The sequence below is a fragment of the Lepus europaeus genome, chromosome 7, assembly GCF_033115175.1.
Source record: "Lepus europaeus isolate LE1 chromosome 7, mLepTim1.pri, whole genome shotgun sequence".
Taxonomy (NCBI): domain Eukaryota; kingdom Metazoa; phylum Chordata; class Mammalia; order Lagomorpha; family Leporidae; genus Lepus; species Lepus europaeus.
The window spans coordinates 65,917,149-66,181,716 of record NC_084833.1 but is presented as its reverse complement, the minus strand read 5'-3'; the positions used below and the strand labels follow the sequence as shown (position 1 = coordinate 66,181,716).

The following is a 264,568-nucleotide window of genomic DNA, read 5'->3' as shown; positions in this document are numbered from 1 at the left end:
TGCTGTGGCCAGGGAGTGCAGTGGAGGATGGCCCAAGTCCTTGGGCCCTGCACCCCATGGGAGACCAGGAGAAGCACCTGGCTCCTGCCATCGGATCGGCGCGGTGCGCCGGCCGCAGCGCGCCTACCGCGGCGGCCATTGGAGGGTGAACCAACGGCAAAAGGAAGACCTTTCTCTCTGTCTCTCTCTCTCACTGTCCACTCTGCCTGTCAAAAAAAAATTTTTTTTAAATTCAATAGGCTTTATTTATAAGCAGTAACTGCATGTCATAATGGAAGAAAATATCCCATTTACAGTAAGAACAAAAAAGATTAAATAGGAAGGAAGAACTTCAGTGAGAAAGAGGTAAAACCTATACGAGGCAATTTAAAAAACACTCTTGAAAGACACTAGAGAAAAACAAACGGAAAGCAGTCCCCGCGTCCAGGAAGGATGAGCTGGCGCTATGTATGTGTCCGTTCTCGATGTTACTTTTTAAATTCTAGGCAGTCCCAATAAAAATACCAGCAAGCTGCTTTACAAAGATATCTAAGCTGATGGTAGAGTTCACATGGAAAAATAACTAGGCAAGAATTGGCAAGAAAACACTGGAAAAGAAAAACAGCGAGAGCGAGCTGTTTTATCATTCAAAAAATACAAGATATGATTCAAAATGGGGAGGTACTGGCGCATGAAGAGACTAACTGGAACAGACTAGAAGATTCCGAATCAGGCTCAAGTACATTCCTACGCCAGAGAATTGGGACCCCGCCTTTGTTACCCACTGAAGAAGGACTTTGTAATAAATGGTGCTGGAACTGCTGGGTAGCCATGTGGGGAAAGATAGAATTGGACCCACATCTTACAGCCCAAAGAACAGACTCTGTATGGATTAGAGATCCAAGTATAAAACACAAAGGCACGAATCTTAGCTCCGGCTACCGGAACACGAACCCAGGAGTCGGATGCCTTATGAACAGCCTTCACTACTTCCCCCGGTTCTGGCGGCCAGGAGTCCCAGGTCAGGCGTGGGTTCTGGTGAGGGCTCCCTTCCAGGCTGTAGACGCCAACTTCTCATCCATCCTCACACAGGACAGACGAGAGCCAGGGAGCTCGCTAGCCTTCTCTTGGGAGAGCTCAGACCCCACTCACAAGGCCCCGCCTCCAAATACCAGCACACTTGGGGGCCAGGACACATCCAGCCCTACACACCCTACAAGGAACAGAAGAAAACATGAATGGGTTCTTCACCTTGGATGTTGAGAAAGATTTCCTTTTTACAAAGATTGGTTTATTTGAAAGGCAGAGTTACAAGATCTCCCATCTGCGGGTTTACTCCCCAAATGTCTGTGCCAAAACCAGGCGCTCCATCCGGGTTTCCTATGCAGGTGGCAGGGGCCCAAGCCCTCAGGCATCAGTGTTGCAGGAGTGGTGGAGGAGGAGTCCGCAGCGTCACGCCTCTGCTCTGCGACTTGTCCCCAGGGCTGCGGCAGGCTCCTCTTTCCGCGGCTCCCTCCGCGACAGCGGCTCCCGTACTGTGGTTGCTGTGTTGCCGCTGGGTCACGGTGCGCAGTTTTCTGGGTTGCTGCTTCTCTTCTCTGTCGGCTTCTCCGTCTCGTGACCGTGGAGAAGGAGACACAGAGCACGGCAGGAGGGAGCAAAGCAAAGGACGTTTGTTGAAAGAAGCAGAGACCGTCTGCGGCAGCCGGGAGGGCCTGCCCGGCCCAGGCCACCTGCTCCTGGCCGCTTACTCCAGACTGCCTCTCAGGCCTGCTGCCTTGGTCTTTTCTGGGCTCCTAAAGCGGCAAGTACTCTCTGATCGATTGAGGTGCATGCTAATAGGATTCTGCCTGAACCAATCAGGGAACGGACGTGTCATTTCACCGCGTACTTAATCAGGTCTTTTCCGCACAAGCGACAACACCTGAAAATGCCACTGTAGGCGTTTCTCCCTTCTCCCTCAGCCCCAGGGCTCCTGGAGAGTCGGTCACCTATGCTTCTTCCTTCCTTTCGTCCCTGGCATTAGCAGGGAGCTGAGTCAGAAGTGGAGCAGCCAGAACCCCTGTTGGCACTCGTATGGGATGCCGGTGCCCCAGTCGCAGCTTAACTCTCTGTCCCACAACGCCAGCTCCAGGAAAGAAAAAGCCCAAGAAATCTGAGCGTGGCGAAGTACAACCCCAGCGGGCGCCATTTCTCACCTCGCAGGCTGGCAGACAAGGAGGCGCATCCTAGCGCATGCTGTAGGCAGCACTGGGGCGGAATGGCTCTCCAGGGCATGGCGTGGGACGCCCCGGGACGCCACCCTGGCCGCAGAACCTAACACAGCCGCGTGGACATCAGCCCCTCCCCGCCAGTCCACGTCCAGGAATCCCCGACCAGGCGCTTCCAACAGTGTGAAAACACATACGCAAGAGGTTTTTCAAATTGAAATGTTAAGGAAAAATCTTTCTGTATTTGAGAGAGAGAGAGAGAGAGAGGGAGGGAGAGGGATCCTATTTTTTGGCCTGAGGACTGAAGCCAGGTCTCCCACGTTGCGGGCAGGCGCCCAGCTGCCCGAGCCATCACCTGCGGCCTCCCAGGGTCTGCATCAATAGGAAACTGAAATCAGGAAGCAGTGCCCAAAACACCTGGGCATCTGATGCAGGCTGCAGGCTCCCCAGTGGGGCCCTAACCATAGGCCTGCCCCGCAGACATTCTTATTAATTGCAAAAGATCAGGCGCGATCGAAACACCTGTTTGTGGAGGAGCAATTGAATGAACTATGGTAGGCGGGGCAGTACTATGCCAACTGAGAAGAAAGGCCTCAGAATGTATCATGTATGACTCTCAGCCTCCCTCCCCGACCCCACCCCCACCTTCAGGACTGGGTCCTGCAGCACCACCCACTCTCCCTGTCCACTCCCCCATCTGGCCCCCCCAAGGCACCCAGCCCCACCCACCCAGCGCTGGTCACCTCTTCACTTCTCCACCTCCCTATTCCCTCCAGTCCTTTCTCTGCCAGGCTGAGCTCCCCCCTGCCCACCTGCTGCCCCTGAGACACACGGCCAGTCCCTGGCTCTACTGCTGGGCCCTGGAGGCAGGAGTAGCGGTCCAGGACTACGGTGGAGAGCTGATGTCACCTCGGTCCCCCAGGGCATCAGAATCGATCTTGGGGAAAGGCTGCCATCCGCAGGGAAAGCTACACTGCCAGAGCGGTTTGTCATTCCCAGGCTGGCTGGGCTGGGCCAGGGCGGGAGAGGCCTGCACCCAGACAGCCGATTCTGCGTACAAGCGTCCCCTGAGCACAGGGCTCCACCGAGGCGGCTTCCCCTGCAGCTGCCCTCAGAGCTGCTGCTGGCCCAATGGGCTTGTGAGGCTTCGGCAGCTCACAGCCAGGCCTGCGCAGGGCGCACCTACTGCGCGACAACACCGGACCCCGAAGGCTGCCTTTTAAAAAATGACATCTCAGGGTGCGCTGGGTTAAGCCGCTGCTTGCCTAGCTGGCATCCCATATTGGAGTGTTGGTTCGAGTCCCGGCTGCTCCACTTCTGATCCAGCTCCCTGCGAATGCACCTGGGAGAGCAGCAAATGATGGTCCAAGTACTTGGGCCCCTGCCACTCATGTGGGAGACCCAGATGGAGTTCTGGGATCCTGGCTTTGACCTGGCCCAGCACTGGCTGTGTGACTATTTGGAGAGTGAACCAGTAGATAGATGGAAGACTCTCTCTCTCTCTCTCTCTCTCTCTCTCTCTGCCTTCATCCCCTCTCACTCTCTCTGTGGCTCTACCTTTCAAATAAATAAAATAGAGCTTTTTAAAGTGACATTCTGAGCTGTTGTGCCCGTGGAGAAGCCCTGTTGGTCTTTCCTGAGGACTTGAATCTGCAGCCTTGCTCTGAGGGCTTTGTAGCCGCCGCTGCTGAACCACAGCCACAGTCAGATCTCCACGGGGGCGGCAGCTACCTGAGCCGGAGCCACTGCCTTCTGTGGTCTGCATTAGCAGGAAACTGGAGTCAAGCTGGACATCAAACCCCGGCACCCTGGTGTGGGATATGGGTGCCTTTACTCACCCATTCTATTTTTATCTTTTTGGGATTTTTTTTTAAAAAGATTTAATTTATTTACTTGAAAGAAAGAGCCACAGAGAGAAAGGGAGACAGAGGCAGAGAGGGAAAAAGGGAGAAAGAGAGGTCTTCCATCCACTGGTTCACTCATCAAATGGCCGTGATGGCCAGGGCTGGGCCAGGCTGAAGCCAGGAGCCAGGAGCTTCTTCTGGGTCTCCCACGTGGGTGCAGGGGCCCAAGGACTTGGGCCATCTTCTGCTGCTTTCCCAGGCCAAGCAGAGAGCTGGGTTGGAAGTGGAGCAGCCAGGACTTGAACTGGTGCCCATATGGGATGTTGGCACTGCAGGCAGGAGCTTTACCCGCTACGCCACAGCACTGGTCCCTGACTTTTTCTTTTCTAATGTGGATTTCAGATTCTGAGTTTACTGCATGACCCATTCATGGGTCTCACTTCACAGTCTGGAAACTGCTACCCAAGTCTGTTGGTAGCAGACCAGACCCTGCTGGTCCCTGACATGTGCCCTGATGGCACCTTGCACAGCCCAGGCAGGCTGAGGGTATGAGAGGGGCCTAAGGAGAACCAAACACCCCACCCAGGAAAGAACTGCAGCAGCCCCTAGCAGCCTTGGAAGCAGTCCAGTATTTTTTTTTTTTTTTTTAGATTTTATTTATTTATTTGGGAGTCAGAGTTAGAGAGGGAGAGAGAGAGAGAAAGATTTTTCATTCCCTGGTTCACTCCCTAAATGGCTGCCAAGGCCAAAGCAGGGCTGGTCCGAAGCCAGTAGCTTCCTCCGAGAGTCCATTCTGCCAGATGCCCTAGCCCACAAAACACTGCTGCCTCACCTCCCACTGCGGTCTCCCTCTGCATTCTTCCTCGTTCGAGGACGAGAACCTCTGACCTAGTGACCTCTGCGAACACAGGCACACTTGTGTGTGACTCAGGGTCCCACAGGCCACCCCGCCCCAGGGCGGTCGCTGTGCTCCCAGCTTGGCCTCGGGCCTGCTGTGTGATGCTGGACCGGCCTCTGCCCCTCTCTGGGCCCTCTTGCTCCCTGCAGGGAGCCAGGATGAACAGTACTGAGGGCCCTGCAAGGTCTTGGACTTCCTTTCTCTCCATGCCATCGTTTGCTGTTTCTCCGGGGCTTGGGGTAGGGGGTGGTTGTGGCCCCGGGCTGGGGGAAACTGAGGCAGGACTTCACTTTTGAGCTCCGCCCTCCACTCTGCCAGGCCCGTCCCGCCTCCCCGTGTGGCTGAGATGGGTGGGGGTGGGGAGGCCAGAGCAGAGATGTGGCTGGTTTCTCCCTGGGTGTGTCTTCTATTTTTAGTATGTTTTTATTGAAATTTGCACACTGGGAACACCCACAAGTGCCCCGGTGATGTCACAGCCACACAGCGCCCTGCAGCCTGGTGTCACGGCCTGAGGCAGTGGCCTTTGCACTGGGGAGGTGGCCGGGGAAGCTGTCATCGCCCAGGGCTGGTGGGCGGGGAGCCTGGGCCCTCATTCCTCAATGCCCAGGAGACTGTGACTGTGGGCGGGCCACGCCCTCTGCGGCACTCAGTCTCCACATCTGTCAGAAGGGTGGCAGCACCTGTTTTCTGGTCGTAGTGAGGATCCAAGGAAGTCGGGGCTCAGGAGTCCTTTCTAACACCTATCTCACCACATTAATTTGCATATTTAAAACCTATTCCATTTTTTTAATTCTTAAAGATTTATTTATTTGGAAGGCAAAATTACACACACACACACAGAGAGGGAGAGAGAGATCTTCTGTCTGTTGGTTCACTCCTAAAGTGGTCCCAACAGCCAGGGCTGGGCCAGGCCAAAGCCAAGAGCCAGGAGTTTCATCTGGGTCACCCACGTGGCTGTGGGGGCCCAAGCACTTGGGCCATCTTCCGCTGCTTTCCCAGGCACATCAGCAGGGAGCTGGGTCAGAAGTGGAGCAGCTGGGACTTGAAGCAGCGCTCATATGGGATGGCGGTGTTGCCGGTGGTAGCTTAACCTGCTACACCACTCTGGCCCCAAAATATGTTTAAAATTTTAAAATTACTCTGTATCATGTTCTAGATTCGGTAGACTAAGTACCTTTTGTGCTTCTACCATAAGTGGTGTTTTTCAAATGGACTTTCCCCAGCTGCTCGTATGGTGCTTGGGACACCCCCCCGCCAGTCCTGAGCTGGCGGGCCTGGGTTTGAGTTCCCGTTGGGAAGCAGTGGTGATGGCTTAAGTACTCGGGTTCCTGCCACGCACGTGGGAGACCCAGAAGGAGCTCCCGGCTCCTAGCTCAGCCCCGCCCAGCCCTGGATGTTGCAGGCATTTGGGGAGTGAACCAGCAGACGGGAGATATCTTTTTCTACCTCCCTCTTTCTGCCTTTCAAACAAAAATAAATACAAATTTAAAAAGAAACTACACCTATTTTTACGCATTGGTTCTGTCTCTGGATAAGCTGGTACATTTTGTTAATTTAACCGCTTATCGGCAGGCTCAGTTCTCGAAGAGGAGGACTGCCCTCTAGCGGGAGTTCTGGGGACTTTTTGTTCCGTCCAATAATTTGCACATCAAAATACTTGGGTTAAGTTCTTGGGTGTAACGGCCAGATCTCCTCACGTCGTTACCTTTTACGATACAATTAAAGCGTTACATTGACTTCGGAAACGATGCGTGTGGGCTGACTACGTAATCTAGGAATTCCACTTCGGGATGGGGAGGGAGGCCCGACGCGCTGGCAGCGGCCGTGAGCTCTTCCCCCCAGGTACCCTGTGTCTTGTCCGCTGAGCTCGCCAGCCCGGACTGCGGGGAGGACAGCGGTGGTGACCCGAGGGACCCGCCCATGAAGCCTCCGCCACTCGTCCCGGCTTTGTGGGCATCACCCGTGCTCTCCCGTACCCGAGACGCTCACAGCTGGGTCGGACGCCGCGCCCCGCACCTGCGGCTCTGCACAGAGCACGAACGCACGGCGGTGGACCGCCCCCGCGTTCCGCGCGTCCGACCTCGCGGGCCCAAACCCCGGGTCCCGGGCCTTCCCTCTTCCTCCTCTGGCCACGCTGGCCTGCGGGCGTTTTTGTACACGGCTTCCGCGTCTCTGCTCGCGAGTGACACGGGTTCTGGCTTCGTCCCGGGAAGGCTCGGGGTCAGAGCGCTGACTGGGGGCACCGGGCTCCGCGGCTCATGCCAGCCCCACTCTGCTGGCCTCCCTCTCCCCAATCGCCCACGCTAGGAGAGGGTCAGGGCAGGGGGCGGGTGGCCCACTAGACCTGGGGTTCACGGCAGGGACCCGGGCGACGCGGATCGTGTGCGGGGCGCGCCCCCTGGCGGCCTTGGGGCGCAGAGCGGACGAGAGTTGAAACAACCTCAGGTTCCCGGAGGGAGGGTGCGGGGACTGGACCTTGGTTCCCTGAGGGTACATCCGCTGGACATGCTATGAATCAGACGGGGCTCCTCTGAGAGCAGCCAGGCTAGCTGGGGAGCAACGGGGGACAGAGAGGCCACAAAGGGGCAGGCTGAGCACCTGGCTCCAGCTCCTGATTCCAGCTTCCTGTTAACACAGAACCTGGGAAGCAAGGTAGCTAATTGGGTCCCTGTCACTCGCGGGAAAGATTTGGATTGAGTTTTGGGCTTCTGGCTTTGGCCTGACCCAACCCCTCTGTCTCTGATAAAAATAAATGAGTAATTCAAAAGAGACAGGCACTGGGCTGCTAAGTGTGATGGTCTAGATGTCTAGATGTCTACGTTCCCCCAGGGTGGTCGGGTCCAGGGCAGAACCTCCCCATCCCCACTCCCCGTGAGCGGTCTGGCCCTTATCAAAGCAGCTGCCTCCACCATGGGGGGATGAAGAAGGCATGAGGAGTCGGCCCTCAGAATCCATGCTGCAACCTTGGCCTTGGACTTGGCCAGCCTCCGGAGCTGTGGGAGAGAAGTGTCTGTTGCTCATCAGCCATCCAGCCTGCGGCATTGTTGTCCCAGCCAGATCAGACCAAGGCACCAGGAGCCAAAGCTGCGGAGATAAAAGGATGACGAAATCCCAGGCACGTTTATTTTGCTCAGGAGCTTGAGCCGACTATCCCAGCCGCAGCGGCCGGGCGGCTCGTCGCCATGTGCACACTCCATAAACTTCTTGTTTCCTGACCTGCTGTAGGCCAGGGTTGTCGCCTGGTGGTCAGTTTTCCCACATGGCACATTTGGCAACACCTGCAGAGATTTCTGGTTGTCATGACACCAGAGTGTGACACTGGTGTCCAGGAGGAAGGGGACAGGGAGGCGGCTGCGGGCTGTACAGTGCACAGGGTGGCCCCACACAACAAGGGACACCCTGGGCTGAACAATGGCAGTTGAGAGACCCTGGGCTGGGCCTGGACTGCTGTCCTCATCTGCAACACCAGAGCTGGGTCACAGGCCCGTGTGAGTGAGCACAGCCGGACCAGGGCAACAAGCAGCCCTCATCACATCACTCGTGTCCACTGGAGTCTATCACATGGCCATAACTGGGGGGGAGAGGTGCTGACAGAGAGGCAGGTGTGTGCCCAGCGGAAGGCGCAGGGACTTGATGGGGGGATAGCAGCCTCCCTGACCCTCACTGATACAAGACACATGGACGGTGCTGGTGGCTGGGATGGGAGCTGACCCTGCCTGGCCAGAGCCCCACAGCAGGAGGACGGGGCAGGAGGTAAGCAGCAGCTGGGTGGCAGGGGCCTTCAGTGCTGGGCTGTGGAGTCTCGCTTTTGTCCCGAGGGAGCCCCGGGCGCTTGGTCAGTCTCCCAACTCCCTGCGCAGGCTCTTTCCTCCTGAGTGCGTCTTATCCACCTGCCAGGGCTGGGGCTTGGGGAGCACGTGTTTCTGCCTTGCCTTTTGCTGTTGCCTGGACTTCCTACTTTGCCAAGATGAATGGCAGTGCTGGGGGTCAGGACCCCATGTGGCCCTCGGAGCCCCAGCCACTGCCCTCCCGTTCCCCCAGTCACGGTCCTGCATACCCCAAATGATCAGACTTCGCAGTCACTCATCAGATGGCCCCAGCTCTTAGCACAGTTCCCCCGCGGAGTGTGCCCCATTCCCCAGGCACAGCCCTGCAGAACTTCCCCCCACAGCACCCCCAGCCCCGGCTGGGTTCTCCAAGGGTGATGGATCTCGAGGTGCCGCCCCCGATGAGGAGTCTGCTTGGCCCTTCAGGAATGAGTGCTGGTGGGCGGGTGAGGAGCAGGTGCAAAAGCCTGCCAGCTTTGGTCAGGGCGAGGGTGGAGTGGACCACAGTGTGACCACAAGTCCCTGGGACAGTCACTGCCCCAGGGGGCCCCAGGTTTCCACGTGTGGAGGAAATGATGGAAGCGGCACTGGGCAGGTGACACTGATCCTGGCCTCCATACTTTCTATTTTCTTGCTCAGTTGCCCACAGTGAGCATGGGAGCCAGGTGCCGAGGAAGGCCTGTAGAGGGAGCCATGGAGCTGGGCGGCAAGAATGCACGAACTCCTGCAGCCTCGTGGGCCCCAAGTTTAGCTACGCATTAGACTTGCTGAGCACCTTCGTGGGGGCGGGGGGAACCACCTAGCTGCTCAGGCCACCCCTGGCCAACAATGTCAGAGCCTCCAAAGATGGGACCTGGAAGCAGGTGCCTTCCGCCCCGCCCCCACCCACCCTCCAGGCCATTTCAACCGCACTCAAGGTTCAGAGGCCCCAGCTGAGCGACGAAGGTGCTGAGAGCAGGCGAGGTGCGACCACAGCACGGAACACCTGTGTCCCGTGTGGCGGCCGCGAAGCGAGGCCAAGCGTCGGCCCAGCGCCGCCCCGTGGCCTCAGGGGAGCCCGTGTCCCCGGCTGCAGCTCAGCGCGGGGCTGTGCAGCGCCTTCCACATGAGCAGCATCTCGTAGGGCGCGAAGCGGTGCACAATCAGCAGCTCGCGGTAAATGCAGGGGTCGAAGGAGCGCTGCCGGGCGCCGGGCAGCTGCACGCCGAAGGGCCGGATGCCCTCGTGGCCGCTGGGCGCCAGGCCGGCGCGCTGCAGACACATGCCCATGTAGGCGTCGTCGATGGGGAAGAGCGGGGTGTGGCGGGCCGCGGCGCGCAGGGCCTGGGCGGTGTGTCGCGACAGCAGGAAGCCGCCGCCGCTGCAGTACACCGGGTAGGCCGGCCCGGGGAAGAGCTGCGGCGGCACGAAGTATTTGCTCCAGCTTTCGCGGATGGGCACGGAGCCGTCCATGAGCTGTCCGGCAAAGAGGTGGCGGTCGGGCGCCTGCGTCTCCAGGAAGCCGACGACGTTGGCCGTGTGCACAAACACGTCGTCGTCGCAGCTGAGCACGAAGCTCGCGTGCGCGCAGCGCTCGGCCAGCCAGTCGAGCAGGTGCACGTGCTTGAGCGTGAGGTTGAGGAAGGTGTCGGCGAAGGCCCACTGCAGCACGTCGCCCAGCTCGCGCGCCTCCAGCGCCACCAGCTCGGCCAGCTGCGCCGCGCTCGCAGCTTCCTCGGCCGCCGGCGTGCCCAGCAGGAAGAGGCGGCGCACCTGCCGCCCGCCGTAGCTGCGCTCCTGCCCCCACGTGCGCCGGATGAGCTCTCGCCGCTCGTAGTTGGCGGGCGACGACTTGACGGCCAGCAGCAGGAAGGCGCCGCGGCCGCCGGCGCACTTGGCCGGCGCGTCCCAGAGCAGCGGGAACTGGCGGCAGTGGCGGTAGCGCAGGAAGTCTTGGATGCGCGGCGGCAGCCCCTCGAAGCCGGCTGTGCTGTTGGCCGAGGCGTTGGCCACGCACGGGGGCGCTGCGTGGCGTGGCTGCGGTTGCACGGCGGCCGCAGTGATGGGCGTGTGGTCAATGCGATCCTTTGGCTTCGCCTCCTGCTGGGACCTCTGGGCTTGCTGGAGCGACAGGTGCAGCGCCAAGAGACCCACGCCGAGCAGAAGGCAGGCCAGGGTCTGGGGTCTGGTGGACCTGCGGCAGGGAGAAGCCATCTGTTGTGGGGGGAGGTGGGGAGACTGAGTCCGAGGTGAGCCTGGAGTCACGCGGGACGCCCCCTCCTCATTTCCCCGCCCCCATCACGTCTGTCCCAGAACCCAGCCCCAGCGCCTTCTCAGCTCTGCTGTTCCAAGCTGAAAATGACAAAACATGGGCGCCATCGCCCAAGCGTCTCGGGGCTCCCCCAGTCCGGAGCGTCCTCCTGCCCCTCAGGTCTGAGTGTCGCTGTCGCATTGCCCCCTGACGTCCCCTGCTGCTTCAGCACCCAGGCCGGGCAGACTCACCCCACCCAGATTGTCTCCATCTTCCTGCTCTCCCCACCGCAGTGAAGGGTCCCACCGTCCACCAGTTGCACCCACCGCAAGCCCTTTTTCTCCTACCCTCCCTGGCTCCGTCTGCTCCCCTCCTGTTGACCCAGCACCCTACATCCCTCCTTCCCATCCCTGGCCAGCCCGGATCCCCTCCGACTCGCCTGCTGGTGGCCACCAGATCAGGGACGCGGGAGGCGGGAGCATGGCTCTGACCGCTCAGAATTCTGGAGTCACCCTTTAGGCCTGCACCCTCCAACACGTGGGTTCAGATCCCGGGGTGTTCTCATCTGGGACGCAGGGTCAGTGCCCGCTCTGCATGAGCGGGGGACACCCACAACATGGCGGCTTTGGAGTCCTTGTAGCTCAGAGGGCTCCATTTTGTTTAACCAAAGCTTAACTTCTGACTTTGTGACTAATCAGACTTATATTTAACTTTATAGATAAATAATCCGTGTTTGAGAATTCCAGAAATCGGCCTTGAGAAAGCCGGAGGAGGTTGTAAAGCAATCCGGTCTGGCCAGGCAGCTGACAGATGACTGATTTACCACCACAGCCAGCCCATATCACCTGGCCAGAGGCCAGCTCGCGGGGGCCCTGGCCTTTGTTCCCCCTCTACCTCCCCTTTATGCTCTCTTTTAAATAAGTTTATTTCTTTGTTTCTATTAATGTGAAAGAGTCTCTCTCTCTCTGTCTCTCTCTCTCTCTCACACACACACACACACACACACCTTTCAGTTCACCCCCTCAAATGGGCAAGGCTAAAACCAGGAGCCAGGAACTCTATCTGGGTCTCCCACGTTAGTGGCAGGGACCCAAGCACTTGGGCCATCTGCGGCCTTCCCAGGCGCATTAGCGGGGAGCTGGACTGGGAGCAAACAGCCGAGACTCAGAGCAGCACTCGGATATGGGATGTCGGTATCCTGGGTGGCAGCATTCAGCCACAACCCACCCCGGACTCGCCAGTTCTGACTTTTAAATATTTCATCAACCTGTGCGCTGCCATTCTCTCTACCAGCAGGTTAACCCAAACTAGCACCCCTGCTCAGACAATAGCTCTGCCAGGTCTTCCCACACGCCTGTGCTCTCAGCCCAGCCCTCCTTAGAGTAGCCGGGTGGCCTTGGGCCTGTGTGGATTTGAGTACAATTCCCCACGCGCTTGTCCTCGGCTTCCCCGTGACCCATGCACAGCGCTGGACTTGGGCCACCAGACCTCTGACTGTGGAACTTTCCCTGTGTTATTCCCCTGCCTGCACACTGACTTCCGTTTTTCTCCTGTTTTTTAAATCTTTAAATTCTATGTTCCACAAACCTTTAAAAATATTATTATTTATTTTTCACTTTATTTGAAAAGCACACACATACACAGAAAGAGAGAGAGAGAGAGAAACAAAGAGGGAGAAACAGAAAGAGAGAGAGTGATTGATCTATTGACTGACCCATTCCCTAATGCCTGCAGGATCCTGGGCAGGGCCAGGCCGGAACCAGGAGCCCGGAACTCCATCCAGGTCTCCCACATGGTTGGCAGGGAGCCAAGTGCTTGAACCCTCATTTGCTGCCTCCCAGGATGTGTGGAGTAAGAAACTGGATGGGAAGTGGAGGAGCCGGCGCTTGAGCAGCCACTCTGATATGGGGTGCAGATGTGCCAAGTGGGCCCCTAACTGCTGAGCCAAACGCCCACCCCCTTCTGTGCTTGTGCACCCTCTGGGGTCACTTGAAAAGGCATAGTGGTGGTGCAGCTGTAACGCAACTCAGAGGGCCAGGTCCGCTGTCGTGGACAGTCCCAGGGCGGTACTCCTTCCCACGCTGGAAGCACCGTGAGGGCAGGGAGCCCACCTGTGGTGGTCACGGTCGCTTGCCCGGTGCCCTGCATGGGGTGGGAGGTAGCACAGCATGGTGGGAAATGCTGGTTGCCCAGGTTCACATTCTACCTCTCGAGCAAGCTGATTTAAGCTCTCTTAGGGGTTATTGTGAAGACTAAATGATAACGCATGTGGAGAATCCAGTGTGGTACTTGGTGCATAGGAGTGTCTAGTTAAATTTTGCTGTGAGGCTTATCAGAGTGCCAATAAATACTTGTTGAATGGCCACATTTCCTGCGTATGGGCTCCTTAAATATTTCCAGACGTGGTGGTTTGTGCACATAGAGGGCTGATCGGGCTCAGCTTGGCTCTAGTGCTGTGTGCTACTGTCCTTGCACAGTGTCGGGCACTGGGTGGGTACAAAGCAGGGGTGAGGCCAAGAATGGCAGCTTGCGCTACAAATACAGGGGAGCCCTGACCCGAGGTGATGGAACAGGCATTGCTTAGCACTCGGAAACAGAAGGTAGGGAGCAGGGCTGGTGGTTGACACAGAGTTAAGGTGCCACTGGGGACACCTGCATCCCAAGACCAGGGTGCATGGGTTTGAGGCTTGGCTCCGCTTCTGATTTCAGCTTCCTGCCAATGCGCACCCTGGTGAGCAGCAGGTGAGGGTTCAGGTAGATGGGTCTCTGCCACCCACCTGGGAGGCCTGGCTGGAGTTCCTGACCCCCGGCTTTGACCTAGGCCATCTCCAGCTGTTGTGGCCATTTGGGAGTGGAGCAGTGGGTGGGACATCAGTCTGTCTCTCTGCTTCTCAAACCAACCAACCAACCGACCAATAAAACAAGTGGGAGAACCTTGCAGACACATCAGTGTAACCACCGAGTACCTGGTAGAAATACCAGATACAAGTTCCCATTGCTCTTAACACTGCGGCTTCAGGGTGTGGTGCACTGGGCGGGGAGGGAGGCGATGAGTGGTGTCCCTGTCTCCATCACTGTGTATCGCTGCATGGTCCCGGGGCTGGCACATTTGAGGCAGCCAAGACTCTGTGTGTTCCAATGAGTTAAAGAATAAGAGAATTGTATTTGAGATCTGAATAACGGGGTTTGAGTCCCGATTCCTTGCATGAGCTAGTTAACCTCCTAGGTTTGCATTGCTTCATCTGTAAAATTGAGTAGGTAACATTCATTTCTTTCTTTCTTTTTCTTTTTCTTTTTTTTTTTTTTGACAGATGGAGTTAGACAGTGAGACAGAGACAGAGAGAAAGGTCTTCCTTCCGTTGGTTCACTCCCCAAATGGCTGTCATGGCAGGAGCTACACCGATCCGAAGCCAGGAGCCAGGTGCTTCCTCCTGGTCTCCCATGCGGGTGCAGGGCCCAAGCACTCCCGGGCCATAGCAGAGAGCTGGACTGGAAGAGGAGCAACCAGGACTAGAACCCCGGCGCCCATATGTGATGCTGGCGCCGCAGGCGGAGGATTAACCAAGTGAGCCACGGCGCCGGCACCAAGTAACACTCATTTCTTAGTAGAATAAGAATTCTGTGAACACGGATGTGCTGGACAAATACTAGTTTAAAAAAATTATGAAGCCTTCCTCCTCTTCTGCCCTTCTCCTTCCCCCAAGCCATTTCTAGAAAGAAAAATTATCTCAGCCTTAACCAATCTTGTTTCAAGGAAACTTGCCTTTACTTCGATAATGCTGATCCAGGAACCTGGGTCAGCCAACTTTTGAAAAAGGTGTGGGGCCAGGCCCTGCTCCGGAGGGTGGCGCTGGCTCCTCTCTGTTTCTGGCTGCTGTGCTGGGCAGCCCGAGGGCTGTGCCACGTCGGGAGCAGTGGGTGTCATCTCTGGTTCTGTTCTGGGTGTCCCCTTTGCTCAGAGCACTCCTCCAGCAAGAGCCCCGGGCTCCTGCACCTTAGCTTCCCGGGCGCTGCGGATTCCAGGACTCGGCTCAAGCCCCACCTCCTGCAGGTCCACCTCCCGGTAAGGCCAGGTCAGCAGGACCTGTGTCCTTGCCACTGCCGCAGCTGCCGACCAGCAGTGTTCGTGAAAGAGGACCGATCTGCCAGGCTGCGGGCCCTTCTGACTTACTTGTGGCGCCTTGGGCAAGTTACTTACCCCAGCGTCTGGGGATTAGACGAGTTAGCTCCTGCGAGGCACGGAGAACAGTGCCTGGTGTGGAGTCTGCGCGGTGCTAAGAGCAGCCGCCGGCTGAACGGGGAAATGTGGATGGAGCGGACCTTGTTCGTGGGTGGGTCTGGGGCCCGCGTGTCCTTCTGCACGGTGGAACAGGTGCCTGCGTGGTCCTCCCGCCGCGGCCCCTTCCCACAGCGCATTGCTATTCACTCTGCCGGAATGCCCCCTCCATTCTGCCCCGTCTCGTCCCAGGACCCAGGAACTCTGTCTCTGGTTTGATGTCTGGATGGCTGGAACGCAGATGCCTGGGCCACCCGCCGCCCCCTGCCACCCAGGGTATCCCCGGAGGGCTGTGCACAGCAGACAAGGGCAGGCAAAGGATCTGTTTATTGCCTGTCAGACCCTGACGGGAAGCCCTCGCCTCAGGGGGCCGCCCTGGACAGGAGCTTGTGTCCTGCTTCCTTTGCCCTTGGCCTCCAGCTGGTTCTTGGGTGGCACTCTAAGGAGGGGGAAAATGCACCTGCTTCCCAGTAGGAAGAGCCCACGCCCCCGTCTTACCTTGCGTGTCGGAGAAGTGGACAGGAATCATCCCAGACTGGGACCAACCTTTAACCCCCTTGTTTCTCACTCTGAAGTCCCACCCCCAGGACTGTGGCTGAGTTCATTATTCTTGCATTTGACCAATCCATGACATCACTCCTCCTCCTTGGGGGTAGGGAGCAGAGGGGGAGGGCGGCCACGAGCTTCCTGCCTGCCTACCATTCAGGATTAAACTCAAGTGTTTTTTCTTGAGCACTGCACCCAAAGCTGCCGTGTGCTCTCCAGTCAGGCAGAGACATCTTTGGGGAGACGTCTGAGGTGGCATTGCATGGTCAGCCTGCCCTGCTGGGCTGAGAGCAAGTGAGGGCAGGGGCCCTATTCTGTTTTTGGTTTTTTGTTTTTTTTTAAAGATTTATTTATTTATTTATTTGAAAAGCAGAGATACAGAGAGAAGGAGAGAAAGATCTCATCCATCCACTGGTTCACTCTCCAAATGACCACAATTTCTGGGGCTGGGCCAGGCAGAAGCCAGGAGCTTCATCTGGGTCTCCGACATGGGTGCAGGGGCCCAAGCACTTGGGTCATCCTCCACTGTTTTCTCAGGTGCATTAGCAGGGAGCTAGATTGGAAGTGGAGCAGCCGGGACTTGCATCAGTGCCCATATGGGGTGCCAGGGCTGCAGGCAGAGGTCTAACCCCTTACACCACAGCACCAGGGGCCCTCTCCTGGTCACATAATATATGCTTATGAGTCTTTGTTGGCAAAACTGCACGCAAAATGCCCACAGAGCAGTGCTTTCTAAACACGAGTGACATCTGAGCACATGAATTTGGCAGATGGTCAATGGCTTCATGCCTTATCCCCGTGAGAGACTAGAACGCTCCCATGTGCCAGTCAGTCCTGGTCCGTAAAGAACCAGTCGTCTCTCAGGAGAGGGAGCCAGATGTGACGCTATTGTACAATGATGTGATGGGTACAAAGCAGAGAGGCGGTCAGAGCAGGGAACTGTGTGAGCCCAGGGAAGGCTTCATGCTGGAATTGCATGGGAGGGGTGGGCATTTGGTGCCACAGTTAAAATGCTGTTGCGGGGAGGGGGCGGCACTGTGGCATAGTGGATAAAGCCACCACCTGCAGTGCCGCATCCCATATGGTTGCTGGTTCATGTCCCGGCTGCTCCTCTTCCCATCCAGCTCTCTGCTATGGCCTGGGAAAGCAATAGAAGATAGCTCAAGTGCTTGGGCCCCTTACCCACGTGGGAGACCCAGAGGAAGCTCCCGGCTTCAGATCAGCGCAGCTCCAGCCATTGTGGCCAATTGAGGAGTGAACCAGTGGATGGAAGACCTCTTTCTCTCTCTGCCTCTCCTTCTTTCTCTGTGTAATTCTTTCAAATAAATCTTAAAAAAAAAAATGCTATTTGGGATGGCTGCATCTCGTACTAGTGTACCTGGATTGGAGTCCCAGTTCCTCCACCTCAAATCTAGCATCCTGGGAAGCATCAGTTGATGGCTCAAGTACTTGAGTCCCTGTCACCCACGTGGGAGACCCAGGTGGAGTTCCCAGCTCCTGGCTTTTGCCTGGCTCGGCTCGGCTCAGCTCGGCTCGGCTTGGTGTGAACCAGCAGGTGGAAGATCTGTCTGTTCCTGTCTCTTTCTGCTTTGCAAGTAAAAATAAATTTAAAAATTAAAATTACTATTAACAAAAGAATCCCATTGTATCAGGTGGCTATTGCTGGGACTCATTCCATAACTCAGTGGCCTAAAATTTCTTAGGATTTTGTAGATTGACTGGGAGGGACTCATGCTACACCTGCCTGGGTGGGCTCCCTGGCCGTATTCCACCGGTGGAAAGCTGGGCCTGGGCTCTGCCTGGATGACCAGGCCCTTCCTCCTCCCACCTGCTCTCCTCCTGGCTGCCTCACAGCAGGGCGCTCTCAGGGCTTCAAGACCTCTTGAGGTCTGGGATCCAGACCCGCTGTGCTCCACCCGCACCACATCTTGTTGGTTGATGCCTGACAAGAGCACCCCAGATGCAAGGGCTGGGAAGCAGTTCCAACAGTCTGTACCCATTCTTTTTTATTTTTTTTAAACAGGCAGAGTTAGTGAGAGAGAGAGAGAGAGAGAGAGAGAGAGAGGTCTTCCTTTTTCCGTTGGTTCAACTCCCAAATGGCCACTACGGCCAGCGCACTGCGCCAATCCGAAGCCAGCAGCCGGGTGCTTCCTCCTAGTCTCTCATGTGGGTGCAGAGCCCAAGCACTTGGGCCATCTTCCACTGCCTTCCCGGGCCACAGCAGAGAGCTGGACTGGAAGAGGAGCAACCAGGACAGAACCGGCGCCCCAACCGGGACTAGAACCCGGGGTGCTGGTGCCACAAGTGGAGGATTAGCCAAGTGAGCTGCAGCGCCAGCCCATTCTTACCCTGTCTCAAAGGTTTGCAGGTGACAGGAAGTTTCCCAGCAGGCAAGGGGACATGTAATGAGGGCAGGTGCTCTGGGAATAAACAGATGTGTTTGGGAAGCTTGCAAGGGTGGGTGTGGTTGGAGGGGTAACCATTGGGAGTGAAGGTGCAAAGAGAGGTTGGAGTACCCTGGCAGGTGGTCCTCAAATGCCGTGCCTGAAGTTTTAACCTGATCCTTTGCAAGTTTTCCCAGGCCCTAATTTCAGGGGTCCATTATAGCAGTCCACATGCTGGTGCGTGTGGCCGAGAGGACAGGGCTGCAGGCAGGGAGCCCAGGGGGAGGGGTGCAGTGGAGAGCGGGCCCAGGCCTGGCTGGGTGCTCTGTGATGTTCACTTCTCAGGCTCCTGTCCTTACTGACTTAGAGGGGCCTTGCAGGGTGTGTGGAAGGGACTAGACCGGAGGAAAGTGGTGAGGCAGGAGGGCGGGGGCACACAGAGGCCTCCCATGGGGCTGGGGAGCCCAAGGACTTCCTGCCGCTTCCTGGGAGGGGCTGGGAACCAGTGAGGTCGGGAGGGCAGCCAGGGAGGGACTTGAGCACACTCCTGCCCAGACCGGAGCCACTCCCAGCTGAGAGCGAGCGCCTGGCACAGGCAGACACCTGCGAGGCTGATGGAGTGACTGATCTCAGGAACTCATTTTCTGAAGCCCCTCACCCCCCTCACCTTTTTTTCTTTAGCAGAAATGTCTTTTGGGGAAGAACTAAAGTGGGGAGAAAGTGAAGCTATCAGAGCAAAGTGAACAGACCTCAGCAGTCAGCTGGGTCTCTCCAGAGAGTACCAAGTGCCAGGCCCAGGGTCAGGGAGACTTGGGTCCAGGGGTGTGGAAGCAGCCTTCAGAAAGGTGGGTGCTGTTCAGAGGCGGGATTGCAGCCCTCCCTGTTATGATGGGTGGTGCCTCCCCTGCCACACCTTCATCTGGGAAAAGGAAGGTTATTTAGGGCAAAGGCTCCAAGACAGAGGCCGGGCCCTGATGGCCAGGGAGGGGAGGGGAGTCGGACAGTCCCTTGTTCTTGGTAGTGCTGACCAGTGAGAGAGACGGATCAGGAAGAGGGGCTGACTCTGCCTCATCTCTGTCCAGAAATTTGGAGGTGCCCCTGGGAGGCCCAGGCCAGGCACGCTTGCAGAGGGAAGGAACCCGTTGAAACTACATTCATACTACCCAAGGAACTGCTGCGTTTTACAGACATTAGTCCAACATGTAAAGTCAAGTGACTGGGCCACAACCACAGATCCTCAGCCAGGTCTTCAGACACCCAGCAAGGCGATGTGGTTATCTAACAGGAAGTAGGTTCCATGCCAGTGGGCTCCCACTCAGCCTGCTGCCTCAGCAGTGTGGTGCTGGGGTTCCTGCGCTCCAGCCACCAGGCCGCCTGGAGAGCTGTGCTGATGGCCACTGCTGTCCCGGCCCGGCTTCAGGCGTCCGTAGACCTGGGGAGCTCGTGGTCAGGTGCTCACTCAGTCTCCCTTCCCTGTCCCTGGGACTCCCTTTGGTTTGAGGTGACCTTGTCCTTCAACAGCCCTCTACCAAATCGTTAAATAGTCTGGCTTCTAGGATCCAGGCTGCGAACCTCAGATTCCACTCGCAGCCCTTCTATTGCGTAATCCACAGTTCTTACACGGATCCCTTCGGTCTGATCTGATAAGCCCCAGACCCACGCTGACTATCCTGCAGAGCTCTCCTAGGCTGCTCAGGCTCAGTGGGCCCATACTCACTTCACGGTAACGCCCAGTCTCCTTCCCACATAACCGACAGATTTGGTTTCCTAGCCACCATTCTAATGGGGGCTGCCGGTCCCCATGCCTCGTGTTCCTCCGGTGTCCCCTTTATCTACTCTCCACCCTTTCAAGAGCTTCACTTTTTAGGCTTTCAAAGCCCTGTGCGACTGAACTCCTGCCCTTCTCTCCACACACCCACCTGACGTTCTCTCTGCTGTAATCCTCCCCAAATCCTTCAATTACTGACAAATATTCAGCTTCAGAGAAGTCTTCCCCCTCTGGTCCCTAGCGATACTGCTCAAGCTCTCCCTACCCTTCCCCTGTAGCACTCACCCCAGATGTAACTGGCACTGTTATGGGTCAGACACTAGGTACCAGGAGGGCAGATGTCTTGTTTTCCACTGTGTTCCTAGCACCCAACATGGATACGGCATTCCAGTCTGTGGAAGGGGTGGCAGGGCTCCTGAAATGAATTCTTTCTCTTTTTTTTCTTCTTTCCCCACCTTTACCTGTGAGACCCAAGCCCTATTTTGGGGTAGGTGACCCTACCGAGTGAGACAATTCCTGCTTTCTCTTTAACCAGGTGTAGATGATGCTGCCCAAGTGTCTCTCGGGGGGCACACCCCTTCTGGAATTAGAGCCATGTCTGCAGTTTCTGAACTCTGCCAAAACAGGCCAGGGATGGGCACACCAAGCCCCAGAGGAATGTGGCAGCGGGGCTGGCAGGGGGCTCATGGACCTTAGTGGGTACCTGAGGTGTTTTTTGGAATTTGTAAACTTGCACGAGCAAGTCTGAAGATTTACACCACAGTTCTGCTCCCCATCTTAGTCCACCAGACGGAATTCCTTTTCCCAGTCCTTAAGTTGCTGTAAAATCTTGCCTACATGCCTGTTGGTTGTAGAATTGCTGGTACCCTCTAAATAAAAGTGGGAGCACAAGGCTATCCAGAGATGTGCTCTTAGAATGGACGCTCCGTGTCCGGTCTCCTCATTTGAAAAACCCCACAGCCAGGCAGACACATTCTAGGTAGATGACACTCCAGTCCAGAGCTGGACGGGGAAAAAAGAAGAGCCCGACAGTTCACCCTTACTAGAGACCATAATAGAGAGAAGCCCAGTGTAAACTCAATTTGCTAGACCAAATGATGGATGCCTATATTGGAGGGTTTGTGCAGCAGGGTGGTTTAGAAAGGTGCATACTATGCAAAAGTGGGATTAAAACACTCCCAGCTTCTTTCCCGTCATCTCCTTCACAAAGCAAGCTGAAAGAGCACTGCCGATTCACTTGTGTGTGCTGCCAGCAAAGGTTCCTGGTTCACCTGGTTCCTGCCTGCATCCACCTGTTGATCTAGGCAAATCTGCCTCTCCCTGACACACAAAGGAGGAATTAATTGAAGAATCGACCATATGGTCAGCGATGACTGCACAGCCCCATTCCAGGAAGCTTAGCTAGGAGAGCTAATATTTGAAAAGTCAGGGTTGGTGAACTAGATCAGTTGTGGGAAATTCTGTTTTACATCTTGCAAATGGCACTTTGGTCATTGTCAAAGACAGAAACCATGGACACATGTGGCTTATGCAGTATGAATTTTTCTGTTTCCATTCTGTCCCCCTTCATAGAATGAAGCTGGAAGGTTCATGTTTATTCCAGACTGTCTAAAGTTGAGGATACAGCAAAAATGTCCCAGTGAAAAGTTACTCCTTTTAGCCCTGTCACTCACTCAGGCATGGGGCAGAAAGGCGCCACAGCAGTGTCAGGAATGTGATGACGAAGAGGCCCAGCACAATTTCTCAATGACCTTCCTTTGTACAGAAGTGCTGGCAGCTGACACTGCCTCCTTGAGCAAACTGGAGCAAGGTGTGTCCCCTGAAACGCAGCCCGACCCAGCGCTTACCTCGGCAGGCTGAGCTCCAGCTGGATTTCACCCGGTCACCTCCCTCCCTCAACTGTGCCTATGCAGAGCGCGCCAGCGTGTGACCCTGTGTGGTTCTGCGCTTGGACAACCCTGCAGATATTTCAAATGTAAACCAGGGGTTAAACATTACCAGAAATCTTTTTTAAAACACCCTGATTTAACACTTTCACCTAAAACAGGTTATGAATGCTCAAATACAGCCTAGATTTTGGCAGCTTAGATAAAAATACATTATCCTGCTATATTCTAGAAAAATGACCGTGGTATTGGTAAATCAAATGGCAAATGTGAATAAGCAGATTAGAGTTTCCCTAGAAACGGTGAGTTCCTTGTAAAGACTCAGCACAATTCATATTTCATTAAATAAGGACTAGTAGAATAAACGTGCAGCAAATATGAGACTAGGAAATGTAGTATTAGCTGAAATGGGTTATCTGTTGGTCACACATTTCACTCAGAGATATTAAAAGCATAGAAATGCTTCATAGGAAGCAATGCCCAATCAGTATATTGAACAAAATTTGATAATAGTCTTTACTGTTTTTTTTTTTTTTTAATTTGTTTATTTGAAAGGCAGAGTGACAGACAGGGAGAGACAGAGAGAGGGGGTTCTTCCGTCTTCTGATCCACTTCCCACATGGCTACAACAGCCAGGTCTGGGCCAGGGCGAAGCCAGGAGCCAGGAACTTCATTCTGGTCTCCTATGTGAGTGGTAGGAGCCCATAAAGTCCCATCTTCCACTGCTTCCTCAAGCGCATTAGCAGAGAGCTGATCAGAAGCAGAGCAGCAAGGATTCGAACTGCTGCCTCACAAGTACGGGGTATTGGCATCACAAGTAGCAGCTTAACCCACTGTGCCGCAATGCTGGACCCAACAGTCTCTATTTCTTAAAATAGATTCATTTATTCATTTGTAAAGAGAGCCAAAAAGAAATCAAGACTAATTGTAGAAAGGGCTTTGAATTTTTCCTTTTAGAAAGTTAAAAAAAAAAAAAGTGTACATGACCACAATAGCTTATTAGGTCCTTGACAACTACCATGTGGCACATTTCACATGGGAAGAAATGGTCAAAAGATCTGAATTTTCTGGAAGTTAACTCAAAAGCTTAATACAACTAGCAGTTCTGGATTTTATGGTATAGAATGGAATGGAATTTCCTTTATAATGAAAACAAGATCATGAGCTTTGCTTATAATAAATTTCCTCAAAGGTTTAGGCACCTTACAGTAGGTTGTTGCCAATCCAGTAAAACAGATGTTGAACAATAATAATGTAAATCTTAAACACAAACCCTATGATTTCATTCACCAAAGAGCTGAGACATGGATTTGCAGTCTGACAAACACCCTCGAAAGCCACCTTGCAGAGAAGTGCAGCTGGGCAGTGCTCGTGTGCTGATGGTCTGGGGCATGGGAGGCAAACTCCTAGGGCCACAGAGTGAATGTTTTAGGCTTTGCAGGCCTTAGAGGGTTTCTGCCACACGTACTTTCTGTCTTGCTGTTGGTAGAAACCATGCCTTTATCACGTAAGAACCACTCCTCTCTCGTAGACTACACAGCTGCAGAATGGATCTGGCTGGTGGGTGGCAGCTCACTGACCCCCAGCCTAGAGCCCTCGGATATTCTGTTTTTATCATTTTCTTTTAGGCAGAGATGGTCTCAAATGATTATTTTCAGGGACTCATATTTACATGCTGAAAAGATTTAACAAGTGCGCTCTGCTGTATTCTTAGAGGTAATTCTGCAAAACTTGATTTAAAAGGGATGACTGGCAGATCTGTCACTGCTGGGAAGGTTTCAGAAGCCTTATGACATTTTTTGGATTAAAAAAAATTAATTTATTTTCTTGAGAGGTAGAAAGAGAGCTCCCATCCACTGGTTTACTTCCCAAAAGCTCCCAAAGGCTTGGTGGCTGAAGACCAGAAGCAGGGTCTCAATCCAGGTCTCCCCATGTGGGAAGCAGGAACCCAATCACTTGAGCTGTGACTGCTGCCTCCCAGGGTCTGCATTAGCAGGAAGTTGGAATCAGGAGTCAGAACTGGGAATTGAACCCAGGCACTCTCACGTGGGATTTGGGCATTGTAACCTGTGGCCAAATGTCCACCTCCATATTGTGCATATTTAAGTAACTGATGACTAAATACTGTCCAAGTACCACATTTTGCTCTTTAAAGCAATGCAGTAGGTCTTGTTAGTAAGGGCTGACAAGGTGAGCAGAGTGTGGGATAACCTGTGGTTGGTGCTGTAATACTGACAGCTACTCAGATAAACAGAATGGGGAACTTCAGGTCATGTGCAGGACTGTAACTGAATTTCTTAATTTGGGTTTTCTGGTATGAAATATTCTTGCGGTCCATCTTTTCTACACTAGCCACTATCCAAAACAGGTAGTAATTTGCTGGGTTTACTGAGAAATGAAAACCTTGAGAGGAAGTCTTAGATATTTAAAGTGTATTAAATTGGGGGGGGGGGTGCAGTTGGTAATGCTTAGCTTTTACTCCAAATGGCTAAATGTGTGTCAACAACAGTAGAAATTCTGAAGATAACGACACTGCTCGAATCCTTTAGTGATTTCTCTTCTCTTAGCTGCTATGATTGCCCAGCACAGAAAGGCCTGTGCCTTGGTAAGATTCGTTATCTCTTATAATTTATATGTCACTGTCAAGGTTTCAAAGTCTATAGCCCAAAGTCAGAATTTTGTTTATGATTTCAATTTCAAATGACTCTTTATCTGAGTGTGGCTCTTTATCTGAGTATGGTGTGACCTTTGGTGCTATAGCACTGATAGCTCAGATAAACGAATGGGGAACTTTTAGGTCATTTGCAGACTGTAACTGAATTTCTTAATTGGGGTTTGAATTTTCCTTAATTATTGTTTGAATTTCAAATGACTTTATCTGAGTGTGACTCTTTATCTGAGTATAGGAAAGCTGATCTGGCTGGCAATTTTGAGGAAATTAATTCACTGGCATGCCCACACAGACCCCAGCAATGCTGGAGACCACCCCATTCCCACCCCTGCAACTACAGCTAGATGTTAGGAAAAAGGTGTCTCCTGGTTCTTAACAGAAGTGCAAAAGTTGAAAAAACAGCATTGGAACTTTTCAGTTAGATGGATCAAGGCGACATGGCTCTTCTTTTTTTCTTTTCCTCCACGAAAAGGTTATAATTACTTTAAAAAAGTTTACTTCTTTGAGAGGCAGAGAGGGTGAGGGAAACACAAGCATTCCCATCCACTGGTTTATCCCCCAAATGCCTGAAATGGGCAGGAGCCAAAGCTGGCAGCAGGGAACCCAATGCAGGTCTTGCATGTGGTGGCAGGAACGCAAGTGCGTGAGCCGTCGCCGCTGTCTCCCAAAGTCTGCCCTAGCAGGAAGCCTGAGTCAGAAGCAGAACTGGCTATTGGATCCAGGCACTCTGATAAGGGACACAGGCACCTTAACTGCTAGGTCAAATGCCTGCCCAGCTTTTAACCACATTTTAATCCTTATTTCCAAATGGTTAGAGCATAGTAAACAAAACGTAAGTGTAGACATCAAAAAACCAGACATCGTGATCCAACAATATTATAGCATTGATATGGTGGAGAATTTAACACAGAGGTAGATCTGCAGATAGCCACAGTTGCAAATTCCAGTGATGACTGGTTCTTTCTGAAACATCAGCTTTACATAAATGCTCGTCCAGTAGCACGTCATAAACCACAGGGCCAAAACAATTTCCTTAACTTGCTTAATTGTCAAATTTAGCAACAAATAACTGTTTTCAAGGATGAAGTATTATGCATTCATAAAACTCGTAAGAAATCTTTAAACTATCATACACTTTCAGGGACACTGGCTTTACAATAGAAGTTAATTATGAGAGGCATTTACAGATTTTCATGCACTATATGCAAGAAGTTATTGGCTTCTTAATTTTCTTTGACTGACACCACCTCTCCTTATTATAAGATAGATCCTCTTTGTATACAGAAAATTCAGATTTACTGCCCTGGAATGTTGCAGTATGGTTGAACTATAATATTTGATCTACTTCTGTTATTTGGGTTCTCATTTGCAGATTATTCACAAGCAAATCATTATCACAAGGATAAAAGATTTCTTCAGGAGTGGGGATGTTTTCATAAAAGCACCAAGGTAGGGAGGGGCAGCTAGAGAGGCTAATCAGATGACCACCATTACCTTTCACCTAGCTTTTCTAAAAAAAGAAAAGAAAAAAGTAAAATTGCTTCAGTTTCCCAAGTGAAATGGCAGCACAAGATGGATATTCATATGTGCAAGCAAGTTACTTCTTTTACATCCTCATAAAGCGGGTGTTCTCTAACGCAGAGTTCGTGATAGAGGCTCACGGAGGGGCACTTTCCACTTCGGTGACGTGCTCAGTGGGGAACTGGATTTTTGTATATTCTAGTTAACAGGAAGTTTTCCAAGAAAACAGAGGGAAGGGAGAAGGGACAAGTCCAACCTTGTAATGTCCCAGAATCCTAGAAGAAAAGATAAGGCCACTGAAATAAAGGTGGCTAGCAACATCCCATCGGTCAGCAGTGGCAGAGACAGACAGCCAATGCGACGGCTTGTTTTAGTTGCTGCACAGAGCCGCCGCATGACACACGGCTGCTGTGGGGAAGTAGAGGCTGGCTTCTGTGTCTGCTTTCCGCTCAGCACATCTACCAAGCTCGATGCTGAGCTTTCAAGCTCGACAGTCTATCAGAACTAGCATCTGTGAGGAACTGGCCACACTCTTAAAAGTCTTCCAGGCGTGCAGCTGCCTTTCCAACAAGGTACTGGGGAGCTTTGTTCAAGTTACTAAGGGTGATGGCGGCTGAATCCCTCACTCAACAAACTGCCCTGCTGGCCTCCGGATGAATCTGAGTTTTAATACTGCAGAATTTCAGTCATGAAGGAGTGCCTCTGTTTCTACCTGTAGATGCTCTATGAAGGATTATATCTGGCTGGAAAATACAAACAGATAATGGGATGAAACCAATGAATTCATTCAAGGGTGCACTAGCTAGTGGCCCTGGTAGCTGCAGATGAAATACACCCAGAAGTCAGTCATGAGGCACAAGAAAGAAAAGTCTTTTGACCTGGGCATTGGAACTGTTTAGTCTGATGTCCTCCTAAGCACAACCCACAGCCTCTCTGAGATGGGAAAACACTGCATAATGTTAAAAGTCAGTTTTCTGATATTTTCAAGCAAGTTATACTATTAGGATGGAATATCAAAGTTCACACCACCAGTCATGTTTTCTGAGTCATAAAAACATAAATAACCTAAAGATCTACAAAGATCAAAGGGAGCAGAGCAGTCACCTTTAACTGGCAGGGCTGTAGCATTCTGCAGGTGCTGTGGGCCCTCAGAAAGATTACGGGAGGGCCCATTTGCTCGGACTGGGAAGTGACAAGCATGGAACCCGGTGGTAAGTTCAAGCTTGTCTACAACACTGAGACACAGTGAAGAGCTACCCGGAATCCTGCAGCTAGCTAGCTTTCTTTTTTTTTTCATTTCCATCTTGGAAAACCATCCATGAGGTTAATATGACAACAGTATAAATCAAGGCTGACACAGTGCTGGCTCAAGCTGACCATCTGCATATGAGGTTTTTCCAGTCCTTAGCTCACTGTTTTCATTATTAATCAAATATTAAGAAAGTTATAATTCACATGTAACCCTTGTCAAAAAGAGAAAATGGTTAATTTCCTATGTCCAGCACAAACTGTTAATCTGTTAAGAAAAGCTCAGTTATCCCAGCATTCAAGTATGTACATACACATCATAACTGTTTCTTCATAAACAACTTAGGATGAGATAAAGCCATGAGCTAAACACCCAACAGGCCCCATTCTGCATGCGCTGTGTGGCTGGTAGCATTAGTTAGACGGGCCCTCCTTTATTGCGATGGTCATGATATATTTGAACATGTAGATCTCTAAGGATTTTCTTATTCCTTTTGCGAGGCCTATGGTAGATATATTTTTTTCCCTTGGTGGAATAATTCGTCAGTGGTTCCTGAGAGGCTCAAACATGATCACTGGCCAGATTCCGAAGAGAAACTGTTTGGAAACAAGTTAGGGCAAAATGAGAGAAGATAAAATTGTGGCATGCTATCCTTAGAAAGAATGAGAATGAGTGGGGCTAACACAACAGTGCTTGGTAGGTTTGCTAGTGACTGTCCTGGCATTTGAGGCCTGTACCCCTTCCAGGCTTGCACCCTATCTCAGAAGCTACTTTCATTTAACTTACTTAAATATATTAAGCATCTACTTTGTCAAGTATGGAGCTGGGCATTTAAATCCTCCATGATCCTTGAAACAACTCTAATGTAGCTGTTAACAGTTCCCTCTTATTGTTGAAGTAACTAAGGCTTCAAGAGAAGAGGCTTGTCCAAAATCGTTAGTAATAAGTGGAAGACTTGAGATGCAATGCTTTCTGGTTCCGAGGCCTGTGCTCACTCCACTACCTCTCCAGTCCTCCTTTCTTCTCCCATCCCCATCCCATGCTCCCAAAGTCCCCCCCAACACAAATATACACTAATATCTCTTGGGGACTCACCTTCACTTTTGGCCTGTATCTCAGGTAAAGTGTTCTTGTATATAAACTAAAAGAAAAGAGAGAGAGGGAAAGCTCTTCAGACTAATTTGTAATCCATGAAAATTGGCTTACTGACAAAGTTAACCATAATGCCTTCATAAATACAAACAAAAAACGACATTGGTATATTTTTTGTTCATTCAGCAATCTACTCTGTGTAGAACACTTGGAAGACGCTTGGGAAGACAGAAATGATCAACTCCCGGACCGCCTGTAGGACGTCTGTAGCTTGGCAGTGAGCCTTCCACTGAAGCTTGCTCTGACTAGTGATCCATCTAGTTTTGGGGTGCAAGGATTAAGGTAGAGCATTCTCAGCAATTTTGGAAATGTGTATGTCAGCTCTACAAGGGTTAAATGCAGGCATAAGGTTGGTGTTGTGGTGCGTGGATTAAATCCAAGTACATCGGCTAACAAGGAAGGTAACAAACTCTTTCATAGCATCCTTTGAAGTGAGTTGCCTCTGGAGATGAGATCAGTCTAAAATGAGTGCAAAGTAAGATATAATTATTTTTAAGTTTATTTTTATTTATTTAAGAGGGAGAGGGAAAAGGAGAGGGGGAAGGTGAGAGAGAGAAAGAGAGAAAGAGAGAAAGAAAGAGAGAGAGAGAGAGAATGAGAACTGTTCCCATCTGCTGATTTACTCCCCAAATGCCCACAATGGCAGGGACTAGGCCAGGCTGAAGCTGGGAGACAAAAGCCAGGATCTCAATCCAGCTCTCCCCAACTGAGTGGCAGGAACCCAATCACTTGGGTCATCACTGATATTTCCCGGGGTCCGCATCAGCAGAAAGCTGGAATCAGGAGCCAGAGTTGGGAACTGAACCCAGGCACTCCAAGTGGGATGCAGGTATCCTTACTAGTATCTTGACATTTAGGCCAGCACCTGCCCCCAAGTATTATATCATTTAGAACTGTCAGGGCGGATGTCATGGTGCAGCTGGTTAAGCCTTCACTTAGGGACACCTGCATCCCATATCAGAGTGCCAGTTCTAGTCCCAGTTCCTCAGCTGCTGCTGCTTTTTTTTTTTTTTTTTTAATTTATTTTATTTATTTGAAAGAGTTACAGAGAGAGGTAGAGACAGAGAGAGAGGTCTTCCATCAGCTGGTTCACTCTCCAAATGGCTGCAATGGCCGGAGCTGTGCCGATCTGAAGCCAAGAGCCAGGAGCTTCTTCCAGGTCTCCCATGTGGGTGCAGGGGCCCAAGGACTTGAGCCATCTTCTACTGCTTTCCCAGGCCGTAGCAGAGAGCTGGATTGGAAGAGGAGTAGCTGGGACTCGAACCAGCGTCCATATGGGATGCCGGTGCTTCAGGCCAGGGCTTTAACCCACTGTGCTACAGAGCTGGCCCCTCCCCAGCTTGTGAGCCAGCTTTCTCCTAATGCAATCTGGGAGACAGCAAATGATGGCTTGAGTACGTGGGTTCCTGCCACCCACATGGAGGACCTAAATGGAGTTCCAAGATTGTGGTTTTGGCCTGGCCCAGTCCTAGCTTTTGTGAACATCTGGGGAATGAGCCAGTAGATAGAAATTTTCTCTGTCTCTCCCTCCCTGTCAGTCTGCCTTTCAAGAAGATGGCATTCAAGAAAGAAAGAGAGAAGAGAAAGAAAAGAAAAGAGAAGAAAAGAAAGAAAAGAGAAGAAAAGCAATTGCTTACAACCTTATTCTAACAGTGTGTTTCAGATGCTAACCTCTAAAATAAAGTTGCTACCTTTTTCCTTCTCTTTAGGAAAGAATTCTGAACTGGGGTCAGAGAAGCCCTGGACTGAATCCTTGCCATTACCCCAGGCCTCCCAAATATTTAAGTACCTAACACATAAGGAGAGACACTTGACCATCAGCTTTCCATACATTTCATTCTGAAACTACTTACTAGGTGGGCATTACTATTCTCACTGTGCATATGAGAAATGGTCCCAGAAAGGTCAACTATTTCATTTAAGTGACCACAGCTAGTAAAGGGCAGAAGCAGGACTTTGAATGTAGGCTCTGTGACACCTTTAACTAATACAAGGAACCCTAACTAGCCCGTGACCCTGGGCAAGTCACTTATCTCTGGGCCCAGTTTCCTTCATCAAATGAAGAAGGTGGTTTCTAAGATGTGGTGCAGAGCTGGGGAATGTCTTGCCAGTGGGTCGCATAAGGCCCTCCAGATCATCTGGTCTGACCCCACCAAGGCAACTGCAGGTGGGTACTGAAATTCAATCAATCTACAGCAGGCTGATTTTTAAGTTAATAATTTTGTATGGCTCACAAATGATGTTGTAAATAGCTGGTCCTTGGCAGAAAAAAAGGTACCCCAGCCCTCTTTAGGAAGACAGAAAATTCTGGGCTCAAATCCAGGTGATAACACTAATCGGCCATGAGATCATGTGCAAGGTACTCGACTTCTCTGAGCTCATTTTCCCCATAACATAACTGCCTAGGGGACTGGTATGAAGACTAAAGGACATTTATATGTATACACACATATACACATACATATATTTTATATATTTACACATACATATATACACATAAACACACATACACACACATAAAGTCCCTAGCCCAAATGAGGCTATGTGTTAAAAAAGTCAAACTGGTTTTATGGGAAGTTTGAAACATAAACATAACTATCTATTACATAAAGTTGTTAAAATTATCTTTCTGTTATTTGTATCATCTATTGTGGTTATTTATGCTTTTCTTCTTGTTTAGTGGCACCATGTGTGCTAGTTAATTACTGCACTTTAGTTCTAAATCCACTTTTTTCACAAATTGATTTATTGAGATACAACTGATAGATAAAAAATTGCATATATTTAACGAATACAGTTTGATGAGTTTGGGTATATGCATACACCTTGAAACCATCACCACATAGTAATAAACATGTTCATTAATACCAAAAGTTTCCTTGTGCCCCTCTTTATTTTAAAGATATTTATTTATTTATTTGAAAAGCAGAGTTATATAGAGAGGAAGAGACAGAGAGAAAAAAAGAGATCTTTCAGTTACGAGTTCATTCCCCAAATCGTTACAACAGCTGGGGCCAGACCAAGCTGAAGCCAGGAGTCTGTACCTCCATCCAGGTCTCCTACAGGGGTGGCAGGGGCTCAAGTAACTTGGGTCATTTTCTGTTGCTTTCCCAGGCACATTAGCAGGGATCTGGATCAGAAGTGAGCAGCTGGGACTTGAACTGGCATCCATATGGGATTTTCATGTTGCAGGCAGTGGCGTAACCACGTGCCACTGTAGGCCCCCTTTTTTCCACATGTGAATTCATTTTTCACTGATTTTATAATTACAGACAAGATTTTTATTCATTTCACCTAAAATCATGGTATCTTTTATGGTGCTATAAATTTTTTGTATTTATAATTTCAAATGTCTGAAGAACATTCTAAAACTTACTTTATGATTCTGTCCTAACTTTATTTATTTATTTTTTTAAATAAATCTTTTTTTTTTTTTTTTTTTTTTTTTTTTTACAGGCAGAGTGGATAGTGAGAGAGAGAGAAAGGTCTTCCTTTTTGCCGTTGGTTCACCCTCCAATGGCCGCTGCGGCCAGCGCATTGTGCTGATCCGAAGGCAGGAGCCAGGTGCTTCTCCTGGTCTCCCATGCGGGTGCAGGACCCAAGGACTTGGGCCATCCTCCACTGCCTTCCCGGGCCATAGCAGAGAGCTGGCCTGGAAGAGGGGCAACTGGGATAGAATCCGGCGCCCCAACCAGGACTAGAACCCAGTGTGCCAGCGCCGCAAGGCGGAGGATTAGCCTGTTAAGCCACGGCGCCGGCCCTGTCCTAACTTTTGAGTCATTCCATTTTTCTTTTATTGTTGTTTTGCTAAATTAAATAATACTGTGATAAACATTTTTGTTTTTACATACATATTTTAATTTTATGGGTTATTTCTTTAGGATAAATTCCTGGGGATATATATAATATCTGGAATTAAAAAAAGTAAACATTTGTATGAACACATGATATAATATCAAATTTCTGTCCAAATGGTTGCATTAATTTACATGCTAGGTAATGTGAGATCAAACCACTTTCAGTGTAAACTTTAGGGGAATTTCAAAAAACTATAGCTCACTTTATATAAAATGTATCCCCCCCTTTTTAAAAAAAGCTTATTTATTTCTCTTCTACTTGAAAGAGAGAGGGAGAGAGGGGGAAAGGAAGGGAAGGGGAAGAGAGGGAGGGAGGGGGAGAGAGAGACAATCTTCTATCCACAGGTTCACTCTCCAAATGCCCACAATACACAGGGCTAGGTCAGGCTAAAGCTGGGATTTGGGAACTCAATCCATCACTTGCTTCCTCCTTGGGGACACATCAACAGGAAGCTGGAATTGGGAGCAGAGCTGGGACTCGAAGCCAGGCCCTTCAGTATGGGATTCAGGCATCTTTATTTTATTAATTAATTTTTTTTGACAGGCAGAGTGGACAGTGAAAGAGAGAGAGACAGAAAGGTCTTCCATTTGCCGTTGGTTAACCCTCCAATGGCCGCTGCGGCCAGTGCGCTGCGGCCGGCGCACTGCGCTGATCTGAAGCCAGGAGCCAGGTGTTTCTCCTGGTCTCCCATGGGGTGCAGGGCCCAAGGACTTGGGCCATCCTCCACTGCACTCCCAGGCCACAGCAGAGAGCTGGCCTGGAAGAGGGGCAACTGGGACAGAATCCGGCGCCCCGACTGGGACTAGAACCCAGTGTGCCGGCGCCGCAAGGCGGAGGATTAGCCACTGGCCGGGATTCAGGCATCTTAATTGTTAGACCAAACACCTGCCCCTGGCTGCCTTCCTTTTCCCTTCAAAGTTTGACCTCTATAAGCAAAGATATGCTGATCAACAGGAAACCAGAAATGTTTATATCTTGTACTAAAAATGGAGATGAATGATCTACCTAAAATATACATTAGGTGTCAGAGGTCAGTACAAGTGCTTCACTTTAAGGACAAGGAAACTTCAGAGAGGGGAAGGGACTTGCTTAAGGTTACTCAGTGGCAGAGGCAAAGCTGGATAATAAGTTGTAGATTTTGTATCTTAATATTTTATATACACTCCATCCTATTCAATGAGTAAAGGAAAACAAAACCAGCCACTCCAATGTGAGGCCAAACAAAGTCTCCGCTTCCTACCTGAAAAGGATGTGAAGATAAGAACCAAGGCCAGTTAAAATATGCCACCATGCATGGAACTGGGTGGTAACACCTATGATAGGGGGCACCTTCTTTCGAAAATTCCTGTGTGGAAAGGGGGGAAAAATCACCATATTAAATTTTAAAAATATTTAGGAAATAAATATAGAACACTTTGAAGTAGCATTCTCAAATATGGCTATTATTTAATTCCCTTAAGTGTGTCATAGTCCACCATGTTGTTTTCCACAGTGTATTTTGCTGAATAACATTCCTGGCCAAAATTTCTTGAGAAAATGACTCTTGAGGTAAAAAAAAATCTGTGAAACATCATACAGTTTATCGCCGTCTTGGAGATTTTTAATGCATATTAACAGATTAAAGGCTTTGAAAAACCCTACCAAAACCAAAATATCTTCCATTTATTTTCAGGTGACTAATATATGGATTTTTTCAGGTAATTCTTATTAATACTTCATGGAATAAGTGTTTTGGAACATATTTTGGAAAACAGAAATGTAGTCAGCTATACACTTAATCAAACTAGCTCCATGCTTTTCCTGTATCCTACATACAACCATCACCTCTCACAGCACCATATAGTTCACAAAATTGTTTTATAGCTGTCATTTCACTTCATAGTGAGTGATTATTTGGGAAGGCTATTAATTTTACTTTACAGATTAGGAACCTAAAATTCAGAGAAAACATTATATGAGTTTCCTAGGTCAATGAGCTAGTGGCACAGCTGGCTCTCAAATTCTGGATCTTCCATGTATTAGAGGAGAAAAACCCCGTGAAGCTTTTCTAGACATCCGCATGAATTTCTGAGGTGACTTTCATCTCCAAGAGCCTACTTTGCTTCTCAGTGGTTCCTTCCCAGGGGATGATGCTCTCCCTCAGCAGATAGAAAGCTTCGCGGTGTTCTGCTCACTCCTCATTCAGAACCACTCACCTGGAACTCAGTTTTTTAAGCAGGATACATTGCTTGTTTGTCCACATTTAAGGTCTACATTTACTTATTTAACTTTTTACAATGAAGAATTTCAAGCATTCAAAAGTAGATAAAATAATAAAGTACTAATTATTCAACTTCAACAACTTACCAACCTATGGTCCATCTGTGGCATCTAAACTCTCATCTACTTCTCTCTCCCATTTTACTTTGAAGCAACTCTCATATATTATAACATTTTTATCTCTAAATATTTCACTATGTAATTCTAAAGATTAAAACCTCTTTTTTTATTTTTTATTTATTTGACAGATAGTTAGACAGTGAGAGAGATAGTTAGACAGTGAGAGAGACAGAGAGAAAGGTCTTCCTTCCATTGGTTCACTCCCCAAATGGCCGCCATGGCTGGCGCTGCATGGATCTGAAGCCAGGAGCCAGGTGTTTCTTCCTGGTCTCCCATGCGGGTGCAGGGGCTCAAGCATCTTGGCCATCCTCCACTGCCTTCCTGGGGCACACTGGAGAGCTGGGATGGAAGAGGAGCAACCGGGACTAGAACCGGGCACCCATATGGGGTGCCGGCGCCACAGGAGGAGGATTAACCAAGTGAGCCACAGCACCAGCCCTAAAACCTCTTTAAAACATAACCACATACCATTTACATCTAAAAATATTAACAATAATCCCCTAATATCAAATAAGTAATTACTGAACAAAAATCCAAGTTTCTTTCTTTTTTTTCTCTTGACAGGCAGAATTAGACAGTGAGAGAGAGAGACAGAGAGAAAGGTCTTCCTTCCATTGGTTCACCCCTCAAAATGGTTGCTACGGCCGGCGCGCTTTGCCAATCTGAAGGCAGGAGCCAGGTGCTTCCTCCTGGTCTTCCATGCAGGTGCAGGGCTCAAGCACTTGGGCCATCCTCCACTGGCTTCCAGGGCCAGAGCAGAGAGCTGGACTGGAAGAGGAGCAACTGGGACAGACTCTGGCACCCCAACCAGGACTAGAACCTGGGGTGCCGGCGCCGCAGGCGGAGGATTAGCCTAGTGAGCCGCGGCGCCGGCCCAATTTTTCTTTAAGATTTTGTTTTACAACTGGTTTGTTTGAATCAGGATCCAAGAAAGGCCAGCAGATTGCACTTGGTTAATCTATCTCTTAGACCTCTTAATCTATGTCATCCTTTATGTGTTTCCATCACCCCCTGTTCTGTAATTCATTTGCTGAAGAGATCAGGACATGTATCTTATACACTTCTTAGTCTAAATATTGCTAATTGTTGTGTTAGTCATTATATTTCTCTGTGTTTGTGAAAACTATTAGGTCACAGAATCTGCAGCTGGAATGACTCACTAGTTTAATGTATTTAACAAGATTTTATGGAAATTAAGGCCTGGAGAAATAATATCTTATGATTATCTTAGACATAGGTCTAAGATTTAAATTCCTGACAATACATAATTGATGATAAGAAAAGGAACACTTACCTTTCTTAGAAAATAACATTAAGCATGTAACAGCATAGATTTATATTCATGTTATTTCATATGCTTATTACAAATCATCTCTAATTATTCAAGAAAGTAGGCCAGCGCTGCGGCTCAATAGGCTAATCCTCCGCCTGCGGCGCCGGCACACAGGGTTCTAGTCCCGGTCGGGGCACCGGATTCTGTCCCAGTTGCCCCTCTTCCAGGCCAGCTCTCTGGTGTGGCCCAGGAGTGCAGTGGAGGATGGCCCAAGTCTTTGGGCTCTATACCGCATGGGAGACCAGGAGAAGCACCTGGCTCCTGGCTTCGGATCAGCGCGGTGTGCTGGCTGCAGCAGCCATTGGAAGGTGAACCAATGGCAAACAGAAGACCTTTCTCTCTGTCTCTCTCTCTTTCACTGTCCACTCTGCCTGTTAAAAAATAATTTAAAAAAGGCCGGCGCCGCGGCTCACTAGGCTAATCCTCCGCCTAGCGGCGCCAGCACACCGGGTTCTAGTCCCGGTCGGGGCACCGGATTCTGTCCCGGTTGCCCCTCTTCCAGGCCAGCTCTCTGCTATGGCCAGGGAGTGCAGTGGGGTGCTTGGGCCCTGCACCCCATGGGAGACCATGAGAAGCACCTGGCTCCTGCCATCGGATCGGCGCGGTGCGCCGGCCGCAGTGCGCCAACCACGGCGGCCATTGGAGGGTGAACCAACGGCAAAGGAAGACCTTTCTCTCTGTCTCTCTCTCACTGTCCACTCTGCCTGTCAAAAATAAAAAAAAAATTTAAAAATAAAAAAAAAATTTAAAAAAAAGAAAGAAAGTAGATGAAGTAGGTTGCAAAGATGTACTCAAAATTTGATTAGCTATCTAAGTTCTGTGAAGTACATACGCAAAAACCCAAGCCCTGTGGACATGATGAGGTATTCTCCAAACTTTTAGGGAGTTTAAATAGGTGCTCCTACATCTCAACCGTCTTGAGCTGCACACAGCTGCCGTATGTCAACAATGGTAAACGTTCATCTCAGGGCATTATTATTTCTACATGCCTATGAAACTCTGCTTCACAGAATGTTTCTAAAAATATTTCTCAAGAAATGAAAAATTTCATCTTACCTCAGTGAAACACAAAAGATGTTATCTATATTCCATAATAAAAATCCAAACAAAAATACACCCAAGGAGGTATAACCCAGTCCTCTAAGCCATGGATAAACCCTGTGGGGCAAAAAAGAAAACAAAAGGAAAATTTTCTTAAGTCACGTCATAGTCAAAGCTTGAAGTTAACACTTTTATGAGAAGGAAAGTTTTTATTAGTATAAAAATGAAACCTATCCTTTAAATTCTCTAATATATTTGCCTACTATATTTAGTCATTAAAAAGCACTGGGCCACCGAGACTTTGCAAAGTATATAAGGAAGGCAACTGAAAGTGTCCAACAACTTCTTCAGGAACAGGAGACATGGGACTGATGGATTAGAATTAGCACAGTCACATACTCTGTGTCAGGTATGTATTATACATACATACATACACACTCATTAACTAAATCAGTAATACTAGCTTAATTCAGAAAGTTCAGGGAAAAGCCTTATTATTAAGTGAAAAAACTAGAATTAAAATCTTTTACACTAAAACAAACTTATCTTTTATTATAAAAAATTCTCACTTGAGAGACAGAGAAAGCAAGACAGATAGGGAGGAAGAGCTTGAATCGGCTGGTTCACCTGCCACCCCGCTTTCCAATGCCTGCAATGGCTATGGTTCGGCTGGGGCTAAAGCCAGGAAATGGGTGTCAGGAACTCAACTGCTTACGTCACCACCACTGCCTCCCAGGGGCTGCTTTAGTAGGAAGCTGTTATCAGAGGCCTAAGTCCTGAATGAACCCAGGCACTCCAATGTGGGACATCCTAACCGGAGGTTTCACTGCTAGGCTAAATGCCTGCCCCTAAACTTATCTTTTAATTCCATTTCCATGAACTTTGTGATGTACCCTTGTATATATTGAGTACGTGTGTGTGCCAGACACTGTTCTAAGCACTAGCAGTGAATAAAGAAAAAGTACTTGCTCCCAAGGAATCTGCAGTATAGTTGGGGGAAATAAACAAGTAAATACATAACTGGTTATGAATGCCTTGAGGAAAAATAAGAGCTGCTAAGGGGAGAATGATATGGAGGTATTTGGATGGGGTTTGCATACACACACATACACACACCCTGAAATGCAGCTATTATTCTTTTCATTTTGCTGATAAAGAAACTGAAGCTTGGTCAGTTACTCAAAATAGTAAAAGCAGCTTATACACATTTTATAGCTTCAACTAGGTATAACAGACTTACATTAAACTGTATATACTATTTAAAGTGTGTATTAGTATACATCCATGGAACCACCATTACAATCATAACAACATATCAATCACTTTCAAAAGCATAGTTTACATTTTTTAGAATGGAATAAACAAAATCATACCACATATATTCTTTACCGTATGGCCTCTTCCATTTGACATAATTAGTTTTGAGATTCACCCATGTTATGTAAATCAATAGTTTCTTTCCTTTTACTGCTGAGGAAATAGCACAATTTGTTTATCTGTCCAAATCCTGGTGAACATTTGTGTTGTTTCCAGTTTTTGACCATTTACTATTTACAAATAAAGCAGCTATGAATAATCATAACTAAGACTTGGTATGAACATAGGCCTTCATTTCTCTTGGGTAAAAAGCTAGGAGAGGAGTGGCTGGGCTGTACAACAGGTAATGTTTACAATTTTAAGATACCGCTGAGCTACTTTCCTACAAGACGACACCATTTCACATTACTACCAGCACATGAATGCTTCATTTGTTCCCTGTCCTTGCCAACATTAGGTACAATGTTGGTCCTTTCATTTCAGTGGTATGTAGTGGTATCTCACTGTGGTTTTAATGTGCACCCAATGACTAATGTTATTGGGCATCTTTTCATGTACTTGTTTGCCATCCATATATCTTCTTTGATAGTATTGTTTGCCTTCTTATTGAGTTGTAAGAGTTCTTTATATACTGTATATTTAAGTTCTTTGTTTTATATTTATATACATATACATTGCAAATATATTCTCAGTATGATTTGTCTTTCATGTTGTGAACATAGTCCTTTGAAGAACAAAAGTTTGTAGTTTTGTTGAAGTTCAATTTATTTTTCTTTACAGTTTGTGTTTTGTGTCCTAATTAGTGAATTTTTACTTAACCAAAAAGCATTAACTGAGATATGAAGCTGTTATTGAAGATTTCTATGTTTTCTTCTAGAAGTTTCGTTATTTTAGATTTTACACTTGGGGATGTAATTCACTCCTGTTAAATTTTTATAATGGTATAAGGTTGAAGTTCACTTTCTTAATGAGAATATTCAGTTTTTCCAGCACAATTTGTTGAAAAGATGATCTTTTCCTCACTGGATTACCTTGGTGTGTTTGTTGAAAATCAGGTCAGTATGGGTGTGAGGTCTATTTTTGGATGTTCTATTGATCTAAATTTATCTTTACCACCAATACATTGTCTTGAAGCATAGAGGATATCAAATAAGTCCTCTAACTTTGTTACTGGTTTTTTTTTTTTGTTTGTTTTTGTTTTTGTTTTTTTTTTTTGACAGGCAGAGTGGACAGTGAGAGAGAGAGACAGAAAGGTCTTCCTTTTGCTGTTGATTCACCCTCCAATGGCCGCCGCGGCTGGCGCGCTGCGGCCGGCGCACCGCGCTGATCCGATGGCAGGAGCCAGGTGCTTCTCATGGTCTCCCATGGGGTGCAGGGCCCAAGTACTTGGGCCATCCTCCACTGCACTCCCTGGCCACAGCAGAGAGCTGGCCTGGAAGAGGGGCAACCGGGACAGAATCCGGTGCCCCGACCGGGACTAGAACCCGGTGTGCCGGCGCCGCAAGGCGGAGGATTAGCCTAGTGAGCCGTGGTGCTGGCACTTGGTTACTGTTTTTCAAAACTAGTTTAGCTATTCTAGATCCACTGCATCCTCACAAAAATGTCAAAATCAGTTTCTTAATTTTTATCAAAAAAGCCAGCTGAGATTTTGATTGTGATTGGAACCTACGGATCAATTTGGGAAAACTGATAACAATACTGATTTTTATAATTCATAATATGGTGTATCTCTCCATCTATTTAGATCTTTAATTTACCTCAGGAAAAACAGCACATTGTAGTTTTCCATGTACAGATCTTATTATTTGCTAGTTTAATCCCCAAATATTTGATGTTTTTTGATGTTACTGTAAATTATATTTTTAAAGTTTCACTTTTTAATTAGTCACTGCTAGTCCATAGGAATGATTTTTTATTTTTATTTATTTTTTAAAGATTTATTTATTTGAGAGGCAGAGTTACAGACAGTGAGAGAAAGAGAGAGAGAGATCTTCCATCTGATGATTCATACTCTAAACAGCTGCAATAGCCAAAGCCAGGCCAATCCAAAGCCAGGAGCCAGAAGCTTCTTCTGGGTCTCCCACATACGTGCAGGGGCCCAAGCATTTTGGGCCTTCTACTGCTTTCCCAGGTGCATTAGCAGGGAGCAGGAGTAGAAGTGGAACAGCTGGGCCTGGAACTGGTACCCACAGGGATGCTGGCACCGCAGGCAGAGGCTTAACCTACTGTGTCACAGCACCGGCCCCAGGGATGATTTTTTTAATATTGCCTAGAATTCTGCAATGCTAACTCTCACTTATTGCTTCTAGTATTTTCTTTTGTGCACATTCTGAATATTTTCTATATATGTAATCATAGAATCTGCTAATACCACATTGGATAGACTTCCACCAATAAAATGATAAGTATAAACAGTGATAGTACAGATCCTAGTTCATTCTTGATTTTAAAGGAAAGTTTTTAAAAAACATGTCATGTGGCTGGCATTGTGTTATTGGGTAAAGCTGCTACCTGCAACACCAGCTTCCCATGTGGGCACCGATTATAGACCTGGCTGCTCCACTTCCAATCCAGCTCCCTGCTAATGCACCTGGGAAAAGCAGCAGATGATGGCCCTGGTGCATGGGCCCTTGCGCACACGTGGAAGACTTGGAAGAAGCTCCAGGCTCCTGGCTTTGGCCTGGCCCAGCCCTGACCATTGAAGCCATTTGGGGAGTGAACCAGCAGATGAAAGATCTTTTTCTGTCTTTCCTTCTTTCTGTAACCATGCCTTTCAAATAAATAAACAAATAAATCTTTAAAACCATATCATGACTATGTATATTATATTCTGTAGAGTTTGCAGGTAAAGAAAGTTTTCTTTAGGAGAAGGGGTTTAACCTAGTAACTAAAATGCTTCCCTCCCATATCAGAACACCTGGGCTTGATACCTGGTTCTGACTCTTGACTCCAGCTGTCTGCTAAAGCAGACTCTGGGAGGCAGTGGTGATGGCTCAAGTGATTAGGTTCCTGCCTCCAATGTGGAAGGCAATGATTGTGTCCCAGGGCCCTGGCTCTACACAGCCACAGTCACTGCAGGCATGTGGGGAATAAAACAGTGGATGGGAGCTCTCTTAATCTATCTCTGCCTCCAAATAAATTAACAAGAAAAAACATTTTAAGTTCTCTCCTACTACTAGTTTGTAAAGGATTTTGATTTTTTTAAAAAAATATTTATTTATTTGAAAGAATTATACAGAGAGAAGGAGGGAGGGAGGGAGGGAGGGAGGGAGAGGGGAGAGAGGAGAGAGGAGAGAGAGAGAGAGAATCTTCTATCTGCTGGTTCAGTCCCCAGATGGTCCCAACAGCCAGGGCTGGACCAGGCTGCAGCCAGGAGCCAGGAGCTTCATCGGGGTCTCCCATGTGGGTGCAGGGGCCCAAGCACTTGGGCCATCTTCTGCTGCTTTCCCCAGGTGCTTTAGCAGGGAGGCTAGACCCGAGGTGGAGCAGCCAGGACTTGAACCAGCACCCAACAGGAAACGGCTTTACCCACTATGCAACAACACCAGCCCCAAGAATTCTGATTTTATTTCTTTAGATCACATATAGGTGTTGTCTTCTACAGAATTCTTTCTCTAAATTTATTGCTATCATTATGTAATGTTTAAAAATATGGTAAATGGCAACACCAGATTTTTACAGAATTTTTTGATTAATTTAAAAATTACCAGGAAAGCACAAACCTGGCAATGTACATAAAGGGCACGATGCACTGTCTGATGAAGATTCTCAAGGGAAGAGCTTCAGCTTTTCAGAGTTTATCACAACCTCCATTTGGGGAATATAAGAATAAGTCCCAGGAAACCCAGGACTCAAAACAGTGCAGGCATCTGGGGGATGACAGTGTGGGCCAGGTGCTGGGATGGGAGGGAGTGCCATCTGCTTTCTACTACTAAACTTACTTACCATGGCAAAATCTTCAGCTTTCAGAAGTAGGTCAAAGCAAAATTCTTCTGTGGGGTGAAATGAATGTCTGGTTATCCAGGTAGCAGAGCACGGAGGAGAGAGCAAGAACATCAGCACATGGTCCATGCAAACCAAGCACAGATAAGACTCTGGGGACCTACTACCTGCTATGTTGTCAGGTACAAGAGTGTGAACACAGAAAGTCCTCAACAGAATCTCTCTGGAGTCACACCGCTTCATGCCGGACTGGCTGGCTGTCTGATTCTGGACATCATGAGAAAGCGCTTCCCTTCACCTTCACCTTCACCTTCACTGTGGGAACTGCCTTCCCCTTTGTCTTGTGTTGGATCTCCTGTCTAGTATCCCATGCCTTCTTTTTTTCAATTATTATTATTTTCTCACTTTGGTGAAACACATCTTCCAAATGGATGTCTTCTTGAGCAACAGTTTGTGAGATTTAAGGTCTTTTTTAAACTTGAAGACATGCAAATAAATTTTTCCTCATATTTTATCAGTTTCATTGATAATTATGGAAGTCATTTTTGTTTAGAAATTTGAAGGCACTGATCTGCTGCCTTTTAGTTTCTAGTACTGGGAAAATCCAAGGTAATTCTGACTCAGGACCCTTTGTGTGTTTGGCTGCCACCCAACTCTGTGAACTTGTGCAATCTTCCTTGTTACAGAATTCTGAATATCACATGCGTCTATTTCCATCCATTGTGCTGGGTGTCCAACTGGTTCTTTCAATTTAATAAATCATGCCCTTCAATGATACAATATTTTCTCAAATTATTCAGTGATTTCCTCCCCTCTATTTTCTCTGTTCCCTGCTCTCCTTTTTTGTGTTGGTTATTCCATTTTGGTTCAACATTATTGATTCAGTAATATTCCTAGTGAGTCTCTTCTGTTGTTCATTTCTTTCTCTGTTTCATCCTATACTAGCGTGGATTCTTTTTTTTTTTTTTTACAGGCAGAATTAGACAATGAGAGAGAGAGAGACAGACAGAGAGAAAGGTCTTCCTTTGCCGTTGGTTCACCCCACCAAGTGGCTGCTACGGCCGGCGTGTTGGGGCCGTGCGCTGCGCTGATCTGAAGCCAGGAGCCAGGTGCTTCCTCCTGGTCTCCCATGTGGGTGCAGGGCCCAAGCAGTTGGGCCATCCTCCACTGCACTCCCAGGCCACAGCAGAGAGCTGGACTGGAAGAGAAGCAACCGGGACAGAATCTGGCGCCCTGACCAGGACTAGAACCCGGTGTGCTGGCGCCGCAGGCGGAGGATTAGCCTAGTGAGCTGCGGCGCCGGCCCTAGTGTGGATTCTTTAACTGCATCATTCAAACTCTTAGTTTTCCATTTCATCATTTTTAAGATACTTAAGGAATTCTCTGTTCTTTTTTTTTTTTTATTCTTAGTTCATAGGTATAGTATGTTTTGAGGAATATCAGTGAATTAATGATATTTGTTTTGTTGTTTTTGAATTTCCTTCTTTCTGCATAAGTTGGTTCCTCAAGTTGATTTTCTTCCTTGTTTTGTCCTTCACATTTCACATTAGATGGATTCACCTTACGTCCACTATTGTCTCATTTTAAGAGACTATAAAAGGTGACAACAAACCCCGAGCATGTGATTGAGGTCTTGGACTAGCAGCCTTTCTTCACTCTAGGGTGATTTTGCTGGGTCAGTTGGTGGGGGTCTCCAATACCAGTAATTTTAGGTCTTTTAGGCTGCTTACATTCCCTAAGAAAGAATCAATTATCTTCCAAGAAATATTGCTGTAAGCAAGTAATGTACACAGTATTTCAATGTCCTGATTTCAGGAGAGTATTCACACAATTGTGTCTGGAAAATCCAGTCTAGACATATTGTATACCCTTTCCAAAGAAAAACCTTCAAGCGTCTGCAGTTACTCAGTGTTTCGGAGTGGGTGAAGGGATCTAGAGATCTACCAATCCTCTTTTAGACTATTCCTCTTCTATCCTCTTTTCCAAACTGCCAGGTTTTGCTAATGCCTGATATTTGAGAAAATTCTGTGATGTAAACTTAAGGTTTCTGGCTTAAGACTTGGCTTTCTTGAGTTGGTTTAGGCAGTTAGTAGTAGTCCATATACTTTCCAGTTTTAAATTTTTATTGAGTCTTCTATGGCTTAGGCTTTTTAAATAAATTCCTTTGTTATAGTCTTAGAAGGGCTTCAGAAGGGAGCAAAACTAGATAACTGGTGATCTTTAATATTGTGTCTCTTTTTTCATTAATTAATTTTTTAAAGATTTATTTATTTGAAATGTAGAGCTACAAAGAGAGGGAAACACACACACACACACACACACGTGTCTGCCATCTGCTGGTTCACTCCCTAAGGCTGCAACAGCCGGGAATGCGCCAAAGCCAGGAGCCAGGAGCTTCCTCTGGGTCACTCATGAGGGTGCAGGGGCTCAAGCAACTGAGCCTTCTCTGCTGCTTTCCCAGGCACATTAGCAGGGAGGTGGATTGGAAGTGGAGCAGTTGGGTCTCAAACTGAACTGGTGCCTATATGGGATGCTGGCATCACAGGTGGCTTTACCCACTGTGACACAGTGCCAGCCCCTCGTTCATTAATTTTTATCTGTTACTCTTTCTATTTTTTCTCTCTTCAGATTTACTCTAATGATCTGTTTTCTAATTTTTGAAGTTGTATGTTTAGTTCATTATTTTTCAGACCATTTATTTTTTACAAGTTTCTTTATTTCAGAGACACATGGTGGGAGGAGGAGGGAGGGAGGGCGGGAGAGTGAGGGAGACAGTGTGAGCGAGTGCTCCCATCTCAGGTTCACTCTCTGAATGTCTGTAATAGCTGAAGCTGGGCCAGGCTGAAGCCAGGAGTTGGGAACTTAATCTAGATCTCAAATATGAATGGCAGGGACCCAGCTACATTAGCCACCTCTACTGCCTCCTGCACATTAATAGATAACTAGGTCAAGAGCAGAGCGGGGACTTGAAACTGGGCACTGTGATATGGGATGTGAGCATCCCAACCAGTGTTTTAACTGGTAGGCCAAATGCCCACACCTAGCCTATTTTCCTCCTCCCTCCCTCAATTCCTTCCTTCCTTTTTTTTAAAAAAAAATATTTATTTATTTGCTTGAAAGGCAGAGTTACAAACAGAGAGAGAGAGGTCTCCCATCTGCTGATTCACTCCCCAAATGGCAGCAATGACCAGAGCTGGGCCAATCCAAAGCCATGAACCAGAAGCTTCTTTCAGGTCTCCCATGTGGGTGCAGGGGCTCAAGCACTTGGGCCATCATCTTCTGCTTTCCCAGGCCATCAGCAGGGAGCTGGATCGGAAGTGGAGCAGCTGAACTGGTGCCCATATGGGATGCTGGTGCCTCAGACGGAGGCTTAACCTACTATGCCACAGCACTGGCCCCATCTAGTCTATTTTCTAACGCAAACATCTAAGATCATAAATTACCCCCAAACATCTGTGTTAGCTACTCACTATTTTGATTTGTAGTGTTTTCATTATAATTACATTCTAAGTATTTTAAAATTTCCATTATGAGTTTTCTTTTTACTCACAAGTAAGGAGAAGAATGGCTTTAAATTTCTAAAAATGTGGGTTATTTTGACTAATTCTATTTTGTTTTGTTTTATAGAGAACATTTATGCATGATACCAACTGTTTAAAGTGTGCTCTAAAGCTAGCATCTGGTAGCTTTGATAATTATTCTATGCAAGCTCGAGAAGATTGTGTATTTTTTTTTACTCCTGAGAGATCATTTTATTATTGTGTTACTCAGACTTTTGTGGAGCACTTTATGGTTTTCCTTTCACATACCTGAATTGCCAGCAACACTACTCTGGTGCTTTGGGGCCACTTTTAAGATAAGAGTTAATTTAACACAAGCACCAAGATACCACAATAGTTGATCTACTAAGCCAGATAGTGAATGACTTATGGGTGGGTAGTACATAAAACAAGGATATGCTGGGAAAAGAATGCTTTATATTCTGCATAGGACAGAAATGGATGCTGGATGGCACAAAACTTCATCACATTACTCGGAATTTTTTATTTAATATTTCTGAACCATGGATTGTGGCTATCTGAAACTGGAAAGCAAAACCATAGATAAGGAGGAGGGAACTACTGTACTGGCAAACTCTCTCCATTTTTGTTTACAAATATCTTTTCTCTACTCTTGTTCTTAAGAGATATTTAAATATAGAATCATAGGTTGATGGTTAATTTTTCTTTTTAAAAAAAAAAAGATTTGGCTGGCTCTGCAGCTCACTAGGATAATCCTCTGCCTGTGGCGCCGGCACCCTGGGTTCTAGTCCTGGTTGGGGCGCCGGTTATGTCCCAGTTGCTCCTCTTCCAGTCCAGCTCTCTGCTGTGGCCCGGAAAGGCAGTGGAGGATGGCCCAAGTCCTTGGGTCCTGCACCCGCATGGGAGACAAGGTGGAAGCACCTGGCTCCTGGCTTCAGATCGGCACAGCGCACCAGCCGTAGCAGCCACTTGGTGGGATGAACCAACGGAAAAAGGAAGACCTTTCTCTCTGTCTCTCTCTCTCTCTCACTGTCTAACTCTGCCTGTCAAAAAAAAAAAAAAAAAGATTTATTTCATTTGAAAAGCAAAGTTACATTTATACGTAGAGGGAGAGATAGAAAGATCTTCCAGCTGGAGCTGGGCTGGTCTGAAGCCAAGAGCCAGGAGCTCCTTCTCCTATGTGTGTGCAGGGGCCCAAGCACCTGGGCCATCCTCTGCAGCCTCTCAGGGCACATTAACAGGGAACTGTATCAGAAGTGGTGCAGCCAGGACATGAACCAGATCCATAAGGGATGCCAGCACTGCTATGCCACAGCACCAACCCCAGTGGTCAATTTTTCTCCCAGTCCTTTGATAATAACAACCCACTGTGTTTTGGCTTACAATGTTGCTGTTGATAAGCTGGTTTCAGACCCATTTTTATTCCTTTATTAGTGATATGTCTTTTTATCTTCAAATGCTTTTAAGTTCTTTCTCTTTGGAGCTGGCGCTGTGGCATAGAAGGTTAAGCCTCTGCTTGCGGTGCCAGTATCCCCTAAGGGTACCAGTTCAAATCCCAGCTGCCCCACTCCCAATCAAGTTCCCTGCTAGCGTGCCTGGGAAAGCAATGGATGATGGCTCAAGTTCTTGGGCCCCTGCACCCATGCGGGAAACCGGAAGTAATTTCATGACTCCTGTTTTTGGCCTGGCCTAGCCCTGGCTGATGCAGCTCCCCCTTCTCTGTATTTCTTTTTTTTTTTTTAATTAATTAATTAATTAATTTTTTTGACAGGCAGAGTGGAGAGTGAGAGAGAGACAAAGGTCTTCCTTTGCCGTTGGTTCACCCTCCAATGGCCGCCGCATCACACTGATCCGAAGCCAGGAGCCAGGTGCTTCTCCTGGTCTCCCATGCGGGTGCAGGGCCCAAGCACTTGGGCCATCCTCCACTGCACTCCCTGGCCACAGCAGAGAGCTGGCCTGGAAGAGGAGCAACCAGGATAGAATCCGGCGCCCCAACCGGGACTAGAACCCGGTGTGCAGGCGCCGCAAGGCGGAGGATTAGCCTGTTGAGCCACGGCGCCGGCCCCTTCTATGTATTTCTGCCCTTTAAATAAATAAATAAGTTTTTCTTCAAAAGATCTTTCTCTTTGGATTTCAGCAACATCAATATGCTTTTTCTTTATGTATTAATCAACTCAATTATAGAGAACAGAAATAACTCTATTTATTCAAAAAGAATTTTTTACTTTGAATTCCAGTGGAAATGTTGAATAAGCAAGACACAGGATCTCCAGGAATGGTTCATGAACACTACCACAGAAAAATCTTGCCAAAGGAATTTTCTCCTTGTTAACTAGGAAACTGGAGAACTGGGAAGCTTCTGAAGCAACTGCTATAGCCATCATCACACTATCTTAGTATTAGTCACAGATCAGAAAGCTGTCATTACACCTGTCTGCTCCAGAGTCATGATGTAATTCGAGATCCACAGCAGTAATGAATACCCTACATACCACCACATCTATTCCTCAGTTTGGTTCTGCATTCAAGTCCCATGTGAATGCATATGGTTGGCAGAACCCGAATGCTATCTAAAACCTTACCTGCAAAGGAAATATGGGAAATGTAACTTTTTAAAATTATCTACAGCAGGGGAGGGGGAATGTCCAGTTTGTTCCCCTATATGAGGCCCATAAAATCATTTGGTCTGGCCCTGTCCCACAGGCGAGACTCAAAATTCAATAAATCTATAGCAGGCTAATTTTTAAGCTACTAATTTTTATGGTCCCACAAATGATGTTATAAATATCAAATGGCCTTTAACAGAAAAAAAGGTTCCCCACCTTGACAGTATGCTTGAAGGAAGCTGGAATGACACTGAGTGAGCTAAGCTATCAAATCTGCCACAGCTGAGAAAGATTTCTTTTTATTAAAACTGCTTGTATTTGGTGCTGTTCTTGAAGCTGAGAAGTCATGACTTTTATTAATTCTAGGAAACTTCTTACCTATTACTTCTTTGAATACTTCTTCCCCCAGTTTTGCTATTCTCTCCCTTTGGAACAGTGATTAGACACGTTACTGCCCTGAAATATTTTCTGGCTTCTTTCTTTAAGATTTATTTTTTAAAAGGTAGAGTGATGAGGAGGGGAAAGATAGAGAAAAAGAGAGAGAGCAAGAGAGAGAATTTCTATCTAGCTGTGAGCTGTGAGCCAATAAATATCAGTTGTTAAGCCACCTAGTTAGTAGTGCTTTGTTATGACAGCCCTTGGAAACTAATTATAGGCACATAAAGGGCAGGAGTTATTTGAAAAATATTTAACTCACAGGATGTCAGGGAAAACAGAGAAACAAATAATATAAAAGGAAACAAAGCAAAAATAAAAAGTTAATGGTAGATTTAAGTACATAAGCAATTACAACAATGTAAATTATCTAATATATCAATTAAAAGAGAATGGACAGTGGATTAAAAAACATGACTCAAGTATATCATGTTCAAAGGTAATTAATTTCAACTATATCAATATAGGCAAGTAGAAAGTTAAAGGATGGAAAAAGACAGGTCACATAAATATGTACCAAAAGAATCCTATGTTAATACAAATAGCAGATAAAGTAGACTTCTGAGCAAGGAAAATTACCAGAAACACTGACAGAAAGAGCAACCCACCAAGAAGACACAGCAATTCTTAATGTCTATGCATCAAATAACACAGCTGCATAATACATGCCGCAAAAGCGGACAGAATGAACAAACAGACAAATCCAAAATTGTTTGGAGAGTACTACGACACTCCTATTGACAACTGGTAGAACAACCAGACACAAAATCAACAACACAGAAGAACTCAACACCACCATTACACATTAAGTAGCTAACTCAGTGGGCTCAGAGAGCACAAACTACACATTCCAAAGAAAGGCTCATGGGAGACAAAATTTCTGAGTCTTTGGAAAATTCTGTCCAATAAGAATGTCTTTGTATACCTGACACTTTGGGCCATGCCAGACAGCTTATGCTAATAACATGATTTATAGTGAATGCCTAGTTTTGTTTGCCCGGGGACCTGGGCCTTGCTACATCACTTTGACCTCTAGGTAATAAATCATAACCATGAGTATGGTAATAAATCATAACCATAAACCCTCAGCAAGCAAAAATAAGAAAATAAAGAGAAGAAATCAAAGACCCTGGAGGGTAAAAAATAGAGAAAAATTAAAAAATTTTTTAAATTCATAGAACTTTAAACATTTCCAATAAGACTGGTGAGAAAAATGAAGCATGATAACACCACAGACTTTGTAGACATCAAAAGTTTCTGTTGTTTAAGCTACGCAGTCTACAGGATTTTGTTACGGCAGCCCTAGCAAACTAATATAGAGGACAATTTTCTCATCTCAATGAACATCTACATAAAACATACAGGTGACACTGTACTTAACAGTGAAAGACTGAGCACTTTTCCCCTAACACTGGGAACAAGGACATTTGCTCTCACCACTCTCATTCAGCATAGTCCTGGAGGTTCTAGTCAGAATAAGGAAAAAGGGAAATAAAAAGCATAGATAGAGATCCAAAATGTCTGAATAGAGGCGCCCCATGCTTTTGCAGAAGAATCAGGATAACTAATGATGAGGTTTTGAGAAAGTGACCACGGGAATTCAGGACATGGGACATTCAGCAAAGAGGACATGGGAATTCAGCAAGGGACTGACAGGAATCTTTTAAGGCACAGAGACTCTGGATGACAGCATAGACAGAGAACAAAGTGCACTGCAACTGTAACCCTGGCTCCCTGGCTGGCGGAGAGTGGTGAAGAAGCTCCAGAAGTCCTTGCTAATACAGTACTGACTTTAGGAGATTCCATAGTACTCATAAGCTTTGAACCCAGTTTTGGGAGCTGCCTAGATTCCATGTGACTGATTGATTTTCTCTGGAGAAAGAACTCTCATGGCTACTTCCTTCCCTCCCCACCACAAATGCCCAGGGTCCAGGAGGCTACAGCGTGGTACCATCTTGAGAATGGAACCACTACTAAAGTAGTTTTCCTGTGGAAAGACTTTCATTTAGATGGACTGTAGAGTATTGATTGGATAAGTTATTTGGCTTTGGTTCTGAGTGGGCACAGAATTGTAAGCCTGAGTAATTTCTTCAGGTGTAGTTAATGTCAGCAGTGTCTAAAAGTGCTTTAATTGTCTAGATTGAAGGTGCCTGTGGAAGTAGCCCTGTATTTTTGCAATGAATGTGGACCCCATGGAGGCAAGTACTACTAGTAGTGATGGCAACCAAAATGCCAGGGACATGGCCTCAGAGGTAGTCCTCATGCTCCATGAGGGAAGTACTAATGGCACTTGGAGTCTGTAGAAGTGGCAGATATAATGCCAGAGTTGCAGGCTATAAAGCAGTTGTGTCCTCCAGTCTCACAATGGCAGCAGGACCTCTGGAGGTGGCAGCCACAAATCCAGGGCCATGGGCTATTGAGGTACCAGTCTTTAGGCCCCAGAGAGGAGTGCTGATGACTGTGGTGACTGTGGTGGTAGCCAAGGTCCAGCTTCAGAGGGGTTGTGGGGAATGGGTCCTCAGGCCCCAGGGGCAAGGGCCTTTGGTCTGAGTGGTACCCCCCTACTCTGTTGGGCCACCTTTTTCCTGGTGTGCAGGACATACTTCTGAGGCCAATTCCTAGCATTCTGGTGGCCACCACTACTAGTAGTACTTGTTTCCATGGAGCCCACATTCATTGCAAAAATACAGTGCTACTTCCACAGAAACCTTCAGTCCAGACAATTTAAAATGAGTAAGAATCAGTAAACTACAAAGATAAAGGAGGAGGAAAGAAACAAAGAAGGTACAAAACAATCAAAAAATAATTAACAGATGGCAGGAGTAAGTTCTTATCTATCAATAATAGCCTTGAATGTAAATGGATTAAATTCCCCAAGCAAAAGATACAGACTTGGTAAGAGGATTAAAAGGGGGGGGGGGTATTCAATTACATGCTGCCTACAAGAAACTCACTTCACTGTAAAGATACACATAGACTGAAAGTGAAGGAATAGAAAAAGATATTCTACACAAACAGGACCAAAAGTGAGCAGGAGTAGCTATATCACATAAGGTAGACTAAGTCAAAGTCTGTAAAAAGAGACATGAGAGAAAATTATGTAATGATAAAGAGATCAATTCAGCAACAGGATATAACAACTGTAAATATATATGCATGAGATTTGATCCAAGATGGTGGAATATGGAGAGAGCTTACTGCTCTAGTCTAGAAGATAGTTTTTAAAAAATGGAGAAAGTGAAGTCTCAGGGAAGAGTTCTGGAGAAAAATGGCAGAGGAAATTCCATGTAAATTAGAGGGACACTGAGGACCTATGTGCAGGGTGTGGACATGCACAACTCAGGACCAGGTTTGGAGTGAGGTGAGACCAGTCTGTAGTAGCCAAGCAACTGGCAATAAAGCTGAGGGAAGAGCCTGGTGGGAATCTGGCTTGGAGCTTTGTGGGGGACAGTATACTCATCAAACTAGAGGAGAAAAAAAAGGAGGCACGTTTCTTTCTCCCCAATCACCCTGCACCAGTGTCCTGTAACAAGCCGAGAAAGGGCAGGTGCCATTTTGGACATAAGTAACAGCTGTGCCAGTTTGTGTCCGTGCACTCAGCAACTAGTCAAGTGGAGATGCATGAATCTGCCTGGGAAAACTGAGAAGGGGCTGGGTGCTCATGATTGTGGGGGGCTTGAGTGCAAGAACTGTGAAAACACTGTGGCTGCATGAGAGGGCTCAGGGTGTAGCTGGGACTCTGGGCAGTCATTGTGGGAGGCTCTGCATGTTTGGGGCCCCCTGATTCCCTGGTGAGGGTCATTGCTGTGGAATCCATGTTTACATTGAGGACTGCACAATTCCTTTGTGTGGTTCTGTGGCAGTGCAGACAAATATTGTACCCACTGGGGCTAGTGCCCAGGCACTGATATTCTTTGAGGAGATTAGCACAAGAATATGCCAACAGAGCAGAACAAATCTCCCCACTGTAAAAAAAAAAGAAAAAGGAGGAGCTTTACCAGGCCCAACTTAGGTGTCATCTTGGACACTCCCTTCACCCTGGAGCACTGAAAAGAGCTCCCTGGTCACACCCACACACCTCTGGGTATTCACTGAAAAAATGGACACTCCACTAAGCCACAGAGGAATAGTCCAAATATAAAAGCCATCAAAGGAAAAAAAAAAAAAAAGAAACCAACAAGTATCTCCACAAATGCTGAATAAACACAGCAATTCAAGAAACAGGAGGCCAGCACTGCAGCTTACTTGGCCAATCCTCCGCCTGCAGCACCAGCACCCCAGGTTCTCGTCCTGGTTGGGGTGCCAGATTCTGTCCCAGTTGCTCCTCTTCCAGTCCAGCTCTCTGCTGTGGCCTGGGAGGGCAGTGGAGGATGGCCCAAGTGCTTGGGCCCTGCACCTGCATGGGAGACCAGGAGGAAGCACCGGGCTCTTGGTTTTGGATCGGTGCAGCACGCTGGCTGCAACACACCAGCCGTAGTGGCCGTTTGGTGGGTGAACCAATGGAAAGGAAGACCTTTCTCTCTGTCTCTCTCTCACTGTCTAAATCTGCTTTTCAAAAAAAAAAAAAAGAAATAAGAATAAGGAAGACAATATGACATCTGCAAAATAATACTATACTTGAATACTAGAATGTGAAGATGAAGAGATCAAAGAAATGCCAGAAATGGAATTCAAAAATTGATCACAGGATTACTTAGAAGTAATCAGGAACAAATCCATGAACTAAGGAAATCCGTACCTGACATGAAAGAAAATTTTTCCCATGAAATTGAGATCTTAAAGATAAATCAAAATGAAATATTGAAAATGAAGAATGCAATAGAGAGGGGGGCAGCAGAGAAGGAGGGGGGAGGGGGAGGGGAGAGGGGGAAAGGAGGAGGAAGAGGAGGAGGGGAAGGAGAAATTAGAAAACTAAAAAGCAATGTTGGAGATCTATAGGGTACTATCAAATAACCCAACACATGGGTCTTAGGAGTTCCTAATGGTATGGAAAGAAAGAATGGATTAAAAGGCCTTTTTAGCAAAATAATTATAGAAAATTTCCCTAATTTGGAGAAAGAAAGGGACATCCAAGAACACGAAGCACTTAGAACTACTAATAGACATGACCAGAAAAGATCTTCACCATGACACACTGTAGTAAAACTCTCCACAGTAAAACATACAGAAAATATTCTAAAATGTGCATGAGAGAAATGCCAGATTACTTTCAGAGGTGTTCCAGTTAGACTAACAACTGACTTCTCATCAGAAACCCTATAGGATGAGAGAGAATGGTAAGACATACTGCAAGTCTTAACAGAAAAAAACTGACAACCCAGAATACTGTATCCAGCAAAGCTCTCATTTATGAGTGAAGGTAAAATAAAGACAATTGAAAGAATTTGTCACCATTTGTCCAGCCTTACAAAAGATGCTTAAGGATGTGCTTCACACAAACATATACAAACACATGGAGATTGAACAACATGCTCCTGACAGAACAATGGGTCATTGAAGAAATCAAAAGAGAAATCAAAAAATTTCTGGAAATGAATCAAGATAACAATACAACACATTAAAACTTATGGGATACAGCGAAAACAGTGTTAAGAGGAGAGTTTACAGCAATTGGTGCCTACATCAAGAAATTGGAAAGGCACCAAATAAATGAGCTATCAATGCACCTCAAGGACCTAGAAAAACAACAGCAAACCAAACCCTAAATTAGTAAAAGAAAAGAAATAATTAAAATTAGGGAAGAAATTAACAAAATTGAAACCAAAATACAAAAGATCAGCAAAACGAAGAGCTTGTTTTTTGAAACACTAAACAAAATTGACACACCATTGAACCAACTAACCAAAAAAAGGAGGGTGAAGACCCAAATCAATAAAATTAGAGATGAAAAAAGAAATGTAACAATAGACACCACAGAAATAAAAATAATCATCAGAAATTACTACAAAGAGTTGTTTGTCAACAAACTGGGAAACCTAGAAGAAATGGATAGATTCTTAGACACAGACAACCTAACTAAATTGTTCCATGAAGACGCAGAAAATCTAAACAGACCAATAACCAAGAAGGAAACTAAATCAGTAATAAAGACCCTCCCAACAACGAAAAGCCCAGGACTGGATCGCTTCACTGCTGAATTCTACTGAACTCCTTCTATGAAGCCAGCATCACCTTAATTCCTAAACCTAAAAAAAGGTACAACAGAGAAAAGAGAATTACAGACCAATTTCCGTGATGAACATAGACGGAAAAATCCTCAACAAAGTACTAGCCAATTGAATTCAACAACACATCAGAAAGATTATTTACCCAGGCCAAGTGAGATTTAATCTCTAGTATGCAGGGATGGTTCAACATTCACAAATCAATAAATGTGACACATCACATTAAGAAATTGAAGAACAAAAGCCATATGATTATCTCAATAGATGCAGATAAAGCATTTGATAAAATACAACACCCTTTAATGATGAAAACTCCAAGCAAATTGGGTATAGAAGGAACACTCCTCAACACAATCAAGGCAACTTATAACAAATACACGACCGGCATCCTATTGAATGGGGAAAAGTTTGAAACATTCTCACTGAGATCCTGAACCACATAAGGATGCCTGCTCTCACCATTGCTATTCAATATAGTGCTGTAAGGGTTAGCCTGAGCCATTAGGCAAGAAAAAGAAATCAAAGGGATACAAATTGGCAAAGAGGAAGTCAAAATATCCCTATTTGCAGATGACATGATTCTATACATAGGGGATCCAAAAGAGTCCACCAAGAGACTCCTGGAACTCATAGAAGAGTTTGGTAAAGTAGGAGGATACAAAATCAGCACACGAAAACCAACAGCCTTTGTATACACAGACAATGCCATGGCTGAGAAAGAACTTCTAAGATCAATCCCATTTATAATAGCCACCAAAAAACCTCAAATATCTTGGAATAAATTTAATCAAGGATGTCAAAGATCTCTATGATGAGAATTACAAAACATTAAAGGAAGAAATAGAAGAAGATACAAAAAATTTTAAAAACTTCCATGTACATGGCTTGGAAGAATCAATATCATCAAAATGTCCATACTGTTAAAAGCAAGTTACAGATTCAATGTGATACAAATGAAAATGCCAAGGACATTCTTTGCACATCTAGAAAAAATTATGCTGAAATTCATATGGAAACACAGGAGACCCCAAATAGCTAAAGCAATCTTATAAAACAAAAACACAGCCAGAGGCATCACAATACCAGATTTCAAGACATATTGCAGGGCAATTATAATCAAAACAGCCTGGTACTGCTACAAAAAAAGATGGATGGACCATCAGGACAGAATAGAAATGCCAGAAATCAATCCATGTATCTACAACCAACCTATCTTTGACAAGGGAGCTAAAATCAATCCCAGGAGCAAGGACAGTCTCTTCAACAAATGGTGCTGGGAAAACTGGATGTCCACACACAAAACCTCTACCTTACACCTTACACAAAACTCCACTCAAAATAGATTAGAGACCTAAATCTATGACCAGATATCATCAAATTAGTTGAGAACATTGGGGAAATCCTGCAAGACATTGGCATAGGCAAAGAGTTCTTAGAAAAGACCCCAGAGGCACAGGCAATCAAAGCCAAAATTGACAAATGGGATTACATCAAACTGAGAAGTTTCTGTACTGAAAAAGAAACACTCAGCAAAGAGAAGAGGCAACCAACAGAATGGGAGACATTATTTGCAAACTATGCAACTGATAAATGATTAATAACCGGAATATATAAAGAGATCAAGAAACTCAATTACAACAAAACAAACAATCCAGTTAAGAAGTGGGCAAAGGACTTAAACAGGTATTTTCCAAAAGAAGAAATACAAATGACCAACAGACACTTGAAAAAAATGCTCAGGATCACTAGCCATCAGGGAAATGCAAATCAAAACTACAAGGTTTCACCTCACCTCCCCACCCCCCATTTTGGAATGGCTTTCATATAGAAATCAACAAACAACAAATGCTGGCAAGGATGTAGGGGAAAGTGTACCTTAATCCACTGTTGGTGAGAATGTAAACTGGCAAAACCACTAAGTAAGACAGTATGGAGATACCTCAGGAATCAGAATCTAGACTTACCATATGACCCAGCCATCCAACTCCTGGAAATTTATCCAAGGGAAATGAAATCAGCATATGAAAGAGTTATCTGCACCCCCATGATTATTGCAGCCCAATTCACAATAGCTAAGACATGGAATCAACCCAAATGCCCATCACCTGAAGACTGGATAAAGAAATTATGGGCTATGTATACCATGGAATACTACACAGTGGTAAAAAACAAACAGACAGCTCTGCCAAGAGTTGGATCACTGGAAATGGACCTGCCCTGGAGTCGAAGGATGCCCAGGTCAGAGCCACAGATCTTATTGGCTCTAAGCTGAAAAGCCCTTCACTCAGCCCAACTTCCAAAGTGACCACTGCAGCTGAGGGGATGGTCAAGTAGGGTCAGCAACACTGCAGGCAGAACTGTAAATTTCTTGTTAGAGATGCCCCCTGCCTTTACCTGGCCAGCTCTCCTCCCAGGCCAGCCAAGTAATGAAAGTCAACAGAGTGCCTTCCCCTAGGAGGTTCACACCGCCCTTAGGATATACCCCATGTGAAGAGATAGATAGGTCTGGGCCTCTTAACTTACAAGGCCTAAAGCCCACCAGATTATTATCAAGCCCCTTCTATCAGGTTCTACTTGCCTCTCAATCAGAAAACTTAATTGTAGTTTAGACAGCACCTTTCTTAGCTCCTCTAATAATGACTCTGTCCTTTGTTCTAGACCCTGTCTAGCGTACTTGGGCCTCATTCCTTTGTAATCATAACCTCTACTCTACCACCAATGGCTCTACTCCCAACCTGTGTGTACTGATGGTCCTCTTCCCCACTTAATGCTGTATAATTGTTCAAACCTGGTAAATGCCACTCTTAGGATCATTGGTTACTATCCTCACTCTGTCTTTTATGACCTTGTCTAAATATGATCAGAGTCGGCAAACTTGGAAGGCTTCCATAGCCTTGGCAACTCATGACGACAGCCTAGGATGGTTACTGGTGCCATAAACTAGAGTGTCAATTTGTTGGGTCAACAACAGGAGCCACTGTGCACTTGCTCCTCATGTGGGATCTCTGTCCTTAATGTGCTGTACATTGTGATTTAATGCTATAACTAGTACTCAAACAGTATGTTTCACTTTGTGTTTCTATGTGGGTGCAAACTGTTGAAATCTTTATACTAAATTGATCTTCTGTATATAAAGAGAATTGAAAATGAATCTTGATGCAAATGGAAGGGGAGAGGGAGCGGGAGAGGGGAGGGTTGCGGGTGGGAGGGAAGTTATGGGAGGGGGAAGCCATTGTAATCCATAAGCTGTACACTGGAAATTTATATTCATTAAATAAAAGTTAAAAAAAAACAGACAAAAAAACAATGAAATCTGGTCATTTGCAACAAAATGATGAAACTGCAAAACATCATTCTTAGTGAAATATGCCAGTCCCAAAAGGACAAATACCATAGTTCTCCCTAACCTATGATAACTAATAGAGTATCTAAAAGACAACCTACAGGAGTGAAATTGATGCTTTGAGAAGCAATGACTTTGTACAGTCATGTCTCCATTGTTGAGGAACAGTGTATAAAGTTGAGGAAACTATGTGTATAAAGTTAACTATTTGTATAAAGTTATAAAAGATCTTAGTAAAAAATACGAGTGGGAATAGGAGAGGGAGGAGGAAGAGGGCTCAGAGAGTGGGTGGGAAGGAGGGTACAATGAGAAGTATCACCATGTTCCTAAAGTTGTAATTATGAAATGTATGAAGTTTGTATTCCTTAAATAAAAGGTTTTTGGGGAAACAAACAAAATACAAACTTCAAATTTTGAAGAAGGAAAGAGGATAAATAGTTTGGGAGTGGTAGGAATGAAGAGGATGCCCAACCTCTTGGCCTTAAGATACATAGAACGTAACATAAATTTCGTAACTCTAGAACAGATTTAAAAGCAAAAATACCTCATCACTAAAAACAGTGGTGGTGTTGGGAATGTAACTGGGTATATCTAGGAATATAAACCCAATAACTCATGATTTGACTAGAAAGGCAACCTCCCTGATAGCTATGACCTCAGCCATAGAAATGCAGATCTGCATGCAACTTCCTCTTAATAGTGTCCAGGGATAAGAAAAATCATGACGATGAAAATGATATTTTTTCTTAGAGAATACTTCATATATCTAGAGTGCAGTTCTTTGCGAATTACATCTTGAGTGCTGGCTTGGAGGATATAGCACTGTGTTTATTTAAAACAAATTTCGGGGACTGGCATCATGGTATATGGGGTTGAACCCACTGCCTGCGATGCCAGCTCCCACAGAGGCACCAGTTCGTGTTCCAGCTGCTCTACTTCTGATCCAGCTCCATGCTAATGGCTTGAGAAAAGCAGCAAAGATGGCCCAAGTGCTTGGGGCCCTACTATCCATAGACCTGGATGAAGCTCCTGGCTTCAGCATGGCTCAGCCCTGGCTGTTGCGGCTATCTGGGGAGTGAACCAACAACAGAAGCTCTCTCTTTTCTCTCTTCCTCTCTTTTTCTGTAGCTCTTTCAACTAAATAAATAAATCTAAAAAAAATTAAAATAAATAAATATATGCACCTACCACCAGTGTATCCAATAATATAAAGCAAATATTATTGGATCTAAAGGGAGATAGACACCAATAGTTGGGGACTTCAGGACCCTACTTTTAACAAGATTACAGGTCATCCAGACAGAAAACTAACAAAGAAACACCAGAGTTAATCTATATTATAAATTAAACAGATCTAACAGACGTCTATATAATATTTCATCCAACAGTTGAAAAATACACACTGGAACTCCACCTAGGTATCCCACATTGGTGGCAAGGGCCCAAGTACTTGGATCACCCTTTGCTGCTCCTCCCAGGCACACAAGCAGGGAACTGAATCAGAAGTGTAGCAGCCAGGACCCAAACTGGTGCTCACATGGGATTCTGGCATCACAGGTGGCAGCAGCTCAACCTGCTGCACCATAATGCCAGCCCCTAAGTGTCATATTTTATACAAAATTAACTCAAAATAAATCATGGACTTAAATGGAAAATGTGAAACTACACACTCTTTTAGGAAAATTGGAGGAAATCTTTGGGAGTGAAGGCTGGAAGAGAGTTCTTAGGCTTGACACCAAAAGTACAACCCATAAAAGGAAAATTCATCAATTAGATCTAGTGAAATGTAAGTGTTTGGTCATTAAACAACCCTGAGAAAAAATAGGTACAGATTGGGAGAAAACATTTGCAAATCACATATCTGACAAATCAGAGTCTCAAAACTCTGCTATGGTTTGAATATGATTTGTCTTTCCAGATTCATGCAGGAGTTTAATACCCAGTCTTATGTCAATGCTATTAAGAGGGTGGGAAGCTAACTTGACTATGGTGTTTAGAGGTGGAGCTTTGGGAAACTGAATGGTCATTACAGTGGGGCCTCCATGACTGAATTCTGGAGGGTTTATAAGGAGAGGGAGAGAAACTGCACAAACAGTAGGACCCTTTTCAGATTCTGAACCTTTAGAATCATGAGTTAAAAATAAAGCCCCTTCTTTACAAAGTAGGTTGCCTCAGGTATTTTTGTTGTAGCAGTGAAAAGCTGTCTAATACATTATCTGTTGTTCTTTCTTTTTAAAAATTGTTTTAAAGCAAGAGAAAATAGGCAAAGACATAAACAGACATTTCACCAAAGATGATACACAAATGACAAAAAAGCACATGAAAGTATGTTCAACACCATCAGCCACTAAGGAAATACAAATTAAAAGTGTAATATATCAATACATACCTATAAGAACGGCTAAAATAAATAAATACCATCAAATACTAGTAAGGAAGCAGAGAAACTAGGTCACTAACACATTTGTAGTGGGAATGTAAAAATGGTAGAGGCACTGTGGAAAATGTTTAGTGGTTTTGTGGAAAACTAGGGGCTGGTGCTGTGGTGCAGGGGGTTAAGCCTCCATTTTGAATGTTGACATCTCATATGGGTGCCAGTTCCTGTCCCAGCTGCTCCACTTCAGATCCAGCTCCCTGGATTTATTCACGATAGCAAAAACTGGAAACAACCCAGGTTATTACTCAACAGATGAATGACTAAACCGTGGTATTCTATATCAGATAATATTTCTCAGCAGTTTAAAGGAATGAACAATAGAAACATCCGACAACTTTGGGTAATCTCCAGCAAATTATGCTGAATTAAAAAAAGCCAAGATGTTACCACTGGAGAAAATTGGTAAAGGGTACAGAGGTTCTCCCTCTACTATTTTTTGCATATGTATACATTTCTACAATTATCTAAAAGTTTGAAATCTAATTAAAAGATTAAAAAACAAACCTACATATCATTCTATGTATTAATTGAGCACTTGCTGTATGGCAAGGTCATATTTAAGATATATCCTCTCACAAGCGTTAGTTCTTAATGCTCTTTAACTCTTAAAAATTATGCCCATTTTCCAAATGATCTTTCCTAGAATCCGAATTCTTTGTGATACTAACAGCTTTCCTTTAGAAGTGTTATATAAAAGGCATTCTCTAGTCAGGTAGGTTTAAGAAAGATAAAAAGTTTGTGTTTTTTGTTCTGTTTTGTTTTTTGTTTTTTACTGTAGCATTTTTCAAGGTCTATTATATTACAAACATTATGAATATTTAAGAAGAGGCCATTGTGTACAACTTGTTTCACATTTCTTTAGTTTTGGAACTCTCACATGATATTAACTTGCCTGATCCCTTATACTTAACCAAAATTAGTGTTGTATTATAGTTTTCTATCAATATCTCTGATGGAGTAAAGTTGTGTGTGTTCTTCAACTTAGGGTACAGGTTTACTGTTACAAGACTGAATATGTTTATATAGTGTTGACGATCCAAACTACTTACCACGTAACAATATAAATTGATCGCAGGACTAATGTGAAAACCAACATTCCATACATGACCTGAATAGAAAAAAAAAAAAATTAGCACAATAATTCTTTGCCAAAGTAAGTATATTTTGCCTACCAAAACAGTCCTCCATATTCAATGTAAACATTTATTATCTCGAATTATATCTTAAATAATAGAATTTTTGAAAATGTTTAATTATGTAATTAAGCCATTTTAGTGTCTGAGGAAAAATTAAGGGTCTGTTCATAATGAACAATATCAGAAGTACAATTTCAATTTCAATTCTGACTGGTTACATGAAATTTTAAATATTTGCCAAAACCTGAACAAATGTTATAATTTGCCCCACACCAGTTCCTACCCTCCTCTTGAGCTTCGCTTTCAGCAAATAATTGTGGTTCCCATTTTACAAGAACATATATATATATATATATATATATATATATAACTATTTCGACTCCTGTCCTAAATGTCTCTGTATTCATATGCATTTTTCCCTTGTGTTCTTTCTCCCATCCTCAGTCTCCAAAAAAAGAGATGTCCACTTCCTGACACAGGTCAGCCTATTCTCCTGTGCTCTCTATCTTCCTATATTTTCCTAGCCTTCTCTTCTTCATTGAGGATGGATGGCTATTACTACATGGAAAAGTGAACTTAGTGGAAGCATTTAATTTGTAAAATATTAAATACAAAATATTAAATATTTTCTGTAAAATATTAAATACAAAAAATAGTGTAAAATATTAAATACAAAAAATTTTCACAAGATGAAAAACATAGTTTTACAAACATTTGCAAAGTCAATAATTGCAAAAGCACCACTCAGGTGAAGAAAAGGATCTGTTTACAGTCCGAGATGCTGTGAGTGTCTCTTGTCAGTTAAACCGTCTCCCTTCTTAGAGAAAACCACTTTCCTGACTCTTATAATAAACATTTTCTTTTTTTATATTTACTGACTTAATCTGGTTACCTAAACATGCATTCCTAAAAAATTGTTTGTGTCTGAATTCTAACAGAATTTTAATTAAATTTTTAAAATTACAATAGAATATTCTATGTATTTGAAGTTTTGTCTTTTTATGATTCTATTATATTGTTGTAAATAGCCATGGCTTATTAATTTTTGATGCTACATACTAGTTACTTGGATGAGAATTCCATTCCATTTTTTTTTTTTTGACAAACATGTATCCAGTTTTCACCACTATGGGTATTTTTATTCACACTGTAGTACAAATACAAATAAATACAAATACAAATAAATAAATAGTTTCTCCAGGGTATGTTCTTAGTTATGTAATTGCTGGGTGAGGGTATTTGTGTGTGTGTATGTGTGTGTGTATACACTTATATTATCAAAATGACTAAAACATCAAACTATTTTCTAAAGCAGTGATACCAGTTTATAATCCAATCAATGTGTATGAGTGTTTCTTCTGTTCAATAAGAAAAATACATGAAACAGTCAAATTTCTAATATTTTGACTATGTAGATTTTATGTGTATTTCCCTGATTACATGCCAAACATTATATTTTGTTCATTGGCCATTTGCTGTCCTCTAGTATGGATTACATGTTTAAAAATACTTTTCTATTCAGTTGTCTGACATTTTCTTTTTTTATAATTTTAAAAATCTTTAAAAATTGAAAAACAGTACACATACATACATAGAAAAGTACTCAGAACATACATAGTTTAGTGATTATAGTAAAACAACTGTTTTGGGGCCAGTGTTGTGGTGGACAGTGATAAGCTGCTGCTTTCAATGCTGGCATCCCATATGGGCACTGGGTTGTATCTCGCTGCTCCACTTCTGATCCTGCTTCCTGCTAATGGCCTGGGAAAGCAATGGATAATGGCCCAGATACTTGGTCCCCTGCCACCCATGTGGGAGACTCAGATGAATCTCCTGGCTCCTGGCTTTGTCCTACTCTCTGTGACTTTTTCAACCAAATAACAAATATTTTTAAAAAAACAAATATTTTGGCAATTTTTGACTGGCACGTAAAAAAAATGGAATTTTGAGTCATATCATAAGTACACTTAACACATCTCAAGCCCTACAGGTCTTGCCCAAAGTTTCTGCCCTCTAATATTAGAATCTAGTTTAGTTTTTCAGCTTCCCTATAAATGGAAACATACAGTATATTTTTATTTGTGTTGATCTTCTTTTACCTAATATTATATTTGTTAGTTCCATTCAATTTGTTATGTGAGCTATGGTGTATTAGTTTTCACTGAGGTATTTGATTATTTGTGCATATTTTATATATCCTTTCTACTACTAGTGGACATTGAGGGCCGAAACATTGAGGTCTAATTCTAAACTAGTTATGACAATTCTGCTACAAACTTTATAATATGTATTTTTGGTATACATATGCAGGGATTTTTATTGGCTATTTGCCAAGGAGCCAAACTGCTACATTATCAAGGATGCTTAAGTTCAACTATAGTAGTAAATGCAAACTGTTTTCCAAAGTGGTTACAGCAGTTTACATCCTCATCAGCAGTATATGAGGGTTACTCACATGCTTACCAGCCAGTAACATACTATAAAGTCGTTTTGCTGGTATGTAGTGGTATCTCATTATGTTTAAATTTTTCATTTCTTTTAAAAAATATTTATTTGAGAGGCAGGGAGAAAAACAGACACACACACACACACAGAGACAGAGAGAAATACAGAGATAGAGATACAGAGACAGTAATCTTCCATCTGCTGGTTCACTCCCCAAATGACTATAATATCTGGGGCTGGGCCAGGAGCCAGCAACTCAATACAGGTCTCCCATGTGGATAGTGGGGATCCAAGTGCTTGAGTCATCACCTGCATAACTTCGGTAACTAATGAGATTGAGCACTTTCTCTTATGTTTATTTGCTATTTGGATATACTCCTGTGAAGAGTCTCTTAAAATTTCTTGTACATTTTCTATTGGATCTTCTACTTTCTTTTTATTAGTTTATAGGAAATTTTTATAACCATTAGCATTTGCTTGATTATATATTTTGTGAATGTCTTATTTTACTCTGTAACATATATTCTCACTCTCAATGGTGGCTTCTTAATTTTAAGATAAATAGTTACTGTTGACTGTGTATCCTAATAATGGAATGGCTATCCATTTATTTAGGGACTCTTTAAGGCCTCTAAATATGTTTTATAATTTCTTCCATATACAGGATTTACACATTCATGTTGGATTTATTCTTAGGTACTTTATAACTTTGGAGGATTATTGTAAGTGATATTTTTTAAAATGTCATTTTCTGTTTGTATATTGTTTATAAATTCTGCAACTTAAAAAAACTCTTCTAACTCTAATAACTTATCTGTATATCCTTTAAATTTTCTATGTAAACATTTGTGAATATTTAGTTTGTGAATATTTAGGATGAACTTTTCAATAATTTTTATTTCTTTTTCTTATTTTACCTTTTTCTTACCTGACCAGCACCTTCAGAAGAATTAGTAATAACAGATTATCATTTCATGCCTAATCTCAAATGGAAAGCTACAAATCACTCACCATTAAATATGTTTAATATAGGATTTTTGTATTTTTAAATAATGTTTATCAGATCAATTAGTCTCCTATTTTTAGTTTGCTAAGATATTGCTTCAAGTCATGAGTTGATATTCTTTAGCAAATACTTTTCTGTGTTTCTTGAGATAATTACATAATTTTATCCTATAATTTTTTAAGAAGACATCCCAACATTGGTTAATAGTCTAATCAACTTTATATTCCTGGGATACATTCAGTGTAGTCATGATATTTTATTTTATTTTTTATATGGTAGACTTAGTTTGCAAATGTTTTGCTCAGGATTTCTGCCTGTAGTTTTAACTCTTTCATGCTGTCCTATTGATATTAAGGCTTTGCTAGCCTCACACATGGCTTCAGAGTATATTGCCCTTTCTGTACTCTCCATGAGATTATGTATAAGATTGTGATTATTCCTCCATTTAACGTAGGGCAGAACATTCTAGTGAAGTCATATTTAAAAGGAAGCTTTCTGATCACTGATTCAATTACTTTTAATGGTTATAGGAAAATTCCTATAGGTTTTCTATTTCTTACTATTTTTTAATGAAGAAAACAGGTTTATTTCTCTTCAGAAAAATCAATGCTATAATATTTTCTATTACAGTGTTTCCCAACCTAGTCTGAGGCTGAATGACTTCACAGCAGCAGCTCCCATCACGGAGCACCTGTTGCTAAGGATTAAGCCAGAGGCTTAGACTTGGATGCCCGTAGTTGACTTCACAGTCTTCAGACTTTCAGGTCTGGTCTGTGAAGGAAACATCTTAATCTGAGGGTAAAATGAGGACTTCAGAACCATTTATTCCAAATCCCCTCTGCAAAAAAGCCCAGGAAAAAAGGATAAGTATTTGTGTACCTCAAGGCTAAGGGCCCCACAACAGCTAACATAGCCACCCTGGGTCTAACTGCTTCCCATGGGGCACTTCCTCCCCATCTCCTGAGTTAGGCACAAAATGCCAACACTCTCACAGCCATTAACACTTTCATACTTTCTTTAAGAATTTCAGATGATAATACCTGTCTGGCTTAATACTTCCTTTTGTATCTAGGTAAGATTGTTTTTTCCCCATCTGAATTTTTTATGTCCTAGTCTAGTTCTAAAAACTATAAGGGGCTGGCGCTGTGGCGCAGCAGGTTAACACCCTGGCCTGAAGCACCGGCATCCCATATGGGTGCCTATTTGAGCACTAAATTTTTACACACAATAAAATGTACAATCTTTTCAGTGTATGGTCTGGTAGTTTTAAGCACGCTCACGATGTTGTGAAAGAGCCTTCAATTCCCCTTTCATCTTTGCTCCAGACCCTGGTAACCACCATTCTACTTTCTGTCTATGAATTTGACTACTTTAGATACCTCATGTAAGAGGAATCATACAGAATCTACTCTTTTGCTACTGGCTCATTTCGCTTAGCATAATGTCCTTAAGTTTCATCCATGTTGTAGCATGGGAGAGGATTTCCTCCCTTAAGACAGAATAACATCCTACTCTGTGTGTACACAGGTACATTTGATTCATCCTTTGAGCTACTGGTAGATATTGGGGTTGTTTTCACTGTTTGGCTATTATGTTGTTGAGGAAATGTGGGTATGCAAACAGCTTTTTGAGACTCTACTTTCCATATATTTTGGCAATCTCTTATCAGATAAATGCTTTGCAAATGCTTTTCCCCATTCTTTAGTTGCCTTCTCACTCTTTTGAATGTGTCATCTGCTGTGCAGGTTTTTAAAAATTATTTTTTACTTATTAGAAAGAGAAAGCTCTTCCAGAAACCAGGAAACACTGAGCAAACTATTTACTTAACAATGCCGACAACTCTCAGTTATCTCACCTATAAAATGAAGATAACAAACTCTATGCAGCTTTGTTGATATTTTAGTAAAATGACAAGTAAGTCAATCTATGTAAACAATGTGACTAGATATACTGTAAGAAGACATATAATATCTAGCTCATATCAGACACAGTTCTAAAAATGCCACTTTCCATCCTTTTTCAAATATGCTTGTGTTAGTAGTTTCATTACTCCCTAATTTGTAATAAAATGGCACAAATGAAACACAATAAAATTTAAACAAATCTGTTAACATTCTTGTTTTCCAAATTTACATGATATGCTCCTTCTTGCAAACCTTGAGAGTCAAATGAGAAGAAAGACATATTTATACACTGATATGTCATGTGAAGAAAAAACTCCTTTAAGCAATAATCTTTAGGAGACATCTGTTTTGGCAAGATTTTAGCAGTAGTATTCCCTGAGACATTGGATGAGATCTTATCTGAGATATTCAATTACTGATTTGTTCAATTATCTGATTAAAGAGGATTAACTTCTTAAACATCCCTTTTAATTACTCTTATGGATGTTTTTCTTTTTTATCTCACTTAAGATATAAGGGTCCTCCTATTGAATGTTCCAGCTATGTGATTTGGACATTATCCTTTGCAAGGTCAAATTAAATAAACAGCATTTAATTCTCATTTGATCACTTCACATTTAATATAGTAAAGGAAAACTGATATCAGTATTTTCCTCCTCAGAGAAGCTAATCTGATTATCGAGACAAATAATCCTGGTTGTAGCAAACACTTTAGGTATTAACCCTATCCTTCTAATTTTTTTTTTTTTTTACAAAATTTATGTATTTTCTTGAAAGGCATAGTTACAGAGAGAGAGCGAGACAGAGAGAGAGGTCTTCCATCCTCTGGTTCATTCCCCATATGGCCACAATGGCTGGAGCTAGGCCGATCCGAAGCCAGGAGCTTCTTCCGGGTCTCCTGTGAAGGGGCAGGGGCTTAGGACTTGGGCCTTCTTCTACTGCTTTCCCAGGCCATAGCAGAGAGCTGGATCAGAAGTGGAACAACCAGGACTCAAATCGGCGCCCATATGGGATGCCAGTGCCACAGGTGGATACCTAACCTACTAGGCCACAGAACTGGTCCCTTTTCCTTCTGAATTTATCTAACTACTTATCTCCCTGGACCCAACTCACATACCTCCTTTTAGGAGCTTTCCATGGTTATAACAGGCAGAGACTTACAAGTTACCTTACACCTTCATATGCACTTTTATTATCACATTAGATTATTGTTCATTGCTTGTACTTTGCACTATCTTGTATTAATTATTTTATATTATATGTGTGAATAATATGTTTGGGACATTTTCAGATGAGGAAATTAAGAAATAGAGACAGCAAGAAATTCATCCAGGGCCTCACATCAAGATTTCAAACTCTGAAGCCATTGTTCCTCTAGGTGAGACAATATTGTGCTTCCTGCATTTCCATTACTTTTAGACCTTGAAAGTTATTTTAAATCTTGTCATTTACAAATTTCAAAACAACTTTTCCTAGTTTCTACATATAAGAAAATCAAGAGTTATATGAAAGGTTGAGAGCAACACTTGAAACTTGGACAAATAGAAGATTCTCAGAAAAAGCAGTTCTCTTAAGAATGTTGTCCAAAAAAGAATAAAGAGGGTTTTTTAAAAAGCCATGCATATAGAGTATCAATTCTAACTACTTAACAGATCAGCAATAGGATATTCTAGATTAAACATTTGAGACAAAGGCATATTCAAGTAAAGCTTTCCAGAGTAGTGAGAAATATTACAATAAAGTACAATAGTGGGGGCCGGTGCTGTAGCACAGCGGGTTAAAGCCCTGGCCTGAAGCGCCGGCATCCCATATGGGCGCTGGTTCGAGTCCCGGCTGCTCCACTTCCGATCCAGCTCTCTGCTATGGCCTGGGAAAGCAGAAGACGGTCCAAATCCTTTGGCCCCTGCACCCACGTGGGAGACCCGGAGGAAGCTCTTGGCTCCTGGCTTCGGATTGGTGCAGCTCCAGCCATTGCTGCCATAAGGGGAGTGAACCAGAGGATGGAAGACCTCTCTCTCTCTCTCTCTCTGCCTCTCCTCTCTGTGTGTAACTCTGACTTGCAAATAAATAAATAAATCTTTAAAAAAAAAATAAAGGTAACAGGAGAGCCAGCACTGTGTGGCAAAAATGGTTAAGCTGCCACCCATGACACTGGCATCCCACATGAGAGTTCTGGATGGAGTTCCAAGCTCCTGGTTTTAACCTGGCCCAGCCCAGGCTGTTGTAACTATTTGGGGAGTGAATCAGTGGATGGAAGATCTCTTTTTCTATTTGTTTCTCCCTCTCTCTGTGTCACTCTGCCTTTCAAATAAAGTAAATCTTTTATAAAAGAAAAAAAGGGGAACATTTTTTATATAGGAAAAAATATATATTTTCAAAATACAGGACCTCTGACACTCCTGAAGAGTGCTTATTTATTTATTTTTGTTGGCTAGTTTGTTAAAAGAATAATGACAGGAGTCAGACCAATCTAGGTAATAATCCTGGCTCTGCCCCTTGGTAACTGTGTTGCCTGGAGCAAATTGCCTTAAAATGTAGATAATAATCTCTAATTTGTAGGACTGTTGGTGAGATTAGAAGTTTGCGTAGTAATGAGCATAGTGCCAGGCACATGGTTGCATTGGATAAATAACAGCTTTCTTTAAAAAAAAAAAAAAAGTTTCTTTAATTTGAAATGCAGAGAGAGAGAGAGGGTAAGAGAGAGCTAGAGAGACATAGATAGACAGACAGATCTATCTTCCATTTGGTCATTCCCCAAATGACCACAACAATGGGGACTGAATCAGGCTGAAGCCAGAAGCCAGGAACTTCATTTAGGTCTCCCATGTGGGTGGCAGGGACCCAGCTACTTCAGCTATCACTTGCTTGCTTTCCAGGGTACACATTAGCAAGAGGCTGGAACAAGAACCAAGGCACTCTGATATGAGATGCCTATGCACCAAACATCTGCTCCTAACTAACAGCTTTCTTCATTTAAAGTCTGCAACTTTAACTCCAGTTTCTTTATGGAATACACTTACATCATCAATTTCTATAGCAATTTCCTATGTTTGCTTCTTTCAATGTAAATAACCTACTCCTTCAAAAATACTAAAATCTGTTGGGGGAAAATATTTAAGGAATGTGCTGTCCATCTTTTCTAGATCATAATGTCACAAAAACCCTTTTTGTGTGCAAGTATGTAATGCTTCCTGGTTCTTTCTGCCTGTAGGAGAAATGCTGTACCTGTTTTACAGAATACCAACAACCAGCTGGATTTGAACACTGGCTATCCCAGGTATATTCCTGTAACTTATACCCGGCTCCTGTAGGTACTTGAATTCACAACCTTTATTTTACACACTGAACTTTCCTAGTACATCTACCATTTCATTTCTCAAAAATTGTGTCTGCATACAATTTCTTAGAACAAGAAAACACAAGTAGACATGTATTATTGAGCAATCAAATTGTGATAATTAAAAAAAGTTACCTGATGGAATATAGGTTCTTTTACTTTAAGGTAAACCTGCAAAATATTAGAAGAAACATATGTGAATGAAGTGCACTATGGAGAGGGGGTACAAATCTATTCCAACTATGCTGCAAATTCCAACCCGCTGCTGCCTCCCCTGTCCTACTTAGGCCTGACTCTAGCCCTGTAAAACCAATCAGATTGGGTAGCATGCCAAAGGAGGGCAGGGAGCTCTGCTCAAGTGCCAGCTCTGCCACCATAAATGAAATGTTCCAAATCTGTTGTGCATTACTCTGGCCTCCTGGTCTTTGCATCAGCACCGAGAATGGACAAGGAGACATCAATACTACTAATACGTTATGCTGATAATTTCTGCAGTAGATATATTCTACTGTAGAATAAATGGACTCAGAAACAAGAGTTAAATTTCAACTAATTCAGTTACTACATATCTTGAACAAATTTAACCAAAATACTTTTTCCATACCTAGATAATGGAGAATAATGATAGTGAAGAATGATAAGCTAAAATATGTGTAACGGTGTAGTACATAGTGGGTGCTCAGTAGTGAAGACATTTAGAACCAACTTCTTGTGCTCTCTTTTGCTTCCAGAATTTTCTAACTCACATGTAGTCCTAATTACACAAACTCTAGTCTCGGGTTCTAATGTCATGAGGGTAATTAAGTTCAATGGTTGTTTAAGATTTAGCATGAATGTATTCCCCTATAGGAGCACAATGTTTAAATGCCATGGCATAGAGGAATCAACCACAAATAAATCATGACTGCAATGACTATCATCACTTACAAGACAAATTCAAATTTCTCAGCCTGACATTCAAATCCTTCCACGGCTCCCGCCTTCCTGCTAGGACTCATTGCTATGTTCCTATTTCCTTCTTGTCCTAGGCTCCAGGAAGTACTATGCTTCTTTAAATTTGTGTTTCATGCTTCGGTATCTTTAAATATATTGCTCTTTACTTTGTTCAAAAATCCTCCCCATTTGCAAATATTCATCTTTTGAGAGTCACTTCCAACTATGCCTCCTTCTTGAAGCTTTTCTGATCTCTTCTCTATTTAGTAGAAGCAACCATTCATCCTCCTTTCTAATATCATTGTCCATGTATAACCTTGGCATTTATTTATTTCTCTTCCCTACAAGACAATCATTTCTTTGATAGTAAGAATTGGACTTAAATATATCTACATTCTCATATAATAAGTAGTGATCTCATAAAATTTTACATAACACTGCAATTTGGCTACAAAAGTTCTTCTTTCTGGAGAAAGTATCTACTCTTCACTATACGGAGTACAGGTTATTTCCTTTAGGCGCCCAGAGACCTTTAAAAGTATAATGTGCATAAGATATTATATATCTACAACTCTAAACTCAGTAGGGAGAATGCTTTTAATCTGAATTCCTTATTTCAAAATACGAATTTCTTTTTATACTGTTAGTATTATTCGATCATCATTTTTACTAATAAAAGAAATGCAAAAGGTCATGCATCTTAAATATTTATTTTTAAGAAAAATGATTATGGAATGTTTACTATTTCCTAGGTACTAGTTTTTACCTCTAATGTGAAAAGTATATGATTAACTATCTTCATTTTACATACAAAGAGAATTAAAGCTGAATGAGATCAATAACTTGACCAAGTTACCATAGTTATTCATAACATTGTTGAATCCAAACTCAGATATGACTGACTCCAAAGCCTGTTTCTAACTACACACCATCTCTTCACTTACGAAAGCGTCTGTTCTTGATTCTGCTATCAATTCTTTCTTTATAAACTTGGTTGGCCAGGCAAGCCACTGACACTCTGTGGACTTTATCCTCTCTTTTTATACGACTTTTTTCCTTTCTCAAGTTCTGGGATTATCTCACTATTCACCAATACGTAATTTAAACAAACGAATGTAGAAATTTAAGAAAACAATGTGGATGTATGTGTTCTTCCAACCTCTTATTTAATTCTGCTTCCTTCAATTAAATGCTAACAGTATCCTTGTTTAGGTTACCTGGTATTTTAGCTGAAAATTTCCATTAGCTCTCAATCTTCATTTCACTCAGAGAAATGTTATAATTTTCACTTCTAGAAATTTTTGACTTTGTGGCATCAGGCTCTTATAGCTTTTCTACATCTCCTATTAACTTGTTCTCAGTCTCTTTTGATGGCTCTGTTTCTTCCAAAGTGTCTGGTACTCAAATGCCAGTATTCCAAAGGGTTGTATTATTGTACTCTTCTTAATGGTCTATGCTTTTTATGTGTCAGTTTATCAATTCCCACATTGCTAGTACTATCCAATACTCTGACAACTCCCAAATCTATATCTTCAGCCCAACCTTTAAGATTCAGATGTTACTAATGACAGCCCCTTCAACATATTGCCAATTGAATTTATCCCTAACCTACAACAAAACACTACTCATTACCTTTCCTGCAAAAGCTGCTCATCCATACTATGTATCCTGACTAAAGACTCAGTCATTCCAGACAACTCCTTCCTTACTCTATTTCTGCACCATCTCATCAGTGGGTCACATGTCCTAGAGATTATTATTTATGATAGATTTTTATATTCCTATAGACCTATTACTTTAGTCTGAGTCTAATATCTTTAAAGATTTATTTATTTATTATTTCAAATATGGAGATACAGAGAGAGAAGGAGAGACACAGAGATATCTTCCATCCACTGGTTCATTCCTCAAATGGCTGCAATGGACTGGCCTGGGCGAGGCCAAATCCAGAAGCTGGGAGCTTCATACAGGTCTCCCATGTAGGTGCAGGGGCCCAGATACTTGGGCCATCTTCTGCTGCTTTTTCAAGCACATTAACAGGAAGCTGGATGGGAAGTGAAGCAGCTGGGACTTGAACTGGTGTCCCTATGGGATATACAGCTAGCACTGCAGGTGGAGGCTTAGCTTACCAGCCCCTGAGTCTGACATCTTACAAAGCAAACATAAGTGTCCTTGGGTCTAACCTTGAGACCCTAATTCACCCTCCACAACCAGAGTTATCTTCTTGAAACAATCTCTGATTATGTTTTTTCTCTACTTTAAACTTGTTATGGCTACACACTACACTGAGGATAAAAATTACAACTTTTAAACATGGTATATAACAAAGGGTCTTTAAAATCCGGCATTTGATTAACTGGACTCATCACTGCTCCCCACTTGCATATGTTCTACCTGTATAAAATCTCTCCCAACTCTACTGGAGGTGATGATTTAATGAGACAATGAAATTAAAGTACTCAGTATAATATCTGGCACATAGTAAGCAATTTAAAAATAGTTTACTGGGTTTTCCAAGGCTCTTTGTCTATGGACACACAATACTCTAGAAATGCTTCTTCACACTCTTGCCCAGGGGCTTGGAAAACTCCTAATCAGTTAAAATCCAGCTCCAGTGTCTTCTTCATAAAGCTTTCCTTGATTCCTGAAATAGGCTTTATCACTTTCCCTATAACAGTTCTTATCTCTCTATTCTAGTTATCATCTTTAGATCCAGTTCTTTGCTAACATATCTGACTTCTCTAATAGAATGAATTCCTCATGGATAGCAACTGCCTTTTAGTCATCGTTTTATTTCTAGTGTGTGTCATGATAGATCTTTAATAAATGTTTACTGAAATGAGCATTTTTTTTTTTTGACAGGCAGAGTGGACAGTGAGAGAGAGAGACAGAGAGAAAGGTCTTCCATTTGCCGTTGGTTCACCCTCCAATGGCCGCCGCGGTTGGCGCGCTGCGGCCAATGCACTGCGCTGATCCGATGGCAGGAGCCAGGGGCTTATCCTGGTCTCCCATGGGGTGCAGGGCCCAAGCACTTGGGCCATCCTCCACTGCACTCCCGGGCCACAGCAGAGAGCTGGCCTGGAAGAGGGGCAACCGGGACAGGATCGGTGCCCTGACCGGGACTAGAACCTGGTGTGCCCGCGCCGCAAGGCGGAGGATTAGCCTAGTGAGCCGCGGCGCCGGCTATGAGCATGTTTTTTACACCTAAAAAGTGTAATTCATTTGAGGAAAAAAGCACTTGGGTAAGATCAGAAGTGACTGGCTAGCTCAATTTATTAAGAAGAGATCATCTATCAAAATAGTCACAGCAAGCCCAACAGAGCAGAACCAATCTCTTGTTTTTAACAAATAGGAAGTAATATGTCCATCCATGATAAAAGTTAATTTTCTTGCATTGCTATTACTTTTACAAAACCAAATTTTAAAAACTTACTTCAGTTTTACAGTGAAAAAGAAAACTTGAACAGGAAACAAAGGAGCACATCTGTGAGATATTCCAGTTTTGTGCAGAACATTTCAATTTGAACAGGATGTAGCAAACAGTGGAAGTAAAATGTGCCAAACTCCATAAATGGCTAATTCACATACTTAATCTGTGAGAAACAAAATATGACTTACTGTGGTTACTATTAAACTGAATAGAACTAAGGCAAAAAGCAGATGGTAGTTTACTGAGTTCTTGCTCTTGAAACATTCAAACCTTTAAAAAAAGAGAGAAAGAAATTTTTTTAAGAATATGTTACTAGGAACATAATTAAAATGCTGCTATATCACTTGCCTATGTGCCTCTGTGATCTAGTTGAACTCATCACTTCTTGGTGTGGTGTAACTAAGCAGCTAGTTTAGGTCTGAGTGAGCTGGAAGTTCTTGCAAGTCTCCCAATGTAATCTTTATCCATCAACCAAAGACACCTCTTCCCCAAGATGCCCCTGTGTCTCATCTGGGAACAAGAAGGAGAGGCATTAGGATAGGTGAATATGAAGCTATACATGAAGTTTATGGAGGGATCATAAGCTTCCCAGATGGCTTCATGCATGGTAAGGCACCATCTCCCACCTCATAAAAGAGACTTGGCGGCGGGGGGGCAGAGGGAGCAGGTGGTGCTGTGGCATAGCGGGTAAAGCCACTGCTTGCAGAGTCAGCATCCCATATGGGTGCCGGTTCGAGACTCGGCTGCTTCACTTCCGATCCAGCTCTCTGCTATGGCCTGGGAAAGCAGTAGAAGACGGCCCAAATCCTTGGGCCCCTGCTGTCGCATGGGAGACCTGTAAGAAGCTCATGGCTTCAGATCGGTGCAGCTCCGGCCATTGCGGCCATCTGGGGAGTGAACCAGTGGATGGAAGACTTCTCTTTCTCTCTTTCTCTCTCTCTCTCTCTCTCTGCCTCTCCTTCTCTCTCTGTGTATATCTAACTTTCAAGTAAAATAAATAAATCTTTGAAAAAAAACAGTCTGAGAATGGGAGAAAGTACTCTATTTTTGCCATGGACCATGGTTGGAGGTGGTACTTGGGTTTCCCACTCCACTTTGTGCAACTCTCTGGCCCATTCAGAATGGGTATTTCTCTGAGTGGGGTGGCCCACACTCACATATGAATGTATGCTTTCTCTCTCATCATTCAATAAATAATGTTTTTATTTGTGCACCCATGTGCACATACAATTCTTATCTATGTGTGAAATAAGAACTTGGAATAAATATTAACATGCCCCTGCCCACATTATTCCCACACACATTCTTATTTCAGAAAATCTGCACTGTCCATAGCCTCCAAGAGTAGACATCAGGAGTCGTAGACATCTGACTTACATGGGAAAAAGAGGCTCTCTCCAGAACTGAGAGTTTGGCAGCCAGAGATTGAATTAGGTATAGAGAGTCAAAATAGAGAATTAGGTGAACTTAAGGTCTGAGTCTGTTGTTTAGGGACAAAGTGCATGAATGAATGAGCACAGAAGAAATCTGCAAGGAAAGGAGATTCAAAGACTGGAAGCCATGTAGAGAGGAAGGAACGCAGCAGAGGGAGGGAAGAGGCTGCTCTTTCAGTTCTGGTGAGGTAAGGTGGTATTTCCTGCTACTGGGATCCATATTAATTTTCTCATATCCTTTAAAAAAGTCTTTCTTAACTCCAGCTAGCTTGAGTGGGTTTCTTTAATCTTGCAACTAGTGATCCCTAACTAAAGAACACTATTATAAAAGTGATTTTATTGGGGCCAGAGTTGTGGCATATTAGGTCAAGCCTCTGTCTGCCATGCTAACATCCCATATGGGTGCCAGTTCAAGACTCAGCTGCTCCATTTCTGAACCAGCTCCCTGCTAATGTGCTTGGGAAAGCAGTAGAAGATGGACCAAATCCTTGGGCCCCTGCACCCACATGGGAGACCTGGAGGAAGCTCCTGGCTCCTGGTTTCGGATCAGTGCAGCTCCAGCCATTGTGGCCATTTGGAGTGTGAACCATCGGATGGAAGACCTCTCTCTCTCTCTCTTATTCTCTCTCTCTCTCTCTCTGTAATTCTTTCAAATAAATAAATAAATCTTTAAAAAATTTCAAAAAGCAACACTTTTAAATGACATTTAAAGTTTTAAATAGCATTTAAAGTTTTAAAAAAGCAGTACTTTTAACTAGTACTCCAAATCACAAAAAACCACAGTTAAATTTAACAAAGTAGATTTTAAGACCTATGCACTGAAAACCACAGAACACCACTGGAATAAATTAAAGACATAAATGAGAAATTAAGCCACAAATATGGTTTGGAAGGCTTAATAATATTAAGATAATTCTCCAAATCGATCAATAGAGTTAATGTAATCACAATCAAATTTCCTGCACATTTAGAGTCAGATTTTAGCTGGCTAAAATTCATGCAGAAATGCCAATTACTTAGAATTTCTGAGCTTTTTGCAAAATAACAAAATTAAATGATTTACTGATCTCAAAATTTATAAAAAAGCTACAATAGCAAGACAGTATTGTACTGACATGAGAATATACACAGCAATCAACAGAATAGAAAACAGAAAATAAATGCCAAGATAATTTAATGTGGAAACAGTAGTTTCTTCAAACCATGGTTTTAGAACAATCAGAAAACTGTAGGGAAAAATCTAGCCCTTGGCCTCATCTTATATTCATATACCAAATTAACTCAAAATGGTTCATGAACCTAAATGTAGAACCTAAAGTTAAAGAAACTGATAGAAAATAAAAAACAGAAAATATTTTTTGCCCTGAGTAAGATAAAGATCTAGAACACAAAAAGCACTAGTGTAATTTTTTTATACAGTAGATTTCATAAAAATTTAAAACTGTTGTTCTTCAAAGGATACCTAGCCGGCGCCGTGGCTCAACAGGCTAATCCTCCGCCTTGCGGCGCCGGCACACCGGGTTCTAGTCCCGGTCGGGGCACCGGTCCTGTCCCGGTTGCCCCTCTTCCAGGCCAGCTCTCTGCTGTGGCCAGGGAGTGCAGTGGAGGATGGCCCAAGTGCTTGGGTCCTGCACCCCATGGGAGACCAGGAGAAGCACCTGGCTCCTGCCATCGGAACAGCGCGGTGCGCCGGCCGCAGCGCGCTACCGCGGCGGCCATTGGAGGGTGAACCAACGGCAAAGGAAGACCTTTCTCTCTGTCTCTCTCTCTCTCTCACTGTCCACTCTGCCTGTCAAAAAAAAATAAAAAAAAAAAAAAGGATACCTTTAAGAAAATGAAAAGGTAATTCCCATATGGAGGAAAACATTTAAAATAGAAACATCTGACAGGACCTGAACCCAAAAATACAACAAACTTTTACAATTCAATAAGAATAAATATCAATTCAATAAGAATAACCCTAATGTTAGCTTGTAACATCGTTATAACAAGTTACTAACTCTGTGCTTCACTTTGTCTATAAAATGGGAATAATACCAATTTATCTTAGACCATTGTTGAGAATTAGAGATGCTACAGCACAATACAAAGTCAATAAATATTTCCACTTATTAATATTCTTAATCACTTCCTTTCTTTTTTTAAAAAAAGATTTACTTATTTATTTGACAGGTAGAGTTAGAAAGAGAGAGAGAGAGGAAAAGACAGAGAGAGAGCGGGAGAAGCCAAGAGAGAGATCTTCCATCCCCAGATGGCTGCAATGGTCGCGGCTGGGCCAGGCCAAAGCCAGGATCCAGGATCCAGGAGCCCCATCTGGGTTTCCCTTGTGAGTGCAGGGGTCCAAGCACTTGGCCATCTTCTGCTGCTTTCCCAGATGCATTGGCAGGGAGCTGGATTGGAAGTGGAGCAGCCGGGAATTGAACTGGTGCTTAGACAGGATGCAGGCAGTGGCTTAATTCTCTATATCACAATGCCAGCCCCAATCACTTATTTTTCAAGATTGATTTTATTTCCCTAACACTCGGGAAGAGAAAATTAGCTTGTTATTGAACTAAATGGGAAATGATCCATGAAGGAAACTTTGGACTGGAATGATTTGTAAGCTGTTAAATTGTTCTCTTCTATGTTTGTGAACAGTCAATCAAAATAAGCATATTTATGAAAGCATTTACTTTTTTTAGAATAAGAAGTTTATACAAAATAACATCAATTTTTTTTTTTTTTTGACAGGCAGAGTGGACAGTGAGAGAGAGACAGAGAGAAAGGTCTTCCTTTTTTGCCATTGGTTCACCCTCCAATGGCCGCCGCGGCTGGCGCGCTGCGGCCGGCGCACCACGCTGATCCGATGGCAGGAGCCAGGTGCTTATCCTGGTCTCCCATGGGGTGCAGGGCCCAAGGACTTGGGCCATCCTCTACTGCACTCCCTGGCCATAGCAGAGAGCTGGCCTGGAAGAGGGGCAACCAGGACAGAATCCAGCACCCCGACTGGGACTAGAACCTGGTGTGCCGGCGCTGCTAGGCGGAGGATTAGCCTAGTGAGCCGCGGCGCCGGCTAGAATAACATCAATTTAATAAAAAAGCTCAAAGCCAAGAGGAGAGTAAAATGATGCAATCACTATACAACTAGAAATGCACTCCTTTTTTCTGAAGAGTTTCTATTAACAAACATAAAAAAAAAAACTTTAAAAAATTGTGGCCTACTATATAAAATTTTTTTTTTAAATTTGTATACAGTCTTTACTCAAGGAAATATTACTTAGGATAATACCTGTGACACAGGGAGGTGGAGAAAGCAGCTGAGCCACCTGGAGATACTGGTTCCTATTATCTCGAGACCTACAGGACACTGTTTTGGTGCCCCTCGCAGTAAAGATAAGCAGACCTCCTGATCAGACCAGGCTCAGACCAGTTGAAAAGGGGCCAAATCTGAACTGCATTGTTCTATAGCTCATTATACGCCAACTGTTATACACTAGCAGGCTAAATGACACAGATATCAGCTGCCAGGACAGGAAACATTGAATCATATAAAGAATGAAAAGGCCGGCGCCGTGGCTTAACAGGCTAATCCTCCGCCTTGCGGCGCCGGCACACCAGGTTCTAGTCCCAGTTGGGGCGCCGGATGCTATCCCCGGTTGTCCCTCTTCCAGGCCAGCTCTCTGCTATGGCCCAGGAAGGCAGTGGAGGATGGCCCAAGTCCTTGGGTCCTGCACCCGCATGGGAGACCAGGAGAAGTACCTGGCTCCTGGCTTCGGATCAGCGCGATGCACCGGCCACAGCGGCCATTGGAGGGTGAACCAACGGCAAAAAGGAAGACCTTTCTCTCTGTCTGTCTCTCTCTCACTGTCCACTCTGCCTGTCAAAAAAAAAAAAGAATGAAAAGAAGTGGAAGCTAGACTTTGGGAAACTGTCCATCTATTTCCCAAGAAAACCATGAATATTCCTCATCTTTATTAGGATGCAGCTCTCCTTTCATTAAATGACTCACATAATGTTAAACACAGTTCAGAGATGAGGCTACATCCCTCTGTGTGGGCTCTACACCTCTGTGTAGGTTCCACTTTCTGGAGTGTGTATCTTTGCTTTCTCAACAAAACGCTTGCTGCTTGCTATTCTCAGACTCATGCCTGAATTCCTTCTTGAAGTGAAGTCAAGGACCTGGGTACCAGGGAGCCTTCCCTATACCTCCTAGTTAAGTTTCTACCCCACCATAACATTATTTCCCTTTGAGAACAGGATGCCTTGCAGTCAACAGTTCCTCCTCAGGCTAACCTGTTAGGACCAGTAGAGGCAAATCTCATTATAATCTAATTTCCAAGCCCAATGACACAACAGCACCACAAATGGTTGACAATCACCATGATAACCACCAGAAATTTTAAAAGGAAAAAAAGAAGGTGCCTCCTCTATTCTAATAATTATGTCACCCCTTTCCCAGAAGATCTATGAATATTCTTCCCACTTATTGGCACATTCCTCCCCCTCATTCCTGTTGCCCAGCATCTATGAATCCTTAGCCCCCAGCAATGGAGAAGTGACTGGTGTACAAGGCTCCCACTTCTCCATTTCTTTGCCACTGAATAAAGCTTGTGCTGTTGATGCTCAGCTTTGGTTTCATCACTAGCTTTGTGACACTGAATGTACAAAGGACCCAAATTGAAGTCCCACTCCACATAATGGGGCCGCCCAACAAAGGGGATAACAAATGCAAATTATGCAATATAAGTCAAATCAAGATTCTATCTAAATTGTTTACAGGCTTTTGAGATCACAAAAGTTAATCAACAGCATTATTATAATGTCCCAGAATTTATACTCTATTTTAATAATATAAAATTTATAATCTATATGATTATACTCTTCTAGTAATATAACTGGGCTGGTTATATTAATTCACTATGTAACAAATGTAAGTTTTAAAATAAATTGAATTTTAAATATAAGTACTTACATACAGTACACAAATATGCAACAGCTGTAGATCATTGGAAGCTCATCCAACAGCTACAAGAAACAAAAAGATAGTAGGGCTGAATATCACTGAACTGCAAATAATTATACAAATTACAATAAAACATCAGAATGACTAAGACTCCACATTATTTATTTTACTAATTTTTAAAAAATTTATTTGACAGGTAGAGTTATAGACAGTGAGAGAGAGAGAGATAGAGATGTGCTGTGCTGATCTGAAGCCAGGAACCAGGTGCTTCTTCCTGGTCTCTATTTTACTAATTCTTTAACATAATTATTATCATCTAATTACTCTGAGAATGTGTTTGTTTTTCTTTTTTTTCTTTTTTTTTTTTTCTTTTTGACAGACAGAGTTAGACAGTGTGAGAGACAGGGAGAAAGATCTTCCTTCCATTGGTTCACCCCCCAAATGGCAACTACGGCCGGTGCGCAGCCAGGAGCCAGGCCCTTCCTCCTGGTCTCCCATGTGGGTGCAGGGCCCAAGCACTTGGGCCATCCTCCACTGCCTTCCCGGATCACAGCAGAGAGCTGGACTGGAAGAGGAGCAACCGGGACAGAATCAGGCGCCCCAACCGGGTCTAGAACCCGGGGTGCCGGCGCTGCAGGCGGAGGATTAGCCTATTGAGCCACGGCGCCGGCCTCTGAGAATGTTTTTGAACAACAAAGATTATCTACTCATCTGTCCTAAGGTACACACCTATATAGGATATCTGACTCCCTACTCCTGGAAGGCAGCCTTGTAATTGTGCTGCTCATATTATTATAATACAAACTAGGATATCATACCTCCAGGAATAAAAGTTTACCATCCATAGGTCCTATCAGTATCCTTTTGCATGTCCCTCCTTCCTATAGCTCCTGCTAAATAAAAACTACAGGAGGCCATCTATTTAGGCCAAAGTCCTGCAGTGAGCCCCCACAGATTAGGCTAAAACTAAAATGTCATTCCTTAAATCAGGATTTAAGAGATAAAAGTCAAATTTTCCAAACAGGCCAGTTTCAAGTTGCATGAAAATGAAGGTCCTTCTGCCCTAATTCTTACTCAAAAAAAAAGGGGGGGGGGAATAACCTCAAGTCAATCAATTTTTTTTTAATTGTTCTTTCTTTATGCCTTCTTCAGCCTTTCCCTGTCTATAAAATCAACCTCTTCTGCTTTGCTTCTAACACTTTTTTTAAAATGTCATCTTTAATTTATTTGAGGGGGAGGGGAACAGAGAAAGAAGGAGAGAGGGAGAGGCACAGAGAGAGCAAGATCTTCCATCCACTGGTTAACACCCCAAATTCCTGCAGCAATAGGAACAGGGCCAGGCAAAGACCAGCAGCCAGGAATGCCATCCAGGTCTCCCATAGGGTTTGCAGGGACTCAAGTGGTTGGGTCATGAGGGAGGCAGAACTCTAACCCAGTCATTCAGATATGGGATGTGGGTGTCCCAAGCCATGGCTTACTTAACCCACTGTCACAATGTGAAGCCCCATCAGAACACTTATACTATTTTATGGACTTCAGTGTTGCCCAATTCTATTCAACTGAAAATCAAGCCAACTAAGATTATTAAGCTAAATTTTTTCTTTGACATACTTTAAATGGATAATATGTATGTTAATATATATAAAAAATAACAACCAGGGAAATAATTTCACTAATCCAAATAACCCATGTCTCTGAAAAGTATTTATTATTGGTCATAACAATATGAAGCTGAATTCCTCCTTAACTGAGTTTCCTCTTAGACATCCTTAGCACCCAGATGTCTCCTGGTGTGCCCCCTCATTCCTTCCCATCCTATGCTGTTGTTCTTTTTAAAAATCATTTATTTAATTATTTGAGCAGCAGCAGGAGACAGACAGACAGACATAGAGAGAGCTCCTATCCCCTAGATCACTCTCTAAATGCCTGCAATGGCCAGGGCTAGGCTGGGTCCATAGTTGGGAGCCAGGAACTCAATCCAGGTCTCCCACATGGGTGGCAGGAACCCAGGCATTTGATCCATCACTGCTGCCTCTCAGGGTCTGCATTTGCAGGAATCTGTGTCAGGCATTGATCTCAGGGACTTGGATGTGAGCAACTTAACCTCTAAGCTAAATGTTTTTCCCTCCTATGCTTTAACAATAGGTTCAGAACATAAAAATCTGCTCAAATCTTTAAACGTTCCTATTTTGTTACGAGAGCTGTAACTGCAAAGGCACCTGGGCATGTGTAGAAGGAAAAATCTAATCTGTGGAACCAAGGAGACAGGAGCATGACCAGAACTTATACATGAGGTGTCCACTTTATCACAAATGGTCTGATCCCAGCCCCTCCAATCCGAACTTGCCTTGCCAGTGTTTCTGCATACCATATTTCCCTAGCCAATTTGTAAAACTTTCCCCAGATCTCCAATTGAGGAGAAAGATTTGGGTATTACCACTGTCTCCATGTGGTCAGACATACAGAGAAAGCCTTCTTTTTTCCAAAGGAACCAGGGTCACAGGTTGGTTCATTTGTTTACTGGGTAGAGACCAACCTCATTTGGGAGCAGTAATAGTAATTATTGCCTTTATGTATTAAACTGCATGCTGGAAACTAAGCTAGTCAATCCAGACAGGTTATTTATAAACTGTGAAGTTATTTCTAAACTTTGTTACCAGATATACACTTAATTAATTCTTTAGTAACACGTCTATTATGTGCCAAACAATGTTAGAAGCTGAGGATACAGTAATAAACAATGAAATAGGGGCCAGCACTGTGGCAAAGTAGGTTAATTTCTGCCTGCAGTGCTGGCATCCCATATGGGCACTGGTTCAAGTCCCGGCTACTCCACTTCCGATCCAGCTCTCTGCTATGGCCTGGGAAAGTAGTAGAAGATGGCCCAAGTGCTTGGGCCTCGCACCCATGTGGGAGACTCGGAAGAAGCGCCTAGCTCCTGGCTTCAGATTGGCTCAGCTCCAGCCATTGTGGCCATTTGGGGAGTGAAACAGTAGATGGAAGACCTTTGTCTCTCTCTCTCTCTCTCTTACTGTCTGTAACTCTACCTCTGAAATAAATAAATAAATAAATAAAATCTTTTTAAAAAAAACAATGAAATAAAAGGAATGACAAGCATGATTAAAAACAAATGGAGCACAGTGAAAAGCTGTGTTTACTGAGATTATGAAAACAAAGAAAATTCTAAGAACAGTTTTCAACATTTTGAGTTTGAAGTATTTGTAAGACAGTCAAATGTCCAGATATTGGTTGCTTGCTTGTTTTTGAAAAGCGACTAGACTGAGCTGAATATACATGTATATTAAAGAGCATTAACTTTAAAATCTGAGAACTACAAACAAAAGGTCTCATTTTAAAACCATAACTAGGGTCCAGCATTATGGTGCAATTGGTTAAGCTACTGCCTACAATACCAGCATCCCATATGAGTACTGGTTCAAGTCTCAGCCTTTTCACTTCCAAGCCAGGTCTCTGCTAACACACCTGGGAAAGCAGTGGAGAATGGCCAAAGTGGTTGAACCCCTGCCACCCACGTGGGAGAACTGGATGGAATTCCAGGCTCCTGGTTTCAGCCTGGCCCACCCCTTGTTGCTGAGGCCATTTGGGGAGTAAGCTGGCAGGTGAAAGATCTGTCTCTCCTTCTCTCTTTGTCACTCTGCCTTCCAAATAAAATAAATCCTTAAAAAATAAAAATAGGGGACAGAATTGTGGCATAGCAAGTTAAGCTGCCGCTTGCAACGTCAGCATCCTATATGAGCACTGGTTGAGTTCTGGCTGCTCCACTTCCTATCCAGCTCCCTTTTAATGCACCTGGGAAAGTAGCAGAGGATGGCTCAAGTCCTTGGGCCCCCTTGCATCAGAACAGGAGACCCAGAAGAAGCTCCTGGCTCCTGGTTTCGGCTTGGCCCAGTCCAGGAAGTTGTGGCTGTTTGGGGAGTGAACCAGTGGGTGGAAGATCTCTCTGTCTCTCCTTCTCTCTCTGTAACTCTGCCTTTCAAATAAATAAATCTTTTAAAAAATAAAAATAAAAAATATAAACCATAATTAGCACAATTACATTTGGTAAAACGGCAGAGTTCTGGGGTGGGGGGATTAACCCATAAAAATTTATGAAGATGGGTCTGAAAAGGTAGGGCAGTAGCTAGATCACAAGCTTGTGGTTTGCAAGAAATACCAAGGAGGTTTAAAAAGTAACATGACATCTGCAGAGTATGGACTTTATTTTATATATTCCATCCCCAACACTTGTCAAAAGCCTAGCAAACATTGCTCAGAGAATGAAAACAATTATCTTCTTATGTAGGAAAAGACCTTCTGTGCCTGTATGATGAATTTATGGGGTTGGCAGACATACCAATAGAATCTGGGTTGGAGACGATGGTAGAGATGACAAATTAAGATAGCAGCAATAGAGATAGCTAGAGACAGACGGGTTCATGAGTTACTACAGAAGTTGAATTGAGAGTGTTGTAGAAAGAAGAAAGCAAAAGGCATTTAAGATGAATCCCAAGTTTGGGGCTTGGACTCTGAGTGTAAGGTGGTTCCATTCACTGAAATAGGAGCAAAGGACAATGAAGGGCAGTATCTACAACCAAAATATCTATTATTTATATTATAAATTCTAAATTACCTTATATAATTATTTAACATTTAAACTATGCTTGTTTTTGTATTATAAATAAAGCTATGATGAACATTTTTGCTTTCATTTTATTTTCTAGGATAAATATATTTTTATTTACAAGTAATAGATGAATACATTTCTTTCTCATTGGCATTTATTTTTTCTAATATCAAACATAGGTTTGGAAATATGTATATGTATACATATAGATACAATACTTGGAAAAAGCCAAAAAACACAAAGAATGCCTTGACCAAATGGGACTCATCCTAGAAATGCAAGGTTGATTCCACATGTGAAAATCAACCAATATAATAAGCTATATTAACACAATAAGGTAAAAAGCCACATGGTCACCCCAAAAGATGCAGAAAAAATTGAAAATCCCAACACCTTTATGTGATTAAAATATTCAACAACTAAGACTAGATGGGGAACTTTATGAGTTAATCAAAAGCATCTGCAAACAAACCCACAGCTAACATTATAATTAGGATCAGGAACAAGACAAGGATATTCACTTTTTCCACTTTCATTCAACAGTGTACTGGAGGTTCTAGCCAGGACAACTAGGTAAGCAAAGAAATAAAAGGCATCTAATTGTTAAGGGCAAAGTAAAACTATCTCTATTTGCAAATGCTAAACAAATATTTAACTGTGAAGTAAAACTATCTCTATTTGAACATGGCATGATCTTCTACAAAGAAAACCCTAAGGGAACACACACTCACACACACACACACATTATTAGAGGTAATAAGTTCAGCAGGGCTGAATATCAGAATGTAAGATCAAAATGTAAATATCATTGGTATTTCCATACATAAGACATGGGAAATCAAAAAATGAAATTAAGAAAGCCCATGCTGTGGCACAGTGGGTTAATGCCGTGGCCTGAAGCACTGGCATCCCATGTGGGTGCCGGTTGGAGACCTGGCTGCTCCACTTCCGATCCAGCTCTCTACTATGGCCTGGAAAGCAGTATAAGATGGCCCAAGTCCTTGGGCCACTGCACCCACGTGGGAGACCCGGAAGAAGCTCCTGGCTCCTGGCTTCGGATCAGCACAGATCCTGCCATTGCAGCCATCTGGGGAGTGAACCAGAGGATGGAAGACCTCTTTCTCTCTCTCTCTGCCCCTCCTCTCTCTGTGTAACTCTGACTTCTAAATAAATAAATAAAAATCTTTAAAAAAAAAAAAAGAAAAGAAAGAAAGAAAGCAATTTCACTTGCAACAGTATCAGAAAGAATAAAATACTTAGGAAATAATTTAACAAAGGAAGTCACACAAAATTATCATTGAAAGGAATTAAAGACATACATAAATGGGAAGACAATCCAAGTTCATAGAATGGAAGACACCATATCTCAAATGCCTAAAGCAGCCAGGGGTAGGCCAGCTTGAAGCCAGGAACCAGGAACTCAATCCACCCACCATGTGGATGGCAGGGACACAAGTAAATGGACCTGTTGCCTCCCAGCATATGCATTAGCAGGGAGCTGGAATCAGAAGCAGAACAGGGACTTGAACCAAGGCATTTCAATAAGGAATGTGGGTGTCTCAAGAGGCATCTTAACTGCTGTGCCAAATGTCTGCCCCAGAAGGCTTAATATTAAGATGTCAATCTTCATGTCTTTGTTATCTAAGATTAGGAATAAGGTAAGAGTGTCTGCACCTGGGGCTAGCATCAAGCTATAGCAGGTAAAGCCACCACCTCCAATATTGATATCCCATTTGTGTTCTGGTTGCTAAACTTCCAATCCAGCTCCCTCCTAATGCCCGGGAAAAGCAGCAGAAGATGGTTCAACTACCTAGATGAAGCTACTGGCTTTGGCTTGGCTCAGTCCTGGTTGTTGTAACCACTTGGGGAATGAATCAGTGGACAGAAGATCTCTCTGTCTCTCTCTCTCCCTGTCTCTGCCTCTCCCTGTCTCTGCCTCTCCCTGTATAACTCTTCCAAATAAATAAAATAAATCTTTGAAAAAAAGAAAAAGAATGCTCCTTCTAATTCTATTATTCTTCAGTGCATTGAAGGTTCTATCTAGGGTAATTAGGTAAGAAAAAAAAAAAGTCAATGGCTTATTACCTACAAGCACAAGCATCCAAAAAACAAACAAAAAATTAAAAATTAATTATAATTGAAAACTTTTTGCTTCAAAAGACACATTAAGAAAGTGAAAAGACAATTCACAAAATAACATGTTTACATACCATATACCTGATAAGAGTCTAGTATTCAGAATTTATAAAGAATTTTTTAAATGGGCAAAGGATCTAAACAGACATTTCTTCCAAGAAAATATACAAAACGTCAATAAAGACATGAAAAAATGTTTAATTTCATTAGTCATTAGGATATCTCCATATAATATATTATTCAGCTAAAAAGTGAAGTGCTTCATGCCACAACATGGATGAACCACGAAAACATGCTAAATCAAAGAAGCAGATACAAATGGTCACATATTTCATAAAAATGTATGATTTCATTAAAATGAAATGTCCAGAATAGGACATTTATTAGGGACATTAATATTAGGGAGTAACTGCTTGCTAGTTCACATGAAGTAATAAAAATATTCTGAAACTAGTGGTGATGGTTCCACAATTTTGTGAATATACTTAAACCATTGCCTTGTATTCTTTAAAAGAGTGAGTTTTAATGGTATGTGAATTACATTTTTAAACCAGGAAATTAATATTGATTTATTATTACATGTAACCCTAAGACCCCATTCAAATTACACACACACACACACACACATGCACGCACAAACAAGTCCAGAATTACATGTTGTATTTAGTTGTCAAGTCTTTTGGTCTCCTCCGATCTGGAAGAAGTCCTCAATCTTTGAAGTTCATTATCACAATACTTCTGAAAATTACAGCTTAGCTGTTTGGAATAATGTTTTTCAATTTGCTTTTATCTGATGTCTTATAAAATTCTGATTATGCATCTTTTCTAATAATATCAGAGAAGTGATGCTATGTTCTTGTCACTGCATCCTATCAGATGGCATACAATTTTGATTTGTCCCATTGTTGATGGTATTCATTCAGTTGCTTGGTTAGTACTGTCAGCTAGGCTTCTCTGCTATAAAGTTATTCTTTTTATCCCTTATATTTATTTTGTGGAGAAATACTCTGAAACAGTGTAAATATACTGTTTGACATCAAACTTTGACTTTGGGGGCCGGTGCTGTGGCACAGTAGGTTAAGCCTCCACCTGCAGTGCCGGCATCCCATACTGGTTCAGGATTCATGTACTGGCTGCTCCTCTTCTGATCCAGTTATCTGCTATGGCCTGGGAATGCAGTGGAAGATGGCCCAAGTGCTTGGGCCCCTGCACCCAGGTGCGAGACCTGGAAGATTCTCTTGGCTCCTGGCTTTGGATCGGCCCAGCTCCAGCCATTTGGAGTGAGCCAGGGGATGGAAGACCTTTCTCTCTGTTTCTCCCTCTCTCTGTAACACTACCTCTCAAATAAATAAACGTTTTAATAAAACATTTTACTTTGTGCATTTAAAGTCATATATTATTTCATTTAATATACCATTTATTATCTTATATTGTCAGATGATTTCTCATTTTAGTCAATAGATTATAAGGCTATTATAATTCATTACTATTTATTTTGATGCTCAAATTGTTACATATTTGATCAGTGGGAATCCCTTCAAACTGGATGCCAAGGTTCTTATGACATATCACCATCATTCTTAAAAATTTCCATTCTTTCTAGCATAGAAAGATGCCCCAGGCTCATACTGTCCTTTTTCTTCTGTTTTTAAAGATTTATTTATGTATTTGAATGTCAGAGCTGGAGAGGGAGAGAGAGAGACAGAGATTGTCCATAGGTTGTTCACTCCCCAAATTCTCAAAATGGCTGGGGCTGGGCCAGGTAGAAGCCAGGAGCCAGGAGCTTCTTCTGGTTCTCCCACGTGGGTGCAGGGACCCAGGCACTTAGGCCATCCTCTACTGCTTTCCCAGGTTCATTAGCAGGGAGCTTTGTTGGAAGCAGAGCAGCCAGGGTTTGAACCAGTGCCCATATGGGATGCTGGCATTACAGATGGTGGTTTAACCCACTGCGCCACAGTATCAGCCCCACCATCCTTTTTTGCCCCATTCCTTGAAATCAGCTCTGCTTTCTTTTAAAGGAGATTGATTGTGTGCATAAAAATATGTACATGTGTACAATGTTTCACAGATTCACAACTGTATTTCTCCCTATATTTCTCCTTCTTCTTTCATATATATACATATATGTGTGTATATGTACATACATATATATGCACAAATATACATATGGATGTACTAGAAACCTGAGTTTACACTGATGTCTCCAATTTATCACCAAGAGTTCATTCTAATTTTCAAGTTTGCCATTATTTGACTCTATTCTCTAACAGTGAGAAACGTGGCTTCTCGTCATCTTCAGTATATTCATTTATTGGATTAATTGCCCTGAATGTGACCAGGATTCCATTACTGCTACCTCTCTTAGTTTCCCAATTAATGTTTTTTCATTCAGGTTTCAATATCTATGCTGAGTTGCTGCTGAACCCTCACTTAGATAATCCATGTTCTCACTCAATGCCTTCTAGGGTACTGAAACAAAATAAAGCTGTCCCCACTATGTGGCACCCTCCCCATTCCACTCAGATTCCAACTATTCCAAAAAGACCTTCCCAGCTTATGTGAAAAGTCTCCTGATATTGCATTGAGCTGTCTCCTCTGCACAGACACCCTGTCTGGGTTACCCTACTGTACAAGCTCCCTCCCTACCTCTAATTACAGACTCTGACACCTACACTCAATTACCTCCTATGTGGACACTTTCTTTGCCTGACTCACGTGCCAGTGCTCTGTGCAGGACCATCTCCATTCCATACTGACACACTGTATGCCCACCCAGGCTTTGACTTTCCACCCTCCCATGTGGAAGTTCTTTTTCCTGCTAAGGCTCCGATATCCTAGTCTGGACCAGAACATCCCTCTCATTTTTAAGGCTTCTGATAATGTTGACAACAGGTCCTCCAGAGAGTTCATCTCTCTCTCATATTGACAAAGGACAAGGGAGATTAATTTGGGGATAAGGGTTTAGGATTTGAAGTTAGTGAAAACTGATTTGGGATACCATTTACAACCTGTGGGTACTTTTTGCAAAATCAATTAACTTCTTTCAGCTATAGTACTAGAATTCTTAAAAACACAAGTAGTAAGTATATGAGAGTTGCATTGAGGCTTTAATAAGAAAGCAATTGGCAATTGGTAGAGCTGGGCAAATTTCATTTTTTAAAAAAGATTTTTAATTAATTTATATATGAGAGGTAGAGTTACAGAGAGTGAGAGATAGAGAAAAAGGTCTTCCATTTTTTCCTCACATCATCACCAGCATTATTATTTGTTGATTTCTTTTTTTAACTTTTATTTAATAAATATAAATTTCCAAAGTACAGTTTATGGATTACAATGGTTTCCCCCACACACAACCTCCCCCCAACCCACACCCCTCCCATTTCCCACTCCCTCTCCCATTCTATTCACATCAAGATTCATTTTCAATTATCTTTATATACAGAAGATCGATTTAGTATATATTAAGTAAAGGTTTCAACAGTTTGCACCCACACCGAAACACAAAGTGCAAAATACTGTTTGAGTACTAGTTATAGCATTAATTCACATTGTACAACACATTAAGGACAGAGATCCTACATGAGGAGTAAGTGCACAGTGACTCCTGTTGTTGACTTAGCAAATTGACACTCTTGTTTATGGCGTCAGTAATCACCTTGGACTCTTGTCATGAGTTGCCAAGGCTATGGAAGCATTTTGAGTTCGCCGACTCCATCTTATTTAGACATGGTCATAGTCAAAGTGGAAGTTCTCTCCTCCCTTCAGAGAAAGGTACCTCCTTCTTTGATGGCTCATTCTTTCCACTGGGATCTCACTTGCAGAGATCTTTCATTTAGGTTCTTTTTTTTTTCCAGAGTGTCTTGGCTTTCCATGCCTAAAATACTCTCATGGGCTCTTGAGCCAGATCCGAATGCCTTAAGGGCTAATTCTGAGGCTAGAGTTCTGTTTAGGACATCTGCCAATCCATGAGTCTGTTGTGTATCCCACTTCCCATGTTGGATCGTTCTCTCCTTCTTAAGTCTATCAGTTAGTATTAGCAGATGCTAGTCTTGTTTATGTGATCTCTTTGACTCTTAGACCTATTATTATGATCAATTGTGAACTGAAATTCATAAAATGGACTAGTGACATGGCATTGGTACATGCCACCTTGATGGGATTGGATTGGAATCCCCTAGCACGTTTCTAACTCTATTGTTTGGGGCAAGTTAGACTGAACATGTCCCAAATTGTATATCTCCTCCCTCTCTTATTCCCACTCTTATATTTAACAGAGATCACTTTTCAGTTAAATTTAAACACCTAAGAATAATTGTGTCTTAATTACAGAGTTCAACCAATAGTATTAAGTAGGACAAAAAAAATACTAAAAGGGATAAAGTATTAAGTTGTTCATCAACAGTCAGGACAAGGGCTGATCAAGTCACTGTTTCTCATAGTGTCCATTTCACTTCCACAGGTTTCCTTTTTTGTGCTCGGTTAGTTGCCACCAATCAGGGAGAACATATGATATTTGTCCCTCTGGGACTGGCTTATTTCACTCAGCATGATGCATTCCAGATTCTTCCATTTTGTTGTAAATGACTGGATTTCATTGTTTTTGACTGCTGTATAGTATTCTATAGAGTACATGTCCCATAATTTCTTTATCCAGTCTTCTGTTGATGGGCATTTAGGTTGATTCCAGGTCTTAGCTGTTGTGAATTAAGCTGCAATAAACATTAAGGTGCAGACAGCTTTTATGTTTGCCAATTTAATTTCCTTTTGGTAAACTCCAAGGAGTGGGATGGCTGGGTTGTATGGTAGGGTTATATTCAGGTTTCTGAGGAATCTCCAGACTGACTTCCATAGTGGCTTTACCAGTTTGCATTCCCACCAACAGTGGGTTAGTGTCCCTTTTTCCCCACATCCTCTCCAGCATCTATTGTTGGTAGATTTCTGTATGTGAGCCTTTCTCACCAGGGTGAGGTGAAACCTCATTGTGGTTTTTGATTTGCATTTCCCTGATTGCTAGTGATCTTGAACATTTTTTTCATGTGTCTGTTGGCCATTTGGATTTCCTCTTTTGAAAAATATCTATTGAGGTCCTTGGCCCATCTCTTGAGTGGTTTGCTTGTTTTGTTGTTGTGGATTTTCTTGATTTCTTTGTAGATTCTGGTTATTAAACCTTTATCTGTTGCATAGTTTGCAAATATTTTTTCCCATTCTGTTGGTTGCCTCTTCACTTTCCTTACTGTTTCTTTTGCTGTAGAGAAACTTCTTAATTTGATGCAATCCCAAATGTTAACTTTGGCTTTGACTGCCTGTGCTTGTTGATTTCTTTTTGAGAGCCATTCTAACTGGGCTGAAGTGAAACTTCACTGTGGTTTTGATTTGCACTTCTCTGACGGCTAGTGATCCTGAGCATTTTTCATGTCTTGGCCATCTGAAAATCATCTTGAAAAATGCCTGTTCAAGTCCTTAGCTCATGTCTTAACTGGATTGTTTGTTTTGTTGTTGCTGAGTTTCTTGAGCTCCTTACACATTCTGGATATTAATCCTTTACCAGTTACATACTTTGCAAATATTTTCTCCCATTCAGTCAATTGTATAGTCACTTTGCTGATTGTTTCTTTTGCAGTGCAGATGCTTCTTAGCTTGATGTTATCCCATTTGCCTATTTTGGCTTTGATTGTCTGTGCTCTTTGTAGTAATTCCTGATAATTTTTCTTATTTCTCTTTTATATTCTGTTGTTACATTTCCTTTTTCATCTCTGATTTTATTAAATTGAATCTTCGCCCTTCCCCTCCTTTTCTCCCCCCCCCCCCAGAAATCTTTTATTTAAGGAACACAAACTTCATGCATTTCATAAATACAACTTTAGGAACATAGTAATTCTTCCCACTATACCTACCTTCTCACCCCTCTTCCTCCTCCCACTCCTATTCCCATTCTTACTTTTTTTACTAAGTTCTATTTTCAATTAACTTTATAACACATACAATTAACTCTATACTAAGTAACAAATTCAACATAGACTGTTCCTCAATAGTAAAGACAATGGCTGTTCAAAGTCAGTGCATTTCAAGGTGTCAATTTCACTTCCATAGATTGCTTTTAGGTGTTCTATTAGTTATCATAGATCAGAAGAACATATAGTATTTGTCCTTTTGGAACTGGATTATTTCACTAAGTATGATGTTTTCCAGTTTCATCCATTTTGTTGCATACAATAGGATTTCAAATGGTTTTTTTACTGCTGTGTAGAATTCCATGGTGTAGATATACCATAATTTCTCTATCCAGTATTCAGGTGACAGACATTTGGATTGAATCCATATCTTAACTATTGTGAACTGAGCTGTAATAAGCATGGGGGTACAAATAACTCTTTCATATGCTAATGTCAATTCCCTTGGGTAATTTCCCAGGAGAGGGATGGCTGGGTCATATGGCAGGTCTATATTCATATTTCTGAGGTATCTCCATACAGTCTTCCACAGTGGTTGGATCCACCAAAAGTGAATTAGGGTACCATTTCCCCCACATCCTCACTAGCATTTGTTGTTTGTTGGTTTCTGTATGAAAGCCATTCTAATGGGGGTGTGGTGAAAAATCATTGTGGTTTTGATTTGCATTTCCCTGACAGCTAGTGATCTTGAGCATTTTTTCATGTGTCTGTTAGCCATTTGGATTTCCTCTATAGAAAAATGCCTGTCTGTATATCTGTTAGGTTCATTTGGTCTAGAGTGTCAAATAACTCTGTTGTTTCCTTGCTGACTTTCTGTCTGGTTGATCTGTCCATTGCTGAAAGTGAAGTATGAAGTCACCCATTTACTATTGTATTGGAGTCTATGTCTCCCTTTAGATCCATTAACATTTCTTTTAAATATACAGGTGATCTGTAATTAGGTGCATATGTGCTTATAATAGTCACATCTTCCTGTTGAATTGATGCTCTTCTTTGTCTCTTTTAACAGTTTTTATTTTAAAGTCTATTTTGTCTGATACTAGGATGGCTACACCAGTTCTTTTTTGTTTTCTGTTAGCGTGGAGTAGCTTTTTCCATCCTCTCACTTTCAGTTTTCATGTATCTTTGTTGATGAGATGTGTTTATTGTAGGCAGAAAATACATGGGTTTTGTTTTTTTAATCTGTTCAACCACTTTTTATCTTTTAATTGGAGAACTTAGGCCATTTACATTCAAGGTGACTAATGATAAGTAAAAACTTGGCCCTGCCGTTTTTCCATAAAGATTCCTATGGTTTATGTTGGTTTTCCTTTGTACTTTTACTGGAAAATTTTCTGCCTTCACCTTCTTTCATAGTGATGACCATGTTTCTGTGTGTAGCACATCGTTAAGCATCTTTTGTAAGGCTGAGCAAATGATGACAAATTCTTTCAATTTCTGTTGTAGAAGGTCTTTATTTCACCTTCCTTCCTAAATGAGAGCTTTACAAGGTACAGTATTCTGGGTTGACAGGTTTTCTCTTAAGACTTGGAATATATCTTTCCATTTTCTCCTAGCCTGTGGGGTTTCTGATTAGAAGTCAGATGTGAGTCTAATTTGAGATCCTCTGAAAGTAAGCTGGTGTTTCTCTTGTGCACATTTTAGAGTCTTTATGTTTTACTGTGGAGAGTTTGACTACAATGTGTTGCAGTGAAGATCTTTTCTGCTCATGTCTATTAGCAGTTCTATGTGCTTCCTATACTTGAATGTCCCTTTCTTTCTCAAAATTATGGAAGTTTCCTGTGAGTATTTCACTGAAAAAGGCCTTTTAATCCGTTCTCTCTTTCCATGCCTTCAGCAACTCCTAAGACCCAAATGTTGGGTTGTTTGATAGTATCCTAGAGATCTCCAACACTGTTTTTTAGTTTTCTAATTTTCTTCTTCTTTTTTTTTTGTTATGACAGTAAAATTTCAGAGATTTTCTTCTAATCCAGATATTCTTTCTTCTGCTTCACTGAGTCTGTTTAGGCTTTCCACAGCATTTTTTATTTGTTCTATTGAATTGTTCATTTCTAATATTTCATTCTGATTTCTCTTTAAGATCTCAATTTCATGGAGGAAATTTTATTTCATGTGATGTTTAGATTTCCTTAGTTCATGGGTTTGCTTCTGATTACTTCTAAGTAATCCTATGATCAATTTTTTTGAATTCCATTTCTGACATTTCTTCAATCTATCTACACATTCTAGTACTGAAGTGTTGTTTTCTTTTTGGGGGCATTATGTTGTCTTCCTTATTCTTGTTTCTTGAATTACTACTTTCATTATTAGGCATTATTTGTTGATTACTTGTTGATTCCACTTGTTGTGGAATTACTTGTTGATTTTTTTCCCCCTGTGAAGGCTTTTATCTTTGGACTATGCCTCTGTGGCTTAGTGGAGTGCTGGCTCTTTCAGTGAATACTCAGAGGCTTATGTTGGGTGTGGTCAGGGAACTCTATTCAATGCTCCAGGGTGAAGGGAGTATCCAAGGTAACACTCAAGTTGGTGTGGTAAAATGCTTCCTTTTTTTTTTTTTCTTATCAGAGTGGAGGTTTGTTCTGCTCTGTTGGTGTATTTTCACGCCCATCCCCTCTCCTCAAAGGAGACCAGTGCCTGTATGCTAGCCCCAGTTCATATAATTTATGTCCATGCTGCCACAAGAACCAAAGGATCCATGCAGTCCTCAGTGCAAGCATGGATCAATCCCACAGTAATGACCCTTACCAGAGAATCAGGGAGCCCTAAGCACTTGGAACCACCCACAGTGACTGCCCTTAGATTCAGCCACACCCTGCACCCTCCCACACACCCAGTGTTTTTATAGTCCCCCTCTTTTTTTCCTCTAGGTTGGTCGGTACTCTGTCCCCTACAGTACTCCAAGTCAGACTCATGCCAGGCTCTTCCCACAGCTTTATCATCAATGGTTTGGGCTGTTGCAGTCTGGCTTCACCTCACTCTCCAAAGCTGGTGCTGATGCCCTCGGCTGCTGGGGTTGTGCGTTGTGCATATCCACACCCTCCACTTAGGTCCAAAGCATTCCTCTAATTTGCGTGGAGTTTCCTCTACCATTTTCTCCCTAACTCTTCACTGAAATTGCACTCTCTCCATTTTTTTTTTTTAACTATCTTTCCCTAGACTGGAGCAATGAGCTCCCTTCCTATGCCACCATCTTGAAAAAGCTCAAGGCTCCTCCACCTTTTTTTGGTTAGTTGGGCCAATGGTGTTATCAGTTTTATTTTTCAAAAAACCAGTTCTTCACTTCATTGACCTTTTGTATTTTTTTGTTTCTTTTTTTTTATTTCTTCTCCAATTTTACTTATTTGCTTCCTCCTATTAATTTAGGGTTTCGTTTGTTGTTGTTTTTCTAGGTCCTTGAGATGTCTCATAGCTCATTTATTTGATGCATTTCTAATTTCTTGATCTAGGCACAAATTTTTATAAACTTCCCTTTTAACACTTCTTTTGCTATACCCCATAAGTATTGATGTGTTGTACTGTAATCTTCATTCATTTCCAGTAATTTCTTTTATTTCTCTTTTCATTTCTTCTATGACCCACTTTCATTCAGGAGCATGTTATTCTGTCTCCATGTATTTACATATGTTCTAGAGATCCTTGAGTTGTTGACTTTAAGCTTCATTCCATTATGGTCAGAAAAGTTGCATGGTAGGATTTCATTTTTTTTTAACAGCTGAGACTTGCTTTATGGCCTAGAATATGGACTAACGTAGAGGAAGTTCCATGCATGGATGAAAAGATTGAATATTCTTCAACTGTGGGATTAAAGGTTCTGTAGACATCCATTAGCTCCATTTGGTGCATAGTGTCAATTAGCTCTGCTGTTTGTGGATCTTCAATCTAGTTGATCTGTCCATTGATGAAAGTGGGGTGTTGAAGTCCTCCATTACTATTTTTTTAAATGATTTATTTATTTACTTGAAAGAGTTACACAGAGAGAAGGAGGGGCATAGAGAGAGAGAGAGAGAGAGAGAGGTCTTCCATTTGCTGGTTCACTCCCCTCCCTACTGGCTGCAATGGCTAGAGCTGTGCTGATCTGAAGCCAGGAGCCAAGAGCGTCTTCTGGGTCTCACACGCAGGTGCAGGGGCCCAAGGACTTGAACCATCTTCTACTGCTTTCCCAAGATTGGAAGTGGAGCAGCCAGGACTCAAGCTGGTCCCCATATGGGATGCTGGCACTGCAGGTGGCAGCTTTACCTGCTACACCACAGCACTGGCCCCTTCCATTACTATTGTATTGGAGTCTATGGACTCCCTTTCACTCCATTAACGTTTATTTTTTTAAAGATTTATTTATTTGAAAGTCAGAGTTACACAGAGAGGAGAAGCAGAGACAGAGAGAGAGGGGTCTTCCATCCGCTGGTTCACTCCCCAATTGGCCACAACGGCTGGAATAGTGCCGGTCCAAAGCCAGGAGCCAGGAGTTTCTTCTGAGTCTCCCACGCGGGTTCCGGGGCCCAAGGACTTGGGCCATCTACTACCGCTTTCCCAGGCTATACCAGAGAGCTGGATCAGAAGTGGAGCAGCTGGGACACACACCAGCACCCATATGGGATGCTGGCACTGCAGGCAGAGGCTTTATTCTCACTCCACCACAGCGCCGGCCCCCACTCTATTAACTTTCATTGCAAATAGCCAGGCACCCTGGAATTAGGTGCATATTGATCCCTTAATCATTACATAATGCCTTTCTTTTTCTCTTTTAACAGTTTTTGTGTTAAAGTCTATTTTGTTTGATATTAGGATGGCTACACTTGCTCTTTGTTACTTTCCATTAGCATGGAATATCTTTTTCCATCCTTTCACTTTCAGTCTGCATGTATCTTTATTGGTGAGGTGTTTCTTGTAGGCAGCAAAGATGAGTCTTGTTTTTTAATCCATTCAGTCTGTATCTTTTAATGGGCAATTTAGGTGATTTACATTCAAGGTTACTACTGATAAGTAATGACTTGGTCCTGCCATTTTTCCATAATTATTCCTAGTGTTTGCTTTGGATTTTCTTTGTACTTTTACTGGGATATTTTCTGCTTTCACATTCTTTCATAATGATGACTACCTTTTTTGTGTTTCTGTGTGTAGCACATCCTTAAGCATCAACTGTAAGGTTGGATGCGTGGTGATAAATTCTTTCAATTTCTGTTTGCTATGGAAGGTCTTTATTTTACCTTCATTCATAAATGAGAGCTTTACAGGATACAGTATTCTAGACTGACAGTTTTTTTAAGACTAGGACTATGTCTCTCCATTCTCTCCTAGCCTGCAAAGTTTCTGATGAGAAGTCAGCTTTGAGTCTAATTAGGGATCCTCTGAATATAATCTGGCATTTCTCTCATGCACATTTTAGAAACTTTTCTTTATGTTTAGGTGCTGAAGGTCTGACTATAATGTGTCATGGTGAAGATCTCCTCTGGTCCTATCTATTAGGAGTTCTATGTGCCTCATGTACTTGGAATGTCCCCTTCTTTCTCCAAATTAGGGACGTTCTGCTATTATTTCACAGAATAGACCTTCTAACCCATTCTTTCTTTCTACACCTTCAGGAACTCCTAAGACCTGTATCTTAGGTCATTTTATAGTATCCCATAAATCTCCAACACTGTTTCTAAGTTTTCTAATTTCTTCTTCTTTTTTCTTTATTTTTTTGGTCTGATAAATTTCCAAAGATTTGTCTTCTAGCTCAGATACTCTTTTTTCTGCCTCACCATGTCTTTTGCTGAGGCTTTCCACTGAATTTTTATTTGACATACTGAATTCTCATTTCTAATATTTCAGTTTGATTTCTCTTCAAAATCTCAATCTCATGGGAGAATTTTTCTTCCATGTAATGTGTGTATTTCTTTACTTTGTGGATTTGCTTCTCGTTGCTTCTGAATAATCCTATGATTAATCTTTTGTTTCCTCAGTGTTCCAGTGTGGTGCAAATATCCAGGGTGACACCCAAATTGGGTGTGGTAGATCTTTTTGTCAGCAGGGAAGAGGACATGGTCACCTCTCTTGGTATAATCACACCTTCACCTCATCTCTTCCAAAGTGATCAATGTCCTGGGTTAGCCCACTGTGGCTGCAAGACTCACCCATGCTGCCATATAAGCCACACAAAGGATCTGTGCATTTCTCATGTGAACATGGATCCTGTTGCAATGACCCTCCTCATACAATCAGGGAGCTCTGAGCCTTTGGCGCCACACACAGTGATTGCCCAGAGACCCAGCTACATCCTACAGCACAGTCAGAGTCCCCACAGTCTCCACACACAAGGCTCCCACAGTCACAGGCTGCAGAGGATCTGCTCCACCCTACTAGGTTATCCTGTCCACAGAGAGGCAGACATGTTTTCAGAGCCAGCTGCCTGTGGCTGCTCCACATAGGTGGTTTGAACCCCCGAGCCTGTTATATGTTGAGAGACTACTGGTGTCAAAATGGCACCTTGTTCCCGCCAGTTGCTGGGCATGGGCACAAGAGCCACTGCAGCTGCTACTGATGTCAAAATGGCCCCCTCTGCCAACTGGTTGCCAGAAGGCATTGTTGGGGGATAGGGAGAGAGAAATGCGTCCCTTTTTTTGCTGGGTTAGGTGATACCCTGTCCCCCTTAAGGCCCCAGGCTGGACTAAAAGACAGTGTACTCTGCCAGTCACTCTGGCTATACTGCCAGTGGTACAGGCTTCTGCAGCCTGCTCTCATCTCATTCTCCAAAGCTAGCACTTCCTCTGGCTCTTGGCTGTGGGGGTCTTGTAGTGTCCATGCTTGTTGCTGAGTGTCAGCACCTTCTAGGCCAATCCACATTGTCCTTCTTCCTTCTGTAGAATTTTCACTGCAGCCTTCTTTCCAACTCTTCCCTGGGAATGTACTTCTTCCACTTTTTTGCTTCTATTTCCCCCTGACCTAAAGCAGTGCATACTTTCCCTTTTCCAACTAGGTATCCCGAATGTCTTCAGCTCTCATAGACACTTCCAATTCCTGTTGTGCTGTCATACTTCTTTAAAAATAATTTTCATATTGTATCATTGTTTATAAGTCTGCTTTTCCTATCAGAAAATGTGAGAATAAGTATGTTCTATGCTTGATAAGGGTCAGATTAGTATATTATCCATCTATAAATTCTCCAAGTCAAGCAGAACACACTTAGCACACATGACACCTTATTATATCTGCTGATTATCAGAATCCATCCTAATAGTTAATGATCATACATCTCATATGGCTGTAACTAAACATTCATAGATGATTGTATATGCAGATCTTTTCAGAACATCACTACCTAATATGGTAGCCAGTAGTTGCTCCAATGTGGCTAGGGAACATTGAAAAATAAACCTAATATGAATCAAAATTTATTTCAAGTATAAAATAAACACATTTCAAAATATGAATTATCTTACCAATAAATTTTATATTGATTATATTCATATGTTGAGTACTTCAGATATATGAGGCGAAATGCATTACCAAATTAATCTCACCTATTTCTTTTTACTTATCTCAAGATGGATACTAGAACATTTTCTAACTTTTAAATTTATTTTTATTTATTTGAAAGGCAGAGAGAGGAGAAAAAGAGAGATGGAGAGGGGCAACCGGAGATCTCCTACCTACTGGTTCATCCCCAAATCCTCACCACAGCTGTGGCTACGCCAGGCCAAAATCAGGAGCCAGGAACTCCCTCTGGGTCTCCACATGGGTAGAAGAGACTCAAGTACTTGAACCATCATCTGCTGCCTCCCAGAGTGTGCATTAGCAGGAAGTTGGCTTGGAAGTGAAGCTGAAACTAGAACCCAGGCAGTCTAATACAGGATATGAGCATCGAAGAGGTGTCTTAATAGCTGTACCAAACACCCATCTCTAAAATATTTTTTAAAATATTTAGTTTATTTGAAAAGCAAAGTGACAGAGAAAGGGATAGACAGAGAAAGAAGGTATGCTGATTCACCCTCCAAATGCCCACAACAGCCAGGAGCCAGGAACTCCATCCTTATCTTCCACATGGATAGCAGGGGCCCAAGCACTTGAGCCACATTCTGCTGCTTTCCCAGGCACATGAGCAGGGACTGGATCTTAAGTGGAGCAGCTGAGACTCAAACTGGTACTCTGAAATGGGATGCTGGCTTTGCAGGTAGCTGTACTACAACACCAGCCACAAAATATTTCAAATTATATATGTAGTTCACATTTTATTACAAATGCTGTTCTAGAAGGTACTGAGTTAATTATGGGAAACCAAGGGATAAAAATTTGGAGACTAGACAACTGGCTTCCTTACAGCAAGAATCCTTGTATAGCTCTAACACTTTACCAGCTAGTAGGACTGGCCCATTCAAATGGATGCTATAGAGACTTGAAAAGCTGTAGGCATCTAAGAATAAGAATGTACTGTCTTGGTGAACTAACTCTTTAACTCTTTTAAAGATGTTTCATTGTAATTTTTTTTGAAAAAAAAATTAAGGTTTATTTATATATTTGAAAGGCAGAGCAACAAGGAGAGAGAGAACACAGAGTGAGATATTTCTTTTTTTTTTTAATTTTTTTTTTTTATTTTTGACAGGCAGAGTGGACAGTGAGAGAGAGACAGAGAGAAAGGTCTTCCTTGGCCGTTGGTTCACCCTCCAATGGCCACCGCGGTAGGCGCGCTGCGGCCGGCGCACCGCGCCAATCTAATGGCAGGAGCCAGGTGCTTCTCCTGGTCTCCCATGGGGTGCAGGGCCCAAGCACTTGGGCCATCCTCCACTGCACTCCCTGGCCACAGCAGAGAGCTGGCCTGGAAGAGGGGCAACCGGGACAGGATCGGTGCCCCGACCGCGTCTAGAACCCGGTGTGCTGGCGCCGCAAGGCGGAGGATTAGCCTAGTGAGCCGCGGCGCCGGCCCAGAGTGAGATATTTCATCCACTGGTTCTCTCCCCAAATGTCCATGATAGCCAGGGCTGGGCCAGGTGGAAGTCAGAAGTCTGGAACTCCATCCAGGTACTCAGACCATCTTCTGTTGCTTCCCCAGGTGTATACACAGGGAGCTGGATAAGAAATGGAGCAGCCAGGACTAAAACCAGCACTCCAGTTGGTATGTTGGCATCTGAAGCCACAGCTTAACCTGCTGTCACAATGCTGGTCCCCATGTGATCCTACTTTCTAACACTGCTCTAAAAGCACACGATAATAGCAAAGGGACAGTCAAAAGGCCCTACTGTTTTCACTTGTTTCCTTTTGGACACCTTATCTGCTTCCTTCTTTACTTCACTGGGTTGATTTGGATCCCCTGCCTGGAAAAAAACTAGAGAATATAAATCTTATTTTTCCAAAAAATAAAAATCATAAACTCCATGTGTGATTTTTCTTTAAAAAATGTTACTTATTTTTATTTTATTTACTTGAAAGGCAAGGAGATAAAAGAGAAAAAGAGACAGGGAGAGAAAGAGGGAGAGATATAGAAGGTGCTCCCATTCACTGGTTCACTCCCCATATGCCCAAGGCAATAAGGGCAGGGCCAGGTTGAAGTTTAGAGCTAGGAACTCAATCCAGGTCTCATTAGGGTGCCAGGGACTCAACTACTTATGCCATTACTCCTGCCTCCAAGGGTGAGCATTACAGGATACCAGAATCAGGAGCCACAGGTGGCTGTCAAACCCTGGCAATGGGATGTGGGCATCTTAATGGCTAAGCCAAACACCTGCCCCTACAAATCCTATCTTTTAACCACCCTTTAGTTACATGTTCTTTTCTCAAATTTGAAGTGTGTCTAGATTCTCTGGATTAAGAGAAATAAGCATTTAATCATTTTTGTCATTACTAACCTGCATTTCGTATTTCAGAGTCATGTGGAAGCACCAGGATCCCATTCCTACCACTGAAATTAAAACAAATTTTAAAAATTAGCATAAAATTATTTGGGATTATCAGAGTGACTTGAGAAGACAATAAGATATTTCAAAGCATTGATTTTAAAGGAACACAAAAGTACAGGATAAATATTTCTCTCAAATTCCCTGTACTAAGTGATTTACTAGACCAACATATTCCACTATTTCTAAAACACATAATCTGACACTCAGGTAAGCTTTAATGCTTACAGCTGGTTAGCTACTCTTCGGTACTCCCTTGTACTTCAGATCTAAATTGCTGTGCTGTATGCTTACTAAGAGACTCAGTTATGTTTGTTACCAATCCTGTTGATGCCACTGAATTTAGTTATCAGAAATACGACTGCAAAAAGAGAGCTGTTGTTGCTATATGAACCATTTTAGATGCTACAACAGATTCAGTAAGAGTGAGTTGCTAATAACAACTGCTGTTGAATTAGATGTGAGAGAGGTATCTGTTAAAGTCTGGAAAAAATAGTAAAAACTTAAAAAGATTCTGTATTCATGTGTTAAGTTCTTCCACCAACTGCCTGAATTTTAAATGAACTGTTTCTGTTTTAGGGTATTAAAAACTGTCTTTTTTTTTTTAAAGATTTATTTATTTATTTATTTAAAAGTCAGAGTTACACAAAGAGAGGAGAGGCAGAGACAGAGAGAGAGGTCTTCCATCTGTTGGTTCACTCCCTAACTGGCCGCAACGGCCAAAGCTGAGCCAATCCAAAGTCAGGAGCTGGGAGCTTCCTCCAGGTCTCCCACATGGGTGCAGGGGCCCAAGGACTTGGACCATCTTCTACTGCTTTCCCAGGCCATAGTAGAGAGCTGGATTGGAAGTGGAGCAGCTGGGACTCGAACCGGCACCCATATGGAATGCCAGCACTGCAGGCAGTGGCTTTACCCACTATGCCACAGCACCAGCCCCAAAAACTGTCAATTGTAATACACAAAACTCTAAGTAGAACTAAATTTAGGGTCCCATATTCAGAGGTCATGTCCTACATCAAATCTTTCTCAAAGACTATACAACTGGATGTGTTAACAAAAATAAAACTTAAAGAGGGTGTATGGGTATGTATGTGCATATATATACATATATATATATTTTTTTTCAACTTCAAAAGAAATCAACTGACCAATCAGCCCTTATAACATCTAACAACAGGACTTCTTCTCTGATTAGGTTCAGTTCAGCATTTACTAAGCACTTCCTATTTGCCAAATTCAGTTCAGATGCTGAGGTACAAAGATCAGATTCAGTCATTGGCCTTTTTTTAAAAAAGATTTATTTTATTTATTTGAAAGGCAGAGTTACAGAGAGAGGTAGAGACAGAGAGAGAAGTCTTCCATCCATCCATCCGATGGTTCACTACACAGATGGCTGCAACGGCCAGAGCTGTGCCGATTCGAAGGCAGGGGCCAAAGAGCTTCCTCCAGGTCTCCCACACGGGTGCAGGGGCCCAAGGACTTGGACCATCTTCCACTGCTATCCCAGGCCATAGCAGAGAGCTGGATCAGAAGACGAACCGGTGCCCATATGGGATGCCGGCGCTTCAGGCCAGGGCGTTAACCCGCTGAGCCACAGCGCCAGCACCCCCGCCCCCCCTTTTTTTTTTTAAAGATTTATTTTATTCAGTCATTGGCCTTTAATAAAGCAAATGTTGTAATGGAGGAGCCAGGCAAAAGGAGCCTGTGCATGGAGATATGTAGAGTGCCGTGGGAGCACAGAGGAGGGACATTGTAAAGGAAATCAGAGAGAGAACGAATGACAGTAGAGGATGTATAGGAGTTATCCCAACAAACATGCTGAGTAGGAATATCACCAAATAATTCATAGATGCCACATGAGAAAAAATTTAAGGTATTTGTTACTCCTGCTTTTTTAAAAAGTCACAACACAAAACATTGTTATTACATTATTTTTACTGCTCAAAATAAGATGGGAAAAATAAAAATAGATTCTACACTCATTTTACCAGAGATAGTTAATGTTTTACTTTGTTTTGTTTCCAAATGATAAATTAGAAGGTTCAAAGATGCAGCCGGCGCTGTGGCTTAACAGGCTAATCCTCTACCTTGCGGCACCGGCACACCGGGTTCTAGTCCTGGTAGGGACGCCGGATTCTGTCCCGGTTGCCCCTCTTCCAGGCCAGCTCTCTGCTATGGCCCGGGAAGGCAGTGGAGGATGGCCCAAGTGCTTGGGCCCTGCACCCGCATGGGAGACCAGGAGAAGCACCTGGCTCCTGGCTTCAGATCAGCGAGATGCGCCGGCCACAGTGGTTATTGGAGGGTGAACCAACGGCAAAAAGGAAGACCTTTCTCTCTGTCTCTCTCTCACTATCCACTCTGCCTGTCAAAAAAAAAAAAAAAAAAGAAGGTTCAAAGATGGAAAAATTATTTAAGGGAAGGAAAAAAACCCATGTGAGTTACTTAGTCACACAATGCACTATGAAGTACAAAAATAAAAATGAAGCGGGCTGTGTATCCTGAAAGACAGAGCAGCCACTTCGCTTTGCCTTACTCATGGACTCTTCTATTCAAACTCTTTCAAAATGTTTTCTTGTTACTTTATATTATATAGCATTAAATGCCTGATTTTTCTATTTTGAAAACATTTTTAATGTATTTGACTTATTTGAAGGGCAGGGACACACAGACACAGACACACACACACACAGTGCTCCCATCCATTGGTTCAATCCCCAAATGCCTGCAACAGCCAGGCGCTAGAAACTTAATCCAGGTCTCTGCCATGGGTGGCAGGGACCTGACTACTGAGGCAGCTCTTGCGGCCTCCCAGGTGTACATTAGTAAAAGGATGGAATTTGACGCAGAGCCACGACCCAAATGTGATACAGGCATCCCAATGACATCTCAACCACTAGACCAAACTCCCGCCAGTAAATGTCTGATTTAATTTCAAGAGATCACTACAACTTGTTTCCATTCAACAATCTGGGCAACACATAAAACAGGTTTCTTAAGGAAAATCTATTCAATAGCTATAGGGTTACAAACTCCTTTTGGACTTGGTGGAGGGGGTATCTTTAGATTTAGACCTCCATTTTCTTTATTTCCATCAATTCATTTACAAATTACTCTGCTGCAATGGACATTTCTGTACATAGAGAATACAAAGAGATGTAACAGAACAGCATCACCTTTCTCCATACAGTATTTTCTATGTTTCCCTTTAAAGCAAACTATAAGTTTATGCTAAAGTTTGTTTATACTTGTCTTATTGCAGTATATTCACATACCATTAAACTGATTCATTTAAAGTATACAATTCATTGAGGGTGGTGGGAAGTTTGGTGTAGCAGTTAAGAATGCCTAGGTTTGAGTCTCAGCTCTGTTCCTGAATCCAGCTTCCTACTAATGTGCACCTTAGGAGCCAGCAGTGATGACTCAAGTGATGGGTCCCTGCCACCCACCCTTGCGGGAGACCTGGATTGAATTCCTGGCTCCCAACTTCGGCCAGGAGCAGCCTTGGCTGTTGTGGCAACTGAAATGAACCAGTGAAGGGAGCTCTCTGTCTCTCTTCCTCTATCTCTGCTTTTCAAATTAAACATATATAGTTTTGTTTTTTTTGGTTTTTTTTGACAGGCAGAGAGGACGTTGGTTCACCCTCCAATGGCTGCTGCGGCCGGTGCACCGCGCTGATCTGAAGCCAGGAGCCAGGTGCTTCTCCTGGTCTCCCATGCGGGTGCAGGGCCCAAGCACTTGGGCCATCCTCCTCTGCACTCCCAGGCCACAGCAGAGAGCTGGCCTGGAAGAGGGGCAACCGGGACAGAATCCGGCGCCCCGACCAGGACTAGAACCCTGTGTGCCAGCGCCACAGGCGGAGGATTAGCCTATTGAGCCGCGGCGCTGGCCAGCGTATTTAGTTTTTAAAATATAAGTATTATCTGTTAATCAAAAATTTTTAAAAGCATGCAGTTCAGTTGTTTTGGTACATTCAGAATTACACAAATATCATATTAACCTACATTTGGAATATTTTTAATACCCCCAAAAGAAACCCCATGCCTATTAATGATCATTCTACATTTTCCCTCAATCCTTCTGGTCCTAGGTAATGATTAATCAACATCCTGTCTCTATAATGCCTATTCTGGCCATTTCATATAAATGAAACCATGCAACCAGTCTTTCATGTCTGGTTTCTTTCACTTAATAATATTTTTAATATTCATTCATGTAGTAACAGGCATCAGTGCTTCATCCCTTTTATAGATGAGAAATATTCCATCATATGGACATACCACACTTTAGCTTTCCATTCACCAGGTGATGGATATTGTTATGGACTGACTGTATTTCTCCAAAATCCATCTGTTGAACCTATCCTCCAGTATAACAGTATCTGGAGGTGAGAGCTTTGGGATGTAATTTGGTTTAGATGAAGTCTTCATCTTATGCCCTTATAAGAGAAAAAGATCAAAGCTTGTTTCTCTGCACAGAGCAAAGCCATGTGTCTGCAAGTCAAGAAGAAGGTCTTCACCAGGACCTCAATTAGCCCACACCTTGATCTTGGACTTCCCAGTCTCTAGAGCTATGAGACAAATGTTCACTGTTTTAGCCACCCAGTCTACGGTGTTTTGTTATGGCAGCCTGAGCTAAGGCAGACAGCTGTTGTTTCCACATTTTGGCCATTATAAAAAGCTATGTAAACATTGATAAACAGATTTTTATGTGGACTTATGTTTTTCTTTCTCATAGATGTATACTTAGGAGTAGAAATACTGGGTCATATGGTTTAACACTTTCAGGAAGTATATTTTAAATCACCCGTACCATTTTACATTCGCACCAGCAATATATGAAATTTCACTATAATCTTATCAATCCCTACTGCCTGACTTAGTGATGACTGCCATCCCAGTAAATGTGAGGTGGTATTTCATTATGATTTCAACCAGCATTTCTCTGATGAAGAACCCATTCCTTTTCAACAAATATTCATTCTGTACTTAATGCTCCAAGCATTTCCACTGAGCAGAAGAGGTGAACAACAGAAATGTGGTTTCTGCCTCAGAACTTTATCCAAACCATGAAAATTACAAAAAGGAAGGTTTCAGGACTATGGCAATCTCTTCAAAGTGTAATTAATTACCTCATATGGGGGGTCAAAAGACACAGTTAAGCTAGGAGTTGAAGGATAAGCTGGAGTTTTTTGTTTTTTTTTTGTTTGTTTGTTTGTTTGTTTGTTTTTTAAGGGATCATCCTATGTAGAAAGATTATGCAGAGTTAATTCAGATTAATTTTTTAAAAATAAAGAGAGCTGGCCGGCGCCGCGGCTCACTAGGCTAATCCTCCGCCTTGCGGCGCCAGCACACCGGGTTCTAGTCCCGGTCGGGGCACCAATCCTGTCCCGGTTGCCCCTCTTCCAGGCCAGCTCTCTGCTGTGGCCAGGGAGTGCAGTGGAGAATGGCCCAAGTGCTCGGGCCCTGCACCCCATGGGAGACCAGGAGAAGCACCTGGCTCCTGCCATCGGATCAGCGCGGTGCGCCGGCCGCAGCACGCTACTGCAGCGGCCATTGGAGGGTGAACCAATGGCAAAAGGAAGACCTTTCTCTCTGTCTCTCTCTTTCTCACTGTCCACTCTGCCTGTCAAAAATAAAAAAATAAAAATAAAAATAAAAATAAAAATAAAAATAAAGAGAGCTTGGATTAGACCACCAATGATTTGGAATAGGAATCTGATGATGAGACTGGCATGGCTTTTAGGAGCTTCACTAATAAGAGCTTTTAAATCCATGTTAAAACCTGATTCAGGGGCCAGAGTAGTTAAGTTGTCATCTGTGACACAGACATGCCATATTGCAATGCCAGCTGCAGTCCCAGCTGCTCTACTTCTGATCCAGCTTCCTGTTAATGCACCCTGGAAGGCAGTGGAAGATGGCCTAAGTTTTGGGTATCAGCCACCCTGTGTTAAGATAGAGTTCCTGGCTCCTGGCTCCTGGCTTTGGCCTGGCCCAGACCAGGCTATTGTGGCCATTTAGGAAATGAACCAGTGGATGGATGATCAATCTTAATCTCTCTGTGTCTCTTCTCTGTCATTTGGCCTTTCAAATAAAGAAATAAATCTAAAAAAAAAAAGTTTGATTCAGATTTGGACTTTGTCCTAAGGACAAAGTAAAACTGTTAAAAAACTACATGCACATATACATATGGGATCGGAATGATCTGTTTTGCCTTTTTTAAAAAATCACTCTGGTCACAAGGCAAGAAATATCTAAAGAAGTAGCCTCCCAACTCTGAGAGCAAAAATACATTTAATGAACCTCATTTATGCATATTTACTTATAAAGTATACATACTGTGGTGCTAAGATACCATATATATTTTAAAACATATAAAACAGAATTTTGGAAAAATGTAAAAGAAGAAACATATATCCAAACATTAGAGCATTTTCCTTTTGTGTCCCAACAGACCATTTTTCTCATCCCCTGGAGTATGAGCATCCTATGTGGCTACTTTAAGTGACAAAGGCACTTATGCAAGGCATACACAAGGCTTCATAATCTAATTTCTCTCATCGTAACGACTGTCCCTGGTCTCTCTAATCTCACACTGTCAACACTAGTCTGCTCTTCTTCACTCATTTTAAACTTACCCTGTTCTTTCTGCCTGGAATACTTATTCCCTCTATTATCCAATCCTCCCTAGCCCAACCTAATTTTCTGCTTATTGAACTCTTATGCAACCTCTAGATTTATTTTTTGCTCTTTATTATAATCTTTAAAATTTCTTTTGAAATATATATATTTATTTAAATTATTTTTCTGGGGGCCGGCGCAGTGGCTCACTTGGTTAATCCTCCGCCTGTGGCGCCGGCATCCCATATGGGCACCAGGTTCTAGTCCAGCTGCCCCTCTTCCAGTCCAGCTCTCTGCTGTGGCCCAGGAAGGCAGTGAAGGATGGCCCAAGTGTTTGGGCCCCTGCACCCACATGGGAGACCAGGAGGAGGCACCGGGTTCCTGGCTTTGGATCGGCGCAGTGCACCAGCCTTAGCAGCCATTTGGGGGGTGAACGACAGGAAGGAAGATCTTTCTCTCTGTCTCTCTCTCTCATTGTCTATCTCTATCTGTCAAATAAAAAAAAAATATTTTTCTGAACCATTTATGAAAGGGTAAGAGATACATCAATCCTTTTACTTAATACTTTGTTACCCAGATCCTTCTAAATCAAAAATTCCTCTGCTCCCTTTCCAGTTAAGTCTACCATATAAGACATCCAAGAAATAATATACACTCTATTTCCAAATCTCACAAAAAAAATCCTACAAGGCAACCGTTATTATTCTCATCAATTGAGATTAGAACTAAGCCTGTCTGATCCTAAAGTCTTCCTCTGTGCTATAGCTCCCCTTAGAAGCAATGAACAATAGAAATTTCAGAATTTTGGTAAGGTGATAGGAGAGGTGGTGTTCAAACACAGAACTTTTTACTCAAGAAAAGAATCTATGGTATACTATCAAGTCAGTAAGAAGTTCAGCTAAGAAAGACACAAGGGTCTCAGAGTGATGACACTAAAATGGAAAGAGGCAAATTCTAGAGATCACAAAGATAGAATCTAAAGACTTGGCGAGTAAGTTACTATGGGAATCCAGAGAGAGATGGAAGAGGACTTGTCAAGGATAAAACTGTGATTTCTGTGACCAGGATCTAGGAAACCTGTGGCACAGGAAACAAAGGCAGGAAATGGTTTGCAAAGGGAACAGGGTGAAATAAATTTGGATTCCTGAAATCAGTCCCTTAATGTGAACCAGGCAGAGGAAATGCAATCATATCTCCACATTTCATAACTAATCAGAGGAGGTCAGGGAGCATTTTGATTGCTTCCTTTCTAATCAATGATTAGCTCAAGTGCTCTCCAGACATTAAAATATTGAAAATGTGACCATGAGAATAAACACTGACATCGCGAGCCTCTTAAAATGCTTTATCATTTATCTGAGCTGTCTATACTCAGAGACAGGGAAACTATGACAAGCTTTAATGGGGGTGGGTGTGGTAAAAACCTTCTAGCTGTAAAAATCATAAAAGTCATAAAAGCAAAAGAGCAACTTCAGCAATCCCACCAAAGTTTGCTAACTTGATTTATTTGCCTGATTTACTTCAGTAGAGGCTCTCATTTATGAATGATGTGGTGGAAAAGAAGCTGCAATTTAAGAGTGTACACAAAATTGCCCTGAAAAGATTCAGGTACTTTAGGAACTATTCTTTCAGTTTACAAACTTTGGCAAGTCAGGGCTGATCCAAAACTTGAAAGGATCATTTCATGGTAAGAATGTGAATCAAGACAAAATTAGAGGCATCAAATAAAACAATTCAAAAGTCAGAAGGGCAATTATAAGGCACATATTTAGAATCAAACATATTTTTATTAGGCAGGAAGAAAATGAAGAAAAGATGGGATTTCAGATTTGTCTTTAAATTTAAGAACAGGTAAGTAAACATTTAATATTTTTTCCTCTCAACAGAAGTATTTTCTGTGATTTTAACAATGCTTTCAAGAGAAAGTCTCCAAATCAGCTTTAGAAATTTTTTTCCTTTTAAATTCTCCCAGTCATGATGTTCTCTAAACTCTGACCAAAAATAATCAACTAACAATTCCCCAAGATTAATTAAGGTACCTCATTATTCACTTAAACGACTGAGAACTACTGGTGTGTCAGGGGGCTTATGATTTAGTTTCAAGTTCCAGTTTGTCTCAGCGAGGCTCAAAGTTCCCATGTCTGAGCCTCGGTTTCTTACCTGTAATATATGAAATAATGTTTCTGATCATTTTCAACATCATGAAACTGTAATTACAAGTAGTATATGCTCTATATGAAAACTGCCATCAGATTCTAACAAATTGAATTCTGGTCTGTATTTAGTCTAAATAAATCTATATTTAGCCCACGTATTCAGTTTAAAATAATTCTCTGGTTCCGCGTGAACACTGCTGATTCCCGTCTCTGCTAACACTCAGCGTTTCCCCTACAGCAGGACCAGTGCTTTCCTCCCTCCTTCCTGAGCCTCAGTGCTTTTAGGTCTGCACTTAATAACAATCTTCCCTGCATCACCAATTTCTACCTCCAGAATGCATTGTTCACATATTCTCTAATATCTCCAAAGACCACCCTCTTGCCCCTCTGTCTGTGCTCTTCAGTTTTCTGAGTTCTGAAAATAACTGCCTCTCCTTTCTCATCTGTCTTCACCTCTGAAGCACCCTTATGAGGGAGAGGGACAAGAAACTAGGCCTGGGCAAATATCAGGGGCTTCTTAAGAGGTTAGATGTTCCCCAGAGTCCAGCGGGCAGGACGTTCTCTGGGAAGGAAAAGTCAATCCCCTTCAGAGAACCTCTAGGCACGCCCGGAGCAGAACTGCCCCTCCCCTCCGGGAAACCTCTGGGCGCGCCCAGAGCAGAGCTGCCCCTCCCCTTCGGAGAGTCTCTAGGCGCGCACTTATGATGTCACTGCGACCGGCCAATCCTGTAACACCTCAGCACTCTCCCTCAGCATTCTCCGGTATGCTAATTGTCCCTCCGAACCAGCCAATCCCGTGCCACCTCTGCATTTTACACCAGCACTCTCCACCAGCATTTTTCGCCAGCATTCTCCCATATGCTAATGTCCCTCTGAACTGACCAATCCTATGCATGTGCATTAGGAATATGCTAATTCGTTGCCTATATAACCTGTGTGAAACTGCCGCTCAGGGCTCCTCACTGCCTGAGGTGGGGGCCCGTTTGCGCAAACGTTCAATAAAAACCTCGTGCTTTTTGCATCAACTGGTCTGGAGTCTGGATCTTTGGGCGTCCTCTCGAGCAAGTGGGCATCTCTGCAACTGAGAGGTCCAACATTTTGGTGGCCCGTACGGGGATTTTAGGTCGCCCTCAGACCCATTCCCTGTGAACCAGTTGGAGGTATGATTAAGTGTTTTCTGTTTGTTGTTCTTCATCTTGAGTGTTCTGACTGGCCAGTACCTGACTCTGTGAGACCAGTGGGGGAGGCAGGCGTGCCCAGCAACCCCTGGTCCGTTCCCCGGAGGACGCTCCGGTTTGTGAGACCAGTAGGGGAAACCCTCGGTCTGTTCCCCCGGAAGACGCTCCCGGGGTGGTCTGGAGGTGGGTCGGAGACCAAGTCTCCCTCCTTCCCGGGGAGGGCTGGTCAGGCAGCCGCTCCCAAAAATAGCGCAATAGCGTTCGATTTGTCGTAGGTCTGTTGCTTCGCGGTTTTTGTTGGCTGTTCTTTTTGCTTGGTTTGACGTGCCTGGAATGGTCTGGAGGAAGGTCAGGGACCAAGTCTCCCTCCTTCCCGGGAAAAGCCTGGCCAAGCGGCTCTTCCCATCTGAGGTAGCATTGTCGATTTGTCCTAGAGCTGGTGCCGCGCGGTTTGTCTTGTTTACTGTATGTGTCTGTGTATTGGCTGTTCTTTTTGTTTGGGCTGAAATCTTTGCACCCATGGGTCAACAAATAACCACCCCTTTAAGTCTCGCTCTAGATCACTGGAAGGACGTTCGAGAACGCGCGCGCCACCTCTCAGTGGAGGTTAAAAGGAAACGATGGGCAAAATTCTGTTCCTCAGAGTGGCCGGCCTTCGAGGTCGGCTGGCCAAGGAACGGCACTTTTAACCTCAATATTATTTTACAGATTAAGGCGCGAGTCTTTCAGCCAGGATCCAATGGACACCCTGATCAGGTGCCCTACATTACCACGTGGGAGGATCTTTCACGTAACCCCCCTCCCTGGATAAAACCCTTCTCCTTCCCGACGGAGCCCATACGGACCCCGTTACCCCTTCCTCAGCCATCCCTAACTCCTTTAATACCTTCCCCCTTGGGACCTTCCTCCCCAATACCCCCTCCTCCCATCCCGGTTGCGCCAACCTCCTCCCTATACCCTCTGAAGGAGATTCGAGATCCAAAACCTGACAAGCCACCGGTTCTTCTGGCTGATCAGGACCTTCTGCTCTTTGACTCTCCCCCACCCTATCTTCCCAGCCAGCCTGCTCCCCACAGGAACCCCCACAACAACCAGAGCGGGATGTGCAACCTTCTGCACCATCCCCTGATTCCACGAGGGCAGGGGAAGAAGTCTCAGCGCCTTCCCCGCCCTCCAGCCGCCTGCGCCTCCGTCGGGGGCAGGCAGGGGGCTCGGGAAGCGTCTGGACTTCACAGACCTTTCCTCTTCGTTCGGTGGCTGGCCAGATGCAGTACTGGCCATTTTCTGCTTCCGATCTTTACAATTGGAAAACCCATAACCCCTCTTTCTCTCAGGACCCCCAGGCTCTGACCTGGGATGATTGTAGGCAGCTTCTGCAGACCCTCCTCACTACTGAGGAAAAGCAGCGTGTCTACCTTGAGGCACGGAAAAACGTCCCTGGAGCAGATGGCCGACCGACCCTACTGCCAAACGAAATCGAGGAGGCGTTTCCCTTAACCCGTCCTGATTGGGACTACACCACCGTTGCTGGTAGGGAGCGACTTCGTCTTTACCGCCAGATTCTCCTTGCGGGTCTCAGAGGGGCTGGAAAGCGCCCCACCAATTTGGCCAAGGTACGTGCAGTAGTGCAGGGGGCTGAGGAAACACCGGCAGGCTTCCTAGGAAGATTAATGGAAGCCTACCGTATGTACACCCCGTTTGACCCCCTGGCAGAGGACCGGCAGGGAGATGTAATCACGTCCTTTATAGGACAGTCAGCGTCGGACATCCGCAATAAATTGCAGCGGCTAGAGGAGCTTCAGGGGTATACTATACAAGATTTAATGAAGGAGGCAGAAAAGATTTACAACAAAAGGGAGACCCAAGAGGAGAAGGAGGAAAGGATCCACAAGGAGCAGGAGGAAAGGGAAGACAAAAGAGACAAAAGATGTAATCGAGAGCTTAGTAGAATTTTGGCCACCGTAGTGCAGGATACAGAAAGGAGTAGGCCAGGACAGAATAGGGACTTGGGAGACAAACGAAAGCCTCGGGTGGAAAGAGATCAATGTGCCTATTGTAAAGAAAAAGGACACTGGGTCAAAGACGACTTGACTCTTTAGTCCAGCAGGTGACTGAATCCTGTGTTCCGTGTGCCAAGGTAAATGCCAGACACCTCAAGCTCCCGGAGGGAGCTAGGTTAAGAGGAGACCGACCAGGGATCAACTGGGAGGTCGATTTCACTGAGATAAGGCCGGGCAGTTATGGGAATAAGTATCTTCTAGTTTTTGTAGACACCTTCTCCGGATGGACTGAGGCATTCCCCACAAAACAGGAAACCGCCCGGGTGGTCGTCAAGAAGATCATAGAGGAGATCTTCCCCCGGTTCAGCTTGCCTAAGGTAATCGGGTCCGACAACGGCCCAGCGTTTGTCTCCCAGGTAAGTCAGTTGGTGGCCAAAGCATTAGGCATAAATTGGAAATTGCACTGTGCCTATAGACCCCAAAGTTCAGGACAGGTAGAAAGAATGAACAGAACAATTAAAGAGACCTTGACCAAATTAGCGTTGGAGACTGGCGTTAAAGACTGGGTCCAACTCCTCCCTATGGTGTTGTTCCGGGACCGAAACACACCCTCTCATTGCGGGCTGACGCCATACGAAATCCTTTATGGAGGGCCCCCACCAGTAGCAGGCTTGCTTGACCTTGCCAGTGACTCCATTGCCGATGCCCCTAAATTACAGGCCCGGTTGAGAGCGCTCCAGATCATCCAGAACCAGGTCTGGAAACCTCTTGCAGCAGCCTACCAACCCAAGACGACAACCATCCCACATCCTTTCCAAATCGGAGACGCTGTGTATGTCCGAAGGCACCAATCTAAGACTCTAGAGCCCCGGTGGAAAGGCCCCTTCACTGTGCTGTTGACAACTCCCACTGCTCTCAAGGTCGACGGAATCGCTGCTTGGGTCCATGCCTCACACGTGAAGCGAGCACCACCACCCCCAGGGCCCCGAGGATCCAGATAGACCAGCCAAATGGAAGCTCCAGTGCACTCAGAACCCACTCAAGCTAAGACTTTCAAAAACTGTTTAATATTTGTGATGTTCCTGGCCTTTCCCCATTGTTTTTCCAATCCCCATGCTCCACAATTGTTAACATGGGACCCAACCCAGTCCAGCAAGAACAGAGTTCCCTCCCTCCAGTGAGGCAGGCTCTCCCCAGGCCACCCCTCCCGCCAGCCACCCTTTCGCCTAGCTTGGCAAGTTTAACTCCAAACGCTTCAAGCCCCCGTACAACCGGACAGCGGCTGTTTAACCTTTTGACAGGGGCCTTTCTGGCCCTCAACCAGACCAATCCGGAGCTGACCAAGTCCTGCTGGCTATGCCTAGCCCCAGGTCCACCTTATTACGAGGGCCTCGCGGTCCCCAGGACCTGGAATGGCACTACAGAGGCTTTTCCTTGTCCAAACCCTGGTGCTGACTCAACAGTACCAGTGTCAAGCTTCAAAGACCTCCGAGGTCCAATAGATTTTAGGATTAAAATCTGTCCAAAAAGAAAAGGAGGGAATGAAGGACCCTTATGAGGGAGAGGGACAAGAAACTAGGCCTGGGCAAATATCAGGGGCTTCTTAAGAGGTTAGATGTTCCCCAGAGTCCAGCGGGCAGGACGTTCTCTGGGAAGGAAAAGTCAATCCCCTTCAGAGAACCTCTAGGCACGCCCGGAGCAGAACTGCCCCTCCCCTCCGGGAAACCTCTGGGCGCGCCCAGAGCAGAGCTGCCCCTCCCCTTCGGAGAGTCTCTAGGCGCGCACTTATGATGTCACTGCGACCGGCCAATCCTGTAACACCTCAGCACTCTCCCTCAGCATTCTCCGGTATGCTAATTGTCCCTCCGAACCAGCCAATCCCGTGCCACCTCTGCATTTTACACCAGCACTCTCCACCAGCATTTTTCGCCAGCATTCTCCCATATGCTAATGTCCCTCTGAACTGACCAATCCTATGCATGTGCATTAGGAATATGCTAATTCGTTGCCTATATAACCTGTGTGAAACTGCCGCTCAGGGCTCCTCACTGCCTGAGGTGGGGGCCCGTTTGCGCAAACGTTCAATAAAAACCTCGTGCTTTTTGCATCAACTGGTCTGGAGTCTGGATCTTTGGGCGTCCTCTCGAGCAAGTGGGCATCTCTGCAACTGAGAGGTCCAACACCTTAAAACCATTCCCAGTACTGAACCAGCCCTTTTCTGCCTTCCTTCTACTCAGCCTCTCAGGAGTATTTAATCCTTTCCTGTCTAGTCTTCTTTTTGACAGGCAGAGTGGACAGTGAGAGAGAGACAGAGAGAAAGGTCTTCTTTTGCCATTGCTTCACCCTACAATGGCCGCCGCGGCCGGCGCACCGCGCTGATCCGATGGCAGGAGCCAGGTGCTTCTCCTGGTCTCCCATGGGGTGCAGGGCCCAAGCACTTGAGCCATCCTCCAGTGCACTTCCGGGCCACAGCAGAGAGCTGGCCTGGGGGAGGGGCAACCGGGACAGAATCCGGCGCCCCGACCGGGACTAGAATCTGGTGTCCCGGCGCCACAGGCGGAAGATTAGCCTGTTGAGCCACGGCACTGGCCTCCTGTCTAGTCTTCTGTAACACTTGTTCTCCTTTATAGGTTCTTCTGTTGGCTCAATCTGTTCTAATTTTCTAAGCCTGGGGTTTTGAATTCAAAAACAGAGAGAGGCATTTGAGTAAAACACTCTAAGTGAAAGTAAAAAGGGAGCAGTATAGAGTCCATGGTCAACTGGACAGACCATACTACAAAGAAGAGCTCAGGCTGACTGTTACGGTGAAAAAATATAAGGGTACTTCAAAGAGCTTCTAGAAAAATAAAACTAAATGATAATCTGACACAAAAAATTTGAAATCCATGTATAAGTCTTTTTTAATGATATACATTTTCCATGGATTTTTAAAGACTGTTTCTAAAGAGAACATAGAGGTCTAGATTTTTCTGTAAATTCTTTCAATGTTAAAATGTGAGCAACTAATTAAAAACACAATTCAATTTTAAATATGGGCTAATTAAAACATGTCTGCATTCCAGTTTCTGCTTTTGGGTGATGAATTTGTAACACTTATATATATTCTTGGGTTCTCTTCTCTCTATATATTCACTCCCTCACTGATCCCTGATCAGTGATTAATTCCTCACTGATTAATTCCCATGACTTTAAATTCCAATGTTAGGGGAATGTGCTGTGGTATAGTGGGTAAAACCACCACCTGCAGTGCTGGCATCCCATATGGGCACTGGTGCTAGTCTCTGCTGCTCCTCTTCCAATCCAGCTCTCTGCTATGGCCTGGAAAAGCAGTAGAGGATGGCCCAAGTCCTTGGGCCCCTGCACCCATGTGGGAGACTGGGAAGAAGCACTTGGGTCCTGGCTTCAGATCGGCACAGCTCCAGCTGTTGCAGTCATTTGGGATGGAAGACCTTTATTTCTTTCATTAGCAGGGAACTAGATCATAAGTACAGCTGCCAGGACAAACTGGTGCCCATTTGGGATACCAGCATTGCAGGCAGCGGCTTTACCCGCTGCACCACAATGCTGGCGCCTGTTTCCTAATCTAAAAAAGATCTTTGGGTACAGCACTGTGATGAAGCAGGTTAAGCCTCTGCCTGCAGGGCCAGGCACAGGTTCAAGTCCCGGCTGTTCCACTTCCAATCCAGCGCCCCACTGATGGCCTGGGAAGGCAGAGGAGGATAGCCCAGGTGCTTGGGCTCTTAACACACGTGGGAGACCCATAGGAAGCTCCTGGCTCCTTGCTTTGGATTGGCCCAATTCCAGGTGTTGTGGCCATTTGGGGAGTGAATCAGCAGATGGAGGACCTCTCTCTATGCTTCTCCCTCTCTCTGACTATAACTCTGCCTCTCAAATAAATAAATCTTTAAATATATATATATATATATATATATATATCTTTAAAGAGCACCCATTTTTCTTTAGTCAATTATGTAATGACTATATTGATATGGTTAAATTACCAGGATTGTTAGTTTCTTGAGTATGGATTAAATGGTGGGTATCATCGCTTAGAAAAGTGTTTTTATCTTTTAATTCCATTTTCCATGAACTTTTTGAAGTCCTATCATATAACTTTGCTATAGTAACCTACACACACACAGCCAGAATATTCTATATTAGCCTTATCAGTGTATTCCAGATTACCTTCTCCCTTCTTACTCCCCACAAGGATGGTGCTACATTCACAGTAAATGGGCTACCACATTAAGTTAGTAAGTAGTGGGCTGCAACAATAACTGAATTAATGTGGCAGACAGAATAATGCCCCCCAACATGTCCATATCCTAACATAACATGTTACCTTAAATGGCAATAAATGAGTTTGTAAATGTGATTAAATTAAGGACCTTGAGTGGGCGAAAGGAAATTTAGTCTGATTATTAGGGCACCCAACACCTATTAGGGTACCTAATCACCTAAGTCCTCAAAAGCAGGAATCTTTTTTACCTAAAGTTAGAGTCAGAGGGTCTTACAGGTCCTTTCAGAGGACAGATCATTTGAAATCAATTTTACCTCTAATTCCCTGCACACGTGTGGGAGAGCCGGAGGAAGCACCTGGATCCTGGCTTTGGATAGGCGCAGCTCTGGCCATTGCAGCCATCTGGGGAGCGAACCAGAGGATGGAAGACCTCTGTGTCTGTGTGTGTGTGGTGTGTCTCTCTCTCTGCCTCAGTTCTCTGTAACTCTGCCTTTCAAATAAAATAAAAATAAATCTTAAAAAAATTTTTTTATTTGAAAGGCAAAGTAATGGGGTGGGAGGGAGTAGGGAAAGAGAGAGAAACAGACACATCTTCCTCGGCTTGTTCGCTCCCTAGATGCCCACAAGAGTCAGGACTGAATCAGACCAAAGCCACAGCCAAATATTCTATCTGGGTCTCGCACATGGATGACAGTGACTCACATGCCATCCTATGCTGCCTCCCACGTGCATTAGCAGGAAGCTGGATTGGAAGCACAAAGCAGCCAGGACTTGAACAAGGCACTCCGATATGGATGCAGGCATCCTATGCAGTGGCTTAACCTGCTATGCCACAACATCTGCCCTAGGAGTTTGTATATTTATCCACTTGGCTATCCTATGCCTGGTTATTGATACATAAGGACTTATTATTGCATTTTTTAATTTTTTAAGGTTTTCTAATTGTTTTGCATATCCTTTTTATCTTCTTACTGTTTTCCTTTCTGGCTAAGTGATTTTCTTTAGTGTTTATGTTTTGACTTCTTGCTTTTTATTTTTAGAGTAGAATTATAGTTTAATAGCTTAAATTAAGCAAATAACTTAAGTGTGTACTTTAACTCCTCCCATCTCTGCATTTTGGATTTATATCATTTAATATTATATAGCCAATAAAATTAGATATTATTTTTAATATTTTGTACTTTACCCTTTATACAAAAGATATAAGTGGTTTATACCCCACCATTACATCATTATAGTATTCTGAATAAACTGTACATTTACTTTTACCATGAGCTTCAAACCTCCACTTGTTTTCACATTGATCACTGAAGTCTGTTTCTTTCAGCTCAAAGCATTGTCTTTAGTATTTCTTATAAGTTAGCCCTGCAGTGATAAACTCCCTCAGTTTTTGTTTGTCTTGGAAAGTCTTTATCTTTCCATTTCTCTTTAAAAATTTTTATTAATATGAATAGAACAGATTTTCTGTAATCCATAGGTACAGTTCCAAGAAGACAACCACATTTCCCTCACTCCTCACGTCGCCCACCCCCAATACCTCTCCATCTCTCCCCTCTCTTCATCAGCTTTCACAAAGATATAATTTTTTAAAGGATTTTCTTTAATTATTTGAGAGGCAGAGCTACAGACAGAGAGAGGGAGAGACAGAGAGAAAGCTCTTCCATCTGCTGGTTCACTCCCCAAATGGCTGCAACAGCTGGAGCTGGGCTGAGATTGGAAGAGGAGCATCTAGGACACAAAACGCTGCCCATATGGGATGCTGATGCGGCAGTCAGCCCCACAAAGACGTAATTTTACTCCATTCTATATTCACAGGCATAATTTCTTTAAACCAGCTTTTTACCCTCTGGCTTTTTCTCTGCTCCTTTTTAACCCCCCATCATACCACAACAACAGTTCCTTCTCTACTCCTTCTTGAACACCAGTGACCTATACTTGCTCTTTTGATAGTATCCCATAAATTTCTTAAGCTCTCTTCATTCCTTTGATCTCCTGTATATATTCAAATACCCTGTCTTTCAAATTCATAGTTTCTTTCTTTCGCTTCATCAGTTTTGCCACTGATGCTTTCTGAGCTTAATTTCTCTCACCGTATTATATTTTTCAGCTCCAAGAGTTCTTTTTAATTTTTTAAATTATCATTTCAATATCTCTGAGAAGTTTCCAATAAATTTCTGAACTGTTTTATTAGAGTTTGCTGAATTTCCTTAAAACAGCTATTTTGAATTCTTTGACAAGTCACATGCCTCCACCCCATTAGGGTCAATCACTGGCACCTTATTTTGTCCATCTGGTGAGGTAACATTTCCTTGCTTGTTCTCAATGTTCACATATATGTGTCTATGTCTACTCTTGTGTCCATCATTTTTTACCGAACTGTCCAGAAGTTTTGAGACTGACTTGCTTTCTATGCCAGTGACCACTGCAAATACTTCAGCACCATGGGGTGTCCTAAGCCCAGATTTGCTGCAAGTCTTATAAGGGTTCTCTGGTTGGTGTGCCTTCGCCACCAGGGAGGTTACCCAAAGAACGTGGGAAATCTGACAAGGTACTGAAGCCATAAAGCCATCCCAGTGACCCAGATGCGTATATATCCAAGCAGTTCCTTGAACAGGTGGCACAGTTCCCCACAGGTGCCATTAAAGGGACTGGTGCCAAGACTGGCCCCCTTTCAGGGTCTGCTGTAGGATGGAAGCTGGTAAATCTGTCCCAGTGGCCCACATGGCCATCATTATCCAGCAGTTTCCCGCAAAAGCAAGATAATACTCCAGCAGCTGCAGCAAGAGGAACTGGAGATGAAGTTGTGCCTCCTCAGGATCTTTTGTGGGACAGGAGGCTATGATAGAGAGGTTGTAAGATATAGGCAAGTCTTCCTCTGGATTCTCGTGTGAGTAGTACTATGCCAGAAATACGGCTGAGGAAGGCTGGTACTGATCCACAGAATAACAAACTTACCCACTGCCAAAACCAATGTCAGCAAACAGCTAAGTTTCTCTGCCAAAGCACTTGTGTACATGATTCCTCTTGGAATTCTGGAAAGATGGTTTTAGTTGCTGGCTTAAGGCCAAACAGGGCTGTAGTCATGCCCTTTGGGGAACAAGGCTGTTTCTGGGTTTGAACAAGAGAGCATAAATGCCATGTCTGCCACTTGTGTGTGGGTCTGCATCTCAAATAACCCTCCCAGGTTTTGGACTCTATCAGAGTTCCAAGTACTTGAATCCTGAGGCTCCAAAAGGGGTTTCTGTTGGATTAACACAAATTCTTATTGCAGGATATGTGCACCTAGTCCACTGTCTTGCTGATATCAACTCTTGTGTGTTTTAGCTTTCAAATTTTTTATTTCATTTCTTTGCTTGAGAATATTTAATTCAGTAAGGAGTATAATGCTATAGTCTCCCTCAGCACTATAGTTACTTGTAGGAGAGAACTTCCATTAGCCAAAGGTTTTGACGCTTACTTTCTGGGGTTTTGTTTTAACAGTATTTTTTTAGAAGGTGCATTGCTTATTTTAGTACATTTTAAGTACACAGTAAAGGTTTGGATGGCTTACAAGACTCCTATTTCAAGACTGCCCCCTTCTGTCAGAATAATGAAACACATAAACACACACACACAGGTACTTCAAAAAGCTCATGAAAAGATGGGATTAAAATATAGCTCTATGCCATATTCAGAAGCAAAAAGTTGCGCAGTGTGCCTCTTTTACCCTATCAGCATCTTAGTCAGAGTCAGAGCAACGTGTGGGGCAAAGGACAGATCCCCTGCATCCTGCAACTGTGGAGTTTCGGGGCATTAGCCCGAGAGCTAGGCTCACACACTCTACGTGAGCAAGGGGGACTCACCTTAGCTTCTGGGAGCTAACACCAGAAGCAGCCCATAAAAAAAAATCTGCTCCCACCTGGGAGATCTGGGTAATGACCCACCATATCCTGCAACATCAGGGCTGTAACAATTCCTTCTAAATTTTGTGGTGCCACTGGAATCTACCCAGTGGACAGAGGGAAGAACCTCTGCATTCCACTCCTCTGGGCTCATACCCTGCAGAATAAAATATCTGTACACCTTGTAGTCACCCTGTAGGAGTAGAACAGAGTTCAGTTCACATTCCCTAGATCTAGGACCACAGCTATTGAGTTTGTTTGTTTTTTAATTTATTTATTTACTTCAAAGTCAGTGTTACACAGAGAGAGAGAAATGAAATATTTTCCAGATAAGCAAAACAGTGAATTCACCACCACCAGACTAGCCCTATAAGAAATTCTGCAGGGCATCCTGCATCAGAAGTAAACATCATGAAAACACATGACACCACCAAACTCGCTAACAGAGCAGGTAGAACCATTACCCATATGGGATGCCGGCACTGCAGGCGGTGGCTTTACTCACTATACCACAGCGCCGACCCCAGCTACTGGCTTTATAAGCCACAGCACCAGTTTGACTCTCCTAGCAGCACCTGAAGAAGGATCCATCCGTATAACACACTTCTAGAACCACAGCAACTGTTGCCACAAGCCCTAGCATCACTTGGGCTTCCCAGGAGGACAAGGGGGTATCTTTTTTTTAAATATTTTATTCATTTATTTTAAAGTCAGAATTACACAGAGAGAAAAGGAGAGGCAGAGAGAGAGAGGTCTTCCATACACTGGTTCATTCCTCAGGTGGCCACAACGGCTGGAGCTGCACCAATCCAAAGCCAGAAGCCAGGAGCTTCTTCCGGGTCTCCCACACAGGTGCAAGGACTTGGGCCATCTTCTACTGCTTTCCCAGGGCATAGCAGAGAGCTGGATCAGAAGTGGAGCAGCCAGGACTCGAACTGACGCCCATATTAGATACTGGCACTGCAGGTGGCAGCTTTACTGGCTACGGCACAGTGTCAGCCCCAAGGGCATCTACCCTTGTCTCCCTCATCAGCAAGTACAAGGCCCTGCCTATCACATTCGCCAGGAAGACAGACACTGAACTTCTGTGGACCAAAGATACACACCAAAGGAAACCCTTATTCACCTCACAGCCAGGCTTCTCTCCATATGAACTGCAGCAGATTAGCCAACTTTGTCACTGGTAGACACAGCTGACACTGATTAAGACAAAAGAAATCACTCAGGAACTATACTCCTGGGCTCACCTAGAACAAAAGCCAAAGCGGCCGGCGCCGTGGCTTAACAGGCTAATCCTCCGCCTTGCGGCGCCGGCACGCCGGGTTCTAGTCCCGGTTGGGGCGCCAGATTCTATCCCAGTTGCCCCTCTTCCAGGCCAGCTCTCTGCTATGGCCCGGGAAGGCAGTGGAGGATGGCCCAAGTCCTTGGGCCCTGCACCCGCTTGGGAGACCAGGAGAAGCACCTGGCTCCTGGCTTTGGATCAGCATGAAACGCTGGCCGCAGCGGCCATTGGAGGGTGAACCAACGGCAAAAAGGAAGATCTTTCTCTCTGTCTCTCTCTCACTATCCACTCTGCCTGTCAAAAAAAAAAAAAACAAAAAAAAGCCAAAGCAACAAGCCAAGTGATACTCTGCATTCCATAAAACTCCTCCATAAAGAAGAAGGGACGAATATACCAGATGAGCAGATGTCAATGTAGGGACACAGAAGACGTGAAGAAGCAAGGTAGCATGACGCCTCCAAAAGATACAATGCTCCTCCAGAATTAGATACTGAACTGAAAAAATGACAGATACAGAATTCAAAATAATGATTGTAAGGAAATTCAATAAGACTCAAGAGAATACAGACAGATTAAAGAAATGAGGAAAGCAATGAATGACGTGAATGAAAATACACTGAGATAGAACTCATCAAGAAGAACCAAATAGAAATTTTGGAGATGAGATCTTCAGTCAATAAAATAAAAAATACAATTGAGAGCTTTAACTGCAGAATAGACCACGTGGAGTAAAGAATTTCTGACCTTGAGGACAAGAATTTTGAAACCACCCAATCATACAAAAATAAAGAGAAAAGAGTTAGAAAGAATGAAGGAAGTCTATATGAAATACAGGATACCACTAAATGACCAAATATTCATATTATATGTATTCTTGAAGGACAAGAAAAGAAAAAAAGCATTGAGAACCTGCTAAATTAAATAACAGCTGAAAATTTCCCAGGTCTTGAAAGAGACATGGACATTAAGTTACAAGAAGCTCAAAGAACCCCAAAACACTCAATCAAAAAATGTCTTCTCCAAGGCATATTGCCATCAAATTGTCAAAAGTTAAACACAAGGATCGAATCCTAAAGATGGTAAGAGAAAAGCAGCAAGTAACATATAAAGGAAAACCAATAGGATTAACATCAGACTTCTCAGCGAAAACCTGATAGGCCATAAGAGACTGGGATGATATATACTCAAGGTCTTAAAAAAACTTTCAGGGCCAGTGCCATGGCGCAGTAGATTAACCCTCCACCTGCAGTGCCAGCATCCCATATGAGCACCAGTTCTAGTTCTGGCTGCTCCACTTCCAATCCAGCTCTCTGCTATGGCCTGGGAAAGCCGTAGAAGATGGCCTAAGTCCTTGGGCCCCTGCACCCATGTGGGAGAACTGGAAGAAGCTCCTGGCTCCTGGCTTCGGATCAGCTCAGCTCCAGCCATTGCAGCCATTTGGGAAGAAGCAGCTCCTGGCTTCTGGCTTCAGATCTGCCCAGCTCCAGCTGTTACGGACATTTGGGGAGTGAACTAGTAGATGGAAGATCTCTTTCTCTCTGCCTCTGCCTCTCTGTAACTCTGCCTTTCAAATAAATAAATCTTTTTTTAAAAAAAAATTGTCTATATTACCTAGAGCAATGTACAGATCTAATGAAATCCCTATCAAAATACCAATGACATTCTTTACATTAGAAAAAGCAATCCTAAAATTCATATGGAATCACAAAAGATCCAGAATGGCCAAAGCAATCCTGAACAAGAAATTCAAGCTGGAAGCATCACAATATCTGACTTCAAAGCATACTACATAATGCTACAGTAATTAAAACAGCACAGTACTGACATAGAAACCAATACATGGATCAATGGAACAGAAGAGCCCACATGTATACAGACAACAGATTTTTGACAAAAGTGCTCAGATCATACAGCGGAGTAAGGATAATCTCTTCAACAAAAGGTGCTGGCAAAACTGGATGTATAAATGTAGAAGAATTAAATTAGATCCATACCTCTCATCATATACAAAAATCAATTCAACATGGATCAAAGACCTAAATTTGAGACCTGAGGCTATGAAGTTGCTGGAAGAAAACATAAGGGAAATACTCCAAGACATTGGTGTGAGGGGACTTCTTAGATAAGACCCCCATAGTACAGGCAACAAAAGCAAAACTAAACAAATGAGATTATATCAAACTCAGAAGCTTTTGCACAGCAAAGGTAGCAATCAAGAGCAAAGAAACATCCAAAAGAATAGGAAAAAATATTTGCAAACCATCTGTCTGACAAAGGGCTAATATACCAACTATATCAGCAATTTAAAAAACACAACAACAACAAAACAAACAACCAATCCAGTTGAGAAATGAGTAAAGGACTTCAAAAGACAGTTCTCAAAAGAAGAAATACAAATGGCCAACAAATATATGAAAAAATGCTCAACATCACTATCCATCAGGGAACTGCAAATCAAAACTACAATGAGACATCTCCTACTCCTATCAGAATGGCTAGAATGCAAAACACAGAGAATAACAAATGCTGGTGAGGACACAGAGAAAGGGGAACACTTATACGCTGTTGGTTGGAATGCAAATTAGCGTAGCCACTTGGGAAAACAATGTCTAGGTTTCTTTAAAAACTAGAAATAGACTTGACACATGATCCAACAATCCCACTACTGGGTATATTCCCCAACGATCTGAACACAATGTATCATAGAGATACCTGCACCAGGATATTTATAGCAGCACTGTTCACAATAGCCAAAATTCAGAATCAACCAAGGTGTCCATCATCAGATGATTGGATAAAGAAAATGTGGTATATACATATACAATGGAATATTACTCAGCTATAATAAAGAATGAAATTCTACCGTTTGCAGCAAAATGGATACAACTGGAGGATATCATGTTGAGTGAAATAAGCTAGACCCAAAAAGACAAATACCACATGTTCTCCCTTATGTGTGGGAGCTAAAATTAAAAAAAAAAAGTCTGTGTATATAGTACTGCTGCAAATATAGTTTTATAAATCTTTGTTTTACACTTTTGTCAAACCAATGGTTACAGTTTTAATGTGCTGTGATTACTTTAAAATTTGCTGTACTGGGTGAAATTGTCATTTTTCCATTCAATTATTGTTTATAGCCATTGTCTGTATGCCTACCAAACTAGGATCTTTTTGCTTTTTATTTTTCTTTGACAGGCAGAGTGGATAGTGAGAGAGAGAGACAGAGAGAAAGGTCTTCCTTTGCCGTTGGTTCACCCTCCAATGGCAGCTGTGGCCGGTTCATCGAGCTGATCTGAAGCCAGGAGCCAAGTGCTCCTCCTGGTCTCCCGTGCGGGTGCAGGGCCCAAGGACTTGGGCCATCCTCCACTGCCTTCCCGGGCCATAGCAGAGAGCTGGCCTGGAAGAGGGGCAACCGGGATAGAATCTGGCTCCCCAACCGGGACTAGAACCCGGTGTGCCGGCGCCACAAGGCGGAGGATTAGCCTGTTAAGCCACGGCGCCGGCCGCTTTTTAAACTTACTCACTGAAGCATTAAGCCTTTTTACTATAATGTAAATTTTAATTAAATTTTAAGTATTAAGCCTTTTTACTGTAATGTAAATTTTAATTAAATTTAAATTTAATTAATAATTAAATTTTAAATTTTTAAAATGTTATCTCAAAAACAAAGAAAAACAAAGACAGACCAGGAAAAGGAAGGAGGGTGGGAGACAGAGAAGGGGAGGGAGGGAATATCATCATGTTCTTAGAACTGTACCTACAAATCACACTGAATCTCTTAAAAATAATTAAAAATTAAAATTTAGAAATATGCAGCTCTATTTTGATGCAAAAATATAAATCCATGCAAATAAGGGGTATTCAAAAAATCAGGGAAATGATATATTTTGAAAAGATGATTCATGGATTTCAACTGTTTAGTACAAAAACAAACATCTTTTAAGTCCATTTTTTCAGAAAGTGAGAGGAAGAATAGGGAAGGGGTTGATATATTTAATAATTCCGTTGTTCCATATGATCTTAATTTCTACCTCTAACTTTCTTTTACCCTTTCACTAACATATCTCCAAAGGGTACTTCTTTCTATTTATCTCTTTCCCAGGAATGATGTCATTCAAAACTGCTACCTTAGGTCTCACACACTTCCTAGTCCTTTACCTTCAGTCAGTACTGTCATCTATTGGATCTTAGAACATTTTCAGAGATTTTGGAATTATTGGGGACTTACTTTATTGTTTGTTAATTTTTTTTGTCAGATATAGGTTTCCAATTTCTTTCTCGTCTTTTCCATATAGTTTTTAAGCCTCACCCCACACCACAAGTCAGAAACACCGTAAAAGAGTTTGGTGTTCATTTCTTATTTTAAATAATTTAAAGTTCATAATACAGTCATGCACTGCTTAGTGACAGAGACATATTCTAAAAAATGTGTTTTTAGGCAATTTCATTGTTGTGCAAAGATCACAGAATGTATTTACAAGAACCCAGATGATACAGTCTACTATATGCCTGGGCTATTTTGTATGCTGTATTGCTTCCAGGCTACAAACCTGTACAGCAGATTACCATACTGAGTACTAAAGGCAAGACCAACACAATGGTGAGTATTTGTGTTTGGAGCTTATACAGAACTGGAAGGTGCTCTGTGTGTGAGTGAATAGTGAGTCAAAGTGAAGGCCTAGAATAATACTGTACATTAATGTAAACTTCATAAACACTGTCCACTCAAGGTTGAGTCATGTAATAAACAATATAATATTGAAAACTAAAATAACTAAGAAAAACAGTCCATGTGAGAACTGCACATCATTTTTTCAGATGAAGTGTTACATACCTGTGAGTGCTAAATATGAAGCAATGTACCGCTTTTCCAGTCCATCTCTAACACTCTGAATTGCACCAAAAATTGGAGGTATGATCATAATCAGGTTGCTCACTGTATTCCCTATAGGAGAAAAACACAAAAAGATATTTAAATTAATCAATAACATTTTAAATAAAGACATAGTTACTTGGCCTTAAGCAACAATTAAATAGATGACTTCTCAGGAAGATGGTGGGAAGATATTCTCATGGTGCTAAAGGAAAATAATTCTATATTCAACAAAATTTTCTTACAAAAATTCAGACAATGAAGCCAAGAATTTTCCACAGCATATCCACAAAAGGAAATCCTAAATTCTGAAGGCAAGTAGAAAAAGGATCTCAGAAAGAACCTCAGAGATAAAGCAAAAAATGGATTGGAGAGGGTAGGCTACAACAACGGTACTCAAAGTACAGTCTATGGATGCAGTATGAAAAAATACAGAATTGAGTTAATTTTGTCTTTTGAGTAAAGAAGCAACAAATTGAGGTTTGCATTTTGCATGTTGCTATAGGTTGGATGTGGTTTATTCCCCAGGGTTTACATGTTGGAAGTTGGGCTCCCAATGTGGCAATATTAGGATTGGTGGAATTTTAAGAGACAGGGCTTAGCATAGGGTGGGTGCGTCACTGGGGGGCGCTGCCCTCAGATTAGTGTTGGTCTTGTGAAATGAGATAGTTCTCATGAGAGTGGCTTGTTATTAAGAGAGTCAGCCTGACCCCTGAATTGTTTCTGGCTTCCTGTCTCATTCTGTGATCCTTCTCACATGAGCTCCTGCCATAATGTCACCTACTATGAGGCCCTTACCACAGGCCCTTACCAAATAAATAGGGCTGCCCAATCATGGGCTTTCAGTCTTCAAAACTGTGAGCTAAATAAACTTCTTTTCTTTATATACTACCCAGCTTCATGTATTTTGTTATAACAATGAAAAATGGTCTAATACCCATTTTTAAAACTTCATTTTTCTGGTAAAGTTTTAGTTTCTATGTTTCCAGTGAAACACAAAAGGCAATAAACTTTAATATGATTTTTGCATTCACATTTACAAAAGCAAAACTCAAACATTAATATCTAAGTAATAATAAAGTCCAGTAACAGAAATAAACAAATAAAATGGGGAAAGGAACAACTAAAAAGCATTTTATAAATTTAATTCTGGTTAGAATAAAAAGTGGCACAAAACTCCAAATAGATGATTTTCAACATAGGTACCAATATTAAGACAAATTATCAATTAACTGAGGATAGGAAAAAAACATTTTCAAACAGTCGAGGATTTAAAAAGAAAAATACATACTAACAAACCTATTGCAAACTAAAAATATTTGCTTGTGTGAAAAATCAAATAAGGGAAACCCCAGAAAGATCCAAAGACAGTCTATTTAGGGGTGGGGGGAGGTGGAGGATCTCAATAGACTACCTCAAAGCAACATTTAGAGCTAAAACTGGAAAAAACTAGGTAATAGTCTTCCTGTTTCCCTCTGCTTTAATTCAGCTTCTCCTTGGATTACTTGTCTATTTGTGGTACCATACTTTAAAAAAAAAACAGAGATACAAAAGCATCTTTATTTAGGAATAAAGAATGATTGCTGTCTTTAAATATTTGAAGGATTATTAAACTGAAGGTAAGTAAGGCTGGCTATAGCTTTAAAATATCTTAAATAAAACTGACAAAGATGTAGAGAAGTAGATTTCTACTCAAAATAAGGCAAAATGTTCTAAAATTAAACCTGTGTATGACATTCTGGGGTCAAGGATACCTTCTCATTCATCTTTGTATCCCTGTCACTTGACACACAGTACCAACGAAAGAACAGGTGGTCAAGAAAGTCTGATGAAACAAACAAATCCATGCATGTGTGCTTGCTTAAACCTGAGTACAGCAGTTTCACCTTTATCCTCTAGTACTCATAAAATTATCTCCTTACTTTTAAAAATTTTTTGTACTTAATTGATATATAAGAATTGCACACATTTATGAGATACTTGTAATGCTTGCATTAATATGTAATAATACACATATCCATTATATAATGTTCAATACAGGGTAAACATAGCTATCTGAAATGTTTATCATTTATTTTTTGTGAAATCATCTGGAATTCTTTATCCTAGTTTTAATATATGTACTATTTTCTATAATGTCTACATATAATAGCTATCTATTTTATAGATAATGTAAAAATATATTACATATGTATTTATTACATGTATGTATATATTACATTATTGTTATCTATAGTATATGTTATCTATAGGATACATACATATGGAATGCCAGCATTCTAGGCAGTGACTTAACCTGTTGCACCTCTGTGCCATGCTGGCCATGAGATTAATTTTTTTTTGTAATTTCTTAAAAGATATATTTTATTTATTTCAAAAGAAGAGTTAGAGAGACAGAGAGAATTCTTCTATCTGCTGGTTCACTCTCTAATGGCCACAATGGCTGGAGCTGGGCCATGCAAAAGTCAATAGCCAGGAACTTCTTCTGGGTCTCCCACATGGGTACAGAGGCTCAAGCAACTGGGCCATCTTCTACTGTTTTTCCAGGAGCAGTAGAGAGATGTATTGGAAGTAGAGCAGCCAGGACTTGAACTGGCAACCCTATAGGATGCTGGCATTGCAGGCAGTGACTGTTAGGCTCAGAATTTGGAAGGGTGATGTATGGATGGAGATCATGAAGCATTCAGTGGCATGGAAGGAGTTCCGGGGGTGTGCTTTGCAACTGGCAGAAATCCAGGACCCCAGAGCAGCTCACAGATCTCCAAACGGAGAACAAAGTCACTGGGGGACGCTGGATCACCAATGTAAGGTTTTCCCGGCAATGCACCAATGTTATGCCATCACAAAACAAACCAAACACCAGAGTAAAGAAAAGGGTTTATTGGGGAAAACCCAGAAGACCAGAGGGAAGGGGCAAAGAGGGAAAAGGAGAGTAAGAGAGAAAGAGGAGAGAGGAGAGGAGAGAGGGGAGTGAGGGAGGAGAAGAGGAGGCTAGAGAGAGAGTGAGATTAATTTTTTTAGATTTCACATATGACTAAGATCAGGTAGTACTTGTCTTTTTTTGCCTTATTTATTTCAATTGATGAACTCCATGTTGTTGCAAATAAAAAGATTTCATCCTTTTTATGGTTGAATAGTATTGCATTGTGTATACGCATCATATTTTATCTACTCATTAGTTGATGGATATGCAGGTTTTCTACCATTTCTTGGCATTTCTGAATAGTGGTATAACAAATATGGGAGAGCTGCTTAGACAGCTTGCTTTCATTTCCTTTGGATGTATACCCCGTAATGGCATTGTTGGAATATGGTGGTTGTATTTTTAATTTTCTGAGTAATCTCCATACTGTTTTGTGCAACTGCTAACCATTTACACCAACAGTGTACAAGGTATCTCTTTCCTCCACATCTTCATCGGCCTAAGGCCTGCTGTTGGTGTGTTGTCATTGTTTCAGCACTAGAGGGCACTCCATCACAGGTTTGCCTCAAATCCACAGTTGATGTATTGTTCAGAATGAACTGAGGAAGTGTCTAAAAAAGACTAATCCATTCCTGTAAGCCTCTTCCTGGAACCAGCGTAGACTCCAGTCACCGGCCTGTGGCCAAGTACCATGGAATTCCAATTGGCTCTGGGCCTCATTGTGGAGGTACAGCCCCGGGTTCTTACACAAAGTCTTCCCTTTTCTCAAGCAGATCAATTACTCTCTTCCATACTGCCTGAGAGGGGAGAAATGGGAGAGCAGCTCTGTGGCAAAAAAAATGCCACAATGCTAAATCACACCCAGAGCCCACAGCCTGTGGGGACCACCAGAGCACGAAGCAGGACCAAGGCCCATGCTGCCATGGAGCTGAGATAATAAACTGATAACTAGCACAACGGACTGAGCAAAACTATGATTGGTAGGGGCTCCCTGACCACCCAAATAAGATAGTGAAATAATCAATTTTCTTCTTTCCCCAAAATTTTCTATAATGTAGTTACATTGTTTTTATAATTTAACATTAAGGTACTAAAAAGAATTTAAAAACAAAGGTTATATTATTTCTACTAAGAGTTTAACTGGGGGCCGGCGCCGTGGCTCACTTGGTTAATCCTCCGCCTACGGTGCCAGCATCCCAGGCATCCCATATGGGTGCCGGGTTCTAGTCCCAGTTGCTCCTCTTCCAGTCCAGCTCTCTGCTGTGGCCCGGGAGGGCAGTGGAGGATGGCCCACATGCTTGGGCCCCTGCACCCGTGTGGGAGACTAGGAAGAAGCTCCTGGCTCCTGGCTTTGGATCCATGCAGCATCGGCCGTGGCGGCCATTTGAGGAGTAACCAGTGGAAGGAAGACCTTTCTCTCTGTCTCTCTCTCTCACTGTCTAACTCTACCTGTCAAATAAAAAAAAAAAAAAGAATTTAACTGGATTTGGTGTTAATCACTCATAAAATTCAATTAAAATACTTTCTTTTCTGGAATTAAAAACTATAGACTCATGCAAAACAAAGTACTGTATTACAATATTTTTTTTAAAAATTTCCTCTGAGGGGAATCCTGTTTAGAAATTGATTTAAGAGATTAAAAACATCTGAAAATTATGCTATTTTTCTATCACCATCACCATACTCAGCATATTCTCCTTCTATGATACAAATTATAGGCAAAGTTGAAAACATTCCAATAAGTTCAAAATTTATTAAAGTCAGCTTTGAGCAAGGGAAAAGAAAAGCTCAAATATAAAAGGTATGGGAAAGAAAAGTGAGGGGAAAAGAGCAATATACAAAAGGGTAAATCTAAAAGGGAACTCCGAGTCAGGGTAGGAAGACATTTGCTTTCGTCTGACAGTAGGTGGAGCCAGTGTGCTCAGTAGTCTAAAGAGTTCAACATTTGGCAGTTTGTAGAGTCCTTTAGTCACGGGATAAAGTTTGTAGCTCCACTGTATTTACAGTTTTACAGCCATCACCCAGAGCTAAGGATGAAAAAACAGAAGCATTAAAACCTGGTGAGGTGGAAAAGTGACCTATTCTGCTTGAATGTCATTGTGAAGAGACTTCTTGGACAGTCAGAAAATGAGCTAGATGAAGTTTTAACTGGTTTGGGCCTGAAAGCAACCCAGCACTTTCCCCAAAGCAAGTTCATCCTGGCAGATATTTTACTGTTTATATCTAAATAATGTTAAACATTTTGGGCCGGCGCCGTGGCTCAACAAGCTAATCCTCCGCCTTGCGGCGCCAGCACACAGGGTTCTAGTCCTGGTCGGGGCGCCGGATTCTGTCCCGGTTGCCCCTCCCCTAGGCCAGCTCTCTGCTGTGGCCAGGGAGTGCAGTGGAGGATGGCCCAAGTACTTGGGCCCTGCACCCCATGGGAGACCAGGAGAAGCACCTGGCTCCTGCCATCAGATCAGCGCGGTGCGCCAGCCGCAGCGCACCAGCCGCAGCGGCCGTTGGACGGCAAAAGGAAGACCTTTCTCTGTCTCTCTCTCACTGTCCACTCTGCCTGTCAAAAAAAAAAAAAAAAAAAAAACCGATTTATTTTATTTATTTGAAAGACAGAGTTACACAGAGGTAGAGACAGAGAGAGAGGTCTTCCATCTGCTGGTTCACTCCCCAGATGGTCACAACGGCCGGAGCTGTGCCAATCTGAAGCCAGGAGCTTCTTCCAGGTCTTTCACTCGTGCACAGGGATCCAAGGACTTGGGTCATCTTTTATTGCTATCCCAGGCCATAGCAGAGAGCTGGATCGGAAGAGGAGCAGCCAGAACTAGAGCTGGTGCCAATATGGGATGCTGGCACTTCAGGCCAAGGCTTTAACCCGCTGCACCACAGCGCCAGCCCCTAGAATGGCTTTCATACAGAAATCAACAAACACATGTTGGCAAGGATGTTGGGGAAAAGGTTCCCTAATCCACTGTTGGTGGGAATGTAAACTTGTACAGCTACTGTGAAAGACAGTATGGAGAGACCTCAGAAATATGAATATAGACATACCATATGACCCAGCTATTCCACTCCTGGGAATTTGCCCAAAAAATTGAAATCAGCATATGAAAGTGTTATCTATACCCCCACGTTCACTGCAGCTCAAATGACAATAGCTAAAATATGGAATCAATGCAGACCCCTATCAACTGAAGACTAGATAAAGAAATTATAGTGTATATAAACACTATGGAATGCTACACAGCAGTAAAAAAAAAAAAATGAAATCCTGTCATTTACAACAAAATGGATGCAACTGGAAACTATTATACTTAGTGAAATAAGCCAGACCCAAAAAGACAAATACCATATGTTCTCTCTGATCTGTTGTAACTAATAGAGTACCTAAAAGGTCATCTATTGGAGTGAAATTGATACTTTGTGATGTGATGATTTTGAATAGCCCTTGTCTTGACTGTAAAGAAATGATTTTTTTTTTCTTATTTCTTCATAGTATTTGTTGAACTCTCTACTTAGTGTAGGGTTAATCTTATGAGTATAAAGTTAATTGAAAACAGATCTTTGTGCTGGCGCAGCAGCTCAGTAGGCTAATCCTCCACCTGCGGTGCCAGCACACGGGGTTCTAGTCCCGGTTGGGGTGCCGGATTCTGTCCCGGTTGCCCCTCTTCCAGGCCAGCTCTCTGCTATGGCCCGGGAGTACAGTGGAGGATGGCCCAAGTGCTTGGGCCCTGCACCCGCATGGGAGATGAGGAGAAGCACCTGGCTCCTGGCTTCGGATCAGCGCAGTGTGCCAGCCGCAGTGCAGTGGCCATTGGAGGGTGGAAGGTGGATCAATGGCAAAAAGGAAGACCTTTCTCTCTGTCTCTCTCTCTCACTATCCACTCTGACTGTCCAAAAAAAAAAAAAAACAGATCTTTGTAAAAAATAAGAATGGGAATGGGAGAGGGAAGTGGAAGAAGGGTGGGAGTATGGGCGGGAGGGAAGTTGGATGAGAAGAGTCACTATGTTCCTAAATTTGAATATATGAAATGCATGAAGTTTATATTCCTTAAATAATTTTTTAAAAATTCTTATCTGAGTCTAAACTATAAGCTCCATGAAGATTTTACCTGTTTCCCACAGGCTGAGTGTTGTACCTGGCATAGTGAAGGTAATCAAAATCAACTATCTGATTTGTTGGCTAATTCAAAATGTTCTATATGAGCAATGTAATTACTTTCTAACAAGAAAAACAGTAAAGATGCATTTTCACAAAGGAAATCCATACAAATACAACATCAATTTAAAAATACAATATACCATAACTGAGGTTAAATGATTTAACTTACCCTCGGTTTGGTATAGTTGATAAACATTTCACAGAAGAGATAATTGAGTGTGCCTTATGGGATGAATAGAAGTTAGACATGTGTGGAACAGTATTCAGGGAAGAGATAACATACACATATGCAAAAGCATGAAAGAACATGGTATGCCTGGGCAACCATAAGTAAATTATATTAAGTCTAGGAGAAAGTTGTATCAGAAGACAAAGCTTGAAGATAAACATGGAAAACATATTTGTGATCCACCTACCAAACTGTACAAAGTTTGGACTCTGTCCTAGAAATGATGAAAAATGCTAAAAAGATAATTAACTTCAAGGAAAGCCTTAACAATTGCAGATGGTAGCAAGGGATAGAAGACTACAAAACAATGCTTCTGCAGTAATCCAAATTCATGAAGATAAGGCTTGAACTAAATGACTGTAAGATGGGAAAGAGGAAAGAGAAGAATGTTCAAATCTAAGACTTCTATGACAAAAGAGCACATTCTCAATTGGTTATGAAAAAGACAACCAAAAATATGCAAACATATAACTTTTATTCCATTGAAAACTAATAAAATGAAAGAAGTATTAAGAAAGTTATGTGTTTTCTTTCCATAGACGAAAGAGATAACTTAATATACAGGCCATCATCATAAATATTTTTCATTATAACTAAATAAGGTAAGCTCAGCATATTGGATGGAACACAGAAAGTACTGATAAATATGAGCTATTTAAAATAGTGTCTAAAAGGCCAACAAAAGCAACTCATTTTCCCTAGAAGTCTGTTTCCTCACTGAAACCTTGGATGAGTTCTTGAAATTTAGACTGCCTGAATGCCAATGTTATAAGGGAATTCATCAGATCTAGTTGTTGAAAGTTTTTGAACATAAGAGGAAGAACATAAAACTGTTTAATAGTGGGGAGGTTACCAAGGAGGTTGAATACATCTGTAAAGAGTAGGGCACAGAGTTTGAAATGAGTAATTATAGTAATTATATCTTATTTCCTGTGAAAATATACTCTAGTAACAAAGTCCTCACTAAGGTAGCAGATTCCAAAAAGCTAAGCATTAAATACTATGTTTGAATAAACAAAGCTCTTTTAGTAAGTTACAGCAATAGTTCTCAAACTGTGAGGTCAAAATTATTATAATACTGAGAGCTGTGTAACTTATTCACTGTCTTGACATTTGTACCAATGACACAAGAGTAATGGCAAGCACAACTGCTGGCACCTTCGCACAAATCAGGCAGCAGCAACCAAATGTTGTCTTCTTCCACCACACATTCAAAGTTGCTTTTTATACTACTCAGTCATAAAAAAGAATGAAATCCTGTCTTTTGCAACAAAAAGAATGAAACTAGAGACCACCATGCTTAGTGAAATAAGCCAGTCCCAAAAGACAAATATCATACGTGTTCCCTAATTTGTAGTAATTAATATACAGAGCACAAAAAATGCAAGTGTATATGTGCAAAATTGACATTTTGATATTTGATTATTGTTTACAATCCTTGTCTACACTCCTGAGGAACAGTTTTTCTATTTATTACTTGCTGAATTCTTTTCTTTTTTTAAAGATTTTATTTATTTATTTGAGAAAGAGAGCTACAGACAGTGAGAGGGAGAGACAGAAAGACCTTCCATTCACTAATTCACTCCCCAAATGGCTGCAACAGCTGGAGCTGAGCTGATCCGAAGCCAGGAGCCAGAAGCCAGAAGCTTCCTAAGGGTCTCCCACTCAGGTGCAGGGGCCCAAGTGTCTGGGCCATCCTCCACTGCTTTCCCAGGCCATAGCAGAGAGCTGGATCGGAAGTGGAGCAGCCAGGACTAGAACTGGCACCCACATGGGATGCCGGCATTGCAAGCGGAGGATTAACCTACTGAGCCACAGCGCCAGCCCTTGAATTCTTTATTTGGAAGAGGGTTAAGCTTGTTATTATAAAGAAAATTGAAAGCATGTCATTGTAAAAATTAAAAAAAAAAAGAAAAGAGAAAAGGAGAAGGAGGGAGAATAGGAGTTGGGAGGGAAGGAATGGTGAGAAGTACATTATGCTCTTAAAACTGTATATAAGAAATATAAAAAAAGTTTAAAAATTAAAAAGTTAAAGTAATTTCATTTGATGAAGCAATGAAATACTAATTGTAATTTACTGTAAATTAAGAGATGTAATCTCAACTCCCAAGTGCACATCTTTTTAATATTCCTTATCTTGAAATTCAATGTGTGTAAAGAATTTTTATTATATACCAAAGTTTGATGACTGTCTCAGGAAAAGTCACTTCTGTGACAGTTTTTAGGTGTGAAGTCAAGTAAACGCTTTTTTTCATGGCACTACTTCTACTTAGAAGAACTCACAGGTAAACTATGATTATTCAGTTTTACGTATTTGAAAGATGATTTCCTGTATATCAGCAAAGCGAATGCATAGTAAAGCAGAAAAAAATTTTCAGCTCATGGATAAGGAAGATGGTTTGAATTTAATTGCATTATCTGATATTACAAATTCCTAAGAAAACCATTAATAACAGCTATGTGGTAGAGTATGTAAGGTCATTACTTTGTCTAATTTAATCTTCAAAACAAACCTAGTAGGTATTTTTAACCTAAATTGACAGCTAAGTAAGTGAAAACTAAAATTAAGAAACTTGAGAACTTCTACTTTGCACAAGGCCCTGTCTAAATACCAATGGACTTTGTGGACTCAAAAGGCTTCCATAGCCTTGGCAGCTCATGTCAAGAGCCCCAGGTAGTCATTGACCTCAAAAATAAGTGTTAATTGTTGAAATCAACAACAGAAGTCATTGTGCACTTGCTCCCCATGTAGGACCTCTGTCCTTAATGAGTTGTACTATGAGAAATAACTGTAAAACTTGCTCTCAATTAGTACTTTATACTTGGTGTGTGTGTGTGTGGGTAGGTGGGTGGGTGCAAACTGTTGAAATCTTTACTTAGTATACTGAGTTCGTCTTGTGTATATAAAGATAATTAAAAATGAATCTTAATGAAGAATGGGATGGGAGAGGGAGTAGGAGGTGGGACAGGAGTAGAGGTGGGAGGGCAGGAATGGGGTGAAGAACTGCTATATTCCTAAAACTGTACCTATGAAATTTGTATTTATTAAATAAAAGCTTTCTAACAAAAAAAAAAAAAGAAATTTGTCTTACTATTTACAAGGTACACTGCTTCTATAGGTAAAGAATATAGGTATATATAGGTACATATATATAGCTTCTATAGGTATTCAAATATAAGAACATTGATTATAAGATCATTTTTTCTATTTTATATAAACTATTCATATGTTGATCTGGATTAAATGGTAGATTTTTTTAAATACATAAAATGAAAAGATTAGTAAAATATTTGCTTATTTTATCACAATAATTTTTTTTAAAGATTTGTTTACTTGAAAGTCGGAGTTACACAGAGAGAGAAGGAGAGGCAGAGAGAGAGGGGTCTCCATCTGCTTGTTTACTCCCCAGTTGGCCACAATGGCTGGAGCTGCACTAATCTGAAGCCAGGAGCCAGCAGCCTCTTCCAGACCTCCTATGCAGGTGCAGGGGCCAAGGACTTGGGCCATTATCCACTGCTTTCCCAGGCCACAGCAGACAGCTGGATCAGAAGTGGAGCAGCCAGGACATGAACCGGCACCCATACGGGATGTCAGCACTGTAGGCGGTGGCTCCATCTGCTACACCACAGCACCGGACCCCACAATAATTATTAATAATTTAGAATTTTGAAGTAAAATGTACTAAAAGATCTTAGTGATGATTTTTATTCTCTTTATTTTATTCTCTTTTGGATTGGTTATAATTATGTTTCTTAAAAATGTGTTGAATTGTATAACTTGCTAGTAATTTCAAATATATTTCAAACAGTTTTTTAGCAAAAAGTTATTCATTTCTTTTAGTCAGCCCCAGATCAAATATGAATAATGAAACCAAATAATTAAATTTTGATATGTACTTTCTAAACATGAAAACTGAGTTCTGGAATTTTTTTGAAAATTTATAATTAGTTGTTTATGTTTAGTAGTATTTCAGTCTTCAATAGTGTAAGCAACAATATCAATTCTAAAACAATGCATTGGGATGGACATTGTGGCACAGTGGGCTAAGCTACCTTTAGAACACCTGCACTCCATATTGGAATGCCAATTTGAGACCCAGTTACTCTGCTTCCGATTCAGCTTCCCGCTAATGCACTTGGGAAGCCGTGGATAATGACTCAAGTACTTGGGCCCCTGTACCCATGTGGGAGACCTGGATGGAATTCCTGACTCCTGGCTTTGAGCTGGTTCAGCCCTGGATGTTGCAGCTATTCAGGAAGTGAACAAGCAGTTGGAAGTATCTTTCTCTCTGTCTCTCCCTCTCTGTCACTCTGCCTTTCAAATAAGTAAATAAATAAAACTTTTTAAAGATCTCTGTGAGTGAGATCCCAGTGGAAAGAACAGGGCCATCAAAGATGGAGGTACCTTTCTCCGAAGGGAGGAGAGAACTTCCAGTTTGACTATGACCCTATCGGAATAAGATCAAAGTCCGCAAACTCTAAAGGCTTCCATAGCCTTGGCAACTCATGACTAGAGCCTAGGGAGATTACTGACGCCATAAACAAGAGTGTCAAATTGTTAAGTCAGCAACAGGAGTCACTGTGTACTTACATCTCATCTGGGATCTGTCCTTAATGTGTTGTCTAATGTGAAATGATGCTATAACTAGTACTGAAACAGTATTTTTACACTTTGTGTTTCTGTGTGGGTGCAAACTGATGAAATCTTTACTAATTATATACAGAATCGATCTTCTGTATATAAAGATAATTGTAAATGAAAAAAAAAACCTGGTGTTAAATTGGAAATGGCATAGAAAATTAATTTTTAAAAAATATCATGTAGGATCTCTGTCTTTAATGTGCTGTACACTGTTATTTAATGCTATAACTAGTACTCCAACAGTATTTTTTCACTTTGTGTTGCTATATGGGGGCAAACTGTTGAAATCTTTACTTAATGTATACTAAACTGATCTTCTGTATATAAAGAGAATTGAAAATGAATCTTGATGTGAATGGAAGGGGAGAGGGAGCGGGAAAGGGGAGGGTTGAGGGTAGGAGGGAAGTTATGGGAGGGGGGAAGCCATTGTAATCCATAAGCTGTACTTTGGAAATTTATATTCATTAAATAAAAGTTTAATTAAAAAAAGAATTTAAAAATACACTCAATAAAATAGGTTTATGAATTTAAACTCTTAAAATTATGCCATTTGTGCAGTAACTCAATATATGTACACATGATCAAACGATCAGATTAATGGGCATTTCTAACACTTTAAACATGTGTCATTTCTTTGTGCTGAGAACTTTCAAATTCCTCTTATCTAGTTTTTTAATAAAATATAAAATAAATGCTTGTCGATTTTAGTCGCCCTACTGTGCTGTGGATCATGGCACTTATTCCTCCTGGCAACTTTATTTTGGTACCCAATACCTGACTTCCCTGTATCCCTCTCCCCCAATCCCTCCTAGCATCCCATGACCATTTTTCTACTCTTTACTTCCATGAAATTAACTATTTTATCTTACACATATGAGCAAGAACATGCAGTACTTGTCTCCATGTGCCTGGCTTATTTAATATAATGTTTCCCATGACATGTTTCCCATGACAAATGACATTATTTCATTCTTTTTATGGTTGAATAATCCTTTGTGTATATATGCCACACTTTCTTTATCCATTCATGTTTCAGTAGACACCATGATTGATTCTGTATCTTGACTATTGCAAATAGTGTTGCAATACACATGAAAAAGTGCAAGTTTCTCTTGAAATACTGATTTGATTTTTTAATTTATTTTATTTGATTTGAAAACCAGAGTGACACAGAGAGGCGGATAGAAACAGAGAGAAAGGGATCTTTAATCCACTGGTTCACTCCCCCAAATGGCTACAACAGACAACTGGGCTGAGCCAGGTTAAAGCCAGGAGCTTCTTCCCAGTCTCCCACATGGGTGCAGGGGTCCAAGCACTTGAGCCATCCTCCACTGCTTTCCCAGGCACATTACTAGAGAGATGGATCAAAAGCGGCACAGCCAGGACTCAAACCGGTGTCCATATGGGATGCCGGTGCTACATGCAGCAGCTTTACTGGCTATGCCACAACAGCAGCCCCTTGAGATACTGATTTCAATTCCTTTGGTTATATATGAGTTAACTGGATCATAAGATAGTTCTATTTTAAGTAACCTCCATACTGTTCTCCATAACGGCATTCTCACTTACAGTGTGTAGGAGTTGCCCTTTTTTTTTTTTTTTAAGATTTATTTTATTTATTTGAAAGAGTCACAGAAAGAGGTAGAGACAGAGAGAGAGGTCTTCCATCTGCTGTCCACTTCCCAGATGGCCACAATGGCCGGAGCTGTGCTGACCTGAAGCCAGGAGCCAGGAGCTTCTTCTGGGTCTCCCACGTGGCTGCAGGGGCCCAAGCACTTGGGCCATCTTCTACTGCTATCCCAGGCCACAGCAGAGAGCTGGATCGGAAGTGAAGCAGCTGGTACTAGAACCGGCACCCATATGGGATGCTAGCACTTCAGGCCAGGGCTTTACCCGCTACACCACAGCGCCAGCCCCAGGAGTTCCCCTTTCTATCTATCCTTGCTAGCATTCGCTATTTTTTATATTTTAGCCATTCTGTGATGAGATGACATCTCATTGTAGTTTTGATTTGTAATTTTCTTTCTTTTTTTTTAGATTTATTTTATTTATTTATTTGAAAGTCAGAGTTACAGAGAGAGGAGAAGCAGAGAGGTCTTCCATCTGATGGTCCACTCCCCAGATGGCCACAACGGCCGGAGCTGCGCCGATCCATAGCCAGGAGCCAGGAGTTTCCTCCAGGGCTTCCCATGTGGGTGCAGGGGCACAAGGACCTAGGCCATTCTTCACCGCTTTCCCAGACCATAGCAGGGAGCTAGATCAGAAGTGCAGCTGCCAAGACTCGAACCGGTGCCCATATGGGTTGCTGGCACTGCAGACGGAGGCTTTACCCGCTACGCCACAGCGCCGGCCCCGATTTGTAATTTTCTGATGATTAATGATGTCGAGCATTTTTCATATATTTTTGGCTATACATGTGTGTGTTTGTGGGGGATGTCTTCAGGTTATTCACTTATGTTTTTTGTCATTGAGTTTTTTACCTCCTTATATATTCTGGATATTAATCCTTTGATGGATGAATAGTAATTTAACTTAAATTCTTTTTTAGTTTTTTAAAAATATTTATTTATTTGAAAAACAGAGAGGAGAGAGAGAGAGAGAGAAAGGGAGAGAGAGAGATCTTCCATTTGCTGGTTTACTCCTCAGATTGCCACAACAGCCAAAATTGAGCCAGTCGAAAGCCAGGAGCCAGGAGCCAGGAGCTTCCTCTGAACTTTCCACATAGGTGCAGGGGCCAGAGCACTTGGGCCATCTTTAGCTGCTTCTCCCAGGCCATAAGCAGGGAACCAGGTCAGAAGTAGAGCAGCGGGGACACAAACCGGCACCTATATGAGATGCTAGCATCTTAGGTAAGTAATGGCTTAACCCAATACATCACAAAGCTGACCCCCTAACTTAAATTCTTACACAGTGTTTAATTTAAATCAAACTCCTAAGCAGTAAGAAAAAAAGGACTATAAAACCTAAGTTTAAATCCCAAATTTCTCAAATGAATTACACTAGTTCCACAAGAATACTTTGGGCCAAAAGCAAAAGCTGTTTTTCCAGGATATTTACTGTCTGAGCGTTAGCTCTTGAAAGTCTGAGGGGAAAAAAACGTTTAAACAAAAAACAAAAATGGGAAAATGCGGCAGGTCAGCAAAGACAAGTGAGCCATGGTAGCCAAAAGAAGGTTCTCTACAATATAAAACAGCAGTGTTGTTAAGCCCCCATACACATACAATTGGACATTCCCACCAAGATTCAATCTAAAGATTTAATTTATTGACTTTCATTTTGTAAGCAAATGAAAAAAAAAAAAACACAGCTTAGATAAAAGAGAAAGAATAAGGCAGAAGGGCACTAACATCTGTTGAGTTTATATGCCTAGAACCATGATAGTGATATTACTTACATTTTATATAAAATATCACTTTGTGAGAATGGGCATTGTTATCCTTATTTTACATACCAGGAAACTTTTAAAAAAATAGAATATTATTATTAGTTGTGAGTATGAGATCAGCTTCTGAGTGTCAAAGGGTATTCTTTTTCTCTTTTTGAATGATTATATTTATTTGCAAGGCAGAGTGACAGTAAGACAGAGATCAATCAATCTGGTTCACTCCTCAAATGACCACAAGAGCTAAGGCTGAGCCACGCAGGAGCCAGCAGCCCAGAACTACATCAAGGTGTCTCCTATGTGAGTGGCAAGGGCCTAACTACTTGGGCTATCATCTGGTTCTTTCTCAGGTGCATTAGAAGGGAGCTAGATGGGGAGCAGAGCACCTGGGAACAGAATTGGTATCCGATATGGGATGCTGGTTAACCTGCTGTGCCACAGTGCCAGCCCCTTAGGAAACCTGAGGGCCAGCAAAATTAAGGAAATTTCCCTAAATGAGATTATCTGGATTAAATTTTAGGTCATGTCTCTAAAATTGGTCATGTTCCTCTAACACATCATGCTGAAAAAACAAAGGTAAAGAGAGAAGCCAGAAGAAACACAATCATGAGTGTTGGTATCTGCTAATAATTCATGAGAGGCAAGAAAATCATATAATTCTGGCAACTTAACTAGACTCATCTGAATCTCTATAACTATTTGTATTCCATATGCTTAAAGAAATGATACTGTTCTAAGACAATTCTCTCACTGCTGCAATCAATTTTTATCTTGAGCTATTTATTTTTTCACATTTTAAAATTTAGTATACAACTTACTGAGAAAAAAATCCATACAGGCCGGCGCCGTGGCTTAACAGGCTAATCCTTCGCCTTGCGGCACCGGCACATGGGGTTCTAGTCCCGGTCGGGGCGCCGGATTCTATCCCAGTTGCCCCTCTTCCAGGCCAGCTCTCTGCTGAGGCCCGGGAAGGCAGTGGAGGATGGCCCAAGTCCCTGGGCCCTGCACCCGCATGGGAGACCAGGAGAAGCACCTGGCTCCTGGCTTCAGATCAGCGAGATGCGCCGGCCGCAGCGGCCATTGGAGGGTGAACCAATGGCAAAAAGGAAGACCTTTCTCTCTGTCTCTCACTATCCACTCTGCCTGTCAAAAAAAAAAAAAAAAAAAAAATCCATACAAAAAAATAATGCATTAGTTATCCATTTTGCAAAACAAATTGCCCTAAAACTTAGCAGCTTAATACATCAAACATCTGTTGCCTCACATAGTTTCTAAGTGTCAGGAATATGGTAGCAGTTGTGACTCAAGTTGTCAGTATGAAGTCAAAATGTTGTCCAGGTCTGCAGTCATCAGAAGGTTTGAATGGAGCTTCAGGATGTGCCTCCCCGATGGCAACTTGCAGTTCAAATGCCTGTTGTTCTAGGCCTCAGTTCTTTACTACCTAGACCTCTCTTCATGACATGAGAGCTGGCTTCCCCTGACGGTGAGGGACACAAGACAAAGGCCAAGAGGAAAGCAATGATACTTTTTATAATTCAGTATCCAGATTGACACCTTTTAATGTCTATTTAATTTTATCAGAAGCAAGTCACTACATTTGGCCCACATTCAAGAACAAAGTAATTAATTTTCACCTCTTAAACACAGAAACAGCAAAGGATCTGTGCACATCTTTTAAAACAACCACAACTGGAAAGCAGATTCTAAAATTTATATGGAAATGTATGAGTCCTAGCCTATCCAAAGCAACCGTTAAAAAGAACCAAGTTAGAAGACTTGTAGTTGGCTTCAAGGTTTACTGTAACACTATATTTACTAAGACTGTGGTAATGGCAAAGGCTAGGTAGAGATCAACAGAATAGAGAACCTAGAAATAAACCCACATGTAGAGTTCATTGATTTTTGACAAAGGAACAAAGCAACCCCATAAAGAAAGGTCTTTGCAGTAAATGATGCTGCAATAGCTGGATATACATATGGGAAAAAATCAGCTTCGATCACTGCCTCATACCATATGTGACAAAGAATTTGAGATGGGTTATAATATTGTAAAATATACACTTCATCTACCTCCTTACTTCCTGGCATATAACAACTAAAATCCTTGGAATTTGCAAAATGATGTGCCTTTCTGTTTGCTAATAAGTTGAGTGATAGCTAGTTCTCCCTCATGGCTTTAGGATGGGGGCACAGCGGATTAATACCCTGGCCTGAAGCACCAGCATCCCATATGGGCGCCGGTTCGAGACCCGGCTGCTCTTCTTCCTATCCAGCTCTCTGCTATGGCCTGGGAAAGCAGTAGAAGATGGCCCAAGTCCTTGGGCCCCTGCACCCATATGGGAGACCTGGAAGAAGCTCCTGGCTCCTGGCTTCGGATCAGCGCAGTTCCGGCCATTGCAGCCATCTGGGGAGTGAACCATCGGATGAAGACCACGCTCTTCTCGCTCTCTCTCTCCCTCCCTCTGCCTCTCCTCTCTCTGTGTAACTTTTTCAAATAAATAAATCAAAAATGGAAGGGAGGGAGGGAGGGAGGTAGATCACGGTTGAGACATCCAGTCCACCCCTCAATCTTCAGAAAGGGGAGAGCAGCTGAAGACTTAATTATCATCAGTGCCATGATTTGATCAATCACAGCTATATTATGAAGCTTCCATAAAAACTCAAAAGGACTGGGCTAGGGGAGCTTCCACACAACTAAATACATGGAGGTTTCTGGAACAAGCCTCACCTCTGCGTACTTTCCCATATGCCTTGCCCTATACTGCTCTTCAGACCTATATCCTTTCTAATAAACCAGTGAATGTAAGTAAAATGCCTTCCTGAGTTCTGTGACCTGCTATAGCAAATTATTCAAATCTGAGGAGGGGAGGCACAGGAACCCTAATTAATAGCCAGATGGTCAGAACCACAGGTGAAACAACCTTGGGGTGATTTATACTGGAAAATAGGGGGCGGGGAGTTGTCTTGTGTGACTCAGCTCTCAAACTATGGGATCTGACACTATCTATATGGAGAATTAAACTGAATTACAGGACACTCAGCTGGTTTATGCTGTAGAATTGATTACTTGCTTGAGGTGTATGTGTGAGACAGGGGGACTTCATATGTGTTGTGAGGGTACAGAAGGAGAAACTGAGTTTGTTTTCTCCTATATCAAATACACACCTAAATATACAGCTATTAACAATAAAGCTTCCAGAAGAGAACACAGGAAAATATCTTCACAATCTAAGTGCAGATAAAGGTTTTTAGATAAGATATGGAAAGAAATAACCATAAGAGATTTTTTAAAAATCTGATTACATCAGACTCCATCAACATTTAGGACTTCTTTGAATATGCTAATTATCCTAATTTTATCATTAAACAATATAAAGTATCAATATCACATTGTACTCCATAAATATGTACGAATTGTCATATGTAGATCAAAAATAAAACCTTAAAAAGTGGTAATTTAAAGAAACAGAATATAATTTTAAATCAATACTAGAAACTCAAAAAATTTTTAAGTTCTCATCAAAAGACAGCTTTAAGGAGATAAACAGGCTATCACAGACAGGGAGAAGAGAGTCACAAACATTCACGTGACAAAAGGACTTATATCCAGAATATGTAAGACGTCCCTACAATTTAATAATAATGGGAAAACGATACTTCAATAAAGATACAGAAACGGCAGAAAAAACACATGAAAATGCACTCAACATCAATAGTTATCAGGTAAATGCTACTTAAAACTACAATGTAATACCACAACACATTCCAGAATGGATAAAATTAAGAATGAAAACACCAAATGTTGCTGAGAATGAAAAATAGTACATCACTTTGGGGAAAAAAAAGGCTTATAGCCTAATATGAAATTAAACATAAATCAATTCTGCAACCCAGCAATTCTATGCCTACATGTTTACTCAAGAAAAATGGAAACACATGTCCACAAAAACATTTGTATAAGAATATTCACAGGGCCGGCGCCGCGGCTTACTAGGCTAATCCCCCGCCTTGCGGCGCCGGCACACCAGGTTCTAGTCCCGGTCGGGGCACCAGATTCTGTCCCGGTTGCCCCTCTTCCAGGCCAGCTCTCTGCTGTGGCCAGAGAGTGCAGTGGAGGATGGCCCAAGTCCTTGGGCCCTGCACCCCATGAGAGACCAGGATAAGCACCTGGCTCCTGCCATAGGATCAGCGCGGTGTGCCGGCCGCAGCGCGCCAGCCGCGGCGGCCATTAGAGGGTGAACCAACGGAAAAGGAAGACCTTTCTCTCTGTCTCTCTCTCTCACTGTCCACTCTGCCTGTCAAAAAAAAAAAAGAAAGAAAAAAGAATATTCACAGAAGCTTTATTTGTAATTACCAAAAACTGAAAATATCCCAAGTACAGCATCAACAGAATAAACAAACTATTGTATATTCACACAACAGAATACTCCTCAGCAATAAAAAAGGAATATATCACTGATACAACAACATGAATAAATTTCATTTTTCACAAGCATGGATCTTAAATATATTAATAAAGGTTTAATTTGCTTTCAATTTTAACTTCTAATCCAGTAAATACTAAGAGTTAACTCACAGAGCTCTTGAGGGTCTGCAATACTATTAAAAAGTAAAACAAGTCATAAGACCAAAAAGTTTGATACCTTTTGATCTAGTTAAGGTTGAATATGCAAATGCCCTACATTCTAAAAATTACACTCCTAAGTATAAGAGAAATTCTTCTATTTGTGTATCCCAGAAGACAGATAGGCATATTTAAAACGGCATTATCTGTAATAGCAAAAACCTGCAAACAACAAAACCTCCAATGATTGAAGAATAGATAAATCAAATATACTCATACAGTGGAATTCTAAACAATGACAAAAATAAATGAACCCTACCTATACTCACTGTCTTAGTCCATTTGCTGCTGCTACAACAGAATACCTGAAACTAAGTAACTTAGAAAGAACAGAGATTAATTTGATTCAGTTCTAGAAGTTAGGAAGTCCAAACACATGGTGCCATCTTCTGGACGAAAGCCTTTATGCTTTGCCATCCCAGCTAAAGGCAGAAAGGCAAGCAAACATGTGAGATAGAGAACATCAGGCTGAACTCATTCCTTTTATTAGGAGTCCACTCCTACAACCACGGCATTAATCCACCGCTGAAAGCAGAGCTCTCTTGATCTAACCACCTCTTAAGGGTCCCACCCCTTAATACCATCACAATGCCAACTAAACTTCAGTATGAGATTTGGAGGGGACATTCAAATTACAGAACATATCAACATAGACAATTCTCACAGGAACATGGGCATTAAGAAACTCAATTGGGTGGGTGGAGGGGGAAGAAGTATGTTATACAAGCAGGCATTTGTCCTAGTGGTTAAGATGCTCCCTGGGATGCCAGCATTCCATATCTAAGTGCCTAGGTTCGAGCCCTAGTCCTGTTCTCATTTCAGTTTCCCGTTAGTATATCCTACGAGGCAGCTATGATTCAAGTAGTTGATTGCTGCCAACCAGATGGGAGACCTGGATTGAATTTGTGTCTTCCAGCTTTAGCCTGGTCCAGCCTCAGCTATTGTGGATATTTGAGGAATAAACCAGCAGACTGGGAGGTGGAAGAACAGAGTTCATTCATATTCTCTCTCTCTCTCTCTCTGCGCCACTCAAATTAAAAAGTAAAATAAAATAATTAATCATTTCTTCCAACATATGCTACCAAATGACAATTCACCCAAGTTAATAACTTAGAAAACTTGGATAAATGCTAAGTAAAAAATAGAGTTCAAAATAGATGCAGACTTCAAGTACTAACATAGCTGGAAATGCTACAGATTTAAGTCTAAAAGTTGGTTTGGTTTGAACTTGGGAAAGGCATTAGGAACAAATAACAATGAAAATTATTTCTGAAATGAGAAAGTTCAACTCGGCTTATTAGCTAAGATGATCATGTTTAAGATTTCCTTCAAGTACAGTCTTTTCAGCCTCTATTACTGTGCAGAGGAATCAATATCTAACATGGTTTTCAGTCGGAAACCTAGCTTCCAGGACCAGGCCCCAGGATCTTGAACAAGTTGCTTATCCATCAGAATTTGGTTTTCTTTTTTTTTTTTTTTTTTAAATTTTTGACAGGCAGAGTGGACAGTAGAGGGGGATAGAGAGAAAGGTCTTCCTTTTTGCCAATGGTTCACCCTCCAATGGCCGCCGCGGTAGGCGCGCTGCGGCCGGCGCACCGCGCTGTTCCGATGGCAGGAGCCAGGTGCTTATCCTGGTCTCCCACGGGGTGCAGGGCCCAAGAACTTGGGCCATCCTCCACTGCACTCCCTGGCCACAGCAGAGAGCTGGCCTGGAAGAGGGGCAACTGGGACAGGATCGGTGCCCCGACCGGGACTAGAACCCGGTGTGCCGGCGCCACAGGCGGAGGATTAGCCTGTTAAGCCACGGCGCCGGCTAGAATTTGGTTTTCTTATACACAAACAGGGATAACACCTGCATCTCATATGTGAAAGTGCTTTGTGAGTCACAAAGCCTTGCTTTTTCAAGTATAATCACTAGACCAACAGCATTGGAATAGCTTGATAGCTTATAAGAAATGCAGACACTAAGGTCAGACTCCAGACCTACTAAACCAGAATGTGTGTTTTAATAAGATGCCCCACTAATTTCCATGCACAGGAAAGTCTGAGGAGCCCTGCTATGAAGTGCTCAGTAGACACTGGCTATCTTTGCCATAATAGCTCATTAGAAGCTCTTTTTGTTCTGAGAAAGTCTTGTGATCCGCTAACTCATTAACAATATGACATCAACAACACTGACATCATCTCCCTCAGCTCGCTACATCCCAGACTGAGAAACTAATGAACGTGGATTCTGGTCTAGGCTTCATTACTAATTTGCCACATAATCTTGAGTAGATCACTTCATTTCTCAGTCTTTTTCCTTATTTATAAGACAAGGATAGATGACTAGTTTCCAACTTGAAGTCCCTGGACTCACTGGAGTCTGAAAAGATGGTAATGGCAGATTCAATTCAATACCAATCAAAATACCAAAGACATTCTTATCAGACCTAGAAAAAAATGATGTTGAAATTCATTTGGAAACACAGGAGACCTCACATAGCTAAAGCAATCCTATACAACAAAAACAAGCCAGAGGCATCACAATACCAGACTTCAAGACATACTACACAGCAGTTATAATCAAAACAGCCTAGGCCGGCGCTGTGGCTTAACAGGCTAATCCTCCGCCTTGCGGCGCTGGCACACCGGGTTCTAGTCCCGGTTGGGGAGCCGGGTTCTATCCCGGTTGCCCCTCTTCCAGGCCAGCTCTCTGCTATGGCCCGGGAAGGCAGTGGAGGATGGCCCAAGTCCTTGGGCCCGGCACCCACATGGGAGACCAGGAGAAGCACCTGGCTCCTGGCTTCGGATCAGCGAGATGCGCTGGCCACAGCGGCCATTGGAGGGTGAACCAACGGCAAAGGAAGACCTTTCTCTCTGTCTCTCTCTCACTATCCACTCTGCCTGTCCAAAAAAAAAAAAAAAAAAAGCCTAGTACAGGTATAAAAACAGATGGATAGACCAATGGAACAGAATAGAAACACCAGAAATCAATCCAAGCATCTACAACCAAGTTATATTTAACCAAGGAGCTAAAACCATTCCCTGGAGCAAGGAGTCTCTTCAACAAATGGTGTTAGGAAAACTGGATTTCCACATGCAGAAGTATGAAGCAGGACCCCTACCTGAAATCATACACAAAAATCCATTCAAAGTGGATTAAAGACCTAAATATATGACCCAATACCATCAAATTACTAGAGAACATTGGGGAAAACCTGCAAGACATTGGCACAGAGTTCCTGGAAAAGACCCCAGAGGCACAGGCAATAAAAACCAAATTGCATCAAATTGAGAAGCTTCAGTACAGCAAAAGAAACAGTCAGGAAAATAAAGAGGCAACCGACACAGGGAGAAATTATTAGCAAAGCATGCAACTGAAAAGGATTAATAACCAGAATATATAAAGTGATCAAAAATCTCAACAACAGCAACACAAACAACCCAGACAAGAAATGGGAAAAGGGCTTAAACAGACATTTTTCAAATGGCCAACATATGAAAAAATGCTCAGGATCACTATCCATCAGGGAAATGTAAATCAAAACCACAATGAGGTTTCACCTCACCCGAGTTAGAATGGCTTTCATACAGAAATCAACAGACAACAAATGCTGGTGAGGATGTGGAGAAAAAGATACCCTAATCCACTGTTGATGGGAATGCAAAAACCAGTAAAGCCACTAAGAAGTCAGTTTGGAGATACCTTAGAAATCTGAATATAGTCATACCACACGACACAGCCATCCCACTCCTCAGAATTTACCCAAGAGAAATGAAATCAGCAAATAAAAGAGCTACCTGTACCTCCGTATTTATTTCAGCTCAATTCACAATAGGTAAGACATGGAATCAACCTAAATGCCGTCAACGGAAGACTGGATAAAGAAACTATGGACTATGTACTCTATGGAGTACTACACAGCGGTTAAAAAAAATCCGATCATTTGCAACAAAATGGATGAAACTGGAAAACCTAATACTTAGTGAAATAAGCCAGTCCCAAAGAAACAAATTACCATATGTTCCTCCTGATCTGTGATAACTACCAGAGCACCTAAAAGTAAACCTGTAGAAGTGAAATTGACATTATGAGAAGCAGACTTGAACAGCCCTTGTCTTGACTGTCAAGGAACATTTATTATATCATTTTTTATGTATTCTTTTTTTATTTTTCTTCTACCTAATACCATTGGTTGAACTCTTTACTTCACATAGAATTAACCATAGGTGTATTAAATCAACTGAAAATAGTTCTCTTGGGGCCGGCACTGCGGCATAGCTGATAAAGCCACCACCTGCAGTGCTGGCATCCCCTATGGGAGCTGGTTTGAGTCCCAGCTGCTCCATTTCAATCTAACTCTCTGCTATGGCCTGGGAAAGCAGTAGAAGATGGCCCAAGTCTTTGGGCCCCGGCACCCACGTTGGAGACCCGGAAGAAGCTTCTGGCTCCTGGCTTCAGATCAGCACAGGTCTGGCAATTGCAGCAACCTGGGGAGAAAACCAGCAGATGGAGGACCTCTCTCTCTGCCTTTCCTCTCTCTGTATAACTTTGACTTTCAAATAAATATATCTTTAAAAAAAAAGAAAGAAAATAGATCTCAGTTAAAAGTAAGAGTAGGAATGAGAGAGGAGGAAGCTGTACAGGTCGGCACACATTTCCACTGACTTACTCTTAAGGGTAAAGCTAAAAACTTGCCATAGGACTCCAAATCCCATTAAGCTGAGTAGTACTAATTCCATCTTATGTGATAAAGTGATCATATTAAGAATGGAATTGATCATATAGATAGATTAAGTGTCAAAGAGATCACGTAAATAAGACCAAGTGTCTGGTAATAACGACAGAATTAAAAAGGAGAGAATGATCAAAATGGTAAGCAGCCCACACAGCAGGCTCATAGAATGACAAAGGCCCTAAACAGCACTCTGACCTCAGAATCAACCCATAAAGGCATTCAGATCTGGCTGAAAAACCTATGAGAGCATGGAAAGCCAAGACACTATGGCAAAAAATGATCTACATGAAGGATCTCTGTGAGATCCCAGTGGAAAGAAAGGGGCCATCAAAGAAGCAGGTACTTTTCTCTGAAGGGAGAAGAGAACTTCTACTTTGCACATGGCCCTGTCTAAATACCAACAGACTTTGTGGACTCAAAAGGCTTCCATAGCCTTGGCAGCTCATGTCAAGAGCCCCGGGTGGTCACGACGTCAAAAATAAGAGTGTTAATTGTTGAAATCAACAACAGGAGTCACTGTGCACTTACTCCTCATGTAAGACCTCTGTCCTTAATGAGTTGTACTATGAAAAATAACTGTAAAACTTGCTCTCAATCAGTACTCTATACTTGGTATGTGTGTGTGGGTGGGTGGGTGTGTGTGTGTGGGTGCAAACTGTTGAAATCTTTACTTAGTATACTGAGTTCATCTTCTGTATATAAAGTTAATTAAAAACAAACCTTAATGAAGAATGGGATGGGAGAGGGAATAGGAGGTGGGGCGGAGTGGAGGTAGGAGGGCAGGAATGGGGTGAAGAACCACTATATTCCTAAAAGCTGTACCTATGAAATTTGTATTCATTAAATAAAAGCCTTCTTAAAAAAAAAAAAAAAAAAAAGATGGTAATGGAAGAAGGCCGACAGTACAGTAGTTAAGCACATAGGCTTCAAATTAAGTGTTCCCTTGGGTCACTATGGCTCTGCCACTTAACAGTATGTGATCTTTGGCAAGTTACTTAACCTACCTAAACTTTAACACCTTCAACTGTAAAATTAGTATTACAAGAGTACCTACCTTGAAGACTAAGCAGTATAGTATATAGTTAGAAATGAGGGCTCTACTAGGTAACTTCTTCAAGATGATAGTAGAAACAGACTACATCTTGATTGGAATGGTGGTCACACAGGTGTATACACCTGTTGAAACTTTTCAAACTATACACTTTTAAGCATATTATAGCTCAGACATCTCTTTTTAAAGGAAGAGAGAGAGACAGAAACAATACACTCTGGATTAAGTCTACATGAGTTCAAATCCTCATTTTGCCACTTGCAAACTGGAAACTTTGGATAAACATTTTAATCCCTCTCTGCCCTAAATCTTCAGATTTGTAAAACAGGACTAGAACTTAAAAGTCACTAGGGACCAGCACTGTGGTGCAGTGGGTTAAAGCCCTGGCCTGAAGCACCAGCATCCCATGTGGGCACTGGTTCTAGTCTCAGCTGTTCCTCTTCCAATCCAGCTCTTTGCTATGGCCTGGGAAAGCAGTAGAAGATGTCCCAAGTCCTTGGGCCCCTGCACCCCGTGGGAGACTCAAAAGAAGCTCCTGGCTCGGGGCTTCAGATCAGCGCAGCTCCAGCCGTTGCGGCCATCTGGGGAGTGAACCAGTGGATGAAAGACCTCTCTCTCTGTCTCTACCTCTCTCTGTAACTCTTTCAAATAAAATAAATCTTTTAAAAAAAGTCACTTTAAGTAAAGTAGGGCCGGCGCCATGGCTCAACAGGCTAATCCTCCGCCTTGCGGCGCCGGCACACCGGGTTCTAGTCCCGGTTGGGGCGCCGGATTCTGTCCCAGCTACCCCAGGCCAGCTCTCTACTGTGGCCCGGGAGTGCAGTGGAGGATGGCCCAAGTACTTGGGCCCTGCACCCCATGGGAGACCAGGAGAAGCACCTGGCTCCTGGCTTCGGATCAGCACGGTGAGCCGGCCACAGCGTGCCTACCGCGGCAGCCATTGGAGGGTGAACCAATGGCAAAGGAAGGCCTTTCTCTCTGTTTCTCTCTCTCACTGTCCACTCTGCCTGTCAAAAAAAAAAAAAAAAAAATTAAGTAAAGTAAGAATTATAGCAAGGGTTCTTATCAGAAAGTATATAGAAAAATTTTGCACATTAAGCCTCATCAATGTTAGCTATTATTATTTTTATCAATTATTTTCAATACTTAAAATTACATTTATTCACAAAAATATTGCAATGAAAATATTATGCTATCTTTTCCTTGGACTAGAATTATATCAGTACATTAAAGCAAGAAGGGGCCAGCGCTGTGGTGTAGCAGGTAAAGCCACGGCCTGCAGTGCCGGCATACCATATGGGCACCGTTCAAGTCCTGGCTGTTCGTTCCACTTCCAATCCAGCTCTCTGCTATGGCCTGGGAAAGCAGTAAGATGGCCCAACTCCTTGGGCCCCTGCTCACACACAGGACACCTGGAAGAAACTCCTTCTCCTGGCTTTGGATCGGCGCAACTCCGGCCGTTGCAATCAACTCAGGGGTAAAATGCAGATGAAAGACCTCTCTCTTTCTCTCTGCCTCTCCTTCTCTCTCTGTGTAACTCTGACTTTCAAATAAATGAATAAATCAAAAAAAGCAAGTGATAGTGTATCTCATATGGATCAATAAAATATGGTAACAATGACCATAGTTCATCTATTGCTATATGTGCCTTTGATTAATTAAAACAGGGACAAAATACATGAACAATTATAATTTATATAGGTGTAATAATAAATTATAATTTCTATAACAGTGATAATAAATTCCTGGGATCCAGGAAAAAATAATGAGACTTCCATCTGATGAAAAGGTTAAAATAGCTGCTATGTTACCAAGTGATACAGCAACTCCACTTTAGGGACTTGAAGAGATATTTGGATATCCATGTTTATAGTAGTACTATTCATGATAACCAAGAGGTGGAAGCAACTCATGTGTGCACAGACAGAATAATGGATAAAAAAAAAAAGTGGGATATATATGTGTGTGTGTGTGTGTGCGTGCAATGAAATATTGTAGTCTTAGGAAGGAAGGAAATTCTGATAACATGTTACAACATGGATGAACCTTGAGGACATAAGATAGTCACAAAATTATATACACTATATGATTCCACTTACAGCAGATACCTAAAGTAGTTCAATTCATACAGACAGAAAGTAGAAGGATGGCTGCCAGTGACTGGGTGGAGGATGGAATTGGGAAATAATGGGTATAGAGTTTCAGTTTTGCAAGATGAAAAGAGTTCTAGAGATTACACAACAATGTGAATACATTTAATACTACTGAACAGTAATTATTTCAAAATAGTTAACATGACTGATTTTATGGTTTTCTACACTGATAAATAAATATCTAGTACAGTGGCTCTTACAGCACTAAGAGTTTAAAGCTTTCATGAACTTATTAGAATGCATGCATCTTTCCTTACATTCCAATATTCTACATATTTTTATGTCTATCACTACATTTAAAACAATTTACTGGCAAGTATTTGACTTTGTATACATTAAAAATCCTTTCAAAGCAGTATTAGGTCTTTAATTTGGCCTTCACTCTTCAATGACTTATGTTACTTACAAGCTATAAGTTGAAGGCAGTGCTGCTAGCCTGTCAATAACCCTCAGAGAAAGGACTACATTCCTTAATATAACAGGGATACTACCTCTGCCTGTACACAAAGCCCCAAGACCAAAAGAAGTCTGATTTGTGCTCAATTAGTTGAGTCTCCTACTATTCAGGGAAGAGAGGAGGAAGGGGCTTAAAAAAGGAAAAGAAAAAAAAAAAAGGTAGCAGAGGGCTACAGGCAGCCAGATGCCTTTTGTAGTCTATGTGTATGGCAGAGGCAGCTGGTTACGTCTGTGTTGTTTTGTCCTGAAGAGGCAAGGAAAGGAAGACCCTTCTCCTCATCTAAGTCAATCTCATAGGAGAAGTAGAAAGACTGAAGGTTGCCCTACTTTCCTTCTGCTCAGCTCCTCTGAATAGGAGGGGAATAAGGGCAGTAACCCATGCAAAAGTACAGTATCTAGCTTGATCTATCCTAGCTCAAGGACAAAAAGATGGCGGCTAGATGGAAATACCAGAAGTCACCATTCACTCTCCCTATCTATACAAGTTCTATCAACCAGGTTACCTCCTCAGACTGATGTCCCTATAAAAACCATAATTAGATATTTTCAAATATTTCAAATATTTTTAAACTTTCTGATAAATTCTCCCTCATATTATGTCAATTCTTGGAGATTTTTTACTAAATATATTTTTAGGAATGCAGTTCATTTGTAAGTAGGAGTGCATCTGTTCATATACCCACGGGCTTCTTAGCTACCTTGAAGAGAGAGGTTGTCTTTTATAGTTTTATAGTCTTAGTAATAAATAGGTGCTCAGTAAATATTTGGTGAATAAATGAAACATTCTGAATAGCTTTTAATTGGTAATTCTTCTCTGAGGTCATAACTGAAGTTTTGAATCCCTTTCCACTTCCATTTAGGTAATATTTCTTCCATTAAACCAACAGCACTTGAATTCCACTTCTTGTAGACAATATGTCTTGGCAACAAGACATAAATCTGAATACCATTTCTGCCTCTTAATATCTGTATGATGTTTGAAAGTTCTTTAACTCCTCTAAGATTCCGCTTTGAAAGGGTAACAGGGATGGGTGTTGTGGCACAGCAGGTTAAGCTACCACTAGGGAAATCTGCATCCCATATAAGAGTGACCTGGATTAAGTTCCACCTCTGCTTCCAACTCAGCTTCCTGTCAATGCACCTGGGAGGCAGCAGATGATGGCTCAATTTCTTGCATCCCTGCTAGCCACATGGGAGACTTAAATGGAGTTCCTGTCTCCTGGCTTTGGTCTGGCCCAGATCTGACTGTTGTGGGTATTTAGAGAGTGAACCAGGAAACAGAAGATTCTGTCACTCTGCCTTTCAAGTAAATAAACACTAAAAAAAAAGTTGGAAAATCTGCCATGTTCTTTAAAATAAGTAAATAAAATGAGGTAACACCACCTACTGAAGAGAAATGTTCTGAGGATTATTAATAAATGGGCAGTCTTTACTTTGCAGGGTTCCAATATGCAAAAATTTCACTTACTATAGTTTAAACACCAATCCCCCAATGACACAATTCAAAGTTCAGTTACCACTGCATATTAATTGAATACAGTACAAACTTTGCTACTAGATCTTTAGTCTACAAACCACTGTAAATAGAGGAATACTATGATTACCAGCCAAGTCAGTTCTGTTGAGTTTATTGGTGATCAAACTTCTTCTCTGTTTTCAGTTCATATACAGACCGCAAAGCATATACAGAGCAAAGCATACACAGTTCATATAGAGAAAGCAAAGCAGCTCATGAGGTTGCCTCCTGGTCTCCTAGAGACAAACTTCTGGGATATTTTACAAAAATGAGTTAGAAAGAGGGTACTGGCCAACAATGATGAAAGGGCAGCTGAGAAATAAAAAGTGACAATGCCAAATGTGAAATTCCAGTCAAACAGAGTTACAGATGAAATGCATGACGGTACAAATGCTGACACTGCTACCATTGAAGAGTCTACAGTATGCAGCCTGAGGAACTCAGAAACGGCAAACTTATCAACACAAATGAACAAAGTAGTTGTGGTGAAAAAGATGAAGATGTCCCAGTAGTGAAACTGACCAAAAAAGTTGCATTAAAGGAACTCGCAGAGATTTTTCACAATATTGAAAGTGCAAAGGACAAACCGTTAAAAGCAGATACAGACTTAGAAAGGATCAACCAAGGCACAGAAAAGATTCCATGTAAGTTATATGAGAGAGCAAGCACTGTTGAAACTACTCTTATTATTTTACACAGAAATAAAACACTTTAATTCATAATGGTTTTAATGTTTAAAATTACAGTGAATGAAATAAATGTTAGTTTTGCTTTTTTCACTTCCCTTTATAAACAGAGAGAGTGCTTACAGTGTTTAACAAAAAAAAACTTTTTAAAGATTTATTTATTTATTTGAAAGGCAAAGCAACAGAGAGGGAGAGACAGAGAAATCTTCCATATGCTGGTTCATTGCAAAAAAAAAAAAAGGCTGCAACAGCCAGGGCTGGGCTAGGTCAAAGCCAGAAGCCAGAAACTCCATTCCAGTCTACCACATGAGTGGCAGGGACCCAAGTACCTGGGTCATCATCTGCTGCCTTCCCAAGTGCATAAGCAGGGAGCTATATCAGAAATAGAGCAGCCAGGACTTGAACCAGCACTTTGCTATGGAATTAACCCACTGTACCATAATGCCAACCCTTTGACAAAAATTTGTAAAGGTCATAGACCAATGGTAACTTTTCTCATTGATTATTAATATTGCTTTGCTTGGCTTTAACTCACATGGTCATGTGTATGGTCCTACACTATCTTACAAAATGAGGACTGTCTGTACCCATGATTTCAGGCACACAGAGAAGCTTATTATCCACAACTAAAGGGAGACTCTACCTTTCCCCTGGAACTTATAATCTGCTGAAACAAAAAGGAATTGGAACTGTTTTGGGGTGATGCTAAGACGAAAGTTTTTCAGGTACTGAAAATAACTGAGAATCACTACCATACCTAAACATGAAATTCTCCAAACTCAACTTATTTATTTACCATTGATATAAATATTATGATGATAAGACATTTGTTTTGCACACATAATATTTTGAACATATTACTAGTCAACATATTTTTCACAAGTTAATTTATTTTTCTTACTCCAAGATATGAAAAACCCCACCACTTGCTATGATAAGAAGACTTGACCTCAATTCCCTTCAGACCATTTTCACTCAAGGTAAACACACAAAAGAATGCCAACAGTCACTCATCTTCTTCTTGAATCTTCTCGAATTCTTGTCAAAATCTCCCTGTAGTCTGTTCAGAGTCTCCTTTTCTGAGGACACTGAAAACTAAAGCCATTTCCCATTTCTCAGAGCCATCTGCTGGAACTTTAGTTGATCTTGCTCTCTCACAGTCCACAGGACTTAATGGCCAGTTTTCTCTTTTGATTCTAATCCAAAATCTTGGTTATAATCTATGTAGACCCACAGAGATGCAAAGGATCTAAAAGCCACCTAAGGCCAGTTCCTTTTCTCTACTAAAGAATTAATTCCTCCTAAAATATTCACAAGAGTTGGTTAAGCAATGTCTGTTTTAACACTTTCAGTGACAGAATACCTCTACCCCCAGGCAACCTATTGCATGACTATATAACTGGTTAGAAAGTTTTTCACTGGTTGAAACAAAGTCCCTTACAGTTGTTTTCTACTCATCTGGCTTAATTCCAGATTCTGGAGAAATGCATAGAGTTGATTGCTATCTGATAGCCCACCCAGTATTTGAAGACCCTTTAGTTTCTCTTTCCCATATTACACATTTCCAGCTCAGAGAGCATGGTATTAAGTCCTTTCCCTCATAGTCATGGTTCTCTGAACCAGGCATGAGCTTGCAAAGTGATCTGATAACAAATTGATAAACTGCTTCCTTTGCCAACATTTAGGCTCAACATTTAGGTCAAATAATCACACTATAAATTACTCCTTTGCTCATTTATATATGGAAGTGACCCTAAGCATAAAGCACGGTCTTAAGGGAATGGAAAGCTAAAGTTCTGAACTGAAAAGGGTTTTATTTTATTTTATTTTTTAACATAGCCAATTACTGGAACAGAATAAAGTAGGTTCATCTGGCACAAACCCTCCTCTTTGCTACAAAGCCAAACATGCATGTCCAGGAGAAGGAATTAACAATGGGAAAGTTAGCTAAGAAAAATTTTGCTTCATGCCCGAGAAAGTAAATCCAATTTAAAGACAGCAGTGTGGTTAGCTGAAGATAATGTTCTCTGTACCTTGCCAGAAGGAGGTACCTGAAAGAAGAATCAAACATTGCACTCAAAACTTGAAGAGCCTGACAGGGATAATCATCTAGGAGCACGCGCGCACACACACACACACACATAATCAGCAATCTGGCCAGCAGGGTCTGTCAGGGCAATAGTTATAGGATTCCTCAAGTCCTCAGAAGGTGCAGTCAGTTGAAAGCAGTGTCCTCAAATGACCCCTAACCCCTAGACAGTCCAACAGGAGGCAGAGTAGAGCGGGGACTTGGTCCCTTGTGCTCTTGGAAGCCTGGCCCTGCAGGACCATGTAGATTGGGTGCCCTGCCTGGAACTTCTGGTGCCCAATGATAGTGGAAGAGCCGTACTCGGGGAGCAGATGACCTCTGATACTTGAAGATATACTGGGTGGGAGCGTGTGCGTGTGTGCGTGTGTGTGTGTGTGTGTGGCGGGGGGGGGGGGGGGGGGCTCGTCCACGTGGTCTGTGCCCTGGAGATGAGTGCGAAGGTCTGATAAGAACAGAGAAAGAGGAAGGAAAAGACTTCAGAGTTTTCTCAGATTTGGCTGTAGAAGCTGGGAACTGTCCCCTTCTCCAGTGCCCTTCCAGCTAAGGTGGTGGTGGCAATGGCAGAGCAGGTGTCCTGGGCCCTCCTCCAATTAGCTGAGTCCTCGCCTCTCCCAACCTCACCCCACATCTGCCCCTCAAGAATCCCCAGTCCTGCTCCTCAGGCTTCCCTCTGAGGTCCAGCAGGGGCTCCCCACTTCTCTTCCGCCCCCCAACCTCAAGACCCCCCCTTCAACCCGTCCAGACCGCGGCATGTCTCACTCGACACACGGGACTCCCCCCGGTCTGCTGCCCCCCGGACCCGGGCGCCGCACCACCGCTCGCCGGCCGGGCCTGGTGCCTCCCCTCGGCCAGGTTCGCCCTTTGCCTCCCTCACACGGCGTCTCCCCTCAGACCGGCGTCCTCCCTCCCGGTCTCGGGCCACACTCACAGAACTCGGCGATGTACCAGGTCACGGCGTAGTTCTCTTCGCACCAGTCCAGCGTAGAGGTCGTGGGGCCCCAGTAGCCCTCCCGGTCCACCGCCGGAGCCATCGCGCTGCCGCTGCCGCCGCCGCCGCCCAGGCGCTCCGCTCGCTGCGCTCGGCTCGGCGGGATCCCAGGCCGGCTCGGGCCCAGCTCTCGCGCCCGCTCACGCCCCGAGGGGCGTGGCCCGGCGCCGTCACTGAGGCGGCCGGGCTGGGAGGCCACGCCCACCGGCGCTGCCGGGCTGCCGGGCTGCCGGGCCCGGCGGGCGCAGGCCCATCCCGAGGGCTCGGGGTGGCCGGGCGCCTCCTCCCTCCGTGGGCGGGCCAGAGGCGTGATCCAGGAAGGAGCGGGAACCTGGGCTGCCTGGCCGGCCTAGACACGCCCTTGCCGGTAGGTCTGGGGCCCCCGATAGCCCGGAGGCTCTTTGCTGCCAGGACGTGTCTGAGGCTCGCTCCCTCTCTCTCTCTCTCTCTCTCTCTCTCTCTGTATGTAATTTGATTTAATTGGGGCGGGGGTGGGAGGGAGGCTTTTTTCCAGCCCGTGCTTGATTAAACTTGTGCAGCGATGCGCCTCAGTGTCTCCCATTGTCCCCAGGCCTCAAAAGGAGCCCGGAAACTGAGCACCCCCTAGTCAACTCCAGCGATTCCCAGGAAATAGGCCGGCGTGTTCTGAAAAGGGTGTGTCTCCTAGGGTCCAAGGGAAAGGGCTGCAACCTCGGACAGAAAGAAAGAAAAAGTAAGTGCCCGGATCCTTAAAGAGAACGCCGCCTGACAGAGCGCTGCCGCGGTTAGCCTGCCTCCTTGGGCTTCCATGGCTGGAGGTTTCTGCCCTCTGACTGCTGGCAACCAACGGCCTCCCCCCTAGTCCCGCTTCAAGACTCCATTACCCCTCAGAGCTGCCGGACCCAGCCTTTAAAAGCGCACATGCAGCCTCCTTCGCCCTGTGCTCAGCCTGCAGGGAGTGTGCTCGCTCAGTGCCCCTGCTCCTGCCTCTGCTGTCCAAGTTTGGCTGGGCTGGCCTGCTTCTCTTCATTTGGCTACCTCCCCACTTTGTCCTTTAAAATCTAGCTCCCTGAAGCCCTCTCTCACTTTCACTCCCAAGAGCTCCCTTGCCATTGTTGACATCCTCCTGTGATACCACAGTGATTGGGGATCTTGCTTGCCATTATTTTTTTTTTAAAGGTTTGTTTATTTATTGGGAAGGCAGAGTTAAGAGAGGAAGAGAGACAGAGGGAGAGAGAGAGAGTACACGCTTCCAACTGTTGGTTCACTCCCCAAATGACCACAACAGCTAATTCTGGGCCAGGCTGAAGCCAGGAGCCTGGAACTCCATTCCAGTCTCCCACATGGGTGCAGGGGCCCAAGTACCCCGGCCATCTTCTGCTGCTTTCCCAGGCGCATTAGCAGGAAGCTGGCTAGGAAGCGGAGCAGCTGGAAGTGGAAGTGAATAACTATGCCTGTTTGGGTTGCTGACTTCCCAGGTGGTGGCTTAACCCACTACGCCACAACGCTGGCCTCACCATCCTTCTTGATCTTAACATCCAGGACTCTGCCCAGGCATATTTTACCATATGGTAAAAACTGAAGAATATGGCTTACAGACGATATTATTGCTATTTTCTAAATAAATAAGTCAGATGAGGTACAAAGATAAAAGAGAGGACAAGGACAGATGAGGCACCTCCAGCCTACCTACAAAATGATCCCAGCATTACTTGGAAGATGCAAAACCTAGGAACAGAAGCAGTGTGTTTTATAGAAATATTAGGATATCTGGAAATGTTCTTTTGAACAACAGACATGAGCATGAGCATCTGTTGTGTAACAGGCCTTGGTTGGCTGGGTACTGGAACACAGAGAGGTAAACAGGAAAAATCCAGAAAAATAAAATGAAGTGTGAGGAAACTTCTGTTTTTAATCATTTTTTACTTCAGTCTCTAAAAATTTTTGTTTTGCATATAATTTTAGCATATATATTCATAAGTGTATATAATTTATAGATGAATAAATATACACAGAGGCCTTCGGAAAGTTAATGGAAAATGTAAAAAACTATGTTATGGATTTCAAAAAAATTGCACCAAAAGAAGCACCTGTTCATTTCATTTTGTTCATAAACTTTTTGAAGTAACCCATATAGATAAAATTATATGCCAAAATAACATTCCCCAAAGTGACTTTCTGATGAGGTGTGCAATCAAAACACCATAGAGGGTCCCGTGTTGTGCTGTAGAAGGTTAAGCCACTGCTTGTAGTGGCACTAGTTCAAGTTCCAGCAGTTCCACTTCTAATCTAGCTTCTTGCTAATGTCCCTGAGAAGGCAACAGATAATGACCCAAGTGCTTAGACCCTTGTCACCCATGTAAGAGACCACAATGGAGTTCCTAGCTTCCGGTTTCTGCTGGGCTCAGCTCTGGCTGGTGTTGCCATTTGCAAGTGAACCAGTGGATGGAAAATCTCCCTCTGTCTCCCTCTCATTTTGCATTTCAAATAAATAAGTCTTAAAAAAGAAAGAAAGAAAGAAACCACAACAGAATATGATGATACTTTGCTAGGAGTAAACCAAAAGTTTTTATGGGACCCCCTAATGGAAAGAATTCAGGACCCAGCCAAGTGACTTAAGGTAGGAGATAAGACCTTGGTTAAGTCAATACCTTGCATAATGTTCATTGACAATGGGAAAACAAAACAAAACAAAAACCTACCACACAACCAGGACAGAATTTAGGAGACAGACATTCCTCCACATGAGAAAAAAGGTACTTTGCAGAAGTAGCAATCACAAATGAACTTCACAGTTCCTTCAGCCATGTCTGTCTCTTCCTTTCTCTCTTTCTTACTCCTGCTCTGAGCATAAATGGAATGCATGGAAATGGGAAGAACCCAGAACAGTCAAAACTATGCTGAAAAAGAAGAACAAAGTCAGAGAACGCACACTTCCATATTTTAGCACTTACCACCAAACCTCAGTAATCAAGACTATGTAGTGCTTTGTAGAAGCACTAGAAGCCTAGATCAGTGGACTAAATTGGGAGCCAGCAATAAATCTTTACATTTATGCTAACTGATTTTTTTAAAGATTTGTTTTATTTATTTGAAAGGCAAGAGTAACACAGAGAAAGGGAGGGAGAAAGAGAGCTTCCATCTGCTGGTTCCCTCCACAAATGGCCATAATGGCTGGGCTGGACCAGGCTAAAGCTAGGAACTTGGAACTCTGTCCATGTCTCCCACTAGGGTTGCAGGGGCCCAAGTACTTAGACCATTTTATGCTGCTTTCGCCAGCACATTAGCAGGAAGCTGGATAGGAAGTTGAGCAGCTGGGACAGGAACCAGAGCCTCGATATGGAGTGCTGGCATTATAGGCAGGATCTTAAGCTGCTATGCCACAGGAGAAATGCAAACCCAAACCACAGTGAGATGCTACTTCATATACATTAGGGTAATAAAAAAAAATAACAAGTGCTGAAAAGGATGTAGAGGAATTTGAACCTTCATATATTGCAGGTATTTAAAATGGTACAGCAGCTAGGAAAATACTTTTGCAGTTTCTCAAAACGCTAAGCAAAATTATAGGACCTAGAAATCCTACTCCTAGGTATATACCAGGAGAATTGAGAACATGTCCACAAAAGAAACTTGTTCAAGAATGTTCATAGCAGCATTATTCATAATAGCTAAAACACGGAAACAAATGTCCATCAATCGATGAATGAATGAATAAAGTGTTGTATATCCGTATGACAGAATACTATTTGATAATTAAAAGGAGTGAAATAGTGATACGTACTATGACATACAGGAGAATTCAAAATATTACGCTATATCAAAGAAGCCAGGCACAAAGGGGCATACATTATATTATTCCATTTATGTGAAACATCCAGAGCATGTGAATCTATAGAGATAGAAAGTAAACTAGTTGTTACCTAGGACTGAGAGAAGGAGCAAGAACACAAGGTGACTGCTAATGGGTACAGGGCATCTTTTTAGGATGAGAAAAGTGCTCTAAAATTAGACTGTATTGATGGTTGCATAACTCTGAATATGCAAAAAAACCATTGAGTTGTATATTTTAAATGGTTGAACCACAAGATATGTAAATTGTGTCTTAATAAAGCTGATTTTAAAAATATACATTCTTATGTTTGAAAATTTAGAAAGTACAAGGATAGTATATGGGCTGTTGCCGGGGCTTACAGGTAAAGCTGCGCCGCCTGCCATGACAGTGACCTGTATGGGTGCCAGTTCAAGTCCTGGCTGCCCCACTTCCAATCCAGCTCTCTGCTATGGCCTGGGAAAGCAGTAAAAGATGGCCCAAGTCCTTGGGCCCCTGCACCCGCGTGGGAGACCTGGAAGAGGCTCCTGGCTCCTGGCTTCAGCTAGGCACAGCTCCGGCTGTTGTCATCTGGGGAGTGAACCAGCAGATGAAAGACCTCTCTCTCTCTCTCTTTCTCTCTCTCTGCCTCTGCCTTTCAAATAAAGAAAAAAAGAAAGAAAGAAAAGAAAATGCAAGGATAGTATGTGAAAAAGAAATCAATTATAATCCCAAGGAGTTTGTGTCAGAGTTACCATTTGAGAGGCCTGCAGCTCTTATCCAAATACCTGGGTTCAAGGCCTAGCTCCTCTCCTGATTACAGCTTCCTACTAATGGGCACCTTGAGAGGCAGTAGGTGATGGCTCAAGTAGTTGTATCCCTGCCACCCACATGAGAGACTCAGATTGAGTTCCTGGTTCCTGGCTTCAGCCTGGCCCAGCCCCAGCTATTCCAGGCTTTTGGGGAGTAAACTAGTGCATGGGAAATCTGTCTCTCTCTTTCTGCCTTTCAGATAAAACCAAATAAATAAAAGCATAACCCTGACAACTACCAATAATCATTATCAGCACTTAAGTACATTTTCTTCCAATAGTTTATCTAAGGATTTTTTACATGATAGCTACTATTATCTGTGTATTTCATGTTTTCATAAGCATTCCTCATCCCATTAAAACTCATAAATATATTAATACTCAACTTTACACTTAATTACATAGATATGCCATGATTTGCTCAATTATGATATATCTATTTTACTATTCCCTTACTCCTGGGTATTTAGGATATTTCCAATGTACATATTTATGTTTCAACTTACAAACAAGAACCCAAACTTTGAAAGCTTTCAACCAAATTCCTACTGAAAATTCTTTTCACTCATTCCCAGGATAACAAAAGCAATCCAAGCTATAATCCATTTTTCTACATGCAATATATTGTACCCTTTCACAACTACAAAGCAAGGTTTGGAACTTTGGAAACTGAAGATGTAGTCTTACCATAGGTTATGCGATCTTGTGGTCTACTAGTTACCTCTTGACCTGTCTTACAGCAGGGCATGTTCATGGCAGCCCCTCAACACTGCCTAGCCACTTCTCTGGGAGAAACACAGACTGCTACCCAAGGGCAACAGACCACAACCCAGGGGTACAACCCCAGGTTCTCAGGGAAGGCTCCCTGACCCCCAACACTGGACCGGGGTCCTTCCCAGCTCCTACAGTCCCTTGGTTTCCCTGCCCCACAACCTTTCTCACATTCTGTGAAAGCCTAGCAGTTGGTCTCCCAGACACTGCACCATTCTGTTTGTTTTTCTCCAATACCTCACTTGGACCTGGGTTAGTTCTCAGAGGGTATTTACAGAACAGTAACTTTTATTGAACATGCACCAGGCCCTGTTCTGAGTTTTATATTTGAATACATACACAAACTCAGTTAAATCTTACAACACTCTCATGAGGTAGATACTATTCTTTTTCTCCATGTCACAGTTAAGGACATTAAAGTACAATGAGGTTAAGTAATTGGTTCATAGCACAGCAAGAATTTGAATCTAGGTAGTCTGCCTCAGAATATAGGTGCTGAGTAACTACATTAAGAAAAATGGCTCATGAACTTGTAATATTGGCAATGAAGCCTACTCTGAGAATTGTATAGGGATCTAAATGGCACCCATAGGGTACGCTCCATTAGGGGAGGAAACATGTCTCACCACTGTGTCTCAACATGCAGCTTAGCTCAGTTAAGTCTTCAGCAAATGCATGGTAATGACTGATCTACAAAGGCCATGGTCAGGACAGATAACAGAAATTGATAAAATTTTAGATGCTGTTTGTTTATTATTTGCATTGTCTGTCTAATAAAACAATGCATGTTCATTATGGAGCAATTTTCAAATACAGATAAAAATAGTTTTATGAAGTGCATAATATGTAAAAATAATATATTAGACATATATGAAGTATCCAGAATGAGATGAGTCTTGACCTAGCCACCACTCAATAAGAGACGGATCTCAGCCAACTCCTTGAACACTGTGTATGCTTCTCCAATCTCATTGTGCCCCTCCCTGCAGAAGCAAACACCTGCTTGAATTTTGTTTTTGTCATTTCTTTACTCTTCCATAGAGCTTCATCACATGAATATATCCCTGAACATATACCTTGCATGTTTTTAATGTTATTTAAGTAGACTTATATAGTACATATAAGAGTACTTTAAGTAGTTTAGGGAAAATGAAATTAAAAGATAAATTAGCTGGGGCTGGTGCTGTGGCAGAGAAGGCTAAGTCTCCACCTGCAGTGCTGGCATCCCATATGGGCGCCAGTTCAAGTCCCAGCTGCTTCACTTCCAATCCAGCTCCTGGCTTATGTGCCTGGGAAAACAGTGGAAGATGGCTCAAGTAGTTGGGCCCCATATGAAGAAGCCTCTTGGCTCCTGGCTTTGGCCTGGCCCAGCCTGGCTGTTGTGGCTATTGGTGAGTGAACGAGTGGATGGAAGAGCTCTCTCTCGCTCTCTCGCACTCCCCTCTCTGTATCTCTTCCTTTCAGATAAATAAATAAATCTTTGAAAAAAAAAAAGAAAAAGAAAAAACTTAAGTTGGCTTTGGTGCAAAATTTTGAGAACCATGCATAGTTTTAATAATATGAACTTATTTGATAAGATGAACTCAGTTTCTATGAACTTCTGGAAGACTCTTAATTGCGTGGGTTTTAAAATATTTTGTACCAAAATTTATCTTTTATTTCCACCTTCTGAAGTACCCTCATGTTGTTCTGAGATGTGCTTTTATTTTTATGCAACCCTGTACTTTTAAGATTCGCCCATGTTGTTGCATAAAGTTATAACTTTATTCTTTTATTGTTGTCTATTGTATGATATACTATAATGTATTTATCCATTCTTCTGAGATGGACATAAGATTGTTTCTCATTTTTGCTGTTATAGCCAATGCTACCCTGAACATTCATTTTTACATATTTCCTGACACACATGTGCAAGTTTCTTTAGTATATTGTCTATGAATGGAAGACTTGCACATTTTCAAATTTAGTAGATAATGCCAATTGTTTTTAAAATGTTTGTACCAACTTACATTTCCATAATAAAATTATATTTCAAATATAAAACATTCATACAATAAAAATATAAACCATAATGGAAAAAATGTATAGAATATCATCAATCACTTAACAATGATGAGGCAAGCATTTGGCCTAGAGATTAAACTGCTTCTTGGGATGCCTGCATCCTGTAGAGGAGCGCCTGGATTCAAATCTTGGCTCTACTCCCAGTTCCAGCTAATGTGCATCCTAGGAGGCAGCAGGTGATGGCCCAAATACTTGGGTCCCTGCCACCTTTGTGGGAGACCTGGACTGGATTCCTGGCTCCCAGCTTCAACCTGGCCCAGGCCCAGCACTTGCAGGCATGTGGGGAGTGAACCAGTGAAGGGGGCTCTGCCTGCCTATCAGTCTCTGTCTCTCTCTGTCTGTCTCTCAAATAAATAAGTTGAAAAAATAGTAACTACTAACAGTATCTTGGTACATAATTGGGCATTTTTCAAGTATGTTTTATTACAATAGAGTTACAAAATACAGATCTTTTGCAGCTTTCTATTTTACAGAATACAGTATATGAAAAGCACTTTTAAAAAATATTTTATGCACTTGCTAAAGCTTATGCTCCCAAAAACTTCATCAGAATATTTCTAATTGCAGACTTTGGAACTCAATGCAGCTTCCATCCTCACAACCCCAGGACCTACTCACAGGTACGCGACCCCACATCCTACTCACGGGTAGAGTTAGTGCTTCCTCCTCGCCCCTTAGCACTCTGCGCACTTCCCACACTCTGCCCTCCCTGCCCATTGACTAGTTTCTACCCATGATGCAGCCTGAGTTCCTGGAGAGAAAGGGTCACCATACGTCATTTGTTCCCAGTGTCCACCACTGGGCTGGCATATAAGCAAGTCTGTAGATGTCTCGCAGACTAAGTAACCAAGCCTTTTTTATGAAGCAGTCCAGCAACATGCTTAAGAGCATCAGTTCTGGAATAGGACAAACATTACATTGTTTTCCAAACTCAACTCTTCATAAGCTCTGACTTTGGCCCTATTAACTTTGGTAAACTTTCAGTTTCTTCATCTACCAAATATGGAAGCAGTTTACTTACTTCATGTTTGAATTAAATAAGAAAAAAGACAGATATAAAATACAGTACTTCGGGCGTGGAATGAGATGAATCCATTGACTTCATTACTTGGAAAGGAGAAAAAGCTTGTTAGGGGAATCACAGGGACCCTGCTGGCAAGATGCCAAGGGGAAATTGGGAATATTTGAGCCTGTTTTTCTCATAAGAGCTATTTTCTAAACTAACAAGAAGCTTAAGCAACATAGAACAAAAAGCCAATTGCAAGCTCCTTGAGATATCTAAGCCTCCAGGTCCCTCCTCTCCCAGGGTTCCCCTCATGGCCCTTGTCTGGCACTGTAGCCACAAGCCATCTGCTGCCACAGCTCCATGGCCCATAGCCCAAATGGCCCATGTTCCCCCATTTGCTGCCAGGCCTCCAACTTTGTGTCATACCTTTGAAACACTTGGATAGTAGTCATTTTATGTAGGAATCAGAAAACATGAATTGGACGTCTAGGATAGAGGTGTCCAATCTTTATCCAGACTTAGTTCCAGTGTTGGGAATACAGAATAGAATAGCATAGCTCCTGTTTTTGAACCTGGCAATAATTTAACTGGTGAAATGACATATGACAAGACACACTCACCAAACAAGTTACCAAATTCATTTTCTAATAATGAATAATAAATAATAATTATGAATCCTTCCTACACATCAGGGATAATTCTAGGCAATAGAGAAGACAAAACAAACACCTCCAGGACCGAAATGGGGTAACAGACAATTATAACTGCTAACCCTGACGTCATACTCTTCTGAATACACTTCAAGATTACTTCTTAATCTAGCCATTCCTTGAGTTGAGTACCACATTTAACTCTCATTTACAGATGATGCCACTGACACAGTGAGGTTAGATATTTCACCCAAGGGCACCCAGATAATCTACAGCCAAGCCAAGGCTGGAATCCAGGCAGCCTGGTGCCAGAGGCTGTGTTCTTATCTGCTGTGTCAAACTGGCTCCACAGGAGCTCAGAAGAAGGAGCTGTAGTAGACCAGGACTGCGGGTTGCTCAAGGGGGCTGAGTGATGGCTTTCACTGCACCTGGAGTGCAGGAACCAGGCTTGGGAGGGCTGCAGGGAAATACCACGCTCAGCCTAAGGGCTTGAAGCAAGAGAGCGCTGCAGGTGAATGTGAAGCAGGGAGGTCAGGTTGACTGAATTGAGGAAGACCAAGACGTGGAGGCTCCTTAAAGACACTGTGGCAGTGACCCCTGAGTAGCTGGAGGAGCCCAGATGAGGGGGGTTTACAGATGCCCAGGGGGTAGAATCAACAGCATTTGCAGGAAGGCCAAGTGGAGCGGGAGAAGAGGAGCTGGGTTCCCAGACGTTCACAGCTGCTGGGGAGACCAGAGAATTCCTCTGGCAGCAGTGGGTGGCTGGAGGTAGTAGGTCAGAGCAGGAGGCGGAGAAAGTATTTCTGGGCATGAAAAGAGCCTTCAAGGGTTTGAAAGGGCGAGAGCAAAGCCAGCAGAGTGAGACTCTCAGAGGGCTGAAGTGCTGCGCAGGGACGGGGGAGGGTGGGGCCTACTGTGCTGCGAGAGGCATTTGGCATCATTTTAGTGACGAGAGAAGGGTTAGGGAGTGTTCAAACTCACTTGTTAGGGAAAAATGGTAGTAGGTTTTCAGATTGTTTTGTCATGGGCCGTGGTGGAGAGAAAGGAGGGATGGAGAAAATCATCCAGAGGCCAGGGCAGATACTGTCTGCAAAGGATAGAATAGTCAGGTCGAATCGCAACACAGGCCCTAGGCATTCCTTGCACCAGTGTTCCCGAAGAAAACTCCACGGGAACCTTGCTTTGTGGAAACAGAGAGCTCCTGAGCCCACCATATGCCACACCAGGGATGTAAGTCACCCCACACGGGACAGAGTTCCTGGCTCCCTGCTTCAGCCTGAAACAGCCCTGGCTGTTGTGACCATCTAGGGAGTGAAGTGGATGGAAGATCTCTTTTTCTCCTTCTCTGCCTTTCAAATAAATAAATACGTCTTTTAAAAATTGATTGCTTTGTTTAAATGAAAACATCCACAATAAAAAAGTAACCTAAGCACTTTTGCCCTGTAAACAGGAATTCCTTCTTTCAATATTGTCTATGAACCAAGCCCTCTCAGGGGTCCTTTACCACATAAGGATCATTTACCTCTGTGCACATTCGGGTGCTGGTTTTCTTGCATCCATCACAACAATATCAGTTACCATCTAGGTGCTGACCGGAATCTCTATTTCACCCACATCTGTCTCCAGAGCCTTGGCCCTTGAATCAATTAGGATCATGTTTTACTGCAGGTGACAGAAAACCAGTTCCAGTACTTGAGCCAGATAAAGGTTTATTTTTCTAAGGTGGTAGATAGCCCAGACAGCTCCACAAAGCCAGAATCCCCCTCCTGTCTTTCTGCCCTGCCTCTCTTAGCAGATGGCCTTCATCCTCAGGGTCCAAAGACAGCTGCTGCTTGTCCAAGCTTCGCAATGCTGTCTAGGCAGGGAGAAAGGCAAGGGTAGAAGGCAAATGCCAGCTAGGCCTGACCATTGCTATCAGGAAAGCATAGCCTCTCCAGAACCTACATCCTGTGATATCCACTTAGAGTTCTGTGGTGGAAGATAGGGGGTTGGGGGCGGGGGGGAGTCTCATGACAAACCACAAGGCATCTCAGAAAATGGTCAGGAGAAGCTAGGAGAGTGGATATTTCAGCTGGGCACATCACTGTCCCAAACAAAATTGGTTTCTGTTAGGGAAGATGTAAGGGGAGAAGATACTGAGTGAGCAACTGACAGGACCTCCCCAAGACCTGCACTCCTTCCCGACAGCTCTACTTGGATATTTCATAAGGATCTCAGAGTCGGTGTGTTCTAAAGAGATCTCATCATTTTCCCTCCTCGCTGCTCCTCTTCCAGTGGTTTCTTCACTACAGAGAAATTTACAACCATTGACCCAGTTTGCTAGAGAAAGAAGGCCTTGACTCCTCCCAACCCCATCATCATGTGCATCAATTATCAGTCTTTATGGGTTCACCTGTCCGTCCATTTCCTACCTTTCCCCACAGCCATTGTCTCAGTCCAGATCAGCGATGCCTGTGCCCGAACTGATGGCCCCAAGGGGTTTTCTCTCTCTCTCTTTCTTTTTCTCCCTTTCTTTCTTTTTCTTCCTCTCTTCCTTCCTTCCTCCTTCCTTTCTTTTTTTTCTTCCTTCCCTTCCTCCCTCCCTCCTTTCCTTTCTTCCTTTCTTATTTATTTGAAAAGTTGAGTGACAAGAGTAGGGAGAGAGAGAGAGAGAGAGAGCACGATCAAGAGAGCTCTTCCAGCCACTGGTTCATCCCCCAAATACCTGCAACCCCTGGGGCTGGGCCAGACCAAAACCAGGCACCAGGAACTCCATCTGGTCTACCATGTGCGTGGCAGGGACCCAAGTACTTAGGCCATAATCTGCTACCTCCCAGGATGCATGTTAGCAGGATGGGAAGCAGAGACAGGACTCTAGCTCAGGCACTTCCCAAACAACAGCTTAACCTGCTATGCCACAATGCCTGCTTCCTTTTCCTTTTTTTCTTTTACTTGTTTTAGAGGGAGGGAAAGAAGGAGGTGGGGGAGAGAGAGCAGAGGGAAAGAAAGCACTCCGACTCATTGGTTTGCTTCCCAAATGTCTGCAAGGGTCAGGACTGGGCTGGGTTGAACCAGGAGCTGAGAATTCAATCCAGGTCTCCGATGTGAGTGACAGGGACCCAAGCCATCACCTGATACTTCCCAGGGTACATGTAGCAGGAAGCTGGAGTCAGGAGCCAGAGCCAGGAATTGAACCCAGGTATTCTCAGATGGGGCTTGGGTGTCTTAAATGGCACCTTAACCACTAGGCCAAATGTCTATGGGGACTCTCTTAAACTGGATACTGTCAGTGTCCTCTTCAAGATAACAGCTTTCCTCTACCTGTAGGATAAAATCCACGCTCTCTGATGTGACTGGCAAGGTTCTTTGTGACCTGGGCCCTGCCCACCTCTTAGGCCTTATTGCTTCATTCCTGAAATACTTTCTCTTCCTGAGAGTCCCTTTCTCTCACTCCTGGGATTTTGTGAACATTTGCCCTTCAATATGAGTCCCCTTTCTCTGCCTGCCCAGTAGGTAGCTGACTTTTTCAGATCTTTCAGAGGATATCAGAACCACTGCTTTTTAGGTTCCACCAAAATCTAAAGGATCAGAATCTCTAGACCCTGGAGTCTGCATGTTGAGCAAGCAGCTTGGGTCATTGTGAGGCAGATAACATAGTCCAGGAACCACATTTTGAGAAACATTGAACGAGGCTATGGGACACCCCAGGGCAGGGAACGTGTCTTGGTCCTCATTGTGTCCCTAGCACCTACCACAAGGCCAGGCACACCTGACTAACTCCACTCCCTCTCCTCCCTCTCTTCTGCATTGCCTCATCCACACATTATCATGATTACTGGGTATGAGGTGACACAGACCTGCATGTCAGGTAACTCAATCCATCTCTTTCAGTGATTCTCCATTGCCTGCGGAGTCAAGTCCAAGCTCTCTGTCAGACCTGGGATTTGAATCCAGCAGTGTTCCTTATCTCTGACTGTGAGCTAATTGCCTGAGCTCTGTATACCTTGGCTCCCTCAACTGAAAAATTAAGCTAATGCTGTACCAACCTCATAAGCCTGCTACTAAGAATGAATGAGATAATGAGTTTAAAACACTTAGGACAATGCCTGCCACTAGCAAGAACTCAATACACATTGATCATTCATTATTACTGCTTCTGCTTCTACTACTACTACTAGTTGTGGAGTGCCTGTTAAATTCCACTAGGCATTGATTTTTTTAAAAAATATTTTATTTATTTGAGAGGCAGAGAGAAAGAGAGTTCTCATCTGCTGGTACAATCCCCAAATGCCTACAACAACCACAGCTGGGCTGAGGCCAGAGTCAAGGACCAGAACGCAACCCAGTTCTCACATCTGGGTGGCAGGAACCCCATCACTTGAGCCATCACAGCTGCCTCCCAAGGTCTGCATTAGGAGGAAATTGGAGTCAGGAGTCAGAGCAGGAAGTCAAGCCCAGGTGTTCTGATGATGCGGGACACAGGTGTCTTTTTTTTTTTTTTTAATTTATTTATTTATTGAAAGGCAGAGTTAGAGATAGAGAGATCTTCTATCTGCTGGTTTACTCCTCAAATGGCTGCAATGGCTGCAGCTGGGCCAATCCGAAGCCAGGAGCCAGGAGCTTCTTCTTGGTCTCCTGTGTGGGTGTAGGGGCCCAAGCACTTGTGCCATCCTCCGATGCTTTCCCAGGCCATAACAAGAGAACTGGGTCAGAAGTGGAGCAGCTGGGACTGGAATTGGCACCCATATAGAATGCTGGCTCTGCAGATGGAGGCTTAACCGAGGACACCGTGGTGCCAGCTCCAGGACATAGGTGTCTTAACTGCTAGGCTAAACATTTGCTTCCTCAGCGGACATTTGAGTAACTGTTCTTATGAGCATTATTTCACATAATTCTTTCAGTCACTTAGCAAGGTAAATATCACTACCTTGTTTTATATATAAGAAAACCAAGGTTCAGAGAAGCAAAGTAACTCATAAGGTAAATGAGAGAGGAAGTAGACGAAATGAAGTTTGAACTTAGTTAAAAATATTTTGAGGCTTTATTAAGCATAAATCAAGTTTGGCAATAGGTGGAAAAAATATGAACTTCCCTACATGGGTGGGAATGTAAAGTGATGTACAGTCACTTTGGAGTGCAAAGATGAAGATGTGCCCGCTCCATGGTGCAACAAGCATGCTCTTAGGGGGATAGCCTAGAAACTTCTCACTCCTCTGACATGTACAAAAATGTTCACTGCATAATTATGTGATAGAAGGATGTTGAAGTTAACTGGAGTGTAATCATAAAATGAAATAGTATATAGCATGTTGACAGGAACAAAGAAGTTACAGAATAGTCACAGTAGGGTACCATTTATATAAAATTTGAAACATGCAAAGCAAGCCACTGTGTTTTTTTTTTTTTTAATTTAATTGAAAGGGCAAAAGGAAGGAGGGGAGGGAGAGAGAGAGAGAGAGGTCTTCCATCTGCTGGTTCATTCCCCAAATTCCCCAGCAGCCAGGGCTGGGCCAGGCAGAAGCCAGGAACTTGGAATTCCATCCAGGTCTCCTATGTAAATGGAAGGGACTCAAGTACTTGAGACATCACCTGCTGTCTCCTAGGATACACACTAGCAGGTGCTGGATCAGAAGCTAGCCAGCATCTTAGGCAATCGGCCAAATGCCTGTGCCCTTTTGCTTATTTTTAATTTTATTTTTATTTACCTGCTGGCATTTCCCTACATGATATAACCTGTTTATTCAGAAGCTCCACTTTGTCTTCTGAAGGTTATCCAGGAGCTTCTTAACCTGACAAGATATACTTTAGTATGTTTTCCTTTTTTATTTTTAATTATTTTTAACAGATTCAATATTGTTTGTACCTACAATTCTAAGAACATAATGATATTCCCTTCCCCCCCTCCCTCCAACAAGCCGCTTATTTTTGTAGACACACACGTATGTACTACACAAAAACACACACAGATTTCGTAAACTTTAGATTCAAGATGAAGGTAACCTATAAGGAGAAAACAGAACAGAATCGGGAGGAATTACACAGAGATAGCCATCTGTATACTTAATGTTTTATTTCCTAAAGAACAAAAGAACTAAAGCAAACACAGGTTGAATATTCTTGTTTGAAATGCTTGGAACCAGAGTGTTTCAGAGTTTGGGTTTTAGAATTTTTGCACATATATAATGAGCTATCTTGGGGCTGGGATCCAAGTCTAAACATGAGCTTCATTTCTGTTTCATATGTACCTCATACGCCTAGCCTGAAGGTAAGTTTTAAAATCTTAGGACACCTGTGTTTTGATTGTGACACATGAAGTCAGGAATTTTCCACTTGTGGCATCATGTCAGTGCTCAGAAAGTTCAGATTTTAGAGCGTTTAGATTTTACATTTTCAGATTAAGGGATGCTCAAGCTGTATAGGAAAATACTAAGAAATGACCAAGCTGGGTAGAGGGTGCTTAGGGGTTACTTTTATGTCATATTTTTGTATACATCTTAAATGTTTAATAATTGTTAAAGGCTTCACTAAGACCACATTGAAGAGGGACTTTGCATCCAGAAACGTTCTAAATCCCCCCTTGGGCCATTCGCCAGCCGTCCTTGACACCTGCTGCCTCCTGAAGCCGGTTGGGGCTGGGGACCTTCTGTTGCAGGACCGACACGGGCCTGCGGGCGCCTGCAGGCCTGACTCTAGCCAGCCCCGGGCACTGGAGTGACCTGGTCCGCGACCTTCCCCAGCGGGAGCCGGCGCGCCCAGGGCGCTGAGCTCCGATTAGCACCGAGGACCTGCTTCCCGAAGCTGGACCCGGCCACGAACATCCGCGTCTCTACCGTCGTCCCGCCCAGCTCCCCGTCAAGCCCGGGAACCCTCGCGGCGGGAAGATCGGTGGTCAGCGGTCCAGGCGCGACCCAGGCCCCGGCCCCGCCCCGTTCCCTGCTCCCGCGGCCGGGGCCCGGCATGCCCCGCGGTGAGCCGCGCAACCCCCGCCTCCCTGTTGTACGGCCTCAGCCGTGGGAATGCTGGATGCTGCGCAGACGGTGCGAATTCCTGGTGAAAAACAGCTGCCCTCAGCGTTTTCATAGCACCAAGAACTTGTAAGCTACCTGAACTCCGACTGTATTGATGAACACAAAGGGACCAGTGTGACCTGAGTGGTTGATAAGCACAAAAGCAGGTTATAAAACAGTATATTCCATACAGTCCCATCTTTGAGTGTATGAGTGGAAAGAGGCCAACCTATGTGAAGTGGGACCAGGTATGATTTTTGTATTACTGATTGTATTTGCTAAATGTTCTACTATGTTTTGATTGGTTTTTAAACCAGGATTTAAAATATACACGCAGGTTTTCAAACTCACCAAGTTCAAAAAAGTGTTGCTCTTAGTTCCAGACCCTTTCTCTGCAGGCAAGGACTTTTATGTTCAGAACCACTGTTGCTAAGCAAAAACAAAAAGACACTTGCATTTTGATTTACAAATGAATAAAGGATTTGTTTCTGGGTTTGTAGCTCCCGTTTAGAGGAAAGGAGATTCCAAGGGCAAAGAAAGAAGTCAGCTTTGGACTCAGTCAGGGTTTTAATGATAGGCGTGGCCTCGAGCTAGCCATCACCCTCTTCTAGTCCTCAGTCTTCTCATTTTTAAAGTGGAGGCGGGGCGGATGGGTGGCCCACCAGTTAAGATGCCACTTGGAATGCCCAGGTCCCATCTTGGGATGCCTGGGTTCAAGTCCCGGCTTCAGTCTCAACACCAGCTTCCTACTAACAGGCACCGTGGGAGGCAGCAGTGATGGCTGAAGTGCTTGGGTCCCTGCCTCCCACCTAGGCGGGAGGCCTGGAGTGAGGCCTGGCTCAGACCTCACTGTGGTACTTTTGAGGAATGGACCAGAAGACAGAAGCTTGCTCTCTCTCTCTCTCTCCCTCTCTCTGTGTTTCTCCCTTTCAGATAAATTTTTTTAAGAAAATTTTCATGGAGGTAACAAGCCCATCCCCACATTTTATTGTGGAGATAATTAATGTGTTAGTGCAATTGCGCATATATAAATGCCAGCTGCAGTATTATAGTAATTATTACTTGTGTGTGACACCTCAACTGGCACTTAGTCTTCAAAAATGTTTGTGAGACAACCAGACTGAGCGTCCATTTATTTGGCAGGGGATATTTTCTGAGATGAAAAGCAAGTACACAAAAATTCTCTTGAACATGACGTGGGCTCCAAGGCATCTTTTTAGCTGAGTAGCTGGGTTGAGGTGAAGTGCTCAGTATGGGAAAAGGGCTGAGATGATGCTGTGTAGTTGCAGTGGGTCGCATATGACTGTGGGCCAACCCAGACACGTATGTGCGCAAGGAAGGCCATGCTGGGACCAGGCAAGAGATTGGCATTTACTGAGTCCTGACAGTAGATCAGACAGTGTACATGCATTTCTTTTTGGTGGAATCCATAATTTTTTGAGATGGGTATTACTTCCCCATTTATAAATGAAGTGCTCAAGACTAGGGAAATTAGTGAGTTGATGCAAGGCACACCGTTAGAGTGAAGGAGCTAGAACTCAGGCTGGTTTACCCAAGCTGGTACCCTTTCCCGCCACACCATGCCACATGCCAGACCCCATTGCCACGAGCATGGCATCATGGGAAAAGCGGCTACTGTAGTGGAAAGACAGGAGCTCTGAAATTAGAAAAGCTGGTTTCAGTTCTTTCTTGTGGAGCAGAGGGAATCACTCATCTCTGGGCCTTGGAGGTTTTTGGTTTTTGTTTGTCTACAAGATGGGGCTCATGATATCCATACCTATAGCACTGGATGCTTGGATGGATACCATAGGCCTGGAAGTGCTGCTTATACTTCACAGAGCTATGTAAACGCAAGTGGCTGTTGGGAGCTGGACTTTTAGGGTGTCTGCGAAGGACATTGTGCCCAGCAAGCTCCCCAAAGCAGGGGGGGGAGGAGGGGCTCTGCTTCAACCTGGGGAGATGAGATGGAGGCAGTGCTTGGCTCACCTGGAGCAAGAAGGCTTGACATGGTATCTGGTTCTTTAAAGATCAGGGAACATCAACTGAAATTAACCCAGGCACTGCACAGGCAGGGGTTTTGCTAGGCAGAAATCAGTCTGTGTGCGTCAGGAGAGCACAGCATCTGCAGAAGCTCACCTTGGAAGCAGCCCAGTGTTTACACTACAAGTCCTGCCCACACCCCAGTAACTTCCCAGGTGGTCTCAGCCTTCCCCCCAAGGGAAGCTCCCCAAGAGAATCCTCTGTCCTCAGCACCATATGGTCACCTGGCCTGATAACCTTTACAACCTTCCTCCATGGGAGGCACCCTCAGGGAGGCGCCTCTGCCGAACCCCAGGTGGGCTCCCCGGTCTGATAGCACTGAGTCCTGAACCCTCGGGAGGAATTTCACCTATTGCACACTCAGTAAACCCCTTGTCCTGGAGAAGGAGGAGGAGGGGGAGGAGGAACTGGAGCCCTTTCCCTTAAACGCCCCGTTCTGAATACAGACCGTGTGCCCAGCTCTCTGCTCTCTGCTGAGCCACCCGCCTGGCCCGCCAGGTGCATTCTCTCTATTTAACCATGTGACCTTGCTCCCACCCCCCACCCCACCCCCCCACCCCGGGTCTGGGGGCTGGGCACTCTCAGATTCTGTCCCATCCATTCTGACGGATGCCCTGCCCCATTAAACCTTGCTACCTTGCTTACCATGGCTCTCTGCCTCACATCTGAATTCTTTCTTGTGAGAAGACAAGAACCTATGCCGCCCATCTCCACTAACAGTTTGGATGAAAATTGATCCTTTCTTTAAATATTTGTCGTTCTGTACAAGGCCCTGAGCCGGACCCTGGGGAGAAACGGAAAATGAAACAGGCCCTTGGTCAGCGCCACGGCTCAATAGGCTAATCCTCCGCCCGCGGCGCCGGCACACCGGGTTCTAGTCCCAGTCGGGGCGCTGGATTCTGCCCCAGTTGCCCCTCTTCCAGGCCAGCTCTCTGCTGTGGCCTGGGAGTGCAGTGGAGGATGGCCCAAGTGCTTGGGCCCTGCACCCCGTGGGAGACCAGGAGAAGCACCTGGCTCCTGCCTTCAGATCAGCATGCCGGCCGCGGCGCCCATTGGAGGGAGAACCAACGACAAAGGAAGACCTTTCTCTGTCTCTCTCTCTCTCACTTTCCACTCTGCCTGTCAAAATAAATAAATAAATAAATAAAAAATAGAAATAGGCCCTTTGTAACATGAGATGGAGGCTGCAAACACTGCTAGAGAGAGTCCCCCAAAGCGCCGTGGGCGTGGAGGTGAAAAGAGCCAGACCCTGAGAGCTCCCACCCGAGTGACAGCTACGCCGCAAGGCGGGCAGAGTGGCGGAGTCAGCAGAGACAGAGGGGTGGGGGGAAGATGCCTGAGAGGAGAGAAGGTGGCAGACATGGGATGGGAGAGTAAGGTGGGCGGCTGTTTGTTCTAACTCAGTGGGTGGTCAGCCGCAATGTGGACCGTGGACTATGGTAGGTGTGGGGGATCTAGAGGGAGAGGCCACGGCTGCCTGAGGAATGGGATGCCATGGGGGGATGGAACTGTCTGGAGGGGAACTCCTTTGCCCCTGGAATAGTCAATGGGTAAGTTTTCCTCCTGAAAGACCATTTCATGGCACAGGGAGACGCAGTGCAGAAGAGCCTGGCACTTCTTATGGGATGTATAACTTTAGTTGTTTAGCTTTTCTGAACCTCAGTTACTGCATCTATAAAGTGAGAATGTTTATACATAGGCGGGTAATTCATAAAGTTCACGGGAAGTGGAATTCCAAGGCTAAGTTTATTGTGGCGCAAAAAATTTGAAATCTGTGCATAGCTTCTCCATGAGTGGTTTGAAGTGCCCTTGTCCTGCACGTGGTCGCTCTAAGGAATGAATTAGGTTAATATCAAAGCGTAAGTACCCCAAGAGGCAGGAACAAGAACCCTCTAAGCTACATTGTGTATAATGCAGAACGTAGGAACCGTCAGAAGTGTCCCTCAACTCAATGGATGTGTAAATTGAAATGTATTCACAAAGCAGAATACTACACAGCCGAGAAAATGAACACATTAGAACTCCATGCATGAAGAAGAATGAGTCTCAGGAGCAGCATGTTGAATGAAGAAAGCTGAGTCAAAGGAAAGCCCAGATACTCCAATTCATTTTTGCCTGAAGCCTAAAAGCATGAAAAACTAAAAAAAAAAAAAAAAAAAAAAAAAAAAAAAAAAGCCCTTTGAGGTGACCGGTGTTGTGGTACAGCAGGTTAAGCCACCACTTGTGATGCCAGTATCCCATATCAGAGTGCTGGTTCGGGTCCCAGCTGCTCCACTTCTGTTCCAACTGGGAAGGCAGCACGTGGGACACCAGGACGAAGTTACTGGATCCTGGCTTCAGCCTGGCCTAGGCTCTGCTGTTGTGGCCATTTGGAGTGTGAACCCGGAGATGGAAGAACCTCCCCCACCCCAACTCTGCACCCCTTGTGCTGCCTTTCAAGTAAATAGAGAAATAAGGCTTTTAAAGAAAGCCCTTTGAGATTAAAATTATGTGATAAGGCTCTAAAGGGGTCAGTGGAAGTGGACGGGAGGCATGAAGGGCGGAGCAGAGAGAAGATGCAACCAAAGGGCATAAGAACAGATGTCCAGGCCGGCGCCGTGGCTTAACAGGCTAATCCTCCGCCTTGTGGCACCGGCACACCAGGTTCTAGTCCCAGTTGGGGCGCCGGATTCTATCCCGGTTGTCCCTCTTCCAGGCCAGCTCTCTGCTATGGCCCAGGAGTGCAGTGGAGGATGGTCCAAGTGCTTGGGCCCTGCACCCGCATGGGAGACCAGGAGAAGCATCTGGCTCCTGCCTTTAGATCAGCGTGGTGCGCCGGCCGCAGCGGCCATTGGAGGGTGAACCAACGGCAAAAAGGAAGACCTTTCTCTCTGTCTCTCTCTCTCACTATCCACTCTGCCTGTCAAAAAAAAAAAAAAAAAAAAGAACAGATGTCCAAGGACAGTTCCATTCCATAATCTATGTGTGAACACTTTATTCACAAACATGTTTAGGAGAAGGAAACATTCTTCAATGATATATGTTATTATATAGGGATCATTTTACGTATATAATCTTCATTAGCATATTTACATTAGAAGACTGTTCTGGAATATTAAGAATTCTGAATATATTTTCCTTCCGCTCCCCTGTCTCCTGTCTTTTCCCCTAAGGCTTCCCTGCTGTCTGCTCCCCATCTCCCCTCCATGTCTCTGACCCTCAGTCTTTTCCCTTCCGGCCCCCAGTGTCTCCGCTTGTGTCTCCAGCACCCCATCCTCCTGCAGGGGGCCACTGCTGACTGCTACTGACTGCCCCCCTAGCCTTTCTCCCAGAACAGGGTCCCCTCTGCCTACGCCAGTTCCTCCAGCTGCAGCAGCCAGGAACACAGGACAAAATGAGACAAAGTGAGTGTTTCTAAAAATGCACGCCTCCTTCAAAACGTGCATGGAAAATGGAATTAAAAGATGAGTGTGTGTTGGTGCAAGCAACTCCAAAGTCCCTGAATAGCTTTCTCATTATGCCCCTCCATGAACTTTCTGAAGACCTCTCAGACTGCCATGAAGACCAGCCAACTGAGACAAATAGAAGTCTTGAAGAACTCTTCAACCCATCACACCCAAGGGAAAGTCCGGTACATTTTCAACAGCTGAAAGAAATGCATTTTGAGGTTTGCTCTTCGGGGCTTAGCTCTGCGATGGAGGGAGGGGGTGTTTCAAGCAGTGGCCTGCTGCCCCAGATGGGGCCTTTCCCCAGGGTAGGCATGGGTTCCAGTTTATCTCTTTGGACCCAGGGCCAAGCACAAATCAGGTACTGGCAAAGCTTTGTTCAAGACAAGAATGTCACATTGAGGGCTTGAACATTTGAAGCCAAAACCAGAGTTTATTTGTTTCCTGCCACAAAGCACTGTGCTGGCGCTCAGCAGCCTGGCTAACCTGTTACTTGACCCAGCGTTTTGGGGGCTGCGGGAAATTTCCACAGGATTTTGCCCCTGGGAACCGCTCCGCGGAAGCCTGAACAGGAGACTCAGGGCAGCTGAAGCGGAAGCATCTTTTGCTATCAATCAACAGCATCCTGCCTGCTAAATGAGACGCAGGAGACCCTGTCAGCCTGTGCTGGGGCCTTCATCATCGTGGGCTGCAGACCACACTCACCCTCCTCCCTTCCCAGCCCCTGCACACAGCGCTGTTGGCGGATGACCGCGTGCGACTGTGTCTGTCCACAGGCGACCAGAGCCAGCTTCTGTCCCAGACTGGGAGCCAAGCAGGGAAGAGCACAGGTCACGTCCACACAGGCTGAGGGTCGCAACCACAGGAACCCGGCTATGTATGTCTGCCTAGAGAAAGTGCTTGGCGCCTCAGGAATGCCCAGTAGCATCTGTGGGTGATCGTAGGTGGCGTGGGGAGACAGGCTGGTTCCTGGGGCCAGCCATCTGCTCCCACACGGAGGAAGCTTTCCTCAGAAGTGGGTTGTGAGGTTTATCAGATGGGTGGGGGCGGGGAGTCGAGGTAGGAGCGTCCTTTGGAGAAGAGGGCGTAGGACGTGCCAAGCCACGGAGGTCTGAGACAGCACTGGGTTGTGAATAGCTCAGGCGCTGAGTGAGGAGGTGCGGGGTGTGGATAGGAAGTGATGGGGCTGGGGAGGAAGGCAGCCAGCCTTCATCTTATGCCAGTGGGGAGCTCGCCAAAGATTTTCAGGAGAAAAGGCCTGATCAGATTCTCATTTCAGAGAGCTCACTCTGGCAGCCGCGTGGGGCCCAGACAGAGGGAGGGGCGACTCTTAGGAGGCTGTTGCCACCGTGCAAGGGCATGACAGTGACCTGGGGTAGAGCAGTGGCAGCAGGCTGCGGAGCGGGAGACTGACTCAATCCAGTTTTATTAATTAGCACAGACAAGACAGGTGACTCATCTATTAAGCATGTATTAGTGCTCTCGCTGTGTTCAAGGAAACAGGTAGTTATTTCCGGGGGGAGGTGCAGAGACCGATGCGCGAATATGCCTTCCCCTCACTGTTGCCTGAGTGCACACAGATGGACAGAGGACGGCACGGCGGCAAGGGAGCACGACCAGTGGGCACTGTGGCCCCGAAGGGCGGGAGGGTGCTGGATTTGTGGGTGTGGGATGCCCTGGCAAGACCAACCCAGGCAGGGGAACAGGGACACCAGTAGGTGGCTGTTGGCACAGCTGCTGTGAAAGACAATGATGCCGTGGACGAAGTTTCTGGTAGAAAGAATGCAATGGAAGGGGCAGCTCTGAGAAGGCTGCACAGGCCGCCTCAGGGGTCCACGTGGGCTTCTTGTTTGTCCCCAGGCTTCTGCTGGTGCGGCTGGCAGAACAGAGGAAGAAGGTTGCATTTTGTTGCCTTTGGATTAGTGCTGGAAATGATATGTATGGTCTCATTTCTTCTCAAAGCTACAGTCAAATGGGGTAGGGCTACCCACCTTTCAGACAGGGAAACTGGGTTGTGGGCATGGCAGGCGGCGGTTTTACCCGCTCTGCCACAGTGTTAGCCTAGGAGAGGACATCTGAGTTTCATTTTCTCTGTCAGTAGTATTCTTTTGTGCTGGTGACATGGCTGCCACCAAACCTGGAAAACTTGCAGCTGAGAGGTGAACGACCCTAAAAGTACTAGTTCTGTTCCATAGAGGTTGAGGTAATTTGGATTTGCTCACGGAATCCTGATGTTGGCAGCTGTCCACAAAATTCCGTATATATGACTCTGAAAATAAAGCAAAAGAATGCAAAACAAAATCCTTGTGCAAAAAAAATCCTTAAAAAAGTCACAAGGCTTCCCAAAAAAATAAGTTTGGCACACACCCCTTACGACCCCTGGGTTCTGCTAGCACAACTCTCAGAGAAGCAGCCCCCACAGAGTGGCAGCAGGGCCGCAGATCACCACGGGCATTTGCGGCAGCAGTGTCGTCGCGTCATCCCGGCAGCTCGAAAGCCACGGGCTCCTACCTCCTGCCAGACGGTCCGTAGCTGCAGTAGAGATGGGAACGAAGAATCGAAAGTAAGGTTTACACTGTGGGAAAACGAAGCTTGCTTGCTTTCTCTCTCTCTCTCTCTCTCTCTCTCTCTCTTTCTTTCTTTCTTCCAAAATACAGGAGGAAGTTCTCCACAGCTCTCTGCCCGCACTCTTCACTTCCCCAGAAAGCCTGACATAGTGGAAAGCATGGTGGTTCCTGACGCTCCGAAGTCAGAGACCACTGAAACCAGCGAAAGGTGCTTCTACAAGACGTGCACACTCATATAAGGGCTTCTTAAAATGCTACGGCCTCTTTTATTTAAGCAATATTTATCCCTTTATTGCAGAGAGGAAAAGCACTCCTGTCTGCTGTTTACCTCCCCGAGTGGCTGCAACAGCTGAGTCTGAGCGAAGCCAGAGCAGGGAGTCAGGAACTTACTCCAGGTCTCCCGCGTGGGTGGCGGGGACCCAATCACTTGAGCCATCATTGCTGCCTCCCAGGGGCTGCATTAGCAGGGGTCTTTGAAGATTTATTTATTTATTATTTTATCTTTAAAGATTTATTTATTTATTTGAGAGTCAGAGTTACAGAGAGAGAGAGAGAGAGAGGTCTTCCATCCATTGGTTCACTCCCCAAATGGCCACAATGGCTAGGGCCGGGCCGGGCTGAAGCCAGGAACCAGGAGTCAGAAGCTTCTGTGTGTCTCACGTTGGTGCAGGAGCCCAAGCACTTGGGCCATCCTCTGCTGCTTTCCAAGGTACATCAGCAGGGAGCTGGATCAGAAGTGGAGCAGCTGGGACTTGAACTGGCATCCACATGGGATGCCAGTACTGCAGACCACAGCTTAACCTACTGTACCACAGTGCCAGCCCCTTCTTCGACTTTTAAGATTTATTTATTTATTTGAAAGAGTGAGAAAGCGAGAGAGAGAAGTCTTCCATTTACTGGTTCACTCCCCAAATGGCTACAACACTCAAGCCTGGACAAGGCCAAAGCCAGGAGCCAGGAGCTCCATCTGGGTCTCCCACATGAGTGCAGGGGCCCAAGCACGGGGGCCATCTGCTGCTGCTTTAGCAGGGAGCTGGATCGGAAGTGGAGCAGCCTGAACTTGAACCACTGTTCATGTGGGATGCTGGCGTTGCAGGTGGCAACTTAACCCAGAGCCTGAAAGCGGCGGCATCTGTAGGAGGTTTTCACAGGGCTTCTGGCGTCTCCTCTTTTCCTGCTAAGGTCAGAGCCCTCACCCTTCACAGTGCACTCCTGCACACTTTTCTTCAACGGTCACAATGGTTTCAGACATGTAGATGGCAGATACCACTCCCCTCACACACACGCGTGAGGTCTGGGCAGGAATTACCAACGGCGGAGGGCCCTGTGCCGGACGCCAGCCCTGTGCCACCCATGTCCTCCTGGCACTGTGGTGGCAAGCCCAGGCAAGGCATATTTCTGAAGCAGGTTTTTGCTGTTCTCATTTTCAGGGGAGGAGTATGGGGCTGAGATGTACCCAAGGCCACCTTGCTGAGGTGGGACAGGAACCGGGCTGGATGAGGCTAAGGCCCGCCTGTGGCCTCCTCCTCACCGCCCTCCCCCCCCCCCCCCCCCCAGCTAGGGACATGGCAGCCTGAGTGTGGCTGTCCCGCTGCGGAACAGCCCTGCGCGCAGGTACGCAGTACGGAGGACGGAACAGGACGGCGACTCCCACTCGGTGAGCTCGGCTAGCGGAAGCCAGGCGCCCCGCCGTGTCATCTGTCCACGCGGCTCCCAAGCCTCATGAAGCAGGATTTTGTCACGCGATCTGCAGTGGAGGAATCTGAGGCCAAGAGAAATCCACCCACTTGTTCAAGGTCATGGCGCTTCTGCAGGGCATCCGCCTCCGACCGACTAGCTGTGAAGGTAGCCGAGACGACTTCCTGTTTGTCTGTGTCCCTGGAGGCAGCAAAGACCAAGGGCAAGGCCAGCTACAGGGGCCGTGGGGAGAGAGGAAATCCCTCCTCCCCTCGCCGCCTTGGAGATGTTCAGAGGCTGGGAGCCTGGAGGATGAAGACCAGGCTGTGGGGGTCTCACTGTGGACAGTGTGGCCCACCTCTGCATGCCCGCACCCCATCCTGACCCCTGCTTCCTCCTTACATAGACCACCTGGCTGGAGCCTGCAGGGAACTATCCAGAGAATGTGGCCCTGTGCCTTGACATGGAGTGGGTGCAAGACTCCTTCCTGGCCCACATGCTGACATCTGTGGGCAGGGGACACAGCTGGAGCAGCCGCAGGCAGCTGAGTCACACAATGGGCTGACTGGAGAACAGCCTAGATTCAGGCTGGCCGGGGTGCCTGGGGCTTCTGCATGGCCCAGAAGTGTCCCCATGGCAAGGAGATGGATGAGGAGGGTCACGGCTCAGCAGGACCTCCTAGAAGGGCAGCTGACCCGTCAGGATCTGGGCTGGGGGAAGCAGCCCCAGCTTCTGGCCAGCAGGGCAAAGCCAAGTCAAGGAGCTATGAGGGGTACATGGGGAGGGACTGTGTGGGACCCAGGGGGGGCCAGGAGATAGGTGCCAGTAACCGTAGTGCTGTCTTGAAGGCTGTAATGCCAGGTTATAGCTGCACCGTCAAGGTAGACTTTGCCTGCCCCTGGGCTCGCCTGCCATCCACCTGTCCACCTGCACTTGATGGAGGTGGAAGTTGGGGTAGCAGGAGCTAGAGAATAGGAGGGAGGTATCCCCCACCCCACCAAGGGGGTCCTTTGGAGATCACCGAGCCAGTTGCCATACCCCTTTGGACACCACACTGTCACTCCCCTCTGAGGCTGCAGGACAGCCATTCAAAACCGGGGATTTCCTTGTGGTACTGAAATCCCCCACATCTGCAATGAGTCACCCTCAACCCCCATCGCACCCCCTTTTTTCTTAACCTGTGTAAAGTTTCAGTCTAATATCCCTTAAACATGGTCCTCTGGAATAAAGAGTAGGATGTGCCTGTTGCTTTAAATTAACACCTGGCAGCCCTGTGCCCCGCCCCCATCCCTCCCTCACGCCTCCTGTGAGCGCAGATCTTCCCAAGGGAAAGGCCCTGTCCTGGGCAGGAAGGCTGCAACAGCTGGGGCTGGGCCACACTGAAGCCAGGAGCCCAGAACTCAATCTGGCCTCCAGCCTGGGCGCCGGGGACCCAGTGACTTGAGCTATCGCCTGCTGCCTTCCACGGTGTGCATTAGCAGGAAGCTGGAATCAGCGGAAGGGGAGCCAAGCCTTGAACCCAGGCACTCTGATAATGGGATCTGGGTGCCCAGAGCAGTGCCGTAACCCTAACATGCAGCCTTAATGCAAGTCTTCTGGGAAAGCTAGAAACCTCACGTCAATAAATGACAATCACTGGACCTGTCCCCATTTCACAAGCAAGCAGCAGAGCAATGCATGTCTTGGAGCTGAGGAGCTGCGGCAGCTGTCTTGGGTGGCAGCGTTCTGATGTCACCTTCCTCCTCTCACCAGACCTCTCTCCGTAACTGGCCCTGCACCTGCTTCCCCACCTTGGCCAGGATCCAGCTCCAACACTGCCTGGAACCCTGGGAATCAAAGGCTGGGACCCTTCCTGGGCCCTCCCAAGCCTCTGGGCAAGTCTGGGATGACAGAAGAGGGTGGGGCCAGTGTCTCCAGGTGGCTCCCAGAAGCAGCTCTGGTTCAGAAGCTAGTCCCGGAGCCCTTTCCCACGGTCACATCAGGCTGCCTCCTGGGCACTCTGATGGGACAAAGAGATTCAAGATGGATGACAATGGAGTAGGATGGGCTCCCTTTTGAGACCTCTCTATTTTGTCTTACATGCTCCAAGCTGAAAGATTTTAGATAAAGTGAAAGAAAATATTTTACTGCCACTCCCAGAGATTTAACGCGTTGACGATTTTGAAATGTAGTGCCAAGCTCTGACCCTTTCCCCTGCCTGTCCACTGCCCTTCCAACACACACACGCCACACCCTCCCAAGCCACATACACAGCCCACACCATACATAAACACACACCCACACACTCCACCCACACCCACTCACAGGCACACCAGGAGGGGAGCTGGAGAACTGGACAAGATCCCTGCTGGGACGGCTCTGTCTGTGCTTCCTTTATTCAGAGAGAGGGCCAGGAGGCCTCCTGCCCCCAGACCATCCGGGAACCCCGAGAACAGTCCAGACTTCTGACCTGTCCCAAGGACTCTGGTTGGGCAGCGTAGGGTGAGGCCCAGGTGGTGCTGACCCAGGGCGGGAGGACCCCCATCTGAAGAGACAGGGATGGTGGGTGATAGCACCTCTGTTCTGAGGGCCTCCCAGGTAGCAAGAAACACGCGACCGGGGTCAGTGTCTTGCCTCCTCCTGCCCTGCGGCTGAACCAGGAGCCTCTGGCTGTGCTGACGGCTGGATTTCCTCTTTGACTGTGGAGCTCAGTCCAGAAAGCTCAGTGGTTAGAGACAGGCACCTGTGTAGTTGTGCGCACTGCGCTCCTCCAAACGCCGTGCCTTCAGGAGGTCAGCAGGGCGTGAGCGCTGCACCCTTGTGGATGGGATTCTGACAGGGACAAGCCAGGCCTCTTGCCCCTTCTACCACCTGAGGACCAGTGTCCCCTGGCCCCCAGGGACACAGCAACAAGGCACCATCTCAGAAGCAGCCACCAGGCCTGCTGGGATCTTGAGCTTGGACTTCCCAGCATCTGTAGGCGTGAGAAACAAACTTCGACTTATTTGTAAGTCAGCCAGTCTGTGATATTTTGTTACAGAGGCCCAAACAGGCCAGCCGTGGAGGGACAGGCACTGCTCCCAACTGAAGGAGGCACACAGTGATGAGGGGGCGGGACATGGCTCCAGAAAGGGAACACCTGCCCCCTGTGGGGACTGAGGCTGTGGAGAGGAGGGGCCCTCCTTCTTTTGCAAAAAGAGAGGTGTGGGGGCCAGCGCTGTGATGCAGTGAGCTACAGCCCTGGCCTGCAAAGCCGGCATCCCATAAGGGAACCAGTTCAAGTCCTGGCTGCTCTGCTTCTGATCCAGCTCCCTGCTAATGCGTCTGGGAAAGCAGTGGAAGATGGGCCAAGTGCTTGGGCCCCTGAACCCATGTGGGAGACCTGGGAGAAGCTCCTGGCTCCTGGCTTCAGATCAGCTTAGCTCCAGCCATTGCAGACATGCAGTCTCCCTCTCCCTCTCCTTCTCCCTCTCTCCCTCTCTCTATAACTCTTCCAAATAAATAAAATCTTAAAAAAAAAAAAAAAAACAGAGGTGTGACTCTCAGGGCACAAAGAGGAAGGTTGGAAGCTGGGGTCGCTGGGGGACCTACTCCCTTGTGAACTTCCCACATTTCGTCTTCTGTAGGTGGGGATCTCAAACAGGGCGAGCTTGCCCTGCCTGCCCCTGGGGCTCATCCTGATCCTCCGTGAAGAAAACCTTGTCCCCTGCCCAGTGGGTCGTACAGGCCGAGCAGTGAGGGGGAAGGGCCTGTTCCCTCCTGCCTCCTCCAGGTTTCTGCAGACAAGGGTGGTCAGCAGCCCACAGAGGGGGTTACAGCCCAGGCCCCCGGGAAAGAGCTGCAGCCTGGGGGCAGTGGCTGCAGATGGCCAAGAGAGCTTCTGGATGGACAATGCAAGAGAGGCAAGAGACAGGCCTTCCACTGATCCCTGCCTGCCGAAGAGTTTCGCTTTTGAAAGAACCGGGGAGGCTGGCGCTGTGGTGTAGTGGGTAAAGCCGCTGCCTGCAGTGCCGGCATCCCATATGGGTGTCATTTCGAGTCCGGCTGCTCCTCTTCCGATCCAGCTCTCTGCTGTGGCCTGGGATAGCAGTAGAAGATGGCCCAAGTCCTTGGGCCCCTGTACCCACATGGGAGACCTGAAAGAAGCTCCTGGCTTTGGATCGGCTCAGCTCTGGCCTTTGCAGCCAATTAGGGAGTGGATGGAAGACCTCTTTCTCTCTCTCTCTGCCTCTGCCTCTCCTTCTCTCTCTGTGTAACTCTGACCTTCAAATAAATAAATAAATCTTTTAAAACAAGAAAAGAAAAAAGAAAGAACGAGGGAGAATATACAGGTGCCAGGCCACTGGCACCCACTTGGTGCCTTTGTACAAATCAGGGAAAGTCACCCATCCTTGAGACTCTTCACTTCGGTGTCACCAGTTGCCGTATTATCTTGAGAAAACAAGCACTTTATTTCCGTGTGCTGGGAAACTGTGGCAAGGAACAGAGAAGCGCTGCTCCGTGGGGAGGACACGCCCTTGGGCGGAGCTCGGCGATGCAGTGCGGTGGCAGCCCTGTCTACAGGCACTGGGAGTTGTAAAGACGAGGAGCCTGAGCTGAGACATGGCTGACTCAGCCAGGGTCCCCCCCCCAACCTGACAGGTAGACACTGCCTGCAGAAGCCCAAGCAACACACCCCAGGCCACTCTGTCCTTGCTCGGAATGTTTGTTCCTCCCTCATCTCCCTGACAACCCCTGACTGCTCAGGCCTCACCTCCTCCGTGCTGCCTGCCTTGAGCTCACTGAGCCAAATCGGCCATCCCCTCCCCCGTTGCTCGCTCCCCACCCCCAGACTTCAGACAGAGCTCTTGATGTTCCCTTACTCCTCTGAATGGGTACCTTCCCAGTCCGTCTCAATTCCCAGACTGCGAGCAGATGCTTCAGGGGCCACTGGAAACACTAAGGGTGCCAGATCTGTGCCCCCAGAGCTTGGCACAGGGCCTGGCACAGAGGAGCAGATTGGTAGAGATTGGCAAAAGAACAGAAATGAGCTTGCAACGGAGCAGACCGGACCCGGGATTTGCCCAGTAGCCCTCCAGCCCTGCCTGGCCTTGGTACGTCTGGGTCTCAGCGTTTGAGTCGCAGACTTCTGCCAAGGCTGGGGGCGGGATCCTGTGGTGCAGAGCAGAGTGGCATCGGCCAGGAAGGAGCAGCGAGATGGCTGCGCAGAAACCGCCCGAGTGGTGCGATGGGAATTGGTCTTGAAATCATGGAGCTTCTCGGAAGGCTCCCAGGAGCCCCAGGGCTCCCCAGGCAGAGCAGCGGGGGAGCTGTCAAGGTCATGGCCAACTCTGAAATCCCCCGGATGCTCCTACATTAATAGATGTTCAGGAAAGGACGAGAGAAAACAATGAGCTGTCCTTCTGGAATCACTCTCTCTCAGAAATGTCTGCGGCTTTGTGCCAGCTTCTGTCGCGTGTCCCGGGACAGCCTGTGTGTGCAGACACTTCCTAAGGGAAGTGGGGGACAAGACAGCCAGGGAGGCCCCTGCTTCCAGCCAGCTGCCGCCATGGACAGGACCCTGCCGCGGGGAGGGAAGAGCGCCCCTCAGCCGTAGGACTCAGCCAGACCTCCAGGGCCAGTGCTGTCACCTGCCCACTGAAGCGCCAGCATATCTGGGAGGAATTTGCTAATTTTCACCCAACAAACCCTTTTGCCAGGACTGCCCATGCTTTGTCCTGGGGGGCGGGGGGAGGGTGGTAAACAGACTCCCTTAAAAACCTAGGGAGTCCAAACAGATTGCACACTCAGTCCTCTACCACTCGGCTGAGCTGCCTGCCTGGCCTGCCCAAGTGCATTCTCTCCATTCAACCAGGTAACCTCGCTCTCCACCCACACCCTGCCCCGTCTGAATAACTGGGTGCTCTCTATCTGTCCCGTCCATTCTGACGGATGCCCTATCCTTAATAAAACCTCATCACTTCACTCTCTGTCGCATGCCTGAATTCTTTCTTGTGCGATGATAAGAACCCCATGGCTTCCATGGCCTTTTCTCCGGTGACACTGCTTGCATCCCGTATGGGCACTGGTTCGAGTCCCGGCTGCTCCACTTTCAATCCAGCTCTCTGCTATGTCCTGGGGAAGCTGTGGAAGATGGCCCAAGTCCTTGGGCCCCTGTACCCGTGTGGGAGACCCGGAAGAGGCTCCTGGCTTCAGATTGGCATAGCTCCGGCTGTTGCGGCCAATTGGGGAGACTGAACCAGCAGATGGAAGACCTCTCTCTTTCTCTCTCTCTCTCTCTGCCTCTCAAATAAATAAACTCTGCCTTTCAAATAAATAAATAAACAAATCTTCAAAACAAAAAAAAAGATTCACAAAGCTGATCGCTCCCTTCATTAATTTATCGAGCCGTTCACCTTTTTTTTTTTTTTTTAATTGTCTGCCAGGCCCAGATCAACACTACCATACTTTTGTCCTCTTCCAGCCTCTGGGCCTTGGCAGGTCACCTCCCCACCTGAGTGAGTTCCCTTGAGCCCTCCTAGGCCAGGGGTCCTGATGCCATGTGTGGGTGGCCTCTGTCCCATCTGGACCCAGACCCAAGAATCCAGAGGGATTGTACCGCCCAGAATCCAGGGAAGCAGGAACTCAGCTGGTGCCTGGGCTCATGGGGGCTCCCTCCTGTGATGGGACACACACACACACACACACACACGGGGGCGGAAGACCTTCAGACTCTGCCATCGCCCCAGGGGCGGTTGTCCCAGACCCCTCATCTTCATAGCACAGGAAACAGACGAGTGACATTTGTTGCTGTTCCTTGGAAAAGAATGAGGCAAACAGAGAAGATAATAATAAAAAAAATCCCCTGATTCATCATCAAGAGACAATCGCTTTTAAACCTTTTGATGTTTATTGCTCCTGTTTTTAATAAAAATCCTGTGTAGGCACTCGCCTCTCTTCTGACAAAAATGGAGCCATTCGGCCATCCTTGGTCGTGACTCACTTTGAGAAGTGAGCTCCGGTGATGACTTCCCCGTGTCTGGTATTTCACAGCGCTGTCTCCTGTGGCTGTGACGGTTTATTCAATGCCCCTCTAAGCTGTTGACATCTTCCCCCAATTCCACAACAGGTGAATTTTTGCAGAGATGATGGGGTATTTCCTGCTAGCTCATTCCGTATCCCCCACCCCCCTCCTCTGGCTTTTCCTTCTGTGTTTCCAGTACCTGCTGGCCAGGCCAGAGCTCTGGAGTCAACCCTAAGTCCTGCCTGTCTCTCGCCCACATGAAGTCAGTCGCTGAGGCTTGTGGTCTCTCTTCCTCTCCAGACCCTCGGCCCCAGCTCAGACCACACTGTTCCCTCTGGACCACCGCCAAGGACTGACTTCCTCGTGCTCGCCCTGCCAGATTCTCCCCCAACCCCTCCTCTCCATTCTGAGTCGGCTTGGAGCTAGGATGATTGCTGTTCAGTGAACCCACCTGCTGTCTTTGAGGGCCAAGAAGGACCTGGGAGCTCTCCACGTTGGCAGGAGATGGGAAGAGCGCCTCCTGGTGATAGCTGTGCCTGCGTTTTAAGGGAGCAGGTGTCTGGGCACGAGGGAAGCTGGGTCACAGGTATCAGAGGGAGAAGGGGTCTGCGCATTGCCGAGGTCAGTGTGCTGGCTGGACCGCTGTGCCGCCAGAAGCGCAGGTGCTGGCCACCAGCCATCAGTACACTCGTTCTGTAACAGGCCCTCATTTGGGCGGTCGCCTGGGGCCCAAGCCCTCCCTGGGGAGACTCAGACTGGGATGGAAAGGGCAGAATTCTGGGGAGAGGAAGACCTTCCGGCATCTGGTAGGACGGGCTGTGCTTGTCTGAGGTTGCCCGCCTCAACCTACAAATCCCACTTGAGGGTGTAAGACTCTGGCTTGGGGTCCTGCAGTCCTGAGATACGACAGGGCCTCTGGGTGCAGAGACAAAGCGACCTTATGCTTTCTTTCTAATCAGGGTTAACTCAGCATCTCAGACCTAGGAGGCCTCTCACTGCCGCCTCTGTTGCCCACGCCCCAGTGCACTCTAAACAAAGCCAGCTCCCTCCTGTGCCCTTCCTTCCAGGATCCTGAGAACGTTTTCCTGGACTCCGGCGTGCACCGCCGGGAAAGGCCTTGCTCACGCCATGCCATTGCCGCGTCCTTCCCCATCTTGTCCACCAGGGAAAACTTCCTCCTTCAGCCCCCAGGCCCAGGCCACCTCCTCCCAGCCCTGCAGGCCGAGTTCATTCCATGCATACTCCTGAGGGCAGTGCGCTGGACAGCCCCTCTCTCCATCTTGGTGCCTGGTCCAGCCCTGGGCCAAGAGAGGAGGCACGAATGAGTGAGTGAGTGATTGAGTGAATGAATGAATGACAAGGGAAGCAGGAGGGCCTCCGATTGCCACCCCCAGCAATACCCTGGAAGCCCTGTGTATTCTGACCCTGACCCAGGTCCCTGGGTTTTTCTGAGCCCTTTTTGTGCCTCAGTCTCACTGCACGTTTGGTCTAGGGGGACCACGTCATCCTGACTGGCAAATGCAAAAGTTGCAGCCCTGAGGGAGTGGTGACTTGTACAAGGTCAGCCCAGAACTCCTGTGGGAGACCCGGAACTGTCTCCTTCCTTCCTCTCACTCTCAGCTCCTCCCATTCACTCATTTCCCGTTGGGCTGCGGGAGCGGAGCTGGGGTTCCTGTGGGTTCTGAGAGGTTTGGGAGGCCTTGAGTAGCTCCTGAACAGCGAGGCATGGGCATGGCACACATGCAGGCTCCCCGCGTGGGCCCTGGCAAGGTGATCATGGCTCCAAGAGGACCCCACAGCCAGCCTGGCATATATCCTGTGTCGCCTTTCCACCTGCCACTTCTCAAAGCGAATCCCACGTGTTCCCTCAGTGTCCAGGTAACTCCAGCCAAATCAGCAGTCAGTAGAACACTGTGCCAAGGCAGAAAGCCAAGAATCTGCTTGGGAAATTGACTTTGAACTTGCTGCATGACCTTCAGTTAGCCACTGAACTCTCCGGGTCTTGGATGGAGAAACTTAGCAGCTTGGAGTCCTCTCGCTGGGAAGACATGATCTGTGTGTCTGAAATTTTGCAGGACTGCACACAGGGTGAAGAGGGAGCGAGGAAGGTGGAGGAGGCCGCATGGATCTGATCAAGGAAATGCTGAGTCACTTGCCGAAGCTGGAGGAGCTCTAGAGGGAAGGGGCTCTCCTGGAAGGTAGTGCGCTCCAGGTCCCCAGGGGTGTGCGGCAGGGACAAGGTAGCTATCTGGGGGGCGACACAGAGGACAGTGGAACTGGACTGAATGGCAGGGAAGGTTCAGCTCAGAGGGCTCTGGGTTTAGTTCCCTCTGACCCCTCTGTCCCTATCAAGGTGTTTTGCATGTGGCAATCAAGGTGAAAGTTTGGGATGAAGTTGGGACCCAAGCACTTTCCTCGTTCACATACCTGCTTGTGGTGCCACTGTAGATACATGACTCCCCTCTCTGGCCCACAGTTTCCTGATCTGCGAAATCGAAATGATCACCCTTGCCCTGGTCTCTCTGAGGACGTGGCTATGAAATACAGGCTGCAGGTTAGTGTGCAAAGCGTCTGTGGTGTTCTTCCTCTCCTCCCAAGCCAGTGCATGTGGCTAAGACCAAAGAAGACAATTTTAAATTCCCTGTTATTCCAGCACCCAGAGAGCGCCAGTGCCAACACGGTGGAATAGCTTCCTTTAGTCATGTGTTAACAGAAAGTGCCAGTTGGGGACGGGATGGATCTCATAATTCCAACTTAGCAATTCCTTTTTCGTTTTTTAGTGCCATGTAGTATAGTGCTAGGGAACACTGCAGTTCGCATAACCATTCACTTGTGTGTCCCGTCCCAGGAGTTGTTTCTGTTTGTTTGGCATTATGAATTACCATGATGCACACGTATGGGCAGGTTTTGTGTGAACCTAAGTTTTCATTTCTGTGGGCTACATGGCCAAGTGTGACTGCTGGGCTGTATGGTGAGTGTACTGCTGGGTTTGTTTTTCTCATTCACAGTGTATTAGCTCTTCCGGTGTTCCAGAGAGACACAGGGTCTCAGCGATCAAGTAGGCCGGTCGGTGCAAGCCTTCAGTCGGTCGGTAAGCAGCGCGGTCAGGGTTCCATGGGGGCGTTCATGCAGTCCCCCAGGGGAAGTGAAGGGTCCTCAGGGTTGGCGAGGAGTAAGGCTGCCGGTACGCAGGTGGCACACTGCTTATTCCTGATGGTGCAAGAGTGGCATTAGGCTAGGAAGATGCCAATTACTGTAAGCAAACAACTCCAAAAAAAATTCCTGCCATGACTCCCATCTCTGACTCACGAAGGGCCGTTGCCTTCATTGTTTACTGAATCTGAGAAAGGTCTTCGGGTTTACAGCTGCTCTTGGGCAATCCCTTTTTTCTTTTGAGTAATATTTCAAACCGTTCCAATCTCCACAATCAACGACATCACAACGGTGCAGTACGCTTTGATCCTGCCTACTGCATCGCTTCTGTCATCTCCTGTAGACTCGTATTGCTTTAAAGCCTTCTCATAATTGTTCTTCAAGCTGTTCTTAATCTCTTGTCTGAAAACGAGTCCTACAATGGCAGCAACCAGTCCAGCCCAAGAAATGAGAGCCAGAAACATTGCATCAAGCGTTAGCACCCATGCAGAAGCTGAGCTGACAGCCAAGAGTGGAAGATGCACAAAACAATAGTGACAGTGCCCCTGACAAAGGGGACACTGGTGGCTTCTCATTCAAAATTGAACAAGAGTTCCCCATGCTCACCTTGTGCCAAATGTCACAGGCAAGAAGGATGACAGCAGTGACGCAGAAGGTGAACGTTAGATCAACAGGATGTCCTTGAACCAGGTGCTCACTGGGTTAGTCTGCAGCCTCTGAGGTCACCCTGACTATCTATCTATCTATCTATCTATCTATTTATCTCCCACAGGGTGCAGGGGTCCCAGGCCTGGGGCCATATTCACTGCTTTCCCAGGCCATAGCACCATCTTCTACTGCTTTCCCACACTATAGCAGAGAGCTGGATCGAAGTGGGGCTGCCAGGATTCAAACCGGCACACATATGAGATGCTGGCACTGCAGGCGGTGGCTTTACCTACTACGCCACAGCGCTGGCCCCGAACTGCAGTTTTATAACAAACTCTCAAATTGTTTTCCAGAGTGGCTGCCCTCCTTTTTGCATCCCCACAAGCAATGCGTGAGTGATCCAGTTCCTCAACAAATACACCAGTGTTCGGTGTTGTCTCTATCTTAACACATTTTACAATTATCCTTATTGTATTTAGAAAGGAGAGAGAGAGAGAGAGAGAGAGAGAGAGAGGTCTTCCACTCATAGGCTCACTCCCCAAATGGCTGCAACAGCCAGGGCTGGGCCAAGCTGAGGTCAGGAGACAGGAACTCCATCCCAGTCCCCTACATGGATTCAGTGCCTAAGTGCTTGGGTCTTCTTCTGCTGTTTTCCCAGGTGCATTAGCAGGGAGCTGGATCAGAAGCAGAGCAGCTGGGACTTGAACTGGCACTCCGATTTGGGATGCTGGCACCGCGGACAGCAGCTTAACCCACTGCACCACAACTCAAGTCCTGATAACTTACCTTTCTGCTGTTCACATGGAACCCTTCTCCACGTCCCTTCGGAACGGTGCTCGCCCATCTCTCAGGACCGACTGACCCATGTTCAACTGCTGTGATAACTTACCTTTCTACTCCTCTTCACAAGGTCTTTAACATGGGAAGCTTCTAACTTTTCATGAGGTACAATTTGTCAATGCTTTCTTATATGGATTATGCTTTTGATACAAAGTTAAAAATATCTTTACCTAGCCCTCAATCTTAAAATGTTTCTATTTTTTTCCTAAAAGTTGTATGATTTTTAAAGAGATTTATTTATTTATTTGAAAGTCAGAGTTACACAGAGAAAGAGAGGCAGAGAGAGAGAGAGGTCTTCCATCCGCTGGTTCACTCCCCAGTTGACCACAATGGCCAGAGCTGTGAAGATCCAAAGCCAGAATCCAAGAGCTTCTTCCAGTCTCCCTTGGGAATGCAGGGTCCAAGGACTTGGGTCATCTTCTACTGCTTTCCCAGGCCATAGCAGAGAGCTGGATCAGAAGCGGAGCAGCTGGGACTTGAACCAGCGCCCTTATGGGATGTCAGCATGGCAGGTGGCAGCTTTACCCACTATGCCACAGTGTCGGCCCCAACAGTTGTATAATTTTATGTTTTACATTTAATTTGGTGATTCATTTTGAATCAACTTTTGTAGAAAATGTGAAGATTGGATCAAGGGATTTGGGGGAGGGTTTTGTGTGGCTGTTTTGCTTTTGCCTATGTGCAGCTTAATGTTGTTTTGTTTTGACAGGCAGAGTGGATAGTGAGAGAGAGAGACAGAGAGAAAGGTCTTCCTTTTTGCCATTGGTTCACCCTCCAATGGCCGCTGCGGCCGGCACATCGTGCTGATCCGAAGCCAGGAGCCAGGTGCTTCTCCTGGTCTCCCATGCGGGTGCAGGGCCCAAGGACTTGGGCCATCCTCCACTGCCTTCCCGGGCCATAGCAGAGAGCTGGCCTGGACGAGGGGCAACCGGGATAGAATCCGGCGCCCCGACCGGGACTAGAACCCGGTGTGCCGGTGCCGCAAGGTGGAGGATTAGCCTGTTAAGCCATGGCACTGGCCGCAGCTTAATGTTTAATGGTCAGCCCATGTTCTATCATTACACGCTCCCTAAGTTATTGAAACAGCCACGCTGTAGATAGACCTTTACATGGCTGTCAGCTAGTTTTGCTATTATAAATAATGGTCATGGACACTGTCATAGCTAAACTTTTCACTTGTCCAGAATTGTTCCCTGAAAAGACTGTTCTAGAAATGGAATTCCTGTGGGCACGTTTAGGAAGTCGGGTTTGTACTGGTGAACTGTGCTCCAGCTGGTTTTGTGCCCGTGTCCCCTCTGTCGAGGTGAGCGGGAATTAGGCTGCCTTCCTCCAAGAAGGAAGCACTCCCCCCAGATCAAACCAGAATGCGGCGAACAGCACATCCGTGGTTGTCAATTCCTGCTTCTCCCATTACGAGGGGCAAGCACAGGGCCAGCCATGCGGGGTTTGGGTCCCCACTGCCCGCCTGTGCGCCCTCTCCTTTCCTCCCACCTGCCACGCTCAGCAGGGGTCAGGGAGCAGGGCTGGGCTCTCCTCTCCGTCCTGCACAAAGCACATACCTCCTCCCTGACCACCGGTCTCCTCCTTTGTAGAGGGAGCTGCCAAGGAGTCTTCCTCCAGGGTTGTGTGCAGCTCAAGACAACCGCAGACCTGCACCTGCGTGGAGGCGTGGCCTGCGGCTCAGGTGGTCCACAGGCACTGCTAGTTTTATTACTGCTTTTAGCTCCTTCCCTATGTTGTTTCTGGCTACACTGCTTTCATTTAATTTGCTTCGTCAGCGCCCCCTGCTGAGAGTCAAGGAGCTAAGGACCCAGTCCCAACTAGGGTGCTGATTACAGCTGACGTGTAGGGGCAGTGGGGGGAGTCAAGTGTCGCGCTGGCACCAGATCCTTCCAAGGAGTGGAGGAAGGAGCCCCATGGGCCGGGTCCTGTGGTGGTTGTGGGGCTATCTGGTCACCACGGCAACCCTTTGCAGGAAGCTCCCAGCTTGTGGCCCATGTGTTGTAAACAGGGCTAGTGCCCCACTTCCTGGGGGTACAAAGCTAGGAAGCCGCAGGAGTGGCTTGAAATTTGAGCCCCGCTCCATGCCCCCCTCCATTCTCCCTGCCACCCTTATTTGAGAGGCAGAATATTTTCCTTGCTGACCAAGGGTCTCCACATAACCTAACGTTTTTAGCTAATGGTCTGAGGTCTGTGTTAAGAAGCCAAGGACCCCGGAAGGGGTGTACCAGGCCCTTGTCTGTCCTGAGTGGTGGCCCACAAGATGGCCTTGGCCTTACCGTGTGCTGGGCAGGAAGCACGGAGGAGCCGGGATTTCACATGGGTGGTGACCGCCAGCAGGTTAGCCAAGGAGGTGGGAAGGAAGGCGTGCGCTCCAGGAGCTCTTGGGGGAGGAGCCCCCAGATCCTGGGGCAGCTGCCCTTGGCCAGGACGGGCTGGCTGGGCTGGGCTGGAACCCAGAGCAAAGGACCTGGACGGCTGACCCCAGGACCTTCAGTCCTGGCCGAGGTGCCCAGGAAGCCCCAGTCATGGCTTCGGTGAGTTTACAGGCCAAAGTGGCCACTGCTCCGGGCTGGGTGCTGCTGCCTCCCATCCTATGCACCTGGCAGTGTGTTAGTGAGCTCGAGTCAGGTGGACTTGCCTTTAAAAGCCAGATGCGGGGCTGGTGTTGTGGCACAGTGGCTTAAGCCGCCAGCCACCTCCAATGCCTGAAGCGCCCATTCAAGTGCTGGCTGCTCCGCTTCGGCTCCGGCTCCCTGTTACTGCGCCTGGGAAAGCAGCAGAAGACGGCCCAAGAGTTCCGGGCTCCTGGCTTCAGCCTGGCCCAGCCCCAGCTGTTGAGGCCATTTAGGGAGTGAACCAGCAATGGAAAATCTCTCGCTCGCTCGCTCTCTCCTTTCTCTCCCCTCATCTGTCTGTCTGCGTTTCAAAATAATAAATAAATGAAAATAAAGCCCAGAATCTGTCCCAGACCAGCTGTGGGGTCTCGGGCAATGATTTAACTTGCTGAGCCTGTTTTCTGAGCTGTGAGGCATCTCTCGGATTCGGTGAGAAGGAAATGCTTTGGCGCACACAGCGTGTACACCCAGTGGCTGCTGCTCACTGAACTCCCATTTCATCAGCAAGGCTTGCTTTTTTTAATTTCCTTCTCCAAAATAAATGAAGATTCCTACACTTCTTTCTTTTTAAAAAAGATTTATTTATTTGTTTGAAAGAGTTACGTTACAGAGAGAGAAGGAGAGGCAGAGAGAGAGAGAGAGAGAGAGAGAGAGGTCTTCCACCCGCTGGTTCACTCCCCAGTTGGCTGCAACAGCTAGAGCTGTGCCGATCCGAAGCCAGGAGCCAGGAGCTTCTTCTGGGTCTCCCATGGGGTGCAGGGGCCCAAGGACTTGGGCCATCTTCTACTACTTTCCCAGGCCATAGCAGAGAGCTGGATTGGAAGTGGAGCAGCTGGGTCTGGAACCAGTGCCATCTACGGCGGCAACTTCTGTGCCAGTTGGCTTCTCACCATGTCACACCCATGAGGGGCTGACTTTGGGAAAGGAAAAGTTCACCACCGGCCACAGGTGGGAGGGTCCCAGTGTGAGATCAGGCAAGGCCCCAGGGCCCAGATGCAGAGGAGGGTCACGTGGCAAGCCAGGTAGCCCAGAGCGGTTGGGCCCAGCTCGGCTTTTATAACCTGTCCCCTGCAAGATGCGTCTTCTGAGGGCACACCACGGTGAGCTAAAGGCCTCTCACCAAGCCAGCCCTGAACACAGTTGGATTCAATTTCCAGCGCCCGGGACGGCGCTGGGGTGCAGTACATTAAGTCACCGCTTGGGGTGCTCGCATCCAAGTGCTGGTTCAAGTCAGGTGCTGTTCCAATCTAGCTCGCTGCTAATGCATCTGGGAGAAAGTCTATGATGGCTCCAGTGCTTGGGCCCCCGCCATCCATGTGGGAGACCCGGATGGAGCTCCTGCCTCCTTGCTTCAGCCTGGCCCAGCCCTGGCTGTTGCGGACATTTGAGGAGTGAACCAGTAGTTGGAAGATCCCATTCTCTGTCTCTCTTTTGCTCTATCTTTCAAAAGATGAATATAAATAAATAAACATTTTTTAAAACATTATTTGAATTACAGAGAAGGAGGGAGGAAGAGGGGGGAGAGAGAGAGAGTGAGAGAGATTTTTCCATCCCCTGGCTCACTTCCCAAATGGCTGCAACAGCTGGGGCTGGGCCAGGCCAAAGCCAGGATCCAGGAGCTTCTTCCAGGTCTCCCACGTGGATGGCAGGGGCCCAGGGACTTGGGTCATGCTCCACTGCTTTCCCAGGCCATAGCAGAAAGCTGGATCAGAAGGAAGTGCAGTAGCCGGGACTCAAACCGGTGCCCATATGGGATGTCGGCGCTGCAGGTGGAGGCTTAACCTACAACACAGGGCCGGCCCCTACGTAAATAAACATTAAAGTCCACCACCAGTCTGGGAGCTGTATCCTGTCCAAACCACTGTCCCTTCCCGTCTGATCTCACTGGGAACCACGGGCTCTTCATGAACTGTCCACTGCAACTCAGCCTTTCACTGGCCTCCCAGCGCAACTGGAGGAAAGTCTAAGGCCCTCCCAGCGGCCTCTCAGCCAGCCTCGCAGACCTCAGTTCTCCCCCCAGACCCCGGGTGTGTCAGCCCCAGCCCCTGGCAATCGCCTCTCCTTCCTTAAAGGAGCCACGCCCCTCATTCTCACCTGTGCACTTGAGAATCCCTGTCCCAGGCAGGTGCCCTCAGGTCCTGGGAGTGATGTGCACCCGAGTCACCCCCATGTCCTCCAGGTGGCACTCTTTGCCACCCACCCCAGCACCAGGCCTGCGTCTGGAGAACAGGCCGGGAAGAGAAAGGGGCCTGCGGGAAAAGAACGGGGACAGCGCCCTCTGGTGGGTACAGCTCGGCAACACACAGAGACCTGGCGTCCCAGGGCACCCCGGGGCCTGCTCTGTGGCCTGGGAGAGTCCGTGGAGACCCCGGTTTACCCAGTCGCCAGATCCCTTGGTTTGCAGTCGTCCAGCTCCCACCCCCCTGGGACTGGGAGCTGCCTAGGCCAGGGTTGAGTTTGGCTCTGGTGCCCTGTAGCGAGGACAGTGGGGTCTCTGCCAAGTGCACGGCTTTGAAGTGTCAGTGGGGACAGATCTTGCACTCTGAGCCGCACGTGCGTCCCCGGGGCTGCTCTAATCCCTGAGATACGGGCATCCTGTTGCATTTGTCCTGGAGTTTCCTCAATAAAGCCTTCCCCCAATGTGAGTGGGGCCCTGCCAGGACCAAGAAAACACCCCTGGCCGCTCTGCCAGCCAAGTGGCTCTGTCCATCCCTGCCTGTCTCCTCTGCACGTCTCTCTTCTTCCTTTTCGTCATTTCCATGCAAATCCCTCTGAAGAGCGTGGGGAGATGGCAGGGCCTCTGCGTGCGGTCCCGCAGGCGCCGTCTGCTCCTCCCCGTGGCTACCATCGGGCCTTCCTTGCCTTCCCCATGGGTGCTTGGGGAGAACCCATGAGCTGTGGGTCAGTGTCAGTTCTTAGAAGTGTGCCCCAAGGGGCCGGTGCTGTGGCGCAGTGGGTTAAAGCCATGGCCTGCAGTGCCGGCATCCCATATGAGCGCTGGTTCAAGACCCAGTTGCTCCTCTTCCGATCCAGCTCTCTGCTCTGGCCTGGGAAAGCAGTAGAGGATGGCCCGAGTCCTTGGGCCCCTGCACCTGTGTGGGAGACCCGGAAGAAGCTCCTGGTTCCTGGCTTTGGATCAGCACAGCTCCGGCCGTTGCGGCCATTTGGAGAGTGAATCAATAGATGGAAGACCTCTCTCTCTCTCTCTCTCTCTGCCTCTCCTTCTCTCTCTGTAACTCTTTCAAATAAATTAAAAAAAAAAAAGTGTGGCCTAAGAATCCTCATGCAGTAGAATCATCTGGATTTTCCTGTTTTTATTTATTTTTTAAAGTTTTTTTTTTTAAATTATTTGAAAGAGTTACAGAGAGAGAAAGAGAGAGATCTTCCATTCGCTGGTTCACTCCCCAACTGACTGCAGCAGCTGGAGCTGGGCCAGGCGGAAGCCACAGAGCTGGGAGCTTCATCTGGATCTTCACATGGTGGCACCTTGAAGCAAAGTTCTGGAACGTTTGGCAAAAACGTGATTTTTGGGCCTTTGTGGCGCACAGTAGGGCCGCAGGCCGCGCGGAACCTGCCTGCAGGGTTCACAGCCCCGGAGCTGGAAGCAGCCCGGGAAGGGAGGAGGAGGTCTCAGGGCCATGCCGCGCCCTCCACAGCCAGTCAGGGTACGGTGCAGGCAGGCACCAGGACAGAGCAGAGGCGGGGCCTGGCAGGCGGAGGGGGCAGTGCCCGGGGCCCCTGCTGCCCCCAGCTCAGGCCTGGCCACGTGCCCACCCCTCACCGGAAGAAGCGGAAGCACTGGAGTCTCAGGAGCTGCGTTCTGCTGTGTGGCCTTGGGGAAATCACTTAACCTCTCTGGACCCCACACTTAATCATAAGTAAGATGGATGGAATCGGCCTGCCTATTAATTCAGTAAATATATATCGGTATAATATGTAGATTATATACATCCTTACGTGTGCTAGAAGGGAATGACCCAGCCTCATTCTTCTGCATGTGTATATCCACTTTTCCCAGTGTCACATGCTGAAAGGCTCGTAGTCCCACACTGCATGGCTCTGGCACTGTTGTCAAATCAGTTGACCATATCCAATGGCTTGTTTTTTTTTATATTATATATAAATACATTATTTTATTTATTATATATATATATATGTCTCAACAACCAACTATGTGTCAAGCACCAGCCTGGGTGCTAGAGACCCTCTGGGGACCAAGGCAGGCTCAGGTCCAGCCCTCAGTGTAAAACGAAAGCTACAAAAATGAACACAAAATAAACATGATGAGTGTCACTTTGCAGGGAAGGCCAGGTACTGGGCTGGCATGGAGGGGGAGCCTCTGACCTTGGGGCAGAGGGGGGAGGTGGTCCGGGAGGGCTTCCTAGAGGAGGTGGCATGGCAGCTGAGACAGGAAGGGTAAGTGGGAGTTAACTGGGTTGCTGGGTGCGAAGACCCTCTCCTTCAGAGTTTCCTTCCTGTAGAGCACATGGCAAAGGGAAGTGAGAGTCACCCGCCCGGCCTCAGCCCCGCCCCGCCCCAGCCTCACGTGTCTGCCCAGGTTGCACAGTCGGGTGGGGCGAGGGAGAGAATTACACTGTGTCCGTGTGTGGGGAGAGTATTTAAAGCCTGCGCTAAGTATGGCTTTGCCCACAGGCTGCAGGAAGCACCTCCGCCAGGGCCCCCTGGGAGCGCCACGCTGCCCTCGTGGCCATGGAGCTGCTGTGGCCTGTCCCCGCCCAAGGGCTCCCTCCCTCCGGCCTGGGCAGTCCTCGCAGGGCTCCCCAGACGCCTGCACAAGACAGGGGCTGAGATGAAACCAAGGCAAGTCCAAGGGTAACAGGTGGGTCTGTCTGGGGCGGGGGCCGGGAGGAGTGGGCCAGGCTGCAGGGAGGGGCCGGGCCTGCCAGGTAGCAGAGATCTAAGGAGCTGAGCCCCTGGGCCTCCTCCCTGCTGCCCCCCCCTCTCCTGCCGCCCACAGACTGCGCCCCCTCCAGGAAGCTGCTTGGCATCCGGCATCTTCTCCACCTGCCAGGTCCCACGTCGACATTAGCACAGGAGGGGTGCGGGAGGCGGTGGCGCTGGCTGCTTTAGCTGTGTGCTCCAGAGCACAGAGGCCCGGGACAACCACCTGTCCATTTGTTCGTGGTTCTGTGCCCTGGGCTGGACTCGGCTGGCTGGTTCTGTGTTTCCGAGTGGTCATGCAGGTGCATGAAGCTGCTGGGCGGGGCGGGGGGGGGGTAGGGCATGAGACTTGGGGGACACGGGACGGCTGAGTGTTTCCTTCGCTCATAGAAACTCCGGGCCTCTCCCCATGGTCTTGCCGGACTCGGAACGTGGCTGCACAGGGCTCCCGAGCCCGCAGAGATGGAAGCGGCCAGGTCTCCCGAAGACTCCAGTAGGGCATCAGTGCAGCCACTCCTGAACTGCACCAACTAAAAGACACTGTATCTGGGGCTGGCGATGTGGCTCAGCAGGCTAAGCCCCGACCCGTGATGGCGGCATCCCGCACGGCCACCAGTTCCAGCCCCGGCTGCTCCACTTCCCATGCAGCTCCCTGCTAAGGCACCTGGGGAAGCAGCCAAAGATGGCCCAGGAGCTTGGGCCCCTGTGCCCATGTGGAAGACCCGGATGGAGTTCCAGGCTCCTGGCTTCGGCCTGGCCCAGCCCTGGTTGCCATTTGGGGAGTGAACCAGCAGATATGGATGGTCTTTCTCTGTCTCTCCCTTCCTCTCTCTCTCTCTCTTTTTCTCTCTCTGTAACTCTGCTTTTCAAATAAATACAATAAATCTTTAAAAAAGAAAAAAAAGACACAGTGCATAGGAAATGGCCTATGACCTGTTATACCACAGCGCTGGCCCGTGCAGTGCCTTTAAGAGCTTGGTGTTGGAAAGAAGCCCTGTGGCTGGGTGGCTCTGAAATGCACTGGGATAGAGGGCAGAACCTCTGAGCACCACAGCCTCCAAGACAGCACCCTTGGGAGCCGATGCCCACAGGCAAAACCTTGCCTGAGACTGTTTCCAGCTACAACTGGCGAATACGTGCAGCCGAAGAATTTTCAGACGGAAGAGAAATAATATTTCACATCCAGCACTCCTCACACCCAGGCACCAGTCTGGTGTGTGACTTACTTTTCCCCACGGCACTCCTGTGACCGGCCACCGTGGCCCCATTTCACAGATGCAGAACTGAGGCTGTGAGAGGGGGAGAGTGGCTTTCCCCAGGGCCACGGAGCTGTAGGCGGTGAAGCTGGGCTCTGAGCCCAGGCCGCCTCACCCGCCACTCATGTTGCTGTAGGAAGCCCCCCCGACCCGCGTCTGGACCTTGGGGTGTCTGGCGGGGTTCAGCCCAGGAGAGGGCTCTTTGTGCTACACCCCAGCAGGAAAGCTGCCACTGAATTCATCCCTTAACTTCGGAAAAGTTGCTGTTTCAAAGAACCAACCATGCGAAAGTTGGTTTCTCCCTCTCTGTGTCTGCCTGTACCCTGTGTATAACAATTACAGCCAGGGTACCCGCCCACACACGCACGTGTGTATGTGTGTGTGTGTGTGTGTCCAGAAAGACTTTCACTCCCAATTCCAGACACGTCGAGTTGTCTAATGAGTATGCAAAAGAAAACACTGAACAGCTTCAGGAGTTGCAGAAGAAACACAGGAAGAATTTTCCTCCAAGCTCAACAAACACAATAATTCCCATAAACACAGCCACTAGTGCTTAAATAAATACAAGATGGGAAATAAACAAGAGAAGAATGGACACAAGGCGGGGACTTCCCCGGTGGACACGTGCTGCTGCCAGCCGTCCAGCTACAGACGCTGCTCAGAGCAGGTGCACAGAGCAGGCTGTGGTTTCACTGGGATGCGGCTCCCGAGCCCAGGCAGGCCTCCGAACCCCAAGGGTCAAGTTCAGGGTCCTAAGAGGGCGGAACTTCCTCTACTGGCGGTGTTTAGGAGGTGGGCCTCGTGGGAGGTCCCTGGGTCGTGGGAGAGGTGCGAGGGGCGTGTTCTACAGGCCAACTTGGGCCCCGCCTTTTCTCTGCTTCCTGCCTGGCCACGTGATCTCCCTCCACACGTGTTCTACCACTGCGGCACCAGACAGCTGACCAGTGGGGGCCGCCTGAGCTTGGTCTTCACCTCCAAAACTGTGAGCTGAAATAAACCACTCGGTCCATTTCAGGGAACTGAAAGCTGCAGAGCACAGAGCACCTGTGGTCACCACCAGGGGGCGCTGGCATGTGGCTGACGTGGCTACCGAGGGGCGTGGGGCCCTTTCCCTTCGTGCACTCTGACCCTCGGTGGGAGCTGCCATTGGGCACCAGCGGCCGTTTGCGTCCTGGTGAACAGGAGCCAACAAGGAGCACTGAACGTCGCGGGGCGGGGTTACAGTGGCCTACAGTGACCTGTTGTCATAGGCACTGCTCCCACAAAGCGGCCCCACAGTCTTGTCCAGGGAAACACCCCTGTGTGAGCTGCTTTGGTGGCATTTCAGTGACAGTACCTGGCTTTGCGTCTGCCCTTTCATTCCGAAAGCCCCTTGGCCGCGACAGCTGGGGGACGCCAGGACGTGGCGTGGTAACAGAGGGGAGAGAATTTCCTGCACTTGGAAGTCTCACCAGCTCCTGGCACTACCAAGGGGCCAGGTTATCCAGCCCCACGCTCTCCTCCACCGTGCTGCCCGGCACCGATGGACGCTGTCCCATCCGTCTCAGTCAGGGGACGATCGGGGTACAGCAGCACTGGCTTCACAGGCAGAGGGACCCCAGGAGGACCTGGGGCTTCGTCTGACACCCTGGTAGTACCGTCTTGAGCTTCTTCATGATCTTTGAACAAGAGGTCCCCTTGTTCATTTTCCCCTGTGTACCACAAATTACCCAGCCCTGAGGCACAGAATCCTGGCCCCTTGCCATGGGGCCCTCGGGCTGCCCCCTCCCGGGACTCAGCCTGCCCATCTGTGAAAAGGGGCCGGGAGCAGAAGCAGCGCGCCATGACCTTTGCTGTGTATGCTCTCGGATCTGCCATCAGCGGCCCCCTGGAGATCCAGCTGCAACGGGGTCCCAGCGCTGTTTGCTTTCTCAGAGCACCTCTTCCCTGAGCTGTGGGGTCTGCACAGCGGGCCCGGCCCCCCGGGGGGCAGGCGAGACTGGGGGAATTCCCAACCGACAGACGAAGCCAGACCCTGGGGCTTTCCTCACCAGTATGGTGACAAAGAGCTGGTACCGCTGTGAGACCATGGGCCGTGCAAGGCACACAGCCCTAGCACACGGCAGCTGCATGGGCAGCGGCCCTCCCTGGCCGTGCTGCCTCCGTTTCCCTCATCTCTGCAGCTCGACTCACACGGAGGAGCCAAGATTCCGTGGACTCAAGGGTACTGCTCTGGGGCCAGCCCTGTGGTGCAGCAGGTAAAGCTGCCGCCAGCGATGCTGGCAACCCAAATGGACGCTGCTGGTTCAATTTCTGGCTGCTCCACTTCTGCTCCAGCTCCTGCTAATGGTCTGGGAGAGCAGCAGAAGGTGGCTCAAGTGCTTGGGCCCTTGCACTTGCATGGGAGACTTGGATGAAGCTCCTGGCTTTGGCCTGGCCCAGCCCTGGCTGTTGCAGCCATTTGGGGAGTGAACCATCGGATAGAAGATCTCCCCCCACATCACCCCTTTTGTCTGTAACTCTGTCTTTCAAATAAATAAAGTAAGGAATCAAGCAAAAAAAAAAAAAAAAAAAAAAAGGTACTGCTCTGCCAGTCTGTAATCCTACGAGTGGACAAAACTTTTCAGCTCTGAGGAAGTTACTGAAACAGGGTTCTAGGGGGATCAGCTCTGTAACCTTCCCAATGCACGGGCGGGCACGGCGTGAAGAGTGGCCAGGCGCCTACGTCGTGCGGCCCGCCTTTGCCCATCCACCGCCACACTTCTTGTCCTGGCCGCTCAGTCCCGCTCAGGGGGACATTTTCAACCCCACTCTCCAGGCTCTGCGAAGTCAGGTGAGTCACACCCGTGCCCAGGTCACACAACTGCTTTAGGGAGGGCCCATTTTCTGTGAACCCCAAAATGGAATCTGCACTCATCTCTGGGGTTCAGTAAGATTCTCATGCCCTCGTTCCGAGTGCCGGAATTCCAGGAGGGCAGAGTACATGGAATGAAGGTGGTCTGACTGGCAGGGAATGAGGACTGGCTGGTAACTGGGCCATAGGGGGGCGGGGGAGGGGGTGTCCCAGCACGTGACCACTAGGTGGTTCTATGGGCTGGGTGCTGCCCTGGGAAGGGCCTGTACTCTGGTACGGCCAAGCCCACTACCCTGCAGAGCCTGGCTCTCTGGAAGACACCACCCAAGACCAGGGCTGGAGTGTGAGCAATGCCCCCAGGGAAGGATGAGCCTGCATAGAGTGATGGCAGCTCCCCCTCCCCCGGGAGCCGCACCCTGCCCAGTTTACCGATGAAGGAATCACGGCTCCTGGCCAAGGCGATGGCTCTCGCGCAAGCTCCCTGCAGCCTTCTTGGCTGCACAAGCTTTGTCCCATCTTCCAGGCCTCTTGTTTTGGACTGGTGTCATGGCACAGCAGGTTAAGCCGCCATCTGCGATGCCAGCATCCCATATGTGCGCTGGTTCAAGTCTTGGCTGTTTCACTTTTTTTTTTTTTTTTGAAAGAGTTATAGGGGGAGGTAGAGCCAGAGAGAGAGAAGTCTTCCATCTGCTGGTTCACTCCCCAAATGACTGCAATGGCCAGAGCTGAGCTGATCCAAAGCCAGGAGCCAGGAGATTCTTCCGGATCTCCCACATGGGTTCAGGGGCCCAAGCACTTGGGCCATCTTCTACTGCTTTCCCAGGCCATAGCAGAGAGCTGGATCAGAAGTGGAGCAGCCGGGACTCGAACCAGTGCCCATATGGGATGCCGGCACTGTGGTGTGGCTTTAATGCAGTGCGCCACAGTGCCAGCCCCAGCTGTTCCATTCTGATCCATCTTCCTGCTAATGTGCCTGGGAAAGCAGAAGACAGCCCAAGTCCTTGGACTCCTGCACCCCTGTGGGAGACCAAGAAGCTCCTGGCTTCGGTCTGGCGCAGCCCTGGCTGTCGTAGCCATTTAGGGAGAGAACCAACAGATGGAAGATCTCTCTCCCTTTCTTAACTCTGCCTTTCAAATAAATAAAATAAATCATCCTTTTTAAAAAAGACCCCTTGCCCTCTGGACTTCTCCCAAGGGCTCCTCCACAATGGAGCTTTTGGGAACCCAGATCCACTAGGTGCTAAGTGTCCCTGACCCCTCCCAACCCCTACATTTACCTATTGGTGACTGAGGGTCTCGGGGCTCCCAACACCTCCCCCACCCCAGCTTTTCCTACACTGACCAGTGGGCACCTGGGGAGGCCTGACTGACAAGGTGGCAAGCTCCACCCCCCCCATGCTTGTGACCTGAATGCTGGGCTCTGTACTGCTGAGCCCTCCCTCCAGGCCGGAGCTGTGTGGATGCCTCCTCCCTCCACCACAGGGCGCTCACTGCTCCCGGGCCACTCAGTGCTTCTCTCTCCCAGCCTAGACACATCTCCACTCATCTCCCTGTCCAGCACAGGGCCTGGGGCTCAGTGGGCGGCAGGAGGCGCTCCCGAGGGACACGCTCGTAGACCTGGGCCAGAGGGAGTACTCCGTGACAGCAAAGGCATCCACACAAGCTGGGACAGCCGTCACCGTCACCAGAAGTGCGCCAACATGACCTGGGGCACCACACAGTCCAGGGGCAGGGATCGGGGCCAGGACCAGGGCCCACAGTGAGGGTCCAAATAGCAGCAAGTTCACGGCTATGGCTGGATGGCCTGGGTGGAGCTGGGGCAGCAGGGAGAGGGAGATGGAGCAAGGTGGCCACGCTACTCCCTGGGGTAGCTCCCTCCTGACCTGACGCCCACAGTCCCGCCAGATTGGGAGGCTTTTCAGGAAAAACAAGCTGCCCAGGTCAGGGCCCACCGGGCTCCGTTCTTGTTGGCCCCAGGGCCCAGCCCGGGGAGGCTCAGTGGCTGCCGCTGAGTGATGCAAAGAGCTCTTTATATAGTGTTTATTAAACCAAGGACCGGTCGCGCGCTGGGCTGGGCTGGTGGAGGAAGACACAGCTCTTGCGGCCTCACAGGCATTGACTGGGACCAGCCCTGATGCTCCCGCGGCCGCTCAAGGCTGGCCTCTGCCCAACACCCCAGCACACGCCCAGGCCCCACTGTTACAAAAGTGAACAAATACCAACTTTCTTTTTGTACAAATCACACCTTCCCATCCCCTGCCAGCGGGGGAGGGGAGCAGCGGTTGGAAGGGATGGTCATTAAAAATGGAACGATGCTTATAAAACGAGGAGGAGGGAAAGTGCCCAGGGCTGGGGAGCTGAGATGCCGCCCTGGGTGTGGGGTGTGCACAGAGGTGGGGGAGAGGCCCCAGGAGAACTGGGTCCAGCCGGCCTCTGCTAGCTCAGCTCCTCAGGGGAGCTGGCAGTTCCCGTTCTGATGCTGGGAGACCCCCGTCCAGAGTGAGGAGCTGGCAGGGCTGGGACTGCTGAGCCCCACACTCCCAGGGGCTCTGATAGGGGAACTGGCTTTGCCCATGCCACATGGGGAGTCCCCGGGCTCAGAGACGCCCCTCTGAAGGCCCTGCTGTCACTGCCGCTGGTGATGACAGGCAAAGGGCACGAATGACAGCAAGGGGGAACCCGGCGAGGGGACGACGAGGAGCCAGGAGTCACAGAGGGCCTGGGGCTGAGAGGCAGGAGGCAGGTTCCAGCCAGGAGTCTGCCCCCGTGGGACCTTGGGTTTGTGCACTGCGCTGTGATGACTGGGGACCTGCTGTCCTTTCCAGTGGCCCCCACAGGTAAGGTGCTACCCAGGGCTTCGGGAGAAGGGAACAGGATGAGCTGGACCTCACGGCCCAGAGCTAAGGTGGGACTATGCTGGAAGAGAGCTTCGGCCTCTGAGTGACTGGACAGCGGGCCCAGGGGGATCTGAGCCCTGGCCTGCAGCGCGGGCTCCCACCCACCCTCCTCCTGTCATGGTCACGTGGGGCGGGGCACGAGGGAAGGCACTTGGGGAACAAGGCGGGAAGGGCAGCAGGAACAGATGGAGTCCAGTTTGGCATCGAAGTCCCTCTGCTCGTGGTTTGGGGACAACAGGGGCACAGGGGCCGAGGCTGCTGCTGGGTGCAGCAGAGCCCCTCCCCCAGGCCCGCGGTGCCACGGTGAGGCCTGCAGCCTCCCCCGTCGCACTGGCACGTTGGAATCTAAGTTACTCAGGACCTGAGCAGGCCCAGGGTAGCAGTCTGTCCCGTGGCCCCGGGCCACACCGTTCGTCACAAAATGTCAGGGCCCCTGGCCGCGACCTCCTGGGTGTCTGTGCAGTGTAGGGTCACCTTGGGGCTGGAGCCAGGCTGCCGGGGGTAGGCGCCCTCCCGCACCAGGCGCCGACACTGCATGTCCCTGCCCACGCTGACGCTCTGCAGTGCCGGCAGGTGGCGCAGCAGCAGCTCCGGCAGCGGCGCCAGGCCCGACCCTGACAGGTGCAGCTCCTGCAGCGAGCCCAGGCCTGTGAACGCCTCGGCGCCCGTCCACTTGAGCTTGGGGTTGCCGGACAGGTCCAGCACTTGGAGGCCCGACAGCTCCTGGAAACCATGGGGCACCAGCTGGGGGACGCCCTGCAGGCTGGCCAGCGACAGGTGGGTGAGGCCTGTCAGCCCCGCGAAGGCGCCGGGGCCGATGGCAGCCAAGGGGTTCCCGTCCAGGTTCAGGTAGCGCAAAGGCAGGTCGTGGAGGTCGGGCACCGCGCGGAGCCGGTTCCAGGCCAGGTTGAGGCTCTGTATGGTGGGCACGGACAGGCCGGCCCGGGCGGCGTGGGGCAGTAGGCGGTGCAGGAGGTTGTGGGAGAGGTCCAGGTGCAGCGCGCGGCCTTGGCTGTGGGTGGTGAAGGCTGACATGGAGACCTCCCGCAGCCGGTTGTGGCTGAGGTTCACCTCGCCCAGCGGCGAGCTGGTGAAGGCGTTGGCCGGTAGGGCCGCCAGGCCGTTGTGGCTGAGGTCCAGCGACTCCAGGTAGCGCAGGCGGGAGAAGGCAGTGGGCGGGAGGCTGGTGAGCAGGTTGTGGCTGAGATCCAGGCCAGCCAGCGTCGTGTAGCCTGGCCCGGCCAGCACTGACTCGTTCACCGTCTCCAGGCGGTTGGAGGACAGGTCCAGGTGGGTCGTGTCCAGAGGGATGGGCACTGGCACGATGTGCGGGCCCAGGCCGCTGCAGTCCACACGCGTCAGGCTGAAGCTGTCGAAGAGGCCGAAGGTCTCCACCTCACACTGACAGCCTGGGAAGCATGGCCGGTTCGTCTGGGCTCTGCTCACAGCCAGCAACAGCAGCAGGGGCAGCAGCAGGGGCCACAGCATGGTCGGGGCTGGAAAAGGAGCCGGGGGTGAGGGCTGAGTGTCCCAGATGGGCCTGACCCCACCCCAGAAGGCGCTGGCCAGCCTGACCTCCCGGAACGCCTTCAATCCCCGCTCCTGCTCCTCACCAGCCAGTGCCCCATTTGCATGGCAAGGGGGCCTCGGCCAGACCGGCGGCTTCCTAACTGGGTGCACCTATCTCAGGTGGGCAGATGCGAGCAGGACTGCTGCAGCTGAAGTGGGGGCCCGGAGCCTTCCACACTTGCCCCCCGTCTCCGCCCCGGGGGAAACCCACTGAAGGGTTTCTCGGGCTGGCATCGCCAGCGCCCACGGCCTTGGGTCCACGGGCTAGACCTAGGCCCCACTGGGAAAGGGAGCTCATGTCTCCCCTGCTGAGCCCATGCCGCGTGCTGGGTGTGGTTAAGCCATCACCTGCAGTGCTGGCATCCCACGTGAGCGGCAGTGCGAGTCCCAGCTGCTCCGCTTCTGATCCAGCTCCCTGCTAAGGCAGCAGAAGATGGCTCCAGTGCTTGGGCCCCTGCAACCACGTGGGAGACCCGGAAGAAGCTCCTGGCTTCAGTCTGGCCCAGTCCCAGCCACAGTGGCCATTTGAGGAGTGAACCAGTGGATAGAAGATCTCTGTCTCTCCCTGTTATTCTGCCTTTCAAATAAATAAATCTTTAAAAAGGAAAGAACCTGGCCGGTGCTGCAGCTCAATAGGTTAATCCTCTGCCTGCAGCGCTGGCACACAGGGTTCTAGTCCCGGTCGGGGCGCCGGATTTTATCCCGGTTGCCCCTCTTCCAGGCCAGCTCTCTGCTATGGCCCGGGAAGGCAGTGGAGGATGGCCAAGTCCTTGGGCCCTGCACCCGCATGGGAGACCAGGAGAAGCACCTGGCTCCTGCCTTTGGATCAGCACGGTGCGCCGGCTGCGGCGGCCATTGGAGGGTGAGCCAACGGCAAAGGAAGACCTTTCTCTCTGTCTCTCTCTCTCACTGTCCACTCTGCCTGTCAAAAAAAAAAAAAAAAAAAGGAAAGAAACTTACACAGAGCCACACAGTTATGTGTCCACAGGGTACACACAAAGGGAGCACGGCTCCCTGTTGTGCTCTGGCAGTGGCTGAACCAGCCCCAAGGCCCACAAAGACCACAAGACCCACAAAGACCAGGGCCTGCAAAGGCCAGCCCCACCTCACCCCTCCCTGCCCCATCCCCATGGCCCATCCTCCAGGGCAGGATCCTCCACCTGGGCCCCCCGTCTAGGCTCCCGATGGCTCGAGGGACCTCTGTCATATGCTGTTTCCCCCTGGCCCCGACCCCTTCCCCAGCTGACAGAGCTATTACTCGTGTACCTGCCTTTAATCTTGGGCTCAGGTAGCAAGAGGACCTGATACCTGGAACTAGTAAGAATCAGGACAGGATTAGAACCCAATCCCGCTGTTCACGCCCACTGCCCCCAGCAGGCCAGGCAGGGGAGCGGGGGAGAGGCAAAGTGGGGGCGGGGGGCAGCTCTTCCCTCTGGCATGTGGTAGACCATATCCTCCCTGGACCCTGCTCTCTGTACAATGACAACTGTGGCTGCCACAGATGCCAGGCATCCTGTATATGCTGTTCCATTTAACAGGCACGGCCACGTGGTGGGCCTCAAGGCCTGTGTTTGCCTCCACTGATGGCTGGGGCGCCAGCACCCAGGGGTGCTGGCGTGAACAAATGGTTAAGCAGTGAAGGCTTCTAGCTGGACGGCTTGGGCAGTCTGTGGCCACCCCTGCCCAGCTCAGGGACCACCGGGGCAGGGGGAAGGGCGGGCAGGGGGAGGAGCTGAGGTCTCGCCCCAGCAGGGCTCCTGGCCTGGCCCCTGCCCTCCAGCCCTATCTCCCCCCACCCCCCCAACCCTCCCACCGGCCTGCAGATAGGCCAGGGACAGCAGGATAGCATTTCCAGGCCAGCATGAAACTTTCAGGGAGTGGTCACCTGATCTGTACTCTGGCCCCTCCCAGGGGCAGGGCGAAGTGGGGCTCCCTCCTCTCCCACCCCTTTCTTTTGTAGAGGCCAATCTGAGGATTAAACCCAGCCCAGGTGCATCCTCTGCCGGGTCTCAGCGGAGGCAGGATAGAATGTTCCAGTGTCTGGAACCGAAAGGAAAATATGAAGTTGCTTCAGGTCCCCTTTGTTCCCAGGGCAAGCAGGGTTCGTTACCGCCACGTGTTCCACCTGCCCTGCTAGGTCCATCTAATCCTACCCACCCTTCCTGGGGCTCAAACACACACCACAAAGGGCCCAGGATCACCTTGAGTTCCCAGGGTGATTATACAAGGCGTCCCTGGGACACCAAGCGGTTCACATGAACCTGCTTATGTAACCGGCAACAGAACCCAGTGCCAGCGCTGCCCCTCCAGCCTCGGCCTTGTGCTGGGCTCCAGCTGCCCTCACAGCGGTCGATCAGCCCTCGCTGGAGTGCATGCGAACAGCAGCACAGAGCCGTGTGCAGGGCAGCCACCACCGCGCGGCCAGGAGATCAGGAACGAGGCAATGGCAGTGGGGGCCACTGCGGGGGGCAGCAGCGTGGACGGAGACCCACCCAGTCGACTCCACTCATAACTGCTCCAAGGGCAACGGGACCAGGCCCTCGCTCAGCCCTGCACCGGGCAGCTGGATTGTGGTGGGGAGAGGGGAGAACACACTTCTCCAGGGGCTCCAGCTCACACCCAAGGGCCGGGCACCGGCCATGTAAAGTGCTGACCATGACAGTCGGGGACAGTCCTCACCATAGGCCAGCGCTAAACACACATTTGCTTGTCCAGTGCCCAGGGTCTCTCCACAAAGCCAGCAGTCCCATCCCCATGTTACAGGAAAGGAAACAGGACCAGCACGGAATCACATGGGCCACTGTGCAAGCTGGGGGGATCATGGGTTAGAGGGGACAGAAAGGACAGCCCATTCTCAAGGAGAACACACATGAGAGTGCCCAGCCTGGACACGGACGGAGCCAGCCTCCCCCAGCCTGCCTGGCTGATGGAGCCCCGGCCAGGGCACCGGGGCCCTGCCTCCCTTCTCACACTGCAGGGGCTGCCGGGCGGGGACAGGGTCGCTGTGCATCCTGGTGCAGAGTCAGGTCTTCTCCCCGCTCTGTCCCATCCCTGGACGAGTCCCCACCCCTCTGTAAGCCTCGGCTTCCCCAGCTTCATGGTAAATGGTTCAGTCTAGACAATCCAACTCCAGAGTTTCAGGATTTTAAAAGATTCACAAAAGCATTTAATACTCCGCTACTATGTACCAAACACTGGACAAGACCATGTGAAGGGGTGGGGTCGGGGGAGGCAGGGCTGGAGCCCAGACCAGCAACGCGGGCAGGCACAAAGGCACAAGAGCTCGTACATGCCTGGACCCAGGAGGCCAGGGCCGCCGCTCCGGGCACCCTTCGCAGCTGTGTGCACTCGTCCGAGCCTGGGCTCTCTCCTCTGTGGACAGCACTAACAGCGCTTCCCCTGGCTGCAGACTGCGCGGAGAAAAGAGATGGGCGGCCACGCAGAAGGCCGAGGAAGAATAGGGGTCCTGGGGTCACAGTTCCTCACTTTCCCCCGACGCACTGATCCGGTGGATCCAGCAGAACCCGCGGGCAGGAGCAGCGACGTCGCCCCCGGTTCTCCAGGTGACAAGTCCACGGTGACTCTAGCAAAGTGTGCTGACGGCCTGGGAGCATGGAAGAGACAATGGCGGGGCTCTAACCACTCTGGGCAGGGCTCTCTGCCATGAGACAGCTGCCCGGATCAAAGGCGCCTCGGGTTCTGTTTTTAACCAGCATAGATGCACCTGCAAGCTGTCCCTACCTTCCTCCCCGACCTAAGCCCCCATCTGGATTTAGACCCTGCTTGGTGGTCACAGGGGGACCCGCCCTCACCCGCCAGCCTCTGCTTGCATCACAGGCCCCGTGGAGGCCACGGCTGACAGAGGCCCAGAGGGGCACGGGGTGCCAAGAAAGTGGCAGAGCAGGCCAGGAAGCTGGGAGCCGGCCCCCTGCACTGCGGTTGGGCCCATGCAGATCCCCTCTGCCCACACCCACTCCTGGGCCAGCCCTGGCCTCTCACGCCACAGGCCGAGTCCGTGACAGGTGAGCAGCATGGGGTGGGGCCCCGCCTTCTTCACCCGTGTGCCTTCCCTGACCTAGGGTCCAAGCCAGGTGTGGCAGGCGCAGGCACGAACATGGCACCGAGCCTCCGGCAAGTCCCAGCCCTGCGGAGTCTCAGGGTCCTCGACAGGGAGCAGAACCCAGGGCTGTCCCCAGGATGAAACGGCAGGAGCAAAGCATGCGGCTCGGCGTCGGCCGCGTGCCAAGTGCTCCCGGGGTGGCAGGACCACAGCGCTCGCTTATTCAGCTTCCTGAAGGCCATGACTGTGACACTTTCCCACTCCTCCCACCCAGGCTCCCAGTGCAGGCCCAGGCTCCCAGCTTGTGCCAACAATCTCCAGTCACTTTGCTCGTGCCTGTCACCAAGCCCACAATCTCCCTCCTCCTCCTCCGAGGATACCTCCCCAGGGGCCTGGGGTTCCAGCTCAGGCCTCCCTGGCCCCTGCTGCCTGCCCTTGGTGCCATCGCCCAGCACCTCTGGCCCACAGAACTTTCCAGCTCCCTCCAACAGCTTTAACAGAGAGCCCCTGGCACAGGAGCCAGGTAGAGAGGAGGCCAGGGGCCACAGCAGCCACCTGAGACAGGCCTCGGCCCGCCCAGCTGCTCCTCAAGGCTGCGCTGCCAGCCTCCCCACGCCCCACACCCCTCCGTCATGAGCTCACCCACACTGACGCCAGCGGAATCCCTGGGTGGGATTGCATCAATGTCCTGCCTCAACCCCTTAGTCAGCTCTGCAAACACAAGGCACCTCGAGGGCCGGCTCCCCCAGCAGCCACGCTAACGCCTCACATCTGGACGCAGGCAGCAGCTCACCACGCCCCCACCACCATCTTGTTCCTGCCTCCCTATAACCCGGGACTGGGCCACTACGGCCCCTACCGTGCAGACCAGCAAGCGGACAGACGGTATTCAACTGGGGAGGATAGGAAACAGGACTCACGCCCAGGCGTCTCGGCTCCAAAGCCAGGGCCCCTTAGGCTGCTCTGCCTCCCCTTACAAATGGGCATGTGTGGTCGACACCTTTGAGCTGGCCTTGCCGGACTGCAATTACAGGTTTACCTGCCTGCCCGCTGGGGGTGGTGGTGGGGTTTGGATTCACCTTTACGGCCCTGGAGCCGAGCACTGGGCCTGGCCCAGGGCGGAGAACATATGCACCCACACCAGGCACGTGGGAGGCTGTTTCTCTCACCCTCTGCCAAGCCTCCGTCACCTGTTTGGCCATTCTACGAGATCAGCAGGCTAGACGGCTCCATCCCTAAGTTAGTGCAGTGTGAAGATGCCCAGAGAGGTTCAGTGATCTGACCAGAGACACACAGCCAGCCACCAAGGGCAGGGGCTGGGCTCAGGACCCAGGTTTCTGGGGTAGGAGAAGCCTGGAAGGCCAGCAACCTTGTCCCAGGAGGATAATCCGTCAGGAGACGGGCAAGGCTTCCGGTGTTACTTCCTCCTTCCAACACCTCCTCCTCTGGGAGCTTGGCAAGCGCCATCCTTTGGAGGCAGCACGTGCGGGCACAGGCGAGGGCAGCACGGGGTGGGCAGGGGGAGACTCCGACAGTCAGGAAGGTGGGCTCCAACGCACAGGGTGTGTGTCCTCACACGGGGTGTATGTCCGTACCCCTCTCTGTGACGCAGTGGGAACCCTGGTATTGCTGCCAGGGGCTCTCCGTGATGCGGACACGAGGTAGAGAGACAAGGACTCCGCGCTGGGCCTGCCACCCCCGATGCTCACTGCAGGTCAGTGTCTGCTCCCTCAGGGTGATCTCATGCGCCACCCGCAGGTGCTAAGGCACAGCAGGGGAGAGGACGAAGCAGAACGGAAAATCCATCCCAGAGCCTTGGCCTCATCTCCAGATGCGCCAGGGCCCGGCCGGGGCTCCCAGTGTTGGCTGGCTCTCCCCGGGGGCTGGTGAGGTGAGGGGCAGCTGAAGGCTCGCAGGGACCAGAGCGGCCGAAGCAGCAGGGAGAGGAACTGGTGGCTCACTGGCTTCCCCTCCTCGTCCCCCAGCTGGGCGGTCACCACACCTGCCCAGGGCGGGCTCGGGAGACCAGCGTGGCACCCTGGCACCTGCCTCCAACTGGCAGCCAGCGTGACAGCGGAGCGCACCCCCCATAAGACCAGGACGCCACCACTGCTCCCTGTTTAAAATCTGGGCCACACAGAGCCTCCCAGTCCAGAGGCCTGTCACCCCCACTAGGGCCCCTGCTTTCGCACAGGCTGTTCCCTCTGACAAAGACGACAAAGGTCCCCTCTCCTCTGTCCACCAAACTCTCACTCGCCCGATTCAAAAGCTCCCTCTTCTCAGAGGCCTCCTCCCTCTCACCGGCCCCTCACCCAGCGAAGGCTCTCTGTCCCCCTGAGCTCCTGGCCCTGCAGCTGCCCCGGTCAAGGTATCAGACCATTTCGTGGTCTGTCACTGTCTTCGGATCGGCGCCCAGCTCCTGTTCTGCTCAGGACCTGGCCATGGGATGGGGTAAACCAGATGACTGCAATGTCACGGCCACAAAGCTTCCTTCTGCCCGGAACGCTTGCAATACTTAGGGCTTTGCCAGGTAGGGAAATCCGGTTCAGGACAGAGCAGACACCGGCCCTGCCTTCTACTGTCAGTGCCACCTAGCAAACGTCTGCGGGACGTGACACAACCACAAACCACTTCTCATCAGTCACTCCTTAGCCTTTCTCACAGCTCCGACAGCGCCGCGGGGCTGACAAGCATCCTCACTTGAGGGATGAAGAGGCTGAGACTGAGACAGGGAAAGCTACTCAGCCCAGGCCGAAGAGTTAGAAAGCAACGGAGCGGGAGGAAAGCCCAGGTCCTTTTAACTCAGAGGTTACCGCGCTCAGCCGCCAGCGCCACCCACGAGGCAGAGGCCGGTGTCCTAGAACGACCAGTCCCACCCTCAGCGCCTAGTTAAAGCCTGCAGCTGCTCTCCACTGCCCTAGTTCAAATGCCAGCTCCTCGCGATCTGGGGGCAATTCAGCCCCCACCTCCCCTCCCACCCCCAGGACCGGGCACACCTGACAGTCCGCCACGCTGCCCACCTCTGTGCTGTCTTCACAACACACACAATCCTGCACTTGCCCCTATGTCGGGGCCCCTTCCTGCCTCCTCGTGCATCCTGTGGCTGGGGGCTTCCAGGGGAGGACCAACACTCCTATTTTTTCTTAAAAAAAAATTATTTATTTAATTGAAAAGCAGAATTAGACAGAGAGAGAGAGAGAGAGAGAGAGAGAGAGAGAGAGAGAGATCTTCCTTCATCCACTGGTTAACTCCCCAAATAGCCACGACGACCAGACTTGGCCAGGAGCCTCCTCGGGTCCCCCATGTTGGTGGCAGGGGCCCAAGCACCTGGGCCATCTTCCAGGGCTTTCCTCAGGCCATTCAGCAGCAGCTGGATTGGAAGTGGAGCAGCCAGGACAAGAAGCGGTGATCATAGGTGAGGCCAGCGCCCCTGGCCGCCCCTTCACCCAGTATACCATGGCGCCGGCCCCTCAGCAGTGTTTAATAAGTACTCTCGGTGCCCAGCCGAGCCTTCCCTGAGAAAGGATGGGTGGATTCCAAGTGCATCCCCTGCTTTGAATCAGAAGTCATGATTACGAAGAGAGCTGATTTGGCCTCTACCCACTCACAACCTGTCATTTAAAAGGTGGGGGGGCAGAGCCATGGCAGTCCCTTCAACTCCCTCCATTTAGAACTCAGCAGCTTTTGCCTTTCCTGGGGAGGGGGTAGAGGCCACTCTGGAGGTGCCAATTAGCACGGTCAACCAGGACAGGAAGGGAGGAGGCAGGCCCCCCCCACCCCTCTCCTCCCAGGAGAGAAACTGAGGCAGAGAGAAGGACAGCAGAGCGCCCACCTCTCCAGGCAAGTGGCCTTTGCCCCTCCTCCTGACCGCAGCCTTCCTAGAGTCCTTGGTTAAAGACCAGGTGGGGGGAAGGTGTCAGGGTTTTTTTGACCCCAGATCAAAGCCCAGCAGGCTCCAGCCTCTAGCTCCCAGCCCTCCTGGTCCCGGACCCTGCAAGTCTCAACGTGTCCCAGAGGCAGAGCGTGGAGCCGGGAAGGTCCGGAGAAGTTCCCAGTCACCTCCTCCCGGCCTCCCTGGCCAAGTGTGGGTGGGCACTGCTCTCCGCCGCTCGGGCAGCGCGGGCTATCCCCAGCGTGGCGAGGGCGTGCTCACCCAGTCCCCCCCGGGGACAGGGTCGCCACGACTCAGCCGGGCACCGCGCCCGCGGCCAATAGTGCGACCCTGCCCGTCCCACTCGAAGCCAGTGTGTGTGAGGTTCGCAGGCCCCGCGGCCCAGTTGGGGGTCCTGCAAGCCCGGATCCAGACCAGCAGTCTCTTCTCGCCGACCCACCCGGGTCGGGGTGCAAGTGGGTGCAGCGCGGAGCGCAGAGGGGAGCCGCTCTCCACGCCGAGCCGCCCCGTTCACACACTCTCTCCCAGAAGCTGGGCGGGCGACGCTGGCTGCCCGGTCCCCTCCTCTGTCTGAGCTGTCTCCAGCCCGAGCCCAGGACCAGCCGCGTCCCTCCTGCTCCCAGTCGGGTCCGGCACGCTCCTCCCAGCCCTGGCGGGGGCCCAGGACCAACCGATTCCCCCTCCCAGTCCCATCCCACTGGCTCGCGGCCCCGAGGACCTCAGGAGGCTAAAGAGGGGCGGGCTGCTGCGCGGGGAGCCCCGGGAAAAGTTTGAGCCAAGTCGGGGGCCGGGCCGACAGCAGGGGGCGAGCAGCTGCGGCGGCGCTGGCTCCGGGCGCGCACACACCCCACGGACACCCAGCCCAGACACGTAGACAGCACAGACCACGTACAGGGACACGCGGCGGCGCGCCCACGACACCCACCGCCGAACGCCGGCGCACAGCACGGACACACAAAGGCACGGGCAGATGAGCGTCCCGAACCCCAGTCCACAAAGACCCACACCCGCGGGATGCACGTGTCGCCACAAAGACCCCCCCAGGCGCCCGCCCACTCCCACGGCCCAGGGCAGAGCCTTTGTCTCCTGGAAGCCCTCTCCCCTCGGTCCGGGCTTCCCCCTCCGGGCCGTGGCCCGGGGTCCAGGAAAAGTTGAGGGGCCTCGGCGGGACCCCACCCCGCCCCTGCGCCTGGCGCCGCCCGCCCGTCCGTTGGAGCGGCGGGGGTGGCTGGGGTCCGTGGCTCGGCTCCTGCCCACGGCGCCGACTCCCGCTGCGCCCGGGGACCCGCACCCACCTGGAAGGCTGCGCAGCCGCCGCCTCGGCACGCTCACCCAGGCGGCCCGGCCGCGGGCCCCGGGGCCGGCGCTTTTCTCTGCGCCGCGCGGCCCGCCCCCCGGTCCCCGCCCGCCGCCGGGCTCCCCCCTGCCGGGCGCCCAGTGGCGGCTCCGCCGGGCGGCCGCGCGGCTAGGGAGCGTCGCCAAAGTACCGGCGTTCCGCCGCGCGCTCCCCGCCCGCCCCGCCCCCCGCCCGCCGGCTGAGCCCGCTCCGAGCCCGGGTTCCACCCGAGGGAGCGTCTCAAAAGTGCGCAGCGCCCGCCCTCTCCAGGCCGCCTCACTCCCGGCTTCCTGCATCCCGAACCCCTGCCCCTCCCCCTGCGCGCCCGAGCAGCCTCAGCAGATGGCCGCTCGCTCGGGAACATCTGGAGGTCGCTGGCGAGGGAGAGAGAGGGAGAGAGAGAGAGAGAGAGAGAAGGGACTTGTTGGTGAGAAAGACTTGGGTGGGTGAGGGTTTCCCTTTCCTGGGGTTCACCCCTCCCTTTCTTTTAAAGAGTGAAAAGAAGTTCAGAAACGTTAGAGAGAGACCGAGAATCAGAGCAGGCAAAGACCAACTCCGGAGAGGCGAGAGGGGAGAGCCCGCCACGGGCAGGGCAGGAGAGAAATTTTTCTGCAGGAAACCGTGGACTTGTGGCTGGCTGTCTCAGATGAGAAGTTGCTGTGCGCACCCCCGCACAAGTTTAAGTCTCTCCCTCCCTGCCAGGCCGTCCTCCTGTACCCCTGCTTATGCAGGGGAAAAAAAAAAAAGGTCAGGAAAGCATCTAAGACAGTTTACAGTAGGGATTTGGGGGCACAAATCACCTAGGGGATAGATTTCCTGGAAGGTGCAAGCTGGGTGCCTGTGTGTGTGTGTGTGTCCCTGTCTACAAAGCCAGACCACAGCCCACCTTGGCAGGGGAGAGACCTGGGGGGGGGGGGGGGAGGGCGCCATGTGGACCTCCCAGGAACTTCTGCACTTTACAGAGCGCTGGGGAGAGACTTTGCCCCCACCCCTACCCCTCACCTCCACCCCGTGGCCCAGACTTGTTTGGCTCAGTTTCTCTGCTCCTGATTTCCCTACTACTTTTCTTTCTCTTTTTAATTAAGAAGAGTTGCTGTGTCTGGCTGCCTGCCTGGAAGGAGGGAGGTCGGCACCCTCACAGTCGAGTCTGCGGCCTCCTGGCCCCTGTGTGGTCATGGGGACTCGCCTGGGCACCGTTGTCCGTTAGGGGGCTGGGAGGGCGGGCACCTGTCTTACCTGGGTGGGGGCAAGAACTCCACTGGCCCCTCATCAACCGGCCTTGGGAACGGTACCTCCGGCTCTTTGCACCCAGTGTCCTCTGCACAGTCAAGCTTAATAAAGGCGCTGCCAGCATTCAACCTTGGTCTACTTGGAACCTGGGGCTGTGGCAGGGGCGGGGCCAGATCACGGCTGATCCTTCCTCCCAGGGCAAGCAGTGAGGGCCACACATGGACTTGGACGGGCTCAGGTTCCAGCACTGGGTAACCTTGCCTGGGTGTGGAGGGCTGGGTCTCAGCACCCAGCAGCTGAAGCTAAAGACTGCTCAGCTTCCTGGCTGTCTGGGGGGTGGCTGCCCAGGTGTGCGGGGGCTGCGGGCACCAGGCCCCTGGAACAGGCCCCTCAATTCTCAGGAACCGGATAAGTGCCCTTCCACACTGGCTGCTGGCCGGCAGCAGCTCCTGCGCACTTCCACATCTATCATTTGGCTGGATTGCCCTCACCTGGCAGGTGGCCTCCAGGGGCCTGGGGGAAGGGGTTCTGTTAGCTTTACTGCCTCCCCCCTCACTGTGTCTCTTGTTGCTGTCTCTGCCTCTGCTCCCCTCTCCTGTCTCCCGTCCACACTGTCATGTCACAAGAGTGATCCGTTCTAAGCTGCAGATCTGTATAATGGATCATAACACTTGCCTGCTTATAACTTTGGCAGAAGCCAAACTCTTTAGCTTGGCATTCAAGGCCCCAAGTGGTTCGCCCTCTCTCCCGGCCTCCTCAGTACCCCTTCTGGCCACCACTATTACATAGCCCAAGCTCTGAGACTCTAGTCACACGGGAATAAGGAGGAGTGGGGGTGCCTCTGCAGTCTTCAATTCTCTCTCCAGAGTCTCCTCCTCCAGGAAGCCCTCAGTCTGGCAGAGTTGACCCCTCCTCCTGCTGTGCTGCTGTGACCCTTACAGAGAAGCCCTCACTGTCGTGTTCACCATTTGCCCTCTTTGCACCATAGCATGGCTGCTCTGCCCGGCCAGGGACCATGCTGGACACCTTTAAGATCATTGTATCACTGGGGCTGGCGCTGTAGCACAGCGGGTTAATGCCCTGGCCCGAAGCACTGGCATCCCATGTGGGCGCTGGTTCTAGTCCCAGCTCCTCTTCTGATCCAGCTCTCTGCTATGACCTGGGAAAGTAGTTGAAGATGGCCCAAGTGCTTGGGTCCCTGTACGCACGTGGGAGACTCAAAAGAAGCTCCTGGCTTTGGATCGGCACAGCTCTGGCCGTCGCAGCCATCTGGGAAGTGAACCAGCGAATGGAAGACCTCTCTCTCTGTCTCTACCTCTCACTGTAACTCTTTCACGTAAATAAATAAATCTTAAAAAAAAATCATTATATCACTCAGCGCTGACAGCAGCCACCATAAATCAACGGTGGCGAGGCCCGGAGAGGGTGAGAGATCTGCCAGAGATTACCCAGCACGTTCTCTCCAGAGCGACTACAGCAGTCTGGGCCCCAGTTTTCTTTTTGCTATTGTACGGCCCCCACCCACAGCTGAGTGCGGTGTAGCAGGAAGGCCTGGAAAGCTCAGGGTGCCAGGTGCAAGTCGCCACCTCCCTGAGCCTCGGCTGCCCTACCTGTAAAAGAGGCGTAAGTAAGAAGCCCAGCCTCCCGGGGATGCTGGGAAGATCGGATGAATAGGTGCAGGTGCGGCGGGGGGGGGGGGGGGGGGCGAGATGGGGAGAGTCTTTCTTGTTTGGGTATTTAGAACATCATTCGTGGGTTGCACACAATGTCAACTTAAACATTAGCCTGCTATCAGGTTATTCAATTTCAAGTCTGACTGCAGTTGCCTTGGCAGAGCCAGACCGAATGATTCTGCCGGCCTTATGTGGCCTGGGGGCCGGCCGTTCCCCACCCCACCCCCAACCCCCTCAGCTCTAGGCAGCTGGGTGCTTTCAGTTAACCCAAGGACCAGTCATCCTGCAGCTGAAGGAGATTGGCTCAGAACCTCTGCTTGCACAACTTTCAAACGGAAGTTAAAAGGCATCGTCACTCCCTCTGGCTGCTTGCTCACTTCCCAGGGTTGGAGAAAGATCTTCCTTTCTCTCTTCCTCACCACAGCTGCCACAGTGGGGCCAGAATCCACCCCAAGTCCAATGCTTCACTGTGTGCCCCACCCCGGACCTCAACTAGTTAACCAGCGTAGTGGGGTTTCTTCCTGCTGTGTTCTCTTCTCAGCTGGCAGAGGCTGGCAGGGGGAAGTTAATAGAGCGCAGGACCACGGCGGGATAATGGGAAAGAAGATTGGGAGGAAAAGAATGTGTCTCCAGCTGCCCTGCCAGTCCTGCATGTCTGCAGTGTATGTGTGTGTGAGTGTGTGTGAGTGTGTGCGCATGAGTGTGTGAGTGTGTATGAGTGTGAGTGCGTGTGAGTGTGAGAGTGCGTGTGTGTGCACTTGAGTGTGTGACTGTGTGTGAGTGTGTGTATGATTGTGAGTGTGTGGTGTGTGAGTGTGTGTGAGTGTATGAGTGTGAGTGTGTGAGTGTGTGTGTATGAGAGTGTGTGTGAGTGTGAGTGTGTGTGTGAGTGTGTGGCGTGCTGTGCTTTAAAAAGCTCCTCTGGTGATTCTGGTGTTGGTATGAGGACGGGGGACAGGCAGAACCCCTTCAGGTGGCACAGTCCTCCCGTCGTGTTCCCATTTTTAAACCTTTTTAACAGATTTTTAGGTATTTGGCTACCAGTCCCATTCTATAGATGGGGAAACAGACTCAGAAGTGAGAGAACTTCCGCTGGCTCCCTGTGATAACTCCCGGATTTTGTGCACGGGCCTTGCAGAATGAAATGAAGGGACACTAGCCAGTAGCCTGAAGCCCTGTGATGAAATAAAGGTCTCAACAGAGCTAAGTGCACAGGCAATTGTAAAAATGAGCATCACTGTAACTCTCACGTGTAACTCCACTCTATTTTTCACTTAAGAGATGAATATTTAAAAGAATAGTTCTAGTTGGGGCACACGATGAATCAAGCTATAATTTTGTGACATCAATGACTGAAACGTGTCGGGAGGGAACTGTTAAAGGAACAGAGTTGTGTATGTTACTGAAATTAAGCTGGGGGCCGGCACTGTGGCCATCTTCCCCCTGCAGCGCCGGCATCCCATATGGGTGCTGATTTTAGTCCCAGTTGCTCCTCTTCCAGTCCAGTTCTCTGTTGTGGCCCGGGAGGGCAGTAGAAGATGACTTAAGTGCTTGGGCCCCTGCACCCGCATGGGAGACCAGGAAGAAGCTCCTGGCTCCTGGCTTCAGATCGGCGCAGCGCCAACTGTAGCGGCCATTTGGGGGAGTGAACCAACGGAAAGAAGACCTTTCTCTCTGTCTCTCCCTCTCACAGTCTATAACTCTACCTGTCAAATTAAAAAGAAAGAAATTAAGCTGGTATAAATGCAAATTAGAGTGTTACAACTTTAGGGTGTAAAATGTAATCCCCATGGTAACCACAAAGAAAATAGCTATAGAATATATACAAAAGGAAATGAGAGAGGAATTTAAATGTTTTGCTGCCAAAAAAATCAACTGAACACAAAAGAAGACAGTGATACAGAAGTGAGGAATGAAAACACTGTAAAGCATATAGAAAACAAATAACAAAATGACAGAGCTGAATGCCTCACCAGTAATGACTTTAAATGTAAATGGGTTAAATTCTCCAGTCAAGAGAAAGGTTGGCAGAATGGATAAAAACACAAGGTCCAAACTCTACACTCCCTATAAGACATTTGCTTTAGATCCAAATACACAAATAGGTTGAAAGTGAAAGAACAGGATGAGATAATCCATGCATAGAGGAACCAAAAGAGAACTTAGGCAGTGATGCTAATATTTGCCAAAGTGGCCTTTAACTACAAAAGGTCACAACACACAAAGAAGGACATTATGTATTCACAAAAGGTTCAATACAGCAAGAAAAAATAGAATAACTACAAGAATGTACACATCCAGTAAGAAGTCATCACAATATATGAAATAAATGTTGATAGAATTTAAGACAGAAACACATGTTCCACAATAATAGTTGGAAATTTCAATACTCCTCTCTGAATAATGGATAGAACAGAGACCAGCATTGTGGTACAACAGATAAAGCTGCAGCCTGCAATGCCAGCATCCCATATGGGCACCGGTTCAAATTCCGGCTGCTTCACTTCTGATCCAGCTCTCTGCTGTGGCCTGGGAAAAAGCAGTGGAGGATTCCCCAAGTGCTTGGGCCCATGTTCCCATGTGGGAGACCTGGAAAAAGCTCCTAGCTTTGGCCTGGCCCAGCCCCAGCTGTTGTGGCCACCTGGGGAGTGAACCAGTGAATGGAAGATCATTTCTCTCTCTCTCTCTCTCTCTCTCTCTCTCTCTCTAACTCTGACTTGCAATTAAATAAAGAAGTCTCTTTTTTTAAAAAAGTATTAAACCAAAAATAATAAAGAAAACATTAATAATAATGGATAGAACAACCAGACAGAGGATGATGGGAGAAACAGAGGGCCTGAACAGCCTAATAAACCAAGCAGATGTAACAGACACACACCTAATGTGTCAAGTTTGTTTTACACCATGCAAAGGGTTATGAAGACGGAAGACGGTGATGGTTGCACAACATTACGAGTGTACTTAATACCACTGAATTGCACACTTCAAAACAGTTAAGATAACAAGTTTTAGGTTCTGGATATTTTACCATAATAGAAAAAAATTGAAGAACAGATAACTGGATGGGAAATGAAGCAGGAGTCTGGTTGTAGGGCGAGGGGAGCATGGCGTGGGGTGTGGGAGGCCTGGAAGGCACGAAGGGGGAAAGGAGAAGCCAGCCTTGCATTCAGTGGGGGAGGGGACACCGTGGTGCCATCCATCCAGCCCTGGCTTCTCCAGGGTCAGCCAAGACCTCAGCCTCCAGATTCCCCAGTTCAGTGGTGGTGGGGAGAAGGCCAGGAGCAAACAGTCTTCTGAGCAGCTGCCGGAGCCGGTCTCCTCCGGGGAGGCCACCTTCCTGCTCCCCTTGGCTTCCAGGCCTCCTCTGACCCTGGGCGCTCTGCTCCATTGCTATATCCGGGAGCCAAGCAGACCCATATGTTCAGACAGGGCGTGATGCTCCCGCCGTGGAGTAAGCAGGGGAACTAGCGGATCTGGGGGTCAGCGGCCAGGCACTCTACCCCTCGTCCCTCTGCTGTGTCGGTGGCAGACTGAGGTTCAGAGGGAGAGGGGAGTAGTGACTGGACCAAGGTCACGGGCCGGTGAGCAGGACAGCTCCTTGTCTCCTAGGCAACAGCTCCTTTTACCCCTGGACATTGCCTTTTTCTGTGTCTGCCCAGCTTGACTTCCCACCGGTCTGTCCTCTGTCTCAGTCCCCCGGTCCATCCATCCAACCTCCTGAGCCTCTGAGACCCAGCAGGTCTGATGCGGGGCTGCTGGAGCTCCCGGCTGGGGTGGGCATCTGACACAGACCTCTCTCAGGTCCCGAGGAGTCTCGGATGCCTGCTAGACGGAGAGCAGAGGAGCCCGGCTGCAGCCGGGGAGGGCATCCTGTTGGGCACAGAGGGTGGGGGTCGGGCTGAGCAAAGCAGGGAAGGGCGTTCCAGGCAGAGGGAGTGGCCTGACCAGGGACCAGAGGGGAGAGTATGGAGCAGCAAATGGTGCCACGTGGCTGGGGTACGGGTCTGAGAAGGGAAGCAAGTCACATGGAGTGCTGGGGGCAGGCTGAGGGGAAGGCCTTGGTGCCAACGCCTGGGAGCCACTGATGGGCTCCATCAGTAAGACCGTCTCCATGAAGAGTGCTCAGCGAGGCGGTGGAGGACCTGAGGGTGTCCTTGTCCCCCCGTGCTAGCCTGTGGATGTCTTCCAGAACGCCTTCTACACCCCCAACACACACACACACACACGGAACCATGCACCTGCACTCATTTCCCGCCCTGTCCTCCGTCCATCTCTCTCTCCCTCTTCTTAGCCTTCCGTCCTTGCTGGTTACCCAGACCCTTTCCTACTCCACTCCACTCCTGTCTCCCTGACAATGACCACCGTGTCCTAGCGTCACACTGTGCACACACAGAGCCCCGGACACGGGATTCCCATCCTGGCTTTTGCCACCAACTACCTTGCTTTCAGACCCAGCAAGTACAGCTTGTTAATAATGACAAATTTACGGCCACTGCCATGGCTCACTTGGCTAATACTCCACCTGCAGTGCCAGCACCCCGGGTTCCAGTCCCGGTTAGGGTGCCGGATTCTGTCCTGGTTGCTTCTCTTCCAGTCCAGCTCTCTGCTGTGGCCCGGGAAGGCAGTGGAGGATGGCCCAAGTGCTTGGGCCCTGCACCCCATGGGAGACCAGGAGGAAGCACCTGGCTCCTGGCTTCGGATCGGTGCAGTGCACCTGCCACAGCGCACCGGCTGTAGCAGCCATTTGGGGGGTGAACCAACAGAAAAGGAAGACTTTTCTCTCTGTCTCTCTCTGTGTCTAACTCTGCCTGTCAAAAGAAATAATAATAATGACAAATTTGCAAGGCCATTGGCAGCCGACAAAGTCCCTCTGACCCATTGTCTCTCTCTCCAGCACCCCCTGTAGGGGAAGGTGCCTCATCTCCACAGCCCAGAAGCTTCCCGACTGGGTCACTCGTCCTTGAGAGCCAATGAACTCAGAGGAACTTTGTTATCGCCTGCGGTAGGTTATTACGTTATTGTGTGCAAAGGGCTGTGTGCTCAATTTATTGCCTTCTGTCCCAGGACAAACAGAACTCCAGAACGTTGCCCCATGGGAGGTTAATCACGGAGAACATCAGAATCAGTGCTAGCCACAAGCAGAGCAGTTCTACCAAGACGTTTCCAGATTTTTTTAAAAGGCAGCCCAATAGTCAGAAATGCACCTGATCCCACAACCTGGGACCCAGATGGATCCGTGTTTGCACTCAGCTCTACCACGTGTAATGCATCCTGATTCTTTCTTTCCTATTCTATTCCACTAGGAGTAATGGTGGTCACAGGCCTAGTAAATTGATTTCACATCTCACTAATTACATTACAATGGGAATTGGAAAGCTTCTGTTTTAGTCTCTCTTGTTAAAACAAAAGAAGAGGGGACCTCCTCCAGGCTGGCCCACTGCACTCACGCCCTCCCTTCCCAGCCCCAAACATCCAGGTAGAATTATTTCCTGAGCATTTTCCGGGTTCCACCACCAGCAACACTGGGAACAGCTATCTAGACTCAGTGTTCCCTTGTTACCACCTCCCATTTGGCCCCTCCGCAGGGCCATACCCTGGCCTCTGCCACTGCCAAGCTGCCGACAAGGGTTCACCAGCGGCTTCCTCGCCTTCCCCCCACCCCACCCCCGACACCTCTGGCTGCTCCTGGTTGGGCTCCTTGGCTGCCTCCTCCTTGGTCCCTGGCCCACACATGACTGTTCGCGCAGGCTCTGCTCTGCATCCCCCTCCCCCACCATGCCCACATCGGGCCTTGTGTGGTCCCTGGTAATAGCTGCTGATCTGTGTCTCCGGCTGTGACCTCACTGGCCACCTGTCCGCTCAACATCACCAGGAAGCTCCACAGGCCCCACGCTCTAGTTGCCTGAGCCAGAGTCATCTCCTGCCCCCAGCAGCCCCTCCCTCCCGAGTCCTCATGGCGGTGAAAGGTGCTACCACCCACCCCGCTGTATCAGCCAGGAGCCTGGGGCTGGCCCAAGACTCCTCCTGGCCACAGTCATAATGTCCTCAACCTTCCCATACCCTCCTCTCTGGGTTCCTATCAATCTCTCCATCCTAGTCCAGGATCACGTGGACACCACCTCCATGAAGTCTCCCTGCCTGCATCTCATCACCTCTGGAGCTGGCTTTGTGGGGCAAGAAGAAGGTTTCTTCTGAAATGCAATTTGAGGGGCAGACCTTTGCCCTAGCAGTGAAGACACCCACGTGCTATGTCAGAGTACCTGGGTTTGATTCCCTGCTCTGGCCCCTGATTCCAGCTCCCTGCTCCTGCAGACGCTGGGAGGCAGCAGGTAGGGCTCAAGTACTTGGGTCCTTGCCACCCACATGGCAGACCTGGACTGGGTTCCTGGCTCCTGGCTTTGGCCTAGTCCAGCCTTGATGGTTAAGTGCATTATGGGTGAACCAGCAGATGGAAAATCTGCCTGGGGGCCTGCGCTGTGACATAGTGGGTAAAGCTGCCCTGCTGCTCCACTTCTGATCCAGCTCTCTACTATGGCCTGGGAAAGCAGTAGAAAATGGCCCAAGTCCTTGGGCCCCTGCACCCACGTAGGAGACCCAGAGGAAGCTCCTGGCTCCTGGCTTCAGATTGGCACAGCTCCGGCCGTTTCGGCCATCTGGGGAGTGAACCAGCAGATGGGAGAGCTCTCTCTGCCTCTGCCCCTCTATGACTCTACCTTTCAAATAAACAAATCTTTAAAAAGAAAGAAAGAAAATCTGTCTGCCTCTCTGTGTCTGTCTCTCACTACCTCTCCCTGCCTTTCTGTCTGCCTCTCAAATAAATACACTTTTAAGAAGTTTAAAATACATTTCTGTTCTTGTCTCTAATTGCTTTAGCATCCTCCCTCTAATACTCTGTGGCTTTGGGGATGAAGTTGAAAATGCTCACCGTCGAGAAGTCTGCCTACCCCTCCCGCCTCGCTTTCCTCTGCGTTCCAGACACACACCAGCCACCTCCAGGTCTTTGGACAGGGGGCCTCCCCCAGCCTTCGCACTCACTGCCCTGGCTCATGCCGGCTACAGCCCAGTCCCCAGTCCTGGCTAAGCAGGCCGCTGTCCAGGAGGCCTTTCCTCTGTGACCCACCACTGTGGACTCTTGCACCCACGCACCCCCACCGTGCTTCTCTTCACCGGGGCTCCTAACCGGCTCCCCCGCCTCTGCCCTCGGAGCCTGCGGACTGTCATGCCCGTCACTGCGTCCCCTGCCTGAGCTCAGGACCTGGTGATGGGCACTGCGACCGTGACAGCGACAGCGTCAGAGGGTGCAGGGGGCATGGGCGCGGAGCAGGGGGACTCACAGGGCAGAGACCGTGGGAGCGGAGGATTCCTTTCCCACCACTTGCCGGCCGTGAGCTCTCTGACTTGCAGTGTTATTTTTTATGAAGCGCTGATAAGAGACCCTTCCCTGACCTGTCTGGGAGTCACGAACAATTAGTCGGCTGCCTCTAACTCTGAGTGAGCGCAGGACAGGGGTGGGGGTGGGGTTGTCTGACCCGAGTCTCTGTAACCCAGCAACGGTGCTGCTTTGAGGAGGAGACGCTTCCTGGGGTGTTTAGCCCAGCCTGGCTGTGTGCGGGAGCCCATTTCCCTGGGGGGCCCAGAGGACAGAGCCTCTGCCCTGGCCTGGCAGGCTCAGGGCCCAGGACTTGGGCCCAGGGACAAGAAGCCGTTGGAGGGCAAAGGGTATTCTCTACAATCAAGAAAAGCCTGGGTTGGACAGACGGGGAGACTGGGGCTCAGAGCGGGTCCCGCAGCTTGCTGGTGGGGAGCCATAGCTGGAATCTCCTCTGAGCTCCCAGCCGGGCCCCTTCCTCCATCCCCCACCCCCACCTCCCCAGTTCCAGCTTCTCTAGAGGTGTTTACTTTGCTCTGGAACAATCACACTGCTTGGGGTTTCTGAGAGCACTGACGGACCGGGTCCATGGAGCAGATGGTTCCAGATGGTTCCATCCCGGGTCCACCGGCCACTCAGAGTCCTGGTTAATGATTCCTTACGTGACCACGGCAAGGTCACGTCCACCAAGTAACTTGCACAAGCCTGCATTAGAGGAAGGGGAGATGCTCACATCAGACCCCTGGCTGGCAGCACACACTGCTCCCTCTGTCTTACCTCTGCCATTCAGGTGGGGATGCTGAGGCCACAGCTCACGCAGTCACAAGACAAGAGCCCGGACTCGGGTCCCACCTCCCACTCTGGGGACTGCTCCTTCCGTTACACCCTACTGGCCCCAGACTCTCTCCTCCGCTTCAGGCCCTGAGAAGCAGACAGAGCAAGGAGGCCGGATTAGCAACAGATGGGCCGAAAACCCCGCAGGACAGAGAGTGTGGAGGATGCTCAAGTCCTCAACCACATGGACCAGGGCTGGAGTTTCGGCTCTAGTGAGCCCTTAAAAACTCCACTGCCTCTTCCGTGAAACGAAGAACATCAATGCCCTTCAACGAAGTCATTTATGTGGGGACTCCGCCAACCCCGACACGCACAAGTGGCTCAGGGTTCGGCGTTTTCAGTAACAACCTTCTCCTACGACAAGAACGGCGGAGACAGGTAGCCAGGAGGCCATGTGGACTGACAGAAGTGACTCCGTTCACACGGCTGCCTTCAGAGCTGAGACCAGGCAAGGGAGGCCTCTGCCGCGAGCTGCGAGCCCAGCCCTGGCCGGCGCCGCCTCTATGACAGCTCACCGCAAAAGTGCGCACGGCCATCAGCAGCAGTCTTTCATAGATGGGGACGTTGAGGCTCCGGGAGGGGGCAGGGCTCCGATTGAGGTTGTGTGGCTTGGGTGTGGTTGTGAGACCTCAGTCCCCCCCCTCCCCCCCCCCCCGCCACCCCAGCACCCTCAGCACTCACACCCCTGATGAGAGGAGGTGTCTGGACCATACCCTGTGTCAGCCGCTCTGGACCCTCCCAGCAGGCCCCGCCCCCGAGAGCTGAGCTCCAGGCTTGGGCTGCGGTCCTGCTCCTGAGGACCAGGGCGTGAGCACCCCCCTGCCCAGCTGGCCTCACTTCCCTCCACCCACCTGCCCTCTCCCAGAACCAGTCCTGGGTGCCAGGCCCTCCGGACCCACTGTGCTCTGCCTGTTTCACTGTCCTGGTTGCCCCAGTGGTGGGGTGCTGCCTGTGTCCAGGTAGAGACCGAGGAGCTGAGAGGTCCAAGTCAGGGCCTGAGGGGATGGAGGGAGATGGTTGACGTCTGGGGAGGCGGGGGGCGGGGGGGGGGAAGTTGCGGGAGCAGGGGGAGGAGCGGGTGACAGGCAGTGCAGGCCCAGGGCACAGTTATGTAAGTCTGTGTGCCCGGGGCCCTGCCAGTTGGGTGAAGCATGTTTCTTAGCCACAGGCTGTGTGCCATCGGAACTCACATCCCGGGAACGGTTTCGCAAAGCAGGGCCTCTGCAGGCCGTGGCAAGCCGCCAGGGCCCGTGGCCTGCCCACAGCTCAGGCAAGGTCCGGCTCCAAGTCCCACCATTGTAGCGACGGGCAAGCCCGAGCCCACGAGCAAGAAGGCTATTTCTGTGTCTCCACACTTTTGTTTCCCGGAGTGAAAGAGCCCTGGAGGGCTCCCCAGTGCTCACGCTGTGGCCACCTCCGCCGCTCATGGGGGCCCTGGGAGGTGGGGCTCCTGCGCCCCAGCCTACAGACAGCAGCTCTGACCGGGGCCATGAGTGTCCAGGCCACACAGTGAGAAAGAGGCCAAAGGAGTGTGACACCAGTGGGCACCCATGGCAGTGACCACAGTCACAACACTTAGTTAAAAACAGAGGCTCTCAACGGGCGAGTTACAGCTCTTGCCTTCGCTCATTCCGTCTTCCCAGTTCCATGAGGAGGTCACTACCATCATCATCCCCATTTGACGGAGAAGGAGACGCAGGCACGGAGACGTTAAAGAACTTGCTCCAGGCACAGAGCGAGAGCGTGCTGGAGCTGGGACGGAAGCTGGTCCTTCCGGCTCCTGAGCCCGTGCCCGGAACAGCTTCACTGACCGGGGGCTCGGTGGGAGGGGATTCCCCCGATGGCGCCCAGCTCCTGCCCTCTCACTCACGGGCTGGGGTCCTGCCAGGCCTTGTGGTCAACAGCACGGTCATCTGGCCTGGCTCTGGACAGGCAGGTGGCTGAGGCCTCTGCCCTCCAGGATGACTGCCAGCCTTGCTCGGCTCAGCCCAGGTTAGGTTAGGGACACTCAGGGGAACTCTGGTGACCTGTGCTGGCCCGAGAGGCCGGTGAGATCATGTCCACCACTCATGGATGAGGCAATTGTGCAGCCCGGGAGGTTGTTCTGTGGGGTCAGGGCACGTGGGCAGGTGGGTCAGGCCGGGGAGGCTGCAGCCTGCTGTGGCCTAGCTCACAGTGCAAACCTGGGCAAATCCTTGGTCCCCGGTCTAAGTCCCAATAAATGCACAGTGCGGGGCGTGGATGCTGTGGTTTTGTGGCTTCTCTTCTCAGAGGAGGGCAAGTCCTTCCAGGCCAGGAGAAAACCCTGGCGGGTTCCGTGTCTCCACCAGCTAATGCTGGCTTTCCGGGATGGCCTGTCCCCTACAGGGGTGCCCGATGGTGGACACGGAGGCGGTGTCCAGCTAGGAGAGCCCTGAGCTGCTCTAGTGGCTGTGGAAATACTAACATGCTTCCACCTTGGTTCTCTTAACTTCCCCTTCGCGATCCCCTTCTGCTAGGGCACACCAGGAAATCAGTGGTGAGTGCCTGGCGGCCCTGTGCCCACCCAGGAGAGCCAGCATGCACTTGGCCATGGCCATGCTGCTGTGCTGCCTGGTCAGGTAATGTGGACGTGGCCCCAGGACAGGATGCCAGGGTCAGGCGCGCGCCCTCCCACGGCCCTGACTCCTGTGGGCACAGGGATCACGTCCCCTCTCTACACTTCTGCTTCTCATGGTGCCCACCTCCCAGTGTCATGGTATAAGCGAAATTAAGGTTGAGGCCCCCTGCCTGGTGGAGACAGACAGCCCGATCCTAGCAGAGCCCCTTGCAGCAGACTGTGGGAAGTGCTGAGGTCCAGGGGCGAGACCTTCTGAGCCAGAAAGCCAAGTCCAGCAAGTGATCCTGCCACTTACTCACTGCAACAGATGAGTGCCCCCCCCCACCTAATTAATCTGTTCAAGTGCTAACCCCAGTATCTCGGAATGTGACTGCATTTGGAGACGGGGTCTCTTGAGAGGTAATTAAGTTAAATGATGTCATCAGCACAGGCCATCATCCAACACATCCGGTGTTCTTATAAGACTTTGGACACAGACACACACAGAGGGAGGACGGCACAGGAACACAGGGATGGCTGTCTACATGCCAAGGAGAGGCTTCAAGAAACCAATCCTGATGACATCTATTTTTTTCATAGTTATTTTTATTTATTTGGCAGGCGGAGCAGGGGCTGGGGGGAGAAGTCCAAGAGAGAGAGAGAGTGAGCGAGCCTGTGTTCTGGTTCACTCCCCAAATGCCTGCATCTGGGCCAGGCTGAAGCCAAGAGCAGAGAATTCTGTCTGGGTCTCCCACATGGAAGGAGGGGCCCGAGTGCTTGAGCATCACCTGCTGCCCCGCAGAGCGTGCATTAGCTGGATCAGAAAGAGAGCAGGGGGTTGGAACGCAGGCCCTGCAACGTGGGGGCCTTGCATCCCCGGGGCTGCCCACACTTTGGAATTGCTCAAATGCCCGGCATCCAGAACCGAGAAACAGCGTGTTCCGCTGTTTAAGGCGCTCAGCTTGGGAGGCTCTGTTCTGGCCACTCTAGCTAACATACACGCATGCAACGTCCCGTTAGTGACTCCAACTGTGTGCTCCACGTGGCGAGTTGAATGACATCAAGGCCTGGGAAAGCACCAGACACACAGTAGGCCTTCAGCAAATGTGGCCTTTGCCTCTGTGCCTGCACAGGCAGGGTGGGAGGTGGGGCAGCTGATGTGACTCAGTCATCCTGCCTCCGCATGAACCCAGGCCTCCTGGCCTCCGCCCCACCCTCCTGTTTCACATTGGCACCCCTGCCCTGGCCTCTAGCAGGCCGTGAGGTCAGAGGGGTTCACAGAGACTCTGCTCTCCGTGTGAGCCACTGATCGGCCTAGCGTAGGCCCAGACACCGGGGCGGGTTCAGGGAGTAGCGGTGGTGGTGATGGTGGGAGTCTCAGGCCTTGAGGGGCTGACTTGTGTGGTAGTGGTATTTTTTTAAAGATTTATTTATTTATGTGAAATTTGGAGTTACACAGAGAGAAGGAGAGGCACACACACACACACACAGAAAGGTTTTCCATCCACTGGTTCACTCCCCAATTGGCAGCAATGGCCGGAGCTGTGCCAATCCAAAGCCAGGAGCCAGGAGCTTCTTCCAGGTCTCCCACGTGGGTGCAGGGGCCCAAGGACTTGGGCCATCTCCCACTGCTTTCCCTGGCCATAGCAGAGAGTCAGATTGGAAGTAGAGCAGCCAGGACTTGAACTGGCTCCCATATGGGCTACCGGCACTGCAAGAGGTGGCTTTACCAGCTTTGCCACGGCGCCGGCCCCAGCAGTGGCATTTTCTACAGTGTGTGTCTTATATGATGCTCATAGCAACACTTTGCTAGGCTGGGACAGCAGGCTCCTCTTGACACAGAGAGAAACCGAGGCCTGGAGGGGTTAAAGGACTCCTGCTCCTCACTGGTGCTGGGACCAGGCTCTCCCCACTCCTGCCAGGCATGCTGGGAGGCACGGAACCCAACCTTCCAATCCCAGGTGGGCTGGGCACCGGACTGTGCGACTCACTGAGCCAGACAGTGAGAGGCTCCGCGAGATGGGGGAGGCATCTCCGCCCCCAGGCGCTCAATAAGTGGCAGCTATTGTGACAGTTTCCTAAGAACTGTTCAGTAACTTGCTGAATCAAATTCCTGGAGAGTCCGGAAGTGGGTGTGGGCGGGAGAGACGTCTGGCACTTCCAAGGGGTGCAAGGCTGCCTTCTCCCGCCTCCCGCCCCCAGGCCCTGCAGGCAGCTCTCCGCGAGGGAAGGCACAGGGCTAGAACTCAGCGCCTGCGCCTTCCCTGCACTTGTCTGACACCTCCTGTCTGCAGCTCCCAGCTCGGCAAACACTGTTAAACTGGCTTACCTGGGCTGTCACGTTTTTGCTATGGTCTCCTTAGTTCACTCCCCCTCTGCCTCCTGCAGCTGAAACAGCTGTACACAGTGGGTGTGCAGTGAGTCTGTGTGGGAGGGAGCAGGGAAGGAGGGAAGCTGTGGATCCTTTGTGGTCAACCCTTCAGAGGTGCTGCCTTCAGTCCGAGCTGATTCTGTTTTCTGGAGGCTTCTATCCTGTGTAGCAGGTGGACCCACACGCAGACAGGGCCCCCTGGTCTGACCTGCACCGCAATAGTGGGAAGGAGGCGCCTGGGCTGTCTCTCAGAGAAGCCAGATCTGAGAAGTGAAAGGTGAGAAAGAGCTCAAGGGACAAGGGAGGGGACAGCTCTCCAGGAGAGAGGACAGCAGTGCAAAGGCACAGAGGCATGGCTCATCCTGCAGGGTCCAGGGGTCTGATGGGCGTGGTGACTGGATGGGATGCGGAGTGGGGGTCCGCGGGAACACTGGGGTGGGACAGGAACACAGCCCTGGGCGGTTCCTTCCACCAGTTCTCCACAGCTTCCACCTGCTGAGGGCTGGGGCTGCCCGGGGCCTCCAGCTGCTCGCCAGGTGGTGCAGGTGTGTCCTGCTGCCTGCCCCAGGTGGGCTCTCTCTCCCGTCTCAGCTGGTGTCTCTCTCTGCCTCTCTCTGTCTTTGTTCTCTGCTGAGAGAGCAGGAGTTCCGGGTCAAGGCTGTGGGATCCTGGGGTGCTGCTCAGGCTCGCGGTGGGTGGGTGGGTCACCGATGGCTTGCCGTGGCTCTCGGCAGAGGAGGCAGAAACAGCACAGCACGCAGTGGCTGTCCCAGGCAAGACACGGTGCCTCCTGGCCCTGGGAAGGATTCCCTCCAGCTTTGCCGAGGTGAGTGGGGGGGACCGGCTCCTGGTGCTCCCGCTCCTGCTAGCTACCCTTCAGCCCTGTGTCTGGCCTGTCGCAGACACTCTTGGCGACCTCAGCAAGCTTTTCCCTCCCTCTGGGCCTCAGCGTCCGCGTTCGCAGAATGGGTACGACAAAGCCGTCCTCGGCAGACGGGACAGCTACCTCTCGTCCTGGACTGGGCGGTCACCCACCTTGGCCAAGTCCCTTCCCTCTCGGGTCCTCAGTCATCTCCTCTCCTGGGTATGGGGGCATCAGTCCCCGGAGGCGGCCGAGGGTCTTTCCCACTTGGGTTCCCCCACGGGCTTGTGTTGCAGAAGACTGGCTGCTCTGTGGTCAGCATGGCACTGCCCAGCACCCACTGGCTCTGCCTGACCGCTTCCAGGGGCTTGTCCGCCCCCCCCAGCCCCGCTCCACCTCGGAGCGGGGGCTCTGGCCTAAGGGTTTAGGGTGCACTTGGCACACGGTGTGTCAGTCACAGGGTCTATTCTGCCTGCACAGTTCACAGAATGCCACATGGCTCGAGAGGCCCGAGGCGCTGAGGACCCTGGCCTGGCCTTGTGCGGGACTCTGGGGACACGGAGGAGTCAGCGTTGTCCAGCAAGGATGGGAGAGACAAGGACAGGTTCCCTAGTTCTGTGTGACCCCAAACTCAGCACTCAGCCCAGCTGCCTCCTGCAGCCCCTCCCGGGTGCCTGGACCCGTTGGTTCATCAATACCCTCTGGGTCTATGTCTTCTTCTTCTTCTTCTTTTTTTTTTTTTTTTGACAGGCAGAGTGGACAGTGAGAGAGAGAGACAGAGAGAAAGGTCTTCCTTTGCTGTTGGTTCACCCTCCAATGGCCGCCGCGGCCGGCGCACCATGCTGATCCCAAGGCAGGAGCCAAGTGCTTCTCCTGGTCTCCCATGGGGTGCAGGGCCCAAGGACTTGGCCATCCTCCACTGCACTCCCGGGCCATAGCAGAGAGCTGGCCTGGAAGAGGGGCAACCGGAACAGAATCCGGCGCCCCGACCGGGACTAGAACCTGGTGTGCCGGCGCCGCAAGGCGGAGGATTAGCCTGTTGAGCCGCGGTGCCGGCTCTATGTCTTCTTGAGGCCCTGTAACACCCTTGCCAGTCGTGCAACTGTGGTCCCTGCCCCCCACTTTGTGGTGGAGAAAGCGGGGTGTAGAGTGATCGTCCCGTAGTCCACAGTATCAGTCCACACGAAGCCTGATAACAGCCTGTCTGGCTCAGAGCCTCCCACTTGCTGTGCCGCCCCGTCTGTTTGTCCATCTGAGACGGCACGCCCAGGGTTGGTGTCGGCCCTCCCACAGCCTCCTCTGAGCCAGCCCTTGGCTGCTTGTGTGAGGGAAGCCACAGCCCCAAGACGCCGGGGAGGGGCTCGAGTCCAGGGTTGGGAGCCTCACTTGTCCTCCAGGCCTGTGAGTGACCTGTGCCCTCAGGAGCAGTCCCAGACACCTTAGCAGCCACAGGAGATGCACGCTGAATGGGTGAGGAGGGGCTCCTCCCAGCACCCTCAAATGACCCTTAAAGATGCCTTTGGCTGCAGTTGGCCTGGCAGTGGGCAGGGCCCCGTCTGGGAGCCCAGGGTCCAGGCGTCAGCCCTCGCTGCAGGCAGCCATGACCTTGGATGGGGTTCCTCCCTCTGGGACTCTGATTCCACGACATGAGGCAGTGGCGAGACAAGATTTGCGAGCAACACGCTGCCCTCGTGGCTGAGTCAAAGCCTGCCTCGGTCAGACCTAGCAGGGCGGATGTGGCTCTAAATGCTCTTGGCCAGCCCCTCCCAGCTCTCTGGGCTGCTCCAGTCGGGCCACCCTCTGCTTCTCATAGGTTGTGAGTAGTGAGGGGAAAACAAGAACTACAGGGAGGTGTTTGGCAGACATTGACCACACAAGCTGGGGTATAGCCGGTGCGCAGAATGAGTGCCTCGGGGACGCAGATGACGACGGGGCTGATGGCGGGACGATGACGCTGCGTGAGCTCAGTCTTCTCGCTTGCTGCCTCTTCCAAGGCTCCCTACCCCTGCAATAAACGCATGCTCCTTGGCTGAGGCCCCTGCAAGCCAATAGCCAGGCCCTGCGGCCCTGGGCCTGGGCGTGGCCGGTGCCTGCTGTCCAGCACCCAGGGACAGCTTCAGCTTCGGAGGAATAAACAGAAGTTTTCCCAGGGGAGGCCGCGCTGAGCTGGGCCTGGCTGGAGGACCAGGAGGCACTGGCTGGAAGAGAACGATTTCTTTTCTCCACTTAAGGGCGTTCCGGGCACATGAAATACTGCGTGCCAAGTGGAGAGGCGCGAGAGGGCATGTGCGGGCTTGGGAGAGTGCACGAAGTGTGGTTTGGGAGTCGGGGGGTGGGGGGGACATTTGGGGCAGGCAGTAAAGAGCTGGAATCTAACCCAGATGGCCAGGTGGCCAGGGCAGACCGTGAGGGCAGCGCAGGGTCGGGCTTCCCAGCGTGCAGCCAACATTCCGGGGTGGGTGGGCCCAGAGCCCAGCACACTGCTGCCCAGATCCCACGGCCCTCAGCACCTGGTGTCAGTACCCTGCCCTCTGCCAGCCTGCCTCCTGTGACAGGTTCCTGGTGGGCTGTAAAGGCCCCTATGATCGGGGCCGAGCCTGAAGTCAACCACTTGCTGTGGCCTCTGGGGGGTCCTGGCCCAGTCCATCACCCGTGCTGCCCTGAGAGCCCTCCCCAGTCAACCTTGTCATCTCCAAGTCTCCATCGGAGGCTGGTTTGTGCCAACAGTCACTGAGGGCACACTCAGTGGTGGGTGACGCTTTATGGAGGGTGGGCGAGGGGCCCCTGCTACTGGAAGGCGGCTCTCTCCATTGCGTGAGAAGGAAGGGGGAGGGGGTGCGCGGGAGCACAAGCCAGCCGGGAGGTCGTACTTCTGCTTGAGCAGAGAAATGCCGAGGGGGCAAGGTGGGAGGGGAAGGAAGGAGGGACGGGTCTGGGGACTTAGAGAAACACACGGTCCGCGGCCACACCACCCTGATCTCATCTGCTCCCGGAAGTAAGCAGCATCAGGCCTGGTTAGTACTTGGTTGGGAGAAGCATGATGGCCAGGCAGGGGAGGCACTGCGCCTGGTGGGGGTGCCGGGAGCTGCCCAGCTCCTGAGTGTTGGCAGTGTGGTGAAGGTGCCCTGGGCAGGAGACAGCAGGCGGAGGGCCCCGAGGTGAGGTGGACATCTGTGTTCAGGAGGTGTGTGTGTCTGGGGCTAACCAGCGCTGGCAGTCCATAGAGCATTTACACACCTGGTGCAGTATGGCACCAGCCTGTCAGAAGGGTCTCCAGGGTCCTGGAGATGGAGACCCCTGCTGGGCTGGATGTTAACCCTTTGCTTGCTGGGTTATGGGGTGGGGACGCTACATAGGGGATTCTGGGTAGCGGCTACTTACCAAGCAGTGAGTTCAAATCATGAAATGCCAGCTGCATGCCAACCCTGCTGGCTCCTCCGTACTCCCTATGAGAACTCGCTTGGCAGGTACTATAATCCCCTCTGGAAAAGAGGAAGCCAGGGCCGAAAGGGACTTGCAGAAACCAGAGAGGCGTGCAGCTTAGGAGGCTTAATAATGCTTCTGCTGGAACACCTGTGGCGCCGCAGGTCGAGTCCTGCCTTTGCCTTCTGATCGAGCTCCCTGCTCACGCACCTGAAGGCAGCAGGTGACAGCTCGAGTACTCAGGTCCCTGCCACCCATGTGGGAGACCCAGATGCAGGTCCTGGTTCCTGGCTTCAGCCTGACCTAGCCCTCGCTGTTGCAGGCACTGTAAAAGTGAAATAGCAGATGGGAAACACCTCCCCACCCCGTCTCTCTCTTTGTCTCTCTCTCTCTCCCTTTAGCTATCACTCTGCCTTTCAAATAAGAAACCAGACAGCTCCTAAACAACAGAGCTGGGGCTGGGCCAGGGCCGCCTGACCCTGCCTCCCCTGCCTGCAAACCCAGAATTCCCGGCTCTTTAATCAGATCCCTTCCCCTGCCTGTTCAGTCACTTCCTCTGGTGAATTCCAGCACTGCTGGTCACGAGCCAACGCCTCCTTCCAAGAAACAGTGCTGAGAAAGACCAGCTCTGCGGGAGCAGAGTGGGGTGGGCCAAGCCTGTGGGAATTTCCAGGCCTGGGGATCCCCCAGCTCCAAGTTTGGAGGCTGGGCATGGGTGGGAAGGTTCTGGGTAGCAGTGTAGTGGCCTCACCGGTGGATGGGAGGAGACCCGGGGCCAGCTGTGCCTGTCCAGGCTTAGACCTTCCGGGAAACGGGCTGCCTTGGAAGCAGTGAGCACCTTGTTCTTTGTGGAGCTCACTATTCACTCCTTTGCACAGCGCCTTCATTCATACTGACAGCACGAGTCCCTCTATCCACGGTTTCAATGGCCCACAATCCACTGCAGCCTGGGATGCTAAAGGGAAATCCCAGGTAGAAATCATTCATGGGGCAGGTGTTTGCACGGCAGACTGAGGTGCTGCTTGGATGCCTGCATCTCTTCTGGGAGAGCCTGGGTTCTGACTCCACTCCAGATTCCAGCTTCCTGCCAATGCACCTGGGAGGCAGCTCAAGTACTCGGGCCTGTGCCACCCACGTGGGAGACCTGGTGGAATTCCTGGCTCCTGGCCCAGACCTGGCTATTGCAAGCATCTGGGGAATGAACCAGCAGATGGGGGAATCTCTGTCTGTCTGTCTCTGTCTCTCTGCCTTTCAAATACAATAAATAAAGATCAGAAAGAAATCATTCACAGACTTCTAAGCCGCATGTGTTCTGAGCAGCGTGATGAACCCTGTGCTGCCTCTATCCTGCCCAGGGCACGAGTCACCCCCTTAGTCCATGTATCCATATTTTTGAGAGCACCCCTAGTGCCCGGCACCCCTTGGGTCCAGCCTCACCCTGGTCTAGGCTGTTGACGGACCTGGGTGCTAAGGACATGATGACAACGCAGCGAGACGGGCTGTGGAGGGGGCAGGGGCCGCTCTGTTCATCCCTGGGCCAGCTCAGAGATGCTGCCTGTGGACACAAGGAAGGGCCCCCTGCCTGGCTTGAGAGAGAACCTGAGGGCTCCTTTGGGCTGGGTCACCTCTCCAAGGCTCTGCCCTGCAGGCTGTGCCCTGCAGACACCCATCTAGGGGCAGGAAGCGGGACCCCGATGGTGGGGCCGTCCCACATCTGGAATCTTCTGTCCCGCTGTTTTCTCTGCTGTGAGCAGAACACACAGGACGGGCTTCCTCCTGAGTCCTGCCCGGGGAGTCGGGGAGTTGGGAGAGTGTCTGCAGGGGAGAACGGAGGGGCGGTCCCACCTGCAGCGTAGAACACACCGGAAGTCCCGGCCTGGCCTGGGAGTGTTGCTCCGTCGGGATTCCCTTCTGCCTTCTAACTCTCACCCGTCCATGGAGGAGACAGTTTTACAAGGCAGGTCCTCGCTCTTCTCCCCTCTCCTGGCCACTGTCCTGTCTTCATGGCCACGGGCCTGTGATCAACAAAGAGGACAGGTTCCTGAGGCCACACTCAGAAGACGAAGTGTCTGCATGGGGAGGCGCAAGGGAGTGAGGGACCAGGCTTTAGTGAGCACCTACTACGTGGCCAGGCCTTACACGGGCTTGAACGTAATCTCCACGGTTCTGGATGAAGAGGCCGAGAGAGGAGGTGATTTGCACGAGAGCGGAGGCAGTGGGTGCTGCTGCTAACCCCAGAGAAAAGGTCCTAGTAGGGGGAACCATTACTGCAGAAGCTGGCGCCTCCTGCTGGCCCAACCCAGGCCTGCTAGGCGCCAGCCTGCGGCAGGTTGTTCTCTCTGTCCCCACAGGAGCCAGGCCGGGAAGGAGTTATTATGTCCATTTCAAAGCTCAGGAAACAGGCTGAGAGGGATCAGGCGACTCCCCAAGAGCTCCTGGCAAATCAGTAGCGGGGTCAGGCCTTGAACTCAGGTCAGTTCCAAAGTCCCTCCATGCCTGGCCTCGGGCCATGGCACACTTTAGCCTCTGGGCTGTGTCTCCTTTCCTGCAACTCATGCTGACTCAGTGCCTGGTAGCTGGCAAGGCCGGGCTGGAACAGGCTGTGCTCCAGGGCACCGGGTGGCCTTGGGCAGGTCCTTGCCCTCTCTGGGTCTCCCCATCTACACTTGCTGGTGTGTGGTCAGAGCATGGACGGCTGGAGCTACTTTGGCCTCACCTGGGGTGGCCCTGGGCTCCGAGGAGGATTCAGCGAACATCCATGAATTGTGGGCGCAGGGCAGGTCCGTGTGGCTGATCTGGGGGCTAAGGCAGCACAGGGGCACCGGGTGGGCCGGTGGCGAGGGGAGCTGGGAGCCCCTCTCTAGCCTCAGAGGGGAGCGCCTGGCCTGAATGCCTCTCACCAGAAAGGCCTGGGCCTCTTGACCTTTGTCAGAGGTGGAAGCTGGCTGGGGGCTCAGCGTCTAGGGCTTTAGGGTTTCCCCAGGTGGCCGGGTCTCGCAATCACACAGTGGTCAGCTGGGGCCACCGATCCTGGGCAGGAGAGAGCTCCAGGGCCCTGAGCAAGGGTGGGTGACAGCTCACAGCCCCACGGAAAGAACCCGGAGACCTTTCACACCGCAATCTGGTTGACCTCCTTGTTCATGAACCTCAGGCTGCTCAAGCTGGGGAAGAAACCGTGGGCCTTTGTTCCTTATCTGGTCAGCCGGCTGCAGGAGCCGCAGCAACACCTACCGTGCGCCAGGCCAGAGGCTCAGCTGTGCATTCTTTATCGCGTTCAATCCTCGCGGCAGCCCTGCAAGTTACTGTTCCAAGCCCCACTTTAGAGCTGAGGAGACGAAATCTCACAAAACGTAGCCAAGTTTATACATCAAAAAAAGCAGCAGAGCGAGGTTGCCGTTCCAGGCTGGGAACATGGGTTCCTAACTGCCCCAGTGCCCTTCCCCCGCCCCTCCGGGCAGCTGGTTCCCCCCTGGGGCAGACAGAGGGCAGCAGGACGGCTCAAGGTGGGCTCAATGGAGGGACCCTTTGTAAAGGTGGGGGGTGTGTGGGTGTGTGAAGGGAAGCCCCATGGGGTCCTGCCGGTGCCTGGACTTAGACAGCAGGACTGACATGACCCAGAGCCTGCAGGGGTCAGAGGAGACACAGCCACGGAAAGAGGGGATGTGGCCAGTGGGAGGTGCCATGCAGAGGGAGAACCAGCCTCCCCCACCTTCCTTCTTCCCCCCATCTCCTATGGGCTCCCCTTTGGCCTGGTCCAAAGCCACAGGGCACTGGAGCCTGTGAGTGCCACCCCTCGGCTCAGCCTCTGGGCTTGGGCAGAGTGGGGAAGGGAGGAGAGCAGATGTGCAGGGCAAAGAGGAGGTGTCCTGTCCACCCTCGGTCCATCCTGCCCGTCTTTCCTGGCACGGTGGCCGTGCTGTGCTGTAATTAGCATGGGGATATTATTCCAGGCAAAAGCCATTATGCGCAAACCACTCTCTCTCCCTCTCTCTCTAACTCTGCCTTTCAAATAAATAAATAAATCTTTGAAAAAAGAATCTGTTTGCTGAACTTACTAATTTGACAAATTATTTTTTCTCTTAAATTTTCTTTTTATTTGAAAAGCAGAGAGAGAGAGAGAGCCCTTCCATCCACTGATTCACACCTCAAATGCCTGCAGTAGCGAAGCCTGGGCCAGGCTGAAGCTAGGAGTAAGGAATTCGATTCAGGCTTCCATATTTTTGGGAGCATCCCTAGTGCCCGGCACCTCTTGGGTCCAGCCTCACCCTGGTCCAGGCTGTTGACGGAGCTGGGTGCTAAGGACATGATGACAACGCAGCGAGACGGGCTGTGGAGGGGGCAGGGGCCGCTCTGTTCATCCCTGTGTTACTCCTGGGCCAGCTCAGAGATGCTGCCTGTGGACACAAGGAAGGGCCCCCTGCCCGGCTTGAGAGAGAACCCAAGGGCTCCTTCGGGCTGGGTCACCTCTCCAAGGCTCTGCCCTGTAGGCTGTGCCCTGCAGACACCCATCTAGGCAGAGGCTCAGCCACTCGGGCCACCTGTTGCCTTCCAAGGAGAGTGTGTTAGCAAGAAGTTGGAATTTGGAGCAGAATTGGGACTTGAACCTGAGCACCCTTATATGGATGTGGGTGTCTCAGCTGGTGGCTAAAGCTCTGTGCCCAGGCCACGGCCAGCCAGTTCTTAGGATTACGCTTGCTTATGAAGAGCGGAAGCTGTAGTCATGGAGATGAAGCTGCCCTGCTTGGGGCGGAGCTGGGACTCAGTGACTTGGTCTCATTATCCACGATGGGGAAATGAACACACAGTCTCAGGCCTGGGACTTGCAGCGCGCCCTGCGGTGCGTGGGGAGGAGGCTCAGCTGTGCCTCCCTGCAGGCGCCCTGACCCCCTCCCCCCAGCCCAGCCCAGGCCTTTCCAGCTGCTGGAATTTTCAGCACCGAGGTTGCTTGAGCCTGGGAGGAGGCCCCAGCTGGGCACTCCTGCCCCCAGCCCTGTGCCATCCCCAGAGCGTCAGCCTCTGCTCTTCTGTTGCTCCCTCACTTCCGGCACTCAGTTAGGACCCACTGCCCTTGGCGCACTTGCTGCTGGTAGAAGGCAGGAGCCAGCTTCCAGGGGGGCGGCTCCAGCAGCACCAATGCTAGCACCAATGCCATGTTGGCAGGTGCAGCACAGAGCAATCAGGACTCATCCCTCACGCTGTACGGCCCAGCCCTGGCTCAGTCTGGCACGCACTACTGACCACATCTTCCTCCAAGCTCCCACGAGAGCCCCTCCGAGAATTAAATTGGGTGCATGCTTACGTCTGCTCTTGACCACTGGCCCTGTTAGCGTCTCCGGGCTTCTGGGCCCACCCTCGACCTTCACGCACACTGAGAGTCCTGCCACTGTATCGGTTGCCCTCGCCTCGCCAGCTCTTCCTTCCTCTGCATCGAACCGTCCACCTACAAACACTCTGGACGATAATTTGGCACCGCATGGGACAGCTGGAGTGTGCACTCTCTGACCCAGCAAGTCTGCGAGAGAGATGAGTACACAAATGCCGTGAGAGAGAGGCCAGAGCTTCAAAAGGTTCGTGGGGAAACTGAAGGGAAAGATAAGCTTGCTACGGCGTGGCGAAGGTGCTGACCAGGAGGCCGGCATCCCCACTTGGGTTCCACTGCTGACTCTGCTCTCCATTCCAGCTTCCGGCTGCTGCACACCCCGGGAGAGGACAGCAGCTGGGAGCCTGAGTGGGTGAACCCCTTCCACCCACAGGAGGGCCCTGGGGTGCCTTCCCAGCGCCTGGCTTCAGCCTGGCCCAGCCCCAGCTCTTGTGAGCATTTGGGGAACGAACCAGTGTCCATCCCCCTCTGCCTCTCAAATGCAAAGAGGGATCTAGGCTTCGTTTTCCCATGATACACACTTTCCATGAACTTTCTGAAGACCCGCTGTATACGACAGCGGCCATGGCACTATGTGTCACAGCCCAGAGCTGGAGACCCCCCCACCCCAGATGCCGTCAGCAGCAGAGTGGCTACGCAGCGGCCATTCACTCACAGCTGGAGAGCTACCAGCTGCCGCTGTAACGCCAGCACCCAGGGAAGTCACAGACCTGCGGGGGGTGGGGGAGCAAGACAAGAAGCAGCACAGACCCCCTCCCATGCGATTCCACATCTCTGCAGGGAACCCAGCAGTGCGCCGTGCTCAAGCACCAAGTGCTGACCGTGTCTGTGTGTTAGAGACAGCCCCGGAAAGTGACATCGCACACAGCGGCATGGAGTCGGGGCAGGCTGGCATTGCAGGCACCTTCCTCTGTGTCTCCATGCACCTGGCTGATCAGCCTAGAATGCAGCGCCGGGCCCGGCGCTGTGGTATAGTGGGTGAAGCCGCTGCCTGCAGTGCTAGTATCCCATGTGGGCACTGGTTCGAGACCCGGCTGCTCCACTTCTGATCCAGCTCTCCGCTATGGCCTGGGAAAGCAGTAGAAGATGACCCAAGTCCTTGGACCCCTGCCCCCACCTGGGAGACCCAGAAGAAGCTCCTGGCTCCTGGCTTTAGATTGGCGCAGCTCTGGCCATTGCAGCCATCTTGGGAGTGAACCAGCAGATGGAAGACCTCTCTCTCTCTCTCTGTCTCTCTCTCTCTCTCCGCCTTTCTGTAACTTTACCTTCCAAATAAGTAAATAAATCTTAAAAAAAAAAAAAAAAGAAATGGAATGCAGGGCTGTGGGGCCCTCATCAGGAGGAATTAATTTGCAGTTCCTTTCCCGACAGAGGCCACAAGCAGAACATGACCTTGGGCCCCTGAGCGTGGCCTTCCGTACAATGCAGCTGCACCCCGGAGGCCCCGCTGTCCCTGGAGGGAGGGGCGGTGAGCCAGACGCTGGGAGTCCCCAGAGGCTGGGGCTCTGGGGTCGCCTGGGGATGACAGCTGAGGAAGGGGACTCTTTAACTGCTGTGACATCCTGGGCACAGGCAGCGGTGGGAGGGAGCGAGGCTGCCGGCAGCAAGGTCACCCTTTTAAAGGGGTGGGCCGGGAGGCACGGGGCGGGGGTGGGGTGGAAAGCACCCTGGGCAGGAGAGCAGCGTGGCCGGGGTGAGGAGTGTAATTACAGTGTAATTAGAGTGCCTCGTGGGCTGCAGATGAAAGCCTCTGGACCCCTGAACCAACCCAGAGGAGCAAAGAGGACAGAAGTCTTATCTGGGAGAGGCTGGTGGCATCAGCCCACTCCAACAGCACCACCCATGGCCATGGGCCAGGCAGGCAGAGCTGCCAGGCCAGGTGCCCAGGTGCTGTGCACCCTTATCAGGGCTTGGCAAGGCGGCAGTACAATGGCCCCCGTGGAGGCCCCTGGTGGCCTGGCAGTGGGCCCTGCTCCACCTGTTGGGTGGTGCTGTGGTGGTGGCAAGGGCTAATGGGACAAAGGTGCTGGCCCAGTGCCAGGGAAAGATGGCTGGGATGGTCAGCAGACTCTTTCCCTGCGAGAGAGGCCACCAGATTGGAGATCTGAGCAAATTTCAATTTTAATTTAGAAACACAATGCAGTGTTCCTGAAGGCTGTTTAATGCCTTTGAGTGCACATCAGTTAAGAACTGCTTTGTAAAAGGAAACAGAATGATGTTAAAACACAGATGACAAACCCTGGGGAATACTCATATTTGCCACTGTGTAGTAAGAAGTCAATGTCTGAAAAATAGAGGGGATTCTTGTAACTCAGTAAGAAAAGAGACAATCCAATAGAGAACTGGGCAAAATATTTGAATAGGAAAGTCATGAAAGACATTAGGGGGTCAGTGCTGTGGCAAAGCTGCTTAAGCCACTGCCTGTGACACTGGCATCCCATATGTATACTGCATCAAGTCCTGGCTGCTCCACCTCCAATCCAGCTCCCTGCTAATGCACCGGATAAAGCAGCAGAGCATGGCCCAGGTCCTTGGGCCCCTGCCTCTCACATGGGAGACCCACATGGAGTTCCAGGCTCCTGGCTTCAGCTTGGCCCAGCCCCAGCCATTGCAGCTATTTGGAGAGTGAATCAGCAGATAGAATAGCTCACTCTCTGTCTCTCTATAACTCTGCCCTTCAAATAAATAAAATAAATCTTAAAAAAAAAAAAAGAAGTCAAAAAGATTTGTACAGCCAAAGATGACCTCATTGGCCTTCAGGGAAATGAAAGTTTAAAACATTGACACACTGAGGCCAGCGCTGTGGTGCAGTGGGTTAAAGCCCTGGCCTGAAGCAATGGCATCCCACATGAACGCCAGTTCGAGACCTGGCTGCTCCACCTCCTGTTCTGCTCTCTGCTATGGCCCGGGAAAGTAGTAGAAGATGGCCCAAGTCCTTGGGCCCCTGCATTCAAGTGGGAGACTGGGAAGGAGCTCCTGGCTCCTGGCTTCGGATCTGCACAGCTCTAGCCGTTGTGGACATCTGGGGCGTGAACCAGCAGATGGAAGACCTCTCTCTTTCTCTCTCTCTGCCTCTCTTCTCTCTGTGTAACTCTGACTTTCAAATAAATAAATAAACCTAAAAAAAATTGACACAGAAATTCATTTTTGCCTATAGGATGGATACATTTTGAAAAATACAGATGATGCCCAATGTAGAAGAGGCTTCCTGACCTTGGAAGTTGGGGTAGCTTCTGTGGAGGTCGTTAGTCAACTCCATCAGGTTTTACTTTATTTTATTTTTAAAGATTTATTTTATTTATTTGAAAGACAGAGTTACAGAGAGAGGTAGACACACACACACACACACACACAGGTCTTCCATCCACTGGTTCACTCCCCAAATGGCTGCAATTGCCAGAGCTGAGCTGATCTGAAGCCAGGAGCCAGGAGCTTCTTCCAAGTCTCCCATGTAGGCACAGGGATTAGGCCATCCTCTGCTTCTTTCCTAGGAGCATTCACAGGGAGCTGGATTGGAAGAGGAACCGCTGGGACTTGAACCAGCACCCATATGGAATGAAGGTCAGGGCTTTAACCCACTGACCCACAGCATTGGCCCTGACTCCATCAGGTTTTAACATGGCATTTCTGGGTGAATTTGACCCATCGAGTCTCTTCCTGGCATCTATCCCAGAGAAGTACCTGAAAATGTGCAGAAAGAGGAAGGGACTGCGAGGTTTATTGCAACACCGCTCATAGTAGTGGAAAATGTAGCAGAATGGGGTGGCTGAAAGCTCTGGCGCATTCCTGCTACAGAATCCCATGCAGGAACAGGGCCGTACAGCCCCTTACACTTAGGCTTACAGTACCGCCCAGGAGGGGGAGGCCTGAGCACTTGCTTCCCTGGGCTGTCCTATGTTCCGAGTGATCTGATGAAATCAAGGCCAGTGAGCTAACAGGCCCGGAAGGGTAAGGGAGGCTGAGAGAGGACCACTGAGCAGGGGGCTGCAGGGGCAGGGACTGTGGTTCAGCAGGTGCCAGCAGCCTAGATGTATCCACATCAGCCAGGGCCAGCCCTGCAGGCATGGCCTGGGCTTAAAGACCCCAGGCTCCCTAGCTAGAGACCCCACACGAGGAGGCCAGCAACGAGGCGGGGCAGGCTCACCCCGGAGCCAGAGACGGCATCCACTGCACCTGCCCCTTCCCAGCCGGCCTCTCCCACCTGGGTGCTCACACTGTGTGCCCGGCTGGGAGGCAGATGGAGGTGGAAGCTATCTGAGGGATGAAGCACTTTACTGCTAGACAGACCAAGCTTGAATCCAAGTGAGATGACATCGTGTAATGTTTTCCTGCTAACCAAGGGTGGGGAGAGAGGAGATGGGGAGGAGAGCCGGGTTAGTAACAGACAAAATAAGAACGGCTTCCCTGGGCACGGAGGGCTCTGTGACCCATGGTGACGCATGTCTGCACTCCGTTCCTGGAGGTCCTCTGCCTCTCCCCTCTCCTGCGTGGTTCTGATTCATCTTTCAGTCGAGCCCTGGGGACCCTCCTCATGGGTCCTCATGCCCTGACTTTCACAGTCCCCATGGCTATGACTATGGCACTCAACACATTGTGTTGTCATAACTGCCTGCCCCATCAGACTGCAGCTCTGGAGAGCAAAGACCATCTGCTCCACATCAGTGTTCCGGCCATTGCAGCTGGTATCCAGCTCAGTCCCTAGCACGTGACAGGCACTCAGTGAATGTTATGAATGAATGAATGAATGAAAAATCGTGTGTCAGTGTCTTGTGGCTTCCCCTGCTTTGACCTCTGTTTCCTGTCGAGAGGTGGGCATGGATGAGCTACACTTCTCTCTGAAGACCCCACCCAGCCTTGGCCTCCTGTAGAGCCTGAGGCCACCTGACTCTGTCCTCGTCCCTGGGAGAAAAATCCAGACCAGAGCGCTCAGGCTCCTGCCGCCTGCCCGTGCTGCTGCCCACATTGGCCTTTGCAAATCCTGCTGCTTCCTCTTACTAGAGGAGGCTCGTGTCTGGCTTCCCCATGCCCTCATCCTCGAGGGACCGTGAGGATCCACAGGGGTGCAGTTACCACCTCCTCCCACCCCTGGGGCCAGCAGTCAGTAGCCCAGCTTCTGCGGCCTCTCCGGCCTCTCCGAGCCATCTCCCCTGCCCTCCTCCCATCTCTTCGCAGTTCAGCCCCTCTGAGCCCGTGTCGCTCCCTCGTTTCTCTGTGTGTCTGTCTGGGGTCTCTGTGCTGTGCCTTGTATTCTCCCTCCCCCCACCCCCTGCCCCACCGTCCCCTCTCCAGACTCCTGCTGGACCCTGGACTCCTCTTCCCCTCACCCCAACAGACATCTGCCTCCCCAGACTAGCCAAGGGGGGAGGGGCGTCTCGGTTTCTCCAAAGCCCCTTCCTGCTTCCCGACTTGGGCCAGCCCCAGCCCAGACAAGCTGAACCCTTCTGCGGTGCCCCCTCCCCACTCCTTACTCCTGGCTGCTTCAGGACAGCAGCTGGCCTGGGACAGCCAGGCGGAATGTGTGGGGCCCACAGCTTCCTAGTGCTGCCTTCTCAAAGGGGAGGAGGGCATGCCCATGACCCGTGGCCAAGGTCATCTGGGCCTTTTCCAGCACGAGACTCCCCACCCCTGGCTCCCTTGCTGGCCCTGACTGCTCCAGTGCCCCCACGGCCCCTGGGGGGCTGCTTTCCCACACTGCTGGGAGCTGGGCAGTTGGAGGGCTCAGTGCTGTGGGTGAGGGGAATCAGAACCCAAGAAGGAGGTGGGGAGGCAGAGAAAGTTGAGAAGGGAAAGTGAAACCCCAGGCCCCTGGGCTCTGCTCAGCTTCTCAGCAGGGTGGCCTCAGGCAAACTTCTCCCTTCTTTTCTTTCTGTCCCTAGAACAGGTCAGCAGGGCTCGCCTCGGGGCTGTAGGAGAAAGCGCCGTGCATACACGATACACGCCCGTGGGGGGGATCAACCTGGGCTCCAATCCCAGCCTTGTCTCCTGCACCTGGAGCAGTGGCATGGTCTCCAAGGGCTGGAGAGCAGATACACGGAGCCGGTGGGGCTGGGCGAGCACACCCCAGGCGCTGGCCCCCAGGTCCTCAGTAACTACCACATCGTGGGAGGTGGTCAGAACACAGTAACTAAGGAGTGGCAAAGTGCATGCCAGGGCTCAGTAAATATTAGTCCTTACTGAAATGACAGCAACCACAGAGCAAGAAATCAATGCAAAATCCAGGACCCAAGGATCGATCCCGACACAAAGCGCTGGGCCAGTTGCCCATACTTCAGCCCAACCTGCTTATGGAGCGCGGACGAGGGGCCTGGCTTGCTTTGTAGTAGCCCTGGGCCCACAGCAGACAGATGGACAGAGGAGCTTATCCAGGCAGGTTTTTGCCCAAGTGGCCAGGGTGGCTGCTAAGGAGCCAGAGCTGCAAACCTAGGGAAGCCACGGCCTGCAGCAGGCTGAGGGGCAGGGGGCAGGGGGCAGAAGGCAGGGGGCAGGGGGCAGGGGGCCATCCCAGCCAGCGAGCATGTCGGGGTGCTGGAGGCTGTTTTCATGGCTACAGGCCTCGCCTCCTACCTTGGCCTAGAGCCTGGGCACACCTGAGCATGGACCATGGTCCACGCCTGCCCTTTCCTGAGCCCACCTGCCCTTGGACACCTCCCACAGGCCACCACGTCTGTGCCTCGGCACTGGCCGGCCTGGCCCCCGGGGCTGTGCCACCCAGACTTCTCCTCTGGTTAGTCTCTCAGCCATCCTGGGTCAGAATGACCCCTCCGCCTTCACTGGGCCTTGGGCAGGTGCCGTGGCCTGATGGGCCTCGGTTCCCGAGATGCTTGAACCTACCCATGGGTCTTACGCACATGAAGCGAGAAAACCTGGACGTGTCCAGCACGTTTGGGCGCCTCCTGTCCCTCCTGTCCTCACGCAGGGCTTTTCCTGCAGTAAACAGTAAGTCCTGCTTCCCTCCCTCTGTTAGCTGGCCTGAGGCCTTCGGCAGCCTGGGGAGCCCCCGGGAGAGGCTGGGAGCTGTGTCCCTGGTGCCTGACCTGGGGCCTGACCGTGACCTTCACGAGGCCTCCCCAGGGGCCAGCCAACGCGGGAACCTGCTCTATGCATCAGCCGCTCAACAGCTCCCTAGCGAGCACCTACTGTGCGCCAGCTTCCTTCGACGGCGCTTAGATGACGTCAGTGAACCCAGCGTGGCGCGTTCTGTCTTTGCCTCCTAGCAGAGGGAGCCTACAGCACACGCAGACGCAGGGAGTGTCGGCAGGTGACAAGTGCAATGAATAAAAATAGAGCAGCGCCAGAGGGCGGCGCTGGGAGCGGCTGGGCTACAAGCTTAAATCAGGAGGTCGTGGGGCCTGCTGCGAGGAGGCCACTTGGCCACATGGATGTCTGGGATGGCTATGTTCTCAGCCGGGGAACAACCGGGGCGAAGGCCCTAAGGTGGAGCCTCACTGGCTTGTTGGGGTGGAGCAGCAGCAGGGGGTGAAAGGTCACGGGATCAGGGTGTTGGCTGTGGGTGCACCAGGGCCCTGCAGAACATGGTGAGGATTCTGAAGCCGCCCCTGCAAGTTCTGAACAGAGAAACGATGGGATCTGATTTGTTTTCAAAGGATCACTCTGCCCTGTTACTCTGTGGGTTCCAATCGCAGCTCGCTGCCTAGGCGGCTGCATCCCTGGGCCAGCTCCTCCACCACCCCGCCCCGCTCACTTCTGGAAAAGCACATGAATGATATGTGCCTCCCAGATCCTTGGCAGGGGCTCCTGTCTGCTTTCAGCCTAAGAATAGCAGGCCTCCGGAGCCGCTGGTCTGCTGCAGTCTCCTGAACGCGGGGCTGCGGTTCTCACGCCTCCTGGCTGCGGAGAGGCTGGGAGCAGCGCGTGTGCTCCGCTCACAGCCAAGCTGCCTTCAGCAGTGCCAGCCTTCATCCTGCGCGGGGCTCTTTCACGCCTACTTACAAATTGTGTTTTAAATGTTATACCCTTTAAATAATTCCTTTTAAAATAACTCTCCTGCCATTATGGAAATAATATGTGCTAATGTCAGCTATTTTGGGGAAAGGATCATAAAGAACCTGTATGTAACCCAAAGGTACCTATTTTTGATCTTTTTTTGTAGTATTTCTTTTCAACCGTGTGTGTGTGTGTGTGTGTGTTCACATACAGCCAGACAAAGTTGAGCTATGACATTTTCTTCCTTCTCCCATAGTTCCTTTAACTCCTAGCCCTTGCCCTTGCAGGCTGCTGGGGACTGCACCTGCCAGCCACAGCGCGGCACGGACGACACAGGTGGCACCCACTCGGCTTTGGAGGTTTGAGGATAAGCAACACACCTGGAAGAAGTGACAAAGTCAAGATTCCAGGGCGCACCAAGACTGTTCCGGTGGGGAGACAAGGGAGAGCAGGAGATGTGGAAGGAAGCAAGGGCCCACGGAGGCCTTGAAGTGTCTGCATCTCCAGCTTTGGCCCAGGAAGAGGGCGTGTGGGACTCCAAGAGCAAGGAGAACTTGCGCCCACCTTCTCAGCAGAGCCCCGGGCAGGAGCAGGGGGCGTGTGAGATCCTGGCTAGCACGCAGGGACGTCTGAGGGAGGCTGCGGAGAGTCTGGGGGCCCTGTCCCTGGGGCAGTGGGAGGCCGTGGAGAGCCTGGGGGCCCTGTCCCTGGGGCAGTGGGAGGCCGTGGAGAGTCTGCGAGAGCTCCCTGGCGGCCTCGGTTTACACACAGGGGTAATGACCCCAGCGCAGCCGATATGTTGCTCTCTATCCTGTGGCTGCTGAAACCAGTGACCTCAAACCGGGTGGCTGCAAACAGCCAACATGTGTTCTCTGGCCTTTGGGAGGCTCGATGAAAGGAAAGCAGGGTGCGGGCAGGGCTGTGCTCCCGCTGGAGGCCCTCGGTCCCTGCTCCTGGTGCCATGGGCATTTATCAACTTGTGGCCACGTCTTCCTCGCATCCACCTTCCTGGTGGCCGTCTCTGCATCTCCATCTCCTCCCCCCGCCCTCGGCCTCTCTCACAAACTCATGTGGGATTGCATTGAGGACCCGCCTAAATAGTCCACAATCAGCGCCTCCTCACAAGATCCTTGTCTTCATCACGGATTTGACCAGAGAAGGCCACGTGAGGTCCTGTGCATTAGGAAGGCATTGTTTTCCGTGGGCCCCGGGGACCTTGCCATCACCGAGAGAGCTGCCTGGAACTGAAGGGCCACGTGATTGGAACAGGCCTGGCCAGACAATGACCAGTGTGGACTGACAGCCAGGGCGCACACGAGCTGATGGCGCGGTGGGGACGGGGGTGCCCGGGGGACATCTTCGTGGACAGATGACTCATGAGGACCCACCTGTAGGAGGCTGGGACACTTGGAAGTGAGATTACGTTTCCATTTCTCAGAATGGTGGTTCCTCGGAGAAATTAACTTCACCTAGAAAAATGATACGTGTGCCACACCTGTTGCACACCCGAGAGGCCACACCCCTGCGCCTGCACGCCCCCCACGTGGGTTCTCATTTCTAAATACTACTATTTTGTGGGCTGTTTAACTTAATAAATGGCACCTTTCCATGCCACTGGCCGCTCTTCCATGGCACTGGTTAGATGACAATCCCTGCCTGTAACGTTTCGTCGGTTGGACACACAAGCCTACATACGCACCATCCTATACTTCAACAGCATTGTATAAGCCGCCGAGAAATCCATATATTGATGAACAGCGTGCAGGGTCGTTGAGAGCATGAGCTGTAACATAGCCCCAGCGTTTGAAGTTGTTAAGTCATTAAAACCTGAAGTCGTACCATCTCGGCCCCTGGACTTCTCCCGCCGTTCTTACTGGTGATGGTGCTCAGATCAGAAGCGTGGGGTAGGTGTCACCTTTGCCTCCTCCCTCTTTCTCAGGTCTGATCAGTTACCAGGCCCCGCCCACTCTGCTCAGCCGCTTCTCTCCCCGGCCTGGTCCTTGGCCTCTTCCATGGCTGCCCCCCCTCCCTTGGGTTCCCCGCAAAGCAGATCCCGAGACAAGCACGTGGGCTACGTGGTTGGTTCTGGGGGCTGCTCAGGCCACGGGGAAAGTGAGGAGCGCGCCCCCTGGCGGCTGCCAAGCAGGCCCCTGTGCGAGGCAGAGTGGGGCTGGCGCGGGAGGAGGGGGCTGTGCAGGAGCGCTCAGTCTCCCACAGCCGGGGCGTTGGGCAGCCATCGTGGTGTCGGCAACACTGGTCGGTTGCCTGGGACTCTCCTTTCCTGCTTGCCACCACCCTGCAGCCAGAGGCGCACTGGAGGGACACAGCGTCCCAGGCTGTGCTAGGTGGCAACGCGGGAGCAGGCAGGGGGCGAGGCTCACGGAGGGGCTGCGGCTCGGTCCCGGGCTTTGCCTCACCTCTGTCTGCGCTCGCCAACCCCCGCCCCCAGCAGAGCTGGCCTGGGCCGGACTGGCTTGAATAGGCCAGCGGTGTGGGTGCAAACCCGAGGACATCAGGTTCCACTGGGTTTTGGCTGCGTAGGAAAGGGTGAGCCCCTCGTTCTGGGCGAGAGGGGGCGGGGGCCTGGGAAGCCAGTCACCTGCAGACCGTGGAGAGTTTGCCCGTGGCTTTCCCAAAGTCACGGCAGGCGTGATGGGGTGTGGAGTCCAGCGCCGCTGCCGGTCAGTCACCTCGCACACACCTGCGGGCTTTAGGAGGAAAGAGCGGCCCTGGAGAAGATGGCCAGTACTGGGAAGTGAATGAATAAGCCAGAGCCTCATGTGCATCATGAGATCAGCTGAGCAAGCAGCCGTGTGGACGCCCGTGACCTCCCCCCGCAGCCCCGTGACTCCCCTCGCTCACAGGACTCTCCGCGAGGCCGGCGCGCACCCTTCTGGGTCGTCTTGGAAGGACGGGTTTCTCTGTGCAGTCCCGCAGCCCTTTCTTGGGGCTGGATCCTGGGGCTCAGAGTGCTGTAAGTGAAATTTCTGCCGCCAGAGGGCGCCCAGGTAGGGGATGCTAGCGGGAGGCAGGGCTCAGGGCTGTGACAGAGGGAAGCATGGAGGCCAGGGAGGCCTGGGAGTCAAGGGGGACTTCCCAGGGGAGGTTGGCAATGAGATGGGTCCTGACACATGAGTAGAAGTTTGCTGCGTAGACACAGTGCCGTGGGTGTGGGGAGCAGGACATTTCTTTAGCTCCGTGTAGGAAGCACCTGCTCCATGTATCAGTCCCCCCCTAGGTGTTAGATGTGTGAAAATGACAGACCCCACTGCTGAGAAGGCCGAGGCCCAGAGAGGCAGAACAACACTCCCGAGACACACAGCTCACTAGGGCAGAGCAGGGCTGCAACTCTCCAAGGACAAACCTTTCCCCAGCTCACTGCCCTTGCCTCTGGGCCAGCCCCGACGTGGGTCACACCTTGCTGCTGACTCCGCAGCACACACTGATGCTGGATATGGCTCTCGCTTCCCGTGCTGGGCCTGCCCCGCCTCTCAGGTCGAGGACCACGAGCGTCTGCCCGCCCCAGGCTGGGCTCCAGGCCAGGCGGAGCTGGGACAGGTTCACTGAGGCAGCGGAGGAAGCCAAGCCTAAGCAAACCTGAACACCTCTGCTGTGGGGAAGCCGGGTGAGCATCAGAAAGCTGCTTGGCACCTGCAGATGGGCTGGGGAGAGTGGCCCCTGCCGGGGGAGCAAGGCCAGGGCAGGGCACGGAGGCTGCAGAGAGGGGCACTCCGGTGCCTCGGAAGCCACACCCACTCACCTGGAAGCCACACCCACTCACCTGGAAGCCACACCCACTCACTCGGAAGCCACACCCACTCACACATTGGCTGCTGCTCAAGGCAGTCACATACACCTGCTCAGGTCCAAGGGGAGAGGACCTAACTTCCACTTCCTGATGGGCCGCAGCAAGGCCCCAAAGGGGCACATGACGGGGTGGGCGCTTGGCCTGGTGGTTAAGATGCTAGTTGGGGTGCCTGCGTTGCACACAGGAGTGCCGTGGTTTGCCTGGGAAGTAGAGGTGATGGCTCAAGTGACTGGGTTCCTATCCCCCAGGTGGGAGACCTGGATTGAGTTCCGGGTTCCCGGCTTGGGCCCTGGCCTAGCCCTGGCTATGGCTGGCATCTGGGGAATGAACCAGCAGATGCAAGACCTGATCTGTTTGTCTGTCTCTCTGCTTCTCAAGTACATAAAAAAGTAAGGCAACTTAAAAAAAAAAAAAAAGCCTGCGGATGGGGGTTGCTGTCGCATAGGTCTCTGGGAAGCACAGCCTTGTACAGCCACCTGCCCGGTGTCTGCACTTTCTTTGTGTTGCTCCTCGCACTCT

The 264,568-nt window shown here is 47.7% G+C and overlaps 3 protein-coding genes, 1 long non-coding RNA gene and 1 pseudogene across 9 annotated transcripts; 1 reads left to right on the top strand and 4 right to left on the bottom strand.

Moving 5' to 3' along the window:
• Positions 1–7,951: 7,951 nt before the first annotated feature.
• Positions 7,952–10,951, bottom strand: B3GNT6 (UDP-GlcNAc:betaGal beta-1,3-N-acetylglucosaminyltransferase 6). The gene is given in 3 exon segments (XM_062197566.1): positions 7,952–8,402; positions 9,671–9,823; positions 9,825–10,951. Coding segments are annotated over 3 exon segments (1,731 nt in total).
• Positions 10,952–22,396: 11,445 nt separating this feature from the next.
• On the bottom strand, positions 22,397–163,882 carry ACER3 (alkaline ceramidase 3). 3 transcript variants are annotated; one of them, XM_062196751.1, is made up of 11 exons: positions 163,744–163,882; positions 130,149–130,259; positions 103,913–103,965; positions 81,393–81,445; positions 75,197–75,278; positions 70,781–70,816; positions 61,867–61,925; positions 37,068–37,169; positions 33,540–33,644; positions 28,385–28,430; positions 22,397–27,885 (listed from the first exon to the last, which is right to left on the bottom strand). In XM_062196751.1, exons 1-11 carry the CDS (start codon positions 163,844–163,846, stop codon positions 27,832–27,834), a joined length of 804 nt encoding a protein of 267 aa, XP_062052735.1. In that variant the 5' UTR covers positions 163,847–163,882; the 3' UTR covers positions 22,397–27,831. The 3 variants fall into 3 exon arrangements, with proteins under 3 accessions (XP_062052735.1, XP_062052736.1, XP_062052737.1); XM_062196752.1 differs by lacking the exon at positions 70,781–70,816; XM_062196753.1 differs by lacking the exons at positions 103,913–103,965; positions 163,744–163,882 and having other exon boundaries at positions 130,149–130,211.
• Positions 163,883–164,073: 191 nt separating this feature from the next.
• LOC133764585 (uncharacterized) lies at positions 164,074–180,406 on the top strand. The gene is made up of 4 exons (XR_009866453.1): positions 164,074–164,170; positions 164,375–164,515; positions 171,808–171,860; positions 179,394–180,406. It is a non-coding gene; the product is annotated as an uncharacterized LOC133764585 (long non-coding RNA).
• Positions 180,407–199,803: 19,397 nt separating this feature from the next.
• Positions 199,804–212,059, bottom strand: LOC133763834 (tetraspanin-6-like; annotated as a pseudogene).
• A 2,790-nt stretch (positions 212,060–214,849) lies between these two features.
• On the bottom strand, positions 214,850–227,902 carry TSKU (tsukushi, small leucine rich proteoglycan). Of its 4 annotated transcripts, none has more exons than XM_062196749.1 (3): positions 227,814–227,896; positions 220,579–220,893; positions 214,850–217,216 (listed from the first exon to the last, which is right to left on the bottom strand). In XM_062196749.1, the coding sequence occupies exon 3, from the start codon at positions 217,206–217,208 to the stop codon at positions 216,135–216,137; it is 1,074 nt and encodes a 357-aa protein (XP_062052733.1). In that variant the 5' UTR covers positions 217,209–217,216; positions 220,579–220,893; positions 227,814–227,896; the 3' UTR covers positions 214,850–216,134. The 4 variants fall into 4 exon arrangements, with proteins under 4 accessions (XP_062052733.1, XP_062052734.1, XP_062052730.1 ...); XM_062196750.1 differs by lacking the exon at positions 227,814–227,896 and adding an exon at positions 226,537–226,588; XM_062196746.1 differs by lacking the exon at positions 220,579–220,893 and having other exon boundaries at positions 227,814–227,902.
• Between the last annotated feature and the right edge of the window lie 36,666 nt (positions 227,903–264,568).

Excerpts from the sequence above, each read along its gene's own strand:
- TSKU (XM_062196746.1), bottom strand. The coding sequence starts at position 227,847 with ATGAGGGGCCAGTGGAGTTCTTGCCCCCACCCAG. Across the intron at positions 217,217-227,813 it reads GAGTTCTTGCCCCCACCCAG|CCCCGACCATGCTGTGGCCC; the intron begins GTAAGACAGGTG and ends CTCCTTTTCCAG.
- ACER3 (XM_062196751.1), bottom strand. The coding sequence starts at position 163,846 with ATGGCTCCGGCGGTGGACCGGGAGGGCTACTGGGGCCCCACGACCTCT. Across the intron at positions 37,170-61,866 it reads TCAATTTATATTGTTACGTG|GGTTTATCCATGGCTTAGAG; the intron begins GTAAGTAGTTTG and ends TTTGCCCCACAG. Across the intron at positions 28,431-33,539 it reads TATCTTCACATCCTTTTCAG|TTTATATACAAGAACACTTT; the intron begins GTAGGAAGCGGA and ends CTTTTCTTTTAG.